The 229,519-nt window shown below is 42.3% G+C and overlaps 1 protein-coding gene across 2 annotated transcripts; it reads left to right on the top strand.

Annotated features, from left to right (window-relative positions):
- The first annotated feature begins 63,765 nt into the window (after positions 1-63,765).
- Positions 63,766-228,884, top strand: uhrf2 (ubiquitin like with PHD and ring finger domains 2). 2 transcript variants are annotated; one of them, XM_078570566.1, is made up of 16 exons: positions 63,766-64,155; positions 87,462-87,716; positions 134,427-134,713; positions 152,172-152,390; positions 186,599-186,708; positions 186,825-187,011; positions 189,482-189,605; positions 189,722-189,829; positions 206,999-207,103; positions 209,010-209,116; positions 218,005-218,167; positions 224,674-224,811; positions 224,908-225,025; positions 225,603-225,775; positions 225,866-225,964; positions 227,752-228,884. In XM_078570566.1, the coding sequence occupies exons 1-16, from the start codon at positions 64,003-64,005 to the stop codon at positions 227,896-227,898; spliced, it is 2,493 nt and encodes an 830-aa protein (XP_078426692.1). In that variant the 5' UTR covers positions 63,766-64,002; the 3' UTR covers positions 227,899-228,884. The 2 variants fall into 2 exon arrangements, with proteins under 2 accessions (XP_078426692.1, XP_078426693.1); XM_078570567.1 differs by lacking the exon at positions 227,752-228,884 and adding an exon at positions 226,102-226,429 and having other exon boundaries at positions 63,776-64,155.
- The last annotated feature ends 635 nt before the right edge of the window (positions 228,885-229,519 follow it).

The following is a 229,519-nucleotide window of genomic DNA, read 5'->3' as shown; positions in this document are numbered from 1 at the left end:
ACCTCTCTCTTAAGTTTGGAGACTGAGAATTACAATTGACATAATCCCACACTAAATCTAATGCCTTTATTGAGAATTTTAAATAAAACAGCTTCAATTAAATCATACAGTTACCCCCCAGGAGGTCTCTGACATAACTATAGTTGTAAGGGTGTTGGTTACAGATCAGTATGTCTTAAAGAAGTGTCTGTAGTCTACCTGTAGGTTAACTGTAAGTCTTTATTAACTACTAAAACTATTTACACATGGACAGTAAAGTGTGCAACCTAGGAGCTGTCTCCAAGCTTAGACCTATACACGTCTCTGCTCAACACCACACTGACCCTGGGTCCGGGTCATGTGCCTTCTTACATCACTAGGTGTACTCAGTCTCACATTAACCCTGTATGTGCCAGGTCTTAACACTACAACTGTAGGTCACTTAGGACTGAGTTTTGACCAAGATCTTCCTGCACGGCTCACTGGGACTCTTCCCTTCGACGCGTACCTTCTGTGTTCTTTCTGCAGCCCTGCCATAGGAGCCTTTTTCAGGGGTTTATATACAGAATACAAGTCTTGAAAGGCTCATGCACAATCTCTTCTGCATGTAATTAAAAGCAGAAAGTGCTGGAAAAACTCTGCAGGTCTGGCAGCACCTGTGGAGAGAGGGACAAAGTTAACGTATCAAATCCAACATGGATTTCAAACATTAACTCTTTCTCTAGTTTGAAGAACAGGTGTTCTGCAATATATAACCATTAATTAACATTACTAAAAGATTATCTATTCATTATCAGGTTGCTGTTTGTGGGAGCTTGCTCTGTGTAAATTGGTTGTCACGTTTCCTACATTACAACAGTGACGACACTTAAGTATCTTCTTGGCTGTAAAGTGCTTTGGGACATATTGACAGGGTAACTACTGAGAAGATCTTTCCCCTCGTGGAAGGATCTAGAACTAGGAGGCGCAGTTTAATAATAAGGGGTCTCCTATTTAAGACTGAGATGAGGAGAATTTTTTTCTCTCAGAGGGTCGTTAGTCTTTTGAACTCTTTTCCACGTGGAGCAGTGGAGGCTGTGTCATTGAATATAGTCAAGGTTGAATTAAACAGATTTTCGATCTACAAGGGAGCCAAGGGTTATGGAGGCAGGCAGAAAAGTGGAGTTAAGGCCACAATCAGGTCAGCCATAACCTTATTGAACGGCGGAGCATGCTCGAGGGGCCGAATGGCCTACACTCTTGTTCCTATTTCTCATGATCTTATGATCCTGAGATGTTGAATGGTGCTGTATAAAAGGCTAGTCTTTTTTTTTATTCTTTCTTGGTGCCTGATTGAAGTGCTCTTTTACCAACTCTAATACTTCAACCAGTGGCTGCAATATTGGAAGAGTTCGGTGACTGTGGCTCATTCAAGGAATTATGATATGCTCACAATTGGCAATTGGGATTTCAAGCCTCAGTGGGGCTGGCTGCAGATTGCAGTGACTTACTGTCTGTGGGGGCAGTTTGGCCCAGCTCGCTTTTTGGGATCAGGGCTGGCACTGATTCAGTGAAGTTGCAGAGGTACAGAAATGTAATTATAAGAGATGGCAGCGCTATTTATTGTTTATCTAGTGCTACTCGGCTGCAGCTTAGATCTTCCACTGATCTGAGACAGCCTAGGACCTGGATCTTTTTTACCTGCCAGGAAGTCAGGGGGAATGCAGACGTCGAGATTCCCTCCCGCACTGTGAAGTTTTAACTCCATGCAGCCTAATTGATAAGCCGGCTTCCAGTCGAATGAGGAACTTGTAACTGAAGGCCACAGGAACAGGTAAGTCCATGCTGGGGCTAGTGGTGGAATAGGGGTGTTGATCTTGGAGGGGGTAATGGGTAGGGGTGATTCTGGCAGGGGAAAGGTGCTACCAATCCCAGGGCTTCTGATCCCAGGGTCCTGGGTATGGAAATTGAAATAAGGCAGAGGTTGGTGAGGGGCTGAGATTGACTTGGAGGCCTGGGGAAGAGGGCAGGAGCTTCAGGGAAGGTAATTGGGGGGAATAATGGCAGGCCTGGGTGGGGCAGGAAATCAGAGGTGTAGTTGGAGGCCCAGGTGTGGATTAGAAGCCTGGGGGAGGGGGAGGGGTGGAATAGGAGAATCTGAGGAGATTGGAGGCCTATGTGGGAGGTTGGGGGCCTAGGGAAGGATTAGAGACCTAAGGGGAAGGGCAGAGGTCTCAGTACGGGGGTGGGGAAATTGAGGGTTTTAGGGTTGGAAATCAGAGGCCTCGGTAGGGAGCATCAGAGGCCTAGTGAAGAGGAGTCAGAGGACTGGATGAGGTTCGGAGGTCTTGATGGAAGGGTATCTGTGTGGGATGCCCAAACACCAGGCTTCCTGAGGCAGGCTGAATCCAGGAAATAAGTGTAAAGGCACTCACCTCCTGCATCCTTTCAGTCCTTGCCTGGATGAAGTTGCCATGCTGCCCAAGGTTCAGCAACAGTTAAGTTTTTATCATTATCATGTTTAAAGTACCAATCCGCCTCTAGGAGGATTGGCTGCCCACCCACCTTCCCCCCTTAGTTAAAGCCTGAAGTTGGTGGGTTAACAGCGGATTATGAATCTCTTTTTTAAAGACTTTAATCCCCTTTTGACCCAAGCCTGCCTGTTTCTTTTGGTTATAATTCCCCCCACTGGGAGATTCCTGATTCACATGAAATCCTTATCCCAGCCTGACCAAGGTGGAGGAGATCCTGCCCGGCTTCGACATGAACATCTCTGAGAGATGCCATTACCGGTGCCAACAGGTAGGTTGAGGAGGTGAGTGAATCAGTCACAAAACCATCAAGGTGGCTTAGTGATTGTGAAATGTTGATGCCACATGCAGGAATCTCAATCCAGCAGCCCATGGATTCCGCCATATTGTGGAACCTGTTTCGCAAGCCCCTTGAAAGGCAGTCCAATAGTGCTCTGGCTCAATTATACTTGGTGAATCTCCAAGTGTGGGCCCCTAACTCACTCTCTGAATCATGCAGAACACTGATTTCTCTCCTGCTGCACAGCAACAATTGTGTGGTTGAGTGAGAAGTGAAAACAATTTCCAATCAAAAAATTATTGTAAGCAGCAGAAATTCCGAAAATACTTTTTAATTATTCAAGTTTGGAGAAAAGTTCCGAATGAAAGCCATGATTTTTAAAACCTGCTTATTGAAGCATAAATGTTTAGTAACACTAAGAGCGAAATCGTCCCATTTTGCACTAAGTGCAGTAGCGGGTGGGTAAAATGTTTTATCCGTTGGCCGCAATGGCGGCTTTTCACGCCATATTATCCCAAACCTGCTGCATTACTTATGCAGGAAACACGCTGTTTCCATGGCAGGTGGGCTCTCATTCACCTGCCACACCGTCACCTCGCCGCTTCATCATACCAGGTGCCACATTTAAAGTGCAGCCGTACACACACCTCTCAGTGCTTCCAGCCCAGATCTGCCACACAGAAGGCAGGATGGCCCCAAAAGGCAAAAAGACTGCAGCCCCCCCCTTCAATGACACGTCCCTCAAATGCCTTTTTAACACCGTGGAGGCCCACCGTGATGTCCTCTACCCCTGCTCTGGCACAGGATGGGCAGCGGCATCACTAATCCAGCATGGGAGGCGATGGCAGTGATGGACTGCACAAATGTCCTGCAAAAGTGGACAGCCACCTAGTACCACAATAGGACGAATGGTTTCATCCGTTCCACCAGGGTAACTCACTCTTATCATCACTCTCAACTCACACACTCACAAACCTATCACACATCCACAGGGGTCTCACACCTCAAGGGACAACACCATTAACTCTCACACACACCCTCACATCTCCATTGGGCTCATACCCTCTCGAGCTCACGTCTTCATCCTGTCCATGGCTCCACTCACCACACAAACATTCCACGCAGTGCCATGTGTCCTGCTCACACTCTGTCCATCAGTTTCCATGCAGGAGAAGCTGGCTCGCAACAGCAGCAAGAGGTCTCAGACCGGGGCGGGGGGGGGGGTCGTCGAGCGGCCCACATTAGGCCCCAAACTCACTTTGAGGAGTGTGCCATCATGCTGACTGGTGAGGATATGGACCCTGCCTGCGGCGACGATGATGAGGTCGGTGGCGAACATCCACGTGAGGATCCTGCACCACATCACCCTCCTCTCAACACAACTCTGAGTGCTCTCTCTCCTGCTTTTGACTCAGCTGCTATGCACTAATTATCTCTACTTTGGTTCACAGGGAGCTCTGCCAAGCAACCAACACCCTCAGCCAGTCAGTCCCTCAGCTCCATCCACATCCTCACCTCCAGCCAAGAGGACAGCTTCTCCATTGAAGAGCTGGAAATAAGCAGTCTGGAAGACCCAACACAGCGCTTACCCACATCCTCCACCACACAGAGACACATATCTCAGTGGGACCTAGATATGGAGCAGGCTCGAGTTCACAATCTGGTGGTCACTGCACGGACACATGTCAGCGGCAGGATGAGACAGGTTCAGCCGAGCTCCCCAGCAGGAGGAGGACTGCTGGGAATCAGGCATCTGTGAGGTCCGAGTCAGATGATGAGCCTCTGGATTCAGCCTTCCAGCTCCTCATGGAGGGTCAGCAGAAGACGGGGGAACATTGCGCAGAGCTGTTGGAAGCCCTCAACAGAGTGGCACACAAGTCGGACGAGTGTATCCACCTGCTCTCTGATGAAGTGGTGCCCTATGGCGTATGGAGGTCTCCATGGGGAGGATGGCGGACACCATGGAGACCCTGGTCTCCATGCAGAGATGTGTGCAGACCTGCACTCCATCATGGGGGCCAGGGGTAAGTTCCTGCAGTGGCAACGCGAGAGGGAAATGAGGCACCTCGACATCCCTCCAGGTGCTGCAACTCCTCAAGGAGTCAGGCCAGGGCCTCCATGCTCCCAAAGGGAGGAGGAGCGGGAGCTGGACACCCCTGGGTCATCCATTGAGGAATTTCAGAAGCTGTCCTCTCTCTCTGAGTGCCCTCTACCTGTGAGCCCCTCAGCCTTGTCCTCTGTCACTACAGAGGGAGAAGCTGGCCAACAAGTGATTCTGGAGGGGAAGTGTGTGTGTGTGTGGTAGGGCCTTGCAGAGCCTCGTGCAAGCACTCTCCCAAGCATGTAAGGTCCTTCACGTATCAAACTCACCTCAATGTCCTGAGCATTTTCAATGCTGCCTGCTGGAGTTCGCTTTCAGTTGTCCATCTGAGCTGACCTGCATCTTCGCCCACCCAAAGATCACACTCCCATGCAGCACCTGATCTCACCCACCATGACTCTCGTTTCACTTTTGATCTAGACAATGTAGTCTTGATTCACTTTTTCATAAGCTCCCCCGCCTTTTCCCCTTCCCCAGTCACCCATTTCCTTTCCTCCATCACTGTTGACAACCCCAGCATCACCTTCCGACTTCCCTCCTTGACCTATCAGACACAACCCTTCTGCCTCGAGAAATGTCCAGGTGAATGTACACGTTCCCTTCCTTCCCAAAAATCCCACCCCCAGCCACATTCACCTCTCCAACCGCCTCCTTCCCACCCCCAGGGTCCAGGTCTGCCTCCGAGTCCCCACCAATCACCCTCGCCATCCCTTCTACCGCTATCGTCGAACCCTCACCCTCCTGCCCTACTGCATCACTCCGCCCTCGGTCATTCCCACCATTCCTGCGTTCCACGTCCACCCTCAGTTCACTCCCCAGGAGGCAGACATGGACTCATCAGAGGCCTCCCTTGCACGTTGACCTGGACATCCCCCCCACCAGACCCCATCCCCACCTTGGAACCCTTTCCCCCGCCCCCCCCTTGGACACCTTGCACCCTCCCCCCACCCCTGCCAGACTGCCCCCCACTTCGTCCTCCCCTGACACCCCTGGACTCCACCCCTGCTTAGTCCTTCCCACTTCCTGGCTCCTTCAGACACCCTTACTTCTTCCTCCAGCCTTACTCACTCTACACATTGCTTCCTCCCCCCCCCGACTCCCTCTCCTCTCCACACAAATCCTCCCCATGGTCTCCCTCCCCTCTCTACACTCCTTCACCCCCCGAATTCCTTACTTTACACCTGACCCCCCACTTAAACATACCTCCCCAGCTGCCATCTTCTACCCTGTTACCCCCTCCTCCCCTCCATATTCCCTCCCCCACAAGCTCCCCCCCGACACCTTCATTACCCCCTTCCTAACCTCACCCCAGCCTGACACCTTCTTCCTCCCGCTCCCAACCTCACCCCATCCTAACACCTCTTCCTCTCCTAGTCGATCCTCGACCTTCCTCTCCCACCCCCCCGGTACACCTTCTTCTCTCAAACACAGCTGGATCTTCCTCTCCGTCTCCTTGACCATCATCCATTATGAGCAGACCCTCAACGGTGACTTTCCAGCTTCCGTGAGCTGCTTCACAGCGGAGCCATGTCCATGAGAATCCACCCAGCATGCCATGGACATTCCTCCAGTGTGCAGTTGGTGTCAGGCTCCAGCATCTTCTGCTCCTCGAACGTGAGCAAGGCCCTGGCGGTAAGTTCCAACTTCTGCATGTCACACTTGTCAAGACGTGTTCTGCACTGATGTGTTTTCCTGACAGTGTGGGCGGATGATCCAGCGGGACGGGGTGGGGGGATGATTCTGGTGCACTGGCCTTATAATGATATGCAGATGTATTACAATGAGGTTGCAGATGTCCAATGGTGGGGAACGCAGCCCACCATTGAGGGGCTGAGTGCATGATCGCAAACTCCTTTCACGACATCATGAAACCAATTTTTGGCCTTCTCGCCATGTTGTCTGCTTACGCCACCAAACATGCCCGATGCCAGCGGGCACGGATAATTTCGCCCTGAGCATTGTTGCAACTAGTATGTTCTAAATTAACTAACTCTTGACTTGATTTTTAGTCTTCACCATTAAATCCTGTTCTATTCTGGAAAGCCAGTTGATGAAGAATAGTATTGGAGCCAATGTTTACTCAGTCTTACATTTATTTACAGAGTGAATCATTACGAGCATATACATCCTAATTCAATCCCACCACGGTTTCATTAAGTTTTTTAAAATTCATTTATGGGGTGTGGGCGTCGTTGGCTAGGCCAGCATTTATTGCCCATCCCTAATTGCCTTTGAGAAGGTGTTGGTGAGCTGCCTTCTTGAACCGCTGCAGATCTCTTTATATATGGTCAAGTGAGACTCTAATTAATGTCATCCACCTGCATATCATGAAACATAACTGATATACAATTAACAAAACCCACACTGTTAACGGATGTGACCAAAGATTCCACTAAACACAGGCATTGACAGTCGCACAACAGCTATGTATCGCAGAGGTCTTGTTCCATATTAAATATCAAGCATTGAAAAAACTGGCCGCACACAACGACAAATTTTAAAGGGAACGTTGGATGGGATATTGATTCCTCTGATATCCTAGGTAAACAATGGCTTTCCATTTTGAGAAAGGTAGAGACTCATTTATTTATGTCATTGCAGGATGGAGGAGAAGAAAACACTTAGGCCAGGATTTTCAGCTCGGCGTGAAATAGCGCGCGATGAGTTCGGGCGAGCGTCCCAACGTCATCACAGACTCATGTGATATTTCAGTGGGCAGGCACACACGGGAGTCAGCAGCGCGCCCACCGACAACTAAGAGGGCTGTGAATCCCATTAATGAATTCATTAAATTGAATTTTCCCCTGCCCTTCCAACCTTACGGTTGGCAGGCGGGCAAATAGGCCAGGCGGCCTTTGCATTTTATGTGAAACCTCATCCACGGTCGGGACGAGGTTTCGACCAGCGATTTAAAAAATAAATTAAAAACTTTTAAAACTAATTTTTAACATGTCACCGCTCATGTGACAGAGTCACATGAGGGGACATGTTTTCCTTATTTTTCAATTCTTTATTTGTAATGTTAAAAACCTTCAGCTCCCTGAGGCAGCTCTGTGCCTCCAGGGAGCTTTCACTCGCACCCCCGCGCATGCGCACTCTTCAGCACTCGCGCTTCTCCCACCCCCCCCACCCTGGCAGCGCCGTTAATTGGCCAGTCAGCGTGAAATCGCGCTCGGGGCCTGATCACGGGCAGCGGTCAGTTTCGCGGCCGCTTCCTAGCCCACCCGCTGCGCCTGCCTGACGAGGTAAAAATCCTGCCCCTACTTATTTTCTACAACCCATTAAAGAAGTGATCTGATGTCAGTCTTTGCAAACTTTGCTCCAAGTCTTTTCAGTGCACTTTTCCACCAAACCACCACACTTGGCTCCTTGCAACAGGCTGACTCGCAGTGAGCAATACTGTAGGAGATCTGTGAACACTCCTAGTGCTTTTTGGCTACTTTCCCCTGCAAACAGGAAGTAAATATAAGTGAAGGATGAAGGATGACGCATTGTGTGTTGTCCAAGAAGTTGATATTAGTGCAGTCCATCTTTCACTTTTTCAGTCTCTCCAATTACTGGAGGCATTTCATTTTGCAACCACCCTGGAACCAATTCACAAAGAGTAAAGCTGCGATACACACACTGCTAAAATACTGTTTGCATGGGCAAAGCTCTTCCTTAAATTTAAGGAAACATCTTCCTGAGTTTGTAAGTCAAGTGACATGAATCTATTTTTCGGGCAGTTTCCAGGAATGGTTTGCAAATAGTAAAAGGTTGAAACAAATGTGGCATAAACAGTTGAATTTTTTGCACTTCTGGAAGCAATGCCAATTGTTTTAAAAGTGAGAGGCAGATGATATGGAGACATTTTCATTTCTGATAGAGGAAATCATGCCATAGCATGTATTATCCATTCCTTTTTGAAAGGCTGAAAATGAGAAATGAAACTCCTTAAAACAAAATTGGCATTAACAACAGTCACAATTATTCACAAAATAAATACAAAGGAATAGCTTTAAATATAAACACCAGCTTAACTCACCCAACAGACTTTTACATTCCAGTGAAATGATGTGCTCTTAAAGTGGCAGGCGCCCAAAAATACTTCCCCCGTGGGTTTCGCTGGCTTTGGTCAATATTTATGGAATCTGGAAGAAAATGAATGCAGAGAATGGTGTTGTTTTTCACGAAAAATGTTTCCTGGTGGAATATGTTCGGAATCTGCTGCTTGGTATAACATATCCCACCTGGAACCAATTCTTCTATCAAGCTGAGAAACCTGTTCACATGATGACAGGAGGTAAACAGAAATAAGGTAGCATGTTGCCAGCCTTATGGTGGGACGGCAATGCTAAAAAAGCAGATTTCTCTGCAAGACAGCTGTGGACAGTCCAGAAATGTGAGTTGGGGTTTTGTGTGTAAACCAATTATTTTTTTCAATTGATGAAGGGAAGCATGTGATCCCAAACTATGCTAATCTAATAAAAAAGCTCAACAGAATCCCTTCCCACAAATAAGTCAGGAAGATAAAAACAGATGCAGCCGAAATGGTTTAGAAATCTACAAATAGTTAAGATTTACAATGTATTAAATTCCGCGTATCGGCCTGTGCTTTATTGAAACTTTAGGAAAAGTGCTTGTTCCTTGTGTTGTTATGGTAGGGCTTGTCAATGTTAGAAATGTCATTCTCTATGATACCATAATTGTTTTTATTTATATGATCAGTGCATGTTACTCTAAAATTCACCAAGGAACTCACCAAGGCTCCTTAGATAACACCTTCTAAACCCATGACCGCCACCATCTAGAAGGACAAGGGCAGCAGACACATGGGAACATCGCCACCTGAAAGTTGCGCTCCAAGCCACTCACCATCCTGACCTGAAAATATATCGTTATTCCTTCACTGTCACTGGATCAAAATCCTGGAACTCCCTCCCTAACAGCACTGTGGGTGTACCTACACCACCTGGGCTGCAGCGGTTCAAGAAGATTCCAGAACCTTCTAAAGGGCAATTAGGGATGGGCAATAAATGCCGGCCTAGCCAGCGATGCCCACATCCCATGAATGAATTTTTAAAAATTGCAAAATCTGGGTCCCCAGAAATCTCTTGAAATTTATCCTGATTTTTTTAGGTCACTAATTGAAAATGTTAATGTCCAAAAATACATGTCATACAATAATATGATAAAATTTATCCTGTGAGCTGTATTTTGTGTCTGAAGGCTTTAGCCATTTCCAAATGCTCAGGCTTGGTTTTAATATTTTTGCTGAGAGCAGTGATTGTAATCAGAGCTTGAATTGTGTGATCTGAGCATGTGCAGTGCATCTAATTTTTGAAGGAGAATCTGCACCATTCAGTCAACTATATTGCTGGGATAACTCTCTATGCCTCTGCACAGTTTCTGCCCAGTTGCTTTCCTTCACGGTTTGAAAAACAAGGGGGCAAATTTAATTTGCATTTTTAAGAGAAGTTGTGGCATGTGAGTTTGTGCGTGTGTGGGGAAAGTAACAGTGTGACCCATCTATTATAATTTTTGTTTTATATTCTGTAAACATTAAAAAGTGCATTAAACTGAGGGAGACAATTGTTCTTAATTTTATGTTACTCCTCTTTTTTACTATAAAGTTGAATTTTAAAGTCACTTCATTATCTCTACCTGTATTTTATTGTCAGTTGTGGCTCAACTGGCAGCACTTTTGCCTCTAAGCCACAAGGTTCTGGGTTCAAATCCCTCTCCAGGTCCAGGAATTTCCGGTCCCACCCTTGGTGAGACCGGAAATTCCCACCAAAAGTCAATGGATGTTTGGCTGCCTCGCCAGATTTTCCCTCCCACCGGTGACCCGGCCCAGGGCTTGAGCACAAAAATCAAGACTGACGCTCCAATGCAGTGCTGAGGGAATGCTGCACTGCAGAGATGCCATCTTTTAGATGAGACGTTACACCAAGGTCTAATCTCTTTGCTCAGGTGAATGTGAAAGGTCCCATGGTGTTACTTTGAAGGAGGGCAGGGGAGTTCTACCCGGTGCCCTGGCCAATACTTATCCCTCAATCAGCATCGCAAATGCAGATTAATCATTATCTGGTCATTGCCGTTTGTGGGAATTTGCTGGGTGTGCATATTGGCTGTCAGGTTTCCTACATTATAACAGTGACTACACTTCCAGAGTACTTCATTGGTCGTAAAGTGCTTTGAGATATCCAGTGGCCATGAAAAGCATTATATAAATGCAAGTCTTTCCTTTTCTCCTTTTAGAAAAGGTCAACAATAAACAAATAAACCTATCAGACAGAGATTGTAGCTTCTAACACATATGAGTCAGAAAGAGAGAGCATGAGAGGAAACATGTAGGGATCTGATTTGAATTCTTTTCTTCCAGAAGCAAATTGAACTTTAAAAGCAAACAAAGCCGCTTTGAGGGAAACAGGTAAGAAAAAAGGATAGTAGCGGGGTGGTAGGAAAGAAACAGGTTAAGGGTGAAGTGGCCTCTCGTTTCTCAGCACTCAACTTTGGAGGAAATGAGAGTGAGAATGGAGACTGTGACCAGAAGATTAAGAATGAGTTAAGTAATAAAGAAGCAATATGAAGTGGTTGAAACATGGGTTGGGTGGGTATTTTGAAAGGGAAAAAGTAAAGGTATTGATAGGATTGTGAAGGAGGCAAGAAAGAGAATGGGAAAATGTAAGTGTAGGGGTTAAGGCAGGACTGGGATAGTGAGGGAAACAAGAGTAGTCAGGGAAGGGATGGGAAGGGAGTTACTGAGGCCCACACAGTTCCTCACAAATGCAGCCTGTGACCATTGGTGTCTCCTTTTCTTGTCAAATCATCAATCATCTGCCAGCTGCCATTCAAATGGAAAAAAGAGAGGAAAAATACAAAGAGGAGCTGGTGAGGTTTGAGACTGAGGAGTTACGGGGAGTAACACAGATGTGGAAAGATAGACAGAAGCAGAAAACGAAACACAAACACATCAAAAGGTAGGGGAATGGAGGCATTCTCAACGTACTGTGTATAAACGAGGGGGAAGATTCCCTCATATATATAATAATAATGTTATGTCTAGCACATCTATAACGTACACTTTGATCCATCACACTTGAAAGGGTTACACATACAAAATGTACATAACACTGACAAGCTCAAACATCGCTTTCATAAAATGGCGCCAAATCACAACTAAACTAGTTCTTCATGATAAAAACAGAATCACCTGGAAAAACTCAGCAGGTCTGACAGCATCGGTGGAGAAGAAAACAGTTGACGTTTCGAGTCCTCATTACCCTTCGGCAGAACTGAGTAAAGTTAGGAGAGGGGTGAAATATTTCACCCCTCTCCTAACTTTACTCAGTTCTGCCGAAGGGTCATGAGGACTCGAAACGTCAACTGTTTTCTTCTCCACCGATGCTGTCAGACCTGCTGAGTTTTTCCAGGTAATTCTGTTTTTGTTTTGGATTTCCAGCATCCGCAGTAGTTTTTTGTTTTTAGTTCTTCATGATTCCTGCTGATCTTGATAACCTGGTCAGGGAAAGGGCCAGGGATTTACCAGTAGCTCCTAATCTAGAGACAAATTTTCCTGAACAGCAGTTGATCTCTAAGTGACTTAGGGATCTGCTTATTTAGAGCATGGAATAGTTGAGAAATAACCTCAAAGAGACAGAAGAGTACCACCTTAGGAGCTACATATCAAAACTGTGCTCAAGACCCTCAACTATCCACAAGAAATGCACTGGGAGATCAGCTAGCCTAATAACATTTCTTACTATGGTAATGGCAATCATGAGTGCATGGCCCTTTCATGGTTACCATGAGTTCATGATTTTCTTCTGCTCTTCATGGAAATTATCAAAAAATCTTGATGAAAAGCTGCTGGTTACATAAATTACTTTCTGATTTTTACAATTACCTTTAATCTAAAAGTATGTATAATTTCTTCATGCACAGAAGAACACATAGGAACATCATGAAGGTGTGAATTATATGTTGCTCTTGAGGAGCATACAGAGGCAGATAAATAGAAGATAAAGGGTACAAGGGTAAGTAAATATTAAAGAGAAATACAAAGAGTAAGCAAAATAATCCAAGGCAGAAAGAAAATGAAGTATGGTGGGTGGCAATCAGAAAGAGATGGATAAAACACAAAAACCACTGAAACAAAAGGAAAATATATTTTTTTGCTGTGGGCAACATCATGGTTAGATTTATTTACACCTTTTGGAATTATTTGCAAGTGGAATAAAATAATGAAGTAGAAAGACACAATGAGATAATTTAGCTTACTCAATGTGCATCAAACACATGAAAAGAAAATGCAGTTCTTTTCAGTAATGTCTTTGGTAACTTGTTTTAATAAGGACCAATTTTAAACCTACCTGCCAAGCAGAAACTGGGTGGGTGGCAGCCAAAAAATAGCCACCTATCGTTCTGCTTTCTTGCAGATTTTAACCCAATTTTAACCTGTTCCTCTGAAGAGGGAGGCCTGGCAGAAACCAACAGTGCTTATTAAATATACAGATTGGGCTCCAATAACTGGGGCCTGACTGCTATTTTAATTAGAGGACTGTGAATGGAAGCTGGTGTATCTTTCCTGCCAGGCCAGTCAAGCGTGAACTTGAAGCCATCCAAAATTTGCTGCCTGTGTTCTTACTCACACCAAGCCCCATTCACCTATCATCCCTTTGCTCAATGACCTACATTGGTTCCCTGCTCAGCAATGCCTCTGTAGTATAAAGGATTAACAGATGGGGTATGCTAATGTATAATGTGGACGATGATGTGCCACTGACACTAGTCAGTTATGTGTTAGATTCTCAAGAAAGAGGTTGGAATCATGCCTAGGAGCTATGTGCCTACACTGTAACCTGGTTAGAAATGGTACTAATAAGCAAATGCTAAGCAAATACCAGAGTATGTCTACAGTCTAAGAACCAAGTCCCACAGAAGTCCAAGACAGAAGGACCCAATCTCAGAACATGGTGGCAGCAATGGAGACATTGATGTTAAAGTCATTCATGCTATCGAAGGAACCACAGAGTGAAGAAACTTTTGAAAGCAGCTCGAGAAGTTTCAGGGAGGCACAGTGGAGAGAGGTAACAATGCTGTACCTAGTGAGCAGTCCCTGCCCTTACCCCACCCATTTGACTGTCTCGAGGGCCGGAGAGAAACCAACAGTAGGAGTTATGGAAAGGCCATTTTCTCCGGTACCGAGCAGCATCAAGCCTTCATGAAAAAGAGGCAAAACTCCAAGTTAGTTCCTTTCTTTATGCAGGCAACATTCTCCTAAGGCAGGGTGAGCAGGAGTCTACCACAGATTTTGATTCCATTGTTAAAGCTTTTGATACCTATTTTAGCCCGAAGCCAAATTTAGTAATTGAACAAGCATGTTTTAACCAGTGCTTGCAATGACCAGGAGAATCAATTGAATTATTCCTAACCAACCTATATAGCCTAGCTAGTTTCTTGCTGATATGGGGCACTGAAGGACAAGTTAATCCGCGATCACATAGTTGTGGGTGTTCGGGATGAGAAACTTTCCAATTTTCTGCAGACCAAAGATGATCTTAATTTGGATCAAGTGGTCCAGTGTGTGAGGGAGACCGAGCTTAGAGCATTTAACCGGGCTATAATCTGTGGCAACACAGAGATGACTCTGTAGATTGGGCAGGCCCACGGGCAGTGGCCCCAGCCATACGAAAGCCTGCCAAACAAACCAAAGGGGCGGAAACTCCACTTCGGCAGCTATTTTGAGATACTTGCATTGTAACATGAAAACCCAGCATAGACGTTCAAGACAGGGGTCGTGGAATGCTTCCAGTGTGGCAAAACTGGATATTTCAAGTGTTTCTGCAAATACAGCAATCCTAATCGAAATTGCAGACCAGCGAATATATACGAAACACATTCCTTTCAAGAAATGGGAAGCCCAGGAAACAACAACCCTACAGAATTCCCAGGGGATGTAGATAGTCTTAATCCAGATTACTGGTCAGTTACAATTAAGTTCAAGGCTTCAATTCTTCTTCTAAGATTGACATTGGAGTAGCTGTTAACATATTAGCAGGTGACTTCGATTGGCTTTAGCAGGTGACCCTTTATCCATCAGACATCAAGTTACAAGGTCCAGAAGCCATATACCTTCCAATTAAAGGGAGGATTATTGCTCCTCTTACTACAAGAGGTGGCAGATGATTGATTCCCTCCATGTTCTTCACAACCTCTTCTTGTTCAATGTTCTTACAATGTACATCCTTATTGAGCGTTGATATTGGCATACTTCTAGGAGTCCTAGAAAAACCAGATGATGCTTATCATTTGAATGACTCATTGTCATGATGCAATGATTTTCAACATTTTACTTAGAAGCAGTTGAAATTCAGCTTTCAGAAGCTGAGGGAGTTTATACATTCAGCAGTAAGTTCCTTCTTTCACAGAGACACCGTCTACTAGACCCAAGGCAGACAAGGACGTTATCAATCTATGAGTTCTTCACAAAGTAAGGCCAGAGGTGGAGGATACAGAAGGCACTGCAGCAGATGGTGACCATCCCAATGAAGACCTGCTGGACCTGAATTGACTGTTCCTAGAGAGTGATGAGGAAGAATCCCTCACAGCACTGAGTGATCTCTTGGAGGTTGAGGTCTGAGAGAATGATTCATCTTTCCAGCTATTAGATGCAACTTATGAAGTATCTGTTGTCTTTTCAGAAGAATCAGCTGTGCTTTTAGTAGCAGGACAGCATTCAGATTTTAGTTCCACTGAATCTGCTGGTGTATTGCCCACTTTGTCTTCTGTTGCTCATGAAGAGTTTTCCACAGAAAATGCTTTGCCTGAGTTCAGGTTAGAGTCCATAGGGGATCACACTGTTATAGAGCAGGTAGCTTCCCAGGGTGAAAGTCAATTGGCACCCGTACTTCAGCCCTAGCTAAACGTATTCTTCTCTTCAGAGTTGGAGGTCAGCACAGAGGTTGCAGCTGAACTTATAGCGCTTCTGAAACTACAGAATCCTTTACAACATACTGAATCTTGTCCCAGACAAGAGTGATTGTCTACAAGAAATTCCTCTCATTAGAGAAGATGAGGCTGTCTTGTCCCCATACTCTCAGCAGTTCTTCCTATTGCCCACAGTGGAGCAACTTCAACCACTGCCAACACAAAGTGTTGTATGACATTGTATGTGCCTGCAATGCCATTGTAATATAAAGGTGCTCGGCAGAGCGTGTGACTGGAGAATAGCACCGCCCACAGTATGATGTATAGAGTTACATGGTAATAGATTGAGAGAACACTCTAGAAGCAGCCGGTCTGCATGGCAGCAGCATCATGCATGAAATTAACTTGGATCTGTACATAGTTAAATATTAACAATAAATGGTTCACGTTTAAATATACAAGTCTCAAGATCTCACCATTAAGACATCAAATAAACCCATAACACAGCATGGTGATCAGTGTTGGTACACAGCATGGTCACCAGCGGTGATATGAAATGCGGCATTTTAAACAATGAACCTAAAACAGAATCCCAAGATATGAAAAACTAAAAGCAGCTGAGGCTGGACTAAGGAGACATGTGCTTAAGAAGGAAAATTGAAGAAACAGTTGAAGGAGTTTTGCTACCAACTTGGAAGTTGTAAGATTGCAAGATCCTGAGTGATGCAGTATGAAGAGTACTGGTCAGTTCACAAGATGGTGAGCAAAAATACAGAAAATTACAAGATCCTGATAGATCAATACTTGGCAACATTTTGTGAGATATTAAAAGGCTTTGATAGCTATTTTACATTCTAAGTTGTAGAGAGTGCAGACACTAGAAGAAAGCCTAGCACACCCCAAATAAAGCACTGAGGGCAACAAGAGACCCCAGAGAGAGGGCAATTCCCAATAAAGCACTGAGGGTGACAAGAGACCCTAGAGAGAGGGCAACTCCCAATAAAGCACTGAGGGTAACAAAAGACACCAGGGAGAGAGGGCAACAAAAGACCCCAGTGAGAGGGAGACAGTAGACCCCAGAGCAAGGGAGACAATATTCAAGTAAACCACAAGACGGTTGTCAACCATGTCAATGCAATGAACCAGATGAGCTGAAGGGTTTGCTGCAGAAGAAAGGAATGGCTGAGAAGAAGCCAAAACATTTTTTGAAACCACTGACACAGTGTACAAACTGCAACAGCAAATAGTGGTGCAGAGTCAGAAGATGGCTGTGAATGAAGGAGAGCTATCCAAGATAACTCAAAAGAAGCAAAATATACAAAAAGTAAATGAAGCTGTTCTACAGGATATTGTTTGCATCAGAGCTGAACTGGAAGATTTGAAGCGCAAGATTCAAGCTGAGTATATCCCTTTGAAAACGTATGATAAACTGAAGTCTTCAATGAACCACAGTGTTCAAGATCTGAACAAACACATTTCAGAGACGACACAAAGGTATCAGGAGGTATCAATTCCAAAATTGGCAAATCAAAGCAGGAGTTGGCAAACTGAACCATTTATACAGCCAGGCAAAACAGCAGGCAGAAAAAGCGTGCAAAGAAGTTGCAACCCTGAAAGAATCCTCGAAGAATCAATATGTAGCCATGGAAAAACATGAGGAGCTAAAAAGGACGTTGAATATTGCTTCAGAAAAGGCTGCATTGGAAATGCCAGTAGCAATGAAACGATGCACTGAAGCCCAGAGTGAGTTGGCAAGAGGTCAACAAGAAAATTAACAGTTCTAAGAACAATTGATTGTCCTTCAAGATCAAACTCAAAAGGAATGCGTAACCATTCAGCAACAGGAAGAAATGAAGACTGTCTCAAACAGCAGAAGAAGCTTAAGGAGACTCTGCTGAATTACAGGAAAGCTCAAGGTGAAGCAAACAAACTTCGAAAAGAAAAGGAAAGCCTGTTGAAGAATCTTCACCTATTACGAGGATCCCTTAGGACAAAATTTATTCCTCTGGAAAATTACGGAGAGAAGCAAAATGAATTTAACGTCACTCTGAACATGCTGAAGAACCAGTTGGTGGAGAAGGCTCAGCAATGTTCTATATTCCAGGAGGAAGCTGAAAGCTACAAGTAGCAGCCTAAAGAACTGAAGAAGCAGTTGAATGAAAATGAGGAGGCATTGAAAGGAAAATCCATAAAACTTTTCAAGCTGCGAGTGGACAATGAAGCCATGAGTAGCACAATTACAGAACTGAAACAAGTTAAGGCTTTGCCTGAGGCAGACCCGGCCAACAGTGAAACCAGAATGAAGGATAAGGACAAAGCTGTACTGCAGACAGAGAAAGAAATGACAGAAATCAGACTGGAAAATGTAAATCCGACACTAAAGTGCAAGGAATTAGAAGAAGAAAGAGCACTGGATGTCTCAGATGCACTGAAAACCATTGAGCTAAATGAAAGGGTTCATAGGCTTGCAAAATGATTTGAAAATAAAACAGCGAACAAGTGTTTGGCTGAGATTGTGAGACAAGTGGAAATGAAGATTCCTTTTGCAAACCGTCAAGGTCCAGCAAGAACATAGCGGACACCACGGAAAAAGAAAATTCAAGTCCACTCTAAGAATGAACGGAGTGCACATTCCCTGTGGAAGGAACAGAACAAACCCACAATGTCCAAAAAAAGCAGACAGGTTATTCATAAAGAGGAACGCAACTCAAAGGAGCGAAAAAACCAAATCAAATGGAGATAACCAAGTACCAGAAACATAGACCACTGCTACCATTCCTCCAAATATGACAGACCGAGACATGGAAGAACTGTCAAGCCTCAAGAAGATTGTATTATAAACAGTTATAATCCGTTGGAAGGGAGAAAAGTTTCCTTTTGAGAAGAAAGAGGGATGTTGCATGTGCCTGCATGCAATTGTAATGTAAAGGTGCTCGGCATCAAACAAACCCATAACAAAATAGAAAGTAGATGGTCCTCCCGAAAAATCATTGGGAAACCATCTCTTCTTTTGCTGACAGTCTTACAGGAAGTTGATTGTTTTTTCCTTCATCATCTAAGTTCATTGAAATCTCAGGTCTTCAAAGCCTTTTCAATATTTCGTACAGTAGTTGATAGTCTTCCCAATAGTTGAAGATCATTCCTCTTCTAAAGCTTGTTCCCAAGGTCCTTCAAAGGAGCAACAATTTCCTCTGAGTGTCCTGAATTCTTCTCTTCTAGCTCTAGAGGGTCCAAAGATCGATTCTCTTCACTCTTTTGAATTAGTTTTTCATTGAAAACTCTTCATTGTCCTTCAGTTCAGTCATTATGAAACCAACACTCAGCTTCCCAGCAATGCTGATAAAGTGTTGTTCTATTCTGCAGATGATGATGTCCTAACAGATGCAGACGAAAGCTTTCATGTCTCTAAGCTTTCTTCCGAAGGGCTGAAAATCCCCCAGGACTGTGACTTGGGGAGGGGAAGAGTGGGAATTGGAGTTGAGTAGAATTAGTAGTTGTAAAAAGTGAGTTACAGAAATTTAATGTAAATATTTAAAGACATAATTTCATGCTGTTGTTAAAAAGTAGGATAGCATACTTGTGGGGAGGTATAATATAAAGGCCTAACAGATGGGATATGCTAATGTATAACATGGATGATGATGTACCACTGAGACTAGTCAGTCACGTGTTAGACTCTCAAGAAAGAGGTTGGAATCATGCCTAAGAGTTACGTGCCTACTTTGTAACCTGTTTAGAAGTAGTACTAATAAACAAATGTTAAGCAAATACCAGAGTACGTCTACAGTCTGTCTAAGAACCAAGTCCCAAGCCTAGAGTCCAATACAGAAGGATCCAATCTCAGAGCAGCCGCTATTTTAAAATTCTCATCTATGTTTTCATATCCCTCCATGGCCTCATCCACCCCTATGTCTCTAATCTCCTCCAAACCCACAACTCTCTGAGGTATTTGCTCTTCTCTAACTCTGGCCTCTTGAGCAGTGACTCTCAAAAATTTCCGTCCACGGACCACTGAGGTGGGGCAAAAGACCCCGCAGACCGCCTATAGATCCTACCCTACCTGCTTTCACTAGCCACTGCAAAAAAAACTCCTCAGAATTAATGGGAAGAATGGCGTTGTTTTTGATGAGACACCAGTGAAACGATATGTTGTTCTAAGCTGGGCTCCTTCTGTCTCATGGCTGGCTCCATGTTCAACCAGTTCTGTTTCTTTGGTTTCAGCCCCACAAGTGTTTAAAATCTGATATGGTTGTATGTTTTAGAAATTACATAAACTGTGCTTATAAAATGGCATTATTGTTGCTACTACCTATGATAACTCGTGTTGCACATGTGGGATCCAGTCTGATTGTGTGACATCATGCGGGTGGTGGGTGATGAGGGTTCTGGCCTGTTTTCTCATATGGCCTCAGCCATGGCATGTGCATCAGCACTCTGACAGGGCTGGTGGTGGTGGTTCTTGGTTACCTAGGAGCAGAAACTCAGAAGGGGAGGAATGGGGTGAGGGTTAGGGTTTGGGATGGGGTGCAAGAGGGACATAGTCATGCCATTTGCAGCTTGATCATCGTGCCAGATAGCAGGATGAGGGTGAAGAGGGAGTTGAGAAGGGGCACAAGGCAGGAACAGAGCGTGATCCTCCGTGTTCTTGGTGGTGCCAGATGCAACAGGCCCTGTCACAGCTGGGTCAATGATGCAGAAGAACCATCCACTCCGTAGTGTTCAGTTGATGCTGGCCTGCCTGTTCCCAGCCATTTATGTTCTGCTCCCTTTCATTTCATGCTACCTTGTCCTGAAAAGGAGAGGGCAGGACGTCAGTAATTGTGTTGCTCTGCGTTTGTTTGATGTTGCTGGCATGGGTGAATAGCTGGAGGTATGTGGAAGCTGTGAGAGATAGGCAGACATCATTAGCAGATGTGTAAGGATGAGGTGGAGTTTCTGAATGTAAGGCCTGAGTCCTAACTACTGGGGACTGTTGTTGGGTGCATGATGGGATGGTGCATTGAGCAGTGAGAATCTGGTGGAGTGGTGGATATGAGATGTCACGTGAAAGTGTGTTCACTGATCTTGACCACTCATGTGAGGTCAGTGAACTTTTTCTGACATTGTTGCAAGGTCTTCAGGGCCAGTTTCCTCGCATTGACCTCCCTGGCCACCTGCTCCCCTTTCCTTTGGAGGGCATTCCTCCTGGACCCCTGAAAACATGACTTCTCTCCTCCTGTCCACCTCCATAACTAAGGTTTCCAGCAACAAATCTGTGGACCTGGGATACTCTGCGCCCTGGTTCTCCATTTGATTTGATTCTTCTTACAGGCAATTGTAGTACTAGCAGTCAGCAGCAGCCTCCTTTCTTTCAGTGCAGCTCTCCATTAAAAGGGACAGATTGCCTTTAAGAGGTGGAGGCTAGATGAAACAACATGCACCCTGTTCGGACCTCTGTGGAGAATGCAGTCAGCCTGGAGCATGGGTCACACTGGGCAGCTCGCTATGATCAAGTGAATGAGGAGGCAGCATGAAGTTTACATAATACCTACCTCAACGAGAACCAGGAGCAGGCAGGTCAAGAATTGCGACTCCGCACCCGAAAATGGGTGCAGGCCAATTTGTAGCCCGATGACCCTTACCCTTATTGAGCAACACGTCCCCTGAGTTACTGCGAGCATTACTGTGAGCAATAGAAATTGACAAGTAATATATTCAAATTGCTACCTCAGCTCATTCAGATACCGCGCCGTAGATGTGACAGTTGCAAAATAATCTTGAAAAGAAGAAAAAACCCTTTTGCTTCATGCCGGTTGACTCTGAACTAGAGGTGAAACTGACAAGCACTTTACCATTTTCAAAGTTTCTAGCCTGACCCTCTACCATCTGATAATGCCGAGTTTGTTGACCATATAACAATTAAACTCTGAACAGTTTGAGACTCAATTTACTCAACAATTGGACTTTGTGGCCATAAAAAGACCCAGGTCCACCTTACCAACAGAACTCCATGACATAACATAATATACTTTTTCTGATAAAGCAATTGACTTGCTGCGAGCAACACCAAGGGAGGTCTGCTGATAATATATCAAAAATGATGCAGACATCACATTTTGTTACTGAATCAAAACAATTTTCAAATGCTAAATGCTTCAATCTGCAACTTAAAATTGACAAACCCAATCCTATTCATAAAGTCATCAAACAAAAACAATTAAACTTTAAAAGATTTCAGACTATGTTTACTTGTAAAAATTATACTTACTGGTTACATTAAATAAGAATTTACCAGCAGAATGATACATTGTGCATTAAATGACACCTCAAAGTGCTTTAGAGCCGATGAAGCATAATCACTGTTGTAATGTAGGAAACATGACAGCCAATTTGTACACATTAAGCTCCTCCAAACAACAAATGTGATAATGACCAGACAATTTGTTTTTCTGATGTTGATTGAGGGATAAATATTGGCAGGACACGAGGGATAACTCCCCTGCTCTTCTTCAAAATTACAGGATCTTTTACATCCACAGAAAGAGGACAGGCATATCTGTCTCATATCCAAAAGACAGCACCTCCAACATTGCAGCACTCCCTTCAGTACTGTACTGAATGTTGTGATCTTCATGCTCAATGCTGGAGTGGGACTTTAACCTACAACTTTCTGACTCAGAGACCAGAGTGCTACCAAATGAGTCACGGCTGACAACTGTTTAGTTAAAAAAAACTATACAAATCATCACATCAAGTTCCGTAAAACATGTTAGAAGTAAACATCTAAACATGGACCAGAAAGCATACATCTAAGAATCCCAAAAGAAATACGTGAAACTATAGCTAGACAACTGGTCAATACTTTGAAGAGCTTAATATGAGAACTGTGCCCAAGGACTAGAAGTCAATCAAGCGTATCCCAATATTGAAACAGGTAATGAAACATTAACTGAGGCTCATGGTTGAGTTGGCTGAAGATCCATAATGGGAAAATTGCTTAGGAATGTCAACAATTGTTAAGGAATGCAGAGGAGTAAGGAAAGAGGCTGGGAATCTCCGGTCCCTCCTGTGGCAGGAATCGTTGCCGGTGGCACGGTAAATCTGACTGACCAGACAAAGATCTGTTGGCTTCGGGGCGGGACAATTTCCAGTCCTGTGGTGGGTGGGACTAGAAAATCCCAGCAATAGATTGAGAAGGAATGGATTACCTTCCACAAATCTTCAGGAATTCTTTGAGGAAGCAGCCAAAATTAAAGGGTGAGGCCTTGCCAATGTATATCATTTATGCGTATTTTCAAAACAAGCTTGATCAAGTTCTATAGACAAGAGTTCTCTCGAATTGAGGGTGGTGAATTTAAATGGATACTAGCGCCCTGGTCATGAAATCTCGTTTCTTAATAGACTAATAGCATGACTAAGGGCTGACCTGGTGCAGGACAGTGCTCAAAAGCTTTTCTCAAAGAGTTTGCATTCATATATCACCTTACTACATCTGCAAAAAATATCACAAAGCAATCGTAAGGTTACTAATACTATGTGGGTAGCCACAGTAGCCATTTGACACACAGAAACGTCCTACAAATAACTAGTAGAAAATAAGCAAGTAGGCTGTTTCTGGTGGCGGTGCTTGCATGGGGAGGAATGTTGGCCAGAATTCCTTGAAATTCTTCAAATAATGCCTTGGGAACTTAGACATTCACATGCACCACCAGCCAGGGCCCTCAGTCTAACTCTTCATACAAATGATGGAACTACCAACAGTGCAACAATCCCTCAGGACCACTTTCTGAAGCCAGCCAGGATTACGTGTTCAAACCCTAGAGTAGGGCTTGACTTGACACTGGAGTTTGTGCCATTCTGACTTAGAGGCAGGAGTGCTACCAGCTGAGCCAAGATTACGCTTGATTGAGTAGATGGACTAAGGACTGCCACATAGTTCTTAACATTGACAATAAAAAGCCTTCTTAGTAGCAGTGTACTCGGCAGTAGCTTTCTCCTGCTGATCTTGTGCTACCTTTCAAACTCCTGTGGACTATATTAGTGATAGTACACAGTATGTTCCATGTGATTGTGCGACCCAGATGATCTAGCAGCCCTGGCTAGGATGGCAGATTACCAAGACCACTGATTTGCAGTTTTCACAGTAAAATGTACATAATCGTGGGATGAGATTGCTATGGACACTGAAAAATCCCAGAACTCCAAGTGATTGAAAAAAAGAAGAATTTGACTTGTTCAGTCTAAAGTGCTATTGACTGAACGCATGTAAAAATATTTGTACCTCCTCCAAATGGATTTCTGTTCCTTAATCACTAACGGCTGCTATCTCTGATTGATCCTCACATCATCAGCCCATTGTGTTGGCAAATTAGCTGGAGTCCTGGCATGATTAATTCATTTTCTAACAATTCAATGCTCCTACCTACTTAACGTGAGATGGGAACCTGTACAATTGGCTAATCATAACAATTTTTAACACTTAATAACTTTATGAAATTCAAACAGAATCACAGAGCGTAAGAAAATAAAAGATTGTGGAATGATAATTTGTCTGATCTAATGTGAATGATCAATTGCTCTCTTGAACCAGTGTAAATTTTTGTCCAATAATAAGATAATGTTCATTAGGATCCGAAAAGCTGAATTAAACTCCATTGTTTCAGCCACACACATGGTGGATAGTAAGATATACCACACCCTTTGAGGGTTTACTGTTATTTGTGCATGTGTAAGGAGTCTTTTCTAGATTGAGAAATTACGAAAAAAATGACAAAGACAAACACTGAAAATAAAATTGAACAACTGCTTAATTAAGAATTATAGTGTTTGTTATTTGATTCCAAAAGGCTCAGTTGTAGTAAGGATCCCTTTATACCATCTGTAAATGGTGCAGTCATGCTGTTCTTCATTCTAATTGTCAGTTATTCAGTGCAGATTATCCTTGCACTGGCAAAAGGAGCACAGATGAATTGTTACATTACACTTTCCAAGTGTGTGAAAAAGTCCCTGTTCATAAGCAACTTGCATACATTTTAAATGAGATTTATTTACTAGTTAAGGAATGCTGACTAGGCTAATGAAATCAATATGTGACCACTACAGTTAGTTAAAGGATAAATAAATGCTGCACCTAACAAAAGGCAACCACAGAAGAAACCACACCTCGCATTAATATTTATGGTAACTTAATACCCTTCTAATTTCATAACTGTCACAAAACTACAAGGAAGATTATTATTAAAACTTACAACAATGTGGCAGACATCCAAACCAGCAAAATTAATTTAAACCAGTACCATGACAGTTATGGCAAGGCCCAAATAGAGTGGATCACACACTTTGTTCTCATGCCATTAGCCTGGACTCATATTTGACTGCTGAGTGGATACGAATAAGGAGTATGCGCACTTACAAAGCCTAGCGATTTTGAATTTTCAGTACCCTCTCTTCTGAGTTGTCATACCCTGCTTTCTTTAAAAATGCATGGGAAAAATTAATTTGGCTTTTTCTCCATTTTTTTCTCTAATAAAGCAGTGCCTTAGCCGCAAAGGAAAACCTCAGATTCATTTTCTTTTAATTTGATGGAACAGATAAACCCCATCTTTTAGAGTATTCAGATATTCACACTGGAGACACTGTAATCCTCATTCTCATATAACAGGAAACGTTTGTTTCCCCTCCCCCACCCACTACCAATGGCGGTTGTGTTATCCCCAAGGAAACCTTGATGCAAATCCTTTGTGATTTTGCTGAAGGCTAAAAGCTGAAGGTTTTTTTTTGGTTAGTTGACATTGTTGAAAAGAATTCTTCTGGGTTCAGCCCTACATGTTGTCAATCCCCTTGTACTGATGCAAAAAATATGTCCACGATGATAAAAAAAAAGGATATGTTAATTTTTTTTAACACTTTACTATGCAGCAGCTAAACTCTTTATTATAGAGCTCCGAACTACACCAATACCACTTTATGGTTCTCATAGCTTAAATGCACAGAATTGACGAGATGCATTCCCAAAATTACTATTTAAAAATCTCAGAGTTTCAGGTGCCATCGTTGATTACATTTAAGCCTGGAATAGACAGATCTTTGATCTCTCAGGGAATTAAGGGATATGGGGAGCAGGTGGGAAAATGGAGTTGAAGCCCAAGATCAGCCGTGATCATACTGAATGGCAGAGCAGACTCCATGGGCCGTGTGGTCTACCCCTGCTCCTATTTCTGGTGTTCTAATGTTCTTACTATGAATAAAATGTGATTATTGTGTCTCTGTTTACCAATGACCCTCTCACACCTTTCCATGGAAGGGTTCCAAGTGCAGGGGGGCAAATCACAGCACAAGAACATCAGGGCCAGGATTTTCCTGTCGGCGAGCGGAGGGCGGGGCCCGCTCGTCGACACGTAAAATGATGCACGGTGACATTGGGCGGAATTCGCGACATCACCGCGCCCTATTTAAATTTTCAGGAAGGTGGGGGCTCAGCAAAATCATCTGTACGTCCCCCGACCTGTCAATGGCCATTTGAGGCCATTGACAGAGTCATTGAAGCAATTAATGGACCTGCCCATCCATCCTTAAGGTTGGCGGACAGGCCGGGAGCCCTGGTGGGCATTAGAAAAAGAATGAAACCTCATCCACGGGCGGGGTGAGGTTTCATGTAGGTTTTAAAAAATTTAATTGAAGTGTTTTTAAAAGTGATGGGTATGTCCCAACTCATGTGAGTGTCATATGAGGGGACATGTCAGGGATTTTTTTTTTGTATTTTTAATATTTATTAATGTACAGCCGATTTCCCTGAGGCAGCACTTAGCCTCAGGAAGATGAGTGCGCTCTTTTATTCGCATGCGTGAAACAGCGCACTCTTGGCTCAGGGAATCCCCCCCCCTGCCCGCACAGGGAGCACCTGGCGCTTCCGTGTGGACATCATGCTGGGCGGGCCTTAATTGGCCCGTCCACTTAAAATGGCGGCAAGCCCCCAATCAGGGGTGCCGATTGGAGGCGTGCCTCCGCGCGCCCGCTTTTGCCCCATGGGTGGAATTTTACAGCTGCTCCCACCGGCAGGTTTTTCCGGTCTGGCCAAAGTCAATGAACTTTTGAATGGCTCGTTGCATTTTACGGCCCCATCTCCATTGGAACGGGCCTGTAAAATTCCACTCCAGGTGTGTATACACCTCAGGTACTAGTCTTCTGTGTCAGTTGTGGCACAGCTAGTAGTACTCTCCCCTCTGAGTCAGTGGGTTGTGGGTCATTAAAAGAAGGTCAAATTGATGGGTAACCAAAGTGTGCAGCAAGATCTCAGCAGCAGTATGGAGGAGGGAAGGATGGAGGATGGAGGTGGAATTAGGTGGTCTTAAAAATAACAAAACCTTCTTTCCAGAACTGAAGGAATATATCGTATGATATATCACTACGCAGCAAGTGGTAATGTCTCAGAACCTGCTGCCTATGAGGGTTTTAGATGGTTTCAAAGGCAAATTGGAGAGAAATAAACTTTCAGGACTACCAGGGTAGTATGGGTGGAATGGGAGTGAATGGGACTGATTCTAGAGAGAGCCAGCATGGACTTGTTGGGATGAATAGCCTCCTTCTGTGTCGTAATGACTCTATAGGCAGAATTTTCAGCATGGAAGTGGGAAACAAGAGTCAGGACTGTTTTCAGGATCTGAACCTGCCTCCAGTGGGAAACTGGTTAAAGTCAGCTTTCTCACGTGGAAGAGCTCTTAATTGGCATGGAGATGGGTACCTTGTCCAGTTAAGGCTAGCAGGCAGTTCCAGAAGCTGGAGGGCTAATCAAAGGCTTCCAGTTTCCAAGAAGCACCCAGCTGCAGTACAAGGTGAGTACCCAGGAGAATGCTTCAAAATGGCACTTCAGGCACTTATTAAAAAACTTCAATTTAAAAAATATGTAAAGCAGCCAGGCCACCACTGTGGGGAGTGGTGGGGGTCCCCCTCTAGAGGGTGATCTTTGACTGTACCCCCACCCAGCAGGCAGGGAGAACCTACAGACCTGCCACTGAGTGCCCACCTCAGGGCAGCCAATCTGTCCCCCATGTTGGAAAACTGAAGGTCAACTGAAAAATCGCAGTTGGCCTCATTAATCTCTGCTGAACAGGACTCTTAATGAGCCTAATTGCCTGCCTGCCTCATGGGTGCTGTGGTATAACCTAAAAGGGCGTATATCAGACAGGATGTAATGTATGTACTCATGTAAACATCAGACAGAAGATAAGTGCAGTCCTTGGGACCAGACATGTTAACTAGCCTCCCATATACTGTTGTACACAGTTTCATTTCTTCAAACAAAAGAACCCATCTACTTGAATTAACAGTCCTCTTTGTGTAGTTGGTGTGTTTGTGTAAGGTAGAAAACATAACAGTGGGGGCGGGTGGCTTCCTCGGGCCCCAAATCCATGTCGGCCAAAATGGCTGACGTCAGGAGCAGGGTCAAGAAGTTGGAACTCTGGCCAGCCTCGTAACTTTCTGGACCTGTCCACCTCCGTTCCCGATTTTGCCAGGGCCCAAAAATTCAGTCCCATGGCTCTATGAGCCACTGACCCAGAAGTGAGCCAACTGATTGTTTTATTATTTCCAGAGAACCTTTGCCAGTTTTGAACCTAAGTGCTAAAGGTTATATAGGAGCAAATGGGAAAAAGGTCTCCATTATTTTTCATTTTTTAATACTTACAACATTAATAAGTTGAATTAAATGGTCAGGACTTCGTATACTTTCAAATTGCTGTACACGTTCACAGCCAATAAACCTGTACGTGTCGCTGAAAAAAGAGAGACAAACATTTACCAAATATATCATCTATGTATTGGAAATACGCAAGGGGTAGGAACCCTTTACTATATTTGAATCTGCAGCTGCATGTAAGAATTTCCTTACACACCTTAATGGGCTCCACCCTGCACTCAAATCCACCTTTGAAATGGAGCAGTCAAATGTGCTCCCTTTCCTTGAAGTACTAGTTGAGAAATCTGCCAATGGATTCACTACTACTGTCTACCGCAAGCCCACTTTCACCAGTCAATATATGCATTGGAATTCCTACAGTTCCACACGCTATAAGATTGGCTTTATCAGCAACCTTGCAAATAGGGCCCAAGACATTTGCTCACTGTGCAAGCTTGCTGCTGAAATAGGGTGCATCAAAGCTATCCCACAGGATAATGATACCCTGATTAGATCATTGCTCGCTGTATATCATGCAAACTCATGAACTGGCCTAAAGCTGCCACTTTCAGTACCTAAAAGTGCCCAATCTACTTCAGATTACCCTGGAAGGCTGCTACTATGCAGTAGCAACACGAGTGATATTTGCCGCAACAGGATGCTGCCGTCAAGCCAAAAAGATGTTCTGCCTACCACACAAATGAGTAATGTGGTATATGGATTTTAGTGCTGGTGTGATGCCAGGTATGTAGATCATACGTCCCAACAAATAGCGGATTGTATCAAACAGCATGTACCTTTGGCTGTTCGCAACAGACAAAGTACTGACCGTGCTCAACCAACCCTTGCTTGCAAAACTCAGAACATAGTGTCCAACATTAGATGTGATTCTGTGATTGGACAGCACTTGCTAAACAAGCCTGATTTTGCTAAGAATTACACCAACAACTATCTAAGATTATCAGCTGGCCTTTCAGTGTGGCTCACATACACATGCTAGAAGCTGCTTATATTCACACACAGAGCCCTGTCCTTTGCAAACAGAAAGGACGTGTTCACACATTGCACCTTTTTCAACTAAACAAAGGACAGCCATTCCCTGGTTCATTCCCCATGGCAATGCCTTGACCAATCAGAGTTGACCTGTTTGGTTTGAATTTAAACAAAAGCTTAGCAGTTAACTGTTCCCCAGTGCATTTTCCATGACAACACCTCTAACAATCAGAGTACTTGCCAACCAACCAGCACCCTCTTCTCATGCAAATTAAATTGTTGTTCCCTTTGAGATTTTGTATTCTTGCAAATCTGTCCTGATGAACTAATGTTAAAAAGCTTTGACAGCACATCACTTTTTTCAGCAATACTCAAGTTCTGTACTACCAAACGACTAAACCTATAAGAGTTCACTGTTGTGCAAAGAAATCTCATTACCTCATTGAACAATTCCTAAAGTATCAGCCAATTCAAAATAAACTAATCACACTTATTTCTAAATCTTTCATTAATGTGACTACAGGGATGAGTTTAACAATCCAACTCATGTTGGTATTCAGAGGCCTCTTGACAATGAAGAATAGGAATTACTTTGGAGATTACAATGTGCAATACTCAATCTGCAGCAGAGGTTAAATTCAGGACACAATACACATTCTGAACAAGATTAAACCTGCAATGCTTTGGTTGCTGCTGTTCATGTGGTGAACTTTTTCTGAAATCGTCCAACTATTCAATCTTTTTGCCCTTATCCAGTGATTAAAGAGTTGTTGATATTTATGTAATTGTGGCGTGGATCAAACAGAATATGTTCATTGTGATTCTCTGTTGAAGCCTTTGTCTTTACCTCTGTCTCACTTACAACGGTCACAAATGTGCAAACCATGCACCAGTTGGACCACAGAAATCAGCGCTAATTCAGCACTTCAGCTTAGAAAAGTTGCACGCTGCACATGACCATCCTTACAACTAAGAAGCAGTGTGTGGAATTAGTCCATTTAATTAGAGACACAGGCACCAGTCACTAAGCCTGTAGCTTCCTAAGTTCAGAAACAGGGGTGCAAAAAAGGTCCACTAAGGTGATGCTCAGAGTTGCTCACCATACCTGGCACTGTTGTGATTGTGACACTTCCAAATCTCTGAGATACGTTGATTTCTTATTGAACTTAAATGCGAACAAATAGACGGTGCCTCATCAGTTAATAAAACAAATGTAATGTACAAAAATCCAGGAAGATGCATCTATTATTCAAATTCTAACTCCATTGACTTGCAGCCATTATAAAATTGAAAGGAAGTCAGATTTCATTGTCATTACCTCTCATATGTCTTATCATTCCCTCCACTGTACAGCAGAACAGATTGGCATGCAGAGTTTAAAACTACTTTTTTTTGTAAATAAAATTGCATTCTATGCCAAAATACCTCATTTACATTGATGCGAAAGAAAACAATCTGGTAGATGACTTAACATTGGTGCGTGTTGCCAAATCGTTTGATGCATATTGGGTTAGAATTTAGTTCAGGTGTGAAATGTAGTTTATGGGTGAATAAGCTTTTGGGAACATAATTCTAAATTTGTTTTACCGGGCTGGGTTTTCATCCCATGCTGGGGCCAAGATCTGAGGTGGATGGGAGCTAAAAGTAACCTCGCTGATTGGTGTGCCGGTTCTCCAGCTCCATCTCAACATCTTGGCTCCTTCCCACCTCCAGGTCATTTATGCGGAGGCAGGATTGTGGGCTATCAGGGCTCCCTGCCCACATGTGGCTGGTAGCTGATTAGGCTCATTAAGAACCCAATTGAAGCCAATTGATGGAGACTGACAGGAATTTTCCAGTTGGTCTTCAGATTCTCACAGGGGGTGGGGGCCAGTTTATGTGCTTGGAAGAGGCCTCCTTACTTGCTGGGGTGTAGGAGCAGACCCAGGCTGCCCCAAATCGGCATTCCCCCTTCCCCAAGCCCCAACAGCGGAGACATGTCTACAAAAGCCATTGTTTAATTAATGATTTAAAAATTTGGAGAAAGAGCACCTCCATTTTGAAGAGCCCTCTCTCTTCCTTGCCTTCCATTGTAGACTGCCGCTCCTTTCAAATTGGAAGGCCTCTGATTAACCCTCCAGCTTTGAGAGCCATCCTTAATTGGATGGCAAACCTGTCTCCAGGTGAATTAAGGGAGTGACCCCATGAAAATTCCAAGATTTGATTGATTCCCCTCAGGGGTGGGTTTAGCCTGAACTCTGTTTCCCACCCCCCCACCCCAGAGGGGAAAATCAAGCCCACCATTATTTGATATGCTTTCCACTTCTCAATTGCTTTATTCATTTTTGCAGTTCTTATCGGTCTGACTCTCCCAAACAATCTTTTCTGGACCTTCTCTTTTGCCTCCTCTCATTTCTCCCAAACATTCTAGCAAACACTACCTCTGCATGGTTGCTGAGCTGTGGACACAAATAGCCACATGAGCATATGATGTGGTGGTAATGGAGGCTTGTCTCAAAAAAGGACAGAACTGGGAACTAAATATTCCTGGATGCAAAGTGTTCAGGAAAGGTAGGGAAGGAAAGAAAGGGGGTGTATTGATTAAGATGAATTAAGGTGAACAGTTCTGGAAGATGTTGATGGGGTGGGGGGGGAGTTGGGGTGAATGGCAAAATCTATTTGTTTAGAGTTAAGAAGCAATAGAGGTACCATTACATTATTGGGGACATCCTATAGACCACCAACAGTGACAGCAGTGTGTACCATCTACATGATGCACTGCAGCAACTTGCCAAGGCTCCTTCAACAACACCTTCTAAATCTGCAACCTCTGCCAGTTAGAAGGACAAGGGCAACAGATGCATGGGAACACCACCACCTGCAAGTTCCCTTCCAAATCACATACCACCCTGACTTGGAACTATATTGCCAGTGCTTTGCTGTCGCTGGGTCAAAATGCAGGGGCCCTCTCCTTAACAGTGCCATGGATGTATCTACACCACATGGACTGCTGTACTGCAAGAAGGCAACTCACCAACCATCTTCTCAAGGGCAACCATGGCACACAAATCACTCCAACGGATTGCATATCATTCGCTGATGCATTTTCTTCTCACTTGCCAGATAAGGTGGTGCACAACTGGAGGCAGCAAGAGCTGAACAGAGGGGAACAGGTGCACTAGTACATTCTGACCTTCATGGATGGAATGGTGCTTGCCATTTTTGGGATGGCCCTGACTGAGGCTATAAAGAGTGGAGAGGCTAAATATGACAGAATCCCTGACAGAATCCTCATGCTTAATCCCCTCTCTCTCTCTCTCATCTCATCCTCCCCTTAACACAATGCCTCTTCTGATTTACAAGCGGCAGATGGTGTAAGCATACACATCAAAGTTTCCACCATTCCTCTGCTATGACCTTACCCTTGTGCTGTTCTCCTTTCACATACCCAAGAACTGCAACTTGGTCAGGCAGTGAAGATGAAGATGCACCATTGTTAGATTTCACACTCGTAACCATAACATGGTGAGACAGCGGGCACGAGTGGCTTACAGCCAGGGCAGGGGGAAAGATGTCAGCTTGCCAGAGGGTGAGGTTGCACACAAGTCCTGCTGCAGTGGAATCAGATAATGACTTTGATGACAGAAGAAGGCTGATGGGTGTTTTTTTTGTTCTTTCACAGGATTGGGTGTCGCTGGCTAGGCCAGCTTTTCTTTCCCATCCTTAATTGCTCTTGAGAAGGTGGTGGTGAGCCGCCTTCTTGAACCCCTGCAGTCCATGTGGTGCAAGTACACCCACAGTGCTGTTCAGAAGGGAGTTCCAGGATTTTGACCCCGACAATGGTCTTGCCACCCTCGATGCTTCTTCCAATTAGTGTTCTACCTGAAGAAGTACTGATTCATCAGCTGAGGGTTGAGAAGGGGGGTGGGAGGGGGGTGGGGTGGGGGGGGTGGGTGTTGGGTGGGGGGGGCGGTACGTGGGAATCAGCAGAAGGTTTCCTTGCCCATATTTGTCCTGATGTCATGACAGTTCATAGGATCCAGAATCGATGCTGAGGACTCCCAGGGCCACTCCTCCCGACTGTGTACCAATGTGCCGCCATCTCTGGTGGGTCTGTCCTGCCAATGGTTCAGGAAGTACCCAAGGATGGTGAGAGTGGTGCTTGGGGTATTATCTGTAAGGTATGTTCAGTAAGTATGACTATGCCAGGCTGTTGCTTGACTAGTCTGTGAGACAGCTCTCCTAATTTGGGCTCAAGCCCACAGGTGTTAGTCAGGAGGACTTTGCAGGGTTAACAGGGCTGGGTGTGCTGTTGGTGTTTCTGGTGCCTAGGTCGATGCTGGGTCACCCATCTGGTTTCATCTCTTTTTGCCTTGGCAGCAATTTAGTACACTAAGTGGCTATGCTAAGTCATTTCAGAGGGCACTAAGAATTAGGTGCACAATGAAAACCTTGGTGGATTGGGAGGTCTGCCAGAACATCTGCAGTCATGTCAAGGGGCATGGGGGAGTCCAGCCCAATTTGGCACAGGGTTTTCTGTGCGCCCTTTCCAGCATGGAAATAATGACCAACTCAATCAGCTTGTTGACACAGCCATAATGCAGCTCCTGAAGGCCGATGTATCAGCTTCCATTGCATCACAAACAGCTTTCACCAGAAGTTAAGTTCTGCAATGAATTGGAGTTGCAGTGGTTGGTATTATACTCGGATGAGTTCTCCTTGGACAGCCCAGCCAGAAAGGGATGTTGTCTCTTCTGTTCCTCTTCCTCCTCCTGCTCATGGTCCTGCTGCTTTTCCTCCTCCTCTTCCTCCTTTATATGCTCCTACTCCTGAGCGGCTTGCCCAATAGCTGTTGTTGAGGGCTGCCCTCTCATGATGGTGAGGTTGTGCAACATATAGCAGAGTACCACTAATCTCGACATCCGTGCTTCCCAGTACTGCAAGCAGTGGAAGCATTGTTTTAGTGCCCCAATAGTTTGCTCTATCATGTTTCATGCAACAATATGGCTTCCATTGCATGCATACTTCTTATCTGTGTGTGGGTTGCACACTGGAGTCTTCTTGTTACCCAGTAGGAACATAGGATCATAGGACTTATCAGCAGGAGTAGGCCATTTAGCCCTTCAAGCTTGATCGGCTGCCATACGGTAAGATTATGGCTGATCTGGTTGTGGTCTCAGTTCCACTTTCCTGCCTGCCCCCCATAACCCTTGACTCCCTTGTCTATCAAAAACCTATCTAACTCAGCTTTGAATATATTCAATGACCCAGCCTCCACTGCTTTCTGGGGAAGAGAATTCCACAGACTAATGGCCCTTTGAGAGAAAAAAATTCTCCTCATCTCTGTCTTAAATGGTCAATCTCTTATTCTTAAACTATGTCCCCTAGTCCTAGTCTCCCCCACAAGAGGAAATATCCTCCTGGTTTCCAGCCTATCAAGTCCCCTCAGTGTTGTATATGTTTCAATAAGGTCACCTCTCATTCTTCTAAACTCCAATGGGTACAGGCCCAATCTGTTCAACGTTTCTTCATAAGATATACGCTTCATCCCAGGAATGAGTCAAGTAGTTGCCCTTTGGTTTATGGTGGCGTGTCAAATGCAGATGGTAGAGCGGGCTGTAGTAGAATGAAAGCATCTTGAGTGTTGTTATTATACAGGACATTATCCTGCATGATTTGCAGTGTATGGTCACATACCAGCTGGACATTGAAGGTGTTGAATCCCCTTTCGTTCTGCTCAGATGACATGCTTCACCCACAAAGTGATGTGTGCAGCTAATGGCACCCTGCACATGCAGATGCCTGTAGTTATTGTGGAGCCATGTGTTCATTGCCCCATATTTCACTCTGTGAATACAGAGCGTCAGTGGATGCAACTCCAACAAATTTCAAGAAACTCAGCACCATCCTGAACAAAGCAGCCCACTTGATTGGCACCTCATCCACCACATTAAATATTCACTTCCTCCACCACTGATATACAGTGGCAGCAGTGTATCCCATATACAAGATGCACTGCAGCAATTCGCCAAGGCTCCTTTGACAGCACCTTCCAAACCCGCCACCTCTACGACCTAGGACAAGGACAGCAGATTCATGGGAGCACCGCTACCTGCAAGTTTCCCTCCAAGCCACTCACCATCCTGACTTGGAAACAGATCATCATTCCTTCACTGTCTTTGGGTCAAAATCTGGGGACTCCCTCCCTAAAAGCACTGTGAGTAATGCCACACGGACTGCAGCATATCAAAAAGGTGGCTCACCACCACCTTCTCAAGGGCAATTAGGGATGGGCAATAAACATTGGCCCAGCCAGAGACACCCACCTCCCATGAAAAAATATTTTAAAAACTGTGGATGATAAACTGCAGGATTTTGACAATATCTCCAGCTCCAGTCCGGAAGGAGCAAGGCACATAAAAGTTCATTGTCACAGTCACTGTCACAGCCACTGGAAATGTAGTCCTTGGCCTGCTCTAAGGTTGCCACTGACAGATTTCTGTGAGGATGGCCTTTCTGAAGTGCAGTCATTGCACACCTTGTTCCTCGCTGAGGTTCAGTTCAGAGAATTGCTTCCTGAACATCATGGGCTGGTATGGCCTTCTGTTGAGAGCCCTTCTCCCCTCCTCCCTCTTCCAGCAATTTGTCCCGCTCTGAGTGACCTCAGTTCATTCTCCAAGCTGTACTCCTAGGGAAATGCCTACTAGTGTATCCATATCTGGAAGCAACTGGCTTGTGCTGAAACTTTGAAGTCAGTAAAAACTCCTTCAGCAGCTGTCACACCACTCCCTGTTGATTTTGACAATCTGCAACAACTATAGAAAGCGCCAAACATTTGTAGATTCAAAGTAACAACTAAAATAAATCAACCAGCTATAAGTATTGGACATTTAAATGGTGCTAGTGGGGGCTGGGGAAGTGGGGATGGGAGGGATCTTCTTACTGCTGAATGTGTGCTCAGCTGTGTGAGGTCAAGAGAGTGGAGTGTGGAACGTTGAGCTCCAAAGTAACACTACTGGCATCAAACCAATGTTGCACACTGACTGATTTCATGATCTACCCACTCTGCTTATTTCTGATGGCCAATCACAGCACACATGTCAATGATCTCACCAATATGGCGTCCAGCACGACTCACCTTGAAAGTGTGTGCACCTTCTGCAGACACCATTTTGAACCCCAAATGATACCTGTAGCAGCCAAACAATGGGCACTGACGATTGCAATTTCACATCAGGTATATTTAAGCAGAAACATTTAAAACATTTTAAAATTCAGGACTTTTATTCAACATCGCCCTTTAAATAATTATGGTATAATTCTCACTACAGGTATCCCCCATTTAGAGCTGTTACTATAAATCAATTTTCATTTTAGAGTGTTTTCATACAAGGAAGCTTTAATGAATAGCTGCCAGCCACAACCTCAATTTTTGGATTAACACGATAGGTAAGTTATGTCTAATCCACGCTTTTAAACCTATTTCTCATTATAATGTGCACTTTTCATATCAATTCTCTATCAAAGTGCATTCTGCACTACATAGGTATTTGTGATTAAAATGAACTACACAGTGCTGTACAGCACAGTACAATACATTATACAGCACTATATTATATATATTACGGTTTGCCATTACAACAAAAAAAAACGTTTCTAAAGTAGTTTCCCATGACAGTATATTATAAATATAAATCTTATATCAAGCTGTATTTCAAAAATAGGTGAAATAGAACTGTATATAACTGCACGTGTTAAGAAGCACGCCAATATTCAGATTACTTCCCAATTATCTACTGTCAGTTTCGTTTATTGGATTAATTTCATTTCTTGAACATTGTACATGACTGGTGTATTGTTTTCATTTATTTCACTTTGCTCATCTAGCTCTGCTGTGTTGTATATACTGGGTATAAACTTAACCCTAATCCCATCTAAGCAAAAGTCTACTTCAACCCCTTTGGTCGCTAAGAGGAAGGCCTTTAATTTAGGGGTTAAGCTTAATGTGCTTAGGCATCTTAAGCAAGGTGATCGTGTGATTGATATTGCTAATTCCATGAGCTTGCTGAATCTACTGTGCGTATTGGTAGGAAAATTCGAGATAAAATAAAGATCAGTGGTCAGAGTGTAACTTCTTTAACTGCCAGGAGGTTACAACACCTGTGCAGTCACATGATGATGATAAAGACATTGAAGAAACATGCAGTAACTCATCACATTACAATGAAAAAATTGAGTAAGTTATTCAAGTTAGCTGATGGGGTGCAGTCTATCATTCAAGATATGGATCCTAATCTTTGCTGTGACTTGGATAACTCCATTGAATGTTACAGAGCAATCTATAGGGAAAGGCAGAAGCTTGTTAAGCAAACTGGAAAGGACCAGCCTTTCATGAAAAGTCAACCATCAACTTCAAGCACTAGGCTTTTCATCAACTCTCCCTCCGTCAGCTCTCCCTCCATCAGCTCCTCCACCATCAACTCTCCCTTCATCAGCTCCCCCACCGTCAGCTCTCCCTCCATCAGCTCTCCTTCCGTCAGCTCTCCCTCCATCCGCTCCTCCACCATCAGCTCTCCCTCCATCCGCTCCTCCACTATCAGCTCTCCCTCCATCAGCTCTCCCTCCATCAGCTCTCCCGCCATCAGCTCTCCCGCCATCAGCTCTCCCGCCATCAGCTCTCCCTCCGCCATCAGCTCTCCCTCCGCCATCAGCTCTCCCTCCGCCATCAGCTACTCCTCCATCAGCTCTCCCTCCATCAGCTCTCCCTCCATCAGCTCTCCCTCCATCAGTCCTTCCTCCATCAGTCCTTCCTCCATCAATCCTTTCTCCATCAATCCTTCCTCCATCAGTCCTTCCTCCATCAGTCCTTCCTCCATCAGTCCTTCCTCCATCAGCTCTCCCTCCATCAGCCCTCCCTCCATCAGCTCTTCCAGTTACCGCCACCAAGTCAGATAGCAATGTGTCTTCTACAGATTCTCTCTCCACCATACTTTAAATTCCAGTTTCACGAAGCAAGAGTCTTTTCATGACATAGATGAGTGGCAGAAACATTTTTCACAACATTTTGTTGTATGTTATTGCGTTACTGTGTTTAGTTAACACATAAAAATAGGTTTTTAATCTAAAAATTACAGGTCAGGACGAATCAAACTTATTGCATGCACTCTTATGGGAAAATTATTTTTGTTTTGCACATTTTCATTTAGCATGCCATTTTTCAGGAACAGATTAGGTGCACCAAACAAGGGATAATTGTAATTGTTTATATGAACAATTGCTGTTTTTGAGTACTGGATATAAACATAAGTAAAATGAATGCTATGACCATTTTTAATACCTTAGCTAGTCTTTCCAGGCCCCCTTTATTGGGACATATCTCTGCTTGTACCATAGATACCTCCCTGACTCTGACTGTATACACAGTTTCAAGGTTTTATTATATTGGATAAAGACAAAAAGCTAAAAGCTACTGCGGATGCTGGAAATCCAAAACAAAAACAGAATTACCTGGAAAAACTCAGCAGGTCTGGCAGCATCGGTGGAGAAGAAATCAGTTAACGTTTCGAGTCTTCATGACCCTTCGGCAGAACTGAGTATAGTTAGGAGAAAGGTGAAATATAAGCTGGTCTAAGGTGGGGGGGTGCGGGGGGAGAGAGAAGTTGAGGGTGGGATGATTGTGGAGATAAGCAAGCAGTGATAGGAGCAGATAATCAAAAGATGTCACAGACAAAAGGATCAAAGAGGTGTTGAAGGTGGTGATATTGTCTAAGAAAAGTGCTAATTAAGAATGGATGGCAGGATACTCAAGGTACAGCTCTAGTGGGGGTGGGGTGGAAAGACTAACAAAGTTTTAGTTTTAGATTTTAAAATAATGGAAATAGGTGGGAAAAGAAGAATCTATATAAATTATTGAAAAAAAAAGGGAGGGGGGAGAAACGGGGTGGGGATGGGGGGAGGGGGAGTTTAAGATCTAAAGTTGTTGAATTCAATATTCAGTCCGGAAGGCTGTAAAGTGCCTAGTCGGAAGATGAGGTGCTGTTCCTCCAGTTTGCGTTGGGCTTCACTGGAACAATGCAACAAGCCAAGGACAGACATATGGGCAAGAGAACAGGGTGGAGTGTTAAAATGGCAAGCGACAGGGAGGTTTGGGTCTTTCTTGCGGACAGACCGCAGGTGTTCTGCAAAGCGGTCGCCCAGTTTGCGTTTGGTCTCCCCAATGTAGAGGAGACCGCATTGGGAGCAACGAATGCAGTAGACTAAGTTAGGGGAAATGCAAGTGAAATGCTGCTTCACTTCAAAGGAGTGTTTGGGCCCTTGGACGGTGAGGAGAGAGGAAGTGAAGGGGCAGGTGTTGCATCTTCTGCGTGGGCATAGGGAGGTGCCATAGGTGGGGGTTGAGGAGTAGGGGGTGATGGAGGAGTGGACCAGAGTGTCCCGGAGGGAACGATCCCTACGGAATGCCGCCGGGGGGGTGAAGGGAAGATGTGTTTGGTGGTGGCATCATGCTGGAGTTGGCGGAAATGGTGGAGGATGATCCTTTGAATGTGGAGGCTGGTGGGGTGATAAGTGAGGACAAGGGGGACCCTATCATGTTTCTGGGAAGGATCCTTCCCAGAAACATGATAGGGTCCCCCTTGTCCTCACTTATCACCCCACCAGCCTCCACATTCAAAGGATCATCCTCCACCATTTCCGCCAACTCCAGCATGATGCCACCACCAAACACATCTTCCCTTCACCCCCCCGGCGGCATTCCGTAGGGATCGTTCCCTCCGGGACACTCTGGTCCACTCCTCCATCACCCCCTACTCCTCAACCCCCACCTATGGCACCTCCCTATGCCCACGCAGAAGATGCAACACCTGCCCCTTCACTTCCTCTCTCCTCACCGTCCAAGGGCCCAAACACTCCTTTGAAGTGAAGCAGCATTTCACTTGCATTTCCCCTAACTTAGTCTACTGCATTCGTTGCTCCCAATGCGGTCTCCTCTACATTGGAGAGACCAAACGCAAACTGGACGACCGCTTTGCAGAACACCTGCGGTCTGTCCGCAAGAAAGACCCAAACCTCCCTGTCGCTTGCCATTTTAACACTCCACCCTGTTCTCTTGCCCCCATGTCTGTCCTTGGCTTGTTGCATTGTTCCAGTGAAGCCCAACGCAAACTGGAGGAACAGCACCTCATCTTCCGACTAGGCACTTTACAGCCTTCCGGACTGAATATTGAATTCAACAACTTTAGATCTTAAACTCCCCCTCCCCCCATCCCCACCCCGTTTCTCCCCCCTCCCTTTTTTTTCAATAATTTATATAGATTCTTCTTTTCCCACCTATTTCCATTATTTTAAAATCTAAAACTAAAACTTTGTTAGTCTTTCCATCCCACCCCCACTAGAGCTGTACCTTGAGTATCCTGCCATCCATTCTTAATTAGCACTTTTCTTAGACAATATCACCACCTTCAACACCTCTTTGATCCTTTTGTCTGTGACATCTTTTGATTATCTGCTCCTATCACTGCTTGCTTATCTCCACAATCATCCCACCCTCAACTTCTCTCTCCCCCCGCACCCCCCCACCTTAGACCAGCTTATATTTCACCTTTCTCCTAACTATACTCAGTTCTGCCGAAGGGTCATGAAGACTCGAAACGTTAACTGATTTCTTCTCCACCGATGCTGCCAGACCTGCTGAGTTTTTCCAGGTAATTCTGTTTTTGTTTTTTATTATATTGGAGGCAGACTCCCTTGCCTCCATCAAGGAGCCCCACTGGAAAGAGTTCAGAGACTTGAGGCAGCCTTGGGCTCTGGCCACAGTTTTGGGCTGCTACAGTAAAATAGCCTTTTGTTTTCTACGAAAGGTTTTTATCCTTCTCCTTGGCCTGTTGTTAGGAAGCATTCTCAGAGCATTTGCACAAGCTGTGCTGCACATGGATGCCTTGGTTGCCTGATCACTGACTACTGACTGTAGGATGCTTGTGCCCAAACTCAAACAGTGCAAATGCTGGGAAACAGTCAAGGAGATGAAACGCTGCCCTGATTGGATGAAAATTAGAAAATGTCGGAGCCACAGCCCACGTGCTCCTCATTAGCTTTCGATCTTCTTCTTCACCCAGATCCACCAAAATTTAGCTCTAAGTGCCAGATGGAAAACACATGATTCCAGTTTGGAAATAGCCATTTTTTAAAAAAGCTCCATTTGTCACACACTAACATCCTTTAACCAAATTCTGTGAATAACACCTTGAATACAGTAAGCTAAATTTCTTTTCAAGGCAATTACCTGAAAAAAGTTAAGAGCTTATGCTGTATCTTGATGTTTTAAACAAAAATAAAATCTGCTTGCTTTGACGGTCCTAATAATAACGGTCCTGGGGTTTTAAGTCCTAGGAATTTTCCAATGATTCAGCAAAAGTGGAACACAATGGCCAGTCCTGCCGGTAATCCCAAGAATTTCCAGAAGTAATGGGCACTAATCCTGGAGCCTGCTGTTTTTCATTTCTTTAGTTGAAAGTGATGGGTCTGGTCCGGGAACATGCATGCTCAGGCTTCTTAAATGGGAAGAGGCTTCAAAATAGAAAATATTGATACAGACATTTCAAGAAGCAAACATATTCCTGCAAATTTTGCAATGTTATATATTTTTATTGCATGTCCTTTACATGTGCTTAAAAATAGTGCAGGAATCAACAGGGTGACTAAAGGGGTGTTCCATTTTATTTGTTCAGCTTTGTCTTTCTTCTAATGGTGGGTTTTACCAAGCGCTGATTTTTGGTGGGTGCTTTCATGTGCTTTAGTAGACTCTTAATGAAAGCTCATCTGCCCATTTTTCTCATTTCTGATCCCCACATTGTTTACCTCTTTGATTCTGATTTGCTGATGTTTTTGAAGTATGAAACTTGAGTCAAATAGACTGCAAGGATATTGCATATATACAAAGGGCAGACAAAGTGTCCCTCAGATGGGTTTTGTATACATTAGTCTCCCATTGCATTGCTTACAGTTAATCTGATGATATTTTGCTGCAGATGTGAAGCTGTGACTTCTTATGGTCACAAAGTCAAATAGTTGTCAAGTTCACAGCTTCAATCAATTATTTTCTGAGAAAGTTGTGGAGATTGCATTTTTTTTTGTTCTGGGTTAGAAGCCCCTCCCCCATCATTAAATAATTAGTTTTCATTCCGCTTTTCTTTAATTCTACATTCTGCATCTATTTTAATCCTTTTTACTCTACATTGTATGCTTTTTGTATTTTATATTATTCTTATGAGTTAGCCCCATTCCCCCTGACTTCCAGGTAATCTTCATTTGCCTTGGCATTTAAGTAAGCTTTCAGGCTACCAAATATAATAAGTTTATCAAATATAAACAATTTCCCAATAGCCATTTCAGCTACTGGAAATAACTTGCATCTCCACGGGATTTTTCTGCCATCTTGGGTAATTGGTTGAATATCGTATCTGACCGCGCTTTACATTTACACCAGCTGGTGAATGTAGTGAACAAAAAATAAGCAGTAAAAAGTGTATTTACAGTAAAGTGAAACCATGTCAACCCCAAAGAGAGCAGAGGCTGGGTAGTCGATGCCGGAATGAGTCAAGTCAGGAGTGTGATGGAATACTCACTTCACGCCTGGAAGGGTGCAGCTGCTCAAGAGCATCCAAAGCACTTTCCCGGATTGGTTCTCCACCCACAGGACTCAATATGGCTGCAGTGTGCACTGTTTACAGGATGCCCTGCAGCAATTCATCAAGCTTACTTCAACATGGGAACACCATAACCCCTGAACCTTCCTTCAAGTTAAATGTCATTTTGAGATAAACATAGAGCATTATTTCTTCATCATCACTCAAAGTCTTGGAAATTCTTACTCATCAGGGGAGCAGGGTTCTGCAGGAGATCAAGAACAAGATCTACCATCTTGTCTGAGCAATTAGGGAAAGGCAATAAATGTAGTATTGCCCGCATCCTGAGATCTTTTAAAAATCTCACTTTATATCCAAATGCAGCCCAGACTTCGCAATGAATGTCTCCGCTTTCTGACAGTGATAAGAATCCCACACAAAATAAGTTTGGCCAGTTTTGATCTAGCTCCTCGTGAAGATTAGCTTGCAGCACTAAAACTGCACAAATGGACAACCTCAATCACAGAACTCTTGGGATAGCTGATTTGGGAAATGAAGAAATACATTCTGGTACAGCAGGGAGTGCTCTTCTGCGGCTAGGCTTAAGATATATCTTCTGTGCAGAACAGAGTTAGCTTTGCTCTGACTGATTGTGGTGTACCTGACACACAACATGACAACTTTAAGTGACAAAAATGGTAAAATGGTGACAGCCATTACCTTGATGTCAGTCTCCTTAAACAGCACTAAAAATTTATTTCCATTTTGTGTCTAATTTACTGAGTTTTTAAAGTATTATTCATAATGCAGATATTTCATTTTAAAATGTATTTTCAGTATGCATTTTGAATTTTCAACTCAATTCTTCCACAGGCTTTCATTTTTTTTTTCTCATTCATTAGATTTTTGATGCTGTTGCCCAAAACAAGATTGGAAAATTACATTTCTTACAATAATTGATTGTGAAATGGGACAAATTACAGATTTAGGAGTGGAGCAGTTTTGCAAATGTGAGCAGTTCAAACATGCTGCTGTCCATTTTTAGACTGGATAAAAGGGGACCACCCCGTTCCTTTTTTCTTCCGTGCTCCACTCGCCCCCTGTACAGCCATCTGTTTCCTCACGCTCTCACACTCACTGGATTATTGGGTAATGTTTTGTCAAAAAATACCACATCCAAAATTTTAGCTTGGTGTCGATAAGAAAGCAAAAACATCTTGGTGTGCACAGTTGGATTTTCTTTTTAGTTTCTGTCGGTGCAATTAATGCAAGCAACTACCTTTCTCTGTTGTAGTGAGACCGTGATGTCTGTTTATTCAGCATTGTATTGCTTTCTACTTGAATGCATAATTTTGATATTTTGGCTTATCGGTTGACATTAGTACTTCATGCGAGCTTTGCTATCTAATTTGGTTTAAATAAATTATTTTTACCTCTGCTAGTTTCTTTTTTTCTGTGTCAGCATCTAATTTAGCAACCTACCGGTAGCTCAGCAACTCCTGCCCATGTCAACCTAAGTGTACCATTATCATTGTGTCCAAGGTTTTCTATATTCTGGTCATGTGGTTTTCTTGTCTCTACAGTGTCGTCTATCCGACTCTGTTCCTGTTTACCCTGGTGTGATCCTATTCGTGCTGCAGGAACATCTAAACTTCACTCACCACCCAGACCCAACCACCACCCCCGACCCCGGTTTTCCCTCCGCTCTCCCCCACTTCCAGTTTCTTCAGCTGCCCATCAGAGAATCCCCTTGAGAGAGATGGAGAGACAATGAGTGCCAATGAGGAGGTAAGTGGAGGAACAGCACAAAAACAGTAGGCATAGAGTGGCCCCCTGATTGCTCCATGGGGAGCTGACATGAACTCGATGGGTTGAACAGCTTCCTTCTGTGTTGTAAATGACTCTATAAACCTGCTCACGTTTGCAAAACTGCTCCTCTCCTAAATGCAGCCCACTGGTTCTATTTAAATGAGCCCTAAGTCTCAGAATGGCACCTGCCTCCTCACCAACCCCAACCCCCCCACCCCAGAAAGGGTAGGCTGCCCGCACGCTCCACCAGTCAGCCAACCAAAAAATAAAATCGATCCACTCATTTCAGTGCTGGATACTTTCAACCTGGAACCTGAAATCCACATGTCTCCAAAACTACCCTCAAATTGACATAAGGGGCTGGATGTTCCCGGTGAGCTTCAGGACCCCACCGTCAACTCAGATGGGGGGGGGCCAGAAGCCTGAATTGAACAGTGACTCACCTGTGATTTTCCCCAAATAGGCCAATTAATGACAAGAGTGTGGGCTGGCCATTCAATTAAGGATGTCAGGCGGGCTCTCGAAGCTGGGGGGCAGCTGGTCCACCACTGAACCCCTCCACAGGGTGGCCTGAGCCTGCAGCTGAACCCAGGCAGGAACGGAGGGCATCAAAACTTGCTTGGAGCGCTGACGTATTCGGTCTGCAGCCAGGAGGCCGCCTCCAGGCAGCTGCCTGTGGGAATGTGAAGGCCAACCGGAAAACCTCAGTCAGCCTCCGACAGTAGGCCTTAATAGTGCCTCAATTGGGTACCTGCTGCTTGCAGGTGGCTAGCCCTGCTGGCACCCCCATTCCATCTCTGGGTAAATGGTCCGGGGGCTGGATGGAGTCAGGGAATCAGCATGGTGGCCAGCAGTGCAAAATTCTGCACCGCCCATTTCTATGCCCTCCCCCACTGGGGATGAGAAAGATGAGCAATTTACAAACGGCTACAATTAGTTAAGTTAGTCTACTTGGACAGGCTACTTGAGCAGTGACCATATGAGGAAAGGTTAGACAGGCTGGGCTCATTTCCACTGGAGTTTAGAAGAGTGAGGGGTGACTTGATTGAAGTACATAAGATCCTGAACGGTGTTGACAAGGTGGACGTGGAAAGGATATTTCCTCTGATGGGTGAGTCCAGAACTAGGGGTCACTGTTTTAAAATTATGGGTTGCCCTTTTAGGACAGAGATGAGGAGAATTTTTTTTCTCTCGGCGGGTTGTGCACTTTGGAACTCTCTGACTCTGAAGGTGGTGGAGGCGGGGTCATTGAATGTTTTTAAGGCAGAGGTAGATAGATCCTCGTTGGGTGAGGGAATCAAAGATTATTGGAAATAGATAGGAATGTGGAATTCGAAATATAAACAGATCAGCCATGATCTTATTGAATGGCAGAGAAGGCTTGAGGGGCCAAATGGCCTACTCCTGCCCCAATTTTGTATCTTTATATGTTCATAGAGCAGGTTAGACATGGTGCTAACTAAATTGCACAGCCCATGAAAGAGGGAGAGGGATCTTAACGTGCAATTAAATTTCAATGTGTGATTGACCCAGGGTCGTTGATCAAAATGCAGGCAGTACACCAACTTTGTGCTGCCTGCTCATTATTATGATTTCTGCCTACAGCCAGTGCTAACTGTGCTGTTCCCCATTGGCTGCATGCAACAGCAGGTCTTGGTGGAGGAGATGGAAAGAAGACGAGATGTCCTGTTCTGTAGTGGACAGAAGGCCCTCTAGACACACGCTCAAAAGACAGTAGGAACAGATAGCCATGGAGATCAATGTCAGGAGTCAAGTCCCGAGAACTTGGGTGCAGTGTCGCAAGAAGTTCAATGATCTCACACAAGTGTTCGAGGTCAGTGCCTGCATCTTCAAATGGCATATCCTACCAACTGCAACACTAACCTCATGCACTATTCACCACAACCCCATCACTCCCCTACTATCTCTATCAATCAGGACTCATGCCTAACATTCATACGCTTCACTTGACTCTCACACACTGCTGCAACACCCCAATCTCATAGTTTACACATTCAACCATGGCAGCCACATTAATCAAACATATTGCGCAACATTCACTTGCTTCTCTCTTGCAGGACAAGGTAGCACACAAACGAAGGCAGTAAGAGCTAACTGGAAAGAGACAGGCACACCTCCCTATCTTAAGCCCCATGCAGAAGACATTACTGCTGGTTGTTGGAATGGCTATGCAGAGGCCATGGCCAGTGGGCAGTCGGGCTAAAGCTATCAAAATTTACAGTATCCTCATACCTAATGATCCTTTCCACATCCCACTTCCCCCATATCCCACACACTCTTCTGATTTACAAGATGCAGGTGGTGTAAGCATGCACTCCTGACCACTTTCCCTCCTCTCACCACAACCTTACCCTTGTGCCTTTATCCTTTCAAATACCCAAGAACTTCTTTCAATCTAGTAGTCTTGTGCATTCACTGCTCACAGTGAGTTTTCCTCTACACTGGGGGACCAAATGTGGATTGGGTGACCACTTTGCGTAACACCTCTGTTCAGTCTGCAAGCATGACCCCGAGCTTCCGGTGAACTGTCATTTTAATTCTCCACCTTGCTCTCATCCTTGGCCTGCTGTACTGTTCCAGTGAAGCTCAATGTAAATTTGAGGAACAGCACCTCATCTTTCAATTAGACACTTTACACCCTTCAGGACTCAACTTTGAGTTCAATAATTTCAGACCATAATCTGTGCTCCATTTTGTTTCCTTTTCTTTCCTTGTTTCGTTTTTGTTCAGTCAGTAGCACACCAGCTCTAGGCACATTATTTTGTTTCTTTTCTTGCCCCATCACCACCTCCTTTTTCCCAGGAGGATTAACTCTTCTGCCTTTCAATCTCTCCAACTTTCACCCTATCACAGACCTTCCTTTTGTCCTTGTCCCACCCACCCCTTGCTCAAAACCTGTTACATCTCTAACTTTTTTCTGTTCTGAGGTAAGTTCGCAGACCTGAAATATTAACTCTGTTTCTCTCCACAGTTGCTGCCATAGCCTGCTGAGTATTTCCAGCATTTTCTGTTTGTATTCAAGGACTGCATGTTAATGTTGAATTTGTGTTGCAATGAACTGTTTTAGTGCTTTAAACTGGCAATTAAGCACAGCTGTCCCCAATTGGGGAAGGATTAGGGAATCATTGTGAGAACACATAAATCAGTTCACTCTGAGTGTCAGCTGTGGCTCAGTTCATAGCACCCTCGCCTTTGAATCAGAGGGTTGTGGGTTCACGTCCCACTCCCGGAAACCAAGAACTGTGATTGTACTCGAAAGAGTTGCAATCTGTGACTGTTGATAACTCGAAAGAGTTTCCCGGAAACCAAGAACTGTGATTGTACTCGAAAGAGTTGCAATCTGTGACTGTTGATAACTCGAAAGAATTTTCAACATTAACATCATTGCCCTGAGTGTCTGGGAGAGTCTGTGACTTTGCTTTGCTGTCTTGGAAATAAATCTGTTTTAAGGTACAGGCTAGTTTCAGACTCATTCTTCCTCAACATACAATTATTGGAATTAACATGGCAACTTGGTGAGGCAGTAGAGGAACATTAAAAAATGAGTAATGATGATGATGATGCATAATTATTTGATTTCACATTTGCAGCCACCAGATCAGATACAGACATTGCGCATATTTTAAGAGGATTATAAGCTTAGAGTCAGGATCCCCACTTGGTAAGACACGAAGTACGAGTGCACTGCAACCAGGGCAAGGGTCAAGGATAGTGCAGGTGCCAGCTTGCCAGAGGGTGAAGTTACACACTAGTTCTGCTGTGGAGGATCCAGATGAGGGTATTAATGAACCAGGCTACAGAACAAGACTGGTGGGTATGCAAACCGAAATGCTTGATACATTCAGAGGCCTGTCAGGAAGCTTGTGCTCAATGTCAAGGAACATGGAGAATATAGTGTTCAATGGTTTAATTGTTCTGTGTTTGATTATGTGAGTCTGTCAACTGATTTATGCTCACTGGGCTTAATTAGTTAAGCCTGGGTGTGGACTCAGAGTAAAGTAAATAAGGTGTAGAAACAGCTGGAAGCCAGAACTGAAGCAAAGAGTAGACATTTTAAAGCGTTGTAAAACACACTTACTTCCAACAACAACAACCATCTTCCTCTGTGTTAGGTATGACTCCAACCAGTAAAGAGTTTCCCCCATGATCCCCATTGACTTTAGTTTTTCTGAGGTTCCTTAGTGCCACAGTCAGTCAAATGCTTCCTTGATGTCAAGGATAGTCATTCTTATCTCACCTCTTCTGTCAATTTTTGGATCGAAGGCTGTAATAAGATCTGGAGTGGAGTGGTCCTGGCAGAACCCAAACTGAACTTTGGTGAGCAGGTTATTGGTCAGTAAGTGCTGCTTGATAGCACTGTCAACAACATCTTCTAGCAATTTGCCAATGAGAGAGAATAGTGTGATGAACTGGTAATCCCTGGATTGGATTTGTCCTGCTTTTTGTGAACAAGACATACCTGAGCAATTTTCTACATTGTTGGGTAGATACCAGTGTTGTAGCTGTACTGGAACAGTTTGGCCAGGGGTGTGGCCAGTTATGGGGTACTATAGCCATGATGTTGTCAGGATCCATAGCAGTTGCTGTGTCCGATGCACTCAGCTGTTTCTTGATAACGTGGTGTAAATTGAATTGGCTAAAGATTGGAATATGTGATGCTGGGGATTTCAGAAGAAGGGCAAAAGGATCATGCACTCAACACTCCTGGTTATTGGTGGCTGTGATTGTTTCAGCCTTGTCTTTGCACCCCTGTGTTGGATTCTGCCATCACTGAGGATGAGAATGTTTATGGAGCCTCCTCCTCCATTTACTTGTTTAATTGTCCACCATCAGTTGCCTCTAGATATGGTAGGACTGCAGAGCTTGACCTGGTCTATTGATTGTGAGGCTGTTTAGATTTGTCTGTAGCATGCTTTCTCCGCTGTTCAGCTTGCATGTAATCCTGCAGCATCACTACTTGAATCAGAAGCAGGTCATCTGGCTTCAGGGTAATGGAGGAGTGACGTATATGCTAGGCTGTGAAGGTACAAATGATGAGGGAATACAATTCTGCTGTTTCAGGTGGCCCACAATTTCTCATGGATGTTAAGTTTTAAGCTGCTAGATCTGGTGCCAACATAGCTCATTTAGCACACAAATAGTGCCACACAACATAATACTCTCAGTGTAAAGATGAGAGTCTATCTCTAGAAGGATTGTATTATGATCACTACCACCAGTGCTGTTATGGACAGATTTATCTGTGACAGGTAGATTGGTGACGATGAGGTCAAATATGTTATTCCTTCATGCGGGTGCACTTGCCACCTACCGCAAGCCCAATCTGGCAGCTATGTCCTTCAGGACCTGGCCAGTGGTGGTACTACCAAGTGAGTCTTGGTTTGGACAATGATGGCCCCCACCTTGTGACCTTGCTACCCTCAGTGCTTCCTTGATTGATGTTCGACATGGAGGGGCATTGAATTATTGGTTGAGGATGGAAGGCAGTTGGTAATCAGCAGGTTTCCTTTCCTGTGTTTGACCTGAAGCCAAGGGATCAACTCTGGTTCAATGAAGAGTTCAGGAGGGCATGCCAGGAGCAGCACCCATTATACCTAAAGTTGAGATGTCTGTCAGCCTGGTGAAGTAATAACCACAGGACCACATGCCAAACAGCGGAGGTATCATGTGCTAGATAGAGCTATGCGATCCCACAACCAATGGTTCAGATCTAAGCCCTGCAGTCTTGCCACATCTAGTTGGTGGACAATTAAACAACAAATTAGAGAAGGATGCTCCACAAATATTTTCATCCTCAATGATGGGGGAGCCCAGCACATCAGTGCAAAAGACGAGGCTAAAGCATTTGTAACCACCTTCAGCCATAAATACTGAGTGGATGATCCATCTCAGCTTTCTCATTAGGTCCCCAGCATTAAGGAATTCAATCCACAGTCAATTTGATTCACTGCACGTGATATCAAGAAACGGCTGAAGGCACTGGATACTACAAAGGCCCTGACAATATTTCGGCAATAGTACTGAAGACTTGTGCTCCAGAGCTAGCTGCACCCCTAGCCAAGCTATTCCAGTGCAGCCACAATGCCGACATCTACCTGACAATGTGAAAAATGGGCCAGGTATGTCCTATCCACAAAAAGCAAGACAAATCCAATATGGCCAATTTCTGCCCCATCAGTCTACTCTCGATCATCAGCAAAGTGATGAAAAGAGTCATTGACAGTGCTATTAAGCAGCACTTACACAGCAATAACCTGCTCACCGATGCTCAGTTTAGGTTTCACCAGGGCCACATGTATCCTGACCGCATTAAAGCCTTGGTCCAAACGTGGACAAAAGAGCTGAACTTAAGAGTTGAGGTGAGAGTGACTGCCCTTGACATCAATGCAGCATTTGGCCAAGTGTAGAATTAAGGGGTCTGAGCAAAATTGAAGTCAATGGGAATCAGGGGGAAAATTCTCCACTGGTTGGAGTCATACCTAGCACAAAGGAAGATGGTCGTAGTCATTAGAGGTCAAACATCTCGGTCCCAGGACATCGCTGCAGGAGTTCCTCAGGGTAGTGTCCTAGGCCCAACCATCTTCAATGCTTCATCAGTGGCCTTCCTTTAACCATAAGGTCAGAAGTTTGCTGAGGATTGCACAGCATTCAGAACCATTCACAACTCCTCATGGACTAAAGTAATCCATGTCCATATGCAGCAAGACCTGGACAACATTCAGGCTTGTGTTAATAAGTGGCAAGAAACATTTATGCCACACAAGTACCAGGCAATGGCCATCTCCAACAAGAGAGAATCTAACCATCTCCCTTTGATATTCATTGGCATTACCATCTCTGAATCCCCCACTAACAACATCCTGGGGGTTACCATTGACCAGAAACAGAACTGGACCAGCCATATAAACACTATGGCTAGAAGGGGTCAGATGCTGGGAAATCTGAAGTGAGTAACTCAGCTCCTGACTCCGTGAACCCTATCCACCATCGACACATGTCAGGGATGTAATGGGATACTCTCCACTTGACTGGATTGGTGAAGCTCCAACAACATTCAAAAAGCTCAACACTATCCAGCCGCAGCCCACTTGATTGGCACCCCATCCACCATGTTTAAACATTCACTCCCTCCACCACTGATGCACAGTGGCAGTAGTGTGTACCAGGATGCACTGCAGCGACTCACCAAGGCTCCCTTGACGCACCTTCCAAACCCGTGATCTCTACCACCTAGAAGGACAAAAGCAGCCGATGCATGGGAACACCAGCACCTGTAATTTCCCTCCAAGCCACACCATCCTAACTTGGAAGTATATTACCATTCCTTCACTGTCTCTGGGTGAACATCCTGCAAATTCCTTCCTAACAGCACTGTGGGCATACATACATCACATAGTCTGCAGCGGTTCAAGAAGGCAGCTTACCACCACCTGCTTGAGGGCAATAAGGGATGGCCAACAAATGCTGGCATTGCCAGAGAAGCCCCCATCTCATGAAAGAATAGGGAAAAAAGAGGCTTCATGGGATCCACAATCAATATTGAGAACTACCAGGGCCATTCCCACCTGACTATATCACTATGAACCCCACCTCTGCTGGGTCTGTCCTACCAGTGTCGCATACATATCCAGGAATGATGATGGATGAGCCGGAGACATTGAGTAATATGCACGATTCTGTGATATGATGATGCCAGGCAGTTCCTTGACTAGTCTGAGGGACAACGTTCTCAATTTCGTCGCCCAATTTGAGAAAGGAGGACTTTGCAAAGTCAGCTGGGCTGGGTATGCCTTTGTTGTGTACTGTAATTGTAAAATGAGGCATTCTATTTGATTTGTTTTTGTTGCCACACAGTGATCCTGATAGACTCAACAGTTAATCTATCATTACAACAGGGACTCCACTTCAGTAAGTACTTAATTGGCTGTAAAGCACTTTGGGAATGCTCTGAAGTCATGAAAGGTGTCATACAAGTCTTTGTATTTATTCCTATCATGTCTAGAATACTTTTTGCTTCACTTTAGCTATTTCTACACTGTCCCTAGTATTTTTTGGACATCCTCTGATAATGTTTAGCCCCATTCTCCTACATGTAATAAATTTTATCTGCCACTGATTTGTCTAGATGCAGGTATGACTTGATTACTTTTGTAGCTGCCTGATCCATTCATCCCAATTGTCCCTCTTAGTTTAGCATCAGCTGCAAAATTGACTAGTTTGCATTGGGTTGTGCAACTAAGGCGTCAATGCAGATTAAAACAGTAGGGGGCCGAGACATTAAGCGAGAAATTGGAATTGTTTGTGGCCATTCTTAGGGCTCTACATTGTGTCTGTGGTGCATGTGCACACTTTTTAAGGTGGATGCGCTGGACACGATACTGGTAAGGTCATCAGCACGTGCATATTGAACAGCAGGTAGAAGTATCCAGAGCATGAACATCATGATGTCAATGAGTGTGCAATGCTGATTTGACGAGCGATGCCATTTTGGAGTTAACGCCCTTTCTTAACCTGACACAGCTGAAAAGCATTCCACAGCAGGAAGGACAACCCACAATGCTATTTAATGGGATCAGCTACTACTTATGGGTTAATTACTGGTGGATTTCCTTTGGCAGTTGCATCAACGCTACAAGTACTTAGTGCTTTGTTTGGTTCTTTCATGCTGCAAAAGTCCACAGGGAGTGGTATGACAAGCGTTAAAGGATTTTTTTTGCTGATTTCAAGGTTTCTGCACAAACTGGTTGCTCCCAGACATGGGTGCGGTGAGTAGCCATTCCCCTTGGAAATGGCTTAACTAGGAGAATAAACAGAGGTCACACAAAGCAGGACAAATTGCTGGAAGAAAGAGGAGGGGTGGGGGAGAAGGGCTCTCAGTAGGAGGCCATATCCGGCTAGGATTTCAGGGAGCAATGTGTGAGATGTCTGCACTGCCCTATGGATGTCCTCACTGAAACCTGTCACCTGCTGCAGCCACAACTGCAACAAAGCAGGCAAGGACCACATTGCTAGTGGCTGTGAAGATTGTGCTGAATGTTAAAAGGTGTCTGGAGATATTTTTGGCATCTCACAGTCTGCCATCCACTGCTGTGCAAGGGAAGTCACTGACGCTCTCTATCCATTGAGAACTAACTACATTTCCTTCTCTCTTGCCAGGGAGAAGCAGGCAAGAGAGCACATGGCTTCACAATGTTTTCAGGCTTCTACATGGTACAGGTTGCAAAACACATAGTTTTACTATCAGCATATGTCAAATCTGCTCTGCACAGGAACCAAAATGGACTCCACCACTTCAATGTCCAACCAGTGTGTCCCCCTAGGCACCAAATCATGCAAGTTAACACTTGAGATCCTGGCACTAATCATGATCCTTCTTTCTGCTGCAATACACTGTGCCCATTGCATTTGAGCCATCATCACCACCAACAGATGGCTACTGGGTGATATAAGGGCTATCTGTTGATGACATGGCTGATGATTCCAATGTGCAACCTATGCAGATGTGCACAGCATACATGCAATGAAAGCCATACTGTTTTCCACTGGTAAGATGAAACAATGCCTCTTCTCCCTGGACTACTCTAAAGAAACCCTGTAGTACTTGGGAGAGCAGGTGTCAAAATCTGTGGTGGTCTGCTGCATGCTAAATAACCTCACCATCATGAAGGGGCAGCCCTTTCCACCAGCTGTTAAGCGAACAACTGAGGTGCAGAAGCATGAGGAGGAGGAAGAAGAAGGGGGCAATGTAGACAGGCCTTTACTGGTTATATGGTCTATGAATAGCTCATCCTAGTACAATACCAGTAACCAAAACCCTAATTCCCCATTTACTAACAGTCCCACACCTTATCACACTTTATCTATCACTGACCATTACAACATTCTTTGGCCACGATGCAAAAATAAAAGCCACCACAGAAGGAATTGCCAACCAGATTTATAAATTAAATCATTCCATATTGCATACAAAAGTAAATAACTGTCCCTGACTATTCCCAAGTCCCTGTATAAGTGCATAAAGAACAAGAGGATAACTAAGGAAAGGGCAGGGCCTGTTAAGGACCAAAAAGGTAATCTATGTGTGGAGCTGAAAGGATTTGGATAAGGCTATTAATGAATACTTTACAGATGTCTTCACAGAAGTGTGGGATGATAATGACATCGTAATTAAGGAAAAAGTGGGTGAAACATTGGATGGCATAAACACTCTAAGAGAGGAAATATTTAAAGGTTTGATGTCTCTGAAAGTAGATAAATTGCCAGGCCCGGATGAAATTTATATGAGGTTGTTAAAAGAAGCAAAGGAGAAAATTGTGGAGGTTCTGACTATCATATTTCAGTACTCCTTTGCTAGAGAATTGGAGGACTGTCAACGTTGTACCAATGTTTAAGAAGAAAGGAAGGGATAATCCAAATAATTATTGGCCAGTTAACTTCAATTCCTTTGTGGCAATTCATTAGAGTCAATTCTGAAGGACAGTGTAAACCTTCACATAGAATGGCATAGATTAATCAAGGTGAGTCAGCATAGATTTGTTAAGGAAAGGTCATGTCTGATTAACTTCATTGGATTTTTGAGGAAGTGACAATAGGGTTGATGGGGCAGTGCGGTGGATATGGCCTACATGGATTTTCGCAAGGCTTTCGACAGCATCCCACATAGTAGACAGGCCAAATGAAAAGCCCTTGGGATTGAAGGGAAAGTGGCAAAGTGTATCTAAAATGGCTCAGTTGGGAAGCAAAGGAGAATGATAGATGAGTGTTTTTGCAACTGGAGGACTGTTACCAGTAAAGTTCCACAGGGCTCAGTACTCAAAACCCTTGCATTCTGTAACTTATAACAGTGACTTGGACTTAAATGTAGGGGCCATAATGCAGAAGTTTGCAGATGATACAAAAATTGACCATGTGGCTCACAGTGACGAAGAAAGCCTTAGACTGCAGAATGATATAGATGGCCTGGTCAATTTGGCAATAAAGTGGAAAATGGAATTCAATCTAGGGAATCGTGAGGTAAAGCAATTTGGGAGGTTCAACAAGTCAAGGGAATACAGAATAAATGGGAGGATGCTTGAGTATGTAGAGGAAGAGAGGGAGTTTGAATAGTATGCCCACAGACTTAAAAGGTTTTAGGACAGGTCACTAAGGTGGTTAAGAAGGCATTTGGTGTCATTTCTTTTATTACTTGAGGCATGGAATATAAGAGCAGGGAGGTTATGCTAGAATGCTATCGTTATGAACCTGGACTTTACAAGACAGTCATGTTTCAAAATGCCCACTTTAACTTAACATAGAATTTAGAATTCCAGAAGCACCTCAACTTGGGGACATGCCTATGTGATCTGGTGGCTATGGGAAAGAAACTCAAATAGAAACCTATTGAAACCAAGTGACATTTCTCACACCTTGACTGAATAACTTACAGGAAAAGGACAGCTGCTGTTGAGATACAGAGAGATGGACGAGGCAGATACTGCTGTGGGGAAAGAGACAAAGCAGCTACGGCCATGAAGAGCAGAGAAGGACTGTTTTGTGTAGCAACCAAGGTTATGAGGATTTGTGTCATGTTTGAAAGGAAGGGGATGGAATTGATAGGACTTCTGGAGACTGAAGGAATAAGAAGTCACCAAAGTGGACCTTACCAGTGAGAATCGGATCTGGAAGAGTCAGGCTGAGTGGAGCATTTTTCGAAGAGCACTGGAAGTTTTGACCTGGCATAGTGGGGTGAAGTGAGCTTACTGGAGAGCCAGGAGTAGTTTTGAACTTGTTCTTATAATGCTACACATCTGCCAGAAGTGTAGTGCAAAATGAAAAAGGTTATAAGACATATCATGATTGCATTGGTTAAGTACCTTTTTTTAAATTTAGTCTATTAGTTGCCTGTTAAGTAATGTTTGATCTATGTTGATTTAAGTTTGTTTGCTACAGTAAAAGTCTTTTAAAATGTGAAATTTTGTCCTTCGGTAATTTCCGCAAGTCACTGGGAAATCCACCCCATTTAAGTTATCGGTCTCTATGGGGATTGTATTGGTATCAACACTAAATTAGACCACAGCTTGAGCACTGCATACAACTCTGGCCACTACATTATAGGAAAGATGTGATCACGCTGAAGAGGTTGCAAAGGAGATTTACAAGGGTGTTGCCAAGACTGGAAAATTTTAGCTTCTTTCAATATTCGCTCATGGGATGCGAGCGTCGCTTGCCACTTCTGATTGAAGATCGTAGCCAATGCTTCAGCTTTATTTTTTGCACTTTGGTAATGCCATTGAATGTAAGAGGTGATGGTTAGATTCTCTCTTGTTGGAGATGGACATTGCCTGGCACTTGTATGCCATAAATGTTACTTGCCAGTTGTCAGCCCAAGTCTGGATATTTTCCGGGTCTTGCTGCACTTGGGCATAGACTGCTTCAGTATCTGAGGAGTCTTGAATGGTGCTGAACAAGTGAGGAAATGTTTGGAGGGTAGATGAGGAAGCATTTTTTCACCCAGAGGCTGGTGGGAACCTGGAACTCACTCCCTGACAGGGTGGTAGATTAGAAACTCTTACCACATTTAAGCAGTACTTGGATGACTTCTTTAGGTACTGTGATCTGCAGGGACACAGACCCAACATGCGATTAGGCTGGGTAGCTCTTTGTTGACTAGCATGGATATGAGGGGCAGAATGGCAGAATGTTCAAGTAGGAGTCCTGATTTCTAGAGATTCTTAAAAGAGGGTGATGGGGGTGTAGTGAATTGAGCAGTATCCAAGGCTAACATTGCTGCTTGTAGGATATGGTATCAGAAGATGCATTGAATGACCTTGGCCACTTATGTAAGGTCATTGAACTTCTTGCGGCACTACATCAAGATCTTCAGGGTTTGACCCTGGCATTGACCTTATGGCTATGTGCTCCCACTGCCTTCAGATTGTGATGGCTGGAAGCCCTTCTGTACAGGACATCTCTCCTTTCCACTTACTCCACCAAGGCCTCCATTGCAGCTTTTGAAAACCTTCGGGAACATCTTTTTTCCATATTGTGCCATTCTTTCCCATGTTAAATTCACTTCCTGCCCGACTGCAAGCAACCGCTCCAGTTAAGGTGCACCTTTTAATAGGTGTAAGCTAGCTTTAAGCAGAACATACTAGCTTTAAGTGGTGGTGGCCGCTCACAATATTTGCTTGTTGCTGCTTACGTCCAGCCAATCAACAACACAGTTAGCGTGGTTGGATGCTAAAATCATTGAAATGAGCAAGCAGTACCAAGTTAACATGCTGCCTGTATCGCAATCAACAGGTGTGGGTTAATTGTGCATCACAATCCCCACACCTGTTTTTGGGGACTATTGAATTTAGCCCAATAGGAGTCTGCTGTTCTTTGAATTGTCTTACATTCATTTGATCCCTTAGTTTAATATCTCACTTTCCCTTAGTATTGTACTGGACTATTTACCGTGATTTCAGTCGTGAAATTTGGTGGTACTTGGATCCACAACCATCATGAGGCACACTGGCACATAACAAATACTGCAAGATGTAAGAAAGACTCCTCCTCTTTCGGTTACCATGCCCTAAGAGAGTGTTGGCAACCATGGATTTCCAGTGGATTAGTCCATGATTATGCTTGGCAAAGTACTGCAGTGGTTTACTGATGCCTTCTGCAGTATGGCTGATTGGTGTGTTAGAAGAATTTATAGGCTAATAATTAGCCTGTTTGGTCATGTTATGCACACACTTTCCATAGCCATCAAATCCCAAAGTGGGATTTGAACCTTGAGCTCCTGGCCTAGAGGTAGGGCGTCAAGAAGATATAATAGTTCTCGTAATGTTATTGAAATTTATTGTAAAATAAGTGGTATGTGTGTGATGTTTGTGAGACTTAATTGGATTAAAGGGAGCTGGTCTGAAGGTTTTGATGTGGTACAAGATGAGTTAAGTTAAGTTGGTAAACTTGGTGTCAAGGGAACATTTGCATTTTTAAATAAACCAGCCTAGATTGTCTTTTGAAGGGGGAGTTAAATGTGTCACCTAGCCAGGTGAAGTTCAGAAACTGTGTGTTTATTTTTCCCAAAGATTACTGGTAAAACTTAGTACCATGAGAGATTTTTACTATCAGATAGATAAAATCCAAAGGCATAGTGAAACAATGGGAATTTGCATTCAAAGGGGAAAATATGTATAAAGGAGTGAAAGCTGTGTGTAAGGGTAGGCATTTTAGGACCGACAAGTGTGAAAAGTCTTCAGCATCTATACCCCAAGCTGCTGTCTGCAATGAACTATAGTTAAGGAAACTCACTTTGAATTGGATTGTCAGGGTATCATATTTCTTTGCCTGGGTCTTTTAAAATCTATGTGTCTTACTGTTGCCTTAACAAAAGTGTAACTGGGCGTCAGGTTAATTAGGGGATTTAGAAGTTATTATAGTAGTAATTTGTTGATATATGTATGCACTTAAAATCGTTTCTCTTATTAATAAATGTTTAATCTAGTTTTGTAAAAAGCTATAAGCCTGAATTCAATGCACGCATCTCAAAATTTATACAAATTGCAAAACAACTTGTGGTAGTTGTTACAAGTTTCCCTTTGGGATTTGAATAACTCAGCATTTACCATCAGCTGTGCCATAACATAGTTGGATGCTCTTTGGGGATATATTTGAAATTCCTTGATTCAGTTGGAGTTGGTGAATCTTAAGGTTACCAGTACAAGAAGCACTTTGAATTCAGGGGTTAGTGTGAGGTGTTTTTTTTCAAGTGCTGAGAATGCAATAAGGCTTTGGCAGTTGCTCCGACTTTTCTGGGAGTTGAAGTTATACCTTTGGCTAGTTTACAAAAGGTAACTAAAGTTAAGTTAATGGAATTGGCAGATAAATTACAATGGGGGGTGCGGGGGGGTTACCTGCAGGGGCTAAGAAAGCAGGAATAATTGAATGTATAGCACAGCACTTAACATTGGAGGTGATACCTGACACTAGTGAGTAACAGCTGGAGGTAGTGAGACTTCAGTTAGAAATGAAGAGGCTTGAATTTGAACAAGCAAAGGGGAACTGAGAAAACTTGAATTGGAGGCAAATAAAAAGGAAAAAGAATTGGAAATGAAAAAACTGGAGCTAGAAGCAGCAGAAAAAGACAGAGCATTTCAAAGGGAGCAAGTGGAAAGGCAGGAGTAAAAAGGAAGCTGGATCTGGAATTGCAGGCAAGAGAGAAAGATAAAGAAAGACAGGCAAGGGAAAGAGAGATGGAAAGAGGAAGGGCATATTAGCTTAAAAGGCTGGAAGTTAAAAAAGAGATCTCAGATTCTGAGGAAAGTTCTGATTAGGAAAAAATCCTTTAACATAAAGCCCAGTGGGGAGATGTTTAAATTTGCACAAACTCTTCCAAAGTTTGAGTAAAGAGATGTAGAAACATTCCTTATTTCATTTGAGAAGATAGCTAAACAAATGAAATGGCCACTGGAAAATTGGACATTGTTGTTACAATCCAGGTTGGTGGGTAGAGTACATGAGGTTCATGCTTCACTGTCAGAAGAAATGTTGGTGAACTATGATGTGGTAAAAAAAAAGGCTATTTTGAGTGCATATGAGTTGGTTCCTGAGGCATACAGGTAGAAGTTTAGGAATATGAGAAAACAGCCTGGGCAAACTTATAGACAGGTTAGGAGAATGGGCAAAGAAATGGCAGATGGAATACAACGTGGGGAAGTGTGAGGTTATGCACTTTGGTAGGAAAAATAGAGGCATAGACTATTTTCTAAATGGGGAGAGAATTCAGAAATCTGGAGTGCAAAGGGACTTGGGAGTCCTAGTCCAGGATTCTCTTGAGGTTAACTTGCAGATTGAGTCGGTAGTTAGGAAGGCAAATGCAATATTGGCATTTATTTCGAGAGGACTAGAATATAAAAGCAGGGATGTGCTGCTGAGCCTTTATAAGACTCTGGTCAGACCACATTTAGAATATTGTGAGCAATTTTGGGCCCCGTATCTCAGGAAGGATGTGCTGGCTCTGGAGAAGGTCCAGAGGAGGATCACGAGAATGATCCCAGGAATGAAAGGCTTAACATATGAGGAACGTTTGAGGACTCTGGGTCTATACTCGATGGAGTTTAGAAGGATGAGGGGGGGAATCTGATTGAAACTTACAGAATACTGAAAGGCCTGGATAGAGTGGACGTAGGGAAGATGTTTCTATTAGTAGGAGAGACTAGGACCCGAGGGCACATCCTCAGAGTAAAGGGAAGACCTTTTAGAACAGAGATGAGGAGAAACTTCTTTAGCCAGAGAGTGGTGAATCAACAGCTTATCATCCTGAGTCAATATAAACAGCACAATTGCTCAGACCTGCAATTATTTGTAATCAGCATTTGGAATGTTGCGGGTGCATTTTTCATGCCAAGCAGCATGAATTTAAACTGATATAGTCCATCTGGTGTCACAAAAGCTGATATCTCCTTTGCTCTCTCTGATAACGGTACTTGCCAATATCCTTTAACAAGTCAATCTTTGTGATAAATTTTGATTGTACCACTTTCTCAATACAATATTTCAACTGTGTTAAAGGATATGAATCCACTTGTGTCACCGCATTCAGCTTTCGATAGTCCACACACAGTCTGTGTTCCATCCAGTTTCAGTATCAGCACACTAGGCAAACCCCAGTTACTGCAACTAGACTCAATGATACAATTTTGAAGCATAAATTCGATTTCTTTCTGTACTTGTGATAACTTTGCCAGATTTAATCTATAAGGATTTTGCCTTTGTGAAGATGAAACTTCTACAGACACATCATGTATAGCTAAATTTGTCCTTCCCAGTGTATTTCCACAAATATCTTTGTGTGATGACAATATATTTTCCAAATCACTTTGACACTTGTCTGGAAGGTAACTCACTATTACATTTAAATTTTCAAGTACCCCCTCATTATCCAAAGATAACTGGCAAAACTTAGTACTATGAGAGATTTTTATCATCAGAAAGGTAAAGTCCGAAGACATAGTGAAACAATGGGAATTTGCATTCAAAGGGAAAAATATGTATAAAGGAGCGAAAGCTGTGTGTAAGGGTAGGCATTTTAGGATCCAATAAGTGTGAAAAGCCTTCAGCATCTATGCCTCAAGCTGCTGTCTGCAACGAACTGAAGTTAAGGAAACTCACTTTGAATTAGGTTGTCAGGGTAGCATGTTTCTTTGAGATTTGAACAACTCCGCATTTACCATGAGCTGTGCCATAACATAGGGACACTACCATTGTGCCACAAGACCTTATAGGAAAGACTACACTTCTACAATTCTAACCATAACTGTATTGTCTTTCAACATTGCTGCATGCAATCCGAGCTCTATTTAGAATATAGTAGTAGAAATCTGACTGCTGCAATTTAAAAAAAATACATATTCTCTATGAAGACCATACCTTTGAAAAATGATGCTATACCATTTGTTAAGGCCCTTTGTTTTCAATCTCACTGCCTGAGGACATGAATAATGTCTAGGAGAAATCATGTTGAATCCAGGTGTGAGAGAAACTAAAATCATCTACAATGTGACCACAGCAATGCAAACTGATGATACAGCATCAATACCCAGCAGTCAAGGAAGAATAAAGGCAAACTATCGCGGATGCTGGAAATCTGAAATAAAAACCTAATGCTGGAAAAACTCAGCAGGTCGGGCAGCATCTGTGCAGGCTGAAACAGAGTTAACGTTTCGTGTCCACTATGACTCTCTCCAGAGCCAATCAAGGAAGAAGCCTTTAGGAGCAGCCTAGCCTCTGGGATGTCTTTAAGGAACATGAATTCTGGGGGGGGGGGATATCTGAAAGGCAATTCCTCAGTGGCGTTGTGCTTGTAGGTACTGAGGAGGTCTGGGAAATGGGCCAAGGTCAAATGAAGATGTGAGAAGTTCAGGATCGGGGAAAAGATGCATGAGCAAGAGTAAATATGCAAATTAAATCTGCAGCAAAGGCCCAAGCAAGGGAACAATGAATGCTGAGAAGGTAAGGTACAATTAGAACCAGGCCTTCAGAGAACTGAATCATTGCAGTTAGTGAGGTGAGGTGGGGGCAAGGAATTGCTTTGACCAGGACATACCCTCTAGAATTCTCTTCCTAAACCTCTTTGCTTCTGCTCAACTTTTACAGTGCTCAGCCCTCTGAATTCCTGTTTCACTTTGAGCATTTCCCAGTAAGGCACTTTGGGGTTATGTATAAGGTATCATAAGTTTTAGTATATAGAAAATTTCATGATGTACTTTCCAAGCAGTTCAAACATACATGTCGAGTAGGAAGAGAATTTGGTGAGAGTCGAACATGACTTCTTCAGAACGCTGCAGTTCAGTCAACTGTAGATTACTTTTGGCCTATAGATCTGAATGGATTCATCTGGATCAATTGCTTGACATTTGTTATATATAAATGTTATGCAAATAACAACATACCCAATGCAAAAATATGTCTCAATTATTACTTCACTACAAATAATGACCACCCTACGGTGGGGTGGGGGGGAGAGAGACAGCGGAAAAAGCTCAACTGAGGCTGGCTTTTGAGAGATTTCTATTTAACTCAAACACACACACACACACACACACAAAACCAACTTTAAAAAAATGACTGGAAATAAGGCGGAGTTTTGAGTTTTTCCGCAGCCCGCCAAAAGGAAAAAAGACCGGTAACCCGAAACGAGAAGACAGAAAACAACAAGAACCACCAAATCTATCTTTTGGAGGAGTGCGGGGCATCAATGCCTGAGGCTTGTGGTGAAAATAAATAATCATTACTCTGACATGTTTTAAAAGAAGGACGTTTCAAAGGTGAATTGACTGATTCTGAATTTTTAAATTTTTTTTAATATCCTCCTAGAATTAATTATCATATGTTCGCGAGATTTGCTTAGCGCCGTGACCCCATGTGTGTCTGTGCCTGCTCCTGTAGTTCAGTAAACAACACACTGGCTAGAAGCTGCTACACTTAGTAGAGGGGGGCGGGGGGGTGGAAATCATTTTATTTCCCCCCCAAAAAAAATCCCTCTTGGCGTTTTACTTTTATTATTTTTTTCTTATTCCTCCTTTCTCGCCTGCAACCGGTTACCCGCGCTGATGGTATTAATTTCATTTTATTGTTTTGCTTTTGGTTAAGAGGGAGAGAGAGAGAGAGAGGAAAAAATGTGGATTCAAGTGCGGACTATCGACGGCAAGCAAACGCGCTGCATAGACGATTTATCCAGACTGACCAAAATTGAATGTTTGCGATTAAAAATCCAAGAAAGCTTCAATGTGGACCCGGAATGCCAGCGCTTGTTCTACAGAGGCAAACAGGTAAAGCAAATATATATATAAATATATAGAAATGCAAGAATGGAAACCCATAAGCTTCACTGTAGCTTCTGCAGTTTCCTGTTACAAAGTAACCCCCATAACAAGGATGTTCAGCCCTCCATTCAACCCCTTCGAGGAAGGATTGTAACCAGAAGTGGACACACGGTTGAATCTTGCAGTATATTTATTTTCTCATTTCACAATGTGGGAAGAGGTGGGGGGGGGGGGGGGGGAGAAAGCCAGCTGAATACAAAATGCAAATTAATGGTTTCGTCGCGGCTGCTGCTTCAACATTCCTCCCCCCCCCCCAAGCTGTTTTTAAAAAATGTATTTATGTTCAGCTCCGACCGATTTCGGGGGTGCGGGGGGAGGATTTTCTTCGGTTTAGAGAGCCCCCAGTTTTTTTTTGCGGTTATGCTTACCTGTCTGCATTGCCGGGCTGGGTGTTGTATTTTCTTTTTGGGGGGGGGGTCTTTTTGGGGTGGGGGTTGGTTGGGTTGGAGGTAGTGCATGTTGAGAGAGGCCGGAGCCCCCTCTTGTTGGATCCACTGTTGTCTCTACAGGCATCGAAGCCTTTGGCTCTTTCATTTAGCCCAGCCGGAGCCAATGGCTCAACATGTTTCAGCCTCGGGCCCTGGGGATAAGCGGGAAAGGGAAAGGCAGCGGGGCGAGCGGGGGGGGGGGGGGGGGGCGGAGAGGAGTCAGGAAAGTGGGTGGTGGTCGGCCTCATTTATAAAATATATATATATATGTGTTCTTCCAGAAACAGAGGGCTGTAGTTTTTGTTTGCTGTTGTAATTTTATTGCGGGCTGAGGTTCCCAAATTTCATTGCTGATTTAGTGACGACTTTATAGATGCCGCTACAACACACACACACAATACAATACAATCGCTTCTATGTCCGGTGTGGCGAGGAGTTAAATTGATGAAGGGCCTGTAAATGTGCAGCACACGGGTTGTTGCACAGAATCTGTGACCTCCCCCCGGGGGGAAGCTGGGCTGCATACATCGCCCTCTAGCAGCTCTGCAGTGAAGGCTTTGTGTCCCCCCGCCCGTGCTGCTGCACCGCCGCTCACTCCTTCCTTCCTTCTCTGGGCAAGGAAGGAGGGAGGTTAGTCTGGCCAAGAAATCACTTCACCAGATTTTATTTAATACACCACCCATCCCTCTTTCAAAATGGGTAAGAGCTTGAACCTCCTCGTTTTGGTTTCACCCCAATATCATTTTCTCCTTTTTTGTAGGGTGGTTAATTCTTTTATTGTTTTTTTAAAAAAATCAGTAACGAGAGATTCACAGAAACGTTCTGTGGCTTACAGGCAGCACGTGTGTTTTACTAAAACAAAAAGATGCCTTTCCTATCTTCAGCACTTGTGGCAAAAATCGCGTCAGAAATCTGTATGTGTGTGTCAGACTTGTGTTCATTCATAAACAGCATAACCTATATAGATTTCCCTCGATTCCGCATTTAATTGTGCAAACGATTTTGAGAAGCGCACCAAAAAAAAGTTATGTTGAGTGAAGCCAGCTACTTTTAAAATGTGCACCGTTTTCACTTTTTATTGGAGCTGTATTGTGTTAGTAAATGGTGAGATTTTGCAGTTTAAATGCGAGTCAGGCGGGGGAAGGGATGTTCCATGATTGGAATTGTTTGCCAAACCACCATGTTTCGCCTGGCTTTCTGTTTGTGCTGTTAGAGAAGGGTTTCCTGGGCTTGACAAATGTAGGTGTTGAGTGCAGAAGCATAGAACTGGATTGTAGCATCCAATAGGTGCAACTAGACTTCTAAAAAAAATAAACTTTGGGCTTTGTGATGTTGTCACAGGTTCCAAAGGTCCCTGAAAGTTGCTTTCAGTGGCCATGTGGTCGAAGGAAGTTAAATTTTCATTATTGCTTGGGTAAGGATGAGGAGGCCCTTTTGTTTCGCAGCAGTGCTCTGCCCCTTCCAAGTAGCTGCAGATCATATCTGAGCGAACTTGTGACAAAATGCAGTTTGAGTTTTGTTGACATGCACTCTTGGAGGTGATAGATTATGCCTGTACCAGTTGAGAGTATGTGCCTGTTTTTAAACAGGGGTTGCATAATAAATATACTGTTGTGGAGAATGGGAGCATAATTGATGTGTCTAGTTGTGGTTTCAAGTCATTAGCTTTGTGTGAGAAATTTTAAAATGTGTTTGTGGAAGTCTTGACTGTAATTCACTTTGACACCCTATTTTTACTATAAACAGGAAGTGATTAGGGTGTACTAGAAGGAAGTGGTGTATTAAATAAAGTTACAGTGCAGAAACAGGCCATTTGGCCTAACTAGCCTATTCTAGTGTTTATGGCCCAAACAAGCTTCCTTCCACTTCATGTGACACTACCAACATGCCCTTCGTTTCCATTTTCCTCTTTACACCTACCTTATCAAATCGCTTCATAATTTTAAAGACCCCCATTAGGTCACCCTTCAACCTTCTATTTTTAGAGGTTACTAGAGAAATGAATTCAACCAAATGTTCTGCAATGGGCACTTCAAATATTAAATATTGTTGAGTATCATTTTCCTTGGGCCTATTTAATGCACCAATGGACTGACAATGAGTTGCCCCAGTGTCGCCTGATTGCTAATAAAATAAACAATTAAGTTAAAGATGTCTAAAATAAACCAAAAGGAAATGTTCTAACTATATCGGCATGTTATTATTAGTGTCTATAAGACACCATATTCTATAGTCTGCAGTGACCAATGGGTTGAGGAAGGTTTCAAATCTCATGCAACATGAACCCTGTTTAAGGCCACCTGGGCGAGGGTAATATCACAGTATAGAGCCAGCCAGGCAGAGCAACACTTTCCATTAACGTCTCCTTCACAAATGGCCCGTCCATCCTGGACTGTACAGAGTCAAAGAGATAGGAGGAGAAGACCTCTTAATTACCCACCCCCTCTGCAATGGGTGGCCAAAGATGTGGTGCATACGAATGAAGTGTAGCCAGAGCAGCCCCTCTGCATAGCTAAATAGGGACTGTAATGTCTCGCTCTCAGCATTCTTGTGAAACACTATACTTCTGGACCATTAAATGCAAGTATCCTGGGAATCCATAAAAGTACTTTTAAAAGATTTGTTGCATGCCTTCTCTATGCCGGTACTCTTCCCAGGTCTCCAATAGTGTGGAAAGGATCCCTGCATAGTCAGCCTTCCACTGGGGTCCCTGCCTCAGCCGGACAGCAAGCTGGAACATCAGGATGTGTCAGAATGGAAGGCAATCGTGATGAAGCGGAGAGTATGCAGAAGTAACTCGTACAGGAGATTCAACCATGCAAAGTACAACAGCCAAGAGAGAATTTCAGAGAGACCAGTCAAGTTGTGAGATGGGAGGTTCCTAAGGGAGGTTTTGGGACCACAAGATAGTGGGGAACTCCATCCTATCTGGAGCAAGATTGGACAGGTTTGCTCCACATGCCTGATCATCTTTGATGCACATGGTGGAGTCAGGCCCGACGGTGACTTCACTGCTGGATGGCTTTGACGATGGGCCAAAAGTAGTGTCAAGACATAAGACTGGCTGTAAGAAGCTGTAGATTCAGCAGCAGTGGTTCTTGGCCAAAATTCTATCCTCAACTGCTACATTTAAAAAAAAGATTCATTGATAATTTATCTTGTCACCATTGATGGAAACTTCTGTGACAAATGTTTTGACATGGTTGCTTACATAAGATCATTGCATAAAAATTTCAAAACAATTTCTGCATTAAGAGCAATTCAGGAAATTCCATGCCAATTATCCAAGTACTCAAGGTTGGGAGAACAAAAGGTACCTTTAGGGCATTGAAAAATTAAGGACTATTGTAAGAAAGAAATTTACTGTGTGTGAAATGCTGAGATGTGATAAGGCAGCATATAAATGCTATCTTTAATTAGTGCCATTTTACAAGTTACTTATTCTCCTGCACCCCGCTCCCCCCCGACAATTGAAGTCATAATTCTCCTCGGTTACAGGGGCCACTTTGATTTATGAAATAAAAAGATTTTTGGGTATTTATAAACATAAATTACTTACTTATCACGAGTGATCATGCACTTTTTTTATTGTTTCAACAGATTAGATCACAAAAGGTGGGCTTTCAGTACAGCTTGAAAAACTATAGTGAGCTTTAAGCTCTATCACAATGCTTCTTTCTTACAATAGTCCTTAATTTCTCAATGCCCTAAAGGTACCTTTTGTTCTCCCAACCTTGAATACTTGGATAATTGGCCTGAAATTTCCTAAATTGCTCTTAATGCAGAAATTGTTTTGAAATTTTTATTAGTTTCTACGCCATTTTTGTTACTGGGCTTCTGTGAAATTTCCTGCAGACCCTATTTGCCTGCACAGGATCATAAAAACCCAGATCAAATCGAACTAAAATGCAACACAAGCAATAGCGAGTGGGCTGCTAACATTTGCCATCATGGCTCACTTTCAGCCTCTTGTTCCTGCTCCTTTCTTACCTATTATTATGCCTAACAGAGGTATACCCATTGGAAGTTCTTTCCAGTTGCTGAATCCAACTGAACGCTCATGGGATGGGACAATGCGGGTACAGTATGAAAAATCTGGTGCAGTGGGACTGCCAGCACTGTGGTTTAGTATAATGCAGTTCAAATACCGCAGATCTCATTTTTATTAATATCAAGTGACTGGACAGTGCTGCCCTGGAATTTTGAGAGTATATCTACGCCAGTGCATTAATGATATAAATGTAGGAATCTCGTGCTAGCTGGTCTTTTGCAATGAGCAACGGAATGTTGTGGTGAATGTTTATCCCGCTTTGGGATACAATTGATGAAATTCATGTTTACCAATATGTTGGCATAAAACAAATATAAAAGAAAAAAAAATGAAGTCTTTTTAAAAAGTGCTTTTCATGGCCCACAGGATGTCACAAAGTGCTTTGCAGCCAATGAACTACATTTTTTTAAGTGTAGTCACTGTTGCAATGTAGGAAATGTGGCAACCAATGTGCACAGAAAGCTAGCTCTAACAATCAACAGTGTGATAATGACTGAAAATTTTCAGGAAATTCTGGATCGTTATTGCCGTTGCCACCTTTTTGCACTGATTTCCAAAGTGATAACACTCATACTTCGAGTCAGAAAGTTATGAGCTCAAGCCCCACTCAGTAAACTCTCAATCTGGGATGACACTTCAGTGCAGTACTTAAGAGAGTGCTGCATTATATGCATTAGAGGACAAAGAGCAGGGGATTTCTTTTGGTGTCCTGTTTAATTTGTATCACTCAACCAACAGCACGAAGAAACCAATTATTAGGTCAATTATTGCTGTTAATGAGATCATGCTGTGCACTAACTGATTGCTGTGTTTCACTATATTACAACAGCAACTGCACTTCAGAAATATTTCATTGACTGTGAATCACATTAGGATATCTGAAAGATACTCCATAAATGCAAGTGCTTTTCTTTCTCTTGCAGAATGTTGCTTCTGTTCTTTGGTTGTAACGTAATCTTTTAAGGATATACTAACTCTCAGCAACTAACAATCCAGAGATGCTTTGTTGAAAACCTCGAGGAATCTTTTAACATATGAGCTCTAACGAGGAGACCAGCAAGAGTGCAGGTCAACTTTAGGACGAGTGTTTTGAATGAAATATTTTCAATTAATAATTTGAAGCACCAACACTTGCATGTGAGTCAGGTCTGGGTTTCAAATCCAAATACAGGGCTTGAGCACATAATCTAAATTGGCACTTCAGCGCAGTAGTGAGGGAGTGTTGCACATCTTTCAGGTGAGCTATTAAATTAAGGCCTTGCTCATCTCTTAAGGTGGATGTAAGAGATTTCATGGCACCATTTGAAGAAGAGTAGGGAATTTTTTATTGACTAGGACAACATTTACCCTCAGTCTCTAACATCAAAATAGATTAATTGGCCATTTAACTCATTGTGGGATCTTGCTATGTATAAATTGGCTGCTACATTTATCTTCATAATGGTGTCTATGCTTCAAAACTAAATCATTCATTGCAAAGTGCTTTGGGATGTCCTGAGAATGTGAACAACTATATAAGTGCAAATTTGTTCATTCTTTATATTAACCCTTGGAGTGCAATTTTAGGGAAACACTTTCTCCTATAGCTAACTGGCTTTTCAGCCTTTTAGCTTCCTGCACCATGACACTGAAACATATACAAGTGATTGTTCTCCTCTGGCTTTACACAGAACAAAACAAATTGTTTCCTGTGGCTACCTTTGTGCTTATCTTGAATTTTTTTGTTGCCCCCACCCTCTTGTGCCTTACACATTTTCTCTGTTGTGATGTGGGGGAGGGGGGTGCTGGGAGGGGCTTTATATTGTTGGTAAAATTTGGTTAAACCCACCTCCAACTTGTCAATGTGGGTGGTGGACATTAACTGGGGATTCACTTGTGATACTATAAAAAGAAACAGACTAAAACAGTCGTCGTTGGGTGAGGATATGCATGTTTCTAATTTGTATCCAAATAAATGTTTATGAAAGTGTGTAAAGATCCATCCTTCACTGCCTGGCCTTCTGGAATATAACACCTCTGACCCCCAGCCATGTGATGCCAACACTGTCATAATTGGATAGTTACATCCATTATTATATTTTAATATTGATACTTGCTCCAGACTTCAGTATGCCCTTAAAAATAGATTTTATTAAGAAAAGGTATTACTGTTGTAATTGCTTTCATGTTGGTGCAGGGCCTGTAATCATCAGATGAGGAAGCTTGCTGCCTCCCATTCAATGTTCCCTCTAAAGTTTTGTACTGGGGGGCTACAAACTCCTCTGAGGACCACTTTTTGTCATGGGCAGCTTGTATTTTAAAAGTCACTGAACTGCCACAAAGTTATGAGCAGTCACTTACATGCGGTACATTCCTGATTGTTATGAGGCTATGTAGCCATGCACCTTAGAGGGAATATTGCCCCAGGCCCTAACCTTGTAGTGTGGTTCTGCATAGGCTGTGAAGTTTGGAGCCAGCAGCTGTCAAATCAGCCTGATGAGGTTAATAAGGAGAAAATTGGAAGACCATGGTATTTGTTGGCCGCAGACTTTCCTAAAGTAACCCTATAGCCATGGTGCTGGTATATGATTGGTTGGAGAAATACTGTAATAACGTTTCTACAGTTTTAAAGAAACAAAAATTTTAATGATATAAAGAGGTAAACCCAGACAAGTGCCTGTCCTTGTTTTCTTGTCCCAGAATGATCAGAATAATGATCTACGCACACTTTATTTTATTGACCTGATTGCCATCTTTATCCCTTCCTCTCTTCTGAACCACATTGTTGTTTTATCTTCAACTTGGGTCTTTTTACTTATTTTTGGAAGTTTATATTTTTGCTGAACTTATCCTTTCTTCCCCCTCCCTCCTTCCTGTCCTTGCTGTCCATTTTGAAGTGGGAAACAATGTAAAAAAAAAAGATTGGCTAAAAGACAGGTCAGAATGGCAAAACATGAGAATTAACACACTGATGAATAGTCAATCTTTCTTGTTTTCTGCATCAAACAACAAGAGGCTACTAATGAGGGAATTCGATAACTTTGAGAAGAGGGATGTAACTGACGGAACAAACACAAGTGTGGAATGCCAAGTGTTACCATGGTAACTCATGTTTTACATAGTGGGTTATAGAGCTTCATCCTGGACTACTTGTTTAACATCCGCAAATACTGTTGACCCAAAGTAGTTGACGGTTCAAGGATGGGTGTCATTTTAGTTGTGCCCATGTTAGTTTAGTTGTCCTATGCTGTTAGCTGCCATAATGTTTCAAAGAACGTTTGCCCCGATGGTGACAGTTTGAAAAAAAAATTCATACAAAAATAGATGAGGAAAAAATAAGAAGCTGTCAGCCATTTTTAATGAAAGGAATAGCGTTGACTATTCCGTGGACTCTCTTAAATAGCAGTCACAGGACTGTATTACCCATTGAATCTTTGACTATTTGCTTTCTTTTTGCATTACGATAGTCTTTAGTTTTGCTTCTAGGCTTCTGAAGATAATGGTACAGAAGCGCAAATAGCAAACGTATGTGGACGTTTAGAACATTTTGTGATTCAGTGTGTTCTCAGAATAAAAAAGGTGCTTTTATACTTCTGCTGCAAGCTGCCAACAGTAATGCAGACGTCATGGGATATAATTTGGTTCATGACACACTTTAAATATATGTAAGTTTTTCATGATAATGTAGTATTTGGCAAAGGACTGGGTGCAACCATTACAGTCAGGTACTGCCCTGTTGCATCCGGGACAGAACTTTGAATCAATTCCAGACAAATCTGGGGGGGGGGAATTTGGAGGAATGAATGTGTCATGCCAACGGCGGATAATAATTTGTTTTGAAGATACAGTCTGCAGATCCATTTTAAACGGCTTCTTGTGGAAATGAGTGCAGCACATAAACAACTGCACGTTTTGATAAGAGTTTCCATTAATTTGCAGTATTACTGGTGAAAGTTAGACACATACCATGATACGATGGTAGTGTTATCCAATTAGTACCACTCCCTTGCTTTTTCCCTATAGTTCTGTAATTTTCTTAGTCTTGATCAGATTCTGTTTTGAAATTTACTATTGAATCTGCTTCCACCATCCTTTTGGGCAGTGAGTGCCAAATTGGAACAACTCGCTGTGCAAAAAAGTTTTCTCATCTTGCCTCTGGTTCTTCTGTTTTAAATCGGTGTCCTTTCACCACTGGAACCAATTTCTCCTTATTTATTCTATCAGAAACCTTCGTGATTTTGAACACTTCTATCAAATTTCCTCTAATCTTCTCAGCTCTAAAGAGAACAACCCCAGATCTCCAGTTTCTCCTCGTAATTTAAGCCTTTCATCCCTGGTACAATCCTAGTAAATCTCTTCTGTGCCTTCTCCCAGGTGTTGGCATCCTTCCTGAAGTGTGGTGGTCAGAACTGAACGCCACTCCAGCTGAGACCTAACCAGTGTCGTATAAAGGTTTAGAGAAAGTTCCTGCTTTTGTGCTCTGTGCCTCTATTAATAAAGCCAAGGACCCCATATGCTTTTATAACCACCTTCACAACCTGTCCTGCCGCCTTCAAAGACTTGTGCGCCCCTGGGCGTCTCTGTTCCTGCATCCCCTTCAAAATTGTATCATTTAGTTCATTGCCTCTCTTCATTCTTATCAAAATGTATCACTTCGCGCTTTCATCTGTCATTTGTCTGCCCATTTCACCAGTCAGTCTACGTTCTCCTGAATTTTATCCTTCTCAATTTACTTCCTATAAAATTCCACATTTCCAAGTTTTGTGTTATCTGCAAACATTGAAGTTATGCCCTGTACCTCCAGTTCCAGATCATTAATGTATTATCAAAATGGGCTGACTCCCTGGGGAACACCAGTATATAGCTCACTTCAGTCTAAGGAACAATTGCTCATCACTACTCTGTTTTCTGTTCTTTGGCTAGTTTTGTGTCCATGCTGCCACTGTCCCTTTAATCCCCTATGCTTTAATTTTGCAAACAAGTATACCTTGTGGTACTTTGTCAAAGGCCTTTTGAAAGTCCACATACACAGCTACAGCCACACTGCCCACATCAACCCTGTTACTTAATCATAGAACTCAGTCAGGTCAGTCAAGCATGTTTTGCCCTGAACAAATCCATTCTGACCTCCTTGATTAGTCCATACTTTTCCAAATGCCACATAGTTTTGTTCTGCATTATCGTGTCTCAACGTTTCCCCAGCACTCTATTGGGCTCACTGGTCTTCAGTTGTGCTGGTGTAGACAACGTGGTTTTGAGATTTTCGTTTATTGTAATAGGATCATAGTGTTATGTGTGAGCACTTTTGGAATGTTGATTGCCCTCAGCAAAGTAGGAGGTGGTTTGAGGCAAAGTGAACAGGAAGGGAATGTGAATTGTTGTGCTTGGATGTTAAAAATGCCCCCAAATCAGACGCAACATATTTTCCATTTTTAATCGGAAAAATTGTCTTATTTGTAGCTGCTCTTTCTGGCTCCATGAAGGCAAGTTTAAAACTTAGCTTACAGGGTCCCCTCTTTCAGTCGGTGGTTAAAATGCCATTGGGAGACCAATGTATATCATAGGGCCCCATTAAGACTGTTACCTAATTCAGGCAGGTACCATTGCTGCCCAAAATGAATTTGACCCACATCATTTTAATTCTTGTGTCTTCAACCCCTAACCCTCCCCACTGTTTCCACTTGGAGCAGAAGGGTGGGTGTTAAAATTCCCCCTTTTTTGTTTGATTCAATCAGGCCAAGTAACACTGTACTAGGGGTCGGGAGAGCATTTAGTTATTTTACCCTGCACTTCTTGGAGGGGAAGAGGAAATATTTTGTGAGCTCTGGGGATGTTAAAAGAAATGTTATACAATGAGACTTTATAATGGTTGTGTATATAAAAGAGTTAATGTTGGCATATTCACAAACTTGACTCTTGTCTTAAAAACTAACACTTCCAAAAATAACCCCCCTCTGATGAGAATAACCAAACTTTTATTATCTTTCGCTTCTAATTAATAGGGCTGCAGAGCCGGCTGGGAGAGCGGCATATCCTTAGTTATAGAAAATAAAATGCTCCAGTTCCTCTCTTTTATAGTTGCTTCACCAACCATGTATCCCCCACCACCCCAGTCAACCCCCAGCTCAGGCAGCGAGATTAATGTAGTATTCACATTTTATTCTTACACTTCACTTTACTGTGAGCTGTCTCAGAAAATGAGATTGGGTCTCTGATAGCTTGCTTAGATTGCCCACACACACAATTGCCAGCTGCCTGAGTCGGGTCTTCACCACATAATTTAGGCTGACATAAGTGTAGTGCAGAAGTGCCATCCTTCAGATGAGATGTTAAGCCAAGGATCCATCTTCATATTCGGGGTGGATGTAAACAGCCCAAGGCACCACTGGAAGAAGGACGGGGAGCTCTTCTGGCATTTCGGGCATTCAACTGACTGTGGAAAAACAAGTATTTAGTTGTTCGCTGTTTATGTTGTTTACTGTCACATCTGCACAACAAGACTGCACTTTTAAAAAAAAACCCTTCACTGTCTGTAAAACATCACGTAAATGGTTTATTGTTTAGTTCATATTTTCAATTTCTGTTGTTTCTCTCCAGAAGAGGAATGGGAGCAATAGTTCATTTTTAAAAAGAGGTTCGACAAATTAAAAGATACTGTTTCTGTAACGGTGGAAGCTGAGGCCTACTTTTTAAACTCGTCAAGTCAGTGCGGGCTGAGTTAGCTCATTTCGGGTCTGGCAGGGATATAACAATTAGCCTTCATGTCCTGGCTTAGGGGGGTTTAAATTGGCCAGTGTTCCATCTGGTTTGCTATCAAGTGGCTGTGTCAGGTGAGCCAGTATCTGTCAGAGCTGTGAAGTCCTACACTCCTGCTTCAGGCAATTCTGCCAGAACATCTTTGTCAAAAATAATAATAGACTTGCAAACAGGAAGTGCTTTGTGTGTCTGCCCGTGTACTGGACATGTTGTAAGAAACAGGAAGAAAGCCTTGCTGGCGGAGTAAACTCCCTCTAGTGGTTGAAAACTGGTGAGTTTTGCATGGCCCCCTTATCCTCAATCGGATTCAGTGTTGAGGCAAATCCGATCAAATGATGGGCAACCTGGACCCAAAATTGGCACAACCTTACCCTGGAGTTGAGCGGTGCTGGGGAGCTGCTGGCCGGGATGTTATTGCTGGAGCGTTCAAAAGCTGAGCTACTGGTGTGCCATTATTTTAATTAAATCAGAGGTTTGCTGGAGTCAGAAATTTTTGCTGGGAATTGTAGGGCATCATGTAATAAAACCTAGTGGATTCTGAATGTGAAAGCTAATAACTGAAACTATCAACAGAAAATATTAGCAAATCCACGGCTACCTGAAATTTGTGGGGTGGGTGGGGGAGGGAGGTGATGAGCCGTGAAGAGCCAAAGTAATCATTATTCCTGTTGACAGTTGCCGCTTGTGGAATATTTAGAATGCATTTTCACTGCAGCAAGAAGCAAGCCCACAATGTGTGCACGCAGAACCTTTTGTTGCAGACCTCAGCAGTTTGTGTGCTCACAATCCTTATACCGTAACTTTGTGTCATGCCCAAAAGATTGTCACAACATGTTACGACAATGTCAAGAGTGAAAATTCTCTTAATCTTCAGACACCTGCTTATACTTATTGTAAAACTTTCTATATGTTGCACCTTCATGCATGTTGTTATAGAGTCTAAAACTAGTATCTTGTACATTGCAACGATATTTTAACCAAATAAGCAACTATAGTACACAGAAGCAACTTGTTTGTAACTGTGATTTATAGGCCTGTTTTACAGTAACTTCTTTGTGCACATGGTAAAGAGCATATTTGGGGCATCTTCTCTGTGCCCCTCATCCCCACCATCAGTTTGGGGGCATCAATGAATTAATTACCATATCAACGTTTCAACATTTTTGGTTACTGCAAACATTTTAGAAGCTGGTCCAGTTGAACATTTCATAAAGTATACTTGGTGTAACAAAATATTAACATTTTGGGTAAGGATGTGCTTATTGTGGCAGTATTGAGGATACACTAATGAATTTACGCAGGTTACTTGACTGCAAAATTTGCACTCGTACCAGGAAGCTTGCAAAATGCTAATCTCTGTCGCTCAGCTACATGTACCTCTTGAGCTAATGGGGAGCTATTGACTCAACAAATTTAGTAGCAAAGCCACACTGACCAGGAAGCTCCCATGTCTGTTGTTTAGATGGCATTTGTTATGTTCTGGGTTAGGAAAGGGAACATCAGCTGAGGGTGGATGGTGCCTGGAGATTCTTGTATGTCCATATTGGGTAAGAATATGATTTGACTCCATTTTGGTGTTGTGCAGAATTGACTGTCCTGCTGACATTTGCTGTTGAGGCTCACTTATTCATTAAATTAATTTAATTAACTTGGGCGAGGTACTGGGCTGGTGAGGTGTGAGGGAACTATGCTGAAACAATTGAAAGATGGAACTGCTGAATTGTGAAAGTGGATCTTGGCAAAGTCAACGTCTTGCAGAGAGGGGACAAAATTGGCAACTAAATTCCAGCTAGACTAGGATTGTATTGCCAATGTCTAAATTTGTCTTTTGGGGCGGGAGAGAAATTATGGAAATGTGAAATGTAAGCTTTCAATAAGTATTTCATTACTAATGGATGCTGAATAATTCTGATTATAGGACAAGGTTGTATTTATGTTTTTAAACAGTGCCTTGGTGGAGAGTATCTCAAACATATTAATTAAATGATGTAGAGTAGATTTTTAAGCTCCCTTGTAGCTAAGTTCTAAAATGGCCTGGATATAAAGATTAGAAGAATCAGTAGGTCAGTTTTAAATCTATCTGCTGGAGAGTCTGTGAATTCCACGTCTGCAGATTTGGTATGAGACATCTACAGTACTGTTTGTGCTCATTTTAGGTCGTGAGGCCTCTTTGCAGGCTTTTGCTATTCACTGGCGAAATGATGGAAATTTTCTTTTACTGAGTGATGGGGCACTGTGCTAACTAATACCTTTGTTTACAGCTGCACATGGTTGGTTCCGTTCCAGATATATTAGAATGAGCAAAGGTCAGCTTGGCACGTTTAGTTTCTTCCAATCTTACTACGTAACAGCTTCCAATGCTATAAATGTACATGGGCTGCAATCGCTCAATTTGTTGCACAGTTTACAAGCTTTCAGCTGCTTCTTGTCCTCCTGTCACTGATGTGCATTAAAAGCTGGTTTGTGTGCATTCATTGGGGATGATATTTTTCTTCCTCCTCCTTCAAACGTAACCAGAATGCTGGTGGTGGGTATTGACCTATTTGCATTCAGAATAGGCTTTGCGTAAGCATGACTTATTTGTCAGCCTTGCCTCTGAGTCAGAAGGCTTTGGGGTCACATCTCACATTCTGGACTGATGCTGCTAGTGTAGTACTGAGGCTGCGCTGTCGGACATGCTATCTTTTGGATGACACTTCAAACGGAGGTTCCTTTTGCTCCCTCACATGGACGTAAAACTTCTCCTGACACTATTCAAAGATGAGCAGGGGAGTTAACCCCAGTGCCCCGGCCAATATTTACCCCTCAACCAACATCACTCATCATTTTTTTTGATTGCTCTGTGTAAACCTGCTGTATTTCTTACATTAAAACAGTGACTACATTTCAAAAGTATTTAATTGTCTGTAAAGGTTTTGGGACGTCCTTCATTCATTCTATCCTTCCTTTCGTCAGTGCAATTATTTTCTGATAAAGTTTCCAATTCTGAATTTGCCTGTGGTAGCATTATAGTGTGATACTGTGGAATCAGTTACACAGTGGGATGCTTGACAAAAGTAATCAGAAGAAAGCAAATGGCTCTACCTTCCCTATTGTGTAGAGCAGAGGCTCCCAAACTTGACATCGTTTACCCTCTTTCAAATCGGCCAACTGGCAGCAAACCCCTTACCAGCATTCAGGCTTAATGCTTTAACCCTATTTATATCCAAGATTTGTAGAAATTATAATACATACAACCAACTTAAACAATGCCTTAATTGTTCTACTTGACATTAATGCAATAGCTGAGGTTTGTTTGTTCAAGCTGAGGCCCACAATGCTTGGATTGATTGGTGATAGTTTGAGTCTCAAGTTGCTTGGTAAATTGCAAACTGAAGCATAACTCCAAATGTTTGTGCATCCCACAGTTGGGTGAACAAATCTTTCGTTAACTCTGCACCTGTTTTACCTGCTTTCCCTCCCCCACCTCCAAACCCAGACTTTTCATCTTTAAGTACTTCCAATCACAGCTTCTCGTACTGTTCCCAACACTCTGAGGATGGGAATACTCTCTCACTGTCTGCTATCTCTGTATGTCATGCTGTGTGGATAGATGAAAATAAAGTGGCAGCCGTAAACTCTTAAAGTCAAAGAATCTTAAGCACAGGCCATCGCCAAGTCCAAGGTCATTTTTATACATAAAACAAGAAAAACAACATTCCCGGGGCACTGGGCCCTGAGAGACCCCACGGCATTCTTCCCTCCAGTCAGAAGAACATTTATTCACCAATACTCTGGCTCCTGTTCCTGAGCTAATTTCATGCCCATGTTATCACCATTCCTTTTAATCTCAATTTTTCCATTAGTCTGTTATGTGGGATGCATTTTAGAAGTCCATATATACAACTCCTGTTTCACTACCTTCATTAACCCTTTCTGCTACTCATCAAAAAACTTAATCAGATTAGTCAGACACGATTTTGCCTTTAATAAATCCACGCTAGCTGTCCCTTCTCCAGCCACTGATTTCAGTCCCCTTCCCAGATTGAAACAAACTCCTGAATCCTTGGTATTCCATTTGATACTTAGCATATGGGGTTTGAAACAGCTATCACCAACACTACCTGTTTCTATCTATTCAGCTTTGCTGCCCCTCTGCCACGGAAAACTTTATTGATTCTTTATCACCCCTAGACTTGATTATTCTAATGCCCTCCCGCCCTCCAAAATCTCCCACTGGTCTGAAACACCACAACCTGCATCTTGTTCTGCACTGGGTCCCATTCGCTGGTTGTTGACCTGCACTGGCCCCTGTCCCATGACAGATTCAATTTAAACTACTCATTCTCATCAAATTCCTTCATGGCTTTGCTGAACCCGATATCTACAATGCCTATCACCTTATATTACCTTCTATGACACCTTGCTGTCCTCTGAATCGATTTTTAATTATATAACTCTTCCTTGCACTGGTGTATCCTTTGGCACTGCCTCCACTCTTCCCCTTAACCACCCCTGTACACCCATTTCTCTGTACCTTCAGAAATCTTCTCAAAACCTTGTTTGGGCAGGTTTTGGTCATCCCTTGTTAATCGGTCCCTCTGGCTCTCATTCTATTACCTTCCTCCTTCAATTCTTGAAGTCCCATAGGAGGTTTTTCTTTATCGTAAAGGGGCTATATGAATGCAAGCATTTGTTTGTGTTTGCTATTCGGATTATTGTATTATATCTGCAAACAAATCAACTGAACTATTCTTAGCAAGGCAATGCCCCTTTAAATCGTGCGCACATTTATATGCAATATAAATGATAGATGTTAATGGAGTGTTAAATGATAATCCTGACTGTCCAATATCTGTGATATTGAGTTACAATTTGTATTTATTTTTAAAAGAATAGAAATCTTTGATTTTTTTGCCTACATCAATGCTGCGATCAGCAGAGTGTCTCCCTCCTGCCCCTGCACCATATGGGATTGGGAATGTTCCAGCCTTGCCAGCCCTGTCTAGATCCATGGCATCAATTGGCGGCTTGGGATCTAAGAGGAACTAGACTTCTCCCAGGGGTGCAAGGACTTTCCACAGGGGCGCATTGCACGTTCCTCATAGCCTGGAGATGCCAGCTTTGGAGAGACAGGGCATCTCCTGCAGCTCTCAGTCTGGGGCAGTTGACCGTCAGTCCCTCCAGACCCTGCAAATCCATCTCCAGCTGGTTGCCGCTCTTCTGCAGGCAAAAAAAACCAGGAAAGTGTAGGTGATGGTGGTCTCCTCCCCACTAGACGGTGCATGGCTCCAGGTGACCCAGTCAGCTTTAAGTAGTTTGGAAGAGGGTGCGTCCTCTGTGGAGATCTCTGACCCACACTAGGAAGCTAAGGGGCAGAAGACAACCAAATGGCATACGGACCTGTCCTCCCTCAGACAGATATGAGCGACGCCGCAAAGCTTTGGTATTTGAGAAAAATAAGCGAGCAAAGCAAATAAACATTGTGCAATGAAAAGTTAATGAATTTTGAAAAAAAGGAAAATGTTTGTACCAGACTTTAAATTTACCATTAGGCACATCTCGCCCACGTACACCCCCCCCCCCCAACCTGCCAAGGTGTCTCGTGTAGCCCCAAGGGGTATGCATACCACAGTTTGGGAACCCCTGATGTAGAAGCTGTCCTGAAGGTTCCCTTGATAACTGAATCAGTTTATCTTTTGCATGGTTGAATCAAAGCAGAGCAAAAAGATCCCAAGTTTAATTTCTGATTTGTGTGGAATTAGCTAATGTTAGTGCTGGCACTAGGGAAGGGTTTTCCAATCAGCATCACAGCTAGGGTGAGGAAAAGGCAAGCTGGCCTGGATTTCCTGCCTATGATTGCTGTCAAACAGCCTGTACTGGATGTCCATGTCTGTCACTATTGCGTTAAGATGGGATTATTTTATTTATTCTTTAAGCATGCTGCCAGACAGTGATATGTACAACCCATGGCACAGATTCCCTTGTTTAGAACTATTTTTTGGCCCAGCCTTTCTTAGTTTAGCATGGATGCGTTGTCTAGGATAAGAATATACATGGTGTCCTAAGGCTGATGGCAACAGAGGTTTTCAGATTTGATTTTGGGACACAAATTATAAGTTAAATAAAACATAGACTGCATAGCGTATTCTGTAAAGCTCGCTTTTTAAAAATATATTGGTGCTGGTGCTGTCTGATCTTTTGCTGCGGTTCAAAGTATAGCAAAATAATAAGCAGAACTAGCTGTAGCCACGCTGCAAACTGTAACAGAAAATCCCTGATTTTAAAACTATAAATCCTGAATCTGGAGTGCAACTGCCTTTCCTCAGCTGAGGTACTCAATGAGCAATGATGTCTGAAGCATACACTCAGGCAGAGAACATTTGTTTCCATAGTACCTCCTCTTATGTTCTGGGTCATAAAATATATTTTATGATGGCATTTGTTGAGCATGCAAATGTCATTTAATTCTTAACTGCAGTATTCTAATGCCTCCAAACAGAAAGAAAAGTCTTGGATTTGTACTGCACCGGGTGTAATCAAACATCTCAAAGTGCTTTGCATACAATAAATCAGTTGCCTGCAGAACACAAACATACAATGTGTCAGCCATTTTGTGTGTGCCAGGATCTCTCATACCAGTGAGGTGAATGACCACTCGGTCTGTGTTTTTGGAGGTTTTGATCGGGGAAGGAATGTTGACCAGGGCACTTCCCGCTGTTCTTTGAACAGTGGGTCTTTCATGTCCAAAATGGGCAAATTCAATTTAATTACTTGCCTGAGCAGCACTCCCTCAGCGCTGCACTAGTGTGTCTGCTATATGGTGAGCTCTAGTTCCTGGAAGGAAACATCAGTCATCTGACTGAGATGAAAGTGATGTCAAATAAGCCAAACTGCAGCACATGTAATGTGCTAAAAATATTTGTAGCTGATGACAAATGGTATTTGTTATGAACTTTGATGGGAAAGTAGGATAAGGGGAAAACAGATGTTATTGTGCTTTCTACTTTTGTGACGAAGATCAAAACAAGCTCAGTTTGATGGGATGTTAGCTGTAAAAGTCTTAGTTGGGTGTGAATAACCAGTATCCTGTGAGATGTCTCTTTACATCTGATTTAATCACTACCCAAGCAATGCAGAATACTGTGGATCACAACATATAAGTTGACCATTGAAGCCTCCAAAAATCCTTCCAAATATGGGGGTCAACTCATCTGCTGAGTATAAAATATGAACAGCCAGTGTGAGTGGTCACCATTTTGAAATGTGAAAATAAAACATACCACTGGTAATTCATATTAAATTAACGTGGCATGTTTTATTGAAAGAATTCATTGTACAAATATACCCTTAACCACAATCAAAGGTTTTTGAAACCGTCAAATTCATTATCATCGGCATCCAACACAATGGGCAGAATTTTCCATTCTGGAGACTAAGTCCAGCGACGGCCGCAAAAGTTAGTGTGATTGCAGTTGGACGGCAGGGCAGGTGAATATGCGCAATCTTCCGCATTTCAGTTGATTAATTATGCATCCGCTTGGCATATCTTGTGGCGTGGGTGGGCTGGAAGTCGCCCATCCCACTTTTACCTCATGGGGTCCAAGGTCCTCATGCCATATTTAAAGGGTACCCTGGCAGACATTCATTCACTGCAGGCTGGGAGCTCCACGCCACTCTGACAGAGTCCTTGTGGCTGCAGTGCATACTGGAGAAGCTGGCAGATGTGAGCAACCACATCCCAGGACAAATGAGGATGCCTCTGGCATTGTCTTTCGCTCATCTCTAGATAAGAGCACTGCCAGCGACACACCCGTGGTCACGCCAATGCTCACCGTTGCAGCGTTCCATGTTCACCAGGCTCTTGACCTTCTAGAGGCCCCGCTGCCTGTTGCTGCTCAGGCCCTTGCTCCTCTTAGCCAACTTCCGATAGGCCCCCCTCCTCCTCTGGATGAGAGCCATTATCAAGGCAAGGTTGTCTGCAGCCTGCATCAACGATGCCTCAGTGGATGTGTGAACAAATTGAAGTGATACATTAAGTGAGCATGTCCTGCATGCAAGTGCTAAGCCCTTCATTTGGCCCCCCTTGAGACATGGCATCTCCACTCCACCCCTTCCAGGTAACGGACATTCTGGAGGAATAGAGATGGGTGTTCCTCCCGTTCATACATGAATGCGATGGAGATATTGCTGTTTGTGCAGCGTAATGACAGCCATGTGCAAGAAGCCTCAAGCAGACATCTTCCGCATGTCTCCACTACCCTCGAGATCTGTAGAGATGTTTGCCTTGGCAGCATAGAAAAACCAAGCGCATGATCCTTTGGCAGCCATGACAATTCACCTGGAGGATGGAGGTTTGGAGTTCCAAGTTGACTGCCCTCCACCAGCCGTGCCTGTTGGAGGCGTCCACCTCCCTCCCTCCGTTAATCGCTGCCTCTGACTGAAGCCGATGGCAAATGGCACAGAATGAACAGCAGTTCTGTACCTTGCTAGGGTCTTGATATCATGAGACCCATGAGTTGGGAACAAATCTGCTGCAACGCAGGCTTCACCATAGAGAGGAGAACACAAGTGAGCATCTTTGACACCTGGTAGCCTCATAATCATTAGGGTGTCTCTTTAGTCAGCTACTTGTGCTGACCTTGAACTCCACCCACCTGAAAAGAGCCACCTCCCACCTCGAGGGATCTCACTGACTAACTGTGGTCAAGGTCAGCTTGGAAAAATGGTGCTCATCATCTTTCCAACTCACTCCAGCCCCCCACCCAATGGCACTTTGTGGACTAATAACATCCTACGATTTGATAATGAAACCACACAAAACATGAAGTGGGGCATCAGACTCTATTTGTGAAGGTGTTTTCCTCCATCAACCATCCAGCTGTTCCATTTGGTGCGGACATGATTCTTCAATGGCTTGTTGAGGCACACATCAAAAAGGTGAACAATGAACATTAGACCCCTGGTATAACTGCAGTGCGGGTGTTATTTCTTCACAGGCCTCTCTTAATCTCATCGATTATATGGGATCTGAACAAGTTCCACACTAATAAGCTGCATTCTTTACATTGGCCGCCGGGGCGCCTATTGCACACGTTGTCGACCCATAGCATCACTTCATCTAACTGTTGTCATGGACATGTGCAAAGACTGCAGGGATCTTGATGTTCGGCCTGTTTTACATTTGAAAATAACCATAGGCTTTAATTTCATTCTGTCTGCCATGCAGGCAACTACTACTGTAAATCTTGTCTTCTCATGTCTTATCATTTTCACTAGGACTGTTTTCAAACCTTTCCACTCCACAATTCATATCGAAACTCATGGGTGCTTCATCCATGTTGTTGATACCCATGGATTTTGCCATGGTCTTACAAAGAACTGCTGGAAACTGGTAATTTTGGCGTTGAGGTCTCTAGGTAGTCTCCTGTCTTGTTGCAGCACTAGACTATTTAGTTTCATAAAGCGGCTATACCAACTAGGTGTTGTTTGCAATCTTTGCTGGACTTTGTTTGATTTGGCCCACTTAAGTTCATATGTACACTTTGCAGTTCTGGTCATGATGTAATCATTCCGACAATTTTCAAAGACCCGTGCAATCAGGCTGGTGGCTGCTCCCTGTTCTGATGGCGCATTTGGTCTTGGGCACCTTCTTCAGGGCAGATTCCTCCTCCTTCCTTTCTCACGCTAGTTTTTTCACTAAAACCAAATTCACACAGTGCAGCATAGTCATTTGATGAGTTAGCAAATAGCTTGAAAGCAGCTTCATACTTCATTCATTTTCCTGGAGGACCCATTTCTCTTCATCACTCGCTGTGAGCAGTGTACTCTGTGGGCGTGTCTTAAACTCCCACCCATCATCGTTGCAACACAACCCGATCGCCTGCTTAATTCCATGCACTAACTTACTTATGAGGTAAGTAAAATGTGCATTTCTGGGATGAAAAATTTGAGGCTGACTATTAAGCGCGTGTAGCATTTTGTAGCTGGAAAGAGGGGTCACTTTTATGTGTCAAATATATACAAAAGCGTGATTTTGGCGACTATAAAATGGGGTTGTCTTGTATGCCATGATCTTCCATAAATATGAGGCAGGCAATGCTCTTTCCATTCTAGCTCAACTGATCAATATTTTTTATCATCGTAATTGTTTAATCTGGTTCTTCCTGGCCCTGATGCATACTCTGTTCAGCGGCAAAGTTTGCTCTGCCCTGCTGTCTCTTTGTTAGTAAAGTGCTCTAGAGTTAACAGCAAAACAAATGGAGAGGCATGTGGTGATGCCATGGATGTGTGCTTTTTGTGTTGTGGATCTGTGCGGCAAAGAGGCTAGATGTTGTAGCCTGGGGTGGCGATTCCCATCGGGTTCCAGTGATTTAAGGTGGGGGAGGAAGGAATCAAATATAGCGGAAGGTTGGGCTGATGGTGGTGGCCGTTATGGTGGGTTGGAAAGCTAAGGGTAACCCTGCTGTGGCCATTTCTTGGAGCCCCAATGCGATACTATACCCTTCAGGCAATGAACTGTTTGGTGTTGAGGCTTCCCTTACTTTAAGTGCAGAGATCCCACTCCAAGAGCAGCTGGCCAATAATCAGAGGGCCAGCAGCCCTTCAGTCTCAGCAGTGCCATTTGGAGTGGTGGCCACTGCTGGTACTGCAGCAGCCTGTTGACCAGCAACAATGGAGGAGGCCCTGGGGTCCAGGTAAGTAGGCTGAGCTCACCAGGACCGGTCAGGCAGGCCTTAACCAAGTAAGGGGTGAGGGGGTTGTTATAGCAAGGGTGCCCTCCATGGGCTCTTGAGGGGCCATTTCACCACCTGCCCAAGTTTGCAAGGAGGCCACCAGCGTTTACTGGGTGGCCTCTCCTCTTGCTAGAGGCTCCATGTCCGCCCTGGCACTGGTAGAATGGTGGCTGTGGAATTGGCCTCTGGGTGGGAAGGCCGTCCTCGACCTTCCCTGCTCTTGACTGTATCATAGGGAATCAGAAAGGCAACTGGCAACTCCATCCCCGCCTTCCACTCCGATTTTACATCTCCCCTTCTCCATCTCCCAGCCTGCTCCCGTGAGCTAGCTTAAATTCTGCCCATGGGTGTGTGCAATCCAAGCTTCAGGGAAGTGGTTGGCAACAAAGCACATCAGGCTTTACTTGGTTGAATTTTGTGAGCTTGTGCATGACTTGCTTGTACTGGTAGGTGGTTACAGTGGTAACAGCCCAGGCTAATTTACTATATTTGAAAACTGTAGCTCTTTGTCAGTCTGTATAGCTGCATCTTGCAGCATCTAAGTTTTGTTTTGTTGGCCGTCTGAAGCTAAATGAACCAAGGCAGAGCAGTCCAGCTGAGCATGGGTAAATCGAAAAGACCATAATCTGGCAGTCTTTCAGGCCAAGTTAAGGGTGTTTTTTTTTAGTTTTGTTATTGAACTTTACTTTCTGTGCTATTTCTGTCAGTTTCTTGTGTATATGTGATGATTAATTACAGCCTTGTAGCTCACGGAAAAACCTGGCTGTTCTTGGTGCAAATTTTGAGGGATTTGTTGGTGGCATAAGCGTTAAAGTAGGCTGAGACAAAAGCAAACCACCACAGATGCTGGAAATCGCAAATAAAAACAAAAAATGCTGAAAATACTCAGCTGGTCAGGCAACATCTGTGGAGAGAGAAACAGAGTTGACGTTGCAGCTCGATGACCTTTTATCAGAATGTTCTGATGAAAGGTCATCAACATGAAACCTAAACTCTTGTTTCTTATTCCACAGATGGTTGTGAGACCTGCTAAATATATCCAGCATTTTCTGTTTTGATTCAAGTGTAAGTGCTACCTGAGACAGAGGAGTATGATAATGAACATTTTTTTCATGGTAATCCTTTTTTTTAAAAAGAAAAATGCAGAATATTTCCTCTTGCATTTGGTGCGTTGCAACATAAGACACTTGTCTATTTGAAGTTTAGTCCTCAACTGGGAAGCTGAATTCCCTTGTGCAGTCAAAATTGACACTCGGATTTTGTATAATTCTGATCCAATTTGAACGATATAATGACTTGAGAACGTTTTCTTTCATTTTTCAGTTGGAAGATGGCCATAGCCTGTTTGATTACAACGTGGGACTGAATGATATCATTCAGCTTTTGATTCGTCAGCCTGCTTCCTCCACAGTGAAGAAAAAGGAGAATGAGGTTGAGCTATCAGACAGTGACTCAGGATGCAGCTCATCACAGAGCGAGTGTGACAAAACCTCTTCCAGTGCAGAAAGCAACAAGAAAAATCGTCCAGGAACATCGACGCGATCGTTTCTCATAGATCCAGGCTTTGGGTTGTACAAGGCAAGTTACTGTTTTAATATGCAAATAATTTAACCTCCAATTTAAAAGCCGGAGTATGATTAAGGGACTGAGTGCATTGCGGAATTAGAAGATGGTAAGCTAATTAATACTTGTTGAGGACAAGGGATTTTGGCAACCTGTCCAGTTTGTCATCGCATGGGCCATGACCGACTCTTCCTGGCAAATTGGAAATTACAGTCCGGTCATTCAATGACTGGTGTAGGAAATGGAAATGGTGTTGAGAGTGGGGCAAGCTTTTTAATGTTGTAGATCGCACATTTGTATACCATGGAGCCTCGAGAGACTGTGTATGAAGTATAATTCTTGTTCCCATTATTTTTGATGTATCTTGTTATTGGGTTAACAGATCTGGGTGTTTTAATTTAGGATTTACCAGCAGTGAGGAAATAGGGGCAGCCCTATTTCCAGGCCTACAGAATTAAAATGACACAAGTAAGCGGATTAGAAATATAAGTGCAAGCAGAACTTGATTACTGGAACTTTTTGGGGCCAATTCATCAATTTTCTGAGGTCACAGTTTGTAGGAGAGCTTTGCAGTAAAAGGGTCTGCTTTTGAGTGAGGGTTTGGCATGTTGAGGAAGAGTTTAAAAGGAAAAATTGACATAGGAGCATTTAATACTCATCCTGGATGGTCAAAGGAAGTAATGTTCCAATTCCCAGCACCGAAATCTTTTCTCTTGAGCATAGCATTTACACATTGGAAATGGGTTCATTGGTGCATGTACCACTGATAAATGCCATCGTTTCTGAATTGTATATTGGTGGTTAACTTTAAATAAAACGTGGGCTGACATTCAGCAATGTGTTACTCATATCCTGACCTGGATCTTTCCCGGCTGGAAATATAGCAGGAGAATAAAGCTGCAGCAAAAGAACTAAAAGCAAAATTAAGTTGCAAACCTTAATTTAGCTTGGAATTTAAGGTGGTTGCTCTAATGGTTATGGATCTCAGGTGGAAAGAGGAGGAGATATTCCATGCAAAGATCACTCTATAATAGAGGAAAATATACTAATAGTTCAAAGCACTTTTTCAAGAATTAGCACACCATAGATTTTTTTATAATGTCTGAGCTATCTATCTAGGGAGAAGACATGAAGTTGGTGGTGTGTTTTTTGTTTATTTTGGCTACTACAATTCCAGATATGCTGCCAAAAAGGCAATATAACAGCCCTCTATCTAAACCCTTGAATGTAAAATATTAACTTGCCGGAGATTTATTAATGGTTATTTTCTCCCCTCTCCTCTCCCTGAAGCTCAAGCTTGTGTTTGGCTGTACTTCATTTGGGCCAGATGGCCACACTGTCTCCCCCAAATGGCTATTCTCCACTGTCACTTTGAACTAATGAGTTGGCAGGCTATTGTATAATGGAGGAATCACAGCTGAGCCTGTTCCTGGAGCCCACATACACTTTCCATCAGGAGCAAGAATTGTGATCTCCTCCAGCATCCCCCCCCCGCCCCACCCCACCACCCCCACCCAACCACCCTCCACCACTACCCCTCCCTTCCCGCCCCTCCTCGTATCCCAGGATTGTAAGATAGTTTCCCGGTTTAGAGGCAGCTGCAGTTGAGGCTGGGAGTGGCATATTGTGGTGTGAGGGTGTAACAGGGACCCCAGTGGTGTCTACAGTCCATTTAGAAATGGCATTTTTTTCCCCCCATATGTAATCAACATTGGGCTGTAGTTGGCTGCCACATTGCCACTTTAGATCGAGACTGAGGCATGGGATCAAACATAAGTGGAGCCAGAGAGAGAAATCACGGTCCCTGGTGCTTTTCCTGTTTCAGGCCCCTTCTCTAGCAGCTCCCCCACCCCCCTTCCCCTGCCCTTAACCTTCTCCTTCAATCATGCATGTTATTTTTACCCCCCTTTTAAGATCCATCAAACAGTCACAGGTCGTAGCAAAATGATGTTGCCCATTGTTGGCGTCAGGTTATGAATATTGCCTGATATACATGCAGCATGTGTCATTAATATGAAGAGCAGCAATGTTAGTTTGTGTGCATCCTACAGATGATCCCATAAGTTTACATGTTCAATATAAATATAGATCACTTGAACTGAGACATAGTTACAGCTGATGGTGTGGTGGAGCCCCTGAACTTCATTTCCTTCCATGTACAGTCTCTCTCAACCTTCAGACAGAAAAAAAAATCACGATAATAATCCCAGTAGAAAACATTTTTTGACAACTTACCTATTTACCTGATTAGCTTTGTACCACCACTATTTCATAGCATTGTCCTTTTCTAAGAGGTGGTCCCTCAGTGTAGGGACTGCTCTTGGTATAAAGGCTGTGAGCAGAGTTTGGGGAGAGTTGGTTGATGGGCCAGGGCACAGTCTCCATGGAGCTCTGCTTCCATTTGCAGGGGAGATCCGCAGAATTCCGCTTCTGTAAGGGGACTCCTCACACGGGCAGTGGTTTCAGAAGGACCGCTGGTGTAACTTTGGTAAGATGCCGAGGAGCAGGTCAACTGTAAACGCAGTCAAGAGAAGTAGGTCTATTAGAAATTTGCTTCTCGCACTCCACTTGGTTTGGCTTAGTCAGGCACTCAGTCCTTTGCCTGCCAGAGAGGGTGAGAGAGTCTGTCACACCATGACCCATGCTTATTAGACTGGATGTAAATATAAGATTTCTGTTCCAGATGGGATGGGTGCTAACAGGAGTTGGGTCCACCACCCCTGGAAAGAGCTCTGAGGCAGCCACAGAGGCTGCCAGGTGCCAAAGCGGACTGTTTCAAAGGCTTGCATCAGTGCTCTGGGACTTCATCCTGGTTATAATAAAAACAGTTAGGCCCTCTAGCTCTTGCCCTTCGCACCCGGTCACCTCCACACACTCCCCATGCATCATCCATGCCACCTCATGCCCCCTTAACAACTCCCATGACCCCTTATACCCTCTATACCTAGCTATGCCCATCCACCCACTCCCCATGGCCCCTCATACCCTCCATGCCAAGCCAAGGCACTTCCATACCCATTCACCCACTATACACTCTGTACAGAACCAATGAACCCTATAGTGACAATAAGCTGTGTTTAAAAAAGCTTTAAAAAAAACGATTAATTCATAACTTTCCACTTTCTCAGAAAAAAAACTCCTTTCATTACAGGCCAATATAAGTGTCAATCATCCAGAACCTTTCAAGTATCAATAGCAGAAACTGCAAGCACTTGAAACCTCAGGTATACAAATAGTATACTGAAAAAAGAGGCATTTTTTGTCAAAGCTTTTTGCCTTGCGCTCATCAGAACAATTTGCAAGAAAATACCAATGTCGGGGAAACAACATATTTATACTGTATGAGAAGAGAATGCTGATTGCCTGAGGTGATGTCATGAAGAACGCACCAGTTGATTGTGACTTACAGTTACCTGTCAAGCATTGTTTGAAATTTAATCCAGGATCAAACAGCATGTCCCTTCCACTGTTTGCAATGGGTAAGGTACAGATCATGCCCAACCAGCCCTTGCTTGCAAAACTCAAAATGCAGTGTCCAACATTAGATGTGATTCTGCAATTAGACAACGCTTGCTAAATAATCCTGAATGTGCTAAGAATTAAGCTGACAACCAATTTAAGATTGCCAGTTGAGCTTGCAGTGTGGTGCATTTGCATGTACTGGAAGCTACATATATTAATACACAGGGCCCTGTTCTTTGCAGACAGAACATGTTTTAGCTAAACAAAATAAGTGACAGCCATTTTCTGGTTCATTCCCCAGGTGTTCACCAATTATAATCGAGCTGCCTGATTTAAATTTTAGCAATACTCAAGTTCTGTACTACCAAACTAAATAGTATACGGTTTGTATACCTGAAACAGAGGTACAAGAAAGACCACTTGTAACCTCTTGTGCAAATAAATCTTGTGCACTTGACAGAATAGATCAGAGAGTCAACGCTGTCAATCGAGCAATATTTTCTCAGGGGCGCAGCTGTTTCAACACTAATGGATGTCTGGGCTCTTAGCTAAGAATGCATAACGAGGCACTTCTAAGAGAGTATATGTGTGTGATCTTCTGTGGTGAAATGTGTGAATAATGAGGTTTGAGTCTAGCTGTGATGTTTAGCTTCTAACCTGGCCTGTCAAATTATTCACAGCACAGAAACAGGAATTTTGGACCAACGGGCCATTCTAGTGTTTATACTTCTCCCATCCCTCTTCATCTAACTACATGAACATATCTTTCTATATCTTTCGTGGAAACATGCTTCCCCTTGAATACATTTATGCTATTTACTTCAACTACTCCCTGTGGGAGTGAGAAATGCATTTTAACTGCTCTTTGAATAAAGACATCTCCTGAATTGACTATTGGATTTATTAATGACTATTTTTTATATTTATATTCCCTTCTCCTAGTCTCCCCACATCCCCAAATTAAAACATCATCTTTATGTCCATCCTATCAAACCCTTTCATAAACTTGAAGTCCTATCAGGTCACATCTCAGTCTTCTATTTTCCAGTGAGAAAAGCCCCAGCTTGTAAAGCTTTTCCTGATAGGTAAAACGTCTCAGTTTGGATATTTTTCTGCACCCTTGGCAATATATATATATATATATATATATACATTATATGGTGGGAGACAAGAACTGTTCACGGTGCTCCATGTGGTCTAATCAATATTCTGTACAGGTTTAACATTTCTTTCTATTCATTCACGCGATGGGTGTCGCTGGCTGGGCTGGCATTTATTGCCCATCCCTAATTGCCCTTGAAAAGGTGATGGTGAGCTGCCTTCTTGAACCGCTGCATGACTCTCTGCTTTTCAGTTCTCTCCCTCTAGAAATGATCCTCAGTGCTTTGTTTGCTTTTTAAAATTATGACTTTATTAACCTGCATTGCTAATAGTGATCAATGTATCCTGTGATCTTGTACTTAGGTTTCTTTTAACTCTTATTTTAAAATGTATTCACTCTGACTCCTGACCCCTCGCCGCTGCTTTTAACTGTGGGCCACTGGCACTGTTCAATCTCAAGCGCTCACTCTGGGACAAGAGGGCATATGTGCAAACCGGTAAAAGTTGACATCGGCCAGGATGTTTTTCTTTCTGCATTGAGTGACTAACACATGGAATGGGCTTCTGAGAAGAGAAGTGGAGGGTAAACTTCTGGAATTATTTAAACGGTTGGAGACTACAGCAAGGGGACTGTAGTATCTGACTGAGCTGAGATGACTCAGTGGCTGCCTGCCTCTATTTACTTGGGAGTTCCTGCAACGTTTTTTTGACTGTTGTTGCCAAGTACTATAGAACTGTTCATTATGTTTGGATAGTGAAATGTGCAAAATAAAGCTGCATTGTTACATTAATTGGTAATTCACTTGGATTGGACTTTCTTCCACTAATCCCTCCTAATTTTGGATGGGATAGCAGGGGGGAAACCTCAGGAAATAGATAATGAGGCCATTTGCCACTTCAAGCAGTATTTCTGTACCCTGTCTTCACCGGAATGAGCCACTCTTCACCGGAATGAGCCACTGTGTACCCCTTCTCCTCGCATACAGCATGTAAATAGACATGGGGCATCAGGGCCTGGCAAACTGCAGAATCCAATAGGGAATTCAGGAGGTAAAAGCAAAATATTGCTGATGCTGGAAATCTGAATGCTGGGAAAACTCAGCAGGTCTGGCAGCACCTGTGGAGAGAGAAACAGAGAGTCAATGTTTCGAGTCCGTATGACTCTTCAGAGCTCTGAAGAGTCATACAGAGTCGAAACTCTAACTCCGTGAATTCAGGAGAGATGTCTTTACCCAGAGAGGGGTTAAAATGTGCTCCTCACTCCCACAGGGAGTAGTTGAACTTCCTTGCCTTCTGCCATTGCTGACTCTGCCAAGCTCCAGGGGCTGTAGGCGCCACCTCTCTGTCCTGCTGGGATTTGCGCTCTTTGCCTTTTTGGCTTTAGTCTCATCTGCGACCTAAAAACTGCCAAGTCTATCCTGGTTGTTCAGGTCAGGTTGCTTTCTTTAAACAAAAACAAAAATAGCCGGAAAAACTCAGCAGGTCTGACAGCATCTGCGGAGAGGAATACGGTTAACGTTTCGAGTCCGTATGACTGTTCATCAGAACTAAAGAAAAATAGAAATTAGGTGAAATATAAGCTGTTTGAGGGGGGTGGGACAGGTAGTGCTGGATAGAGGGCCAGTGATAGGCAGAGGCAAAGAACAGATTGCCAAAGATGTCATAGACAAAAGGACAAAGGGGTGATGACGGTGGTGATACTAACAAAGGAATGTGCTAATAATGACATTAAGGGTAGAAAACAGGACGAGCAAATGAAAGCCCTAATGGGGGTGGGGTGGGGGGAATGGATTGAAATTGGCTAAAAGGTGGAGATAAAACAATGGATGGAAATAAATTTTAAAATAATAGAAATAGGTGGGAAATGAAAAAAATATATATGTTTAAAAAAAATTATAAATTATTAGAAAAAAGGGGGATCAGAAAGGGGGTGGGGATGGAGGAGAGAGTTCATGATTTGAACTCAGATCATGTTCCAGATCATGAACTCTCTCCTCCATCCCCACCCCCTTTTCCGATTTCCCCCACCCCCCCTTTTTTCTAATAATTTATAATATATGTACATATTTTCTTTCCCCACCTATTTCTATAATTTTAAAATTTATTTCCATTCATTGTTTTATCTCCACCTTTTACCTCATTTCAATCCCTTCCCCCCACCCCACCCCCACTAGGGCTATCTGTCACTTGTTTGTCCTGCTTTCTACCCTTAGTGTCACCATTAGCACATTCCTTAGCTAATATCACCACCGTCAACTGTCCTTTCGTCTATGACATCTTTGGCAATCTCTTCTTTTCCTCCACCTATCACTGGCCCTCTATCCAGCTCTACCTGTCCCACCCCCCCTCAAACAGCTTAAATTTCACCTCATTTCTATATTTCCTTAGTTCTGATGAAGAGTTAAACGGACTCAAAACGTTAACTGTATTCCTCTCTGCAGATGCTGTCAGGCCTGCTGAGTTTTTCCAGCTACTTTTGTTTTTGTTTCAGATTTCCAACATCACAGTATTTTGCTTTCTTCCTTCTTCCTCTCTCTCTCTCTCTCTCTCTCTCTCTCTCTCAGCTCCCTGATCCTACATAAATTTTATATATTTCCCCCTCCTCTGTAACCAGGCTTGAATTCACCTGAGACAGATGTGATAAAGCTTTACACTCTATAAAGGACTTTGTAAATTTGGTAATGTCTATCCTGTTCATTGTGGTCACTGGCCCACGACACAAAGCTTTCACATTAAGCATTTATATTCCAGTGGAAAAGCTTCTGTAATATTGGTCCAATTCCCAGTGCACCAGTTTATATCATGTAGTGGATTGAGACCAGCAAAACTGGAATGACTGCACAGCCGTTTTGTAGCCACGTTCCCCTTGATTTAATATGGCAGCTATTTAAACCGTTTGGCTCATCAGGGGAAAGTTCTTGATATCTCAGTTTCCAAATAATTGGTATAAAACATGGATCAGATTGGCTATCACTTTATTCCAATGAGACATGAATTTAATGGTACAAAAATAAAGATACTTATCGTTTGAATCGCTGGGATTACTGGAACTCAAATTTTTGACTTGGGGAACTCTACTTGGTTTTGATTTCAGCTCATAGAAGGACTGAGTTAAAGCTGTTATTGTAAACGGGAGAGGTGGTGGCATAGTGGTATTGTCACTGGACAATTCCAGAGATCCAGGAAAATGATCTGGGGACCTGGGTTCAAATCCCACCACAGCAGATGGTGAAATTCGAATTCATTAAAAAATCTGGAATTAAAAGCCTGATGATGGCCATGAAACCATTGTCGATTGTCGTAAAAATACCATCTGGTTTACTAATGGAAGGAAGTCTGCCATCCTTACCTGGTCTGGTCCATGTGACTTCAGACCCACAGCAATGTGGTTGACTCTTAAAATGCCCTGTGAACAAGGGCAATTAGGGATGGGCAATAAATGCTCGCTTAGTCGGCGACACCTACATCCCATGAACGAATAAAAAAAGGGTCATACTTAACCTCACATTCAGATAATGCACTCCTTTTGGCGCAATTAGAAATTCTTACCAGAAGCATCTTCCCCATTTAAATCAGACACAATAGTGTTTTTCCCCTATTTTATCTCTCACCAAAAACATTTACAAAGCATCATTTTGACTTTGTAAATGGTGGCAGAGCCTGATGTTTCCCACTTGGGTGAAGCAGGTTTGCATTTTGCTGAAAAGAGAGAGATGTTGGTGAAACCTTTTTGCCTTGCATTCATCAGGACAAAGGCAAGAATGCCAAATTTCAAATGATCTCAGGAGAAAAGGTTGGAAACTTGACTCTTATTGGCTGCGATGTTGCCATGGAGAAAGCAACGGGAAACTATTGGCTCTCCAAGCTCCCAGATAATTCGAAGAAGGTGCAAGGCTTGAACATATTCCTTTTGTTTGCAGAGAATGGCCTCTGCATATGAATATATGTCACTTCCAGCAAGTGTAATTGAGCCATGTTATGAGCTTGACTGATTATCTTAAATTAGTTGTTAGGGTAGCTTTTAGCACAAAATTTGAATGTTTTTATAACTGTTTGTATGATGTATAAATGATGGATAAATCCCCAAGGAATGCCAGTGACAAGAAGCAGCAGCAAGTAAAGTGGGCAGATGAATGCATTCAAGGCTGTTACCACTTTCTGGGCAGAAAGCCTGGCACCACCTGTCTCGAGGCTGGATTGGTTTCCAGTGTTGCTGTTACTTCAGAAGTGGATAACATGTATGGGGTTGGGTGGGGTGGGGGGGAGGTTGCTGAGGCATTCTGCTCCATAATGTTTTGATTACAGATGCATCATCTTGTCCGTTTTGGAGCAAGACATCATGTTTGGCAGTTTTAAAAGTGGATATATTGCAAAATCTTGTAAAATATAGTATCAAAAATGACAAATTTCCAGGGAACACGCTCGTAGGCATCCCCAGGCTACCGAACACCCAGAGAATTTGGAGGTGTGATCTCACTACATTTTACTGCAGATATAAATAAAATTTATTATATTCTTCAGGAAGAATATAATAAGTTTTCCTACATTACAACAGTGAACACACTTCAAAAAGTACTGCATTGGCTGTAAAATGCTTTGAGATGTCCAGTGGTCATGAAAAGCTCTATATAAACGCAAGTTTTTCTTTTTTTTTGAAGATAATCTAATTCACTGAGAAAATCAGCAATGACATTTGCGCATTGTGATAATTAACAAAACACATTTGTTTCTCAAACTTGTTTCAAATATATCTTCATACAACAGGAGACCTTGAACGTCATGAGCAGTGTTAAAAACTTACTGCTCATCCATTTTGTGCCCAAAACCACGGGATGACAAATAAGATCAGGTGTGGGCTGCTAGATTATATTTCCTTTATAAGAGATTATATTTCCTTTATATGAAAATACAATTGAAAACCAAGCTGAATATAGAATGTTCAGAGGGGCGGTGAAAAAGCAAATGAGAGAAGCAAAGAGGGAGTACGAAAAGAGACTGGCAGCCAACGTCAAAGGGAAACCCAAAGTCTTCCTTAGGCATATAAAGAGTGAAAGGTGGTAAAAGAAAGAGCAGGGCCAATTAGGGACCAAAAAGGTGATTTGCGCATGAAGACGGAGGGCATGTCTGAGATATTAAATGAATATTTTGCATCTCCCTTTACCAAGGAAAAGATGCTACCCAGTTCATGTTGAAACTGGGAATTCACACACTAGAAGGATTTAAAAATTGACGAGGAGTTATTGGATATGCTGTCTGTACTTAAAATGGATAAAGCACCAGGACTGAATGAGATGTATGCAAGGATGCTGAGGGAAATGAGAGTGAAAGTTGTGGAGGCACTCACCATAATTTTTCATTCTTCCTTTAGACTCAGGGATGGTGCCAGAGGACTGGAGAATTGCAAACGTTACACCCTATCTGTTGGCTTCTTAAAAGGTGTAACGATAAGCCCAGCAGCTACAGTCCAGTCAATTTAACTTAGGTGGTGAGGGTACTTCTAGATACAATAATTTAGGATGAAATTAATAGTCACCTGGACAAATCCAGGTTAGTTAAAAGCCAGCATGAATTTCTTAGGGGAAAATCGTATTTAACTTGCTGGAGATTTTTGAAGAGGGTAACAGCGAGGGCTGATGAGGGCAGTGCGGTTGATGTGCTTTACATAGTCTTCCAAAGGGCGTTTGATACAGTGCCACACAAGAAGCTTGTGAGCACAGTTATTCCCCATTGAATAAAAGGGGCAGTAGCAACATGCATACAAAATTGGCTGGGTGACAGAAAGCAGAGAGTAATGGTTAATGGATGTTTTTCGAGTTGGGACCCTTGCTTTTCCATAACCTAGACGTTGGTGTGCAGGGCACAATTTCAAAGTTTGCGGATGATACAAAACCTTGGAAGCATTGTGACCTGTGAGGAGGGTCGTGTAGAACTTAAAAAGGACATAGACAAGTTGGTGGAATGGGCAGACAGGTGGCAGATGAAATTCAATGCGGAGAAATGTGAAGTGATTCATTTTGATAGAACATGGAGAGACAATATAAAATAAATCGCACAATTCTAAAGGGGGTGCAGGATAGAGGGAACTGGGTGTATGTGCACGTAAGTTACTGAAGCTGGCAGGACAGCTTGAGACAGTGGTTAATAAAACATACAGGGCCGTAACTTCCAATTAGTGTCAGAAAGTGCTGGCCCACAGAAATTAGAATAAATAAATGCACGCTTACCTGGTCTTGAAATTGTGGTGCCGCTTCCGTTCACTGGAGCTACTTGGGGTCTGCATCAAAAGAATCCTCACAAGCCCCAATGAAGTGTAGATCCAGCATATTCAGGAGGCCACACCCCCCATTTTGTAGCACTTGCTATATAAAGCAGGTAAGTTTAAAAGGCCAGGGAAATTGACAGGCCAGGGAGAAGGCAAGTATCTAAGGTAAATAGATAGGATTTGGAGGGTGGGGGTTTTCGGCGGTCCGGTGGTGGGGCTCTGGAGGGCGGGGTGGGATCTAGAGGGTGGGGGGGTAGAAGTTGGGGGGACCTGGAGGTCAGAGGGGTGGGGGGGGTTCCGGAGTTCAGGGGGTCCAGAGATTGTGGGGGACGAGAGCGAGGATCAGAGTGGGTTTGGGGGAGGGGGGGTGGTGAGGTTGGTCTTGGGGTGAGATGGGGTTGTCGGGGGCTGGGTGAATGTGCGGGATGGGGTGTGAAGAGGTTTTGATCCCAAATTTTTCTGGGTAACTATTAGTATAATCCTGGCTGAACCATCCGAAGTTTGCGATTTAAATCATATTTTTGGATGGTTCCCAGCGCGGTGCAATTGTTCAGAGGACGTTAGCATTTCTGGGCAATTGCCGTGCAAACCCTTGCCTGGGAACTTGCCAGAAGGATTCCCGGCGCATCTTTGGGTAACCCTCAAATCCGACGCTGGGGAGCGTGGAAGTTACGGGTGACAGTATCCTGATCTTTATTAATACGGGCATAGAGTACAAGAGCATGCTGGTTATGTTGAACTTGTATAAAGACACTAGTTCAGCCTCAGCTGGAGCACTGCGTCCATTTCTGGGCACCACACTTTAGGAAAGATGGGAAGTCAGTGGACAGAGTGCAAAAAACATTCACAAGAATGGTTCCAGGGATGAGGAAGTTAAGTTATGAAGATAGATTGGAGAAGTTAGGGCTGTTTTCCTTGAAGGGAAAAAAAGGCTGAGAGGAGATTTGATAGAGGCATTCAAAATCATGAGGGGCCTGGACAGAGTAGATAGGGAGAAATTATTCCCACTTGTGGAAGGATCAAGAACGAGAAGACACAAATTTAAAGTAATTGGTAAAAGAAGCAAAAACGACGTGAGGAAATACTTAGTTAAGGTCCGGGATGCACTGCTTGAGAGTGGGGTGGAGGCAGGTTCAATTGAAGCATTCAAAAGGGAATTAGACTATTATCTGAAAAGGAAGAATATGCAGAGTTACAGGGAGAAGGCAGGAGAATGGCACTAAGTGAATTCCTCATTCAGAGGGCCGGTGCAGACATGCTGGGCCAGTACAACATTTACCTGGCTTTTAGCGATGCAAACTGTAATATCACCAAAGGATCAGGCATGAGCTAAACAAAACATTTATGAAGATGGAGATTGAAATTTTACATGTTGCCTTCATCTGGACCTATTCTGCATTATGAGCAACTTCATGATCGAATGCCCTCATAGTTCATGCTATGAGGCCCCTGCCCAAAATTACTTTTGTGCTTTAACAATTCTGTGGACTTGACAAAAAAAGAGATGCTTCATTCGAGTTTGCAAACATAAGAGTTGTGATTTTTGAGATCAACAGTGCTGACCTTAAGTCTGTTAAAATCTTGTACAGTGTTGACCTGAGCTCTTTCACATTTATTTGTGCTGCACATAAGGGGTTGACGTGTCAGGAAAAGTTTTAAATTATTGTGGAATACTCAACTGACCCAATGTTCCGCATGTTATAGATGGCCTGCTAGCTTCACATCTAACTAGAAGTATTGATTATTTAAGTCACTTCCTTCTCATCATGTCTAATGTACAGGACAGAATGCTGTTTGTTTGGGTCCAATACATCAAAGTCTACCAGACCTTCATTTAGATAATGTTTGAGGAAGACAGATACCATAATATTTTGTGTGACACTTTGCTGTTATTACCCAGCTCCTTAGTTTCCTATTTGGTCCGAGGGGCTGAGCTGAATGTTTCGAGTCTTTTGAAGTCTAAGCCAGGTAAATATTGTACAGTAACCTCATATATAATATTGACATTGGCATCTCAAGATGATGGTTCACCCTGTTTCTGGAGAAGAGGCATATGTGCTGTTCACAAAGCCATGACACCACTCTTGATTTCTCTCCTCAACCTATCATTTGCCCTGATAGTGATGAACAACATACTGTTTTTCTTTTCTGGATGCTGCTCACCGAAGCCAACTAACATTTACCAGATTTATAGCACCTGTGTAATGCTTTGACTTGTTTGTGTCTTGGGTTCAATGAGGTCCAGAACCAACTCTTGTTGTATGCTCCTTTATTTACATCATTGCACTACTTTCCTGCTTGGTCCTCATTAATGCATTCTGTCAGGTTCAATGAGGATGTCGCATGGTCACCAAGAACTTTTACAAACCATGATTGATGCTCGATCAATTGTTAATTTTACATCTGAAATCTTTCTTAGCCAAAGGTATTAAGAAATCTGAGCTAGGGGCATGTATATGGAATTGGGGTGCAGATCGACTACGATCTCTTTGAATGTTGGAACACGATCAAGGGGCTAAACTGCCAACACTTGTTTCTAATGTTCCTCGTTTTGATGAGTTTCAAGTTTATGTAGAATGGGAGGCTGGTCAGGACAGTATTGGAATCATTGAGATTAATCTACAAAAACTGAGTCGTATCTAATTTTTGTTGTTTTTATTGTGATTTCAGGTTCCTATCTGATTTTTGACTACCAAAAATTGCCAGCTGGTGCCTCTGTTCTGGTCCACATATTTGAAACCTGCTTCACAGTTTTTACGTTTCATGAGCAATTTGCCCATGGTTGTGTTTGAATCCTTTTCAGGAGTTGCCCATCATGAATGCATCAGTTTCAATCTCAATTTAAAAAACTGTATTGTAGGGGGAATTGTTATTGAAGAACCAAATTGATTGGTAGAAATACACCAGGTATTTTGAACCCAATTTTTTGCAGACTATCCACAACTGCCCCATTGCCCAAATGATTGTACAATTACAGTGGGAAAACTGCTTTTACAGTAAGTAACCTTTGTACTTACTGAATGTGGCAAAGAAAAAATGCATTTTATGAACAGAACTAATTAAGCCGCTTTTGATGCTTATTGCATTAACTGTTTAGATATCCCTTTGATTTATTGATTTTTCGAAGCGTTTATCTGTTGTTGCTGTAAGGGTGAACATACCATCAGCTCCAGCACTTACAGCAAGCAGTGCCTCTGCAGCTCCCTGCAAGTCTGTGCAGTTGTGACTCTCATTCCTGACACTATCAAATGCTGCCTTGATGTTAAGAGCAGTCACTCTTCTCACACCTCTGGAATTAAGCTCTTTTGTCCATGTTTGGCCCAAAGCTGTAATAAAGTCAAGAGCCAAGTGGCCCTGGTGGAACCAAAACTGAGCGTCAGTGAGCAGGTTATTGCTACGGTTAGTGCTGCTTGATAGCGCTGACACCTTCCATCGCTTTGCTGATTGGGAGTAGACTGGGGTGGAAATTGGCCAGATTAGATTTATACTGCTTTTTTGTGGACAGGACATACCTGGGCAATTTTTCACATTGTCGGATCGATGCCATTGTTGATGCTGCACTGGAACAGCTTGGCTGGGGACCCACAGCGTTTGCTGTGCTCAGTGTCTTCAGCTTGACATTGGCTGAAGTCTGCCATCTGTGCTGGTGGAGCCCTCAGATGTATCATCCAATTGACATTTCTGGCTGAGAATGGCTGCAAATACTTCAGCCTTGACTTTTGCACTGTGTTGGGATTCACCATCATTGATGATGGGGATGTTTGTGAAGCCGCCACCCGCTTTTAGTTGCTTAATTGTCCACCACCATTCATAACTGGGATGTGGCAGAACTCCAGGGCTTTGATATAGTCTGTAGATTCTGGGATTGCTGAGCTCTGCCTAAGAATGCTACTTCCACTGTTTAGCAAGCATGTAGCCTTATGTTGTAGTGTCACCAGGTTGGGACATTATTTTTAGGTATGCCTGGTGCTGCTCCTGTCATGCTCATTACTCTTCATTGAACCAGGCTTCATCCCCGTCCCCTGTCTAGATGGTAATGGCGGAGTGGAGGATGAGTCTGGTCACAAGGTTGCAGTTCTGCTGCTGATGGCCTACAGCCCCTCCTGATTACCCTGTCTTGAGTTGCTAGATCTCTTCCGAATCTATCCCATTTAGCACGATGCAGGGGGTCCCCAGTGTGAAGCCAGGACATCATCTTCACAAGGGCTGTCATGGATAGATGTATCTATGACCGGTAGATTGGTGAGGCCGCGGTCAGGTCGTTCTCTCCCCCCGCTGCCCCCCCTCCAAACTCAGGCTTGTTGTGCCTGAATGCAGTTGCTGGGTCGTTGCAGGTTCTATTATTTCTTTTCAGTGCAATATGATACAGCTGAGTGGCTTGCTCGGCAATTTCAGGGGGCAGCTAACTGTCAACCACATTGCTGCGGGTCTGGAGCCACATGTAGGCCAGACTGGGTAAGGGTGGAAGATTTCCTTACTTTTATGACCATTTTGTCATTTCAAGGTTACCATTACTGATAACTAGCTTTTTAAAAAATTCCAGATTTATTTAGTTGGATTTAAATTCCCTGGCTCCTGTATTGGGATTTAACTCTTGTCCCTGTATCATTAGTCCAGGCCTCTGGATTACTAGTCCAATAACATATGACCACTATGCCATGCCCTATATGATATGCAGCAGTGTAGAATTACTATTAATTGACTTTGAGAATGAGTCAGTCTGGTATCTCTCTTATTGCAGTTTATCAAGCAATTTTTGCAGAAGCTGAGAGAAAAATGATTCTATTGTTAAAGAGGTTATAGTGGGGCATTTAGAAAATCTGAATGCAACCAGGCAGCCAGCATGGTTTTGTGAAAGGAAAATTGTGTTTAACTAATTTATTAGAGTTCTTGAAGTAGAAAGCAATGTGGGTAAAGGAACCTGTGCATGTGGTGCACTTAGATTTTCAGAAGGCATTTGACAAGGCACCTCATCAAAGGTTACTACACAAAATAAGTGCTCATGGTGTAGGGTGTAATATATTAACATGGATAGAGGATTGGTTAGCTAATAGGAAACGGAGAGTAGGCTTTTAGCTTTTTTTTATAGTAGGCATAAATGGTCATTTTCGGGTTGGCAAGATGTAGCGAGTCGAGTGTCACAGGGATCAGTGCTGGGGCCTCAACTATTTTCAGCCTATATTAATGACTTGGAGTATAGGACTAAATGTATGGTCGCTAAATTTGCTGATGACACAAAGACAGGTAGGAAAGTTAAGTTGTGAAGAGGATATAAGGGGTCTGCAAAAGGATATAGATAAGTTAAGCGAGCGGGGAAAAATATGGCAGGTGGAGTACAATGTGGGAAAATTTGAACTTGTCCACTTTGGCAGGAAGAATAAAAAAGCAACATAATATTTAAATGGGGAGAGTTTGCAGAGCTCTGAGGTACAGAGGGATCTGGGTGTCCTGATACATGCATCACAAGAAGTAGTATGCAAGTACAGCAAGTGATTAGGAAGGCAAATGGAATGTTATCATTTATTGCAAGGAGAATGGAATATAAAAGTAGCTATGTTTTGCTACAATTCTGTAGGGTATTGGTGTAACCACATCTAGAGTACTGTGTACAGTTTTGATTTCCTTATTTAAGGAAGGGCATAATTTCATTGGAAGCAGTTCAAAGAAGGTTCACTCAACTGTGTCCTGGGATGAGGGGTTTATGTTTTGAGGAAAGATTGGGCAGGTTGGGCCTGCATCCATTGGAGTTTAGGAGAATGAGGGGTGACTTGATTGAAACATGTAAGATGCTGAGGGTCTTGACAGGGTGGACACTGAAAGGATGTTTCCCCCCTGTGGGAGAGACTAGAACTAGGTGACAGTTTAAAAATAAGGGGGCTCCCATTTAAGAGATGAGGAGAAACATTTTCTCTGAGGGTCATAAGCCTGTGGAACTTTCTTCCCAGAGAGCAGTGGAGGCAGGGTCATTGAATATTTTCAAGGCTGAGTTAGATGGATTCTGATTGACAATGGAGTAAAGGGGGTTAGGAAGGAAAGTGGAGTTGAGGCCACAGTCAGATCATCCATGATCTTGTTGAATGGCAGAGCATGCTTGAGGGGCCGAATGGCCTACCTCTGCTCCTAATTCATATGTTTGTATGTATGTAAAAATGACCTAATTACATTCAGTTACTAAAAATAATGCTGAAATAATGTCATTTTAGTTATAGTTGTAAGCATCATTATGCATTTTTTTTGCATTAAGAGGGCATCTCCAAGTAAAAGGCGAGTATTGCTTTCCATTTGTGACACTTGATATCCACAGCAAGCACACAGTCAATGTTGCAAGGTTATGTGCCAAGTAAAGTCCCTTTTCCCCCTTGAAATAGCTAAATCAGCACAGCTCAGATCTGGAGTTTGGAGATTGAATATTGGAGATATTTTGTCTTTCAACTGACTTAGTTCTTGATGTTTTTTTTTAAACTTGACACATTTGTCCCACCCCCCTATTGTACATTCAATTAGAGGGTTTATTTAAGTGCAGGGTGATTTAACAAGATTCACAATGATTTAAATTTAAAAATAATTAGATAGTATAATTACACAACAAAGAATTGATCAGTTGATGGATCTTGATTAAAGTATCTGAAAAGTCTGCTAATGTTTTTCAGGCTGCTCTTCGAAACTGCAGAGCATCAGCTTGGAAAGCCAACCATTTTTCAAAGGCAATCCCTTTCCTCCAAAACTTAACTAGAACAAATTGATTTTTCTTCCTATGTTGTTTACTCTTAGAAGGACGAATGGCCTTCTATTTTGAATGCATCAGTTTTCATAGTGTAGTCTCCATTATCTGTTTAAGTATGAAACCCAATATTTCACTTGTTGACTGCTGTCTGCTGTGTAGTTCAGCATGTTGCACTGTTGTCTCATTTTGTTGTTTACCATGAGATAATCTAAAGTTTTTATAATGTTGTTTAGTAACATTGATACCAAATTAGGTTAGTGACATTGGAAATATTTGATTTTTTTTTAAATACGTGGTGCTATATTCAAACCTAGTGGGCATTCCTTATAGCTCTGAAGAAGAGTCAGACGAAATTGAAACATTGACTCTGTTTCTCTCTCCACAGATGCTGCCAGAGCTGCTGAGTTTTTCCAGCATTTTTGTGTTTTTATTTCAGATTTCTAGCATCTGCAGTATTTTGCTTTTGTTTATAGTGTTGTTGGAATATCCCACAAATTAAAGTTATGCACAAGAACTATAAACATTCTAGATTTAAGCATTATTTAAGTTTCAATTTAAAGTTTTAATAAAACATTTAAGAAAGGGTGTTATAATTTCACCAATATTTGAATTAATAACCAAATGCAATTTATTGGTTATTGATATTGAAGGTAGGTGGGTTAGACCAAATGTTGGTACTGAGTGTATGTAACTTGGTTGGTGCTTAATGTTTTGAGAGATGCTGTAGTAACAACCTAACATTTTATATATTGAATTCATTAATAATTTCAGGTTATTTCCCCTTTCCTCCTGTATTAATGACATCACTTCTGTTAATTCTCTTGTGTGAATGCCATTCATTAAGAAGGATATGCAATGTTACTAACAAACCTATCTAAATTCTCAACCACTCTACCTCCATAGAAACTGTCTGAAATAAGAAAATCCCTATGCCAGATATCTGAGACTAATTATAATTTTTGACTCCTTAGATTTTCTCAAGTTCATTGCCTGAGTTCCTTTATTAGTGCCTTTCGAGGTAGTTATGGTCAGGACACAAATCTGCAAGAATTCCTTAATTGATTGTGGTATCATCATTGCAGTGATGTGTACATTGTACATTAGTGATCTGAAGCGTGCTTGTAATTGGCATTTGCACTGATAGTCTAAGCTGATTTTTTTTAGCATCTAGAATTGGATTACAATATTTTCCTTTTCCTTTGTGATATGAGTTAGTCCAGGTTGATGGGTTGTGCCCCCTCCCCGCTGTATGATGGCAGTGAGAGATGAGGTTGGGTAGTTTTAACCAATATCCAACTAAATGCAAAGCCGCAATCTAAAACTGTAATTTCACACATATTGACTCTATAATGATGCTGAAGAGTAAAAGCAGCTTTGCTCTGCAGTTGGTTGTGCTGTACCTGATATTGGAATGCTCAAAGTCTGGGTGCCAATACTGAAAGAAATTACTTCCCTCAGTATTGTAATCTCTTTTATTAATCTCAAATTCAAACTCTTCAATATTTTTAAGAAAAACACAAGCTGGGCATAATGAATGAAGGATAATCCTGTAGCCTATTTCTGGGCACAGAGAACAGAAACATATTGTCATTTTGATATGCCCATGACCTCTTCTGCTTTTTTTTAAAAAAAAACATGGTAGAGTTTCCATTTAAGCCACAACTGGCAATTCTGGCCCAACATTGTGCTCATTTTGAAGTGTTCCACCCTCTCACTCACCCCTGGGTTTCTACTTGAACTAATTTGCAAATCATTGAATATAAAATCTGCCATGAAGCAGTGCAATTGGGCAGTCTAATAAAAACACAATTTTAAAAACAGTAGCAATTTCCTTTAAAAAGTACTGCATATATTTAACAATGGTAACTTGGTAAAGTTTGATATAATACAGAAGACAGTAAGGTTGTCTCACAAAATAAGCATTAAATCACTGTCGGTCCACCACCTGTGAGTAACGCAGTTTTAAAATTACTGAAAAATAACTTTTAAAAATTAAGTGGAAAACTATGTCTAGTCAGGTTGGGTTATGGTAGAAGCAAAATACTGTGGATGCTGGAAATCTAGAACAAAAACAAAAATACCTGGAAAAACTCAGCAGGTCTGACAGCATCTGCGGAGTGGGATACAGTTGACTTTCGAGTCCGTATGACCCTTCATCAGAACTAAAAAATATAGAAATGAGATGAAATATAAGCTGGTAGAGGGGGGTGGGACAGATAGAGCTCGATAGGGGGCCAGTGATAGGTGGAGGCCAAGAAGAGACTGCCAAAGATGTCATAGACAAAAGGACAAAGGGGTGTTGACAGAGGTGATATTATCTAAAGGATATGCTAATGGGGACATTAAGGGTAGCAAGCAGGACAAGCTAGTGGCAGATGGCCCTAGTGGGGGTGGGGTGGGGGGAAGGGATAAAAATGGGCTAAAAGGTGGAGATGAGACAATAGATCGAAATAAATTTAAAAATAGGTGGGAAAAGAAAAATATATTTGTTAAAAAATTATAAATTATTGGAAAAAGGGGGATCGGAAAGGGGGTGGGGATGGAGGAGAGTGTTCATGATCTGAAATTGTTGAACTCAGTATTAAGTCCAGAAGTGCCTAGTCAGAAGATGAGGTGCTGTTCCTCCAGTTTGCATTGAGCTTCACTGGAACATTGCAGCAGGCCAAGGACAAACATGTGGGCATGAGAGCAGGGTGGAATGTTGAAATGGCAAGCGACAGGGAGATCTGGGTCATGCTTGCGGGCAGACCGAAGGTGTTCCGCAAAGCAGTCACCCAGCCTGCGTTTGGTCTCTCCAATGTAGAGGAAACCGCATTGGGAGCAGCAAATGCAGTAGACCAAATTGAGGGAAGTGCAAGTGAAATGCTGCTTCACTTGAAAGGAGTGTTTGGGCCCTTGGACGGTGAGGAAGGGGGAAGTAAAGGGGCAGGTGTTGCACCTTCTGCGGTTGCATGGGAAGGTGCCGTGGGAGGGGGTTGAGGTGTAGGGGGTGATGGAGGAGTGGACCAGGGTGTCCCAGAGGGAACAATCCCTGTGGAAAGCCGCCAGAGGGGGTGAAGTGAAAATGTGTTTGGTGGCATCATGCTGGAGTTGGCGGAAATGGCGGAGGATGACCCTTTGAACACGGAGGCTGGTGGGGTGATAAGTGAGGACAAGGGGGACCCTATCATGGTTCTGGGAAGGTGTGAGGGTGGATGCGTGGGAGATGGGCCGGACACGGTTGAGGGCCCTGTCAACCACCATGGGTGGATAACCTCGGTTAAGGAAGGAGGAAGACATGTCAGAGGAACTGTTGAAAGGTGGCATCATCAGAACAGATGCGACGGAGGTGAAGGAACTGAGAGAATGGGATGGAGTCCTTACAGGAAGCGGGATGTGAGGAGCTGTAGTCGAGGTAGCTGTGGGAGTCGGTAGGCTTGTAATGAATATTGGTGGACAGTCTTATCACCAGAAATTGAGACTGAGAGATCAAGGAAGGGAAGGGAAGAGTCAGTGACGGACTACGTGAAAATGATGGAGGGGTGGAAATTGGAAACAAAATTAATACATTTTTCCAGATCTAGACGAGAGCATGAAGCGGCACCGAAGCAGTCATCGATAGTAATCCGTGTTCTTCAGTGATAGAGAAAATTAGAAGTATATTCAAAGCCTTTCAAAATGTACTGATTTGTGTCCTTGCATCAAAAAGATCCAGCTTAATTTTTGGAGCCCCCTCGAAGACCTGCAAACGAGCATAGTTAATAGAGACTCCCAATGATGGTTCGTTCACCTTTGGGGTGTAGCCACTTTTGTGGACAGTTCTACTTCTAGAGCTATTTTTTAAAAACTATCACAAACTCCAATTGCGCTTAAAATTAATTCTTCAATCTCTTGGGTCAGTTACACTGATCATTGAGCTGAACAGAAACAGTGTAATTGAGCAAAATTTCCAGGCCCCTTTTTTTGGTAGGTGTATTTATGCATTTCCAATTCTAATTCAAGGAGGCACATTAGGGAGTGAATCGAACGGGGCTGAAACCTGTATTTCCTATTGCTTAGTAGTTTATTGCATTTGAATTTACCAGGATGGGCCTTCATTCATCTAGAATTCCCTCTTGGCTGGATGAGATTTGAGGAAATAACAAATCCAAGTCACAATCTGTGGAAATATCAAAGAGACTTGCCTATGTTGACCTCACTTATGTAGTTTGTACAATGCCTGTTCTAGCATGTGTGCTTATGATCTTTCAAACCAATGCTATTTCATGCAAGACTACAACACCAAGTCAACAATTTCATCGTCTTGCTTGCATTTGGTCTATCCTGAAAGCTGGATTGGCTGATTGCTGGCTGTGGGCTCACATTGCAGTCTTTAAAACTCCAGAACAAGTAATAATTATCACTTCATAGCAGAGGTGGTTTTTCAGGTGAGGCACTGGAAATTGTTACAGATGCGTGCAGGGGTTATGTGTGAGCTTCTATTAATTTGACCAAGGTATGTTTATTGAAACGGTTAGCTTCCGTTCACCTGGCGAATTCCAGTAAGTGTTTGTATCAGAAGATCTGTTGCAATATTTATATTATTAGCTAGCTGCCTCACCCCCCTTTTTTGAGTGTATTTGTTTTGGCCTTGTCCTTTTCTTTATAGGGCAATATCAGGAAGAATGAGATCAAGAAAAGGAGTTGGCTTTGCCAAAGTGATTATTTGTTTCCTGTCCTCCTCTCTGTTAATGGGCTCTCCTCTTGCTCCTTTCTTTGACCTTGCATTCTTCTCGTAATGAAAGATTGCTATCGATGAGAAAACAAAATGTGCAAAGAGCATGTTGCCATAGTAACTCGTTGGCTTGTTTAGGCAAGTGTAGTGTATGCCTCATCTGTCCAAAAGGGCACTAGCCACCACTATTTCAAAACAAATTAATTCAAGGTGTTGTCAAATTACATGTCATTTATGGAAATTCTTACAAGTACAGTATATTGTAAATTCAGGTAGTTTTGCTTTTTAAACAATAAACAAGATGAGCAATTTTCATAAAATATAGGTGATTAATTTTGTATTATCTTAAGTTGACTTAGAACTTCAAATTAAGCAACTGTAAATTAAGTGAAGACTGTAGATCCAATTTAAAGAATTTATCTCTCTATCTGTTTCTACTTACTCAAATATAACAGACATATCTCCTGTAATGGCTTCTTCTCAAAAGTCCACAAGGTTCATCAGCAACAGCCACACATTGCTCAGTTGTATTGTGCCTCTTGGTGATATTTTTCTTTTAAGCGTGGTGCTTAACATCCATGTGGCTTGAGACATCCAGCTTTTCCACTCTTCATTCCATAATTGTTGCTGTACTGTCCAACTGCTCGCCCAACATCAAGTCATGGATGAATCAGAGCTTCAAGCTGAACATTGGTTAAGCTCAGCTCCCCCATGCAGTTCTTGCCAGCAAACTTTAGCACAAAATTTTATTTTTACTTTCCTCTGGTTCACTGAATGCTAAACTCCAGTGGATTTGAAATGTTCCATAAGATCATTGTTAACATTGACTACTGGTACACTACGCTCTTGATCCAGTTTGATTCTCTGGTCCTTCCTCACAATTCAATGTTTTTTTTCCATGGTTAGTAGCTGCTTGCTCTCAGCATAGCAGGAAAAGCTTCATCGTCCACCATTCGATTTAAAAAGTAGAAGAATAACAAATGTACAAACATACAAAATAGTTTGTTGAAAGAATTTAAGGGCTGCTCCAGTGACACTGTTGCTAAAGATGCTGCCATGTAACACTAAACCTTGCAGACTAGAAGGTTCCAGGTTTAATTCCTGATATTTGGTGATCTCAGTTAGAACAGCAGTTCGGGTGTTAGAATATTTTCTCATCCCAGAAGTAGGGGGTGGGGTGAAATTCAGCCTAGGTTTGTTATCCTGATAGTAATCCAGTGACCCCTGCTGGGAAGTGGTCGTGAGTTGGTGGTTGAAGATGGAATTAAAGTCACCCATGATTTACTTTGCAGTTAAGTAACCCCTCAACATTCGCTGTCTTGGCTCATGTGAAAAACGACTATTTGAGACATCGGTGGGCTTAACTGTGCATCCACACTCAGCTGAGTCAGTCCTTTCAGGAATGGAGGGAAGAAATGTCAGTTGTGGGGAGTGTAATATAAAGTTTGTTACTTAACTCTTAATGTTGCTGTATCAACCAGAGTCTGTTCTTGATTGATACGTGCCTGGATTCGAAATCTCTTGTTTCCAATGCCTAACTCCAATGATTGGCAGCCACGCAGTTGTTATTATCCCATTTCCCATGACTTCTAAAGGTGTGCGGTCAGTTTGAAACTAATGACGTGTGAACATTTAGCGTACTACAAAGCGCCATTACAGAGTTGGATGGCTTCAATTAGTATTCCTACAGAGCTTATTGGATCGCCAACCAATCCAATTTTAATTTCCATCATATATAAAGACTATTATCTTCAATGGAAAATGATCATTCTAGAAGTAACCTGAATAGGTTTTGGTTTTCATGCAGAACAGAATTCTAGCAAGGGGAATTGGGGGTTTTGTACCTTGTTTATAAACTTAGTAAATAATCCAACTTTAAAATAGATCTTAACCTTTTTATGGAATTTCAGATTTTTCAGGGTAAAATATATATTGGAAGTATGATCTCGCTTATCTTACAAATTAGCTCAACCTCCACAGATAAAAGAGGAAGAAACATTCAAAAAGATGAAGATGCAACAAGGCTGCCTGTTCAGGAGTTCAGTGTTATACATTATGAATATTGATCACTCAGAACTACCCCAAAACATTGTGTACAAGTTCTGATTATGCAAGTCTACATTTTTGTTTTAAAGTAGAGGTGGCAGCTATAAGAAAGGAATTACACACATATAAATGTGAACTTCCATGTGCATTAGGTGAGCATGAGACATGCAGGCATGGAGTTTTTCATATAGCATTGTATTCTGAGAATGAGAGACTGTTCTTATGGTGGATGATCCAAAATTCATCACTCATTCTGCCTTCATATTAAACTCGTGCCAAACTAATACTCAACATGAGAAGCACAATGACTTAAATTCAGATACAAGCTTTCAACAATGCAGTACCAAAGCACTTGTGCTCAAGACAATAGTGTAGTACTCTCCACGAGTTGTGTAAATTACTCCCAAGCATCTGCCTTCCAGCTGAAAGTCAAGAGTAACCCATTTCATATTGGTGCAAGATGTAGGCATGACACAAAGTCAGTGAGCCTCAGCATCTGTAATCTGAATCAGCCAGCTGAACATTATATAGCACCATTAGATAAATTCTAATAATGCTTAGAAATTACAACATGAAAATAGACCACTTGGCTCAACCAGTTTGTTCTAGTGTTTACCAAACACACTAGTAAATAGTTCAAATTATATTTGCCCTTCCTGCTCCCATGTCCCTTTGTACCCTGTTAAGCTGACAGTCATTTCCCAACAAATGCACCACGTTTTGCATTTTAGAACCTCTTTCTCCCCTGAAGGTGCTGATTGTATTTGATGTGCTCTCCCATAATTACATCACTCTAATAGCTGGGGAAAGGGGAACATTTGCAAACTACCTAAAGCAATGAGATTTCTCATCAATGGAACAGATGGTTTTTACTTTTGCTCATGTCTCCTTAGGAAGTTTATTTGGCAGAACCAATTAACGTATTCAGTAATCGTCTTTTTGCCTTTGTCAGCAATGGTATCAGGAGTACAAAGCCTGCCAAAATCTGAGGGTGTGTTTGTTAGTACTGTGCATTGTTAACTCTCTCCAAAAAGCGTACTGAGTTTGAAATATTGCCCTGTGATATTGCACCTCTAGATTGAGAGGAAGGTCGCCAACCAAGTGGAAAGTCTGCCTGCGAGATTTGGCAGAGACATCCTTGAAGATCACTCATGCCAGTAACTGTTCTCGAAGTGCTTTCCAAATTTCAACTCCATATGGAATTTGGCTTCATGGGTTTGGCAGTGATATTTGCTGCATTGTCGTGGTGGGTCTAGTGTACTTGAGGAGGAGATCTGGCTTTGTGCAGCACCCTTTTTTCAGTAAAACAAGTAATTGTATATTACGTGTTTCCAAATCTTCAAAAGAGACCAGTACCTGAAATGAAAGTATATCAGTGTAACGACATGTGCAGAGGGCTGGCTTTACTGAAGGCAACACTGAATATTTAAACCTCTTTGCCACTTCCCTTGATCTCTACAGCGCACGTTATTCCATTTATTTTTCAAGATGAATGCAAGGTCTCAACTGCATGATTTTCTACAATCTTGTCAGTGGACTCGAACCAAATTTTACTGAGGCAAGTTAAGTAACGAGCCCCCCAGTGCAAGCAGTAGAGTGCATAAGGATGTGATTGCGTCCATATCTAATTTAATTCTGGCAGTGTGAAATAACAAAGAAATCTGCTTAAACCTAAATACAGTGGTAATCACTGGGCCAAATCAGAGGAGCTGTGACTTATAACTAACCATGTTCACTAACACATACCAACTGAATCAGTTACCAAGGCAACGCTGGAGAGGGTCCCTGGCTTAGCCAAAATGACACTGGAGGCCTGAATCCAGAAACCACGCCTCCAAACTCAGCATTTCGCCATTTTTGCCAGGGGCGGGGGCATGGGGGTGGGTTGTACTTCACACATCTGTGGTTCACGGAGGCAACTGTATATCTTAAAGTGCAGCTGCCTTCACAGATCCAATTTTCGCTAAAGGGATGTCTGCAATTCATGACAAAGCAAAGCCTACCATATTGGCTAAGATATGACCTGTGCACTTTTATTAGGAGGTAGGGTGCCCTTTTGAATAGGTCCAGGGGCACTTTTAGGAGAGGTAAGGTGTCCTTTGGGAGAGGTCAGGTACTGTTTGGGATTGTTAAAAATAGACATAATATGCAGAAAAAATGGATCAACTCATTGGAACTGTCAAGGAAAATGGCAAGGAAGCTGTCAAGGCATTTAAATGTCATAGCCTTTAATTTTTTTTAAAAACTCTGCAGTGTTTTTTAATTCAGTGCTTGCTATTTCACTCTCTGTTGACATAAGCCTGAGCGCTATAATTAAAGGATTTGTGCTGCATGACTGATTTCACAACATATCATTATCACAATGGGTGCCTGTTAGTTCACAGTTTAACAGCTCCAAGCAGTTATAAAGCCTTTGAAGTGGGGCCATGAATGGAAATGCTTGGTTCTATAAGGGATTAGGTAGTCGAAGGAAGTTAAATGTAGTGAATGGGTTCTTAATCAATGAGAGTGTTTTTAACATAGTCAATTCATCAATAGACACTTAGAACTATATCTTATTTCATCTCAGCATGGGTCCTGAGGTGTGCCCATGGTGAATACTGGGTGACTTGGCATGGAGGGTGTAAGGGCTAAGGATGGTGAGTAGAGGGCATGAGTTAGCACTAAGTTGGCTTAGGGTCTATAAATGGCCATGGGGGGTGGTTAGAGGGGCATAGGTTGGTATGGAAGGTATGAGGAGCCATGGGGTTGGCTGGGGGGTGTATGAGGTGGCATGGGTAGAGCATGGGGAGTGCGAAGGGTTGGGACAGGAGGTCCGTCCTTTGGTTTTATTGTTGTTTTTGCAACTTGGACAAAGTGCTGAAGCACTGAGACAGCCCTTTCTCTCAGCCCACACTCTGCACCTGGCAGTTCCTGTGACTACCTCCGAGCTGTTCTCGGGTGGTGGGCACCAGACCTGCTCAACAACACCTGCCCCAGGAGTGACAAATCAGGCCCAAGTCAGAGTACATATTTATATATGATCCTGTGGTACAGAAGTATAAGATAAACCCTCATACAAATATTTAATAGAATTTTGAGACAGGGGTTACATATTTAATTCTTGCAAGAGAGTCGTAGGATATTATCCTCCATTTGTCCACAAAGACCAGAAAATACCAGCTTTCATTCCAAGTTGCCTTCAAAGGAAAAAGGAAGATGCATATGTTTATTCATGACTTCAGGATAAAGTGCTTTATCGCCGATGAAGTGCTTTTGAAATGTGGTCATTGTTGAAGGCATATTAGCTGCCAATTTGCAAAGCTCGGAGGAAGAGCCATATGGATTCGAAATGTTAACTCTGTTTCTCTCTCTCTCCATAGATGCTGTCAAATCTGATGGGTTTTCCCAGCATTTTCTGTTTTTATTTCAGATTTCCAGCATTTGCCGTATTTTGCTTTTATCCTACCCATACACCTTTTCCAGGCTCACAGTGGAGGACAGCAATATGTGGAAGCTACTAAAGGCAACCAGTGCCCTCAGAAAAGGGGGAAAATGTTAACTTTTCCATCTGTCCAGGGCAATCATTATTATTTCCTCCTTCCTTTCTTTCTCTCTCTTGCTTTTGCTTGCTTGCTCTTTCTCTTCCTCCTCCCCATCTCATTCCTTTCCAGTTCTCTCTTGCCCCATTTTCCCCACCCGGCTCCCTCTGCTTTCAGTCTTTTCCTTTGGCATTTCATGTAACAGTAATGTAAAACACATTCGTGTTCAGAGTTTCAGTCAGCTCTCCCCTGTCTATTCTTTGGGCACAACAGCGCTGGTCGCTCCAGTAAATGGTCTGACCATTTCACGCCCAGTAATGTACACGCACTATACAATACCTAAATATGCGTTAGCACAGCCTTAGGGTGCACAAGTAGGGTCCCTTTTGTGACCTGAACTGGATATTGTAGCCATAGTCCCCCAAGGACCATAGACATTTCTCTCTATTAGAGAGAGACAATTAGTCATACATCGCTTGAGGGGCAGCACTCAGCAAGCGTGGGACAAGGTGAGGAGGCAGGCCTTCATGAACTTCCACAACATGTATGAGAATTGAACGCACACCATTGGCGTCATTCTGCATTACAATCGAGCCAACTGAGATGTTTCGCACATGCACTCAAATGTGCTTATTCATTTTTTCCAAGGGCAGACTGAAGCACTTAGTGAGACATAGCCAGATATGAATTGTTAAACTGTTTATATTCTAGGCAACAATGGAATACATGGAGAAGCTGATGTAATCAAATCCCATCTTAACTAACTAAAGAACTTCCCTAGAGAACAAGAAAAATCATGAAAACAAAGAGCACTATCCCCATTAGTGGGATTGCTTAAAATTCTCCTGAGTTTTATGTCTGTCCAGCTCTAGAGCTCCAACCAGTCTGCTTCCCAGTCCTGGTTGGTTGGGTGACTGTGCTCTCTTTCCTCTGTTCCTAGCCTGTCCGAGAATGTTCCTCTTAGACTGACCTCAATTAGCAATTCATCAGTAAACCTGACACAGTTGAATTTGTATAAGGCAGAGTGGTCTATTTTTTTTTTATAATGTGCTATTGATGGTCGGCCCTGGCAATGCTTCCTATGTTTTATACCCATTTGAGTTTGTGTGTTGTTTTAGCTGTATAATGTTGTAATTCCACCAATGCTACATAGCTGCCCTCTGCCCCTTTTTTGCTCGTTACTCTCTCGTTCTCGTGCACGTCCACACGTTCATATTGAACTTGGAAACAGTAATGTCATACAACCACACAGGGGAGAACTGAACAGTCTCATCAGGATTGCACTATTAACGCTCTACAGAATGGGAACTCAATAAAGGCCTGTTTCCAATAGGTGGGCCAGCATACCACTGCAGGTAAACTAATTCAAAATTACGGTTGCCAGCAATAAGGAAAAACATTTGTCTGTTGTGACGATGTTTTAGGATCATCAAGATGACTTGCTGTGAGAGACGGATGGTGCTGACTTGGTCCACAATATTGTGGATATTACAGTACTGAGTAAGGTGATATTGCCCGATGAGCAATGGACAAATTGGGACTCGATGCACCATCTTCAGGCATCAAAAATCTACTGAAATGTGACTGCTATCACAGGGGAAATACTCTTCTATTGTAGTTGCCCATGCACAAAGTCTGATTATTGATGGTAAGAAGAAGTGTAACAGTTCTAAACTGATCTTGATTGTTCCATCTGCCTGCAAAGGTGGGATATCATATGCTTGGCCGTTATTCAGTAAGGTTGTTACCGTGCAATATTTTAGCATTGGTGGTTACTGTTATATTTGAGAAAATGTAATCAAATAAAAAAAGAAAGTACACTAATCTGAATTTGAACAGTTATAAAATTATCGCTGCTCTGGAAAGAGAGTCGGAAACTGAATTAACAAAGGAATTTAGCGTCACGGCGGCAGCTATTTGCAAGATGCACACAGGACGCTGCGATGCTGTCCTGGGCACAGAAGTGATCTGGAACTTTTGCACACTTCTGAACTTGATGTTGACTGGCGCAAGGCAGCAGAAGAAATCTGGTTTAAGGATCTCTCATTAACACCAGCTGGGGATGAATCCAGAGATGGAAAACATGCTATACTATAAGTCGTACGTGATCGTGGAAGTCAATTAAGTAATTCATGAAATAAATGAATAACGTTCATCAACTTTGCCTGCATTGCTTCAAAAGTGCCAGGCTTTGTGATGTGTTCAACCTCGATTTGTTTTTTTCCTGAAAGCTTTGGCCTGGGACTCTGGCACTTTTAGTGACAACAAATACATTTGTGGTTTTGGAGAAAGGAGCATGTAGTGTTTTTAGCACCAGTGTGGACATATGTGAAAATCGTTTCTCTTCTGTTCATTGGTTAAAGTGAATGACCAAGATGTTTCAAAAATGCTGTACATTTGGCTGGTGGCATCATTCGCCGTTTTAATCTGTGACCTTGGATGACACCTATGATATTTAAGGGAGTACATTTCAACTCTGGATGGAGAATTTTGAGTATTAAGTAGATTTGTGTTAATCGTTATGAATAACTGTCCTAAGCATCCTGAAATTTCTGGTTCAGCAAACTTGAAACTTTGCTGATCTTTCAAACAATACCACTTCTAAGCCTTAGCCGAAGGCTATTTGAGTAACTAAACATTTCAGTGGCCACTTTAAAAGTTCCTGGGTAGAAAAAGACTATCTGCTGAAGCAGCCATGATGAATAGAAATTATTACCTAAGACTTGCAGGATATTATAATTTGTGACAAAGTAGGTTATTCAAATGTTTGAATAGGAGTGGAATTGTGCAGCTTGTGCTTTAAGTACAGTGAGTTTTAAATTATGTTCTTAGTGGTATAGCGCATTTAGCTTCATTGATGCATTTCATAGTCAGCAGGACATCCCAGTATTAAATTGGGTGCAAATACACCCATGGTTTTGCCATATGGTGAGCTTTTGATAAATTATTTTTGGAAATCAGAAATGATACTTAATGAATTGCTCCAAATTTTCGGAAGCAGTTGTATTGCTGAACTTGTACTGACCAGAGAAAGGTGTGTTTATAGATCTTTATTGTTAATGGTATAGATGTGTAGATGCCACAAAAGCTCCCAGGACCTTTATTTGACAGCCTAGTTCTTAGTTGCCTGCATAACCTGAGAAGGTTCTTTCAGTGACATTCACCCTTACGAAATCTCGGACAGGATCTGCGTTAAAAGCTTTCAAAGCAAATGTTAGTTGGTGCCAATTAATATAATTGCAGCCTATTGTGCATAGTACTTCTGTTATCCTGATTGATTTACAGATGTTCTTTAATCTGATGTCTTGGTTGCTTTGTTGTAAATTCAGTTTATGAACACCTCATGCATACAGATTCATTAAGGATAAATGAAGAGTCAAGCAATCTGTCTTGCAGTTAGCGCCTTCCTATCATGTTGATCTTGTGTTATTTTTGGTTCTGAGCCATTTTGAATCATCCTCAGCCTGCCATCTCTTTTCCTTACACCTATCTTTCCTGGAAGGCAGTATCTCTTGCTGGGGTCTTATCCTGCAAAGCGTTACAGTCTTGATGTAACTTTTGAATGATAAATCTTTTTTTGTGATCCAAATGGTGAGTGTCAGCAGGAAACTATTGCCAATGGTGCCTGCCCTTCCCCAATCATTGCATCTGCTTCTCAGCAAAAGCCATTGAATATAATTCTTCTCACTCCACTCTTCAACCTTCCCAATCCAGAGAGGTTGATACTTCTCTGATTTCATGATGTCAGTGTTGCTAGAGTTGCCTCATCTATGCCGAATTAGGTAATCAAACCTGCACCTTGCTGATGTGAAGTTCAGTACTGCAACATTATGGTTGTTTACTCAATGTCTCATTGGGATGTTCTCAATCTCAGCCTTTGAGGTTATGTGATAAATATCCAGCATTGGGACTTGTATCTTATTACTGCTTCGTTACGCAGTGTTGTCATTAGGCTTATTTGGCACTTAAGCCAAAATACTTTGATATTAATGTCAATATACATCCCTTGTGAAGCTCTTAATTTATAAGCTAAAATTTTTCTCTCTTTGACAAAATTTATAATCCTCTTATACTGCTCGGCATTTTCAAAGTTTGAGTGCCCAAGGCACACAGATTTAATTTTCCCACTAATAGGCTTTACTGAGACCTTAGTAGAGAGAAAAAAACTCCTGCAGGGTAGCTACGTGAAAATTTCATGTGCCCAGCATTGCACTTTACAGGATTATTTGATCAGCCTTCAGGCAAAATGCCACGTGTGTAGTTTTGTTTAAAAATGTGTTCAAAGTCATTTTATCTTGGAGAAATCAGTGTGCTAAAAATGTATCTGTCACTGCATGCTTCTAGTGAAAGGCACTACACAATAATGATCAGTGTTTAGTTTTCAAATACATTTCTGATGTTCTGCGTGTTATAACAATTCTCTGTCTCTTCCACCTGATACCTTGATCAGTTTGAGCAATCTCAAACCATCTGTATTTCCATTTGTAGCTTCTGTAAATCCACTAATTAAATTTATCTTTATTAAAATGCCCAGATGACATTGTCTGCTATCTTTTTACAGCCACTTTGTAGCTTGCCAAAGTTGCGTGTGACAACTTTTGTGAATTTTCTGCTCAAACCCTCTTCCATCTTGCTGGTACATTTGGTATCCCTCAAAAGAGCTTTTTTGACTTGCTTTTCTCATTGGCTTTTAGTCTCAACAGTCTTAGAGTAACACCAGCCCCATTGCTGCACTATGTTCTAGCATTAACACTTGCGTCTACTGGTACTTTCAGGTGCTTTGCCCTCTGAATTATAATAAGATCTCTGGTCCCTGTGACATTCATCTGTAACCATTTGTGCCTACAAATCCCACCCCTCTTCTCCCCACCCCCTCAAATCCTGTTCTGTTCCATCTCTTTTTTTCTGTATACACTCTATCTTTCTTACAAATTTGTAATTTCTCTTTTTTTTTTAAAAAAAGTGTCCTATTTCACCTCTGGCCCCCGTTTCTCTACTTTCTGAAGTTATGGAAGCTGCTTTTGTCACTCAGATTATCCATTTTGAAAGTTCTGACCTAGTCCATAATTGGTAGTATGGCTTACATTGTGTTTCACTGGTGGTCATTCTTCATATTTAATTCTGGGATTGTGATTTTGAACACTTGTGTCACCTATAAGGTGAATTGGACTAGCCATATAAATACTGTGGCTACAAGAGCAGGTCAAAGGCTAGGAATCCTGCGACAAGTAACTCCCCTCCTGACTCCCCAAAGCCTGTCCGTCATCTGCCAGGCACAAGTCAGGAGTGTGATGGAATACTCCCCACTTACCTAGATGAGTGCAGCTCCCACAACACTCAAGAGACTTGACGGCGTCCATGACAAAGCAGTCTGCTTGATTGGCACCACCTCCACAAACATTCACTCCCTCCACCACCAAAGCACAGTAGCAGCAGTGTGTACCATCTACAAGATGCATTGCAGGAATTCACCAAGGCTCCTTCAATAGCACCTTCCAAACCTATGACTATTACCATCTAGAAGGACAAGGGTAGTGGATAGATAGGAACACCACTTAGAAGTTCCCCTCCAAGGCACCCACTGTCCTGACTTGGAAATATACCGCCATTCCTTTGCTGTCACTGTGTCAGAATCCTGGAACTCTCCTCCTAACAGCACTGTGGGTGTACCTACACCACATGGACTGCAGCGGAAGCTCAAGAAGGCAGCTCGTCACCACCTTCTCAAGGGCAGCTAGGGGTGGGCAATAAATGCTGGCCTCGCCAGTGACACCCACATCCTGTGAATAAATAAAAAAAGAAAATGTCTTTGACTTGTTTGATAACCAGGCACTTCTGTCTGTTGCCAAGTTGTCATCGTACCATCTTCCACCAAAGCTATGTTTATTGTCTAGTTTATTTTCATCTTGTGCTATCTGTAATTGATGGCTGATCGTGCCTATTATTTTCCTTTGTGTTTAATCATGACACTGTCCTTTATTTTTCTTCATCATCTATTCATTGTCCTACACAACCCACACTTGGTGATTATTCCACTCTAGATTCATCAATTTTTTTCAAGCCAGTTGCTGTCGGTGATTGGAGCTTGCATCCCCGTTATAATGCAGTGTCAGCTCATTGGCTACTCGTTACGTCTTGACTTTGCCTATATCTTTTAATGGACCTGTGGAAATTTTGTTCCTGTTGAATTCTTTCCAAAGCCCAAAATCTTTATATATTTCACAACTCTTAAAAAACAACTACTGCCTTTTTGGGGGACGGATGGTTTTTATCTGTTGACATGTTCAGCTTTGCCATCTCCTTAATCCTGAAATAGAACATTCCTCTCCAGAAGCCTTGGTTTCCTCTTTGCTGCCAAATGCTGTCACTTCCCTTTGAGATCTCTTAACTATAAAGCCTCAACTCAGCCAAGACTCGAATGTCACTCCCATTTTTGGGAGCCACTTTTTACACTGATTTAACATCTCTAGCTGGGATACAAGATGACATTTGTTGAACAGGCAACCCTTCTCTCATCTAGTTTCCAGCCTATGTTTGACTGTTTATGGGAGTGGCTGCTTCTCTTTCATCAATGCTACTTTGGCCATTGCTACTTTGAATGCAGCTCACTTCTTTTAAATGCCGGTCATACTCTTCCGCCCTGTAATTTATACTGTTGATATTGAGACTCGCTGTGCATTCTCTGACCATTACCTCATTCTTTCCTAGGGTCTGAATGATGCAGAGTACTGCCTACTGCCCTCACTCTATCGCACTACCCAAAATTTTCAGGCTTTTAAAACTCGAGCTTTGCCTCATCTTCTGGCCATTTTTTTGATACATTCAGCCTTGGTGGTACTCAACACTATGAACCTTGGATCTTCACCTTGATTTCTTAATTTGAAAGAAATAATAAAATATGTATCAATCCAGACACTTGGTTACGAAATGAACTTTAGGCATTGATATCACTTGTAGCAAGTAAATTGAGTTGCAGGACATTTGCTTTACCTGTTTGTTGGTTGGATATATTATGACTAGCTTTTTTTTGACATTATTTACAAGCTAATTACATGGATTAACTTCTGTACCTTTCCTCGACGTTGCCTTCTGGACTTGATTGGTGAAGTGTAGCTGGAGTCTTGAAATTTATATGGTTTGTATATCCAGGCCCTTCCAATATAGGCACTGAAGTGTAACTAGATTGAAGGAAAGGATTGAAACATTTGAACCAAATGATAGGTTACCTACTAAGGTGTCCTTCATTCTTCAAATTTCACAAAGCTCCTCTTGTTTTCTTCTGTTTTTAACCTGTGATAACCCCCCTGTGATGGCCTTTGCTTTCTCTCACTTAGCCAGTTTTGTATCCATGCTGCCACTATCCCATTAATCTCCTGGACTATAATTTTGCTGATGAAAACATTTTAGCTGATCCTTGGACACCTGACTTTTGAAAGTTCACATACACAACATCAACCAGATTGCCCTCATGTATCTTCTCCATTATTTCACCAAAAAGTTGGTTAAACATTATCTGCCTTTGAATAAACCTGTGCCCATTATTATTATTTTGTGGCCTGGATCTTCATCCTCGAGGCGGGTAGCGGGAGCTGGGAAAATTCCTGCCTTGGGAGAAAGTGCGCGCCAAGGCGGGATCTTCATTGCTGAGGGCTGGGTGCGAGCTGGAGTTGGGTCAGCTGACCTGGAAAGAGGTGCTGAGGTGGGCTGTTTAAAGGATGTGCCTCGGCGCTGTGGGAGGAAAAAAACCACAGGCTCGACCGCCCTTACACCTCACACCCCTTTCGCCCTCCAAACACTGCCCATGCCCCATCCATGCTACCTCCTGCTCCATATGCCAGGTGCTGCCCTTCCACTCACCCCTTCAGGCCCCTCTTACCCCCATGCCAAGCTCTGGCACTTCCATGCCCAATGACCCACTGTACACTTTCTAGAACTAATGATAGTGTAAAGTGATGTGTAAAAAAAAAACAATAATTTTGAAACAATGTAATCCATTGATAAATTTCCCCTATGATTGGGGGGATAAAGAGTCTGGACAAGCTACTAAAAGTGTCAATCATACAGGTCTTTTCTTTCAAAACCCACAAACATTTGAAATCACTTGATTTTTATGTCAAAAAACATTGTGAAATTTACTGTGGCGATCAGAGAGCCTGAGTAGCCAATCAAACAATGTTTCCTCAGGACAGGAAGTGTTCTATTATTCTAATAGATGCTTGGGCTGTTGGCTAAGTCTCACTATGTATGCTTGGCTGAGAGCTATTAGAATAACAGAACACCTGTTTTTGTTTTCAAGCATAGGGGAAATTTATCAATTTACATTTTTTTCAAAGCTTTTTTTACACATGCCACTTTACACTAGTGTTTATTGGTCCTAGAAAGTCCTAGACAGTGGGTTAATGGGCATGGAAGCACCAGAGCTGGGCATAGGGGACATAGGAGACGTGTGGAAGTGCAGAGTCTGGCATAGCGGTCATGAGGGACCTGAAGGGGTGGGTTGGATGTAATTTGGCATGGGGGCACGAGGGGATATAGGATGGGTGGGAAAGCATAACCTGGCATGAGGGGGACCTTTTGAACTTGCCTTTTAAAAGGTCCCCTCATACAGACTAGGGTTCATAATTCCTCTAAGGGACTGTGAACCATGACTCTTTAAAAACCTGGCCCAACTCCATGAAAATTGCAGAGTAGTAGGAGGTAAGCAATGGAGTCAGCCAGGTTGGGAGTGCCAGATGCAGGCTTCTGACAGGAAGCAGCCCGCACCCTTTAAAGGTACTCCTGCAAATCTCTCAGCATAGGAATGGGGTCGGAAATCCCAGAATTGGGACCCTCCCACCATTTTTAAAGGGCTCCTGAGTCAACCTAATTCGATGAAGATCTATGCCTGTGTCTCAATCTTTCCTCACCCCTGTTCTTTGACTGGCTGTAGCTGCTTGGTTTATCTCTTTTCCCTCTTTTAAGTAGGGGCATAATATTTTCAACCCTCCCGTACTTTGGCACTATCCCTTTCTCAAAGGAGGATCGTGGCCACATTTTCTGCAGTTTTCATTCAGTAACCTAGGATGCATTGCATCTGGTCTGGGTGGTTTTTAAGTATCTCCTCCTCATGGATTTTTATACCAGCCAACATTTCTATTGCCTTCTCCTTTAATGCTACATTGACAGCATCCTTTTCTCTCATGAAGACAGATGCAAAGTACTCATTTAGTACCTTAACTGTGACCTCTGCTTTGACAAGATCATCTTTTTGGTCCCTAAATGGTCCACCCTTCCTTTGTCTACCACTTCTACTAATTGTGTTTATAAAAGACTTTTCAGCTCTCTTTTATGTTAGCTGCCAATCTATCCTCATAACTTTTCTTTCCCATTTAAACCCTTTTTTTTGGATCTCCTCTCTATTGTCCATATTTAGGTTCTGTACTGTACTTTGAAACTCCAGAAGTCTCTGTCTCATGTTAACCTCTACCTCTTTAGTCCTCTGGAGAGCTCTAGCTTCGGTGCCCTTCCTGTTCCCTGCACACAAGTACGTCTCTCTACCTGAACCATCTCTTCTTTGATGCTACGCAGTATTCAGTTATTATTTGGATGCAGTCCAGGTGGACTGGATTTTCAACCCACTGGATGTTCACTGCCACCTCCTCCCTGTTAGATATTTTCATGCTTGATCGTACCTTGTACCTTTCCATAACAGACGGCTGTACTTAAGTAATTTAAATGTGTTTACCTTTTGAAGTATGCAACTTGTTGCAATGTTAAAATGAGGTTTTAAAGTGCAACCTCAGAATACTACGCTCGTTTTCAAGAACCCAAGGAAAAATAGATTGGCTTGTTTCAGGATGGAGCAAAGTAAACCAAACAATTAAGCAACTAATTAAAATGTAAAAGATGTGTTACTGTAAGCATAAAGGTAGATTGTGCCAAAGGTTGCTATGATAGTTCACTTGAGTCAGTAGTAGTTGACTTGATTGGTGTTCCAGTTTATTTGTGAGTGACTCCTTAGGTTGAACTGCTGACTGTTTCTTTTGCCAGGATTTTGAGGTTTGTTTTTATGTTATGAGGAGTTCAAGCTTGACTGCAACTAGTTATCTCGATTTTAGGAATTAAGAGTTGTCGCATGAGACCTTGACAGACACTGGGTTATTTTGGATGGTGGAATGCTGTATTATTCACCAGTCACCTTACAAGTGCATTGCAAGGAAAAGGTTGTTTCATTAAACTGGAATTTTCAAAGAACTCCTTAAGGAAGCATCATTGAGATCTTGATGAAACTACTGGCCTTTTATGAATAGGGAGAAAAATTTGTGTGTGATCTGTAAATGAGATCTTTACTTTTTGATGGCCCTAGCATCTATGACTTAGTATATGGGGAAATCTCTGTGTCGATGCTGTTGCTTGATAAATGTGAGTGAAGGTCCTTGTGGCAAAAGAGCAAGGCAGCAAACAAGTGGCATAAATATCAGAAGCTGGTTGCTGAGATTGTAAACATTATGGTTATGCCTAGGGCCAGATGCACAATGCAAATGAAACTCTGTGGTAAGATGCACATAGCAATACAGCAGCGAATGATAAGGGAGTCAACTATTCCATTTTAACAGTGGATTGTACAAAACAATGTTTTACAGTAGCACTGGCAGATACCATTTGTGATGCTGAAACAGAAGACACAACTTAAAGGTAAAGTCCCACCAGCAGACACGCACTGACTCTGGAAAAAGACTAGATGGCAAGAATGAATGCGCGGGCTGCCTAAGAATGGTGAAGAATTGAAGGACATGTGTCTTGTTGCATAGATGCGCTATGCTGATTGACTTTCTGTGGTCTTTGAGGTTTGCTTTCGACAGCTCATTTGTCAGTGCAGCAATGACTTGGATGTAATATCAGGAGCAGTGACGACCTAACTGCAAATCACAGACGTGGTTGTAAATAAACAAATAAACAATGATGTGCGAAACAAGTACTCCGACTGGCTTTATTCTGGGTGATTGCAAAGTAAGTCCTTCAGCCACTGCAGTTGATGTTGGACACATGGCTATGAATAAGAACAAACTATTGTTCAGGGGCTTAAGAATGTTACATCTGCAGTGATGTAGATGGAAGTGAATAGAGTCTGTTCAATCTGTTTATCCTCTCAGAACTAAGCTTCAGTGATGGATAAGACCAGCACTTCTGTTTTGCTGGTAAGAAGGCACCATACTACCAAAAATTCTGGGCAAGTTTAACAGTATTTTCCTTGTTCCTTCCTGCCCTGGGCATGAGCAAAAATAGTAGCAAGAGAAAATTGTATTTGACTTTTGAAAATGCAATTCTTCTTTGCTGTCAGTTACATGGAGTGTATTCATTGCACGGTACAGTCAAATAATTTTTTTTTTAAGTTACATTTAGAAGTTGGGAAGAGAAAACTGGTCGGAGAGGTACAGCATTTGTTTTGTTGAATTAGAGCATATCAATCATTTTATAGTTCTTGCACACTTTCATCTGTAGTTTGTTTCTAACTGATTGACAGTCTGTGTGTTTTAGGGGAGATTATCTACCTTCTCGGAGAGAGAACTACATTCATTAACAATTTTTTTTCTTGTCACTATGGAAACCCATGATAGCGCCCAATTACTTTGTCAGGCTATTCTCATTTAGTTTTACTGTATATGCCTTGAAGTTAACTTGTAGAACTGGGAAAAAATCCAGGCACTTTCCTGCTTTGATTATTCAGCGAAGGCACAATATGCTTGTGCCTTTCTATGTCTTGAGCATCCTCTTAACTATATCCTTGTCAGTATTTTTGGTTTTGCTTTTTGTGTGCAGCACTTGCTATTCAGCAATATTGAGCATTGCAGAAACTGTTTATTTTCATCAGTATTTTCTCCATTTAATGAAATTACTTTCAAGGATATCAGAGTGCAACAAGCCATTATGAATGCGTGTGAGTTGGTCATGGGGATAGAGAAGGTTATAGAAGTAGGCTGGTTAAATGATTATTTTGAAATAAGTCCAGAAAGACTTGGCAAACCAGTGGAAACTTCACGGTCAGGGTGATAGCTGAATAGACTCATACAGGATATGATGTGGGATGTTGGAGTTCGGCTTGAGTTAGGAGTTGGATTAGGATGAACCTTGAGCGACTGTTGATCAAGAGTATTGTTGTGACAAAGGCATGAATGAAGTTGGAGTGAGGGGGCAGCGATGCATGATATATTGACGGGAGAAGTAGAGTGATTTGCTTCTATCTTCATATTCAGTCAGAGTTGAACAGGATGTGGAGGTTCTGCCTCATTAGATTCAGTCTGAGCAAGAAAATGGGGTGGGGCTAAGGTGCAAAGTCTCTGGCAGGAGTGTAGAGGACTGTTTTAATCTTTCTTGCCAGTGTTAGGAAATGTCTAGCTTGACTAATATTTGATGTCAGCAGAGCAACACAACTTGTCCTTATATTTTTTACTAACCTTCCACTGCATCAAAGGTGCTATATAAATGTAAATTCTTATTGCATATAGTGCCTTTAACATAGAACGCTTCAAGTTGCATCAGAGGTGGGGTGAGAACTGATGACAAGCCGGAGCAGAAAATAGAATGGTTTGAGTACATAAAAATGACCATCAAGGTGCAAGAGGAAATGTGTTGGCTACATTAGGACAGGCAGGAATAGAACCATGACAAGATGGCATCACAGAAGCAGAACATGGAATAACAGTCATAAATACTTGACTGAAAGGGTAAAACCTTTTCCAATATTCCACTGTTAGGAACCTTGCCGGATCAAGAATTTTGTAGTTGCAATGTTGGTCTTTTGATAATTGATGGCTTAAAAAAAGCACCTGATTGGAAAGTTTAATGAAGTGAAAGTTGCAACTTGCCCACGTGTAGAAGACCATAATGTTGCAATCTTGTGCACACATTTTATCTTTGGCTGATTCTGATTGATAGAAAAGCACAATTCATTTTTCTTTTAAAATCCAAATGCTCTGGTTGTAAACTAATTTAAAGTAACAAGCTTAAAAATCAGGGCCAGGCCATTTCTGTTGAGCCTTTTGTATGTGTACAGAGAATATTACCTTCCAGCGGAAGTTTTGTGGTTTGTCTGTACATATGTCTACCCTACAGATGTGTAATGTCTGGACCAGAAGCAACCTGGGGTGGAGGGTATGGCACAGAAACCTGTGAAGCCTTGAGAAATCTGTCCAGTGATTCAGTAAAATGAGGAAGCAAAAATCTTCAAAAAGCTGTACACAGCAAAAATTGAATTGCAAATTTGTATTTTAGTTCAAATGACAAATTAAGCAATCCAAAAATGTTTTGATCCAAAGTAAATTTATAAAGGCTTTGGACACTTGTTTCTTTCATGTTGGGATGTTTTTGAACCATAAGGGAAATACTTTTGATCTGTGTACTGGATTCTAGCTGAAATGCAGTTCAACTGAGATACCTTACACTTATACAATATAGTATCATCGTAATGAGTGAGTTGACTTGAGGCCTGTGGTCAGCTTTCACATCTACACTGATTCCAAGCTCTATCACCCCATCATCTCTTTCGTCCCCTTGAGTGCCTCTATGCTGTCGGACATTGAGCCTTTGATTCTCCTCGATAACTTCTTCAGAAGACTGGAGGGCTTCATCTTTGACTTTTTTGCTTCCTTACCACTGACTGCATCCCTCTCTCCCTGATTAATCTCAGGTTGAAATAAGCTATCTTTGCAACTTTCATGTCTGGCTCAGCCCTGAGCTGAGGCTCGACCACGATTAACCGTTAAGATAACTTGCTTCCAGTCGTGTAACATCGCCCACCTCCGGGATCTAGCTCCACCTCTCTGACACTGACTTCCTTGTGTACTCCTCAGTCACTCGAAGACCCCTAACACACCCTTGTGGTGACCCAACCTCCACTCTTCCCACACACATCAACTCCTCCAAAACTCTGCTATCCCTGTGTCCTGCACTAAATCCTGTTCACCCGTCACCCAGATCCTCAATGACCTATATTTTCTCCTTTGTTCCCCCAGCATTAAATTTTTCTCAACTTTTAAATCTTTCCATAGCTTCAACTTTCCTATCTCTACATTGTCCTCCAGATCTACATGCCCTTCTAGACATTGTGTTCTTCTGATCTGCTCTTGTATGTATATCCCTCCTCCCTTCGCCTGGCCATTGGTGGCTGTGTCTTATCTACCCTCAGCCTGATGCTTGATCTCTCCCTAAGCATTTCCACTTCTCTGTCCCTCTTTTAAAAACATTCCAATAAAACTCCTGGAATTGCATTCCTTTGGTCAAACTATTCTCCTAATGCTCTTTCCTGGTTGGGCATCTGCTTTTTGAGTATTTAAATTGTTAGCAATAATAATGCTCTTGTGCCTGAAGGTGGAGGTGACCACGTTTGGGGTGGGTGGGTAGTCAGGGGGTTGGGGGTAGTGCGGTCAGGGGGCTAATTAGGTCAGGTAGTAGAATAGTTGGTCAAAGGTGTAGTCGGAGCGTGGGGGAGTCGGTGTGTGTGACTTGAGGGAGGGTCAGTTCTGTAGTTAGTCAGATGTTAGACTAGGTTCTGATCTCCTCCAATATTTCCTGGATATCTATCCAGTTAAGTACTGCAGAATTATCCAAAATCTCTGACTTTAACTCCGAGTCAGAGAAACTCTCTGTGGGTCCCAGAGAGCAGGAGAATTGCCCTTCGGAAGTTCAAACTTCCCGGGCAATTTCCACGGAGGTTAGTGCTTCAAGACTTCCATTGGGCCCCAACCAGCACCTTTGCCCGTATGTCCGGTCTCCAACGCTTCAGCAGCCAGAAGATTTGGGCCATTAACTGCCCATTCATCCCATTGCTTTTTCAGATTGTGCTGCATGCATAATTGGCTATTATATTTGTCGAAATAGCAACAGTGGCTACACTTCAAAAAAATATGATGAATTGGTTATAATGTGAAATGCAAGTTGTGTTTACTATTATATCACTTGCAAATTGCTGATCTCGCTTAGATGACCATCTATGGCTAGTGTTAGAAATGGAAGACAATGCACTGTTACTGACTGCTGCTCTTAAGCTTGAGATGAGGCACATCATTGGAGCAGATCAGAGAGAGCTTTATTCTACACCTCTCCTTGATTGGTGCAGATACTGTGTGCCCACAGTGGCAGTGGGGAAAAAAACAAAACTTCTTTAAAAAATTTTAACCTACTGATTTAACTATGTACAATGAAGGTAAGACGCTAGACTCTTAGATCTTCATTGTTGCTGTGAATTGTTTAAGGCCTTAAGTATTTAATAAGACAGTAGCTTTGTGGCAGTGGTATGACTGGACAGTAATTATTTATGAGGACCTGGGAATTTTGCAATTATATGGAAACACCAAAGCCTCAAACTCTACCTCTAACTAAAATCAGGAATTGTCCATTTTTGAAGCTCTTTTAGAGGGAAGAAGTGGGCTTTTTTTATTCTCTCATGGGATGTGGGCATTACTGGCTAGGCCAGCATTTATTGCCCATCACTAATTGCCCTTGTTCAGAGGGCATTTAAGAGACAACCACAATGCTGTGGGTCTGGTGTCACATGTAGGTAAAGACAGGGTAAGGACGGCAGATTTCCTTCCCTAAAGGACATCAGTGAACTAGATGGGCTTTTATAGAATCGGCAATGGTTTTGTGGTCATCATACTTTTAATTCCAGATTTTTACTGCATTCAAATTTCGCCATGTGCCGTGATGGGATTTGAACCTGGATCCCCAGAGCATTACCCTGGGTCTCTGAAATACTGGCCCAGTGAGAATACAACTATGCCACCGGCATGATAGAATGAACACAAGAACCCCTTGGTCCAGAAATAATGGAGGAAAATGTGAATCTCCAGTTTTCCCACCTGCCTGCCTGGAATGTTTGTCCGGTTACTAAGCAGCAAAGGGGAGTCTAAATCAGCCTCCAGAGATCCCTATATTGATTTGCTTCCTTTTCCTTTCTCTTGACTCTCTCTCTCTCTCTCTCTCTCTCTACTCCCCATGCACCCTACAAGAACAATTCTACAGTGCAGCTGTACTAATTATGTGCAACCTCATAAAAATACTAAAGTAAATATTCAACTTTTCAAGAGCTTCAAAAATGGACAATTCCTGATTTTAGTTGGAGGTAGAGTTTAAGACCTTGGTATTTCCATATGATTGCAAAATTCCCCAGATACTCAAAAATAATTATTTGTCCAATCATAACCACTGCCACAAAGCTACTTTCTTATTAAATACTTAAAGCCTTAAATAATTCACAGCAACAATGAAGATCTAAGAGTCTAGCGTCTTACCTTCATTGTACATAGTTAAATCTGTAGGTTAAAAATGTTTTTAAAATTTTAAACTGAAATTTTTATCCCTGTCTTACCATGCCTGTCTTGGTTCCCTTTCCAGCAATGCACTTTCAGATCATCATGCTGGGTGTCTAACCTTTGTGCAAACCTGGTTTAAAAGAATTTCCTTGAACAAGCTTTGTCGCATTTTTGTGTTCAGTTTTGGTGCTTTTTAGACTTGAGTTGAGCATGGAATTTGTTTTGGGAGGTGGGACCAGTTTTAGCCCATATTGCCTGTGTATTTTGCTTGGTAAACTATGTGGGTTTTGTGCAGTTATGTGCGTGTGTAACAATCAGGTAATGGTGCAAAGATTCAACTGAACCTACAGACCGAAGCATGGTGATCAAACATCTGCAAAGCCAACTGGTATCACGTCATTGACTATACCTTTCGTTCTATAATTAGCTACCAAAGGCAGCATCAATAGTCCAACACCAATAGACTTCCTAAACTATATACCCTAAAGGGGAAGAAAGGACTAGCTATTTCAAAGAGCCAACACGTGCCCCATTGTCCGAAGGCTCCTCTTCTGTATTGTATCACTGTATAAACTTGCGTTTATATTGTGCCTTTCACAACTTCAGGGCATCCCTAAGTGTTTTCCAGCCAATGAACTACTTTTGAAGCGTAATCACTGTAAATAATGTAGCAAATGCAGCAGCCAATTTGCACTCAAACAGCAGTGCGATAAATGACCAGATAATCAGTTTTAGGTGCTGGTTGGGGGATCAGTATTGGCCAGGCCATCAAGGAGAACTTCCCTGCTCTTTAAAATAGTGCCGTGAAATCTTTTACATCCATCTGAACAGGCAGATGGAGCCTCCATTTAATACCTCATCTGCAAGATGACACCTCTGACAGGACAGGATAGTGCTCTCTCAGGCATGCATTAGAGTGTCATCTGGATTTTGATATCAAGTCTCTGGAGTGGACCTTGAACCTACAACTTAGTGATTCGGAGATGCATGTGCTAGCAACTTGTGCTGACAGTTAAAAAGATGGACAATAGTGGGTTTAAGAGAACATCTCGAGTAAACTGTTTGAAGAAGTGCTCAAGTGCCAGAAAATGCTGGAAATAGTCAGTCGGTCTGGCAGCATCTGTGGAGAGAGAAATAGAGTTAATGGCCCAGATTTTCAGAATTGTGGAGACACTGTGAAGCTTCCTAAATGGTGAGCAAGACCCAGATGTGGAAGTACTGCCCCCATTTTCAACAGATCACAATTTTGCCAATAGAGCAAAGGGGGCTGGGCGTGATTCACACATTAGGGAAATCTGTATTCAGTGGGGCCATTTGAACTCTGGTGAGTCAAACAGACCCTACTTTGGCTGTAGCAATTGTGGGAATCACAAATTTATGGAGTGAGCATAAAGGCTCTTGAAGGGTGGATAATATCTGTAACTGTCATGATGTAAAGTTATTTAAATGCCCAACCCTTGAAAAATGTTTGGTGGGTGGGTGGTGGTTGGTGTCAAAGAGTTTTAAAAAAACTCTGTTTCAGCAGTTAGGGAAATGTCAACAAACATATATTCTAAAGGCTATTTATGAATGCTTGGCTGATGTCTGCAAGCTATAATTATCTCAGGGGGTTGTAAGTTCACAGTTTGATTGACAGCTCAGAGGTTATTAAAGGATTAGCTGTCTTTGATTTGGGGTAATGAATAGGAGTTTGACTTTCTAAGAGATTAACCACTTGAGATTAACTTTGAATGGGATATTTTTAATAAGTGAATTTTAGACCGTTATTTTATTTCATCTCAACATGGTTCCGGAGGTCTGCCCATGATGGATACTGAGTGAGGTGGCATGGGGGGTGGGGGGGTGGTGTAAGGGCTAAGGGTGGTGGATGGGTTGTTGTGGGGGCTATAAGGGGTAGTGGGGATGGATGGGGGTGCATGAGTTGGCATGGAGGATACGAGGGGCTTGGAAGTGGATTGGGGAATGGATGGGAAGGTGATGGATTATGAGGACTGGCGGGCCTAAATGTAACAAAACTACTCGGCTGCCCCTGTGAGTGCAGTGGGCCTGACTCTATCCTGCAGCTGCTTGAAAAATGGGTCTGACGGGGTGCTTTCTACCTAGGCTGGCCTGCCAGGTTGGGAAATCGCTGGACTTGAGCAACTGACCCTGGGGAGCGAAAATCCGGGCCATCCTTTCAGGTCAATGAATAACCTGAAACATGAGTTCAGTTTCTCTCTCCTCAGACGCTGCCTGACTTACTGACCATTTCCAGCATTTTGTTTTTATTTGAAATTTCCAGCATTCACAGTATTTTGCTTTTGTATCAGGAAAAAGTAGATTGACATCAAGGTATAAAAATACGAATGTAAATAGAATCTAAAATTGAAATGATTTGGGACCTGATTTTTTTAAAAAATTTTGTTATTTCAACATCATTATGAATAATGTGGATATTCATCTAGTCACCTTTGAAATGCCTCACATAGCTAGAGATCTCGTTTATATTTAGGGATGCGAGAAGATTGAAGTTTTATTACTAATGTGTAGAAAATGAGCTATGATTGAGTAGTTACACGTAGGGAGAATGTAATTGCATCTCAAAAATGACTGATTTTTTTCTTTTTCTTTTTAATATTATGTTACAGATAAACGAATTGGTGGATGCCCGTGATTTGGTAATTGGAGCCTGGTTTGAAGCTCACATTGTAAATATTACACGGAGCACAAAGGGACAGAAAAGTGGCGCATCGAAAAATGATGCCAATGGAAATGAGAGGACAAGGGCACATGCTCAATATGTTAAAGATCCCTCGGACCAAGATCAGTCGCAGCACTGTAGTGGGGTAGCATCAAATAATTTGGACTGTACACCATCTACATCCACTGTGGATTCTACAGACGATGACATTGTGTATCATATCAAGTATGATGAGTAAGTCCAGTTCCTGTTTCTCCAAGACACCACAGGTTTTTTTAGTAAAACCAACTGGATACTGTGTTCAGACACTTGCGTTAATATGTGCGTATAAAAGCTTAAAAAGTATCTTGCGTTAGAATTGCACTGAAGTAATCAACTTTAGCTTTCTACAAGATACAATGCTTTAGGAGTAATATGATCTCTGTACTGTCATTTCCTTTAAGCTTTTTTAGGGGCTGCACTACCAAACCCCTTGCGTCCTTGTGCCCGTTTCTGTTTTGTGTTGTAAGAGGTGCTAGAGATTGTGAACTGAAACACAGAGGAAGGTGCAGGGCAAGTTATCAAACAAAGGTGACATGTTTGTAACTAAATCTTTTGATTGTAAACTCTGATATGATGAACCTTTATGAAACTCTGGTTTTGGATTGAACTGGAGTATTGTGTCCAACTCTTTTTTAAATTCATTCATGGGATGTGGACTTCGCTGGCTGGGCCAGCATTTATTGCCCCACCCAAGTTGCCCTTGAGAAGGTGGTGGCGAGCTGCTGCCTTGAACCACTGCAGTCCATGTGGAAGTAAGTCCTTACTTGAGGAAAGATGTAGTTGCATTGGAGGCGGTTCAAAGGAGGTTCACTAGATTGATTCCAGAGATGCGGGGCTTGCCTTATGAGGAGAGATTGAGCAGTTTAGGCCTATACTCGCTAGAGTTTAGAAGGATGAGAGGAGATCTAATTGAGGTATATAAGATGCTAAAGGGGATAGACAAAGTAGATTTGGAGAGGATGTTTCCCCTTGTGGGGCATTCTAGAACGAGAGGCCATAGTTTTAGGCTAAGGGGTGGTAGATTTAAATCAGAGATGAGGAGGAATTACTTTTCTCAAAGGGTCGTGAATCTGTGGGATTCACTACCTCAGAGTGCAGTGGATGCTGGGACGCTGAATAAATTTAAGGAGAAGATAGACAGATTTTTAATCAGTAATGGGTTAAAAGGTTATGGGGACAGGGCGTAAAATTGGAGTTGAGGACGAAATGAGATTAGCCACGCTCGTATTGAATGTCCGGGCAGGCTCGAGGGGCTGATTTGCCTACTCCTGCTCCTATTTCTTATGTTCTTTTGTGGCGTGGGTATACCTACAGTGCTGTTAAGAAGGGAGTTCCAGGATTTTGACCCAGCGACAGTGAAGGAACGGCAATATATTTCCAAGTCAGGATGGTGAGTGACTTGGAGGGGAACTTATAGGTGGTGGTGTTCCCATCTATCTGCTGCTCTTGTCCCTCTAAATGATAGTGGTCGTGGGTTTGGAAGATGCTGTTGAAGGAGCCTTGGTGGATGCCTGAAGTACATCTTGTAGATGGTACACACAGCTACTACTGTGCATCGGTGGTGGAGGGAATGAATGTTTGTGGATGTGGTACCAATCAAGCGGGCTGCTTTGTCTGGGCACCACACTTTAGGACAGATGGACTTTAGGACTTTAGAAACGTTGTAGAAAAGATAACTGAATTGTTCAGTGACGTGAATAGATTGAGAAGCTGGAGTTACTTTCAGCAGAGAAGAAAAGGTTGAGAGGAAGTTCGGTAGGTTGTTCAGAATTGTGGGGAGTCTAGACTGAGTAGATAGAGAGAAACTGTTTCCATTGGTGGAAGGTTCGAGAACTAGAAAATGTTAAGGTAATTGGCAGAAGAACCAACGGAGCCATGAAGAGCTTTTTTAGACAGTAAGCAGAAATGCACAGCTTGAGAGCGTGGTGGAGATAGATTCAATCGAGGCTTTCAAGAGGGAAATGGATAAGTCATTGAAGAGAGAAAACTTGCAGGGCTATGGGGTAAGAACAGGCAAGTGGGAGTAACACGGTTGCTGTTGTCGACAGCACGAACGTGATGGGGCAAATTAACTTTTCCTGTCTTGTAACCATCCTGTGATTTATTCTACGATTCTAGTTGGTGAGATGAGGGGAAAGTCCACCTGGAGAAAATAGCTTTCAATCAGATGGAAATTATAATTGTGGTACAAAATGGAGAAGGGGGAAGGAGGAGGAATTGGAACATGACATTCCTTGAAGCAGCAAAAATTTTGGCGTGAAGTTCATCTTGGGCAGTGGAGTAAAACAGGCAGTATCGGATAGACTGCCCGTTATATGTAGTGCCTGATGGGGCAGTCCCATTGCAATCAATCAAATTAAATATGTGGTACCACATAGAGCAGAGCAGCCAATCCAATACAGCCCATTTTGTGCTATTGCCCAAGGTGAATTTCTAGCCACTTGCCTTTGGAGCACTTTGTTCCATTGATTCATATATTTATTTCTACCCCTGCCCTTGTTTCAACGTTTTGAATCAGCATCTTCCGCTTGTGAAGCAAGATGAAAAACTTAGAGAAAGGAAGGCTCCCACCTGATTTGATGTTGTCTGATCTATACACTTCCAGGCTTTAATGTTTTATTTTATCTTGACGGGACAGGACGGGGCGGGGCTGATCGCAGGAGGCATGCCTAAAGCTTTTAATGATGATGGAATGATCAGCGTGACGGGACTGAATCTTATCAAGTTGGAGTGAGCGTATGGAAATTAGCACCCAGCTACTTTTGAATTATTAACTGAAGTTGATTGGGAAGTGATTAGCAAAAGAGATGTTGCCTTTTTAACCTATTGTAATTTCACACCACTGCCGAAGCCTGTTCCAAAGATGGTACTATTTGCAAGAACCCCAATGATCAAGTGATGCAGCATTGTGAAATTGATTCTCGGATTTTTAGCCCTACAACTGTCAGCATGAAGTGGCTCCGCAGCTGGGAACCGCAAAAACATGGAACACAGTTCTATTAAGTAGTGTTTCCAAATGTTATGTGGGCATTTTATAGGGCCACGCTATACTTGTGCCCTACTTTCTGGAACTGAAGCAGCCACTGTCTTTTAATTACTTGTAAGGTGTTGTCTCATTCGCAGCAAAGCTCACTTGTGGAAGTTTGAGTATTTGGTAAAGAGATGACTGTGGATTTTAATATTGAATCACCCCTTGGTGTCCAGTCATGCCTGAAGACAAAATGGGCAGTTGACTGGAACAATTAGTGTCCTTTGCACTTGTATTGATTTCCATTTTGAAAGTAAATATAATCCTAAAAAAAAGGTCTCTCCTCGCTCCTTGCCACAAGTAGCTCACTCAGGTTTCTGGACTTGTGGGTGTTGATGGACCTGTGCTAGATCATTCAAGTTGATCGTTCATTAAGTTCCCAGACATTAGGGGTTCACCTGCTGGAAGATAACAGGAAACCAGTTTATATGTGTAATTGGGAGTTTCCTCCAAAGTTACAGTGACTAATCGAGAGAACCCCTGAACAAATTCCTGACAATTACAAGGGCCACCTTATTCAACAGCGTCGTAGCTTAGCCTGGTTCTGTGCCCAACTGGCAACGATGCTGTAGGATCCAGTGCCTTAGTTTGTTGGGGCTAAAGGATCTGGGCTGCACGCTTGCTTTGGGGTGACCGAGTTGGTACAGAGGCAGAGAACATCCAGAGATCATTGTTAGAATAAACATATGCTGTTTATTTGCAAACTAAACTCTACAGCTATACTTGTGTACTCACTACATAAAACTCTATCTTCACTCGTCAGTGACTAACTCAAGACTCTGCACATAGAAAGAGCCCATGCTACTCTGCTATTGTGTATTAAGATCATGCGACCTTATTACAATGCTTGTCTTAAAGGTATATTACATATCAGATTACTACATCCCTCCCCCTTTTCTGAAAAATACATTTTACAATTTTTCAATATATCAAGTTATTTACACAGATCAATTATTTAAAAAGTCAGTCTGGGGGTTTCCTTATGCGTGTAGAACGTCTCAGCTTTCAGCTTCTGAAGTTTGCTTTGGAGTCTCCCTTACTGAAGTCGTCTGAGCTTCAGGTTCTACAGCAGGTACCTGTAAATTTTCTTCTTCGACTCTTTCAGGTACAGTCGGCACTTCAAATACATTTGTACTTGGGTTGAGTTCTCTCAACAGGAAATGTTGATTCAGTCTCGAACACTGGTGGAATAACTTCTGGAATTTTGGTTTCTCCACTTCTTATGTGATCCACATCGTCTCATTATTCGATCTCTGATTTTCACGTGATAGGAAAGAGGTCCTGTTACAGCACTTATCTCACCGAACAACCGTGCTGGTTCTTCTCTAAAATTTTTTACAAATACCTTCTCTCCTACATTAAATTTTCTGCCCTGACCGTGACAATCATGTCCCATTTTCTGACTTTCCTGCTTTCTCTCTACCTTACCCCCCCCCCCCCCCCCCGCCCCAAAGTTTGGCATAATTAGGGTCAGTCTTGACCGGAGACCGCGCTTCATCAACAATTCCACAGGTGCGACACTCGTTGAATGAGGCGGGGTTCTATAATGGAAAAGAAATCGTGCTAATTTGGTCACAACCGAATCTCCAGATAATTTCTTCATACCACATTTGAATGTCTGAACTGCTCTCTCGGCGAGTCTGTTTGAAGAAGGGTGGTAAGGAGATGTTTACACATGAACAATACCATTGAGGTTTGTAAATTGGTCAAATTCAGCACTTGTGAACACTGTTCCATTATCTGATACTAGCATTTCAGGTAATCCATTTATAGCGAAGCTTTGTCGTAGCTTGCCTATTGTTGCTGAAGATGCGGGTGACCTCACTTCGTATACATCAGTCCATTTTGAATGAGACTCTATGATAAGGAGAAACATTGTTCCCAGGGCTTCTTTTTCAATTTGTGAGTACTTTTTCTCTGTAGTACTAAGTGTTCTTGACACATATCCTATAGGTCGTACTGACCCATCATCCATTCGATGGGAAAGCACTGCTCCCACTCCATAAGGTGATGCATCGCACATTAATGTCAACTCTCTTTGGATCAAAATGTACTCGCAGTGCGGATGACTGTAGCAACTTTTTCATTTTTGTGAAAGCTCCTTCTTGTGGTGTTTTCCATGACTGTCTCTGGTTTTTCTTGAGCAAGTAATACAGTCAGTTTTGTTGACAAATTAGGTGAGAAATGTGCATAGTAATTCATCATTCCCAAAAATGATTTCAATTCGGATGTATTCCTTGGTGCTGGGGCTTCTTTAATTGCTTTCACTTTCTCTTCAGTTGGATGTAGGCCTTGTGAATCTACCTTGTGACCTAAGTAAGTTACCTCTTTCGCCTGGAATGTGCACTTTTCCTTTTTCAATTTCACTCCAACCTGCGAAAAACATTTCAGAACTTCTTCCACGACCGTCAAATGTTCTCTTTCAGTGAGTCCAGTCACAAGAAAGACATCCAAATACACTACAACATGGGACAATCCCTATAGTAAACTTTCCATGTTTCTTTGGAAAATGGCGCAAGCAGAAGATACGCCAAATGGTAAACAGGTTTATTGATACAATCCTTTGTGTGTTTATGGTGACAACTTCCGAGATGCCTGCTGTAATTCCAATTGTTGGTAGGCATGACTCAAATCTAACTTCATGTAAGCTGTTCCACCTGCCAGCTTTGCATATAAATCTTCTATTTTAGGTGTGGGTGTCTATCCAATTTTGCCACTTTACTAATGTTAATATATAGCCCCCACATATTCTAATGCTTCGGTCAGGTTTGAGAATAGGTACAGTTGGAGCTGCCCACTCTGAAAATTGTACTGGTTGTATGAATCGCAGTTTTTCTAATCTGTCCAGTTCGGCATCTACCTTATCCCGCGTTTCATAGAGTACAGGTCTTGCCTTCATGAATCTTGGTGTTGCCTCTGGATCTACATGGATTTTTTGCTTGTAACCCCTCAATTTTTCCAAGTTCTTCCTTGAAAACTGGGCGTATTTTTGTAATAGCTGTGATAACCCATTGGTTCTTAGTTGGCAGATTTCAGTCCATTCCAATTTAATTTCTTTCAGCCAGTTTTGACCGAGGAGACTAGGTCCCTCGCCTGCTAACACCATCAAGGGTAATCTCACTGTTTGACCTTCATAGTTTACTGTGTTTTACATATGCCCTTGACTTGTATGTCTTCTCTTGTGTAAGTTCTTAATTTTTCATCAGTTCCTTCTAAATTCAACTTACATTCTCCATGATTCAGGGTATTTGAATGTATGCTCCCCACTCACTCACCGTAGTGGCTGCAGCGGTATTCCCTTCCATTCTGAGAAACTTCTCATTCAGTCTCATGGTTACATAGGCCCTGTTTTTCCTACCTTTTAAATTATACAGTGAATAGATGTCAGCATCTATTACTTCAGGCTTTTCAATGCTGTTTATCTCAATGGGTTTTTGCTTTTGTCTGAAAGTCTGCCTGATACCTCTGTCACTATTATGTCATGTTTTTGCTGCAAAGTTTTTCTTTGTAATTTGTCTGCTAGCGACGGCTGCTTCCACTTTGAAACAAAGGTCTGCACTTTTACGCTCTTTTTGGTTAAGGCTCCATGCCCAACATGGAGGACGGTGCCATTTTGCGCGGCTCAAATGGCTTCCAAGTCTTGCACTGCACCTTCCATTGCCAGAGCAATTTCCAATGCCTTCTGAAAACCTAGATTTGATTCAGCCAACAATCTCTTCTGAATCCCATTTTCATTTATTGCAGACACCAAACAATCTCTAAGCATAACCCCCCCCCCCAGCTCTAAAAGGTTCACAAAATCATCAAAACTTTTCAGGTTTGGGGCACTGGGCACCAACAGATTCTGAATTAGTCCGTATGTCTTACTCCCACAAGTGGACAGAAGGATCGCACGTCTCTTCTCCCCCGCAATGTCGTTTGCCTGGAGGAAGAACATGAGGTATTCAACATAGTGAGACCAGTCCTCGGAGGTTGGATTGAAAGGCTCCACTCGTCCAAATTGTAGCATGCTCTGAGGGGGTTACTACAACACTCGGAAGGAAATTTTCTTTTACTTACAACGACCGTGCAAGGTACGGATTTCGGTTCTTCTGATTTCCTTTTTTTTTTCTTTTTATCCTGTATTTTTACTGTGGCTTTTCGTGCTTTTACTCATCGCCAGTTTGTTGGATCCAGTGTCCTTGCTTTGTTGGGGCTAAAGGATCCGGGCTGCACGCTTTTTTCGGGGTGACTGATTTGGTACAGAGACAGAAAACATCCAGAGATCATTGTTAGAATAAACACATGCTGTTTACTTACAAACTAAACTCCACAGCTATGCTTGTGTGCTCACAACATAAAACTCTATCTTCACTCATCAGTGACTAACTCAAGACTCTGCACATAAAGATAGCTCATGCTGCTCTGCTATTGTGTATTAATGATCATGTGACCTTACATGACAATGCTTGTCTTTAAAGGTGTATTACATATCAGATTACTACACACGTGCATGCACTTTCTATTGGGAATGGAAATATTGGCTCACATTTCTCTTACTCTACAGCCCACCGCAGGTCCTTGTGACCGCCTCTACCGTTGCTCTGGTTGAGATTGTCAAACTCTGGGAACGCTGCAGATTGAACCCTCCACTAAACTGCTCTGGCTTTCAATATTTTATTTTAGTCAGTGCAGAGAAATAGACAACATGTTTGATCCACTCAGGAGGAAGACCTTCATGATTTATTCATGAGTCATTGTTTTCATTTCTTATGCAAGATTCTTATTCTCGCTCACTCACTCACCTTTTCCAGAACGGCTTTATCCAATTCAGGGTCACAGGGCATCGGAGCCTACCCCGACAGGCAATGGGCGCTAGGCGCCAGGATGGGACGCCAGTCCATCACAGGGCGCACACTTGCACGCACACATACAGACATACACAAGGGTGGACAATTTACCGTAGCCAATCCACTTAACCAGCACATCTTTGGATGTTGGGAGGAAACCAGAGCACTCGGCGGAAACCCACACGGACACAGGGAGAACATGCAAACTCCACGCGGACAGACACAGGGGTCAGAATCTAACCCAAGCGAATCTTATTCTATTGTTCTTATAGTTGTTGTTTAATAATGCTCACCTTGATTAGTCATGGTCCCCGAAGGTTATGTTCAATCCATCTTGAATACATCAGTATCAACCTTACGGTATGTGTTTGGACAAAATCTGTCTGCTTCTGATTCATATTTGGAAGTGTCAAGTAACCTTCCTGAACCACATTGAAGGGACTCATTGTATTTTTTTTGAGAAACTATGTTCCAGCTGTATGTATCAATTACTTATGTGGAAAAGCAGTCAAGAACTGGTCTGTTAACCACCGTGTGCGTGTGTATGAATGCACAAGTTTGTGTGAACTCTGGTACATAGCAAGTATTGTGCCACGCGCTTGTGACCTATTAATTAAAAAATAAATCCTGGTGCGCTGGATGTCTGACGTATACAAGTCCATCACTTTGCTTGACCCTTCAAATCAAGCTATCAAGAAACCTACACATGGGAAAGTTCTCTCTTAATTCTCAGGAGTGCACGCATTGTGCACCTGCTTACCCGAGTCTGAAGAGACTTAGGCACAAATCACCAGAACTTTGGTGAACGCCAGATCTGTAAAGGGGTGCTGCTGGAATACAATGAGCTTAAACCATGTAATGTACCACTAAACAATTCCTGGTAAGCTTCGTATTGCTTGCTTGGCTTTGACCATTACATGTTTGGATTATCTGGAGTCTAATGGGAAGAGACCCAGTCCCTAGTGACAAATTTGTCCCTCCCATGTTCCATCACTGAGTGAAAGACTGATTGTTTAAGAACACCATGGAATTCTGCAGCTCCCTTGGGTCCAATTCTAATAACGGAGTCTTACCATAGCGTTATAAAATCAGAAAAAGCTAGAAACATTTACTAGGTCAGGCAGAGAGAGGTACGAAGTTAACATTTTACGCCTGTGAACTTTCATCAGAACTGTTCTAATGAAACGTTAGAATCCTGAAACATTAGCGCTGGGCTGGATTTTACAGGGGAGGCAGAAGGCTCGCACCCCCGACTAAAACGTTCGGAAACCGACTGGCGAAAAAAATGTCTGCACTGCAGCAATAATGCACTGCGGGCGACAACAACAAGGAAAGTGTGGGACTTCTGCCCCTGGAGCTGCTGGGCCAATCTAATTAGCCGACAGCTCTTGCAGTCTTGGCAGTGCCAGAACTCAGTGGGCGCTGCCAGGGCTGCAAGCAGGCCCAGGATGAAGGCCCCAATGGATCCCAGACTCGGGTAAGTCAGGGGTATTGGGTGGGGAGGAATCGGGCAACTTTAGGGAAGGGGGGCTGGGGATATGGGTTTTGCAGTGCAGTTGGCAGCAATGGGGGTGGGGGGTGGGTTTTGCAGTGCAGGCATGGAGGAAAGAAGTGGGGGGCTACTATCTTCGGGGTGGGGTGCCCTCGATGCGCAAAGGGCACCCCCATGATGATAGTACCCTCCCATTCCTGCCCTTTTTAAAACCTCTTTGAAAGAATGGGCCACCCACTCCCACCTGCCTGCCCACATCAACCATATTATGGCCGCAAAATATTGGAGCCAAAGCCTATTAACCGTTAATTATTTGTTTACATAAGGTGGACGGGCTTCCGATTATGGTACCTGTCTGCGCCCCCCCCCCCCCCCACACACACACACACACACACACACACACACATTTATTATGGAGGGCATCTCAGGGCTGGCGAGAATATGGTAGGCTTGCCGCCCCCTCATATTTTACATGCCACCCCCACCAAAAATACACCCTTGCCAGGTGGTGGGAGTGGGGGCCTAAAATCCAGCCCTCTTTTTGTCCACAGATGCTGCCTGACCAGCTGAGTGTTTCTAGCATTTTCTGCTTTTGTTTCAGATTTCCAGCATCTTGCAGTATTTTGCTCTTGTATCACCATGAGGTTGATTTTCCCCCCATTCATGGCAAGAGGATACAACAGGGCTGATGTCCTGCCTCCCTGCAACTACTTTTGTTTTTGGCCGTTAATAATCTTGTTCCTGGATCACGCACGTGAGCCAAATTAAGCACGCTTAGTGCTTCTGGAACAAAATAAAGAGACTTTTTTTTTCCAGACATGTCCTCTCCGCTGAAAGCTCAAAACTACCTTGAAACTTCACTGTCATTGAAGAAAGACTAGAGAATGTTCTTCCCCTTTTTCAACACTATCCTGAAGAATTGTCCCCAGGCTGAAGTTGGCACCCATCACATTCTCCAGGTTGCAATATAAATTAGTAATTGAGGTGGACGACCCGTTTATTTGCCCGATCATACCTTTCGCGAACTTCTCTTGAGTCATGAGAGCCATGCTGTCAAACTTGAGGCCACCCAGCACTGTATTCCTCTGATTAGCCTGACTTGAAAATGGTGGGTAGCAGCGTTGCCTCTTTTTTTTTTGGAGCGCTTGGGCGATTTATTCAAGTGCACGGCCCCTGTAAATGTTTTTGCATGGCTGTGCACACACGGTAATTTGAAGGAGCTGACTTGTGTGCGGCCTGCCCGGGGACTTGAGGGCTGCTGTGTGGCTGCTCAGCTTAGTGGGAACATTGGTGGGTAGAGTTCACGCGATCGCTAGGTGAGTCCACCAACAATGCAATACCTGTAGTGCCCACAGTGCTTCCTGAAACACCTGGGACAGGCTCCAGCTCCATTCACTACAATGCCATCCAACACAACATTGATAATGATATTGAATAGGGTGGGTGACCTTGCAATTCACCGCCTTTCAGAGTGAGAGAGAGGTTCGATGACTTTAATGTGCCCAGTTACAGACTTTGGAAAAGGGCTGTTTCTCCCTGATAAAATCTGAAATCTGATCGTGCACCGCCAAAGCTTCCAGCTTCTTTATTCATGAAGGCTGCACAAGGATCTACAAAAAAAATCAGTGAAATAATATAATTGGATTTGCTCTGAAAGATGCAGAGATCCAAAATCTTGTCTAAAATTACCACTTATTTTGCACGTTTTCATAGGGGAGAAACCGGTTGGGTTTTCCTGATTGCTCCAGAGGATTCGGCATCACTGCCAAAACAAGTTAAAGCATCATCTTAAGAGACTCTGATATCAGCGAGAAACTGCAGTAATTTTCATGCTCAACTGGGAACCACTATCTTAATCAAAATCATAACCATACTCTTAAATTATTAAGGGGTGTGTGCCTCAAATAGAATCCTATTAATTGGCCTTGAAATGGCGGCTCCCAAGTGAGTTGTTCTTCAAGACCATTGCCGTTCCCCACCCCTCAAATGGACTGACAGTTAAGAATTTGGTAGAAGTACAATTAATACCCATCAAGCTGTGAAAGCTCTGTAAGTCATCTGCCTTCAGCTGGATAGGTGAGATGGGCTGAGCCGCTTGTCCACTAAAATTTATGCAACTGGCTTGAAAATAAGCAGATCATTGAAGTATTTCAGTTACAGCTACCATTAATGCAGATACATTTTCATACTGTGTTTAATTCATGTACGCATTTAACTCCATTGTGAACTCAAATGATTCTTGCAGGTCTGTGAATCATAGTAGAATCACAGAATATCACAGTGCAGAAGAGGCCCATCGGCCCATTGAGTCTGCACCGACACATGAGAAACACCTGACCTACGTACCTAATCCCATTTACCAGCACTTGGCCCATAGCTTTGAATGTTATGACGTGCCAAGTGCTCATCCAGGTACTTTTTAAAGGATGTGAATCTATTTGTTGGAATGCAAAGATAGCCCCTGACTTCTCCACTCCTTCGTCTTAAACCCCTCTACCCTGCCTCCTTAATCCTCACCTCCAACAACAAGTGCAGGGAGCTCATGGACTTTGCCACTTAAATTGAAACCATCTGATCAGCTGCCTCTAACTTCCCTCATTTTCCCAACCCATCATGTCAAACTTCTCCTTAGTTTTTCTCCTTCGTTTTCTTTAAAGCATTATTAACCTGCAGTTCTACTTTTAGTGATTATTGTATTTGTATTCCCAGACTCCTTTTGTTCCTCTACCCCATTTGGATGCTTATCTTCCAAGTAATATTTTCCCTCCTTACCTATCAAAATGTAATACCTCGCGCATGATGAACTTAATTTGCCAAATATATGACTCTTCCGCAAGTTCATTAATGCCTTTCGTTGCAGTCATCCTCAGTATTGACTATTCCTAAAATCCAAAAAATTTGGAAATTGTGTTTTTGTTTCGAAAGCCTATATCGTCAATATAAATTGTGAACAAGAGTGGACTTGGCCTCTGGGATGCCATTTTTGCCATCCTGAACAACTACCCTTTACCCCTAACCAGTTTTCTATCTTGCAGCCAGCAAGATATCCATTCTGATCCTTGCCCCCTGACTCCGGATTGTGTGTCTGTTTTTCAGCAGCCTGTGTCCTCATTAGAGAGCATTGTGTTACGGGAGTGAGTGATCTGAAATCCCAACTGCCCTCACTGTTGAGAACTAAACTTGACAGCAGTGTCCTGCTCACAGTGCACAAGAGATTGAAAAACAATTAAAAGTCTGTTTAATATTATAAAGTTAGCAGAATTAATTGAGAATCCAGTTCATTGTACTCAGAATCTTTGTTTAGATTTTTCTGGAGCTTTTTGATGAGTTTGGCATTTTATGAAGTGCACCAAGGCCACAATAGATTTGATTTTTTAGTTCCTTCAGTGCAGAGCAGACATTAATGTAAAAATGAAAAATTCATTGCGTTTGTTTAATAGCTATGGACTCTATCTTGGTATTACAGTAAATCACTGTAGAATCATCAAACTGCCACACAACATCCATTATCGTCAGACATTTGTTCTAGTTTGGGGTTGACTGTGTACGATTTCCTTGTTGCCTCTATCTAAGCCCAAACGTTACAAACTCTACAAATGGATAAGATGGGGCCTAAGATACCAAGTCTGCTGCTACTGGTCCATTCAATGTCAATGGTGGAACTAATGCTGCTCCATCTGTTTTGCAGCAGAATATTCTCCTTGCTACTCATTTGGGGAAATTGCAGCCACCTGATGGGACTGATCTGATTGTTGTAAATGGGGAATTTGGTGTTCGTGTGGTGTGTACAGAATTGCATTGTACTTGATTTGGGACCCAAATATGAATGTTATAGTTGGGGATTTGTCCTAAGCAAGTGCATTGCAAATTGGAAATGCTCAGCAGCTTTGGCAGCACCTAGGGAGAGAGAAAAACAGAGTTAACATTCCAGGTCAGTGACCAGTTCTTGACAAAAGGTCATCGACCAGAAACATTGACTGTTTCTTTCTCCACAGATGTTGCCTGACCTGCTGAGTATTTTTCCAGCACCTTCTGTTGTTTCAGCTTTGCAACATGCGCAGCATTTTGCTCAATTGGGTTGCTAGAATTAACAAAATTCAGAGAAGAAGTGGACTTCAGATGCTAAAGAATTTCTGAAGCCAGTTAAAATTTTTTAATTTGTATTCCACCTCCGTTTTCTTTCCATTATAAAAGAAAATCAATTTGGTACTGAATCCAGTCTTTCAGTGCTGCCGACTTTATCTGCTCAGAGAAGTGAGACCATTTGCAGCAAATTTCTACCCATGCCTGCATTGTTAATTAACCTGGTGCGGTTACGCTGGTGTATATCAAACCTTGAATTGAGGAGATAGTATTCAATTGTTGCTCCCAATTAGGACAATAATTGATTACTTGTGCAATTCTTTTTCAACTTTAAATTAGTTTTCTTGGAGAAGCATTTGAGATTAAAACATTCTTCTTTCATGTATTCGTGGAAACAAGACCTGAATGACTTGTTTATTTTTCCCTTTTTATCATTAATTTAGAAATATTCTTCACTTTTTGGAATACTTTGAGGGTAAGGGTGTTGCCTAGCAGGAAGGGAAGAGGGAACTCTTCTCCAGTCAAATGAAAGCTTTATTTCTTTACCTTATTAAAAATCCTGCCCTCAGCCCCCACTCCACTCCCTGGGCTGCCTGACCAGTAATGTAACAACAAACAGGGGTCGGTGCTGCCAGTTAGCCTTACTCTATAAATAGAGGCACGACAGCAATGTTGTCTATGTCCTGTAGTGAGAGAAAGCTCTCAGGATTTTAGACACTTGACTTGTGGTATGGCTTATGCAAGTGTCTTTCTTTAGCATTGTTTAGGCCCACAACCCTGTCTGTTGTCTTCGTGGAGGAGAGAACGGAGTTTTGACTATCCCTAGGTATCCTGAATTGGCATACCCAAATGGCTTGCTCAGCCACTTTGGAAGACAGTGAAGAATCAAATCGGAGTACGGGATTAGATTCATATATGGGCCTGACTGGGTAAGATTTCCTTTTCTCAGGGATACTGGTGAACAAGATTTTTCTGACAATCATGATCACCAGCTTTTTATTTCCATTTTTCTTTAAATGAACTCCACTGAAATGGTCAAACCATGATTGGATTTGAACTTGTTCTTTGGATTACTTGTCCAGTATTAAAACCCCTACTCTACTTGCTTGTCAACCGTTACTTAAAACTATAGGCCCTATATTTCAACTTAGCCCTTTTGAGTTGTTCTGTGGCAGCTAGGATAGCCCTGTTTCCTATCACATTCTGTTACTTTCCCTGACTGACCAGCGCAAGAGGGGGGAAAGTGAAGAGAATGTTGGCCAGAGATATATGGAGCAGAGGGCTGTCAAATACCACAGGTGAAATCTGTTCTTGTGCTTCTTCAGTGGTCAGGGAGAATGATTTAAGCTGACATCAGCAGCCTTTAGCACCTAAGGAGAGCAGAGTGGAAGCAACATAGAGTGCATGTTGTGGAGTGGAGTACCATTTCCTGTTCGTATATAATTCTGTTTTTTCTGATCTTTTAATTTGTAGATTTGTCCACTTGGATGCAAGCAACTGTGGCTTTATGTAACTGTTTGGACTTAAAATATTAGACCAGGAGTAGGCCATTCATTCCCTCAAGTCTGTTCTGCCACTCATTTTGATTACAGCTGATGTGTACCTTAACTCCATTTACGCACTTTTATTCCATCTCCCTTGATAATCTTACTAACAAAGATTTCAACAACTTCAGTCTTTAAAATTTCAAATAGCCCAGCATTTTGTGGAGGAGAGTTACAGTTTTCCAAGATGCTTTCTGTGGGAAAAATTGGTTCTTGGTTTCACAGCTAAATGGCAAAGCTCTAATTTTTAAATTTGTACTCCCTTGTGTTGGATTCCCCACATGAGTAAGTCGTTTCTCCGTATCAGCCTTAACAAACCCCTTAATCATTTCAATACCTCGATTAGCTCACCTCCCAAACTTCTAAACTTGAGGGAATAAAGTCACATTTTTGCAGCTGTTCCTCAGAACTTAACCCTTGGTATCATTCTGGTGAATCTAACACTGTACCCTGTCAAGACCATTATAGACTTTCCCGAGGTTCAGATCCCAAAACTGATCACAGTGTTCCAGATGGAGTCTGATCCAGGATCGGAACGATTAAAGCATCACTTCTTCAATTTTGTATTCCAAGCCTCTTGAGATAAAGGTCAGAATTTTCTTGGCCTTTTGTACACGAGCTCTTAGTGATCGATGTACACAGACACCTCAATCCCTTTGCTCCCCACATAGCTCCTATTTTCTCATTCAGAAAATAGTGTGATTTATCTTTCTTGGCTACACAGTGGTTAGCACTTTTACCGAAATTGAAATCCAGGTGCCGCCGTTTCGCCCGCTCACTTAGTCTCTCTGCACCCCTTTATAAATTCCCACTCCCACCTTCACAACTTACTGTGTCTCCTGAATTAGTGCCATCTGCAAACTTGGAAGATACAACTCTCTATTCCTTCGCCAAGTTAGTTTAAAAAGCTGTAGTCATGCCTGGGGAACACAGTTTGTCACATCCCACTAATCAGAGAAACTAGCCCCTTATCCTTAACAAAAACAAAAACACCTGGAAAAACTCAGCAGGTCTGACAGCATCTGCGGAGAGGAACACAGTTAATGTTTCGAGTCCGTATGACTCTTCAACGGAACTAAGGAAAAATAGAAAAGAAGTAAAACCTTTATCCTTAACCTGCCTTTCACCTTTCAACCAAGTACCAACCCACATCAACAGGATATTTTCAATTCGAAGTGCGCTCATTTTTGCTAAAAATCTATTGTAAAGGATGTTACCGAATATGCTCTGGAAATCAATAGCCGTAACATCAGTATCCACCATGTTAACAACCCAAAATAAAACCATCAACTAAATTACTCAGACTTGACAACCCTGCCCCTCCCCAAGCAAATCACGAATGCTTGCCGTGTCTCCAGTCAGTCACTCAGTCTCTGACAATAGGATCCAGCTACTTTCCCACAATTGATGTTGAACTGAAAAACCTGTCGTTGTCCAGTCCAAATGCACACTCTCTGAATCTAGAGAGCTTTCGAAAACTATGACGAATGCATCTGCAATTTACTGACCCTATTTCCTTTAACACCCCTGGGATGAAACCATCACGTCTTGGAGATTTGTCTATTTTAAAATAAAGTCCCATTATTTTATGTATTGCCATTTTAAAAAAATGTACCAAATCCACAAAGTTTGCACTAAAATTACCATGGAGCTTGTTTCCACTGGGCATCAATATTTACACGTTGTAAAATGTGGCAGTTTGAGGGAAAGACGGTTTTGCCCAACAGTGTTTTTAAATGAATGGAATGGGAAAAACAAAGTGAACTATAATAAATACAGAAATTCCTGGAAATAGTCAGCAGGTCAGGCAGCATCTGTGGGGAGAAACAGAGTTAACATTTCACGTCAGTGACCTTTCAACAAACTAAGTGAACTAAAGTTGGATTAGTTGCTGATTAGCATAATGTTCTAACCTCTTGGTCCTTGGGGGTTTGCAGAAGAGGACGCTTTATTTAATCTTGGGGATAATCTGTTTAAAGAAAATGGTTATAGTGGGTTATGTGATGCAAGAAAAGCTTTGCCCGAAAACATTGGTATCAAGATGTGTAACCACAGCATTTCCTTTGAAAATTCTCTTGGACAAGCGTGGTCTCACCAAAATTTCAAAGTTCTATAAGGTAGATTGATTGGGACGTGATCTGTTAACTCGAGGACCTTTGCCCTTGGGACTTTGATAGCCGTGACCATTATTTACAGTTTCAGAGATTTTCTTAAGTTGGTCAGCATCTTTGTTCCAACTGGGTTGGGACTGATGCACTGTTGTAGGATGTTAAGGGTGGTTTTGAGTTTTGTATCACTATGGAATTTTTCAACTTTCAGCTGGTATATGTACCTTTGGGGCACTTTGCAGGTTAGAATGACTGCATACAGACACGCTGGTTAACATTTATCCATTGTCATGTGGCTAATTCACTGTATGGGATATTCTATCTTCTGGTTGACTTGCAACAACATTACATTTCCAATTTATAGGAATGATCAGATAAGCTATATTATCTTTTAACATTGCTGTTTTAATAAACCAAGAGAAATTTTCAAATGAACTATATATTTGGCTTGATGAGTTTAGACATTCATGTTTTAAGGAAGAAAGTAGTTTTTTTTTATTGTTTACTCTTGGTCTGGAAATTTGAATTTTGTGTTTAACATTTTGTTTTTCTCTCCCTGTCTCCAGTTATCCAGAGAACGGTATAGTGGGAATGTGTGCAGAAAATGTTCGGCCACGAGCTAGGACAGTTTTGAAGTGGGATCAGCTTCAAATAGGACAAGCTGTGATGGTAAATTACAATTTGGAGATACCAGAGGAACGTGGTTTCTGGTTTGATGCAGAAGTTACCGCTCTGAAGGAGACATCAAGGACAAATAAAGAAATCTTTGTTAAAATTCTTTTGGGGTAAGCATTCGTTGGCATGCAGTGCAGAATGTTTACGTTTGCTGTGAATATGGATTATAAAACAGTGGTGCTTTCATACTATCTGCTGCATTATAACGGAGGATATCGTGTCTGTGAGTATGATAAAACTTATATCAATAAGAGTAAGACAGCGCAATGAAAGATCACTTCACTGTTTTAATTCTGTGATGCACTACTGTTAGCTTGTATCTCACTTTTTTTATAAAAAAAAGGAAAACTACACATTATAAGGAATAAACAAAATGTTTCACCCTAGCCCAGCGAGATTGTTTCTGCACTAACAGTAACAGTTAAGGGCAAGCCCAAATGCTGGGAAGATTAAAAGATCAACCATCTGATGGAAAGGTTATCAACCCAGCTTGCAGATAGAATAGTGTAAGATTTGGTACGTCTGACTTAAGGATGTACATGCATCTACTCCATCTATTTAATGCAAGCAGCTAACTCAATTTATTGCATGATCAACTGATTACCTGTCTGCTTGCAGATCCTAATGTCAGATAAGTATCAACTGTAATTTCATCTGAGTTGAAATGTGGGCAATATGTGTCTGCTGTCTTATAATATTCAATTATGGCACTGAATGCATAGGTAAAGTTAGACTTTATGAAATAACCCCCAGTCGTTTGATTGGAATGGAGAAATGTCTTGTAATCTAAATGTCGGGACAGGACAATAACCTGTAGTGTCTTTGCTCATTCTATAACATTTACAGCCAGAGTCGTACGCTGAAATAAGTGCTGTAATTTTGTCCACAGGCTCAGTGCCTTTTTTTTTTAATTTTGAGAAGTATTTTGTGACATTTGTGAGAAGGCGCCCAAAAAAAATCCAGAAAGCTTTGTGGCTGATGCTATTCATTTCTATCAAGGGTTTAATCAGTTGCAGAGATCAGTGCATGCCTTATGACTACAACAACACAAAAGCACAGTACTGCTGCTGCTGGGAGTCCGAAATAAAAACAGAAAATGCTGGATGTATGCAGCAAGTCGGGCACCACCTATGGAGAGAGAAATAAAGTTAACGCTTTAGGCTGATGACCATTTAATTGCATTACCATCACTGAATCCCCCACTGCCAACATCCTGGGGGCTATCATTGACCAGGAACTGAACTAGACAAGCCATATAAATATTGTAAAAATACAAGTAACATTTGCTCCACACAAGTGTCAGGCAATGACCATCTCCAACATGAGAGAATCTTAATTATCGCCCCTTGACATTCAGTGGCATTATCATCGCTGAATCCCCCAGTTATCAACATCCTGGGACTTACCATTGACCAAAAACTGAACTGGACTAGCCATGTAAATACTGTGGCTACAAGAACAGGTCAGAGGCAAGGAATCCTGCAGTGTGTAACTCACTTCCTGACTCCCCAGAGCCTGTCCAGCACCTACAAGGCACAAGTCAGGAGTGTGATGGAATACTCCCCACTTGTCTGGATGAGTGCAGCTCCCACAACACTCAAGAAGCTTGACATTATCCAGGACAAAGCAGTCCACTTGATTGGCACCCCATCTGCAAACAGTCACTCCCCTCACCACTGACGGACAGTAGCTGCAGTGTGTACCATTTATAAGATGCACTGCAGAAACTCACCAAGGCTCCTTAGACATCACCTTCCAAACCCACAATCACTACCATCTAGAAGGACAAGGGCAGCAGATAGATGGAAACACCACCACCTGGAAGTTCCCCTCCAAGATACTCACCATTCTGACTTGGAAATATACCGCCATTCCTTCATTGTCACCAGGTCAAAATCCTGGAACTCCCTACCTAACAGCACTGTGGTGTACCTACACCACATGGACTGCAACGGTTGAAGAAGGCAGCTCACCACCATCTTCTCGAGGGAAATTAGGGACAGGTAATAAATGCTGACCTAGTCATTGACACCCACATCCCATGAATGAATTTAAAAAAACCATGGTTACAAGAGCATGTCAGAGGCTGGGACTGTTGTGGCAAAGTGCACTGAGCACCATGGGAAAATTTTAACTTGGGGGTATTGGGGGGGGTGTTGGTTTCGGGCATGGGTGTTTGGTTAAACCACTGAAAAATGCTGACAGGTCGGAATCCCAAAAGGATCTCGACCACATAGGGTTTCAAGACGAGAGGAAAACCCTTGTGGAGCTGTCAGGTCGCTTATTTAAATAATCAATTAATTGAGTCTTTAACCCTGAAACTGGCCTTACCGGCTAGTGAACCAGTTTCTCGAGTTGTGTGGAACTCGCCAGCATCAACTAGACGAGGCCAGAGTGGGGAGTCATTGATTAATGAAATTGATGGGCTAAAAAGTCTTTAATAGTGGAATTGCATAGCTGCTGCCCGTCTAGGGGAAATACTTGTGCTCACACTGCATTTGCTCTGAGTGTGTGCTTTCACTGCTTCAGAGGTGATTTCCAACACTTTGGAAGTCTCTTCACCTACCTTGAACTTGCTTCCCTTGATCTTAACTCCCTGTTGTCAGCCTTCACCAGCATGGGAGCAGCCTATTCAGCTCTACTTTGGACCTCTGAGGAAGAGCAGCACCAGTATCAGCTGCTTTCCGCTCAGCCACATGCTGGTACACAGGGCAGAAGGGGTGGACATAAAGATTCAGCTCTAAGGAGCTTATATCCACAGCCCACCCCCCACCCCGCTCCAAGAACAGAATCTCCAGCCAAGGATCAGCTTTCTGGAAATGGCTGAGCACCAGTGCCTCGTGAGGCTCAGGCTTTCACAGCAGGTCATCGCTAACATCTGTAACCTCCTGGAACAAAGCTTTTTCTCATTGGATCAGTTGGGTGTGCATTGTCATTGGTAGTCAAGGTGTGGCTTACCACTCCAGGGTCATTCCTGATTTTCTGTCTTTAGCTGGAGTTGTGTGCTCTCTTCTGCAAGACAAGAAAACCATTGTTATGAGTGTGAAAAATGGATTCTGTGGAGAGGAGGGGAGGACTTTTTGGAGGATGACTGAGAGGCATGAGTGTGAGATGGCACAAAGTTGAGGGTGAGTGTCAGTGTTGGTTGTTTAGGTAAGATGTGAGGAGCTGCCGTGAAAAAGGAATGAGTTGAACTATTGGTCTGAGGAGTGTTGTACAGAATAATGTTGAGATGTCAGCGTGTGGGGGTTGGCGCCTGAAAATGGGATGCCACTCATCTTTCCTGCCTTCCTGAGATAATTAAAGCTCTTGGGACCCTAGATGCAGGTTTGAAGGGCCACACTCTCCCTGTTCATTTCCTTACTCACTTCCATCCATACCTCATAGAAAAAACAGAATACTGCCAATGCTGGAAATACTCAGCAGGTCAGGTAGCATCTGTGGGGTGAGAAATATAGAGTTAACATTTCAGGTTGAGACCTTTAATCGGAACTGGGAAAAGTTAGAAATGTAATAGGGTTTGAACAAGGGGTGGCTGGGACAAGGACAAAAGGAAGGCCTGCGATGGGATGAAAGGCAGCAGAGATTGAATGATTGAAAGAGCTAGTCTTCCAGGCCCAAAGAGATTGATGATGGGGTAAGAAAAGAAACAAAAGATGTGCCTAGAACAGGTGTGCTGCTGACTAAAAGGGAAAAAAATGAAACAAACAGAAAGAGAAACAAAATGGGGGGACAGAGTTTTCGGTCTGAACTTGTTGAATTGAATGTTGAGGCCTGAGGCTGTGAAGTGCTTAATCAAAAGATGAGGTGCTGTTCCTTAACCTTATAATGAGTTTGAATGAAATGGTACAGCAGGCCAAGGACAGAGGTGTCAGCATGAGAACAAGGTGGGGAATTAAAATGACAGTTCACTGGAAGCTCTGGGTCAAAACGGAGACGTTCCACAAAGTGGTCAGACAATCTGTGTTTGGTCGCCCGATGTAGAGGAGACCACATTGTGAGCATTGAATATAGTGGACTGGATTGAAAGAAGTACGTGTAAATTGTGGCTTCACCTGGAATGAATGTTTGGAGCCTTGGATGGTGAGGCAAGAGGACGTAAAAAGGGCAGGCACTACATCTCCTGCGTTTACGTGGAAAGGTGTGGGAAGGGGACGGGGTGATTGAGGAGTGAAACCAGGGTATCACGGAAAGAACGATCTCTTTGAAAAGCTGAAAGTGGAGGGGAAGATATGAAGATATCGCAATTCCTGCACACGTTTTAAGGGCCTTCAGACTGTCCTGAGTTCAGCAAATACAAGAGAGATTGAAAATAATTGGAAGTTTGATGTTATATAATTCTGATTCAGTTAATTAGATCTAAAATTCAGATAAAAAGTAAATCGGGTTTAGAAATGGTAATGTTTATCTTATGCAGTTTTTGCTTTAAATATGTCACTTGAAGTAAATATTCCTCAACTGGAAACCTCAGAAGTGGCACCATACTGCTGTCCAATCACATTGTCGAAGTAAAACCACTGTTTCTCAAAGGTCATTTTTCTTTTTGTGCGCCTGCCACGGCTTGCAATGCATGTTTCAGAATGAAATCATGCTTGGCTGGTGGATGTGGGGAAGTTTCTACTCTCATTTGGCTTGGGCTGAAGATGTTCTGCTTTCCATGTCTGACATTCCTGTTTGCAGTGTTTCCTTTCGAGCTTGCTTGAACTTTTTACAACTAGACCCACCATTCTGATAAAATGATCAACAGCAGTGGATATAATACAAAGCCTTCCCTATCTCGACAGAGAGAAGTATGGGAAAATAAGACTAGCCTGGGAAATTTGGGAGAAGTGATAAAGGTGATATAGCTCTTTCAAAACACCATTGTCTTTCCTCACAAACTATGCCTCATCTCCCAAGCTTTTGAACATGTTGTTCCTTCCCACATTACACTTATCTCTCCTGTAGTCAGGAACAAATTGGCTCCAACCAGAATCTGTAGCATCTGAAGATGTTTAATTTTTTCCAGCTAATATTTAGGATGATGGAAGCCATTGACATAAAACTCTGGCATAAACTAGCCCCTCCCAACTGATGTAGTCCTGATAGTTAGTTGATGAAGAAACCAGAGCTTGTCTTTACTTGGAATAGATTTATTCACAGAGTGAAACATTTACAGGTATATATCTCCTGACTTCACTTTATTCCTGTGCCAGTAACTCTTTCGAGTTATCAACAGTCACAGATTGTAACTCTTTCGAGTACATTCACAGTTCTTGGTTTCCGGGAGTGGGACATGAACCCACAACCCTCTGATTCAAAGGCGAGGGTGCTATGAACTGAGCCACAGCTGACACCTCGTGCCAGTAAGTGTCTCTTTATATATGCTCAAATAAATATATAATCAATGCTGTCCACCTGTACATACTTAACCTCAATTGATATAATTAACACCCATCACTGACTCGCCTGGCTCAAAACCTCAGCATCTTGTTTGACCCTAAACTGAGTTTGCAACCATGTTTTCTGCATCAGAAAGGCTACCTACTTCCACCTCCAATTTCATGGCTGCCTCAGCCCATCTGCTGCTGAAACTCTTCATACTTTTGTCACATCCAGGCTCATTTTCTCCCAATGCTATCACTTGGCCAATTCCCAATTCTAATCCCTCCTCCTTTGTTCAGCCTCAGTTTTCCTGACTTGGTCCATTTTTCCACATTAAAGCTGCTATGCCAATACTTGTTGATGATGACCGTTCGATTTTATAAACAGCAAATAACAACTTTTAAAATAAAAGTGGGCATGCATCTGGCTAGCCACAGCTTGTTTGGCCTTTCTGATAGTTAGAACCTCTCAGTTCTGGTATCATCCGTGTAAAACTTCTTTGCCATTTCTCCAGTGTTCAAAAACCTTTATGGAGACCAGTGTGGTAGAACATTGGAAAAGTTAGAGTGCAGAAAGAGGGGCCAATCAGCCCATCGTGTCTGCGCCGGCCAAAAAGAGGAAAAAAGAAACTAGCCACTCATTTTAATCCCACTTTCTAGCACCTGGTCCGTAGCCTTGCAGGTTACAGCACTTCAGATGCAGATCCAGGTACCGTTTAAATGAATTGAGGGTTTCAGCTAATTTTTTCTGTCTAATCAAGGTTCTATATAAGTTTAACATAAGTTCCCTCTTTTTGAGTTTTATTCATCTAGAAATGAACCTGTGTTTTGTTTGCATTTTTATGCCTTTAACCAGCATTGCTACTTTGGTGATTTGGAAACATGTATCCCTGAATCCTTTTGCTCTTTTACCCCATTCAGACTCTTTAATTCCCAAGGAGCAAGTGGCCTCCTTATTGCCCCTACCAAAATACATCACCTCACATTTAAAATTTATTTACCATTTACACACCTAGTCTGCATATATATTAATGTCTTGCATTTTGCACTCTCTTCTGGATGGTTAGGTCTGGAAGTTTTGATATTGTGCTTCCGATTCCAGAGTCCAAATAATTTTTATAAATAGTGAACAGTTCATCAAGTTACAGTGCCCCTCACTGCCTGGTGAAATTATATGACATTGTCAGCAGACTCCAGGATCATTAAACAATAGGGGAACGGTAACATGATGAGTATGTTAGTGGAAGAGTAACCCAGAGGCCCAGCCCAATGCCCTGGAGACATGAGTTCAAATTCCACCGTGGCAGCTGGAGGAACTTAAATTTAATAAAATAATAGATCTGAAATAAAAAGTTAGTAATGGTTGAAACTGTCATGAAAACCCATCAGGTTCTCTAATGTCCTTCAGAAAATCTGCCTGGTAAGACCTACATGTGACTCCAGACCCACAGCAATGTGATTGACTCGTAACTGTCCTCTGAAATAGCCCAGCAAGCCACTCATCACCACCTTCTCAAGGGCAGTTAGGGATGGGCAATAAATGCTGGCCTTGTCAGTGAGGTTCATGCCCCAAGAATGAATTAAAACTTGCCTATGCACCTACTCCTTTACTTAGATCATATAAATCATAAACAGGTTGAAGGATATATATATATTTTAAAATGCTGGAAACCAATTAAATGGGTAGTGTGGAAATGATCTGTGAATGAGTAGCAGCACTTGCTAATGGTTTGCTGTGCACTGTTCCACTTTTATACAAGGGCATCACTTTAAATACATCACCTCACATTTAAAATTTATTTACCATTTACACACCTAGTCTGCATATATATTAATGTCTTGCATTTTGCACTCTCTTCTGGATGGTTAGGTCTGGAAGTTTTGATATTGTGCTTCCGATTCCAGAGTCCAAATAATTTTTATAAATAGTGAACAGTTCATCAAGTTACAGTGCCCCTCACTGCCTGGTGAAATTATATGACATTGTCAGCAGACTCCAGGATCATTAAACAATAGGGGAACGGTAACATGATGAGTATGTTAGTGAAATTAGGGTAGAGATAATCCGATTATAAGTAAGCTCTGTCAATTTATTTTTGCTTCTGTCTAGTGTCAGATCTGACCAGTGCATGCAATGCAATTTTAACTTTTTTTTATTTGCGGCATGATGCAAATAGAAACTTTTTATGCTAGACTACTTTGAATTACGTTGTTTTGCAGCTGGTTGTCAAAGCCGAGAATAGAAACTTTAATACTGATCGACGTGCCCTATTTACAGTGTAGAAGTTTGATGATGATGCTGCATCAAAATCTTACATTTTCAGCCTTCAGCAGAAATGGGCCTTAGTTGATTTTCTGTTTCATAGCCAAGCAGCTATTTTTTCCCAACCGTGGTCACTGACTTGAGTTGATTCTACAGTTGTAAAACTCTGCTGTGTTTGTTTTAGTTAAAAATCCATCAAATTATGCTATTTGAGAAAAATGAAATACTCAACGTATTTAAAAGAAAAACTGAGCATAATCTTGATCCATGTTTTAAAGCTTTTTGAGTGCCAATTTTATTTTATCCCACAATGGTATTAAGAAAAAATTCTGTATACGCCTTTGTGAATAGTTTCCATTCTGTTTTAATGTTCCATATTAGCGAATATTCATCTGGAGGAAATGGCAGAATTCAGTTGCATTCAATCGTGGCTGTCTGTTTAGGGAAAAAAGACAAATTAAATGGATCACTTTGAGCAATGCCAAAAATTATTGGGTGACTTGGATTCTACGTGAGTTGCAGTTTTCATTTGCCACATATTTGTATCAAGTTGCCCTTTAAATCAGCAACAGTTGGCTGAAATGGAAAGCCCGTGGACATCGGCTTGCATATTTCTTTTTGTTTACCTCAAATCTGTTTGGTGTTTTTTCTTTTGTCACCGTAGCAACTGCCAATTTGATTAGCCTACTGAAGTAGAAAGACCATAGTGTTTTGCCAAGCTGAATGGAAACTTGAAATGGGGTATGGGAGGAAGAGGGCGGATGCCTTGAAGCTCGAACATGTCGGTGTGGTTGAATTCATGAATGTGAATTGGGTTTTAATTTTACCTATTTTAAATCCATCCAAACCTAACATATATATTTTAGATTGCATATTCTAGCTTGTGTGTGTTCTCCCTCTTGCTCTCGCCCTTCTCCTGGAATTAAGGATGCATGGGGAGAAAGAAGATATACTCTGAGATCATTTAATTGACAAATCAAACTTAAATTGTGTGAGCCACTCTTCAAAGCTGCCTTCCTCGCTTGCAGGCACAGGCTTTTGTTCAAGAATGTTGCTGCTTAACAGTTCTAGACATATAAGCATTAAGAATTTTAAGCATTCCCTTTTATCTCTTTAAAACCTAAGGCAAGGCCCTTCTAATGGTATAAAACAACAAAAACAGATTTATTTTCCATGCCAAGAAAGTGCTTCATTTTTGAAACTGCCCCCTTAGTACACCTAGTATATCCAAATGTGATGACGCATGACTTATTTTTAATGTTTCACCTTGATGACTCAACACCTTTGGTGACACACTGCATTTTGCTTATGTTTTGAGATGTTTTAGTTTTAAGTGCCTCTCCCTTTGGATAGGAAGGTAGTATTTGCCATTGCAGGTGAACTTGCTCCGTTCCCAACCACCTTTGTAACTAAAATGCCTGCTCTCTCTTTGGAGAAGTTTCTACATCAGAAGTTGGATAAGCTGTGATTTTTTTTTGCAGTTCCATACTTCATGCCTCAGCATGGAGTGGCAGAGCAAGTGCTTTCTCATCCTAACATAATTTGTAACTTATTTTAATGAAGTGTGGTTAACTGATCCTCAATAGGCCTTAAAACCTCATTCTACTGAGGCAGTACCAAACTCATAACTTGGCTATGGCTTGGTACAGGCGAGTACTTTTCCCTGGGCAAACTGTGCCCACTTAGTCTGTCACCACTTGCTTAAATTAATTGAAGGCCACTTTGTTACTTCAAGCATTTGCACTCAATTCTCGCTTCGTTTGATTTTAAAGATGTGAAACATAAAATGTTTTTTTTAAATTGAAAGGTAGAATATAGCGAGAGTTGATATCAAGAGAAAATGGAAAACATAAACATTAATTATAAAAAGCAGAAAATGCTGGAAAGGACTCAGCAGATTAGGCAGCATTTGTGTAGGGGGAGAAAGAGTTAACGTTTCGGGCCTGTGACCTTGCTGAAACATTAACTATGGGTGGAATCGTCCGGCCCTGTTCACGGAAGTCATGTTGGGTGTGAGCCAAAGGCCAAAAATTGGTTTTACGCCATTGTGAAACCATATTTTGACTGTCTGCTCCACCTTCCAGTGGCGGGCCACATTTCCCCCTGCTGCAAGTCAGGAACCTAATTTCAATACCGTAGCATTTCATTATAAGCCCTACTCGCTGGAACAATCCCCCCCCCCCAAAAACGCTGGAACTGTATGTATGTGATGTGCACCTGGTGACCTGCACTTCACTTTGAGACTTTGAAGTTTATTTGCCTACTTCGGGCAGCACTTGTAGTCATCAGGGCCAGGCTTCACCAGCAGCACCATATCACTTTTAGAGGGGCTCACGGGCAGGTCTTTACATACCAGACCAGCCGTAAGGCGGGGATGGCTTTTCAACAGTTTCAGACCTAGGGCTTGCTTGAGGAAGGGGGAGAAGTAGTCTTGGGCAAGGGAAGAGGCTGCAGGGTGAGGACTGTACAGGGGAAGTGGGGTGTATGTGTGTGGGGACACACGTTGATCCGTACAAGTGCCCTCAAGATGGTGCAGGCTGAGGAGGCAGTCTCCATGGAAGATGAGGCCAGAGGGAGATGTGAGGGTGAGAGTGAGTGGTGATGACCCTTGAGCTGGCAGTGAGTGAGATGCCGGTGAATGTGCGATAGCTGTGTGTGTGTGTGAGTTTAGAGGGATAAGATGGTTGCCTTCCCCTGGCGGATGAAATAGTTCATCCTCCTGCACTGGATGTCCAACATCTTCTGTGCAGAGTTGACACTGACCACCACTGCCACCGCCACCCAAGCTGGATTGGTGAGATTGTTGGACCTCCAGTGGCCAGAGCAGGGTTGGAGGACATCACGGCGGCCCTCCAAAAGGCACTCTAGCAACTGGTTACTGAACTCTTCTTGGTTTTCAGGGCCATGTCTTCACTGGAGCAGCCCTGGGCTGCAAGCATTGAGAACTGTGCGCGCAGCTGCTGTTTAGATATGGCACCCAGAGTGAGGTATGGCGGGCGATTCAGAGGCCACCTGCTGGCAAGATGGCATGTTTCCTGTGGCTGCATAATTAATGAGGCGGGAAGTGAACAATGCAGTGCGACAACCCGTCATTGCAGTCGGCAAGTAAAACTATTCTTTTCACACCCGCTACTGCATTTAGTACAAATCTGGGACGATTCTGCCCTCTCTCTCTCTCTCTCTCTCTCTCTACCCCTCTCTCTACACAGATGTTGCCTAAGATGCTGTTTTTTTTTCTCCCCAGCACTTTTCGTTTTTATTTCAGATTTCCTGCATCCGTAGTATTCTGCTTTTTGATAAACATTGATGAACTATATACCAAGTTGGCTAGAATTTATACAAGGTGATTCGGTCTGTTGACATGCATTCAGTTAGAATTAGTTTCAAATTGCCAGCAACACTTGTTTTTGTCGTGCTGATAAGTTCCGTACAAAGTTAACTTGCCTGTGGAGATAAAAGCAAATGCAACAGGAGGTCAGATACTTGGCTCTGGTCAGTCAATTGATACAGTTCTGAAGGAACTGAAGATCCTGGAAACCAAGTTGCATCATTGAGAGTTATTGCAGCTCCCTTACAGCGATGACGCCATTATTGCCATTATTTGTGTCTACATTTGTGGATGTAATCAGTGTACGAAGTCACCCCCTGCCTGTTTAAAAGTATCCTTTTCTAAGTTAAGAGTTTCTATAACATAATCAGCAAAGGATCTCAAAGGTACTTGCCACGAAGTTCAACTTCATGAGGACACTATCTAATTGTGTTCACTATGCTAAAGGGAAATTGTAAAATATTGATTTGCTGTGATTTTCTGATTTGGATTGGTGCCAGCAGCCTTTCAAAAATATCATATTTACACATGGCTACATGACATGTTGTGAATGATTCACTTGCCTGTGGATGAACATAACTAAGTATGAGGGAAAACTTGATCAGTATGTTGCTAGATGTTAGTTTTGAGTGAGCTATGCGACCTTTTCAGTGATCAAAGGGATATAGGGTGAAATTTTAGCCCACCCCCAAGGCGTGTTTGGTGGTGGCGGTGGGGCATTTAATTGGCCAGTACCCTGCTGCCTTCCTACCTCTACCCTAATTAAGTCTGGGACATGAAGGCTCATGGACAGCTTTCAGACCCCGTCGCCCTTTAAGGCTCTTTAAGTGGGGATTTTTTGCCCACTTTAAGGCTTTATCCTGCCGTCGCTGGTATTCAACCAGCAGCAGGCAGGGGACTCGCCATGCAGGAACCCAGAAAAGCAAACCCTGTCGGGCTTGCTTGCGGACTTCTGGGTGGGGTCCCTTATTTAAAGGCACTCAGTGCTTGATCAAGGGGCCCGGCACCAGGAAGCTTGGGGGGTTGTGCTGAAAGCCCTCATGCTCTTGCTGCCGACCCCCACCACCCCGCTCCCGCCATCACTCACCTGTGGCCTCGGTCTCAGGTAGGTACATTACCAGAAGCAGCTACCCCCCCCCCCCCCCCAATGGCCCTGCCGAGCAATGCAGTGCTGCTGGCCTCGGTTGGCAGCTCTTGGGTGGGATTTTCATCCTTGGGGGGCCTTCCTGAAAGTAGGTGACGCTCTTGCTGGCTCTCCAACCAGCGGGCAAGACCCCTGTCACTTCCATTAATACCATCTATAGTCTGATGCCACTCATATTGCTGTAGATAGTGATCCATGATCCACCTGCAGGTTTTGTCACTATATTGTCTGTCTTAATACTCATTGCATGATGTGGTAAGCATGATCCAAGTTCACAATTGATCAAATTCTTGCACTTGAGAATAAAGTAACTGAATGGTGTTGAGCTGCCCCAGATGGTTTTGATAAGATCATATAAATGGTAGTGTCAAGCCCTGTTTTAGCACTGTTGTTGATAATTGCTCCATGCTGTTGTGCCTGAAGGTGCTTCACCTAATAGACTCACCACTACTTGGATTCACAAAAATGAATATGGCACAGAATTACATCTGTTTCTGCACACAGCAAGCAGGCAGGAAGTATCTCTTCAAACAAGACCCTTGCATCTGAATGCTGTAAACAAAAAAAAAAGTGGCATCCATAGTAATTGAGTGGAACACTTATCCTGTGCAGTGTTCTTTACAGCAAAAGGGAACAGTTCTGCTGGAATATGTGTGGTTAGCTCTCTGACATTGCACCATTGTTGACCAGTTATCCAGATTTTCTTTTTAGTTTGAAAGTATGTAAGGTGGTTACCATGATTACCAAACGCATCCGGTGTTTCAGAAAGAGGATTTTGAACTGCTGATGCATCTTGGCCGGCAGTTGCAACGTTTCATCCACAGGTGCCGAAGTGGCTTATCAGAGTTATGGGCTCTGAAATGCTGCTGGTTTAATGTGCCTGTGACAAACTTGTAGTGCTGAATGATGACCTGCAATGCAGTTTTTGGTGTTGCACATTGGTTTCACTGAGAACAATGTTGATCTTCCTCAAGACTATCACCATGACATCTTGAGAATAAGGTAAGCGTCGGCCTGGAATGCATTTTATACTCTTTCGAGTTATCAACAGTCACAGATTGCAACTCTTTGAGTACAATCACAGTTCTTGGTTTTCCGGGAGTGGGACATGAACCCACAACGCTCTGATTCAAAGGCGAGGGTGCTATGAACTGAGCCACAGCTGACACCTCACGGAATGCATTTAATACTGACAGGCTTTTGTTAAGTGAAGGATATATGCTGCCAATCAGCTTTAAGAACTACATGTTTGTCTAGTTATTTATGTTAAAACCTCCTAAGTCTTCAATGCACTAACATAAAGTATTAATCACACTACAACTCTATCATTAAGATGAATATGATTTATTTGAGGAAAACTCCCAAGAAAACAATTTAAGTTTTTCTGTAATCCATGGGTATCCCAATTGGAAGACCTTTTATTATACAATTTCCCTAATAGAAAGTTTTCCACCCCAGAAGCAGTTTCTTGCTTTGAATAGGAAATGGTCATTTTATGTATTATTTATGTATTCAGTTCAGTCAGACAAAAGGCTGCTACTGTTCGGAATATATACTTGTGCATTTTGCAGAAAAAGCTACCCTTTTCTCAGTCTGGAGTAGGTTTAACAACAATACATGATAAGCACATAAACAAGAGTCATGCAGGTGCAGTTACTCTGAAGCCACTGATGTGATTTTTAACAGAGCTACATGTCAATCAATCTTGCACGTTCAGTTAATGCGCAGTTGGATTGATGACTTATCTGGTTAGTGGTTTTCCTGGTGTCATAGATGGAAATAGTTTGAGAATGAACTGTTGGTCTGATCTTCCCTTCAGCCAGGCCTAATTGGTGGAACACACTTCTTTACTACCAGTGGCTATGACTTATATTTGCCACTGACAGCGCACAGCGGTTGTGATGAGATGGGGATGCATTCATTTTTGATTCCTGGTCCGTGAAGCACTAACAATCTCAGCTGGAGTGCACTACAATTAGTCTCAGTTTCTCTGGGCTAGGATTCCTGCTCTTTGTTGCTACCCATGACTTCCACTGGAAGTGTGCATGTGTAGGTTGTTGGGTGAGGATGAGGTTGAGCTTGACTGTAATGCTCATTAAGTGAAACGTCTACCCTTCTAGATTGCATTAGTGAGTCACGTCAGCTCATCAATCAACAACAGTGCTCTGGCGCACTGAGGATCTGCCCAGCTTAGATATTAGATTGGCATATCCGTCACAGACTGCTGACTTGGCTCTGAACTTCAGTAGGTAATTGAGTTATCTTGGATTTGTGTCAAATCCAAGCAGCCTGTTCCTACCTACTCTCTGTGCATCCTCCCCATGCCCCCAAGAGGATAGTAACTAGCTGACAGCTGTCAACTGTGGGTTTGAAGTTTAAGCCCTTGCTGGATAATGGCAGGTACTAGGAGCTCCTAATGAGTAGAGTTGTGAACAGCACAGCTGATGGTAAGTTTATATAGATCCTGCTATCATCCTGGCCGCTGCATGGACCTGTATCGCAAACCATTAAAATGGTGATTCCACCATTTGAGGTGCAGAGCTTCAGCCGTTGTTTATTTCTCTGCGACCCAGTCATGATGGATAATAAGCAACTGTTAGGCTGTCCACCCTCCAAGTAAAACTTAAGCCACTGTTTTCTCATCACCCATATAATGATGTGATTGTGCTATGGCAGCCACCTGGATCTAATCATCCGGTGCCACATACCCAGGTATACCATCTGCCTAACCTGAGTTAAATGAGGGACTCTGGCAAAGAGATGGCTCCCCTGTTTTTGTTGCCACAAAACCACCTCACAATTTGGTCTTGAATTCAGCACGTGGGCCAGAGAAAATCCTCCTGTTGCACGCCAAGGAGTTCTGAACCATGAGTGAAAACTGTTTGGATGCATGTCTTGTAAATAGCAAGCTTAACTTACATTGGGACTTTGTATTTAAAGAAAGATAAAGGTTTCCTTTCTTGGTATGGTCCTAGAAGATGGCATAGACTCCGCCATCCACCGGAACCCAGATACCTGCATGAATCCACAATTAGGATAGGTGCTTTTCAAGTTTTCAAATCCTTCCCTGAGCCAAACATGACTTTACTACTGACTTGTCCATCTTATTAGTAATGTATCTTAAACATGAATGGCTTAACTTAATGCACCCTCTTCCTCCTGAACCTTTGCCAGCTTTCCAGTAAGTTCTGCCTTTCAAGCTGCTAACGCACAAAGGTTGATCAAATGTTGAACTTAAAAAAAAAAGTAGGACGCTATTTTAAACAACAAAATATAGGCTATCATTTACATGTTGTCAAGTTTATCTCCTGCCACTCCTGCAATTTTGATATCTGATTTGGAAAATTTTGTTTCTTTTCCTCAGTAAAGTAGCTATTAATTCACTTTGGGTGGGATTTTCCGGCCCCCTCAGCCACAAGCATCATTGCGGGCAGGGTGGGAAAATTTGTAAGATGGCCGTCGCTGGTGGGACCGGAAAATCCTGGCCCTTGTCAGTTCTTCTGAGTCAATTTTATGAATGGTCGCTACTTTCTATTGCCCTTTTCATTTGCTGAACATACCTTGATTTCAGAAGCTCCATTTGTTACTTAAAATATTTTGGCAGTGTTTCCCTTGATTTCTTAAGTTTTACAACTGCTCATTTGCCTTGAGGATAAGAGAACTGGCATAATTACTAGATTCTTATGAAAACGTTCTGCTTGTCCCGAACATTTCTCTTGACATTTCTACTTGACCATATTACCATCCGTTGCCCTTCGATTTGCTTTGACATAGCCAAAATGTATTTAAATTGCAAAATTGCCAACCATGGCTTAATTACCTCCTGATTTTCTGCTGTTGATCTCAAAAGCAATAGTTCAGTTAACCATTTTTTTTTGAATAACTGATTTTACATTGGCTTTTTTTGTTATATCTTTATATGCATCTGCAAGTCTATTTCCATTCTAATAATAGTATAGATTCTAAATATGGCATACAAATATGTAAACAAAGGCTTCTGACCTCCTGGGTTTTATTTAAATAATTCTGGTTCAAGTTACTGAATGAAATAAGATATGAGCAATAAATGAGTCTTTTCAAGTTGAAAAAAGATGCGTGTAATCAGAAAAAAATTGATTTAATCCTGCAAAATAACTTTTGAAACATGTATAATACTTCAAATAAATGTTGAATACATTCTTCATGCTGCATAAAGCTAAATTAAGAACAGGAGTAGGCCTTTCAGCCCCTTGAGCTAGTTCCATCATTCTATTAGATCATGACTGAAAAATCAGTTGGCAGTTCCAATGAAAGAAATTGTCAGAGGCTGACCATTCTGCTTATCAAAGTTATTCGTTCCACATAGGTTTCTCTAAACACTGGATTATTGTCTATGTAAAAATTTGTGCATGTCTTTTCTTGCCCCGCCTCCAGCCTTTGGCAAGTGCAGTTCAGGGACTAATCAGGCCTGACCAGTGAATTTTGATACTTCTGAGCTAGTTGAATAGGTTATAAACAGATGGCAAGTGAACAGAGTAGTACAGTTTGTTGGCACATTGTTCTTTTGTGTCTGAGTCTTGGGTTTGACGGATGGGGTGAAAGCTAGTAAGTGACTTAACATGAAATAGAGAAGGTGTAAGGAGCACAAAGGTATGCACAAATCCACGCACATCTGGGACTTAACCGTAAATATGACTAGTGAGAAGTAGAAACTATTTACCTTGGTTGGATAGATGTGCTCTTCTGAGGTTGTAGTTGAGACGTGTTTGGAAAAACATTCACTGTTCACTACATGCAATTAAATTATTAACACTATATAAAGGGCACATTGATTTTGTTAAAAATAGCATACAGGACCAACCTTTTCCCATTGTTAGGGAAGAGGAGGGGGGGGTGTATTCTATATTTGTTGAGCTACCCCTCCCTAATTCTGATACCCTTCATCCCATGAACATAAATATTCAAAAGTGACCAAATATATGACAAAAATAATACTGCAAGTAAACAAATTTGTACCTCCTAAGTAAGTATTTTGCTTCTGTTTAACAATTCTGCTGAATGCAGGGCCACACCAGTATGAACACATGTCTCACCATTAAAATTAATTATACAATTCAACAGTTCTGTCATGTTTTAATGCTTGTAAAGGTGAAGAGATCAATGAAAAGTACGAGTGACAAGATAATCTTGGATTAGCCATTCCACTTTGTAGCAGCTCAACATGTGGTTAAAATTAATATTCGTGTGTTTTGTGTTGAAATAGGTGTCAGGATGCTAATTACAGCAAGGCGCATAGCTGTAATCAATGTGTTAAAGTGCCCTATTATCTGCATGAGGTTCCATGTTCCAGTACTACGAGCAACAATTATTACAGCAGACTGTTTAAAAAAAACCTTAATTGCAACCTCCACATGCAAGACTGTGAGAGAGGAAAGTACTCAAGGACACTGTCCATTTAAGAAATTTTAGTCTGATATATGAAGAACTCCTCCCCTCACTCCCACCCCACCCTTGCTGTATATAAAGTAATCTTCTGGACCCCACCAGTTGTTGTTTTACTCTTTTATTAAACCTTTCTTGTGGTCTCCCTCACAAGAAGGTGTGTAATCTCTTTTTTTTAAAAAATAATTACAATTCAGAACTACTTCCCATAATCCAGGCCCTCAAGAGAGGAGTTCTTTTGGAGCTGCCTTTATCATGACAGCAATAAAAGGATCACAGAGATTATAAAGCTATTTAAGATAGAAGTTGTGGGTAGGGTGGGTAAGATCATTGATAAACTAATCAATCTTTGAGGTATAACCCCCTGGTCCGGATAGATTGCATCCCTGTACAATATATATACATAATATATATCCATATCATTAAAAAAGAACATAGTGTCAGAAAACCAGCTAATTTGATTCCTACATTTTAAAAGGGGAGATGAGGTGAAACAAGTCCTGAGAACTGTAGATCAGTTAGCTTGATATTGGTATTAGGAAAGAGAATGGAATCCTTACCCGAAGGCATGTTGGAAAACCGTCTAGAAACTGGAAATATTTTTAAAAAAAGTAGTCTCCACAGATTCCAAAAGAGAAGGTCATGTTTGTCCATCCTATTGAATCTTTCAAAGAACTAACACAAAGGGTAAATAAGGGTAATGCAGTGGATGTAATATATTTGGATTTAACAAAAAGCCTTTGATAAGGTCCTGCATAATAGCCTCATGACTGAAGTCAGAACATGTGGAGTCAGGGGACAAAGTAACAGAATAGATATCAAGATAGCTACAAACCAAAACTCAAAGTATGGGTTAATGGTAGTTACTCAAATTCACAAATGGAAGGAAGCAGTGACCTAAAAGTTTGGTGCTGTTGTTCATATTTACATAGGCGATTTGAACTCTGGAATTGGAAATACAATTTCACTATTTGTAAATAACATCAAATTGGAGAGTGTAGTTAACACAGAGGAGGACTGTGACAAAATACAGGAAGATATTAATGAACTTAAGAATGGGTGGCTAGTTATTTGATTTTTTTTCTTTTTTGGAAGGTACAGACACGATAGGCTGAATAGCCTCTTTCTGTGCCATAGTTTTTCTATGGTTCTAACTTGCAGAATGGACATAAGTGTGAGGCAAACATTTTGGTAGAAGAATAAGGAGGCTACAGACTCCTTGGAAAATAAGTGTCTTTAAGTGGTAAAGAGGAAGATAAAGATCTGGGGGTACAGATTCGTTACTAAAAGTAGCGATGCCTGTTAATTAAACCATAAAAAACTAAACAAAACACAGGTTCACCTCTAGAGGGATAGCATTGAAAAGCAGAGATGTAACGTAAAACTTTTATAGAACCTTACTTAGACCTAAACTTAGTCCTCTGAACAGTTCTGGATTCTATAAAAAGATGCAGAAGCACCACAAAAGGTGAAAAATAGATTAACTCGACTGATGCCTGAATCGAGCGATCATCCTCTTATACAAGAACAACCTGCAGCTCTTTTCACTGGAAATGCAAAGACTGCGGGGTGACCTGTTAGAGGTCTTTAAGGTTATGGAAAGGTTTGATAGGATGGATGTAGAGATGTTTCCGTTTGTGGGTGAAACCAAAACTAGAGGCCATAATAGGGAATTCAGAAGAAACCTCTTTACCCAGAGAGTAGTTAAAATGTGGAACTTGCTACCACAACAAGTGGTAGAGGCAAATGGCTTGGAGGCATTCAGGAGAAGGTGGATAAATTCATGACGGAGATTGATAAAGGCGTGGGTGGAAGGAGGCGCAGCTGGAGCATAAACACCCATATAGACCCGTTGGGCTGAAAGGCCTGTTTCTGTGTTGTAAAATACTTGTAATGCTTTGTACAATAAATTTTATTATGCAATTTTATCAGTAGGATTTTAGGTTTCAGTCTAATTCTGGTCAAACTTGCCTTGGTCATCAGCCAATTTGGGATTTTAGAAATCGGAATTAAAGGCCCTAGACTGTTTGTTAGTTAGTTTCTGTTTTATACTCCATCATCACATGAATTCTGAAACTCATCAACTTGGAACCAAGACTCCGATGTAATTTACTAGCCAGCACTACCTGCACATGATGCCAGTAGCCAGGTTTGAAACGTTAAGCACAGGTCAGTGTATCAGATAAATTATTTTGAAGTAACAATGGGTGTAAAATGGATTATTTTATCATTTACAAGAAACTCACATTGCCAGACCAGTTGATTCCTGCTAAATGCTAAAGTACTCATTCCATCCTACATTAAGCTACATGTTTCATCGGAGCATCTGGATATCCAATAACTTGTCAGCCTTAGCTCAGAGGTAACACTTTTGCATCAGACTAAGAAGGTTATGGGTTCGAACCCTTCTCCGAACACTCGAGCACATAATTTAGGCTGATATTTCAGTTCTGAAGAAGTCATACTGGACTCGAAACATTAACTCTATTACTCTCTCCATAGATGCTGCCAGACACGCTGAGCATTTCCTGCACTTGGCTTTTTTTATTTCAGATTTCCAGCATCTGCAGCATTTTGCCCTTATTCTGATACTTGAGCATTTTCACTTTTTGATGAGATGTTACAACAAGTTTAAACCATGTCTGCACCCCCCAATGTATGTAAAAGATTAATGGCACTATTTTTGGTGTTCTAGAAAACTTTTATTCCTCATGCAACAACCCTCAACAGATTATCTGCTAATTTATTTCATTGCTGTTGGTTTTGCACATTGGTAGCTGTGTTTCCCTGCAAAGTGGCTGAAAAATGCTTTGGAACATCTTGAGGTCCTGAAAGATACTATTACAATTGCATGTCTGCACTTTTTCTTGTTGAATTTGAAAGCTCAGGATGTGGAGGACTGAGCCTGCTGGCTACTTGCAAATTTGCTTGGTCTATGTTAGTCAACCATACACTCATCAGATGATGTTCCATTCTTTTGTGCAAGCACACACTTGGATTGGTTTTCACTTTAACAATTGCTTGAAAATGCAAAAGCCCTCCCTGTAGCACATGGGGCCACAGCGTCTCTGAAATTGCATTTTAAATGATTTAGAAATAATCGGAAGACTGAGATCACAGGAGATGGGACTTGATACTATTTTACTTGTGATGCAAGACTGCAGAGGCATGGATCCAATACTGCATGTTTTGCAGGATAGAACAAGAGTTGCTAATTTGATGGTCGCTCATGACACACAGGCATTGGTCTGTGCTGATGCCTGAACTTTGGATGTCACGTGTTTTATACTTGGGAATGCTCTTGTCAGTAGAAGGATTCTGTGCCAAGATTCAACTACATTGATGAGAATGTGGAATTCAAAACACAAGCAGGTCAGCCATGATCTTATTGAATGGCAGAGCAGGCTTGAGGGGCCGAAAGGCCTACTTCTCCTATTTTGCATGCTCGCATGCTTCCAGGTCAAGATGTCAAATGTTCTAACAGGATATCCATCAGCGCTGGCATCAGTTGTACGAACAGTGGTTATGAAAATAATGTTTATCTGAGTTGTGCAGCTTTTCAGCCTTAACATAGCGGTGTTGCAAAAGCTCACTTTTCTCCAGGGTTAAAATACTGCTGCAACTTCATGGATGTGGGATTTGAAGTCTCTGAATCAGATCTTGTAGAATATCATAGACTCCTGCATCATTAATTCAGCCCTAAATTCCACTCTAAAACCATCTTATTTATCCAGAAGTACAGATCTAGGATATAGTTGCACAGAAAACTTGACCCCCTCAATCCAACTGGTCAGTTTAATATGTATATTCAGAGCAGTTTGGATCTTGCCACCTTATCCTAGGACACATCATGTTGGGCTACATGTATGTAGAAGTTAACTGTACATAACACAGTAAGAATTGGTGTACAGCATGAGATCTCATTTAGTGATATCTGTGGTCAGACATTTATAGCACATTGGACCTGATATACTTGAAATGAACCACATCAGGGTTTTTACTCTGCAATCATCACAAAACTGGCTAACATTACAAATAGGCACAGTCGTTGTTATCAATCAGACAATGGAATATTTAAATTCTTGTTCATTTTATTAGATTGTAATTTATCAAACAGGGAGTTAATCTATTAGCTGTTAGATTCTGAGATTTTTTTTAAAAATGTGGTTTTGCTGGAAAAGTAAACTGAGGTATGCACCTTAGTTAAATGCTTCTAAACAGCAACTCCTATTCTTTGAAGAAATAGATAAGTGTGCCCCAAGTTTGGGTAGCATTGACACAGGTACAACTGTGCAGATAGCTGTTTTAAACATTAGTGTGCAAGTGCTTAATATTTGATTTGGAGTTCAGCTGGCAGATTCAGCTTGGCTGTGGAATCATTATGTCCTAGATAAGTGCCAGCACAATGATCTCCTAGTTCCCAGAGAGTAACTGTGCATATTGTCGATTCATTTCCACAGTGCTGTTAGGAAGGCAATTCCAGGAATTTATCCAGCAACAGTGAAGGGACAAGCGAAATACTTCCAAGCCAGGATGATGTTTCACTTGGAGGGGAACTTGCAAATGGTGGTGTTCCCATGCAACTGCTGCCCTTGTCCTGCTGAGTGGTAGAGGTTACTGTGGAAAGTGCTGTTGAAGGATTATTGGTGAACTGCTGCAGTGTATCTCCTATTTTGTATACACTGCTGCCACTGTGTGTCAGTGTTGGCAGAGTAAATGTTTATGTTGGTGCATGGGGTGCCAATCAGATGACTGCTTTGTCCTGGATCTTATCAAGATTGAGTGTTGTTGGAGACGCATTCATCCAGCAGGTGGAGACTATTCCATCACACTCCAGACTTGTGCCTTGCAGATGGCGGAGAGGCTTTGGGGAGTTGGGAGGTGAGTTACTCGACTCAGAATTCCCAGCCCCAGACTAACTCTTGTAGTCAGAGTATTTATAGGGCTAGCCCAGTTCAGTTTCTGGTCACTCATAATCCCCAGGGTGTTGATAGTGGGAGATTCAGGGATGAAGTGCCATTGAATGTCAAAGGGGACTGGTTAGATTCTTTCTTGTTGGAGGTGGTCATTGCCTGACACTTAAGTGGCAAGTAATATTCATGCCACACATCAGCCCAAACTGAATGTTGTCCAGGTCTTGGTGTATATGAACATGGACTGCTTCAGTATCCGAGTTGCTGAACATTGTGCAATTAGCAGTGTACATCCCCACTTCTGACAACATGATGGAAGGAAGGCCATTAATGGAGCAGCTGAAGATGGTTGGGCCTAGGACGCTACTTTGAAAAACTATTGTAGCCATGCCCTAGGACTGAATTTCATGGCACCTTTACTAAGACTAGCTTTCCAGATTTTAATTAATTAAATGAATTAAATTTAAATTCCATGGTGGGATTTGAACCTATGTCCCCATGGTATTAGCCTAGGCCTCTGGATTACATTGTCACGTTGCCACTACCTCTGCTTATCCCTTTGTTCATTTCCTCCTTCCTTTTTCAATTATTGGAACCTGATTTGTGTTCCATTTGGAAAGGGAAATTAATTAGGGAAGAGCATACTTCTGAAAACTGAAAGCTCAATTGTGGAAAACAAGTAAAATCAATGAAAGTATTTTTGTTCTGGATGGTCTTTGGAAACCCAGTTCATGTGAGCACTGATGGAACCAGCTTTTAGATTGCAGTCAGCAATTGAGAGCATTACTGTGAAGCATAAAGTGTACCAGAAGTCAGTTCAAATCATCAGTTTTTAAAATGATATGAAGTATCAAGGGTTTTGAAGCTTGGGCCACACAGGCGTCTTGTCTTTACAGAAAACCTCTGGATTGAAATAATGAAAAATTAAGCATTTACTTCATTTCCTCAAAGCCTTAAGAGTACAAATTCTTTACTATTGCTGCTTCTGATGGTTCAATTATTTCCTTACTATTCAATTTATAAATCATTGCCCCATGTCCCATTCTAATACTCAGACAATGTGTTCAGACGTTCATGTTTAATAACTGGCATCTTGAGAATTATTTAGCCTGTATTTCAATTTTTTTAAGTCTATTTTTTTTATATACAAAAGTGCGTATTCTTTGGATGTGTACTGATGTTTTTAGTTGAAATGTTGAAGTCTGCTAATTGCTAAATCTAACTATGAGCACTTAAAATTAGGGTCCCTTTTATGCTTTGAATCAACATTTGGTAGTCCAGTGCCATGCCTATAGGAGAAGTTCTACACAGTGGTAAATAATGGAGTGCACTGACCTTCTATACCCACATCAGAGTTGTATCTGGGTCCGATTTGAGTTCGCTTGAGCCCACCGTACCTTCAACATGTCCTTCAACTTTCAAATGCTTGATCTTTTCTAGGGTCTAGATTGAAGAGTATTATCTGAAGTGCAATCTAAGAACCTGTTAAAGGGTTGATAGTTAGGAAACACTCTGTTCCCTTTTTTGTTTTAAATTTTTTTCTGTGCTTTACCATAAAGGATTCCAGTCCTGGGATGTGCAACATTTAAAAAAAAAAAAATTTAGACACCCACTGTTGGCAACAAATACTCCAAGACATCTGTATCATGATGATACTTCTGCTTTAGCACTGCTATTTAAACAGACCGACTGTGACCTTTAATGGGTTCCATGGCACTGGTGTAAAGTCTTCCATTTCTCTTATCAACTATCTTCACTGGCTGTTTCACTGAGATGACCAATTTGTGTCAAGTTTGGTGCGTGCTTAGCATTGATTCTGGGTGGCAGGCCAGAAGATTGGACAGAATGTTAAAAAAAAAAAGCAAAGAATGACTAAAAGGTTAATAGAGGGAAAAATTAGAGTATGAGAGAAAGCTAGCTAGAAATATAAAGAAAGATAGGAGTTTGTATAGATATTTTAAAAAGAAAAGAGTTAACAAGGTGAGCGTTGGTCCTGTAGGAAGTGAGTCTGGGGAGTTAATAATGGAAACTAATGAGATGGCAGATGAATTGAACAGGCATTTTGTATCAGCCTTCAATATAGAGGATACAAGAAACATCCCAGAAATGACTGTAAGTCAGGAATTGGAAGGGAGGGAGGAACTCAAGAAAATGACAATCACCAGGGAAGTGGTACTTGTCAACCCGCAGTTCCAACAATTTGCTAAGTCCCAGGATCCTGATGGATTTCATTTTAGGGTTTTAAAAGAAGTGCCTAGTGAGATAGTTGACACATTGATTTTAATTTTCCAGAATTCACTAGATTCGGGGAAGATTCCATTAGATTGGGAAATAGTTAATCTAACTCAGTTATTCACAAAGGGAGACAGAAAGCAGGAAGCTTTAGGCCAGATAGCTTAACATCTGTCATAGGGAAAAATGTTAGAAGCCATTATTAAAGACATTATAGCAGGGCACTTAGAAAAGTTCAAGGTGATCAGGCAGAGTCGAAATTATTTTGTGAAAGGGAAATCATGGTTAACCAATTTATTGGAGTTCTTTGAAGGAGTAGCTGTGGATAAAGGGGAACCGGTGAAAGTACTATACTTAGACTTCCAGAAGGCATTTGATAAGGTGCCACATCAAAGGTTATTGCGAAAAATAAAAGTTTATGGTGCGGTGGTAGCATATTGGCATGGATAGAAAATTGGCTGGCTAACAGGAAACAGAGGTTAGGCATAAATGGGTCTTTTTCTGGTTGACAGGATGTAAAGAGTGGTGTGCCACAGGGATCAGTGCTGGGGCCTCAACTTTTTACAATTTATGGAAATGACTTGGATGAAGAGACCAAAGGAATGGTTATGAAATTTGCTGATGACACAAAGATAGCTAGGAAAGTAACTTGTGAAGAGGACGTAAGGAGGCTATAAAGCGACATAGGTTAAGTGGGTGGGCAAAGATCTGGCAAATGGAGTATAATGTAGGAAAATGTGAACTTGTCTATTTTGGCAGGAAGAATAAAAAAGAAGCATTTTATGTAAATGGTGAGAGATCGCAGAGCTCTGAGATGCAAGGGGATCTAGGTGTTCTAGTGCATGAATCACAGAAGACTAGTATGCAGGTACAGCAAGTACTTCTGAAAGCTAATAGAATGCAATCATTGATTGTGAGGGGAATTGAATACAAAAATAGGGATGTTGTGCTTCAGTTATACAGGTATTGGTGAGACCACATTTGGAGTACCGTGTGCAGCATTGACCTTTTTAAGAAAGGATGCAAGTGTGTTGGATGCAGTTCAGAGGTTTACTAGATTAATACTTGGAATGGGAGGGTTGTATGAGGGAAGGTTGGACAGGCTAGGCTTGCATCTGTTGGGGTTTAGAAGAGTAAGAGGTGATTTGACTAACATACAAGATCCTGAGGGGTCTTGGCATGGCGGATGTGGAGAGTTTGTTATCTCTTGTGGGAAAATCTAGAACTAGGGGTCACTGTTTTAAAAATAAGGGGTCGCCCATTTAAGACAGATGGGGAGAAATTATTTCTTTCAGAGGGTTGGGTGTCTTTGGAACTCTTCCTCAAAAGGCAATGGAGGCAGAATCTTTGAATATTTTTAAGGCAAAGGTAGATGGATCCTTGATAATCAATGGGGTGAAAGGTTAAAAGGGGTAGATAGGAATATGGAGTTGAGGGTGCAGTCAGATCAGCCATGATCTTGTTGAATGGCAGAGCAGGCTTGAAGGGCCAAGTGGCCTATTCCTCCTTGTTCATATGATTTATGGGGTTACAAGTGGGAAATCCATGTGGTTAAGTGTGTTGGAACTAGAGGAGAGTGTGAGAGGAGAACCCTGGGATAGACAGTCAGCAGCTCCTAAAGGAGAGAGCGAGAGGAGGACCCTGGAACAGGCAGTCAGCAGCACCTGGCACCTAACATCACAGGAGAAACATGAGCTTATTGGTTGGTGAGAAACTGCTGTTAGGGAGTATCATCAAGTAACTGAGAATTCAAAAAACACATTCTGTTTAAAAGAAGGGACTACTTACATTTAAGTAAGAAACACAAGCAATAGGGAAATAAAGTTAAGTCGAAGCCAGGTAAAATAAAGTTGCATAAGGGAACCAAAGTAAAATAAAGTTAACGCAAGGGAAGTAAATTGAAGCCATGGCAGGACAGCTTGGTCATGTGGAATGCGTGTCTTGTAATATGTGGGAAGTTGTGGCTGCTACCAGTCTCCTAGACAACCATATGTGCAGGAAGTGCCTCCAGCTGCAGAACCTTGAACTCTAGGTTTTGAAGACCTTCAAATAGTGGAAGGGAGTTAGAAGAGCAAATATGTAGACAGATTTCAGAATGCAAAAAACAATAGGGCAGTAATTGTTGGGGACTTTAACTACACTAATATCAATTGGGATATTAACAGTGTGAAGGGTGCAGAGGATGCAAAATTCTTGAACTGCATTCAAGAGAACTTTTTTAGCCAGCGTGTAACAAGCCCAGCAAGCGGTGTGCAATTCTAGATTTGGTCATAGGAAATGAAGCTGGGCAAGTGGATGAAGTAGCAGTCGGGGACCACTTTGGAGATAATGACCACAATAAAGTTAGATTTAGCATCATTATGGAAAAGGACAAAGATAGAACAGGAGTACAAGTTCTAAATTGGGGGAAGACAAATTTTACGAAGCTGAGAGGTGAGCTGGCGAGAGTGGGCTGGATACAGCTATTAGAAGGAAAAGCTGTGTCAAATCAGTGGGAGGCATTCAAAGGTGAGATTCTATGGGCACAGTGTTGGCATGTCCCCACAAAGAAAAAGTGTGGTACTGCCAAATATAGGTCCCCTTGGTTACCCAGAAGCATCAGGTCACGGTAAAGCAGAAAAAGAAAGCTCATGACAGTCACAAAAGACTCAATACTGTCTTTTGTGTAGAAAGCCTAGAGAAGTATAGAAAGTACAAAGGTGAAGTAAAAATAGAAAATCAGGAAAGCAAAGAGAGGATACGAAAAAATATTGGCAAGTAAAAGCAAAGAAAATCCTAAGATGTTTTCCCAGTACATTAAGAGCAAGAGAATAACTAAGGAAAAGGTAGGGCCTATCAGAGATGTACATGGTAACATGTGGGTTGATGCGGAAGATGTGGGCAGGATTCTCAATGAGTATTTTGTCTTTGTCTTCACTCAGGAGAGGGATGATGCAGACGTTATAATCAAAGAGGAGGAGTATGAAATATTAGATACATAAGCATTGTGAGAGAGGAAGTACTGGAGAAACTGGCATCCTTGAAGGTGGATAAATCACCAGGGCCAGAAGGATTACATCCCAGGCTGTTGAAGGAAGCCAGGGAGGAAATAGCAGATGCTCTGAGGATCATTTTCCAATCCTCACTAGATACAGGTGAGGTACCGGAGGATTGGAGGTCTGCGAACGTTGTACCATTATTTAAAAAGGGTGCGAGGGATAGGCCAAATAATTATAGGCCGGTCAGTCTGACTTTGATGCCAGGTAAATTTTTGGAAACAATTCTGAGACAGGATAAACTGTCACTTAGGCAAGGATTGATCAAGGATAGTCAACGTGGCTTTGTTAGGGGAAGATCAGTCTTACTAACTTAATATAATTTTATGAGGAAGTAACAAGGAGGGTTGATGAGGATAGTGCAGTGGATGTTGTCTACATGGATTTCAGTAAGGCATTTGACATGGCAGACTGGCCAAGAAAGTGAGATACAGGGAAGGTGACAGGTTGGATCCAAAATTGGCTCAGTGACAGGAAACAAAGGGTAATGGTCGATGGATGTTTTAGTGAATAGAAGATGGTTTCCAGTGGTGTTCCACAGGGCGCAGTGTTGGGGCCCTTGCTGTTTGCTGTACATCTTGATGATTTGGACTTAAATGTGGGAGGTATGATTGGGAAATTTGCAGATGTCACAAAAATTGGCTGTGTAGTTGATAATGAAAAGGATAGCTGTCAACTCCAGAATGATATCAATGGTCTGGTTGAGTGGGCAGAGAAGTGGCAAATGGAATTCAGTCTGGAAAAGTGTGAGGTAATGCATTTCGGGAGGACAAACAAAGCAAGGGAATACTCAATAAACAGGAAGTAATTGAGAGGGGTTGAGGAACTGAGAGACCTTGGAGTGCATGTCCACAGGTCCTTGAAAGTGGCAGGACAGGTGAATAAGGTGGTAAAGAGAGCATATGGAATGCTCTCCTTTTATTGGGTGAGGTATTGAATACAAAGGCAGGGACGTAATGATGGAAGTATATAAAATGCTGGTTAGGCCACAGCTAGAATTTTGTGTACAGCTTTGGTCACCACATTACAGGAAGGACATAATTGCTCTGGAGAGAGTGCAGAGGAGATTTACAAGAATGTTGGCAGGGCTTGAAAATTGCAGCTATGAGGAGAGATTGGGTTGTTTTCCTTAGAACAGAGGAGGCTAAGGGGTGACCTAATTGAGGTGTACAAAATTATCAGGAATGTAGATGGGATAGACAGGAAAGACTTCTTTTCCCTAGCTGAGAGGTCAGTTACCAGGGGGCATTGGTTTAAGGTGATTGGTAAAAGGATTAGAGGGGACATGAGAAGTGTTTTCACCCAGAGGGTGGTGGGCATCTGGAATTCATTCCTTAAGTTGGTGGCTGAGGCTGAAATGCTCAACTCATTTAAAAGGTGCCTGGATCTGCATCTGAAGTGCTGTAACCTGCAAGGCTATGGACCAGGACCAGGAGCTGGAAAGTGGGATTAAAATGAGTGGTTAGTTTCTTTTTTCTCTTTTTGGCTGGTGCAGACACGATGGGCTGACTGACCTCTTTCTGGTAACTTTTCTATGGTTCTATGTTGGGTGCCAGCATTCTCCTGGTACTTTTTGTTGCGAACAAGCCTACTTTTTGTTGAGAACAAGCCATCAAAGATTGTGGTGCCATAGACCAGCTTGCTTCCAAGTAATGATTGCATCCATCACATTTCTACTTCACTTTAGCTCTGAAGAGTCGTACGGAGTTGAAACGTCAACTGTGTTTCTCTCTCCACATATGCTGCCAGATCTGCTGAATTGTTCCAGCATTTTCTGTTTTTATTAATGATTGCACCCTGTCTGTTTGAATGGAATTATCAAATGAAAAGCAGTGGAGCTTTCTATATGGCTTTAGTGCACACTCTGATTTGTAAGGCTTCCAATCTAAATCCATGGCCCTGAATACGTTAGCTGAGTTTTAGCCGTGACTTGGACTATAGAGAGAAAAAAATCAGCAAGGTGATCAGCGGAATACCATCCAGTGACTTGGCATATGTCTGGACAAAACTTGATTCGGCAGTGGTATCTGCTAAATAGCAGCTGCCCAGGCTTCGGTGCGAAGAATGGTTTGTTGGTTTAGATGAAGTTTTGAAGAACTTCGAGCATCCATGCAAGTGTTATCAAAATGCAAATCTGCGTCTTTAGCTGAGGAGAGGGAAAGGGCGTGAAAATTGGGGAGAAGGAAGTTACAGAAAAGAGATAAAAGATGAGGTACATTATGAATAACTTCTGTTGGTGACAAGCAAGCCACAGGATATTTGTTACAAGTCCTTCAAGCTTGGTCTACAGTATGCCATAACCCAGACACCAAGTATTGCAGGACTGAAATGATTGTGCCAATCAATCGGGACTGCATAAAGAATAATCCACAGTAAATTAAATATTGAAAGTTGCAATAGATATTGTGAGAAGTAAAGCCTATAATTAGGATTTCTTACAAATTTCATACAATTTGCAACACAGAAGATTGCCATTTAACCCATTGTGCCCATGCTGACAATCTTAAAGAACAGTCTCATTTCCCATACGGTTTTAATTTATCTTTTCAAATATTTATCCACATCCTTTTAAAACTAATCATTATAGATTCTGTTCCCAACACTATTTTTTGGTAGGAAATGACAGGCAACCGAGCTCCTTCTGTACCATTTGCCATGAGTCTATCAATAAGCCTCCTATGTCACAAACAAATGCCATGGGCCCTGACATTTTCTGGCAATAGTACTTGTGCTCCAGAATTCACCCCTAGCCAAGCTGTTCCAGTACAGCTAAAACACAGACATCTACCCAGCTACGTGGAAAATTGCCCAGGTATGTCCTGTACACACAAAGCAGGACAAATCCAACCCAGCCAATTACCGCCGCATCAGTCTACTCTCGATCATCATTAAAGTAATGGAAGGGGCCATCAACAGTGCTATCAAGTGGCACTTGCTTAGCAATAACCTGCTTACTGATGCCCAATTTGGGTTCTGCCAGGGCCACTCAGCTCCTGACCTCATTACAGCCTTAGTTCAAACATGGATAAAAGAGCTGAACTCCCGAGGTGAGGTGAGAGTGGCTGCCCTTGACATCAAGGCTGCATTTGACCGAGTGTGGCATTAAGGAGCCCTAGCAAAACTGGAGTCAATGGGAATCAGGGGGAAAACTCTCCGCTGGTTGGAGTCATACCTAGCACAAAGGAAGATGGTTGTGGTTGATGGAGGTCAGTCATCTCAGCTCCAGGACATCACTGCAGGAGTTCCTCAGGGTAGTGTCCTCGGCCGAACCACCTTCAGCCGCTTCATCAATAACCTAACTTCCATCATAAGGTCAGAAGTGGGGATGTTCGCTGATGATTGCACAATGTTCAGCACCATTCGCGACTCCTCAGATACTGAAGCAATCTGTGTCCAAATGCAGCAAGACCTGGGCAATATCCAGGCTTGGGCTGACAAGTGGCAAGTAACAAATGTCAGGCAATGACCATCTCCAACAAGAGAGATTTCAATCATCGCCACTTGATGTTCAATGCCATCACCATCACTATCAACCATCCTGGGGGTTACCATTGACCAGAAACTGAACTGGACTAGCCATATAAATACTTTGGCTACAAGAGCAGGTCAGAGGCTAGGAGTCCTGCGATGAGTAACTCGCCTCCTGACTCCCCAAGGCGCAAGTCAGGAATGTGATGGAATACTCCCCACTTGCCTGGATGAGTGCAGCTCCTACAATGCTGAAGAAACTGGACACCGTCCAGGACAAAGCAGTCTGTTTGATTGGCACCACATCCACAAACATTCACTCCCTTCACCACTGATGCACAGTAGCAGCAGTGTGTACCATCTACAAGATGCACTGCAGGAATTCACCAAGGCTCCTTTGACAGCACCTTCCAAACCCATGACCACTACCATCTAGAAGGACGAGGGCAGCAGATAGATGGGAACATCACCACCTGGAAGTTCCGCTCCAAGTCACTCCCCATCCTGACTTGGAAATTGATCACTGTTCCTTCACTGTCGCTGGGTCAAAATCCTGGATCTCCTTTCCTAACAGCACTGTAGGTGTATCTACACCACATGGACTGCAGCAGTTCAAGAAGGCAGCTCACCACCACCTTCCCAAGGTCAACTCAGGATGGGCAATAAATGCTGGCCCAGCCAGCGAAGCCCACATCCCGTGAATGAATGAAAAAAATTCTACCAAAACCATGCCTTTCGATCTGGCCAATAATTTCATCCTGCTTATGGCCTGTAGGAGCTTGTCCATCACTAATATTAAGTTGACTGGTCTGCAGTTCCTTGGATTATCCTTTATTCTCCTTTTAGAACGAGGGGGTTACATTGGCAACGCTCCAGTCTTTTCATGTCCAAGGTTGTTTCAGACATTGTAGTGCTGTTTTCTTTGTGACCTATGCATTCTTGTTAAATGATGCCTTGGTTTAAACGAGAGTGGGTGGTTGGGGATGGAGCCTGTTTATCGCCAAGACTAAGCTTGCATTTAAAACACTTGCTAAGTAACACAGTCCACAATTTTTCCCTGTTCATAAGTTTGAATCACGCCCTTCTCACAGACAATCAGGGTGGGCAACAAATGCTGGCCTTGTCAGTGACACTCGCATCCATAAAAGATTTTTTTTTTTTTAATCATTTTTGGCGGTGAGAGCTGGAGAGAGAGAGAGAGAACACAAAAATGGCTTTGGGTATGGATGCATAACGCCAAGAAATAGTTTAGTGAGGTTTTAGAGCTCGTATAATGGCAGCTGTCAGTCAGTAAGTTGCATTCAGTTGATAAGCAATATAATCTTTAATCATAAAATTACCGGCAACCAGTTACTGGGAAAGCATACTAATCTGCATATTATTACATTTGGAGCAGTGCTGCATGACTGTGATCTTAAATTAAGAACACACTTCCATTTCCCATTTTTCCCAGAAAAATAAACCTTTATGTTGATAAAGGTAAATGTTTTGTTTTTGTACATTTCAGTTAATGGCTGCTCACTGTCTGATCCTGTATCAGTCACCATTATTAATATTTGTGATCTTGTTACATGGACTACTTCCACCTCAGAATGTTTTGTAACCTAGCAGAAAAGATTAACATAATGTTATAGTGACTGCTCTGGAGAATAGTGCTATCCTTCAGGGACTCATTCTGAAATCTTTCTACAAATATAATTTTAATGTAAGATTAATCAAAACATCTGATCAAGTATCAGGAGACTTTTTAGTGAGCAGGGTTGTATCAAGAGCTGAAATATTGACAGAGTGGAGAAGCCAATGATCCTGGGTTACTTGATTTTTATAACAGGAAAACTTGCTTGGAATTAGCTTCCAGATGTTTCCGTTGTCAATGTAGGCCTGAACTCCATATAATGATAGCAATTTGTCATTGTCATATAATGTATTGGTGCATCCAAGCATATAGAGTGAGTGTTTTCACTGTTCCATTATAGTAAATACTGTCCACTGATGGTTGATCTCCAACTTTGTGAAAGCTGCACCAATTGCCAGTCACTAGTATATTTACCGCGAGTATGTGGAAATTTAACTTCAGCATGATCCCAACTTGTAAAAGAGATCATTGAAATTGCACTAGAATTGTCATTTTAAAGATATTGATCAGGAGTAAAAATCCAATTGTGAATTTTAATGCAAATAAATGATACAAAAAATTTAAACTGTGAAATATTTTATATTGTAATTAATGGCGAACCTTAAGGATTATAATTAGGAGGGATTTGTGTATTCGATTAGCTTTGAGGCCTTTGACAGTACAGGAGCTGAGAGGGGAGCATCTCTGAGCAGTAAGAAAGGGAGCTGCAACTAAGCAAGAAGGGGAAAGGCGCACACTGTCAAGTAGAGGCAGTAATGAGTTTTGAAAGATGCGCTTTCATTGTGATCTTAAACGGTTATCAACAGTGGGGCTGCACGGAAACACTAAATTTAATCTGCAATGAAAATTTGTACTGTTAATTATTACTCAATAGGACAGCATTTTGAATCTAGTCAGCTGGATAAACCCTAATTCAACTATTTTTTTAAAATCCAAGATTTAACCAGAATCTGGTTTGAGGGATTTACAGAATTTGTACAGCTGTATACTTGCAATATATCCTGCAGGATTGCACTCTGGTAAATTCAGAATTTCCTCTGGCCTCTGGGTTACATTGTGTACATCTGTAAAGAGCAACTTTCATTAAGGGCCACCTTTCCTTGGCAGTATGAGTTTATTCTTTCTGCTTGAACACTGTTTGCATTGGTGAATGTCATTAATTGCAGCGTCAGGGAGGCAGCCATTCTAAAATCGCTGAATTTCACATTCAAATGCTTATATGCAAACACTGTGTGTCTGTGTGTGTGTGTGTGTGTGTGTGTGTGGTGAATTTTATTTACGAATAGTTTTGCAAATTAACATTTTTTAACTTCCATCTTTACCTTTATCATCAGACTGTGACGGAATGATTGCAACAGAGAAAATTGCAAAAGAGATTCATTGTGTGTGTGCTTGAAATATGTTCTGTTTTAGGTAATGTCAAAGGGTTTCTTTAGAAGTCCTGTGTGAATTTTGAATGTCTGTCTAATGGCACAGTACTGCATAAGTAAACTTATGGTTTTTTTTCTTCTACAGTGGCCCACTAGATATGATAGGTGACTGCAAAGTACCATTTTTGGATGAAATCTACAAGATTGAAGGACCTGGAGCTGATCCAATAACACTAGCTGATGGACAGTTTAAAAGTATGAGGCTATTCATATGCAGGGAATTATACAAACTGTTCAGTTACCCTGTGGACGGTGTTTGATACAAGAAATCGCTTTGTTCCCATTTCCTCTCTTCCCCTCCCCCTCTCCAGGGAAGAGTGGCCCTGAATGTAAATACTGCAAGGCAGATCCCGAGAAAGAATGCAGATTTTGCGCCTGTCGATTATGTGGTGGGAAGCAGGATCCAGATATGCAGCTGTTGTGTGATGAGTGTAATATGGCATATCACATATACTGCTTGAACCCACCGCTCAGCAAGATACCAGATGATGAGGACTGGTAAATTTATTTTGATTTATTTGGGAGTGATAAGGGGGTGGAACAGGAGAATCTTTATGACTTATTTGTTATCAGTGGTAACAATTCAGCCTTACTCTGAATTTAACTGAAACCACTATATACTGATTTGTAAAAGCTGTTTCAGCCACTCATAAGATATAGGGATCTCAACAAGAACAGCTCTCCGGCTTTTTTGGTAATGAAAGAACTGCAAGTGAATTATCGTTACAACTATAACTTTAATGCCTCTGAACTCTAATTGGATATGCCTCGAGAGATTTTAAACTGACTTACAAGGTGGAGTGAGATACAGGAAGGTAGAGATAGAGATTTTTAAAAGAGTTCTAGAATACAGAAGACAGAAAGCTGAACCACTGATGGAGCAGCAAGAGGGAGGTACACTGTGTAAACTAATGTTGCAAGAGGGTAGTGCAGGAACTGCCATGTGGAGCCAGAGGACTTCACAAAGGTAGGGCTATGCATAAATTAATGAACAAGGATTTTGAAATTATTGCATTGGAGGAGGATGGAGAGCCAGCGAACTTGTATATTATTTACCTCACCTCCTGTTTCTTTATCTACATCTGTGATTCTTGTGATGCTACCTGCCAATTGGACAATTACAAATTTCTGAGCCCCCAATCCTCTTCTGTTGACCATGAATGTACAGCTCCTCTTGCCAAGGTGATTTCTGGCACTCAGCTACTCCCCAACTTCCACCAACCAGCTCCTCCTGGCTGAACTTATTCTTGCCTTTGTTTTTGCAGGCTTTCCTGTTTTTTCATTTCCAACCTCCTGTAATTGCAGGATTTTCTAATTTTTCTAATCTCCATTTTCTTGCCTTGTCCTTGTGTGTGACCCCACCTGCCCCTAACCTTGAATATTTTTTTTATTACCCAAAGCTATTTATGAATTCTTAAGTTCTATTGAGGCTTTTCCTTTGCCACAGCTAGCATTCCTCTATGAATCTGTTGTTCTCCGTCCTGTCTCTTCTAAAATGTTTGTTTATCTTTGTTTTCAGTCTGAAAAAACATTATGCCTGCAACATTAACCTGTCGTTGCTCTGACACTGACTAACCTGTTGTGTATTTCCAGCGTCTTCTGTTAATTGTTTCTCGATATGTATATATCTGCAGCATTTGGTAGTAAAGCACTTCAAAAGAAAGGAAAAGGGGAAATAAAATGAATTCACTGTTGCTTTTTCTAACCTGGACTGTTCTTGTGCAATTGCAAGTGGCTGCACTTACTCTCAGAAGCTGTTCTTATTTAGACCATGTCCCCAAATGGCCTTAGCAGGACAGACACAGCATAAACACTTCTCCATCCCAACTCCAGACTAATATCCCAAATCACTTGTGAGCATTGACGTGAGAAAACAGTTAGTTTTGAACCTCAGGCTGTATGCACAAAGAGAAATGCCTGTTTTATCTAACCTCTTAATGGAAAGATGATGGGCAGCCTTCAGTTGCTCCTTAATAGGCTTGCTAGTGGGTTCTTGGGTCTGCTTCCAAAAGTTAATCATGAAATTGCTCGAGTCTGAGCTTATCCAGAGTACGGCAGAGTTTATTGTAATGGAAACCCTGTGATCCAGGGCAGTCATCTGTCGCACTATGGAGAGCTAACCACATGTGCATGTTACTTGTGTTGAAGTCCCAATCTGAGCTAGCCCCTCCAAGCTAGCTGGTTAAGAAAATTCTTAGGAAAAGTCAATCTCCCCCACCCTTAACATAGCAACTAGCAGCCAGTTCCAAGAATGGCTCACCCACAAGTGTGTCCCCTTGGTTATTGAGCTGTGTGTGGCCATAAGAAAACTAAAGCAATTGAGAGAAGTAAATTTAAATGGATTGAAATCTATGATTGAACTTAAAAGCACTATGCCCTGTGAATTATTTGTGGAGATATTTTGTGCATATTTAATGCCATTGTGTTTGACATTAGATGCTGGTCAGGCATTGTGCACTGTTGAGTTATTCATGGCAATTAGTGCTGTCTTTCTGTACTTATTTAGTTGCACTGTTGCTATTTTGTGTCATAAATTCATAGTCGATTTTCAATCATAGGTTCATGATTAACTTTTGGAAACAGACCTAAGAACCTACTAGCAAACAAGCCTATTAGAAAGCAACAAGTGATTTGGGATGTTAGCCTGGAGTTGGGATGGAGAAGTGTTTATTCTGGGTCTGTCGTGCTAAGGCCATGTGGGCTTGTGATCTAAACAGGCTCAGCTTCTGAGAGTAATTGCAGCCACTTGCAATTTCACAGGAAGAGCCCAGGTTAGAAAAAGCAACAGTGAATTCTTACACCCCAGCCCACTTTCCTTTTTTTGAAATGCTTTACTGCCAGATGCTGCATATATACATATTGAGAAACAATTAACACACGATGCTGAAACTTGGATTTGTGAACTTGGGTCATTTCAATAAATCCTGTGTAGGTCATAATTCTGTATTTAAAAATTGCATATTTGCAGGTATTGCCCCTCCTGTAAAAATGATACAAGTGAAGTTGTGCGAGCAGGGGAAAAGCTGAAAGAAAGTAAGAAGAAGGCCAAGATGCCATCTGCCAGCACTGCAAGTCAGAGAGACTGGGGCAAGGTGAGTGCTGCCTTTTGTCTGTTTCAATTGTGTGCATGTACATTCATTAGAGCGCTGTTTGAAAATATCAATTGGATTATTGATGTACCTTTCACATATCTACCTTGTGTACACAGGGTATGGCCTGTGTTGGTCGCACAAAGGAATGCACAATAGTTCCTTCTAACCATTATGGTCCCATTCCTGGCACTCCTGTTGGCACAATGTGGAAGTTCAGAGTTCAGGTATGTAGTAGCATTCTTTTATTTGTTTCAGTTCTCAGCATAAGATATGTTTGTGATTTTAATTTAGCCATGAGATTCATGAATCAATAAAGACGTACATAGGTAAACACAACTTGAGTCTTTTAGGAGACAGTATAACACAGGGATTGGCTTTGAGTTATATTAGGTGTTGAATATATTAAGTTGCAATATGTATGAGTTTAGGATCTTCAGTATAATTCTGCCCCTATGGTTATTAGGAAATCACCATCTTTCTGGTTTAATATAGGATTTTCTGACATGATCTGGAACTTTCTCATTTTAACAATCACTAATAAGGAAATGTTGCTTTAAAATTCTCTTCTCGCTGCTAGAAACAAAATGTATTTGCACATCTGAGAAAGAGAATCTCCATAAAGATCAGCTTTTGGAGAAGAAAATGAGAGCATGACTTCTTGGAAACTACAATTTAATAGAGCTAACCCCAGACACTGGTCAAAATGATTTTTCCACGATTGCATTTCATTTAGATATTTAGGAAAAATTCCTGCACTGTTTTTCCTCCTCTTCACACTCTCACCCCAATAATCACAGCTGCTTGTTTCTGTGCATTTGGTGTTAACTGTGTGGATCATCAAACAGGCAGCAACTGAGGGTGATCTTTGACACAAGTGTTGCGATGCATTGTTCTTGCTAGGTAACATTATAATGGAACATTTATCCAACAGTGATACCCTGGAAATTGTAGTTTCCAGGAAGTCATGCTCTCATTTCCTTTCCCAAAAGCTGATTTTAATGGAGGTTCTCTCGTCAGATATGCCAATACATTCTGTTTCTTACAGTGCATGGAGAATTTTAAAGCAACATTTCCTTATCAGTGATTGTTAAAATGCAAAAGTTCCAGATCCTATTAGAAAATCCTATGTTAAACCAGAAAGATGGTGATTTCCTAATAACCGTAAGGGCAAAATTATCTCAAGATCCTAAAGGAAGAGTCCGTGTTCGAAAGGGTGGTGGGGAACACAATCATAACTGAGGTTCTTCACCATCTGCGTTCATGAGATAATCATTCTGTCTTGTGCTGCTGTGTGTGAATTTGCCATAATTAAAATACATGGAGCGCTCCACGGGAGTTAAATGTCTATTTTCTACTTCAACTTGCAATAGTGTTCTTCCAATAACTAAATATCTGGAGGCATTGCTTTCCAGCTTTGTGGTCATTTTGAGGCAGTAACAGAAATCTGAGACCTTGTGCTGCGACTAGGATTGTTGGGTAGGATCTGAGCAATATCTCAGCACTGAAACATTACATGTGTAATGTTTGGTAAAGCACTTGTCACAATGTTTACTTGGAATGGATAGTTTTCCATTATCCAGAGTAAAATATTATAGCCAGCTCTGCCCTTCATCCTGGATATGCTATATTATGTAATTCAAGGAATCCAAAGTATGATATGGCTGGATTCTACCTGTGAGGAAAAGTTGAAAACATTTTGATTTGGATGTTCTTCACTTCTGATACTTGTTCATAACAAATGGGTTAAATGTAGGTCGTGTTATCAGGTGATTTGGAGTATTTAAATCTAATGTGGACTGCAAACCTTCCAGCTGCCTTGCGCCAGGTCTAGCCAATCAAAATTCTTCACAAAAACCTGACCTGAAAACCTCCTCTGCAGATCAGATTTGGTGACTGATCCCAACAAAGCTGCACGCATCCTCTTGTCCTATTTCTGGAAACTTTTCTTACAATGGTCATGTGGAATTGAATAAGGCCTGATTTCTGGTGAAGCCACTCTGCTGGAAGAGGTAGTCCTTCTGCTAATAGTAGATTGCAAGCTATGCTAGTTTAGTCTGAATTGTGCTGAACAGCCAAAAGAAGCCAGTGCATTATTTAATCCAACATTTAGACCACTGAAACCAGGAAAATTTTCACCATCCAGCAGTCTGGAAAGAGCTGTTGAATCTAGTTTACTGTAGAGTAGCTCAATGGAAAAGAAAATTGGGCAGGAAGTTTAATCAATGACTGATCCCCTTTCACACCATTGATGAATTTTTAAATAATTCCCCTCGTTAGCCGGTATGGTGCTGTGGGTGTGAGGAAAGATTTCACAATGGATGCATGTCCTAGGTGTTAATCAGAGAAGGTTACTCACTACTTCACACAAAACCCTTAAGAATTCCACAGGGAATGCGATGTCATGTGCATTATCAACAGAAAGGATCCACCGACAGACAGTTTTAAGCTCTGTAATCAAGTTTTAAGCTCTGTAATCAAATTCTCCAACAGGTAGATATGCAACCATACCTGGGGGTTCATCTACACAATCATACCTGGGGGATCATCTTAAAAACAATGTACAATAGGGATTCCACATTCAGAAATCTAAAGCAAACAGGGGTTCTTAGATTTCTGAGGTGGAATCTTCAATATTGCACCAAAAATATCAGAGTTATAGCTACCAAACATTTGTTCACCCAGCCCTGGAGTTTGCAGGTTATGTGTGGGATCCTTATGATGCGAGAGATATAAATAAGATTGAAGTGATCCAAAGACAATTCTGCACGAATCAGTATGGGAAATACACCAGTGTCACATCCTGGATCAAAGATTTAGAATGGGAATCATGACAGCAACGAGGGAGAAAAATAGACTGAACATGTTCTATGAAATATGGAATGGACTAGTGCTTGTGGGAATTAACAGGAATGAGTAACTGGTGCCCTCCAGCAATGACAAAACATGGGACAGCCATCCACACAAACTACAAAGATCATTTGTTTCCAAGATAGTGTATCAACAATCTTTCTTCCCAAGGACAATCCCACAGTGGAACAAGCTGCCAAAGGAGATAGTCACAGCTCCATCACTGGAAATCTTCAAGAACCATCTTTAGATTATTTCCATTTAAAAGTTTTCATTATCAGGCCTACCATCTCTGCAAGTCAAGCCTGGTTTAGCTAGCACTACCTGTATAAATGTGGGCAGAATATGGATATTAGCCTGTGATTCTGGCACAAGCGAAGCAGAAGGGAATCAGTTTGAACCAGCTGCAGCACCCTGTTATTACAGAAGTGTTGCCGAATGATTTAAGCAGCCTGCAAACATCAAGAGTGCCAGACGAATTCACTATCATTTGGAATGAAAACATTTTTTTTTACCTCTCCTGGTATTTTGATTCTCCAGGAGACATGGTATGCTGTACTGCAGTAGACTGAAATCCTGGAATACTTTGTAATCCTAAATGGGGCTCCCATTTATCCCTGAAATGCTAAAAGCACTTTTCCTGTCCTGTTGCAACTATACTAAGCTATACAAGCTATACTAATCGAAGTCAGCAATGCCATCCAATGTGACATCAACAGTGATTCATGATTGTACCCCAAATGCTTATCCACAGTATTCCACCTCCACAGCAGTTCTTCTCTCTTGGTTCCTTCTTTGTCTATTTCACCATAGACACACTTTGCCTCGAATGATTTCTTCTCCCATGTTACGCATTTGCCTTTGGTGTCCATTAGGCCCTTTCTCTTTGTCATTCCATGCTACACCTTGCCAATATTACATGGCAGCTTTTAGATACTGATGATATCAAATTCTAACTCGTCACCTCTTCCACCTACGCACCTATGTAAGTGAAACGTAGTCAGTCTTTTCACAGGAAGATTATCAAACAAGACTTGACACTGAGCCATGTAAGGAGATATTAGGGCATTGAACCTTGCTTTAACAGCTTAAAGGAAGAAAGAGACATGGAGAGGTGGTAAGGTTTTTGGAGTGAATTCCAGAATTTAGGACCTTGGCAACCACCAATAATGGAGCAGTTGAAATCATGGATGTCCACAAGGCCAGAATTTGAGGAGTGTAGATATTTGGGAGGGTTGTCGGGCTGCAGGAGATTAGAGACATGGGGAATGCTTTTTGCTACCGCCTATAACTGCCTACTTGATATTAAGATTCATAAATCAGAGCTATCTCCACATTAATATGGACAATTTCAAAGCCATCCTCTTTGGTTCATACGCTTGCAAGCCTCTGCCCTTGTTTCTCCTTTGCTAGCTGCAATCTCGGGCTTAGACAGGGATGCATGATAGCTGATTCTGAGCTCAACATTCTCCCTCACATTGAATCTGTCACCAAGACTGTTTTCTTACACATTACAACATCCCTTACCTACACCCTGGACGTTCTGGCCCTGAAATCAGAAGCCACGTTTTGTTTTCTCTCCACAGATGCTCCCTGACATGCTGAGTTTGTCCCGCATTTTTTGTTTTTATTTCAGATTTCCAGCATCTGCAGTATTTTGCTTTTGTGCTACATTTGTAATCATCAGGTGGTTGAACTTCCCAAACGCAGTCCATGGCGACCTGCCTGTCTCTGCCATGCAGAAACTAGAAGTCAATTCAGTATACTGTGGCTTGTGTCCTCCCCCATGCCTCCACATCCCAGAAAATTGACTTGAAGGTTTCTATTCTTGCTTACAAATTCATGAAAAGCCTCACCTCACCATAGCTCTGTCATGTGTTCCAGCTTATGCCCCTTTCACACATTCTCTGACCCTCCAACACTGGCTTGCTGCTTGTTCCCTGCTTCACCATTACCTTTTTGAACCATCCTGTCTTGCCCTTTCAACTTCCTTTTCTCAGCAACTCCACTTGCCTCTCTGGTATCAAAAATCGTGTTAGGACCTTCCTTTTCAGCAGCGCTTCATTTCCTCCTTCACCCTCTTTCCTCATGCCACCCTGCTCAGTGTCCATGCACCACCCTCTAAAGTACTCTTAAATGTATGTAACACCATAGAAATATAAGTTGTTTTAGACCATAGCATCTTAATCTCCTATTTCCATGCCTGTAACATCCCTTGACTTCACCCCTGTCCCAGCTCATCTGCTGCTGAAACCCTCATCTATGCCTTTGTTATTTCTCGACTCGTCTATTCCCAACACTGCTGGCTGATCTCCCATGTTCTACCTTCTGTAAACTTGAGGTCATTCAAAACACTGTTGCATTTGTCTTAACTGGCAACAAGTCCTGTTCCCTTATCACCCCTGTGCTCGCTGACCTACATTGGCTCCCAGTCGAGCAGCGTTGTAGGGGTTCCCCTTTTCCCTCGGGGACCCTCCCCACACTCAAGTTCGTGACACCAGATTTACAAGTGTAAGACTTGAACAGAATGACCAGCGAAACAAGTTTCTTATAATTCACAATTGCTTTATTGAATCACCCACAACCCCACAGTGACAAAATCCAAAATTTAAAACGACCTATTCCCAGTATCTGGCACAAAGTCGCCACGACTCGGATAAAACTTACAAAAACACAGGCAAAATACCACATCCTGTCTTGAAACCTTAATTAACACACAACCTCAGACCAATATCATCAAGATATGGCTGAAACAAGTTACAAGGCACTGACAAAAACACTAGATTTTTCACCCCAAATCACCACAAAACCCTCAGACCAGTATCACTATGATTTGGCTGAAACTTACAATCCCCAACATGGCTGGTCTGTCCAGTGTTCTCTGTAGGCCTGAGTCAAGGTGACCAAACTCGACCCTTCTTCCAATTGCAGCCCAGATGCACAGATCTGCTCTGCTCTTATAATAATTTAACTTAGACATGTCAAAATATATTTCCTGTTGTTCCAATGTCCATTTAGTTGATTCCACGCAAAGTCCAGACAAATGTCATCAGCTCCTGCTGGTTGAAACAATACATGGTTTTCCATGGAAGATGTATCCAGATGAATATTATCAGTTCTGATTGTGTGAGTAATTCTCTCTTGCTGTTTGAGGTGGCACAGTAACAGCACGTGTCTCCAAAGTTAATGATGGTTTGAATGACCCTATTCCATTACTATTGTCTGTGGTAGTTGAATAATTCCTTGAGTGTAATGTATTGATGATATGTCCTTTGTGCCATTGTATTGGGTAATCACACTTCTTGATCACAGCCAATGTCCAAACACTTTTGATGAGTCACTGTGTTTTCACTAAATGTCCGAATTAACCCCTTGCTGCCTAGCCCTGTACTGCTGACTGCAGCTTATCTTTCTGAAATTTACAGTTCCAATCATGAGGTCAAAACATGTCCGTGGGTTTGAAATTATGTTCCATAAATTTCCCAGTTGGAAGGGATTTTGATCCTACATCTCCCCTCTTTTATACCTTAAATGATATATTACTGTTGATGAATCACTGTGATGAGTTATTGCAGTCCCAGCCAAACCTTACATTTTTTGCAGAATCTATACATTTAAATCCACCAACCAAACCCCGCTTTAAATAAAAACAAAAATTGCGGAAAAACTCAGGTCTGACAGCGTCTGTGGAGAGAAAGACAGAGTTAACGTTTTCAGTTCTGATGAAGAGTCATACAGACTCAACGTTAGCTCTGTCTTTCTCTCCACAGATGCTGTCAGACCTGCTGAGTTTTTCCAGCAATTTTTGTTTTTGTTTCAGATTTCCAGCATCCGCAGTATTTTGCTTTTATCCCCCTTTAAATAACCCTTCCAATTTCATTTGTTTTGCCTTATGTTTTAATTTACATGATAGTAAAAGTAGATATAACGCCATAACTAACTGTTCAATTACTAGTACATGTGATACAATTCAAATCCATGGGGGGCTTCTATATTGGGATCAATATCCCACCAAGGTGGTGTAGTTATCTCCCTGATCTTGTCTCTTGTTTTACTATTCTCCTGTTGGAGTGCATAATAATGTTTTTATGAAAGCTCCACCTCTTTTACCAGTTTTGTTAAATGCTCGGGTAATGGCAGGATATGATACCCAAAATGAGATATTACTGCTCAGTCACATGTCTTTTGTCAACCATGGGTGACTGTAAGTGTTTTCTCCCCCTTAACTAATTAAATTATGTACATGTTTATCTAAACAGTTACCCATTTTACAGCATCTCCTCTCTTTCTTTGCATATAATCATACAGACATCTGGTTTTCTTACATCTATGTCTTCTCAAATCACACAGTAAATATAATACAATAATGAATTGCACAATAACAAAAAATGAGAAGCAATAAAGCTCCAGGGATGGATCTGAATATCAGTGCCAAAATCCATCCCAAGTATCACTGACCTCTCTGGGGTGAAACAGCTTATCCATTGTAATTTGAATGTGATCTCTGAATAATATCAGCTTAGATTGATACATGTTTCAGTATGACACTCCCGACCTGACATGAGATGACATGCCATCATTCAATATCATTAAAATTACATCATGCATGGTCTTAAAAGATCCTCCAGCTCTCCCTTCACCTGTATCCATCTTGTGGTTTCTCAATTGGGGGGGGGGGGGGGGGAGAGAGTCTTGCAATTCCTGTGCTTTTCACATCTCAAAATTATCCTAAATCCAAATCACAGTGCTGTTGGGCAGACAGCTTTCTTGTAATATTTAATTCACTTCTTCCTCAAAAGAAACCCCTTTTTTATATCCATAGAAACCACCTAGATGGTCTGTGTATGCCTTTTTGTTTTTCTAGAATCCCTTTGAATTTCAGATTTTTCCTCAAAATGTTTAGAGTACCAACCCATATTAATTAAAATTAATTCATCAATTCCAATTTCATGTGCCCAGACTTACTGGTTTTGAAAAGTCTAACACTCATTGGTTCAATGTGTTTACATCAGATTTCCCATACTCAAGCACTTTGTTTGGGAAATAACCAATGGCCTGAATGGGTTAAGGCCAAATTCCTCTTAGTTTTCCTTTTTTCTTTAGTCTAGTAATCATGACTCCAGGTTCGAAGATTTTACTTCACTAATTACAACTCCCTTTTAAGATAGACATCACAGTTTCAGGAGAAATTTTAAGACATACTCGTCCACGCAAAATTTTTATCTCTCTCACATTCTCTCACAATATTACAACTTTTGAAACACATTAAACAGCCAATTGTTTGAAAACCACATATTAAAGCAGACCGCAAGGGGCTAAGCAGCATTCAAGTGACACAGACACTGGCTTGCGGATACACAGAGAAATCAAAGAGACAAAGACACTCTCTCTCTCTCTCTCTTAGCACGAGCGTACAACACAATTAGATTTAATACTTCCAACATCCACTCTTTGACAAGCACTGAAGCACAGACACACAAATTCAAACAAGACACTCTATTAAAATACACAGACAGAAACTGAATCCACTCATGTACACACAAGGTTTCTTCTTTCGTTCACACAGCATTTTAACTATACTGTGGGCATATCAACTTAATTTCTTACTTTCCTCTAACCATTTTCCATGACCCTAAAGTTTCTCTTACACCTCAACCTTATGCATACAGCTGGACCATGGTCTTGCTGACAGAGGAGCTCATCTCTTCTCATCTCAGCAGGGACCAGTACCTGTTGCCTGCCCATTTTAAGTTCCCAATCCCCTTGCTTGCCCTACATCTTACATTCTCTGACTCCTGGAAAACCATGCCACATTTCTCAGCACAACAAACTGTTCTAACCAAAAGATCTGTTACCTTTTCAGCTCTTAGCTTTTTCTCCTCCATCTATTCTTGAATGAACACAACTTCTGCAAAAGGGACTCTGTCCCCCTCCTCCAGGCACTCAATGAGCAGTGTCTGGACCTATTTATTAGACAACTTCTCGACTTCAAAGGGCACCTTGTCCCTTTTCTGTTCCTTTACCAAATGGTAAGCTGCCTTTATACCTTCACACTTGGGGAAGAATTTTACCTTTGGGCGCGCGCCCGACACGCCGGAACGTAATATGACACGCGATTGACCACGGGCATGCGTCCCGACGTCATCGCGCTGTCTCGCGATATTTCATTCGGCAGGCACGTGCCAGAGTCGGTTGCACGCCTGCCGATAATTGAAAGGCCTATTAAAGTCATCAACGAACTAATTAAATTCAAATTTACGCTGCCCGTCCAACCTAACAGTTGGCAGGCAGGCAAAAAGGCCAAGCGGCCTTTACATTTTTTAGGATCCACGAATGGGATGAGGTTTCCTAAAGCTAATACTGATGAAATAAAAACACTATTTTGAAAATAAAAACATGTCCCATCTCATGTGACACAGTCACATGAGGAGACATGTTTCATTAAATTTTTGCTGCCCTTTTATACCTACGCACCTTGGAGACTGAAGCGCTCTTACACGCTCATGCGTGAAAGAGCGCTGGACCCGAGTCTCCCTTCTCCCCCCCCCCCCGCCCCACCCGCACAGGTAGCGCTCAGCACTACCGCTCACGATCCACACAGGACGAGCTTTGGTTGGCCTGATTTGGCTGAAACTTACAATCCCGCACACGGCTGGTCAATCCAGCAATGACTGTAGGCCTGAGTCAAGATGACCAAACTTGACCCTTATTCCAACTGCAGCCCAGTTGCTCAAATCTGCTCTGCTCTGCTCTTATAATAATTTAACTCAGACATGTCAAAACATATTTCCTGGTTGTTCCAATGTCTATTTAGTTGAATCCACGCAAAATCCAGACAAATGTCATCAGCTCCTGCTGGTTGAAACAATACAGGGTTTTCCATGAAATATATATCCAGACGAATATTCAGTTCTGATTGTATGAGCAATTCGCACCTGCTGTTGGAGACGGCACAGTAACAGCACATGGCTCCAAAGTTAATGACGGTTTTAATGACCCTATTCCAGTAGGGTCTGTGGTGGTTGAATTATTTCTTGAGTATTATTGAGTGTATTGATGATATGTCCTTTGTGCCATTGTATTGGGTAATCAGACTTCTTGATCACGTTAGTCAATGTCCAACCCCTTTCGATGAGTCACGTGTTTTCACTAAATGTCCGAATTAACCCCTTGCTGCCCAGCCTTGCACTGCTGACTGCAGCTTATCTTTTTGAAATTTACAGTTCCAATCATAAGGTCAAAACATGTCTGGTTTTGAAATTATGTTCCATAAATTTCCCAATTGGAGTTGATTTTGATCCTACAGCATTTTGATTTTAAAATTCTCAACCTTCAACTGCCCCCGTGGCCTCACCTCTCCCTATCTCTGTAATCTCCTCCACCCCTCTGAGACATCTGTGCTCCTCTATTTCTGGCCTCTTATGCTTTCCCAATTATAATTGCTGCACCATTGGTTGCTGGGCTGTTAGTTGCATAGGCCCTAAGCTCTGGAATTCCCTCCCTATGCCTCTACACTTCTCTATCTCACTTTCATCCTTTAAGACACGTCTTAAAACCTAACTCTTTGACCAAGTTTTTTGTCATTTCGCCTAATATCTCCTTATGTGGCTTGGTGTCGTACTTTGTTTTATAATGCCCCGTGAAGCATCTTGGGACATTTTATTATGTTAAAGGCACTATATAAGTATAAGTTGTTGCTGTTGTTGGCTGACTTCTCAAGATGGCTACAGTTCCACAGAGCTATAAAAGGATTCTGTACATTCATATTCCCGTATAGGAATGCACCCTGAATCTTGGGCTTAATTTCAAGGGGCAAAGTTATCCACACAAGATGCTCATTTGAAACTCTTCCTCATTGCCTGCTAGTATGCTAGAAGCTGGGTTATGAAATTGCTCTCTTGACTCAGCATTTAGCAGGATATATTGGATCACAGAATTATTACAGTGCAGGAGGCCATTCTGCCCATTGTGTCTGCACTGGCCCTCTGAATGAGCATTATGACTCAGTGCCATTCTCCTGCCTTTTCCCCGTAACCTTGCACATTGTTGCTATTTAAATAATCATCTAATACCCTCTTGAATGCCTCGATTGAACCTGCCTCCACCATACTTTCAGGCAGTGCATTCTAGACCTGAACCACTCACTGTGTGAAAAAGTTTTTTCTCCCATCACATTTGCTTCTTTCGTAAATCACTTCAAATCTGTGCCCTATTGTTCTCAATCTTTTTACGAGTGGGAACAGTTTCTCCCTATCTACTCTGTCCAGCAGCTTCATGATTTTGAACAGCTCTATCAAATCTCCTCTGAGCCTTCTCTCAAAGGTTGAACACTCCCAACTTCTCCAATCTATCTTCATAACTGAAGTTTTTCATCCCTGGAACTATTTTTGTAAACCTCTTCTGCAATCTTTCCAATGTGTTCACATCCTTCCTAAAGTGTGCCGCCCAGAACTGAACACAGTACTCCAGCTGAGGTCTATCTAGTGTCCTTTACAAGTTCAACATTACCTCCTTGCTCTTGTACTCTATGCCTTTATTAAGCAAGTCTAGGATACCCTATACTTGAACTGCTAAATGTGTTTAGGAATTGGGCGTGTTTGGCTCCTTGGCAAACCATCAGTTCCGAGGTTTCTGCTCAAGGTCAGAGACTGTCAAGCTGAGGCATGGGCAGTCTTTTTCCTGGGCTACGATAATATCAAGCATCTCTCCACCCCAACCCCATTCTCTTAATCCCAGTTACAAAGATACAAGCAGAAAAGACAAAAATTGTGCTGGTACACCATCATTGGGTCTGCAGAACATGGCTCGCAGGAATTAGGCAGACGTGAGAGTACCACTGTGATATAAGATGTCTCCCTGTCTGTATTAGGAAGGCCAAATATTGCATCTAAAAATGGAGGACATTTTGATTGATGGGCCGGTTATTGATAGAGTGGCTATTAGATCAGCTTTTCCCAATGATTGATACCTTCTTGATTTCCTTACAAGAAATCCATTAATAGAAGTTTATAAGATTGAATTAAAAACATTTGTTTAATGGCAAGTTAATTAGACCAGTCACACACATTCTACTTGTACTGGGGTACCTCTAGTGTATGCTTCACCTTAGTTTAAAATATAGTTCTATCCAGTGCATGTTGCAGCATTTACAATCTTTATTCAGCCATTTGCATTTGGATTTAGGGACTGCCCGTTGATGTCCAGTTTAAAGCAAGCTGTTTGGAAATTGTGCCCAATTAGGCCCACAGGATTCCCAGTTGACAGCTTTATTTTAGACCCTTACTAAATGTCATTCAAATCTCTTCAAATGTGTTTTTTTCTCACGTACTGCACTAATGTAAGTGTTAGTATTTGTTTATGGAAAGCTGCAAGCCCTTGTTGTAGATCTGCTGTATTTAAATTGGTGTTCTGGCAAAAGGTTTCTTCAGGCACACCTAGAATTTTAATTGTATGAGAATACAATTGAGAACCAAGCTGAATACAGAAGGTTCAGAAGGGATGTGAAAAAGCAAATACGAAAAGCAAAGAGGGATTGGAAAAAAGACTGACAGTTAATATAAAAGGAAATCCTAAAGTATTCTATAAGCACATCAATAGTAAAAGGGTTGTAAAAGGAGGAGTAGGGCTGATTAGTACCAAAAAGGGGATTTACACAGAGAGGCAAGAGGCATGATTGAGGTGTTAAATGAACATTTTACATCTGTCTTTACCTTTGAGGCCATGGTGACAGAGGAGGAAACTCAGTAACTAGAAGGGTTTAAAATTGATAAGGAGGAGGTATTAGATAAGCTGTCAGTACTTAAAGTTGATAAGACACCGGAATATTGAAGGAAATGAGAGTGGAAATTGCAGAGGCACTGGCAGTAATCTTTCAATGTTCCCTGGATTCGGGGGAGGTGCTGGAGTACTGGAGAATTCCAAACATTACAACCTTGTTCAAAAGAGGTTGTAAAGATCTGCCCTGCAATTAGCGACCAATCAGTTTAACTTCGGTGGTGGGGAAACTTCTAGAAACAATTATTCGGGATAGAATTAATAGTCACATGGAAAAATTTGAATTGATTTGGAAGAGTCAGCATGGATTAAAGGAAACTAACTTGCTGGAGTTTATTGAAGAAGTAACAGAGGTGGTTGATGAGGGTAAGGCAGTTGATGTGTATATAGACTTCCAAAAGGCATTCGAGTACCACACAACAGGCTTGTGAGGAAAGTTATAGGTTATGGAATAAAAGGGACGGTAGCAATGTGGATGCAAAATTGGCTGAGGGATAGGAAGCAGAGTAATGGTTAATGTGTATGTTTCGGGCTGGAAGAAGGTTCGTAGTGGTGTTCAGTATTGGAACCCTTGCTTTTCCTGATATATATAAATGATCTAAATCTTGATGTGCAGGGGGCAATTTCAAAGTTTGTGGACGACACAAACTTGGGAGAATTGTAAACTGTGAGGAGGACAGTGTAGAACTTCAGAAGGACATTGACACATTGGTGGAGTGGGCAGATAGGTGGCAGATGAAGTTCAATGCGGAGAAGTGTGAGGGGATGCACTTTGGTACAAAGAACATGCAGAGACTATAAAATAAAGGGTACTACTGTAAAGGGTATGCAGGAGCAGAGAGGCCTGGGTGTATATGTACATAAGTCATTAAAAATGGCAGGACAGGTAGAGAGAGCTGTTTCTAAAGCATACAGTATTCTGAGCTTCATTAATAGGGCATAGAGTACAAGAGCAGGGAGGTTTTGATGAACTTATATAAGACACTGGTTAGACCTCAGCTGGAGTATTGTGTACAGTTCTGTGCGTCACACTATAGGAAGAATGTGAACACATTGGAGAGAGTGCAGAAGAGGTTTATGAGAATGGTCCAGGGATGAGACACTTCAGTTATGAGGAAAGATTGGAGAAGTAGGGACTGTTTTCCTTGAAGAGGAGAAGGCTAAGAGGAGACTTGATAGGAGTTTTTCAAAATAATGAGGGGTCTGGACAGAGTAGATAGGGAGAAACTGTTCCTGCTCATAAACGGATTGAGAACCACAGGGCAAAGTTTTAAAGTATTTTGCAAAAGAAGCAAATGCGAGGTGAGAAAAAACTTTTTCACACAGCGAGTAGTTAGGGTTTGGAATGCACTGCCTGGAAGTGTGGTGGAGGCAGGTTCGATTGAGGTATTCAAGAGGGTATTGGATGATTATTTAAATAGAAACAATGTGCAGGGTTACGGGGAAAAGGCAGGAGATTGGTACTAAGTTAAAATGCTCAGAGAGCTGGTGCAGACATGATGGGTTGAATGGCCTCCTCCTGCACCATAATGATTCTGTGAACTAAGATCACTTCTCAGTTTCAGTTGGGTCAGAACATTGCCTCATTGTTTTCTCCATTGCCACAAAATTAGAACTGGAATGTCATTTCCACTCGATAGATGTTAGCATTACCTCAAGTTATTACAGCTTTCTCGCAGAACAATTTAGGCATTTTCAATTGTTACATGTTTTTTTATGTGTGAAGACCTGAGGCAAACTGGTAACTAATTGGCAGATAGCCAATGACTGATTAAGTGTATTCTGCATTGCTAAAGTCTTAGAAGAAATATAGGGAACAGGTTAAGGCTTGTTCTACCCAATGCTTAATCACGTTCCAGTGGTAACATAATGTAAGGGTGCCACATCTGGCACATAGTTACTACATATTCCTGTTTAGATATACCTGCAACACAAGAGCACTATTATTTGCAGCTCAACTCTTGACAGCTAATAAAATAACTCTTACTCTGAGTCATTCACTCCTCCTTTCCCTATCTCCACCTGCCTTGCTTTAGTAGCTTCTATAGTGTGTGGAGGATGTGGAATGAAGCAGAGATTTTGATTACTTGCCTGGTAGGATACTCATTCTTAAATTAGATATGCAGCTAGTCCTTGCAGGTTCATAGTTCAGAAGTGGTTAGTTTAAGATAGTTTCAGTTTAGCTTTTAATCACAATAAACAGGCAGAATTATATAGAATATGCAGCACAAATGCAGCCCACTCTGCTATCAATGCTGCACTCAAGCCGTCTCCTATCCACCCGCATCTAACTGGCAATATAACCTTGTATTCCCTTCTCCCTCATCTTATCTTGTAATAGTATTATCGACACTATTAGCCACAAATGTGGTAGTGAGTTCCACATTCTCACCAGTATGTGGGTAAAGAAATTATTTCTGAATTCCCCATTTGATTTTTTTCTGACTATCTTGCTTTGGCCCCCAGCTTTGCTCTTACCCCACAAATGGAAACATTCTCTCTGTATGCACTCTTGTCAAAACCTTTCATAATTTTAAAGACCTTTATTAGGTCACCCCTCAACCTTCTCTTTTTCAAGAGAAAAGAGACCCAGCCTGTTCATCCTCTCCTGATAGGAATAGTCTCGTTCTCTTTATATCATTCTTGTAAATCTTTTTTACCCTCTGTTAGGAAGAATAAGGAGTGATAAAATGTGCTGAATGGCACAATGTTAAAGGAGTTGCAAGAAGAGAGGAGATGGCAGAACAGGTTAACAGAGGAGTTAATGAATATGGGATCCTGGTCTTTATAAATAGAAGCATAGAATACAGAAGACAGGAAATTATACCAAACCTACATAAAACACTAGTCCAGCCCCAGCTGTAGCATTGCTGATTTTGGGGGGGCCACATTTTAGAAAGGACTTGAAGGCTTTTGAGAGGGTACAGAGGAAATTTACTAAAATGGTTCCAGGGATCAGAGAGTACAGTTACATGGACAAACTGGAGAACTGGGATTGTTCTCCTTAGAGTGGAAAGGGCTGAGAGGCGATTTGATAGCGGTGCTTAAAATCATTAAGGTTTTAAATAGAAGAAATAAAAGAGAAATAGTTTTTAGTGATTGAAGTATCAATAACCAGATGAACAGATTTGAGGTGATTGACAAAGAACCAGAGACAACATGAGAGAAACCTATTTTACACCATGAGTGTAAATGCACTGCCTGATATAACGTGATGGATACAGATTAAAGTATGATCTACAGAAGGGAATTGGAGGGAATTGGATAAATATTTGAAGTAGAAAATGTAGGATTATGGGGAAAGGGTGGAGGGGTGGGACTAATAACTTTTTTTTGTAAAGGTGGTACAGACTCAGGTCAAATAATAATATGGCAACTGGAATTGCACATGTTACCTACACACAGTATTCCCAGATTTGGTCTGCTGAAGCTCGGCACAAGTTTAGCATAACCTCTCTACTAACCATCCCTCTAGAAATAAACTCTAGTGCTTGGTTTGCCTTTTTATTATGGCCTTACAAGCCTGCATCACTACTTTTCAATGATTTCTGTATTTGTACTCTGAGGTTCCTTTTGTTCCTCTGCCCCATTTAGATTCTTATTTTACAAGTAAATTTGTGTCCTCCTTATTTTTCTTATCAAAATATATTACCTCATGTTCATTTACCAATTATATACCCATTCTATAAGTTTATTAATGTCGTTTTGTAATTTGTTGCAGTCCTCCTTAGTATTGATTATCCACCCCCAAACTCCCCACCCCCTTGCCACACTCCCTCTGCACACTGAGAAATTAATGTTTTGGATTCAAAAGTCTAAATTGTTAATATAAATTGTGAATTACAGGGGTCCCAGCACAGATCCTGTGGGACCCCACTTTCCACCTTTTGCCACTATTAATAGCTGCACTTTACGCCTGCTTTTCTGTCTTCTGTCCCCCAGCTGGCTATCCATTCTACTGCATGTTCCCTGACTCTGCATTCTCTAACCTTATTCATTTGACTATCACATAGTACCTTATCGAAGGTCCTTTTGGGAATCTGGATCAATTATAATTACTGCATTGCCCCTGTCTACTCTCTCTCTCTGACTTTTCAAAGAATCCAATGCCACATGTTCCGGGCCTTTGTGGCAAAACAGCTTTACATAAGAAATCAGATTGTCACCACCTATCTGCAGCATTGAGTCTTTCACGTGTGCTGATAATTTGGTTTACCCCCCAAAACTTGGCAAGCAAATCTACACTCCTGGATTGTTGTAGAGAGAAGGGAACTCAATTGTGTACTTTTTCTTCTGAATTACCTTAGATTATGCGGAAATTGTATTTCAAATGTATTCATTTGACCAAGAGATATTTGCACCTGCCACTTCTGGCATTTTGTTAAATGGGAGGTTGTGGATCATCCTAGCCATTCCACAGCTGTTTCTGGATACAAATGTTTATTCCTATTTTTGTGTTGTACGTTACCTAACCAACAACAAAACTTAATTTTCCCTATAATCTGTTCAGGATTTGTGTATATGTGAGTACAATTTTGTATGATTCAAGAATTTTCAGAACACGGAGCTAACTTATGTACTGATCTGTTTTTGGGTTGTAAGTCACTCAAACTGAGACCTGTTTTTAAGATTATATCACTGACTTTGTTTCTGTTTTTAGTTCTGTTAATGAGAAACGGCTAATTCAAGATAATTACTGATCATCTATCTATGGATAACTCGATTATCACCTTTCTTAACTGTTTTAAATCTGAATGCTTTATTGCTGCAAGGTGAGTGAAGCAGGTGTTCACAGGCCACATGTTGGAGGGATTCATGGACGAAGTAATGATGGAGCCTACTCCCTGGTACTAGCTGGCGGCTTTGAAGATGAAGTGGTATGTAGCTAAAACAACAAACTCGAGACAAAATTAACCATTTAGCTTTTGTTAAAAAGAATCCAAGGGACACTGATGCACAGCATTAACTGAACAGACGAATAAGAGAGACCTATCTTGCTTTCGCGCACGCTCACTCACACGCATCCCACAAGCTTCACCTCAATATGATTGCATTGCATGGTAATACCCAGATACACATAATGTTCTTTCATCCCCCGGCCCAGATTACGCCTTTTCCCTTCTCATCTTATCTTTCCCCCACTTGCAATTCTGAAAATGCACCAGCCATCCTCCAGTATCTTGCCCAGCAGCCATGCTTAATTTGAAGACCTATTCAACTAAGAGGTCATCCACACCTGAGCACAATTCCACCTTTTCTGACTAATACACTCACTTTCTAGTACAAGTTGTTGGATAGTGAACACCAGTGACCCCTAGCTGACTTTATCCTTTTGCCTGTTTCAACTAAACAAAATAAGTGACCGCCATTTGCTGGTTCATTCCTCAGGGCAATACCTTGACCAATCAGAGTTAAGCTGCCTGGTTTAAATTTCAAACAACGCTTGGCAATTAACTGTCAGTCACCATCAACTGTTGTATTTTCCATGGCAATGCCTCTACCAATCAGAGAACACTTGCCAACCAATCAGCACTATCTGTTCATACAGTATAAATTGTTGTCCCTTTACATTTGGTATTCTTGCAAATTGTCCTGATGAGTGCAAGCTGAAAAACTCCTTTTTTCAGCAAAGACTTTATTCTCCTCCCCTCCTTAGCCTAGGAGTGCTGAGAAAATTATCATGCTCCTTCATTTGGCTAAGATCACATAGGCTGAAGGTCGAACATAGAACATTCCTGGCCATTGTGGCTTATCCACAATGTCATGGTTTTGCAAACTGAATCATTGGAGGAGCTGCGTGAAGCTATTACACCAAAATAATTATTCAATTGGAATAACCCTTAAAGGGAAAATTATTTCCTGCCCTTATTTTGTAATGCAGCTTGTTAGTACACTAATGCAAGACTCTGCTTTTCCTAACAACATAAATAAAAATGTACTTTATTGGAGTACTAATGTACTACCTTTCTGAACCTACACTGCACACTCCTTAAGCCAGTGCATTATTACTTTATGGTAAGGTTTTGGCAAAAATGGGAAGTTGTTACATTTTTACATTATACAACAGGGACATTAATTATGCATTATCCATGACTGCACTAATAAGGAAATTGTTTGGAAATTCTAGCGCTTAAAGTCATAATTAGTCATTGTTTGTAACAATTCCATTGTGTTTTCACAAAAAACATAACGTGCATCATTTCTTAAAAAGGTATTGCATAACAGTTTGTGATTTTAAAAAAATGACTCTTATGCAATTGATGCTTCTGTACCACAAGAATGATGGTCAAAAAAAGAGTTACGACTACAGTATGTACATTTCAGTTAGGAATGACTTGGCATATTAGGGCCCTTTTTTAAAAAACAAAGACATCAAAACGCTATTCCTGAGATTCTTTTTGTTCTGTCCCCTTCTCCCCATCCCCCCCGCCAAACCCGAATATTTATTGTTGAATACTTCTGATATCATTTGAGAGAGCCGGGTACAAGCTTGGAAAGGTCTCAGATCCTGACAATGTTGTTGAAATGAATTAATATCAGCTCATACCGTCATCAACCCCAGCCACATCCTATCTGCAATGTGATACAATAATTGCTAGATAAGCAGCAATTCCATAATCATGTTGACCTAAAATAGTGCTGAGTAAAGCTCTTGTAGCTGGCAGGTTTACTTTATACTTAAATAAACCATTTAGCTTTTGTTAAAAAGAATCCAGGAGACTCTGATGCACAGCATTATCTGAGCAGGTGAGTAAGCGTTTTCTCCCTCTCTCTCACTATTAGGACAGAGGTAATGAATTCACGTACACTGGAAGTGGTGGTAGAGATCTTTCTGGAAACAAGCGAATTGGAGAGCAGTCATACGATCAAACTCTCACCAACATGAATAGGTAAGCCTGGTGTATACTTTAGAGATTTCTGTGCTGGCATTTACCTCTCCCTTTTAAGGATTTGTGTTTCAGAGCTACTATAGAGTATATTACTGAGCATATATTTAACAGGCGTACTGCCAGAAGACTGCAAAATAGCCAATGTTTACATTTCTGAGAAGAGGAATTTCAAAGAACTAACAAACTTATCATATCCCAAATAGTTTTACAACCAACTAATGACTTTTGAAGTTTCGTCACTGTTGTTATGTAGATGACCACAGCATCAATATGTACTTAGCAATGTTTTGCAGCTATATATCCAGTTAATCTGTTACTGTAGTCATTTGAGGGATAAATGTTGTCCAGGATGCCAGGAGAACTCCTCTGTGCTCTTCTTCCAATATGCCATGGGATCATTTATCTGCTGGAGCAGCTGTTTCTGTTGAATCAACATAATTCACATTCACGGGAAAATAAATAAAACTGAGCATTTAAGTTACTTTAGAGTTGAAATTGTGCTTTTCATTTCTGGCTACTGGATGTTCCCTGCTGGTTGGTAAGGTTTGTGCAAAACGTTTGTCAGAAATCCATGTCACTTCATGCCAATTAAAAACATGGCAGTATCTGCATATATTTACACATATAATAATACTGGCACTCTTCCTCTTTCATGTTTCAGCCAAGCATCACCTCATGCCTGGCTCTCTGTTCCTCTTGTGGTGATATTCTGTAATATAAAGGAGTATGCAGCGATAGCTTGCATTTATAACAGGGCCTTTAATGTAGCAAAATGGCGCTTCGCAAATGTCATCAAACAAAATTTGACACCAAGCCACGTAAGGAGGTATCGGGAGGTGACCAAAAGCTTGGTTAAAAAGATGGATTTTGGGTAGCATCTTAACAGAAGGGAGACAGGTAGAGGGCAGGAGAGGGAATTGAAACCTAGGCAATTGACGGCAAGGCCGCCTGTGGTAAAGTGATTAAAATCAGGAATGTTTAGAAGTGGAGAGCACAGAGATCACGAAGGCTTGTAGGCTGGAGGAGAAGGAGTTGTTATAAAAAGTATATGTTTGCGGATAAGAAATTGTATGGAGGAAAAAGGCTGCTATGAAGAAAAGGATAATATGTAAAGAGATGTACAGAAACGAAGGGTGGAATTTTCTGGTCCTGCCAGCGGCGGGTCATAGCAGCTGGGAGGACCAGAAAATTCAGAGAGAGGTCAAAAGTTGGAATCCCACCAGCAGGAAATCTATTTGGAATTTTCCCCTCACCACTTTCATGGTGGGCTGATGGCAGGTTGGATTTCTTGCTGATCCATACCTGGAATGCCATTTTCATGCATTACCATGTCATGTATACTCATTAAAAACGCTACTTGCCTGAATCACTTTCCTTTTCCCAATTAACATGCTATGTCAGTGGGAAATTAGACCAGTGTAAATTACGATCAGATATAAGTGGCTTGCAGCTGTCTGCCCTTCGCTCAGGAATTCAAGGGGAGTGCAACATTCAAAGTCTACCTGCAACAGCGCTGCTGTGGTTTCTCAGCGATGCCAGTGTTACACCACACTGATGGGGTATAGGGTTGGTCTGCTCATGGTGAGTGCATCCATACCCTAGGAGGACAGCATTCTGTGTGCTGCAGGTCTCGGGCTTGGCTGAACTCTGAAACAGAAACCAGCATTTTGACTGGGGTTTGTGGGGTGGTGGGGAAGGATGACAGAAGCATGTGGGGTCAATGGGGTGTGGTGGGGTTGGAGAGTGGGGTGAGGAAGTACGATAGAGACATGAGGGACAATAAGTTGTGGGGGACGGGATGTGGAGAGTGATGGCAGGCAGAGGGGAGACCGAGTGTGGGGAAGCTGGAGCTTGACTTGGAAGGCTAGAATGCAGGCACACAAGGAGGTGGATGGAATTAAATTGTATGAATGGGAGGGGACACACGCAGACTCCGCAATAGGAGGGGGGGGGGGGGGGGGCTTGTGTTAGTGTGGCACAAGAGAGATGGGTTGCACAGAGACTCATGGGGTAGCAGGGGGAAGGGATAATGTGTTGTGATCAGTTATGAGGGAACAGGAGAGATCATTGAAAGGCAGTGATAGTCCCCAGCTTGGGCCAAGAGCTCGGAGTGAGAGATTGAAAATGCAGTCCTGTGGTTTTGCGGGCCATGCCACAGAGAGCTATGTATGGCTCGCATGTCGTAGACCAGCTCCATGGAGGTCCAAGTCCTGTGTGCTCAATTAGGATAAGGCACAGCTGGGTGTGCAGGGTGTGTTCATTGTCTTACAGTTGGTGGCGATGGGCTTCTCTGGCTCGCTACTGGGCTGCAGATGGGATGGTTGTGGTGGCGGGGGGGGGTGGTGCAGCATCTGCAGCCTGTAGATGGGGAAAATGTAATAAAGTAGGGGAGGGGGGTTCTTCTCCGTATGTCATCGTGCACACAGCCTCGAGATGGGGACGGTTGAGGTCCACATGGGGTATGGACGCATCAACAGTGATGGGTTCAGGGGGGAGGGCTGGAATGTCCATCACAATGACAGTGGGATCCAGGGTTACTGTGGGAGGCTGGAGAATAACCGGAGGAAGGTCTACCTGCACACCATGAGTTTCCAGGAAGATTGGAGAGACCTGAGTACTGACAGGCGAAGGGTCAAAGCTGGACTCGAAGTAGAACTGCAGCACCACCATCTTGAAAGCCCAAAGTTATTGCACAGTTTGGAAACGAATCTGCACGGGGAGGGGTCTGAGTCAGTGTGGGAGGAGCCCAGGGCTGTACTCGGGGGCCCGTTCAGGGGCAGCCTCAAACTGCGTGGAGTCAGAACATTGAAATAAAAGCCAGAGAAAAGAGGAAGACTTCCTTGACCCAGGAGCAATTGGAGCCATTGCCTTTTGTTGCACTTCAAGGAGAGACTGCAGGAGCCATTGGTTTCACAATACAGCCTCTCCATTTGAGCTTTAACAGAGAGGTATGTGAGAATGGAAAATGAAGGCAACCATGAAGGAAGCACAGCTGCTGCATATATGCCAGGTCATCAATGAAAGCCTGTAATGTGCTTTTTCCAGTTGGCATGGATCACGGGCCAAAGGGCATCCAGTCATTGCTGAAGTGCAAGTTGAGCTTAATCAGTATACAAGATTGCAGGAGTGCCTTTGATAAGGCAGCACATATTATGAACCTAGGTCCAAACATCTTCCAATCTCTATGGGATTGAGATGTCAAGTATCAGGGTTGCTATCTTGGTCACCTAGACCTGTGAGTTTGTACCTCAGCTATAAGGCTGTATCAGCGAAAAGCTAGTAGTGCAAACACAGCTGTAGGGCATGACAGTGGCTTTCTGTTTGTGAGTGGGAGATCTACCATACTCACCTAGTATTTATTAATCTGTTGCATCTATCAGTTCACAGGGTGGAGGATTGAATAAGGGAGCCTGTGCTCAAAGCTGCCGCCTTGTTGGCAGTGATCCGATTGGGGAGGCGAAGAGGAGCCTGGCGCGCCGCCTAGCCCAGCTTCGAGAGGAGGCCCGGCCTGAGGTCCACGGTCCAGGGGAGCCCCAGCAAGGCCCAGAGGATGAGGAGGTTAGACCTATCCCACAGAGGCGACTCGCACGACCAAGATTCTAACGAAGAAGACTTTACCGGGAGATGAGCGAAAGACAGTGCCGCACATGTCTGCGCTTGTCAAGAAATGTGGTGGATCATATCTGCCACATTCTGCGGGAGGATCTAATGCCCCACAGACCCGGGGTGTTGGGGGGCATCCCCTTCTGGTGCCCCTGAAGGTCACCGCTGCGCTCAAATTTTTTGCCTGCTGATCGTTCTAGGGATCTACAGGGGACCTGTCCAGCATCTCAGTCCTCACCACACAAATGTATCAAGGAGGTGACAGAGGCCCTCTACAGTAAGGCTCATCATTATGTGAAGTTCACGCTCGATGAAGCTAGCTAGGCTGCTAGATTTCTGGGGTTTGCAGCTATCTCAGGTTTCCCTCGTGTACAGGCTGCAATCGATTGCAGAATGTGGCTTTGGGAGCTCCATGGTAGCAGCCCCTGATGTTCATCAACAGGAAAGGGTTCCGCTCCCTGAACGTTCAACTGGTGTGCGATCATCTGAAGCACACCACGCACGTTTGTGTTAGGCACCCTGGGAGTTCCCGTGACGCATACACCCTGAGTCACTCCCAGATGCCTCACACTTTCGAAGGGCCTCAGCGAATACAGGGATGGCTGCTTGGGGATAAGGGGTGCCCACTTAAATGATGGCATATGACACCCATGCGTCGTCGTCCGAGTGCCTCGGAGGAGAGAAACAATGTGGCTCGTAGGTCAACACAATCCATCATCCTGCAGACCATTGGCATCCTGAAAATGTGTTTCTGATGTTTGGAGCGCTCAGGTGGGCCTCTGCAGTACACTCCACAGAGGGTGTCCCATGTAAGAGTGGTCTGATGTGCCCTTCACAACCTGGTGCTTCAAAGGGGGAGATTCCTTGCCAGAGGGAGACATGGAGGAGGCTGAGAGCTCCTCGGGCAATGAAGAGCAGGAACCTGAAGAAGGAGATGAGGGTCCGCTTCCACGTGAAGATGCACAACGTGGAAGAGGTGCCTGTGCCACACCAATAGCCACATGATTCCAGGAGGAGTAACGTGCAGGCAGCAAGACACGGCCACATTCTTTCTGTCCCTTAGTGCCATGCCAATGCTCTGAAAGGCTTTTACAACCAGTAACAGCGAGAGCAAGTTCAGCATTTGGACATGCACCTTCAACCCTCGTGATTCACCAGGCTGTAATCTTTGGAAAGGTCAGTGGTGAACCTTGAATCTGTGCGTTCTGGGAAGCGAAAGTCAGCACAAACGCTGCATCAGAGGACTTGATGCAGTCGTCACCATCATGCCTGCAGGTTTTGTGCTTTGGCGCTACCAATGAAGACAGCCATCTCATTTTGAGAAACAATTATAGCTAATCTTCCAAGGCTGTTGAGCACGCCTAACTCCATCTGGTCTTGTAAAGAGTAGAGGTTACTAACGCATTTTGCAAACACTTCCAGTAAAGAGTTTGACACATCTCCCTGACGTAACTCGAGAGTCGAGTAACTACCATGACTCAGCTCCGCATGAATTTGAGGCTCACAAAGGGAGGTGATCACTGAGTGGGAGCATGGTTCACTCTCACAATAAGAGGGCACATAAATGCATATGCACGACACTTTCAAATGACGAGACCACTCTCGTGAACAGCAAATGTATTTACAAAGGTACATGATAGATATATAGTGATTGAACTGCCATGACCCAGAAGTGATGTCAAAGCTTCTTAATTTTTCTAACTCTACCGCTACGTCTAGGTGCATACTGACATCCGCAGCAGAGGTGGAGGCAGCCTGCTGACTGCTACACCCTGATGTCTGTGATGACTTTGACTGGTGTCCTCAAGGAGGCCGAGACCTAGAGGGCCCCGACCTGCTTTGGGTCTCCTGTTGTGGGACAGGTGCACCCCCCTTGGCTGGTTCAGCTGGAAGTGATGGGGTCACAGGCAGAGGGGATTGGGATCGGCTGAACACTGAGTCACCTTGGTGGATGACCCCGGGGTCTCCAGCTGTTGACCCTCCGCCCAAGGCTCCTGCCTGACTCCTTGAGGAGAAGGAGCTACTGGAGGGAGGTCAAGGTGCCCTGCCTTCCCCTCCTCCTCGCCACGGATGGATCACACCAACACCCAGAGAAACGGAGTGCAGATCCAAGCGCAAATCTGGCAGGATCTGCTGGACCAAGGTCTCCCAAGGTGGCTGCCAACCTTCCCATGGAGACCTTGAGACGCTTACATGTCAGAGCCACGACATCAGACAGAATGTAGATGGACTCTTCCATCCTTTGCCCTAGCCTGTTGACTGCCTCTTGCACCTCTACCTGATTTTCCGCCACCTGTCATTGCATCTTCAGCATGTTGGAGACATTGCAGAGGCTCTTCACCTGACTCTGACTCAGTGGCTGCCTATTCTCCAGCAGTCCTCCAAGTGCCAGAGACCTGGGCTGTCATGGCCTCCAACTGCTGCGGAGATGTCAGTGAGGTGTTCCCCCGAATTGACCCAGAGTCTAATCTATATCTATGACCCATCTGGGTGTGTGTGTCTGCACAGCTGAGGGTGCAGGTGAATGCAGTGACGGCTCTTCATCTGATGCATCCTCTGCATTCTCCTCTGAGGTGGCCTGGAGCTTGTGGTCGGACTGGAGCTCTGTCTGGGCCTGCTGATGCATGTAAGAGAGAGAAGATTGATTTAGTTCATAAGCTGGTAGAATACAACATTGCATGTTGCTCACTGTGGTAATCAGGATGTGATCAACTCAAGGAGGGTTCAGCTGTATTGACTTGCTGGGCGAGACCGATATCGTCTTCTCCACAGGAGAGATCTTTGTCTTCACCTGCCAGCTCGGTGGCATCCTCCTCAATTTGGGACAGCTACTGGATGTCTACCATCCCTCCTCCAGCCTGGGATATCACCCTCTGGTTGTGTGTGAGCTTGGCCTGCATGAAGATAAATGGATTTGAATGTGGTGAGAAGAGGTGGGGGAGAGGTTGGGAAGCATGCATGCCTGCTGTGTGTGCTGACCTCTCCCCAGTAAGGGCTGAGGATGAAGTTTGATGGATGAGATGCTGGTGATGTTAAAGTGCCCATGAGACAATCAGTGCTGATGTCTCCCCCACTAATACTATGTGAGATCCCTGAGCAATGTAACCCTTTGAGTGCATGATGCCATTATAAGAGTGAGAGTTTGGAGTGAGCTGAAGGTTGACTTCCCCTGGCGGAGCAGATGAGATCATTCATCCTCTTCCTGCACTGGATGGCATTTCTCGGGCATGCCTGACGAGCTGACCTCCTTTGCAACCACCTCCCAGGCTACTGGGCCTCCTCAAGCCATCCCTTGGGTAGAGGATATCCCAGGGCTGGTGGGCTCCATGGATGAGAGCCTGAAGGGAACCATTGCTGAATCTGGGAGCAGCTTTTTTCTTCCGTGGAGTCATATCAAGAAGTTTCCCGCACACAGCTGACCTGCTGAGCGTAATATGTGTAATCGGGTGGCATTTAAAATAGTGCTCGGGCCTTCACCCTCATTAGGTTATGGCAGAGCGGACGAATCAGTGCCCGCCCCACCATCTGATTCGGAGAGCTACTCGCTGATGCATAATTAATATGCATTTGAGCATGATCTCCCACCCGCTGCCCAGCGGGAAGTGCGCTACAAAACCCACCCTCCAACGCACTTAGTCTCCAGAACGGAAAATTCTGCCTGAAGAAACCAAGCAGGTGGAATTGAATTGGAATTCCTTTAGATTGTTGTTGCTGCTCATTTTTATACACCTTTCTGTTTAATAAGTGAGACATCAAAATAAAGCTTTTGAATTGAAGTTTGGTTTTCAATTTGTTCTCAGGGTGTGGGTGAGACTGGCAGGGCCGTATTTGTTGTTAATCCCTAATTAGGAACATTATTTAAAAAAATAGGAGCTATTTGGCCCCTCAAGTCTGCTCCGTTGTGCAATAACATTTTAGTATCTCTCTTGATTTCACTTTCTCGCTCTATCCCCATACATTCCTTGATGTCCTTAGTGTCCAAAAACTTATTGACCTCATTCTTAAATATGCTCAATGACTGAGCGTCCACATCCCTCTGAGGAAGACGATTCCAAAGATTCACAACGCCTCTTCATAAGGAAATTTCTGTTCATCTCCATTCAAAATGGCTGACCGCTTATCCCCTGGCTGTGATCCTTCATTCTAGACTCTCCAGCCAGGGGAAACAACCTCTCAAAATCCAGCCAGTCAAGGCCTCTTAAGAATTTATAGAATGCAGAGAACATTGGCCCATTCTACTTAAACTCTCCTCATTAGACAACCCCCGCACCCCAGAAATCAATCTAGTTGTCAGTAGCACTTTTCTACAATTGATTGGCTTCAGTGGTTACTGAGAACCTGGCATCACATGTAAACTAAACTCCTACAGTAGTGGCGCATTTCCTTCCCTCTGGGATATTTGGGTTTTGACAAAAATTCAGAGGTTCCATAGTCATTTTCCTGGGGCATACGAGGTTTATTGAATTCATTTTCACAACTTGCCATTCTTAGATTTGAACTCTGCCTCTGGACTGATAGCCCAGTTGCATAATCATAGGCTATTGTACCCTTATAGCTTTTGTGTTGAGATTGTGGACAATCCGTTTGTATGGGATTGGGTGAGAGAATACTAAATGTGAGTGGTGCTGATTTTCCTTTAAAAGACGTAACAGCCACTGCAGTGCTGTTAAAATGAACCAGTATTCTTCAGTCTGTTGTAAGACTGCTACTACTTCATGCATTCGTAGGTTTGTTTGCCTCTTACAGGTCATTTTGCGAGTTGGAACATATGGATTACTGCCTCTTTCAGTGGCATGCTCTTCTGGAATGTTTACAACCCTCAGGGGTAGCGCATGTAAATTTTTTTTTAAACCTGCAATTTCTTTTTGAATGTTCCTCAATCACATAATTGCTAGTGCTGTGAAAATTAGACTTCAGTGCACTGAAAAATGAACTGTTAGGTGTGGCGACAGATCAAGAACTACTGATTAATGCCATCTGTTATATATCATCAAAATTCGTTGAAGGATTGTAAATAAAATCTCATACTGGTACAGCTGACTTCAAGCGTAGTGATAAGACTAAAAGCAAAATACTGCGGATGCTGGAAATCTGAAACAAAAACAGAAAATGCTGAAAAAACTCAGCAGGCCCAACAGCATAGTGATAAGACTGTAACTTTTTGGAATCTTAATTATAGCTTGCAGATGGCCATAGTGAGATTTTATTTCTGTTATTATATCCCCAGCTTGACTGCTGAGTAGTTTTTTTTGTTTCAAGCAGCAGTTTTCTGTGCTTCATTTCAGGGCATTGGCTCTTAATTGTGACGCCGTGCTGAATGATGAGGTTGGAGCAGAAGCCAAAGATTGGAAGGCTGGGAAATCAGTCCGGGTTGTCAGAAGTTCAAAAGGACGGAAAGTCAGCAAATATGCACCTGAGGAAGGCAACAGATACGATGGAATTTACAAGGTTCTCATTCATTGGAGGTCAAACCTTCCCAGTAACCCAGGATCCATGTCAGACATAGCTGTGATTGCATTTTATTGCTAGATGATCAGTTAAAGCAGCAACCGTTTGAGCCCCTAACCTTGCAAACTACCGCTCCATCTCCAATCCCTTTCCTCTCCATGTTTAAATCCCTTCAATTAGGTTTCTGCCCCTGCCACAGCCCCAAAATAGTTCTTATTAAAATCACAAATTACACCCTATGTCCCAGTGATAATGATAAACTATCTCTCCTCAACTTGTGTCTGCACCTTTGACACAGTTAACCACATCATTCTCCAACACTTCTCCGCTGTCATCCAGCTGGTTCCATTCTTAACCCTAGCCAGTGAATTATCTACAATGACTTCTCTTCCTGCTCTTATACCATTGGGCAACACCACAGGCAAGCATCTATCCTTGGGCCCACTCCCATTTCTCATCTGCATGCTGCCCATTGGCAACATCATGTTAAAAAATAGCATCAGTTTCCATGTTTACACTGGTTAAATCCAGCTCTACCTCATCACTGCCTCTCTTGATTCTTCCATTATGTCTTGTCAGACTCCCAGCACTGGCTGAGCACAAATTTTCCCCCAAATAAATTATTGGACGACCAAAGTTATTGGATTCAGTCCCTGCCACAAACTCCATTCTCTAACCACTAACTCCATTCCTGTCCCTGGCAAACCAGACTATTTCCAAACTTGGTGTCATATTTGGCCCTGAGATAAGCTTCCGACCACACATCCGCACCATTATTAAGACTGCCTATTTCCCCCTACGTAACATTGTTGGACACCAACGTTGCCTCAGCTCATCCATGTCCTTATTATATCTAGACTTGACTTTTCCACTTTATTACTGGTTGGCCTCCTGCATTCTACCATCGTAGACACATCCAAGACTCTACTGCCCATGTCCTTACTTGCACAAAGTCCCATTCACCCGTAACCCCCATGCTCGCTAGCCTACATTGGCTCCTTGCTAAGCAATGCCTCGATTTTATAATTCTCAACCTTGTTTTCAAATCACTCCATGAGGGGCCTTGCCCTTCCCTATCTCTGTAATGTCCTCCCACTCTACAGCTCTCAGATCTCTGCACTCCTCCAATTCTGGCCTCTTACAGAATCACGGAATTTTAACAGCACTGAAGGAAGCCATTCGGCCCATCGTGTCTGCACCGGTTCTCCAAATGAGCATTATGACCTAGTTCCATTGCCCTGCCTTTTCCCCATACCCCTACACATTGTTCCTATTCAAATAATCATCTAATGCCCTCTTGAATGCCTCAGTTGAACTTGCCTCCACCGCACTTCCAGGCAGTGCATTCCAGACGCGAACCACTCGTGTGAAAAGGTTTTTTCTCACGTCACATTTGCTTCTTTTGCAAATCACTTTAAACCTGTGCCCTCTCGTTCTTGACCCTTTTATGAGTGGGAACAGCTTCTCCCTATCTACTCCAACCAGCCCCCTCATGATTTTGAACATCTCTATCAAAACTCCTCTCAGCCTTCTCCTCTCCAAGGAGAACAGTCCCAACCTCTCCAATCTATCTTCGTAACTGAAGTTTCTCATCCCTGGAACCATTCTTGTAAACCTCTTCTGCACTCGCTCCAATGTGTTCACATCCTTCCTATAATGTAGCTCTCTGAACTTTATACAATACTCCAGCTGAGATCTAACGAGCGTGTTATATAAATTCAGCATAACCTCCCTGCTCTTGTACCCTGTGCCCCTATTAATAAAGCCCAGGATACTATATGCTTCATTAACTGCTCTCTCCACCTGTCCTGCCAACTTTAATCATCTATGCACATAAACACCCAGGTCTTTCTACTCCAGCACCCCCTTCAAAATTTCATCCCTTATTTTATATTGTCTGTCCATGTTCTTCCTACCAAAATGCACCACCTCACACTTCTTCACATTGATCTTCATCTTCCACCTATCTGCACACTCCACCAACATGTCTATGTCCTTTTGAAGTTCTACACTGTCCTCCTCACAGTTTACTCCCAAGCATCGTATCATTCATAAACTTTGAAATTGTCCCCTGCACATCAAGATCTAGATCATTAATATATATCAAGAAAAGCAAGGGTCCCAATACCGACCCCTGGGGAACTCCACTACAAACCTTCCTCCAGCCCAAAAAATATCCATTGCCCATTACTCTCTGCTTGCTATTTTTCAGCCAATTTTGTATCCACGTTGCTACTGTCCCTTTTATTCCATCAGCAATAACTTCTCTCACAGGCCTGTTGTATGGCACTGTATCAAGGGCCTTTTGAAAGCCCATGTACACCACATTAACAACATTACCCTCATCGACCTTTTCTGTTACCTCTTCAAAAAAACCTCCAGAAAGTTAGTTAAATATGATTTCCCTTTTAGAAACCCATGCTGGCTCTTCCTTATCAACCCATATTTTTCCATGTGACTACTAATTCTATCCCGAATAATTGTTTCTAGAATCCTGCCCACCACCGAAGTTAAACTGGCCGATCTGTAATTGCTGGGCTTATCCTTACAACCTTTTTTGAACAAGGGCGTAATGTTTGCAATTCTCCAGTCCTCTGGCACCTCCCCTGAGTCTAGGGAAGACTGAAAAATGATGGTCAGTGCCCCTGCAATTTCTGCTCTCACTTCCTTCAATATCCTTGGATGCATCTCATGTGGTCCTGGTGCCTTGTCACCTTTAAGTACCAACAGTCTATTCAACACTTCCTCCTTATCAATTTTGAACCCTTCTACTGACTCACCATGTCCTGGGTAGCATCTACCTCCTTGGTAAAGTTGGATGCAAAATATTCATTTAATGCCTCGGCTATGGCCCCTTGGTCCATGTGTAAGTTCCCTTTTAAGTCCCCAATCGGCCCTACTCCTCCTCTTACCACCCTTTTACTATTTATATGTCTATAGATGACTTTGGGATTCCCCTTTATGTTGGCTGCCAGTTTTTTCTCATAATCCCTCTTGGTTCTCAATTGTATTTTCTACCTGACACCTGTCATAAGCACACTTTTTCTTTTTCTTTTTTATCTTAATGTCTATCTCCTTTTTCATCCAGGGAGCTCTGGATTTGTTTGCCCTACCTTTCCCTTTCAATGGAATATACCTTGACTGTGCCCAAACCAATTCTTTTTGAAAGTAGCCCATTGTTCAGCTACAGTTTTTCCCGCCAACCTTTCATTCCAGTCTATCTGGCCCAGGTTCGTTCTTACCCCTTCAAAGTCGGCTGTCATCCAATTAATTATTCTTATTCTGGATTGCCTATCGCCCTTTTCTATCATCATCCTAAAACGGACAAGACAATGATAAATGTCTGCTAAATGCTGCCCCGCTGACACTTGATCTACTTGGTCCACCTCATTTCCAAGAGCCAGGTCCAACAGTGCGTCTTTTCTTGTTGGATTGGACACATACTGCTGTAGAAATTTTTCCTGAACACAATCTAGGAACCTTTGCCTTTCTCCACCCTTTACACTACCACTGTCCCAGTCTACATTCGGGTAATTGAAGTCACCCATTATAATTACTCTATAATGCTTGTATCTTTCTCTACTTTTCCTGCAGATTTGTTCTTCTACGTCCTTCTCACCAGTTGGCAGTCTATAGACTACACCGTCCCTGATTTTAATCACTCTGCATTGGCTGCTGTGCCTTCGACTGCCATGCTCTGAAATTCCCTCCCTAAGCCTTTGCACCTCATTTCCTCACTTTCCTCCTTTCGGATGCTCCTTAAAACCTATTCCTTTGGCTGAGCTTTTGGTCATCTACCCCAACATCTCCTTATGTGGCTGGGTGATGAGCTTTGTCTGGTAATGTTCCTGTGAAGTGCCTTGGGACATTTTACGACATTAAAGGCACTACATAAAAGTAAATTCTTGATGCTATGCAGGGCCTTTAACATTCGACTAATACAGAATATATAATGGGTCTGCAGAGGTATGTAAAACACAAGCTTTATTGGGAGACACTTTACTGCTTTGGCTACATCTTCCATGAGGCTGCACAAGATAGAGCAACTCATGATGTTGCATAATTTCCTGTGATGATGTAAACAGTATCTGATTAGCATATTAAACAATTAGAATTAACCCAGCTGTATACAACAGTATAGAGCTTGTCCTTTGCTTTGGAAATTTCCTCCCTCGCTTGTTTAAATGAAATTTTATCTCTTTAATTATGGTACGGAGATGTTTAAAAAAAACCAATACTTTTATTGAATGTTAAGCTAAATCTCAATGCTGATATTCACCAACAAAAGTAATTAATTTGTTTAAGTGTGTGCTGGTATCCAGTGCAGTTAGCTGTTTCTCTCCTCCCTTCTCCTCCCCTTTCCCTTCTCTTTCTGTTCTTTCACTCTCTCCAAGACATATAAACCTCTCCTGCTGTAAGAGCAAGTGTTTGACCTGCCTGCAGAAAGCTGTCAATATGAAACTGGATGGGTGTGGCTCACTCCCTGACTTTGTCCTCTTTATCTGGCCCCTACTTGTCATCTCTACCAGTTACGTATTAGAATTGGGAATTCACTCATTCCAACTAATGGGAGGAAATTATGAAAGCTCTGACTATCATGTTTCGATATTCCAGGAGTGATGCCAGAGGATTGAAGGACTGCCAATCTTGTACCATTGTTTTAAAAGAGGGGGGAGGGATAACCTAAATAAAAGATCAGTTATCATAAATTAGGCTGTGGGCAAATCACTGGAATCAATTCGGAGGGACAGTATAAACATTCATTTAGGAATGCATAGATTAATCAAGGAAAGTCAGCATGGATTTGTCAAGGGAAGGTCATGTCTGATTAACTTGATTGAATTTTTTGAGGAGGTGACAGTAGAGTTGATGAGGGCAGAGCAGTGGAAATAGTCTACATGGATTTTAGCAAGGTTTTTGACCGTGTCCCACGTGGTATGCTGATCAAAAAAGTAAAATCTCTTGGGATCCAGGGGAGAGTGACAAATTGGATCCAAAATTGGCTCAATGTCTGGAAAAAAGGGTAATGGTAGACAGGTGTTTTTGTGACTGGAAGGCTGTTACCAGTGGAGTTCCGTGGGGCTCAGTACTCAATCCCTTGCTTTTTGTAGTTTAAATGTATTGAACATTTAGACTCAATTATAGGAAAAAGAAGTTTGCAGATGAAATAAAAATTGGCCATGTGGTTGACAGTGAGGAGGAAAGCTTTGGACTGCAGGAAGATATAGGTGACCTGGTCAATTTGGCAGTAAAGTGGGAAATGGAATTCAGTACAGAAAACTGAGGTAAGTATTTTGGGAGGTTCAACAAGACAAGGGAATACACAATAAATGGGAGGATACTGAGTATGTGGAGGAACAGAGGGAACTTGGGTTGTATGCCCACAGATCTTTAAAGGTAGCAGAACAGGTCGGTAAGGTGATTAAAAAGGCATATGGCATATTTCCCCTTATTAGCTGAGGCAGAGAATATGGCAGGGAGGTTATGTCAAAACTGTATACAACACCAGTTAGACCACAGCTTGAGTACTGCGTGCAGCTCTGGTCATTACATCACAGGAAAGATGTGATCACGCTGGAGAGAGTGCAGAGGAGATTTACAAGCATGTTGCAAGGACTAGAAAATTTGAGCTAAAAGGAAAGGTTGGATAGGCTGGGGTTGTTTAACTTGGAACAGAGGAGGCCCAGTAGTGACTTAATTGAGGTGTATAAAATTATTAAGAGCCTAGACAGATTAAATAGCGATGAACTATTTACCTTAATAGAGGAGTGAAAAACCAAGCGGCATAGTTTTAAAGGAATTGGTAGAAGATTAGAGGGGAGATGAAGAAACATTTTTTCACCCAGATGTTGGTAGGGACCTGGAACTCACTGCCTGACATGGTGGTAGAGCAGAAACTCTCACCGCATTTAAACAATACTTGGATTACACTTGAAGAGCTGTGACCTGCAGGGCTATGGACATAGTGCAGAAACATGGGATTAGGCTGTTCATCAACCAGCATGGATACACTGGGTCGAATGGCCTTCTGTGTTGTAAATATTTCTTAATTTATATAACTATGAACACACAAGTCCTACCACTCTGTGGAGTAGCATACTGATGCAGCACTACCCTATCCTAAACAACAATGTTTGTGTTCAGCATATATCATCATTTAAATATTGAACATGCCTTTGAAGTAATCATAGACAGCTCTAAGACCTAGGTTCCAAGTTTCACTGGTACCTTCTAAAAATGTGTAATTATATTAACTAGCCAGATTGTAGCCTATCAGGTTGGAAGACTGGTAGCTTTGGGAGCAGGTATTTTTTTCTTTTAATGCTTTGGCGAAAGAGTATGGTGGGGAATTGCTGCTTCTTATCATGTCCACGGACAGTCTATACATGGCCCAGCCAGAACTGGACACATTTTTGCGCCTTGTTGTTGAAAAGCTTGACACAAGGAAATACAGGAATTACATTTCAAAATGCGGTATATTAATCTGAACTGTTGTACTAACCTAGGTGGTAAAATACTGGCCTGAAATTGGGAAATCGGGTTTCCTGGTGTGGCGCTATCTGTTGCGACGTGATGACGTAGAACCCGCTCCTTGGACCCCAGAAGGGAAGGATAGGACAAAGAAACTGGGGTTGAAAATGCAGGTCAGAGCTTCAAGTTGTTTTGTTTTAATTGCAGTAAACCACAACTAATAAAAAGATACAAGCACTATTTTAATTCTGTGTAATGTTCCATGACAGTATCCTGAAGGATACCTGGAAGCTATGGCAAATAAGGAGAAAAAGGGCAAGAAACCGGAACCAAACTCAGTCGTGAACAATTGTGGCAGAGCAGCTCAAAAGAGGCGGCAGGAAAATGGTACGTTCTGCAATAATTGAGGTTAATGATCATTGAGCAAGCCATGAATTCCATGTGTATCCCGTGGGATTGACTATGATGCTCATATGAAATGGGTTTTATTTGTTAAAGACGTGGCCCTGTGCAATTGTGCATTGTGTCCCTCTTTTGAAATTGGTCCATCACTCAGCAGAGATGCCGAGGGGAAAGTTCACTCATGGCATTACACACAGCCCGTTGATTCCCCCTGGCATAAACAGTGCTGGAATCACTACCTGTGTGGTCCTTGCGTGCCTCTTCATTGATAGTATTGAAGAATGCAGGTAGCAACCCACCACATTGTCTGCCTTAGAGAATTGATGTAACTTTGCCTAGTGCCCCTTTATGAGACTGAATTTTTCCCCCCCACCCTTTTAAATTTAAAGGACAGTTTCTGAATATATTGTTACAGGCAAGTTATGAAATACAATGATGAACCTGGGGGTCACCTGTTCAACTGTATAGCTGGGGGGGAAGGAGGAAGATGATGTGGTGCTGGCTTAGCCCATTGTTGTTTGAGAAGGTTTTGCTGATTGTTGCTTTTCCTTCTCTGGTACAGCTAGCACTGCCACTGTGACTGCACCACCAGCACCGAAGACTGTGAAGCTTGCTCAGGATGATGCTGAGGGGGAAACGTACCAACTTACACCACAGCAGCAGTGGTTGATCAGAGAGGACTGCTTAAATAAGAAACTTTGGGATGAGGCACTTGCCTCTCTTATGGAAGGCCCGGTATGTTTCCAGACAGGTTTTGCCCAAAGTATTATGTCTGTCCTGAATATTTTGCTGTCAACCCACAATTTCTGTTTTTTGTATGCGCAGAAATTCTTAAGGAAAACAGAGCAGATCTTTATGTGCATTTGCTGCCAGGAGTTGGTTTTCCAGCCAATCACAACAGAATGCCAGCACAATGTCTGCAAGGTGAGTATTTAATTAACCGTCACAAAGCTTCACTTCGTCATTGTTTGCTGTATAGATTATTGAAGAGCTGTAACCTTCAATGTGCAAAAAAGATTCTTTTTAAATGGAAGATTTGCCATCTTTTCTATTGTCTTTAGCTTGAAGGGAATTTAAGACGTGTTTCCCCAAAACTGCTCCAAAGTAATCGATTTCTTCTGTTAAAAATGAAAAAGTGTATCCAGACCATGTCATCTTCAACTAGGAGTGTGTATGGTGTCAGTGGGCTGAGAGGAAGCAAGCATGGATTGAAAAGGAGAAAGCCAGCAATCTTTGAGAATATTCGAGAGGAATTACATCACAAATGCATTCTGATTTTGTGACTGAGTGTTTTATTGCCTTGTCAGATTCTTAAAACACTACCCCTGATGCCTCGGTGTGTTTATTCAGTGAATAGCTGAACCATACCAAGAGTGCCCCAAGTTCAGTTGATGAACTATGTAGAGTTAGGTGACCTCAACCAGGCTGCAGCAAGATACTACAATTCAGAACCCCTTGAGGAATGGTGGTAGAATTAGGTCAGATTCCTGATCCTGATCCCCTATCAAAAGTAAATTTCTCATGTAGTTAAGATAGGCCTCAGCAGTGATACCCATTGTCATCGAGTAGTTTGCTAATATTCACTGTAAGGGCTCACATATTGTTAATGGCTACTTGGATGAGTCCTGGTTCGATAAATTGGAGTTTCAGGAAACAAAGGGAGGTCCTATTTTAATAAAAAAATGTACTGCCTCAAGTCTATTTTGTGTGATTATAAGAATGTACACAGTAAGCAGAGCTGTATTTTAAAATGTCACCAACTTAAGGAATTGCTATCTTTTTGAAAAAAAGATCAGTCCTGTGGAAATTTAATTATTTTTTGGGTTGCTATGGTACATATTCTCAACAAGAGAGGACATTCTTACATAATGTCTGAGCTCATTCTTGTGGGAGCAACAAGATACTCGAACAGTACAATACAGTATAAAGTGCATATTTTTTTTTTTCATCAGCGCCCGAGCATTTTATACTGTCATCTTGTAGGCCAGTGTTATTCCTCAGGTTCCTCCTTAGGCTGCAGTGAGTTCATGTAGATGTATGCCGCAAGCAACAATACAAATCAGTGGTTCTCAACTGACACCACATCCGGCAGGGGGCTGGGGTGGGGTGGGGCAACCAAACTAATGTCCTTAAAAACAAGTTTAACTTGAGTGAGGCTCATACTGTAGTATTGCAATGGTTCTTGCCAATTGGTTGTAAACCAGTTGAGTCACACCAAGTTCCTTCCGTCAGCTTCACCTCCAATTTCTCCCCTTCTGAAATTCCCATTATGCACCCCCTCAACAGCCCTGACCCACCATTTCTTACTCATTGTGCTCCACTTACACAGTGGCCTAGATCTGCTCCGTACCCAGGCGCACAGGCTGACTTAGTGGACACTCGAACGATGTGGGAGAAGTTGCTGCAGGCAAGGAGAAAGGTAATAGGAAAAGAATTAAAGATTGAGGGGCAGGAAAGCCAGTGGGGAGGAAATAACAGGGAAAGGAGGAAAATGTCAACCAAACCCGGCTCTCTTTCCCCACCCCACAACCCCCCCAGCTTTTCCAATGCTTACCAATGCCAGTATCCTTAAATAGATAGGGACTAGAGACTATGAGGACTTTTTTGGGGACCTGGACAGGATGAGAACTGCTGATCTGAAGTAATTATTCTGTTCCTGACAAATTGATGTTTTGCATGGTGTATTTATAGACTTCTTCTTTCTCTATCAGAGCTGCCTGCAGCGATCATTCCGGGCCCAAGTATACACTTGTCCTGCGTGTCGCCATGAACTTGGAAAGGATTACAACATGGTTCCCAACAAGATTCTTCAGTCTATCCTGGACCAGTTCTTTCCAGGATATAGCAAAGGACGATGACACTTGATTGTGTAATCTGTCTCCCATCTGCACACATTTTTACGGGCGGGGTGGGGGGATGTTTTAAAAAACAAATGTCAATAATGGACCAATAGGCCTGAAGGTAAACAACTTGAGACCATCATTCTGGAATAGCTAATGTTTCTCCCCACTGGACCATCTTTAACACTTCATTACTACACAGTGCATAATGCAGCATACTGTTCTTTCCCATTGACTGTCTGGTAACATCTAAGGTAGTTTTTTTTTTGCCAACGCGTAGAGTAAAAGGAGCTCAGCCTCAAAATGTAAATGGTCTGATGCTAGACTTAATTTTTTTTAAACTACCTCAAGACAGTGGAAAGGAATTCATGGGGGGTTTTGAGTCTAAAAGAAGTCCAGCTACACACTGCCTCTTCAAATCAATATTATCTGTGCCTGGTCCATAATGCTTGGGTTTGAAATGTAATAGCACTGAAAATTATAACTGATTTAAAGTAATTCTGTGGTGACTATATCTCTCTTTACTTTGATTTTATAATGTTGCTATTTTGAAAAAAAAAATAAAATTAAAAAAATCAGCAAGTTAATGGGCTTTCTTGTGCGGTTAAGTGTGCATTCTTGTTATATTTTGAATGGTTTGACTACTAATGGCTTTTAAAGATAATTATGTAACATTGTACTTACATTAGTGTTCAGTAATTTCTGTATTGTTATTTGCATTTCAAAATGCAGAGGAAATAAAAAGCACTTCTAGTCAAACAGAATACATCATGTAAAGAAAATACATTTGTTATTACTGAATATGCCACTTTTAGTATTTTAGTCACACATTATATATATTATAACTAGATTATTTGTATGTGGCAATTATGTCTGTATCAGTGTTAAAACAATTTTAGCTTGGAGGGGGCTGGGGTAGAAAACACTTCATATTGTGATTTTGAGATTTGATATATATTCCTTGACCAGTACTTACCAATAAACATGTTAACATTTGAAATGTTTTCATTGATTTGACTCCAGTTATTGGGAACCTGCCATTTTGGAATACATACAAAAGCTTGAAAAGTTACACACCTTTTTTAAAAAAAAAATGCACAAAAATTGCAAATGCTGGAAATTAGGAGTGACAGACAGCAAAGGTGCAGAAAGTCAATCAGCATCTGCAAAGGGAGGTTAATGTTTTGGGGTGAGTTTCTTTAAACAAACAAAGTACCTTCACATTCCCCCCCCGCCCCCCAAAGCAGACTTCAGTTTAAAAACCGTTGTTTGAGTTGGTAGAAGTTACTGATTTGGGAGATGATGTTGAAGTTGTAGTTTCTCTAGTGCACCTTTTAGATAGGACACGCTTTGTACCAATAGTGGATGGAGTGTATGTTTAAGTTGGTGGGCAGGGTGCCAGTCAAGCATACTGCTTTGCCCTGGATGGTGTTCAGTTTTTTTGTAGTGCTAAAGCTGCACTCATCCAGACAATCCCTCGGTTAAGTGTAGTTTGGGCCTGACATCAGCTCACATAGTGCCTTATTTTTGCCATCCCTGAGACACCAAGTTTTTAAACAAGGGTCTCCATAACAATAGTGTGGCTTTGAATTGTGCAGAAAATTTGGTAAATTCCATTTTTCATTGACAGAGAAACTTT

The sequence above is a fragment of the Cetorhinus maximus genome, chromosome 2 (assembly GCF_964194155.1).
Source record: "Cetorhinus maximus chromosome 2, sCetMax3.hap1.1, whole genome shotgun sequence".
Taxonomy (NCBI): domain Eukaryota; kingdom Metazoa; phylum Chordata; class Chondrichthyes; order Lamniformes; family Cetorhinidae; genus Cetorhinus; species Cetorhinus maximus.
This window is presented reverse-complemented; position numbering and strand designations above follow the sequence as displayed.

Coding starts and splice junctions, on each gene's coding strand:
- uhrf2 (XM_078570567.1), top strand. CDS start 64,003: ATGTGGATTCAAGTGCGGACTATCGACGGCAAGCAAACGCGCTGCATA. Junction 209,117..218,004: donor ACTCTCACCAACATGAATAG/GTAAGCCTGGTG, acceptor GCTTCATTTCAG/GGCATTGGCTCTTAATTGTG. Junction 225,026..225,602: donor AAAGAGGCGGCAGGAAAATG/GTACGTTCTGCA, acceptor TCTCTGGTACAG/CTAGCACTGCCACTGTGACT.